General features: G+C 40.2%; 3 protein-coding genes across 14 annotated transcripts; 1 reads left to right on the top strand and 2 right to left on the bottom strand.

Annotated features, from left to right (window-relative positions):
• Nucleotides 1–23,928: 23,928 nt before the first annotated feature.
• Nucleotides 23,929–28,754, bottom strand: UCHL1 (ubiquitin C-terminal hydrolase L1). Its single transcript, XM_066185666.1, has 9 exons — nt 28,614–28,754; nt 28,494–28,505; nt 27,835–27,963; nt 26,824–26,974; nt 25,498–25,583; nt 25,375–25,422; nt 25,050–25,119; nt 24,666–24,724; nt 23,929–24,355 (listed from the first exon to the last, which is right to left on the bottom strand). Exons 1-9 carry the CDS (start codon nt 28,644–28,646, stop codon nt 24,269–24,271), a joined length of 675 nt encoding a protein of 224 aa, XP_066041763.1. The 5' UTR covers nt 28,647–28,754; the 3' UTR covers nt 23,929–24,268.
• Nucleotides 28,755–43,910: 15,156 nt separating this feature from the next.
• Nucleotides 43,911–209,852, top strand: APBB2 (amyloid beta precursor protein binding family B member 2). Of its 12 annotated transcripts, XM_066185651.1 has the most exons (19): nt 43,911–43,966; nt 61,066–61,146; nt 77,275–77,322; nt 77,924–77,983; nt 99,139–99,231; nt 108,472–108,581; nt 122,326–123,126; nt 146,366–146,574; nt 151,448–151,510; nt 151,947–152,032; nt 152,155–152,215; nt 165,870–166,016; nt 170,290–170,417; nt 199,852–199,966; nt 202,471–202,558; nt 203,427–203,510; nt 204,002–204,117; nt 204,853–205,032; nt 205,649–209,852. In XM_066185651.1, the coding sequence occupies exons 6-19, from the start codon at nt 108,536–108,538 to the stop codon at nt 205,814–205,816; spliced, it is 2,292 nt and encodes a 763-aa protein (XP_066041748.1). In that variant the 5' UTR covers nt 43,911–43,966; nt 61,066–61,146; nt 77,275–77,322; nt 77,924–77,983; nt 99,139–99,231; nt 108,472–108,535; the 3' UTR covers nt 205,817–209,852. The 12 variants fall into 12 exon arrangements, with proteins under 12 accessions (XP_066041748.1, XP_066041749.1, XP_066041753.1 ...); XM_066185652.1 differs by lacking the exon at nt 61,066–61,146 and having other exon boundaries at nt 43,948–43,966; XM_066185655.1 differs by lacking the exons at nt 43,911–43,966; nt 61,066–61,146 and adding an exon at nt 44,028–44,066.
• A 620-nt stretch (nt 209,853–210,472) lies between these two features.
• NSUN7 (NOP2/Sun RNA methyltransferase family member 7) lies at nt 210,473–229,942 on the bottom strand. Its single transcript, XM_066185665.1, is given in 13 exon segments — nt 210,473–212,808; nt 212,990–213,006; nt 214,423–214,540; nt 217,745–217,862; nt 218,362–218,463; nt 219,008–219,151; nt 219,748–219,958; nt 221,531–221,714; nt 222,974–223,126; nt 224,255–224,385; nt 225,734–225,792; nt 226,349–226,705; nt 229,892–229,942. Coding segments are annotated over 12 exon segments (1,944 nt in total). The 5' UTR covers nt 226,662–226,705; nt 229,892–229,942; the 3' UTR covers nt 210,473–212,414.
• Between the last annotated feature and the right edge of the window lie 6,826 nt (nt 229,943–236,768).

Here is a 236,768-nt window from a genome sequence, read left to right as displayed (position 1 = left end):
GCCTCTGACGGCACTGCGGAGCATCTCCTCGGGCTGCTGAGGGGCGACACTGGCCTTGCGAAAAGGCGTGGGGGTCAGCACAGGGCCGGACTGCGTAAGTCTTCCTTGGAAAGCAGAGCAGGCATCAAGGTGTGCTTAAAAATATATACATACCGTAGGTGAATACTTCGCATTTTTCTCTTTGTGCAGAGGAAGAAATCCAGCTCTGTCCTGTAGAGACTCACATGTCTAACTTATGTGGTGCGAGTAGTCCTAACTCAAGCAGATGCTTTTTAGCCTAAGGTTAAGCATAGAAGTTTCTAGAAACAGAAGAATTTTTTTTTTTTTCACCAGGACTTTTCAAAGACAAATCCTAAAAATCTCTCACCAGTGTTCAAAAGATGAGCCAAAGTTACTTGCTTATATTTATGCAAGCATAGAGAGGTATCAGTGTGCTGGAAATGCAGGTGTGCAGACCTTAACCCCTACTACTAAGGTTTTTTTGAAGGGGGTCATAGCTGACCACTTCTTCCCCTTGTGATAGCTGTCAACAAGTTTTGACAAGAAGCAAACTGAAGGATTTTCAACATGCCCTTAGTTTGGGCCTTATTTCCTCTCAGTTCAATGGTTGAGATTTTGAATCTTGTTTGTTTTCATAGTCAACAAAAATTACCAACTCTTAAAATATAAATATACCACAAAAGTGCATATATTTAATTCTGTTTCCATTCTAGGAATTTGTCTTTATTGTTTGCTATCTTTTTTTTTTTTTTTTTTTTTTTTTGTCTTTGTTTATTGCTTCAAGAATGCTGGAGTAACAAAGGGCCTTAAAACAGGAAATAAGGTTTATAGGGATTTTTCTGAGAACTACAACAAGACAAAAACTAGATGAATGGGTAATCTAATCTCAAATATTTAAAGATAAATAATAAGTGTATTTTGAAATACTTCTGCTAACAATCTATTTTCTGATTCTTGTAATATTTAAATAACATTGATGTTTATCAGACAACAATTAGATTCATTCTCCTGGGGCAGTGAGAGACTAACAATTTAAAATAATTATCCTACCTCTCTTTTTTTTTATTACTGTGCAATATCAAATACATGACTTTCCTGTCTGGTGATCTCAACATCACCTCTTGGAGAACTAGAAGAGCTGGATTGGGCTGGGGTAAGCATCATACCACAGAGCAGCATTCAAGACAAAGACCACCACCCTAGACCTTGTCTAGAAGTGAGGGGTGGACATTCATTTTCCATTTATGCATCAATTTTCATGGATCATTAAAGAAAATGTGCTCTGATATACATTTCTATTTATTTATACACTTACAGTCAAGCACACACAACTTTTTCAATTTATGAAATCCTCACAGCAGCACATGGATATAGAGTTAGTGCAGTCTTTAAAGAGCCCTGTCATGCATTTAGGAGTGTAAAAAACACTCTGACTGGCAGTAGGAATCTGGCCACTTCTTTTCTAATCCTAATCCTGAACCAGCTTCTCATGCGGTCAAGTACGAGGCGGCATCTCTACCTCCCTGTTCCCATGGAAACACACTTCTAGCATCAGCCCAGCTTTTTTTTTTTTTTTTTTTTTTTTAATCACCATCTGCCTGGGGAGTTGCAGGGCTTGCTCTAAGCCCCTTGAATACCAGTCACAGGTTTTTCAATGGTTATCCTTTCCATATTGCCACCACCCTCACAACTGCAGAAGACAAAATACGAAAACTAGAATGTTAGAAACTCCAGTAAGGTTTTCCCAAAGTCACTCAGTTGCTCCTTACCAGAAACATTGCTAGAAACTTAGTGGTGGAATTTGTAGCAGCAAAAAAATAGATTCTTTTCTTGAAGTTCTTCTCAAAATTCTCTCATTTAAAAGCAAGTGCTTCAGTTTAACTTCTTTTTTCTTTCCAGAAAAAGAAAAATCGAGGCAGCACTTCAACAACCCTTATCAACACACTCGTATCTGTATGTATTAGACAGGGGCTGCAATCTAAAGGGTTGCAGGTATCAATGTCAAACTTCATATCTTTGTCCAGGTCCAGCTCCCCTTCCCAAAAGCAGACTGTGCCTATGCATAAGTAAAATAACTGTAGAAAAATGCACAATATCGTGGTAATAGGAGAAAGCAGAAACAGAGAAAGACAGTCGTCTCTGGTTTGCAGGGATCTTTCTCCTGCTGTGCACAAATGGAAAAATAGAAGCTTTGAGGAAGATACCATTTTAGGTATTTGGCTTATATTAATTGATTTGGTCTTCTACCCTGTTTAGTTTTCTCTGCTGGGAAGAGGAACTCTCCTGTTTCTGTCTTCAACTAGCATCTAAAACTAGGCCTCTTGAGTAGTGGGAGCAGAGGTTTAGTAAGGTCTGACTGCTGTTATGGCAGGCCTGATCTTATCCCATGGCAGCAATGAACAGCTTACTTCAAGGAAGCTGTGTCCTGAACAGCTTCTGCCACTATGATCTGTCTCCATGAATGAACAGGTCTGATGCTCAAGACCAAGTTCTCAGCAAAACTACTCCTAGATGGCATCTTTGTGCTCTCACTACTCTTTCTGGTTGTATTAGCCTGACAACAAACCTTTTTGTTCAAAGCCAATCTGTCACAAATGCTTCCAGCAACATGCTTAACCTCCATTTGAAAAACATTTCTTTTACCAAAAAGCATGGCACAGAGAACAAATGGGTGAAACACCCAAGGATCATATATTTCTATTCTATTTTACCTTGCTCATTAATCTTTTCTTTGTGAGCTTTTACCAATATGCCGTAAACCAGCAAGGCCTCTGGGCTGTTTAAGGAAAGAAGTTATCCTGCTGGCATCAGGGCTTTTCTGTCTCCTTTTCTCCTTCACAACCTACCACTCCGAGCTGAAATTCTCTGAGCAGTACTTCTTTTTTCTCCAGACCATAATGGTGATACTTTGGGATGTTGCACAATCCTAGGCCAGATCTCAGAGAAATCTGAGCTGAACCATAAGCATACTGTTCTGGCTAAGTATCTTCCCTGTTGTTTGCTCAAGGACTTCTGTACAATTCTTTGGTTTGCTTGTCTTTTTTGTGCCTCTAAGAAATCACTGAATATCATGCAGAGAACTTGAGGTTGTATGGTATTTATTGTAAAAATTCTTCTTGGAATTCCTTCATTTTCTAAAGCATAAGCCAGGGGTAGGTACACCCCTGTTTAAGCCCCAGATCATTTCAGAGCTGTCTGAACTTCACTCTGGGCCTCACACTGTTGCAAAGAGCAGCATGGCTGCCTGGTGCTGCTGTGGGAGCTGGACAGCTCTGGCATAAAGATGTTGGTAGTAGTGCTTCTGAAGAGGTATTAACCCTGCTGGAGAGTATTTGGAGATTTTTTTTTACTGACTTTACTGATTTGACTTTACTGCCTTTACTGACAAAGGCAGGTTGTGCATTTTCACAGCCTGTCCTCTGTGGAAGGCTGAGTTGAAAGATGAGCTGAGTGAGCAGATGAGAAGAGCTCTTAAAGCAGCATCTATCAAGGCAGAGGAGAGTGGTGGAGAAGATGGTTGTCAGGAGTTTAGAATTCTCTTCCTTGATAAAATTCGATTCAGAGATAGTTCTACCCTCAGTGACATGCAAGCTATCTTGGAGAGAAGGCTGGTAATAATACCCACTTGGAAGCAAGACACAGAAAATCCCTGCTTTTGAAAAATGACTCTTTGAATGAGCTTTAGTTATTTTTAATTCTCATGAAAAATCAATGAATCTGTGACCATAAGAGCATGTTGATTTTTTCCAACCACTCAGACAAATGTTGTGACTTCACATTTTATTTAATCAGGGCATCTGCTGTGGTATATTTGCAGTGCTCAGCATTTGGCTGACAGCATGTGTTTGTTTATCCCGGCCATGCTGTCTTCTATCACAGTCACTTTCTCTCTGGTACCACTCACTCAGCAACATATTGTCAGGCTTGGCACTGATGTTCTGTGTCATTCTGAGAATTACAGGAGAAGATGGATCATCTGAATTTTCCCTTTTCCTGGGAGAAAATCAGTATTATCCCTTCTCACACTGTCCTGAAAGAAGGTGAAGCCCTTTTGTGAAGCAGTTTTTCTCTGTTTTGGACATTTTTATTGGTTTTTGAAAGCTAGTACAGCCAATTGTCATGTGGTAGCTGAGAACCATTTGATATTTTCCTATTTTTCTGTCTTTGCATTTAATTAAATCTTTAGATTTTAAAAGTGTTGAAAATTCAAGCTTGGATATACCACATGTTGCTATTTAATGAATATGAATCAGAGTGCAGGTGATTCAAAATGAGAGCTCAATGACATTCAAATGACATTGAATATTAACATACACAAATGTATGTTAATATTCAATGTCATTTACAAGCCATAATTTTGAGGCAGGTTCACCTGCCTAAGAAATCCCTCATCAATACCTCTTTGTTTTAAATGCTGCTGTGCCTGTAGTTGTGAGGTTTTCCTGCCTGGCCTTCCTTTCTGGCTCTGAGACTGGCTTCTGCCTCTCATGGAGGCTCCAGATCCCAGGCTGATAGCTCTGCTAATGGCACAGAGCCTAGCTTAACTTCTCCTTTCATCCACAGCCATGGTCAATTCTCCTACTCACTCAAACAATCATTTCCTTCCTACTTTTTATTGTTCTCATCAAGACCTGCCTTTCCTCTGGTATAGGAAGTTCCTATATCCAGCCTCCTCTTTAAAAAGCATCTTTTTTTTTTTTTTTTTCCTCCATGAGCCTGCTTTCTTTTGTCACAGCTTGCCATAATCTTGTGTCTTTCACCTCCAGTACGCATCTCAGGTACTTCTCACTTCCTCTTGTTCATATGTAGTATTGGATGGAAAACCCAACACATAAAAACCATGAAAACCACTGGGAAAAAAAAACAGAGAGAAGTCCCATGAAAGGAGAAAGATCACAAATAACTAAGAACAAGTTACACAAGGTTAAAAAGACATAAACTGGGTTGACAAGTGAGCAGTAATATAAAGAAGTGGAGGAGAGGTGAAAGCGAAGTGAAGAAATCTGAAATAAGTATGTTCCAAGGTAAAGGGAAAATTAAATCTGAGCACAGAACCTATGAACTTGTCAGAGTATCCTTTCATTCTGCATTCATAGCTACCAAGCCATTGCAAGGTCCAGGTCCATATATGTTCTTTCCAGATCCTCTCAAAAATATATATGCTAGATTACAAGAGGAAAATGTCCATATGCTCAGACCAGAAACTGAAAGGGGACTCTGAAGGAATGTGTGGCTCTTCCACCCTGCTCTCTGCTCCCAGAGCTGCATAGCTCTACACTCTTGACAGGTCAAGCCTGGAAAAGGATGTGGCAGGACAATGGTTCTTTCACCAGCTGTTATCAAGGATCTTTTTAACCCATTAAAACAAAAGTGCATTGATGGGGAGCGGATGCTCATCAGTTTGTGTACCTGCCAATATGACATCATGTTTCTTTAATGTAAAGACAACGAACAGCCTTCACTTCTCTGCTGGACTGGAAGTGGCACAGAAGCTCAAAACAGTATTTCTCCTCCAGTATTCTTGGAAATTTGACTGCTTTTCAGCTACTTGCTTAAAATCTACTTCATTTTAGACTGGAAGTGGAAGTGGGGGTGTTTTTCCAGACATAGTCTGGTCCGGAGCAGGACTCTCCACTTCCAGGATGTATCTGCAATAACGTTCCAGCTGATTTTGCACACTGCTCATTTGAATGCAGCATCTTCCCCTGCTGCCACACACCCAGTATACATATTACCTACTCCCCTTGACCATCCAGAGTAAATTGGCAAGCACATGGATCTACTCAAAATTTCCTCAGTGAGGGATGTGGTTAGAGGGGTTTTAGTACCCTCAGAGAGATGTTCCTCAACGCATCTTTCTTAGTGCCACCACCAAGGAAGGGGGTCTTTTAAGTCAACTAACATGCTCAGAGAGCACATGCCAGCTTCAAGTTCCATCACTGCAGCTGAGTCTGACTAGGCTCAGTCAGTCAAGGAAAGACAAGGAGCCAGAGCAGGTGGTTCAGGGGTCTACAAACCTCTTCAGCAAGCTGTGGCTTCAACCACAGAGTTGTGGTATTTGGGGGAAGGGAGGGGGTGTTATGTATGAGACAGCATACAAAGAATGAAGTCAGAAACTTTTGCCAAATTGGTGAAAAATGGGATGAAAATCAAAAAACTGTACGTGGGGAAAAGAAAGGTGATTTGAAAAACAAGTCCTATCTTCCAAAGTAAATTCCTGGGTTCTTATATTTGTATTGTTGGTATATAATAATTTTTACGTAGTGGTGGCATAAACACGTAGTTCACCAAACCACATTATTTTTATCAAATGTGCAAAAGGAATAGCAAAACCACCTCTCATTGATGTTAGAACAGCTATTTGTTAGGTAGCTGCTTGTGAAAGTTTGAGAAATGTGGGAAAATCCACATCACATTCAGCCTTTAATTTTAGCAGTGACTTGCATCATCCAGAAAGAACTGGTGAATATTATCTTCCCTCTCCTTTTCTTAGTAAATACTCCTGTGGAGAAGATCTAAAGGGAAAACCTGTACCTGAAATTAACACTGGGCTTTATCCAAATTTGTTTGGAGTTTAGCTGGTTCACAGCAAATTGGAATATTCATTTACCCAGGATAAAGAAATAGGCAAACAAAAATGGAAAGTGGAAAGAGAGACGCAGGGTCAGGAAACAAGAAAAGCAATAAAAGCCTTGCCTCCATGCAGTAGGACAACAATTTATCTTATTTAGCAACAGTATGATGTGGGAGAAGGGATTGTAAGAGAATAGAGATGGTGCTGCAGGCAACCTCTCCCCTGGTGAGCTGCAGCTGTACTAGTTGCCAAAGAGTGGGAGCAGTCTTGCCCTTAATAGGTCACAGCTATGTCCAGTAAGGATGGGTGTTATAAAAGAGTGGGTTGGCTGGCTGTGTGAGAGGGGAGGGGTTGGTATTGTGTGATGCTGCTTGTGGGAATTTGCAGAGAAAAGGTGTGAAAGTTCGTGTTTAGTTTGTTTATCATGTAGGATAATAATAAAGGGCTGATGCTCGCTGCTGTTTTTGGTGTCAGTTGTGTGTCCACTGTCAGTATGACTTAGTTCCATAGCACAAGAGTATTAGGTATGGGTTTTTTCTCCTTTGATTGAACAATTAAAGGACAGAATTTAGCAGAGGATTGTGTTCAACTAGGAGCAAGAAAAGCAGTGCAGTGTAGGATATAGGTGAGTTTTTTTCTCTGGAAGCAGGCTCTCTTGCTCAGTGATCTCTTCTGTCATGACAATCCTTGTAGAATTCTCCTCAAAGCCTGTGAAGGTGCTTTTGTACCACAAGTACCATTTCTGGGACACATGGCATCACATGCTGTGCCATCACAGGCATGAATGGTCACATATTCATGGGTCAGAGCATCAAAATCAGCCATCAGTCTAAACTCCATTATGTTTTCTTTGTTTTGTTCTACCCATCATTTCAAAGGATGGAGTATAATTTGTAGCCCTGCCTAAATTACTGCTGTGAGATAATTTCACCACTTACACGCACATACTAGTTAAAAACTCAGAGATACTGATGGTGAAAAATGTAAATCTAAGTCTGACTGCAGATACAGAATGCTTATTGATAAAAATGTTTAACACTTACTGTAAAAGAAACAGGGAGTACTATTAGTATCTGTTGGACCTCCCTAATACCTTTCAGTGCTCTAAGAGAATAACTCCTGCTGCTGTCTTCTGGACCTCTTGGGGTTCATACTGAAATCCACAAGCCAGATGTGAGCCACCTCCAAACCAGTAGCTCCGGGCAGTACCACTCACTCTGACTTGACAAACTGGGCTTATGTGCTGAAGCCCAAGTACCATGGAGCACATTTTGGAGCAGAGTTTGCTCTTTTCCAGCCCGCTTTTGGACTGGATGTGATGATGTAGGTCTGCCTGTTGGGCCATAGTCCATGCTGACAAATTGTCAGGGAAGAGAAAGATATTACATAGTTGAATCACTGTCTGAGCTGCTAGATATTTTTTTATATGGGGGCTGCCCACCCATATGAAAGCAGAACTAACAAGATTGCCATGAAATCACTGCTGCTAAGTGTACAGTCAAAAAGTACTAGAAGCATGGCCCTTAAAATAGCAAAATGGGGCAGGGGGATTCCTTTAATTTTCAAAACTTTCTTTTATTATTACTTCTGTAATTATGTCTTTCTGTCCAGCCAGGAAAAGGGCCTGAAGTTTTCCCCCAGTTTGGAGGCCCCAGTGCTTTTCTATGGGCCTCCACAAGAAGACCAAAGGTCAGGAAAATCTCAAATGATCACTCAAGGGAACAGAAAATACTTTCTGATTATCCACATTACTGAAATGGTTGCTGATACCTGTTGACTCTTATTTTCAGGCACTTTTTGGTTTCTGGTGGGACTGTCTATCACAGGAGTTCCTGATCTAGCCAGAAGGAAGGACAGACAATCCACAGGTTGCAGAACTGTCTTAGCTGTGTCTGATCCAAGCTACATTTTTTTCATTAATCATTGCTTTTTTAAAGGGCCATATTTACTGAGCATTGTTTTCTTCTTGAAATACAGTACTCGTTGTATGTATCCTTATTGGTCCATTCACTTCAGGGTTGGTCTTGATGCTCCTTGTGGTTCCCTTTCATCTCAGGATATTCTGTGATCTGTGACTGTGTTGATAAACCATGTCCAGGAAACTGGATGGGGATTTTGATAAGATGTTAAAGGAGTTAGATGCTCAAATCTCAAAAATTAAGGGGTCAAGCCCCTAAATACCATCCAATTAAAGAATTCTAGTCCTAAGACGCTGGTGACCCCATGTTTGCATAGCATGGTAGTAGGTGAGTAGAAGGTCAAAATGAGGGTGTATCTCTTAAGTGACTGGAGTGCTACTGTTATGGAAACATTTCAGAAGTCATGGCTGAAAGTTCAGGTCAGACAGCACAGGGAACACTAGAGTAATTAATCATTTGGCAGACTTCAGAATCAAGGTTTTCTAAGGGACAAGGGGCTTCCAGTTAACTTTAGGCAGTGTGCAGGGCGATGTTTCTCTGAGAATTAGTACATTAATCAGGTTTCTGTGCTGCATTAGAATATGCCAGATTTGTATCTATGAACTACTTCCAGACTTTTCAATCAAGCTTCATTGCAAATCTTTCTCTTTATAGACCACTTTGCAATCATGGTGTAGCAAAGATTGTTGTGCAGGAAGAGATGATCAGCCTCTGGAGCACCTTGTGGGACTGGTCAGCATCTTACATGCCTCAGTGAAACTGGGAAATCATGAGCCTGTCAGGAATAAAGACTCAGACCTTGTTGACAATCAAGACCCATGAGCTCTTCATCCCCTTGTGTAAGGGAAGTCATGCAAGTGGTTCCACAGAGTGGAAGATTTTCCAGCTGTACAGAGGGACTGGGCTATCAGCTGTGGGGGCTCTTGTAACATGCAACTAATTCCACTTGGAGGTGACTGGTGTCAACCAGCACTCTATTTTAGATAATGAAAACACATAGTTTTCATTATCTAAACCTAGAGGAGGGAAACACGTCTGCAAGGAAAATGGAGTTTCATGTGTGGAGTGTATGGCATCTCAGAGGAGCAGTGGTTCTTCAAGGCACGTACTGTGTCAATCTGTGGTATGTCCCCGCATCATCAGGTGGCTATAGTCTTCCCTTCCACTTCCTACAGCAGTTAATTTCTCCAGCTTCTGAAATGCTGTGAAAAATTTTGAGTACAGAGCACTGAAATTGGCCTAATAGGAGAAGCCAGCTGGAAACCATCATTGTGTGCATAATCACATGCTGGAGGTGCTGTGCAAAAGAGTAAGAGCTGTACATATGCTCCATTAAACCTATCACTTCTTAGGGCTGCTTTGTTGCAAAGGCTGTGATGGCTCTTATTTTCTGAGGACTTGAAAGTGCTGGGGCCTCCAGGAGCAATGCAGGGGAAGGAATTTGCTGTGAAGAAACTCCAGCCCTGGGGCAGGTGAGGAGCTGTGAGGGAGGGAGAGAATCTGTTTTTCTGTAGGTATAGACCAATGTTGGTTTTTTTACTGATTCTGCAGCACTCCCCTTGTGAACTTGGCAAGGGCACACAGGCTTTCTGAACAATTTGTATTTTTCAATGCTTGTCACTGTGAAACCCACAGGAGAGAGAAGATGAGGTTTCTGCACTCCATCCCAGAGGGGAGGCTGGGCAGTGGGAAAATTGCATTTTACCTTCCAGGATCAATTTTTTATCTCCCTCTAAAACTTCTGGTCTTCCATGCCTGAATTGAAGTGACTTAATTGAAACACTGCATTTAAAACTTGTGATAATACAAAAAGCCATCCCCTGACTCATCTCTTCTTACAGAAACACTGTGCAGAAGCACTGAAGTATGGAGGGAGATGTTTACATCAACAGATATCCTCAGTTTATAACACAGTGAATGATCATGAAACTTAGGACTGAGTTCCCAAACCTGTTTTAGTGATAGTAACCCAGTTAACATATCCTTTACAGAAAACATGCACAAAAATAAGGAAATGAATGCTTAAACACACAATAAATCTCTTGCTCTCCACAAAATAAATACGGTGTGCGTATCAGGTATAAACCATGGCCTATTTCTTCATTATTGTAACTATTAATCTGGCTCAGTTACTGTATACATTCTACTATCTGTTTATGAAATTTTGAAGAATACTACTGTAAATTTCCAAAAGATAAAGGTATTCATTTTTTTTCATAGATATTTACAAGTTATTAGTCTGGGTGATAAAAGCATGAGAACTGTCAGAAAGGAAGTTATATAATGACAATTCACTCTAAAATTACATATGCAACTACAGTTGCATCTGAGATTGAAAATGCAATTTGATATTGCTTTTATAACATATTTATATATGAGGTTATTGAAAAAGGAGAACAAATTTTTGGGGACCATGATTGAAAGAGTTATGCAGAAATATTGTTTTCATTAGAGTTTAAAAGTGAATCGTGTGAATGTGTAACTACTTGTTGCTTCGCTTTCAGTGGTGCGGTGGTTGGTGCTATGGTAGCTCTAAAGTCATAACACTTAGAAAGGCCACTTTGCTGTAACATGAGCTCCACATCCAGAGGAAAAGCCAGGCTGCTGGACTGTCCCTTGGGATTTCATTAAGTGTTTTGACTCTAAATCGTGGTAATTTGTTGATACCCCTGTAAATTTGATGAACAAATCTTTCTATAGAGGTTGTTTGCATTCAATGATGTTTTTAGAAATGTTCTGTGGTTGCAAACAGAGTTTATTGAGTTGATGTATTTGACCTGGTTTTATTGACAATCATGTTTGCTAAACTACCAATGAGCACTAAGGATGCTGACAGTGTCATTTATTCAAGGCAGTGTTGAGACAGAAGTTATGTGCAAAGAGAAAGATAATGGAGGAAATTGCATATGACTTGTCATGTGTGCATAGTTGTTTTTAGTTAGCTCCTGCTCATAATGATAATCATTTGCACATTAATTCCTTCAAATGTCTTACAATGCATTTGAATTTATGTTCACTCTGGAAAAATTCAGAAGTAATGTTTCAGCCAGAACCATCTGATTTGCTATGGATGTTCAAAGTTTATGTGGATGCAAAAGCAATTGAAGAAATTCACCAAAGAAAAATCTGTCAATCACCACTGTATGTTTAGTCTCCTTTTATATTCTACCCCAACTTCATGTTATTGACCATTCACAGATCCTGAACAAGGATGCTTTTTGATCAGATCCTGTAAAATGCTCTAATGTTCTTGAGACGAGAAATCACACCCGTGATATGAGATGCATCTCAGTGTTACTGATGGTTTTGAGGTTTTTTTCTTCACCCCCAGCGTGCTTTTTGAGATGGCATAATGCTGACAGCATCAGAAAAATTTTGGGCAGGCAAACAAAGCATTCGGTAGGTTACAGCGCCATCTATAGAAAGAACACAGCATCAGCCTGCAAACTGAGGTCTCGCTTCTTTCAAAAACCTCACTTCGTACCTTCAGCAACCAGGTCACTGTTTTAACCATCAGGTGGGACTAAATAGGAAATCCAACAGGAAACTCTGAGCACTTCACTCAGTCTTTATGCACTACTAAAATTCTCAGAAAACTTATTCAGCTTTCCTGACTAGTATAGCTTTCCTCCCCTTAGGCCATATATTTCTACCAGTGTTGTGGCAGTTTTGCATTTCTTTTTTTCTAGAGGGTCTCCATCTCCTGGTAACACAGAATTGCTTGGTGATCTGAGTTAAGGGTCAGGGTACTCTTAAACTCAGCCTTCTTTTTGCCAAGTGAGTAGGCTAGTAAAGTACTTAGGTGAGGCTTTGCACAGAACAGAATTGACTGAAATCTTGTAATTCTCAGAGTGAACATCTGTTATCACCTAATGGGAAAGGCTCTGATGGGAGGTCAGGGGGTCTGCCTCTAGCTTCCTGTTTCTTCTGCATCTGATCCTTCTATATTTTAGGAGTCTTATGCCACCAGCAGACTATTACCTTCTACAATAAATTGTACAGATCTCTGAAATACATTTTGCATAATGAAAGTGAATATGCATTAAGGCAAGGAGACATGTTGAGATGTTGCCTCATGGTAAGAAGTTAGAAACTGGTGTGAGAGAGTCAGAGTCAAATCACTATTCCAGTGACTGTTCATTGCTTTCAAATGGGGGAGCACTGCAGCAAGAGACCCATTCACCATAATGTGCCAGATAGCTTAGTAGTTAAACTTAGTTGAACATAGAGCGATTCAGTGTGGGTTTTGGCAGCAGAACAGAAGAAAACACCTAGCCAGAGAAGTGACATAACCCAGGACAACCTGTTGTGTCTCATTCTCTCATTCAAAAGGGCACCTAACAGTAGGAGACTATTTACTGTTAGAGTGTTCAGCAGGGATAAATATCTCCTTCTTGCCATCACAATGTGTATAACTCCTTTTGGGGGAAAACTGTGCCTAGACTCGGTATTCCCATCACCTGGTTTAAGCAATGCCCTCCTCTGTAGGTTCACAGCTCTGTGCTCCCCAGCCATAAGGCCCTTTGTTCCTCGCACTGGTTTTCTAGAGGATCATGCTGCCTAACTGAAGGCTGAATTTTCCTTGAGTGACAAAATGTGTAGGAGCAGGGCTTTGCTTGTGCAGTTTGCTCAAGAACAGTGGTGGCAGAGCAGGGTGTCGCATGTAAGACTTGGTGACTTGGTCTGACCACCCAGCCCTCCTGCTTTTTTTCTACCACTTGTCCACAGCACTGTGTTTTGTCAGCGAGCATCCTCGTTGCTTTGGACAATAATGGCTTTCTTGCCTCTTATAGGTCTGTAGATTTTCATTAGGTGAGTAAAAGAAGACTCAGGATCTAAACAGCACAATGTGCCATCCTTGGGCACTTTGCCACCAACTTCAGCTGGCTTAGGAGTTGGTTTTATGACCCTGAAGGAACTGGATGAACTGTTCTTAAGCTAAATAACTCCAGTTACTTTTTACTGTCTTATTGCTTGAACTTGCTTTATTCAAACCCTGATTCTGGAGAACATAAAACTGGAAAAAACAGCTTCCCTGTGCAAGTTAATTTCTTGTGCCTATTTACATCAATGTGGTTCCATTTTCAACACTGGCAAAAATCTACTTGCAAAACAACTCTGAGAAAATGAAAAAAAAAACCACAAACCAAAAATTAACACACATTTTCAAAAGAAAGAGTTCTAAGTCTTTCACTACTGAAAACTACTTTTTACCTTTTTTGGTATTCATGGAAAATATTGTGTTATTTTTTCAAAAGCTTTAGACATCAGTTTGGGGAAAATACTTTGAATGGGCAGGGAGAATTAAAATTTGTCTTCCAGCAGGACTAATGCTTATGATCTTAGACCCAGGGAAGTTAAAAAATCACTGTTAAACCCAAAGTCTGACAAGCTGAGATGAGAGTCCATATGCTGCCATACCAGAAACACCTGTAGTTCTTTCAACACTGATGTTTTTCCTTTGCCAATCATCTCAGTGAATACTTACTTTTTCTAAATGTCCACCAGGCTGTAGAAAGTAGTTGATGCTCAACAAAAATAAGGACATGACAGTATCATTGAGATGAGAGTTCCATGGAGTCTCTTGAGCAGAGGTATTTTTTGCACAATTGAGGGAAACTGTCACTGTTCGAGATACGGTGGGACTAGAGGAGGTATTTTAGTAGAGAGACCTTTCTGGGAAACATCCCCTCACCAGTGTGTGCCAGTTAAACTCCAGTATGGTTAATGTTTTGTGGTTGGTTTGAAGAAATGCAGACCTGGACTGCTCTGTCCACCTGTTGTGTCTCACCCTGAAGGCTTCCCAGACTAACACACTTAGAGATGTAATAAAACAAATACATCTGGCCACAAGAGTTAAGTGAAACTCATTACCAATTCCAGTTCAATATCTGTATGTTATAATACAGTACATTTCTACATGAAAAGAACACTCCAGACCCTAAGCCTTTTTTCAGATTAACTACAGTTCTAAATTAACTATGAAATGAGAGGCCTGGCCTTCTGTGTGTGGGCTGCAGTTTTATGCCTGTATACAATGAGCATGCACAGGCTGTAGTTTGGGAAGCCTTTTTCCAGTATTCCATTCCAATATTTGCTGTATCCTTTCTTTTTTTAACGCAGAAAGTTCAGCTATGATTCCCTACAAGAAATGGCATGTGTTTCAGACCATTTTTCCTACACTATCGGTGATTCTTTTTTTTTCACAGCTTACAAAGTATATGCATATTAGTATTTGCAGATGTTTCTTCCAGCTAGCTATCTTGTATGCTGGACAGAGCTTTAAGGGTACCACCATATACTCTTTTGTTTTGTTAGAGTTTTCACTGTCCATGCTTTATTTGCAAGCAAAATGCACAAGAATTTATTTTGCCCCAGATAAGAATAAATACAAATAAATAAACAGGTGTTGAAAAGCCTTTTTAGTGCTTGCATCTGTGCTTCCCTCCTGAAACAAAAGTAATTCTGAAAGCTTTGCTGAAAGCTTGCTTTGAAAGTGAGTATTTTTGCAGACTGCTGACTGCAGTACTACATGTGCTAAAGAGATGCAGTCACACAATGGTTTGCTTCTGTATTATCTAGGTCATGGGCCAGAATTCTCCTGGGTGCTAACACTTTCCATTAAGCTGAATTTGTTGGTGCATAGTGCAGCTATTTTCCTTTTTAAAGCTGGTCCTAAATGGGAATGCTGAGTGGCCTGCCTAGTTTAACTGGTTTTGGTTCTATGTAGAGTCAAGGGGCAAAGTCCTTCCCCTGAGGGGCTGGCCACTTATTCTGCCATGGCCAAGCACTAACTGAGCATTGAAGTTCCCTAATTTATGCTCCCCACCCCACACATTCACCACTGTTGATTTTAACAGTGTTTGTACGGTGATCCTAGAAGAGTTTGGAATCATCCATAAAGAAAAGTAGTTCCACAAAAAACTGCTAAAGCCTGTCTCTTTGCACAAAGAGCCTAATTTAAATCCTAGATATGCAAACCCTAGAATTTAAAACCTAGTGTACTCCAGAAGTCAGTGTACAATAAACTTCCTCTAAATTCAATACAGTAATTGTTCTTATTTTTGTTCCTAATCCTCTTCCTCTTACATGTGAATATGCTTGTGAGCAGTAGCTCTATCTTAAGCATTTTAAAGCATTACTGTGTATTAGCTGCATTTAGGTTTTATGATTTCTTATTTATCCTTAAAGTTTTAAAAATAATTCTCTATATTATTATGGTCTGTGATATTTTTATGATATATACTATGATGATCCACGTTGGATGATGCATATTTTACAGATTGTGCATTAAACCTCTTGTGTATATATGAAAAAATAATGAATCTGTGTCCAGTCAGTCATTCGTTTAGGACAGCACAAGAAAATCTAAACTGTGTGACTGGTTCTGGCCCTCATTGCTGCTAGATATGCTCTTTTTTTCTGGAGAGAGCCTTTTCTTCACCTGTCGGTCCATATTGTATGTGAGGTTATTGCACAGGTATAATAAGCTGATCTTGGCCTGACTGCTGAAATACTGACGGGACAAATATTGAGATCTTGCCATAGACATGACAAATCTTGTGGGACTGCATAAAGCATATCCAACTTGTTATTGTTTTATTTCTTAAGAAGCTTTATAGAGCTTATTTTTCCAGAAGCTTTTCAGCAGCAGTCTTATGGAAAGAAAAAAAGAAAAAGAAAAAAAAAAAAGAAAAAAAGAAAAAAAATACAAAGAGAAGGAAGATGCTCTGTTGGTGGTCACTGCTGGTGCAAAGTCCAAAAATCTTCTGTCTGAGAATGAAGGCAGACAGCCCACACAGGTCTGTGTTCTTCTAATACACACAAATATTAGCTATTATATTACAGTGTGCAAATATGCTAAAAATGCAAACATTATTTATACAAACTCATGTTACTGCTGTGGTAAAAAGCATTTGGGAGAGAAGTTGAACTTGTGAATGCTTACACTTCAGACTATAGTTACATTGTTGAGATTCACATTTTCTGCCTTGTTATAATTTATAAACATTGGATTTAGTCAGGGTAAGTCTTCTTACAGCTTAACTGTAATTTCCTGTGCTAAATGGAGTCAGATGAGTGAGGAAATGAAATCTTGGAAAAGTTTAATCATTCCAAGGAAAGTTGTCCCACTTGATGCAGTAGAATTGATACAATTTTGTAACAAGGACAGACAGTTTGTTAATTCCCTGTCCAGTCCAGAGTGAAAAATACCAAGTGAGGGCCTTCTGCTTGAAAGCAAAATGGACTTTTGCCCTCCTCATGCAATGAGTTCAGGCTCTGAGTCTAAACAGATGTGGAAATATCATCAAGTGTCTGACTAAGGAAATCACTTCAGCCTATACATAAAGTGAACAATGTGCTAGAGCCTAACTGAAGGCTTGATTTCAGTTGAGATGATGGACTAGCCATGAGCTGAGGTACTCTGTAAAATCAGACCCCAAGTGCTTAGAAATAAATTCACCTCTTGCAGCCTAGGAGCTGAATTTAGTGAATGTATTTGAGCAGGGAACTTTTCCATGCCCCATCAAATCTAATGAACCAAATGACATTTCCTGACATGCATGTATCAAATGAGTAAGGAACAAAGCCAGTGTTGCTGTGGAACTAATGTTTCAAATTTTTGAGCAGCAGTATTTCTTTTCCTTTGATTGCACTCACAGGGACTTAAGTGCAGTTGTGGATTTTGCTTTCAAAAGCTTCAGCTAAGTTATAGGGTAAAAAACCCCTCACTATGTACCAGTTGTTTGGGGCTGGCAGGAGAAATATCTCAAGCTTTGAAAATCAAAGAGATTTTAAGCTAATTTCTTCCTACTGGTTTTTTTTTAGGCTGTCAATGAGCGTGTGGTTCTCACCCTGCAAGCATATTCCCTGCAGGAAAGACAGGCAGCAGTCCCAGGCTCTCCTGGGACCATCCCCTACTACAAGCCTCAGGAGTAACACGAGCTACACACATCCACACTGCAGCTAAGCAAAGGATTAAAGTCTGTCACCTGACTGACATGGATCCCTGCAGCAGCTGTGGCAGACAGACCATAGAAATGAAACAACTTTTGTAAAACACATTGTACAAGATCTCTGGGTGCTTAACCAGCAGTTTCTCATTGCCCTGAAACACTGCATTTTCACAAAGAGCAATAATTTTCCTAAACCCTCATAGCTCAGTCAAAGGCTATGAACATGCATCAGACTGATTCAAACCAAACAGGATTTTACCATCTATGGTAAAAGACTTGAATGACTTTTACAGGAAAGTTTGTTATCACTGCTGCTGGTACTGATCATTTCTAAAACGCAGCAGGGTTTACTTTATGACTTCTTCTCAGAGGGTCATGAAAATTAAAAACCAAGTCCCAAACTGTGTATTCAGGGACGATCACATTCATTACAGCACTGGGCTGCATCAAAAACCTGTAACAGCTGCTTTCTGAAGTTGGGAAAACTTAGCCAGTCAGCCCCTTTTCTCGCATTGTTCAGTAAGAATTGATCCTAAGAAATGTGTTGTTTATTGACATGACTTGACCTTCAGGGCCATTGTTCAGTGAAAGGAGAAGGAATGGTTGGTAAAGTCAGATAAAGTATCAAGCTAGCCAAATAATTATATTCTTTTCTGAACCATCTTGTTCACTTCTTCAAACCATCAGGAATATGGCCACAGCCTTGCCACCTAGCTCTTCAGTATGTCAGAAAGCCTGAATACTGCAAACCCTCTTCATATAATCATCTGCAATTTAGATTTATGCATAATCCTCAACTCCCCAGTGCTGCTAAACATTTTTGTGGAATGGGAAGGGGGAAAAGAAGGAGAAAGTAGTATTTCTTGAATGTTGAGTTCCAATATAAGTCTACTGGAAAAATATCTGCAGGCATTATAAGGGGACCATGGGGACTATATATCAATACAGACTTCTTTTGCAGACAGACATGAGTTCACCTGATCTCTCTCCAAGTCAGTCAAGCTGAGGTTAGTCTAACACTAAGCTTTAGCTAATAAGTCTAGCTAAGAGGGAGGGTCTATTAACTCAGGCCCAAAGCCAAAGTAGAGTAAATATAAGAACTCTCTCTGCAAAAAAATGTCAGGGAATCTGTGTCTCCATTCCTTACTTGCAAAGTGGGGATAGTTATGCTGCACTTCTTCTCAACACACTAAGAGTAGAAGCCTTTCTGCTAAGATGTTAACATGCATACACATGAAGACTTGAAAAGAAAATGCAACTCAGTCTGGCTACAGTGCTGTAAGTAATAATACCTCTTAGTATGGTATTGAGTGCTCCTAAGCAATGGAAATGACTGTCATGTTTTTTATGGTACCCTGCTGGAAATGCTAAACTAGCTGGAATACCTTTGCCTAGTCTGGTTCCTCCAACATCATGCAGATTTCACTTTTTGTATCTTGCTTCAGGCCTTGCAATATCATCTAACCATGTCTGAAGCTCATCTAAGCAAAAAATACAGAAGTTTCAAATCAGTTCTACATAGCTCAGTATTTGTTCACTAAGCTTCATCTCGCACTACATTTTTGATGCACAATTATGGGGAAACTTCATTGAAGAGTCTTATGGTACTGCTGGAAAGATGACAATTGAAAAATGTCCAGGAATTCTCTCATTTTTCCATTTTTCCCCATCACTCACTGCTCTTTCCCCCCCTAGGGTACCCCCAGGGATGTTACATGCATCCTCATGAAGGACTCCTCATACTTCATGATTCACTGACTGTGGAAGTGCTCCCTCAGGTCTTTGGCCTCTGCGTTCCCCAGCTCTCTGTGGAGTGACAACCCTCTCATCAGTAACAAAACCTGCACCTCCCCCTAGATGCATTGGCTGCTGTTCCTGCAGCCATTCCTGTCCTTCCATCCCAGACAGAGAAGAAAACCAGCAATTAGCAGCATCACCCTCCAGCTCCTCCTGCAGGAAACAACATCCCCATGCAAAGCACAGCAAGGAGTCTCACGATTAGCTCCCTGTCAAAGAGCACAGCACTCAGGTCTGACGCTGAATCAACACTGTTCACTGCTCTAATTTTTCATACTGTAATAGGTAACCTCAGGCAGCTTAACAGAAGCTGGTTGTTAAATTCCAGTCCCTTATACACTTGCAAGGATGGAGATGCTCCCATTTCTCGGACAACTTGTTCCAGTATATTACTTTCCCATGAAGAAATAATCTTCTAGTTTCTAAATGTCCTGAATTGAACCTTCCAAGCTGCAATTGGGGGTTATTGCCTTTTGATAGACTATCTCCTACTACCAGGAAAAAAATATGGCTTTGTTATCTTTGCAATTACCCTTGATGTAGCTGTAAGCTACAATTAGACCTTGCCGTAGTCTCCTCCACGCCAGACTATACATGGTCAGCTCCACCAGTCTCTCCTCACAGGCCACATGCTCCCTGCCTCTGTAGCCTGCTGCTGGACCCTCTCCAGATTTCTCCACATCCTTTTTGGACTGGGTGGGGGGACCCAAAACTGAACTGCTATTCTAGGTACAACCTCACCAGTGCCAAGGAGTAATGTATAATAACTTCCCTCCACCTGCTGGTCTTGTTCCTCTCAATATAACTCCCAACACAGGATGTGATTTGCCTTACAGGAAGCGCACTCAATATATGGGCTTATATTCAACTTGGAACCTGCCATAACCCCCAGGTTGCAGCAGGGCTGAAACTCAGCCCATCACCTCCCAGCCATAGGGTGACTCCAGCCAGGTGCCAAGCTCTGCATCTCACCATGTTGAACTCTATGAGGTTTCTTTTAACCCATCCTCTTATCCCTTGAGGTCTCTTGGCTTCAAAGCATTTGGAATGTCAACCAGTCCCTGTAGCTTAGTATCATCCTGTACAATGTGTAAAAAAGTACAAAATGGGAGTGATATTTTATGTCCTTTGGTCACAAAGGACATGTTATTACTCTGCTTCTGGCTGCATTTTTCTCAATTTGTGTTTGTTCTCATTTAGTCCACAGTTTCATTGAGCTGAAGTCCTGTCATCAGCCTCTTTTTTGCTGCTGGCTGCACCAGGAGAGGGATCCTGGGACTACAAGGTTTATTGCCAGTCTCGTTTGCTCCCAATGCCCACCACGGGCCCTGCTGTTTTTGCATTAATGGCAGAGGATATGAGTGTATCCAGTTCCTTTTTCAGCTAACTGCTTCTCCATCATAAATATTTAAGATTGATAAATTGGTCTGTGTGAAAAAAGCTGGATGCTGTTGGAGTTAGTCCCACACTTTCCTTATTTCCTCAAAAAAGAATTCTATTTAGTATGGAAACAGTAGTGTATATATTGCACAGCAGTATATACTGGACTTGTGCATCAGCTGCAAGTAAACTGGGGATCTAAGCCAAAAACTATTCACATGTGTAAGAGGGTTTGCAAGTTGCATTATGCCTAACCTTTGATTAAGATAAGGACTGGCTATTTGGCTCTGAAATCAGAAGTGTGCTTAAGCATCTGAATGATCCCACTGAAAGCAATAGGACTAGCTGTGGGCTTAAAAATTAAAATAGCATCTGGACTCATTCTGTCATTGGTCCTAAATCAGACTTGTTGCTCTAAGTTTCCCAATGCTGCCATCTACAGAGTAAGTTGACTACAGCTTTCAACAGGCAGGCAAGAAAACGGTTATGAAAATGATCGATTGCGCAGTCAACCCTGGCAGAGCTCTAAATTAGCAATGCGCAGGTCTAAACAGATAAGCCTAAAATCCTACCTGAGACTCTTCAATGTTTCTCAAATATTTCCAAAGATGGTTCTATCTATTAACTGTTGAACGTCCACCTCTGGAAGACAGCACAAAAATGGCAGGAATCTGTTAATTCAAATTAATTTGCTCAATAGACTCCTCTATCTCGAAGAGCAGCAGTCACTGGTTTCTTCAGAGTGGACATAAAACATAGCAGGCTTTGCAAGCTCCTGCCCTTCTCAACAATTTACACAGGGAAAATTCAGGAATAAGTTAATGAAAAACAGGAAGGGCTTTAGATGAGAAGTAGGGAGGGTCAAAAGAGCTAATTTTCTTAGGTAAGACACACAGGAAATCATGGAAAAGTAAGAGTTTTGAATAGAAGTACAGTTATAAGAAAAAAGAGGAGAAAATAAGGAGGACAAGAAATGAGCCTCACTTCAGATAGATGTGCCCAAAAAAAGAAAAAATACTAAATTATAAGAGCATCTTCTCATGAAAAGTGTTCTGAAACATAGCACTGTAAAAAACAACTCTTGGCCCAACCATTTCTGCCAAAGTGTGAAATAATGGGCAAAGATTAAAATTCAAAAACTGGCAAGTAGGTAAAATAAGCTAGAAAATATGCAAAAGAAAAAGAATTTATTTTGAGATTATACATGCCTAATGTGTCTCTAAAAAAATCTTCCTGGTTTTCTGTTTGTGGCTTATTCAATAGAATTTTAAGTTGTCAAATACACACTTCTATACATTGTGACTTTTTTCTGAATGCAGTATTCTGAACACATTTGGAACAGCTGCACTGAAATATTGCAACATCTTCCACGGTTTGAGATCTCTATCCCAGCTCCCAAGATCTTTGCCATCTGCAATAAGTTATCTTCCTCTTTCTGAAACCCAAGGTGTTTTAAAGTAAAGCCTGTTTGGTAAGCTCTTGTCATCATTTCTGCAGTGGACAACAGCCTTGCTAGTAAATGTTATGCATAAGTAGATAGATAACATTCATTCTTCAATTTTTCACTTTATTTCCATCCTTTGAAACTATACCTAGGACCAGAATGTGAGAAAATAAGAAAAGCCTGGCACAAAGAACCCTTTCCCTGTTTTTTCATGAGGCCTAAATTACCAAAATGTTGCCTTTTGGTAGATTCTTAACTCAAGAAGCTTGAGCAGAATGAAAAAAAGTTTATGAAACACTGAAATAACTTCAGTAGCACCATTTGTACTGCTAATTAAAAAGTAAACCACAAAATATTGGACTGCTGCAATCACTATAAAATATACAGTAGTATCTCAAAGGCATTTTCAAGTTTCTTCAGCATTGACTCTACACAGGCACAGGCACAGCGTGTGCCCTCAGTGTCTGCCCTAAGGGCAAGGAGAGGGCCCTCTGCAGCCCTAAAGCTCACTGCCCCAGGTAAGGCAAACAGCCCGCTTGGCACTTCGTGCTCCTCCTCCTGTAGCTGGTTTTTACGCCTTCCACTCTCCTGTGCTCGTGGCCCCTTGATCTCCTCTCCTGACAGTTGTGTTGCTAAGCAGCCTGAGCTGCAGGCACGGCTCCAAGGTTGCGCTGGAGCAGCAGGCTGCAGCAGAGATGCCCCAGGAGGCCTTTCCCCCCACCCTACAACAACTTTCACTAACAGGCAGAAGATGATGCTGTTGTAGAGGACAATGACACATAATACACCTTTTCTTAGCCATAGTTTTCACCTCCCTGCTAACAGAAACTGAAGACACTGGTGTTTAGAATTGGAGTATCCTGACGTTTAGCAAATCCTTACACTTCAAATTAAAGTGTGTTGCAACGCTTTGCCAGGTTCAGCTATCAGGTAATTACATGAGCAGTAACAACACCCAATACAAAACTTCAGCTGACAGAGCTTTAACAGAAGCTTGAATTACCCTTCAAAAAAGCCCTGAAGCCAGAATAGCCTGCAGCACACCCAGAGCACCAGTGACCATCTAAGACTGCATTACCCAGCACTGTATAGAATGGTTGCCAGGGACAGACTGGGACTGCATTAAAATAAAGATCCAAGTTAAAGGGTATTTAATCCCTGCCTACAGCTATCTGGAGTATCAGCAGAGAGCTGCAAGAGCAGCAAACAGCAACTAGATTCAGGTAAAAATAGTTTCCACAGGTCATGCCAAAGAATATGTGTTAGAGATTAAATCTCTTTCCTTGAATCCAAAATTTTATTCTGCTATTAGAAATTCATGTCGTGTGGGTTTCTCCTTTTTAGGTAATTTTGGATGGGACAGATAAGAACAGCCTCTTTAAAGGTCTTCATAACGATTACAAATTAGTAAGCACACACAGCCTAGCCCAGGATTGTGTTCTGCCTCAGCCAGCAGGTTTGATTTAGCTACACGTAGGAAAATACCTGTTCTAATACTGTTTCCTATAAGGAAATAACACCAACTCAGTTAGTGTGACATTTGAATGTTAATTTATCACACCTTACCCCTCCAAAATAAATGTATTCAGGGTGGAAGATTGCAGCTTATGAGTTTCAGACTGGACATTAGGAAAAGCCTTACTAGAAGGGTAGTGCAGCGTGCAGCACTGCAACATGTTACACAGACCTGTGTCCCTCCATTCTTGAAGGCCTCCAATACTAGGAGCAATTGTCCTGCTACCCTGAGGTTAACAACTTTTTGCTTAGAGGAGAGCTTTGAGGGTCTTTTGTAAAGAAGGCTTACAGAGGATGCCACACAACTCCTTTTGGAGAAAATTAGTCATCACTTCAAATCCATTTAGTCTTCCAGCAGAACATTTTATTCTCATTAAGGACAAGGAAATATCAACCAACAACTCAATTAACATAACACAGATCAAACAAGCCCTGTTAAGCATTTTCTACTTAACATGTGAAAAAAGAGTCTAAAGATATCTGATGTGTCCAAACCGTTCACATTAAAACTTGAGCTCATCCTTCAGCATAAGCTCAGCTGATGTTGCTTCTGTGTATAGCAAAAGGTGGAAATAATTTAAGTTACCAGAACAGCTGTGTTTAACAAGTACTGAAGCACTGGAGTTTAAACTGCATTTACTGGTGTGCTATTAAACTGCTTTCCTTGCATCTCTTCAGAGTCTTAGGCAGACTTGCAGAAAGCCACAGCAGAAAAACGAACTTCTCCTTTTTCACGTTCTGTAAATTGTCTGCAGATCTTAGCAGAATCCTTGGGGATGAAAAAATACAGCTGCTTAGACTAACCAAATACACTTCCTGTAGAGAACAAGTCTTTGCAGTTCTTCTCTGAGTCCCACCAAGTTACATAATCTTACAGCACCAGCTAATAAATACGCTGAACAGGTATCTAGCTCTTAGAGACAATACCTTTAGCAGTCATAAACTTAGCAGATCTAAGCACAGACTTGTACAGTAAGTAGGTACAGCCACTACACACCACATGCAGATTCTCACCTTTTTATAAGGTTTTTTTATAAGCCTTGTTTTCAGGGAAACAAGCATCAAGGGAGAAGACTTACCTTCAACAGCAAGTCATCCGAACTTGTGCCATGGTTTACAGGAAATGGCATACGGCCATCTGTGAAAGAAATACTCTGAATTAGCAGAACTGAGCATAGTGGACCCAAACAAGTACACATATGATGATACTTGGGAAGGCAGAACAAATTGTCAATAGTCTGAGTAAGATGGAAAGTGTTCTCAGCTACACCAGTGACAACATGCTTTAGGCCCTCAGTGTAACCCATCATCAGTTAGAATCTTCAGATGAAGATAGAAATTGTATTTTGGCACTGAGAGCCTGAGCAAACAGTTTAATTAGCCCAGAGTATCTTGCAAGAGCCCCCAACACTGCTGTGCAGTGTGAGGCAGGCCCAGTCCAACTACAGTTCATGGGACCTTACCCAATTCATACAGGTGTCCATCCACGTTGACAAACAGGATGAAATGGAAGTTCACACTGTTGTCCTCAACCTTAGGAGACATCGTCAGATATATTTGTTAGATTGAAGGTAGTACTGCAAACCTCATTTGTGACTACAGAACAGAGGAAAGCGATTTCCTCTTGTTGAAAGCAACAGAAAGATTGCTTTCAAGAAAGCAAATTACTGAAAACTGAAGTTAACAGAACAGGTCTGTGGCAAGACTTTTACAAGGTCAAGCACCAGAAACTCTAATGTAAAATTATATTAAACACTTTTCCCACGATTTTACACATTCACATCTTACCCGACATTGTCCTTCTTGAGCAACAGAATTGTGGACTTCTTGTATAGCCTTAAGAGAAAGCAGGTACATGTTACTACATCTTTAAGTGCTGATAACTGTCAGCAGTTTGTTTAGTTCATATACCTTATTATTTGCCAAATGCTTAGCTCTTTCTTCAGGAGACAAATCAGCTGTTTCATCAAGAAACTTCTTCAGGGCAGACCCCTCCTCTGCACAAGATGATCAAACATTTTATTCAGTATAGGTAAAGCATCAGTCAGTTATATGCAGCCCACAGTAATCAGTGCTTTTTTCACTAACTACAAGTCATGGCATTCAGCCTGTAACTATTGCCAACATAAGCACATTTTAACAACCACTTAAAGTAAGCTATTGATCCAAAAGATATTAGTAACCATCTACACAAGCAACCAGAGTTGTTTCAGAGAAGAGTGCTTCAGTGTATCTTGGATACTTGTTTTGAAAATCATTTTCAAATGGGATTTAGCTTTTCTAATTGCCCCACTGCACATTTGGCAGAAATGTTCAATCCTGTTTTGAAAAAAGTCAAGAAAGGTCCCAGTTGTAAGGACACATAACAAACAGAATAGGCGTAGATGAAACTGTCTCTCTGACTTCAAATGAAGGCAGCACTTGCTCATGACAGGCTTACTTTGGTTTTCCAGAACATAAATTTGTAGTGCAGTACTAAGATGTGCTGAGGTCTAGCACATAAAAGATGTGCTGCATCATTGCTTCACTCATCAAGTGTGTTATTTCAATGAATCCTTTTTAAGAAGAACAAAGCAAAACTATGTTTAAATGTTCACTATGACTCCCATGTTTTCCTTTATATAAAAAGGAATCCCACACCGCAGAAAGGGTCCAAGTTCTCTTAGAATAATGTTAGTTGTATTTTGCAGATGAAGCCACTGAACAACAAAAGAATCTTTTTCTATAGTAAAGAAACCATCAAAACTATTACATTGTTAGGAAAAAATCTCTTTACAAACCCTTATCTATACAACTTCTCCAGTAAAAAACTCCCATGTTTTCAACTGATTTACAGGCTACTCTGAGCACATCGATTTACATTAGACATACATAGCATGAAGAACTCCATCTCATCTATTGACATCAAGCTTAACATCAATAACTGCTTCTGAACACAGTACTTCCTAATTACAAACAGACTGTGGTCAGTCCTGCTAAGTGCCCTTTTCCTCTTGCATTGCTTACTAGGACAATACCTCTGCAGCTAGCAGACAGGAGTAGAAGCACATTCCCTTCTGTGTTTTGGGCCCACATGGCCCTCTCCAAGAGCTGAAAGACCCAGTTACCAACTGAAACAGTACAGCATGCCTTAACTTGGCTTGCATGAAAGCCCCACCTGCCTCCCAATAGCCCATACCCATCCAATCTGCTGTCCAAAAAATGGAAATTCAAGCACTTCAGAACATTCATACTCACCAAGTTTCAATTTGTCTTTGTTATTAGCAACTGCATGTATCAGACCAATTGTCCCACAGGAGTTACTGACAGTCTGCTTCAGGAAATATACTTTGGAACTGATCTCCTGGTCCTTTATTTTCTCAGTCTGTTGCTTCCTGAAGTTCTCATGCTGTAAACATGTAACTGTTTTAGGCATTTCACCATGGTCTTATCTTTGTATTGTGCAAACCACTGGACAAATAAGTTGTACAGGAGAATAAGTATCAGGACTGGACAGAGATTTACTCAGAAAGTCATCTTTGTGGCACAAGTAAAGTACCATATGTCTGAACTGGATTCAGGCCAACACTTAATGGACTACCTGCATGATTCAGTCATTTCCAAAGGCACTGTTCTTAGGTTCTCCATCTGTGCCATAGACTGGAAATAGCTTGGGGTGGGAAATAATATAATAGATAAGCTCTTTTATATCCTCTCCCAACAAGACTACTCAGCATGTCTCTACAATAGGCCTTTGGACCTTTAGAATTATTTGCCGTCATGAGCCCCTCCCCACCACAACAATGTAGAAACAACTTTAAAATTGCTATTGGAAGGTTATAATTCTTCCTTTTAACAACTTGTTAATTAAATTTGATTTCAAAGTCTATCTCCTCACTCATTTCCTTAGCATCAAGTGGACTGAATATATTAATGTATTAATGAAATGATGTAGGCCTCTCCAGATCCAATGATTCAGCATGGTAGTGGAATTGCTATTCCTCACACTCAAGATCACTCATGTTTTTTTCCCCTCAGTCTGATGTACAAAGCCAAGTCTCACAGGAACACTGGGATGGAACGAGAGCCCTTGTTTGGTTGCTCAGCTCAGTTTAGGCTATTTGGAGGCTGGGACCAAGCAAACACCGTGCCAGTGCCAAGCCCCATCCACGCCCAACCATCTGATGCTTGGGTGGATAACAGCCACACTCCAGACAGTGCTACACCGTGCACACTCCAGTGCTACCCTGCGCGGGACGGGACACCCACCTGCTCAGTGAGCGGGAACAGCAGGAGCAGCGCGCAGGCCGGGGTCGGCACGGCGCGCAGCGCTTCATCCTCGAAGCCCAGCACGTCCACGAAGCGCCAGCCAGGACCCACCCCGAGGCGGGACAGCACCTGCACGGGGCACAGAGAGCGGGTGGCCCGGCCGCGATACGCCCGTCCCCGCGGGGTGCGGCCGCCCCAGCCCCGCCGCGCCCGGTGACACAGCACAACGCGCGGCCCCGCCGCGCCACCTGCCGGCCGCGCCCGCCGCAGGGCGCTCGGGCTCAACGCCGCTCCGCAGGTGCGGCCGCGCCCCGCGCAGCTGAGCCGCTCCGCGCCCCGGCGAGACGGGATGCCGAGGGACGGAGGGAGGCGCCGCTCCCCGCCCCGGCGGGACGCGATGCCGAGGGACGGAGGGAGGCGCCGCTCCGCGCCCCGGTGGGACGCGATGCCGAGGGACGGAGGGAGGCGCCGCTCCGCGCCCCGGCGGGACGGGATGCCGAGGGACCGAGGGAGGCGCCGCTCCGCAGGTGCGGCCGCGCCCCGCGCAGCGGTACCGCCACCGCGGCCGGCGCTCCCCGGGAGGGCGGGATGCCGAGGGATGGAGAGAGAAGGGGCGCCGCCCTCCCGCCCGTGGCGGTCCTCCGACGGCGGCAACTCACTTTGTTCAGCATCTGGAAGACAATGCGGGGGCGGGGGTGGAAAGCGTGAGTGCCGGTGAGAGACGGCGTCCCACCACCCGCCCCGCAGCCCCAGCCCTGTCCCCGCCGCCCCTCACGCACCTCGGGGTTGATCTCCATCGGTTGCCAAGCCATGGCTGCGGGGCGGCGGGAGCCGGGAAGAAGGCAGGCTGTGCCCCACGCACGACGATGTCCCCCACGGCAGTTCCGCTGCCGAGCCGCTGGCGACGCTGGGGCGCGGAGCCGCCCACCCGGCTCTTATATAGGGGCGGGCTGGCCCACTCTGCGCGGCGGCGGGGGGAGAGGGAGGAGCAGGGCAGGGCCGAAGCGCGGGGGGGCGCGGGGCGGAAGGGCCGCGGCGCCGGGGGTGCGCGGCCGGGACTGCGGGGTCGGGTCACGCCGCCTCCGCCGGGAGCGGGGTGCGGCCGGGGGACCCCGGCCCCCTGACGTTGGCGTGGAGAAAGTGATGGAAGCGGGCCGGCAGCGTGGGCAAGCGGCTGGCATCACCCAGGGCAACAGGTTTCTCCTCCACCATCAGCCCAGCCCCTGGGCTCCGTGCATCCCGAAAGCCCATGTCTACATTTATGTGCCCGACCGCTCCTAAGCACCAGACCCTGTTCTCTGTGTGTTGCATAAAGTATACAATGGTTTTGATATTCAACAAAATCATTAAACGATTATTTTAAAATTTCCAGTATGATAAATCCGACATGAAAGTCTCCTGTGTGCTGATTGTATCTCTGCATTTGGACCAACCCCTGAGCCAGTCCAGTGAAGCTGGTTAAAAAATAGCGGGCTTTTTATCTTTTATTCATGACCTGACAGTTTCTGCGCACAATGTCTTTGGACTAGAACGTCTGAATAAGGAAACAAAACCAACCTGCTCAAAATACTAGAAATCACGTGGACTCCCAACAGCTTTTCAGATTTTACTGGTAAACAGCCTGATGGGAGCCTTGTGGATAAGCGAGATGCTTCACAGTTGTCTTTCAAACAATGCAAATACTGAACAAAAGAGTCAGCTGAATGTCTGCAGTCTGTTTGGTTTTGATGACTTTCTTCCTTTGGTTTTTCACTGTGTTTCAGAATGATTTGGGCCCCAGCACAGCAAAATTTCGAAGTCCCTGCCTGATTTCAAGCACATTTAAATTAACTTTAGATCTATTGCACTGTAATTTAGGGGGGAATCATTCATATCAGGTGGTTGCACACATGCGTTTTTGAACTGAGATCTATTCATCAGCATTACTCAGTTCACAATGAACCCCTTGGGAAAAAAACCTAGAGTTAATCTTTGAAATATGGCCATAAAAGGTTCAAGATGCAGTCTCACACTAGTTCTACCTAAAACAAGACTTAGTGAAGAAAAAAAGGATAGCAAGGCAGGCTTTGTATTTTGTGGCCAAAGTTGGGGTGTTTCCAGACAGGGTAAAGCCTTGAGCAACCTTTCTGGTCTTTTAGCTGATCATGCCTTGAGCAGGAGGTTGGTCTGGAGATATCCTGAGAACCCTTCCTAAAGTACCCCATGATCCTGTGATTTAGTCTGTCATAGTACAGGGAAGAGCAGTACACACTGTTCAAAACCAAAGATTTCTCAGGAAGATGAGGAAAGTTTCACACTAAATGACAGTATTATTTATTTCTGCTTTTTTCCCCCTTTTCTGTAGCTGAAAACAGTCTTTGATACCTATAAGCAAGGTAAAATTGGCCCAAAATATTAATTCTATATACGGTATCTTTGACTGTTTTTCCTTTCATGATGAACACTTAATCCACTCTAAGATGTAAGGATATCAAAACAACTTGAACAAGTCCAATGCTAATGGTTCCTGACATATGTAGGAGAGTCTGCATGCAGCTCCTCTGAGAGGATGGCAAAACACCCATCCGGCAGCCTACAAAAGAGAAGGCTAAAAAAGGCAAGAAAATCCTATTTCTGAATTGTGCAGCAGCAAATGGTGGTTATGACTTCAACCTGCCTCAGCAATGGCAGTGCTTAGATCCCTAGGTTAGTCATCCCTGGGATGGCTCCTGTGTCTAGGCTGATGAGAGAGACTGCAAACAGTTGTGCAAGTGTCATTTCAGGCTCTGCATGCGGGAAGTGATAGCAGAACTGTTTCTATGGAACAATCTGTCAAATCTATCAATACACTAAGTTTAAAATAAACACTAAATGTAACAATATCAAACGTCTAAAACTGCTACTGTTGCATAAAGATGCCCGTCTGGAGAAAGTCACATAAGAAGTGCTGTGTCATATCTGTATATGGTCCCCATCCACCTCATTGCAAAGATGAAGTCTCTGGACCATCTTTCTTCAGAGCGGTAGATAGATGTGTGACATACTTGTGAACTTTCTGCACTGTCCAAATGAAATAATAGTACTTGTGTTCAACACTGTTTACAGTGTTAATGTTTTGCTCAGATGTCTAATCTAGAAAGTGTGGATAGAGGAATCTTTGGTACATATATGATCTTTTGGCAGATTGCTTTCTCTGAGATATAGAACTTGGTGTCAGTATTTACCTTTTCACCATATTCCAGTTGAAGGTTTTCGTGAGAACTAGATCTATAATTAAGGCCTGTTCCTGAGTTCAGAGAATCTCCAAACAAAAAGGTACCTGTAACAAGTAGGGTAATGAAGAAGGCAAAGCTGGTCTTAGACAATGCAGAGCTCCCAAAATGGAAGCTGAGGCTGTATCCTACTATTATTTAGAAGATATTTTCCCTATTGTCTTGCCAAAATCCAAGCTCTGAGGCAGTCCAAGTCCACATCTTCTGCAGTATCCTCACCTGCCTAGCAAACATCTCAGACCTGTGCTTTTCTTCATTTCTTATAATGACTCACTTCCCAAAAGAAGGTTTCCAAACCCATTCCTGGAAACTTCCTTGGTTTCCTACTCCCTACCTTCAAAACAAACAATTATTGTCCACAGCTGGCTGCCCAGGGCAGCAGGATGCAGGTACATGGCTGGGCAGGTGCTGGAGCCCCAGGACTTGCTACATGTTACCATTCTCCTGGTAAGCGCACATTTGCATTTTACCCTACAGTGAGTAGAAGGTGTTTGAGATAACTGTGCTGACTTACTGTAAGTACTTCTGCTGGCTTGGGGTAAATCCTGCCTGAGACTAAATCCTGCCTGAGGTAAATCCTGCATTCAGCTCAGTTTTACCATAGCAGTGTGCTTGAGTGGGATTGGTTTACACACAAATGCAGCATCCTTGCATGTGGGAGCAAAGTTGATGCAGTGCCATGCTCCTTTTGGCATGCCTCCTGCTGTGACAGCGTCCCCGAAGCTGGAAACTTTGTGGGTCTCAACCCTAGCTCTAATGACAGCTCTGGGCTGAAGCTGTGGCCCAGAGAGAAAGGTGTGGAGGGAACAAATGTGTCCCTGGAATGGCCAAAATGCAGCATTATGACAGGTGCTATGGAGAAAACTAATCTCATTCCAGCCAGAAGCTGTACACTATGTCATGAGGTTTCAAACATAAAACATATCTGAGGCCACTGCAGGGACAGTGGGTGTCAGGGATCTGTGTATAACACCCCCCCCCCCCCCCTTCTCTTCTGGTAAATTGTCTGGAGCATAGCAGCAATTCCTGCATGAGAGTGCCCCAGCCTTTAATTAGCAGATCAGAGGGATCAATAGGCCAAGTCATTGAGTGCTTTTATGGAGGGCCTAGGTCCATGAAAGATTTGAACAGGAAGAGAGACATATGTTTGTTTCTTAATTTCATCCAGGTTAATTTAAATACTTATGTAAGGAGTCTTTGTGACTGTAGCCCAGCATGCAGGGAAGCCTAGGTCCAGTCACTACTCAGCCTCTGGCTGTCAGCTGCTGCTCTCCAGGTCCATGGGCCAGGAGCTCTGGGCTGAAACATCTCAACTGTCAAGCAGGAGAGATCCAAATTAAAGAAAATCAAAGCAGCTCAGGGCTGAGTTGGGAATGGGGGGAAAAAAGCCCCAAATCTTACTTTACTTAATGTAAAGGTTGGAAAAGTTATGTTCACAAGAAGCATATGTTCTGGCTACAAGATGGAATAATTACGGGCTTCTGAGGTGGAGACATACTCAAGGATGTGAACTCTGGGTCTGACCTGAGATGAAGACCAGGTGGAGAGGGGTAACAGAAGCAATGCAGATAGAAGTGTCAGGCTGATGCAAGGGGCTGCTCTGCCAAGGACTGCCTTTGTGTGTATTGACTGCTAGCAGTGACTCTGCAATTCCTCTGAACTACAGCCAAGTCCACCAGCAGGTAAAGAACGTGTTCTGCAGAATGCAAGAGCTCTTCTGGAAGTCTGTGGGTGGAAGTGTTAAACTGCTGAAATATAGCTTTGAAGGCTTGCCTTGAGAGTCTCAGTTCTAAAGAGTGCAACCATGGTTTCCTTGATTTCATATCTGTCTGGCAGAATGCTGACGATTCTTCACTTCATTCCTCTGCAAAATCGTGTCCACCAAACACTGATGGTGTCTATCAGAAGCACAGCAATAGCATGCTTTGTTTCATGGTGGAAGTAGGAAAAACAGATAGTGGCTTCTTCCTCTTTTCACAGAGAAAGCTAGGAGGGACATCATTGCTGACAAAGGTCTCTTACGTTTCCAATGAAATGATATACTATCTGGTTATGAAAGATATGAAAGCTTGCAAGGCTTGTCTCAATGGGTAAGAAAGACAGTATACTGGCACCTGGGCAATTAGCATCTGTCTCCTTTCCCTCAAATGCTTTCTTTGGTGACATTAGCAATCTATCCTTTTTCCTCTATAGGCAGGAATAATACATCTTTCTAGTCCTGTAGAAGAGAACAATCTCTGCTTCCTTCCTCTTTGTTTTGTTGACTTAAACATTCTTAGGATTAGTGCTTTTATCTAGAGATGTAAAATATACATTTCAAGAGGACCTCATTCTGTGCAATGATTTAGGATAATACATGTAATAGCTACTAATAATGAATTTTAATTTTGATGTAATACTTGGATGATCTGTGATTAGGACTTGCATACCTACTTACCTTTTCATCCAGAGAATGCATTTCTCAGATTAGCAGGCACAAAATGAAACAAGATGAGCTGTGTGATTTTAAATGGCTAGTTGTGAGAGACGTAAATAGCAGCACTTGACTCTCGTAATACACTCTCTAGTACAACACTGTGCCTCTTTCCAAGCACTGTGTTGTGCCAGGCCATTGGGGGGAGACCCCAGTCTGCTTCTCCCCTGCAGTCTTCTGTTTCTTCAGTAACAACTTAGCAAAGCCTATCCTTAGAATTGTTCTGAATGCTTGACAGCCATACAATAGCACCCAAAAAGCATTAATTTCTTCCTGAGCTCTGGGACTGCTAGAAGAGCTTACCTTAGACAGGATGAGTTTCTTGTGAAACAAAATAAAAGGCTGCTTCAAATCAGCTCTGGAGCACTAGCCACTTTTAAGCTGGAGGAGAGTAGCAGAAAACAAGGAAAGATGAGAAATGTTGTCAGTCAGTTGAAAGGATATCAAGATGTCGACTCAGTAGTACTTTTATAGTAGTAGAGATGCACTTCCTCAGGCTTATGGGGTACTGAGGTAAAGGCACAGGCCACCTCTGAAATACCTCTTTATCTCAGCAGTCTCCAACATCTAGAATTAAATATTTTCAGGGAAAGGGCATATATGCCTTAAGGAGCAGCTGAGAATCTAACTTCTGGATCAAGTCTATTGTCACCTGCTCTCTTTATGTGTTAGTGTAGCTTTGGTGTTTCTGGGGGAAGTGTAAGGAGAAAATGAAGAAATTGGCTAGCCTATTGTTGGATGAAGAAGGGAGAAGTATAGCTCTATACCAGAAGGGAATAGCAAGGGTTTTTGAGTCTGTTGAAGAAAAAAGAAAAAGGGGCTTGTCCAGCTTGCATGACAACAGAGGCACCTGTAGACAAGGACTCTCATGTACAGGGGGTTTACTGTGAAATCTTGTAACTACTCCAGGTCAGCACAACAAACCATCTTATACTATGTCCTGGATATCAGCTGTCTTCTTTTGGGGAGAAGGAAAACCAGGTTGATAGTGATGGACAGATGTAAAAGGCATTCCTTCACCTAGTCTTTTTTAACCAAATGGAGACCTTAAGTGGAACTTAAAGAAGTTGACACTTGAAATCAGTGAACAACTAAGCCACTTCATGAAAATAAATAAATCATAAAAATCCCCAGAAGCCCATGTGGGGGTTTTTGTGAGTCTTTTAAAGCTAACTTCGTCATAGAACTGTAAAAGATGGTTGTTTTTTCCATATAACTGACGTGGTCCCGCATTCTTGTTGTATTTTATGAGTAGTCTTCTGGTCAACTGTCTCCACCTGATCTTTATGTATATGTTCACCCCCACTTACAGAATTTCTGAAATAAGTTGTGTTCAGCTTAACATGTTCTCTAAAATCTTCTCTTGTATAACAAAAATGTCTCGGGTAGTACAAGCTACCCTGAACTCCTACTTATCAACAAGGACAGATGTAGCACAATATTTACACTAACTTGTGCCAAAGGATTTGCTTCCTAATCTACACGTGCACATTCTAGAGAAGTGTGGGGATTTTCTTTTTAGAGAAGTGCTCTGATCTAAAGCTTTAGCTGCAGACAGTCTATGAGATGTTCAAGTGTGGTTCTTCTCTTGGAGCTACATCACCTGGGGAGTGATGCTGGCACAGAGCTGCTGCCAGTCCCGTGAGTGAAGCCAAGAACTTGGGGTCCCTGGATTGCCCTGAGTCTGCCTAGCTAGTCCTGTCCTGAAGTGGGCTACATGAGAAAGACATTTTCTGCATCTGAGACAGTGTCAAACCACATCTCCTTAATCAGTCCTAAGGCACACCTTAGAGCTCGTAGCCTCTACATATACTTGGTGTGCAGGCCTGGCAGGGTAATGACTCAGAGCAGCACAGCTTTGACTCTTTTGCACTGTGATCATGGTAGATAAAAAGCCTCACAGACTCAGCCTCACAGCCCCACAGACAATGGGACTCTGAGCTGATCTGAGCTGCTCTTCCTTCTACACCCTGTAACAGCATATAGAAGCATTAAATGCATCCCATTAGTCATGCTAGCAGATGGTGTTTTTTAAGCAACAAGATCTCCAAAGTCTTTGCTGTACCAATTCCTGTGTTAATTACGAATAACAGTAGTTATTCACTTGTACTTACAAGTTAAGGCTTTGATTTCAAAATGTGTAAGAATGGGAGACTTAACATTACATTAATAGCCACTTTCCAGAAGTACATCTGGCAGAACATAACCTTTTGGTTAAGTTATAATGCTGACACAAAGTGTTTTACACGTGGTGACCTCCCAGTGTCTTGCTAATGCAAAACAGTTGTCCTGTATGTGCTGCTCATAGCAGCTGGGCGATGCAGCAGCGCAGGGGCCCAGCTGCTCTGACACTTCTGGGGATGTCGCTGGTGGAAGGTGATTAGTCTTGGCTCAACTGCAAGCAATTAACATTAAAAACACTGTGAAACAAATCCAGTTGGGAAGCATCAGCCCTTCCAAGCTGCCTTTGACCCAGCCACTCTTAGAACCTAACACTTTAGTGTTTCCTGTGCATCTTCAGACACTGCTCTCAGAGCACCAGCTGTGCAGAGAAAGGGAGGGTTTTTTCCCTTTCTGCTTCAGGAATTTTTTTACACTACACAAGGAGGGGAGTATTTCCAAACATCCACCTTTAGAAAAGTGTTTAGACAGTGTTTGTCACTGATAGAGAAACTTTTTTTCTGAGGATCAGTTTAACAAGTGCTGTTTTGAGTTGTTTACCCAAAGCACATGTTGGTATGAAGAACACCATCACTTGGACCTTGAGCCATACTGTTTCAGTGGAGGAGTTTAGCTTATGAATATGGATGCTGAAACAAATCCCCGTCTCAGTGGAGAAAAACATTTAGATTGCGAGGGAAACTACACTATGGATCAGAAAAACAATGGGACTCTATCACATTCTACAGCTTCAAACATAAACGCAAAACATGCTGCTCTTTCCTGTGTATGTTTATACACGTAGGGCAAAATTCCCATTGAGTGCATTTGCAGCCTGGGCTTTTCTAGCTGTGTTTAGGACATTAGGCACTGGACTTTTGTCTCTCTTGTTTCAGAGACAAAGCACTGGCCTTCTGCTGTTAGCAAACCTAGCATTTCCAACTTTATCTTAGCTTTCTGTACCTCTTAATGTGTATTGTTGGGTGTGTGTGTGTATATATGCATAACATAAAATCATAGAACTCTAGAATGGTTTGGGTTGGAAGAGACCTTAAAGATCTCTTTAAGTAAGGATGATAGAATCATAGAATACCCTGAGCTGGAAGAAACCCACAAGGATCATCAAAGTCCAGCTCCTGGCCCTGCACAGGACAACCCCAACAGTCACACCGTGTGTCTGAGAACATTTTCCAAATGCCTCTTGAACTCCATCAGGCTTGGTGGTGTGACCACTTCTCTGGGGAGCCTGTTCCAGTGCCCAACTACCCTCTGGGTAAAAAACCTTTTCCTAATATCCATTTTAAACCTCCCCTGACACAGCTTCATGCTGTTTTCTCAAGTTCTGTCTCTGGTCACCATAGAGAAGAGATCAGCGTCTACCCCTCTTCTTCCCCTCATGAGGAAATTGTAGCATGCAATGAGGTCTCCCCTCAGTCTTCTCTTCTCCAGGCTGAACAGACCAAGTGCCCTCAGGTGCTTTTGCATGGCTCCCCCTCAAGACCCATCACCAATCTTCATAGCCCTCCTTTGGACACTCTCTAATAGCTTTATGTCCTTCTTGTGCTGCGGTGACCAAAACCGCTCACAATATTTAAGGTGAGGCTGCACCAGTGCAGAGCAGGGTGGAACGATCCTTGCCCGGCTGGTGATGCTGTGCCTGATGCCCCCCAGGACACACTTGGCCCTCCTGGCTGCCACGGCACTGCTGATTTATGTTCACCTTTCCACTGACCAGGACACAGAGATCTCCTTCCAAGGTGCTACTTGCCAGCATTTCATTCCCCAGTTTGTATGTAGAACCCAGGTGCAGAATCCATCACTTCCCATACAGTTGGTGATTGTCCAGCTCTCTAATTTGTTGAAGTCTCTCTGCAGCACTAATCTACCTTCCAGGGAGTCAACAACTCCTCACAATTTAGTACTCTCGGTAAATTTACTTTACTTTCAGGTCCTGCATCCCAGTCAGTCATAAGGATGTTGAAGAGCATTGACCCTAAATTAGAGCACTGTGGAACCCCACTAGTGACAGGTCCCCAGTCTGATGTCATCCCATTCACCATAATCCTTTGTGTCTGAGGTGTTAACCAGTTGCTCACCCATCCCATGATGTGTTTATCCAGATGTGTACTGAACATTTTGTCCAGAAGGATACTTGAGAGACAGTATGGGAAGCTTAACTGAAATCCAAAAAGATTACATCAACTGGCTTCCCTTGATTACCTAGGTGAGTTAACTTGTCATAGAAGTAAATTAAGTTGGCAAAACACGACTGCCCCCTCATGAAGCCATGCTGGCTGTGACCAGTGACCATGCTGTCCTTCAAGTGTTTTTTAATAACTCCCAGAATAATTTTCTGCATAATTTTACCAGGCACTGAAGTAAGAATGACAGGTCTGTAGTTCTTAGGGTCATCCTTCTTACCCTTCTTGAAAACTGGAACATTTGCTAGCTTCCAGTCAACTGTTATCTCTCCAGATTCCCAAGACTATTCAAAAATCTTTGGGAGAGCTCTCAAACCCCCTGCCATGGGCAGCAACACCTTCAACTATACCAGGCAGGTTTCTCAGAGCTCCATCTATAGCATGAGTGGGTCAGCCATTCTGGCCTGAAACATGGCTTTCCTGAGCACCTCACAGGGAGCTGTACTGATACATCATCCTCGGCTGCCTGTTGGGCAGAACCTGCAGCAAAGTTCTTCCAGGGAAAGCCCAAAGGCACCAGAGCAGCAGGCCTGAAGCCCAGCAGCTGCTGGCAATGGAGAGGTGTTTTCCTAAAATTTCCAAGCTGTGCCTTATTTTGTACTGTTTGAACAACAAAATATTTACAGTCTCAAATGCAACCTGCATTGCAAAATCTCTGTTGTATTCCTGTTTCTCAGTTGTAGGAAAACATCGGTGGTCATATGTTTCAGCGTCCATCAGGGCTATAGTTCCCATTTTAAGCAGCCAAGGCAAGAAAATCTAGGTAGATGTCAGCTTTGAAAGTGTGAGCAATTCTCTTTATTTGACTACCTATAATTACAGACCTTGCTCTGTGGCAGCTTTTGAGTATTTTTGTCCACCAGAGCCACATAAAAGAGTAAGCGGAGTTTGCAGAAAAGTCAGTTTTGAAAGCAGCTATTGGCTTCTAGCAGTGCCTAAGCAGCTATTGTAGCATTTAGAAACTCTGCATTAATAGCAGCTTTTTTTGTTACAAACAGCAGCTTTCCCCCATCTGGCCCTACCAGCTAGAATGAAGTCCCATATGGACTGCTCACCTGCAGTGGTCCGTTGGTATGTTCTCCTGTTTCAGATATGGTGATTGTTTGTGAGCGAATGCAGTTACCCTCCTTGCACTGCACAGAGCCTGCCCGTAATAATAAAAAAAATGGAGCTGTGCCTGTTTGGATGAGTGGGTGGGCTGGGTAAATTCACCACATAACAAAGGAGTTTATATGCCTGGGGGCCAGTCAGGTCAGGCCACCTTTCCTTCATCCTCCCCGTAGAAAATCTCAATATATCACTGTGTAACAGGAAGAGAAAGAAGAGATCAGAGAATTACATCTAGACAGATGTCCAAGAGATCATTTATAATTACTTTACAACCATTCCTGGATGCAAGGCTTTGCATTCCTGAAGAGCTAGAGAGAAACTTCAAAATTATTATTCTGCCTTGCTTGGTATGCCAAGATATCAGAGAACTGCTGGCCTACAAATTGCTCCACTTGCACTTGATCCCTTACAGCCTTCATTGAGGTAGTGGCAATGTGCCTGAGATAGATAATACAGCAAATGGGAGAGGGCTCCATGAGTATAGTAGGAGGCCTTGATTTAGTTCCTGGATTGATTTAACTGCTGGAATAATCTTATCTGAGACTGATGTCTTGTGGCCTTTGCTTCTCTATAAATAACACAGGGAAGTTTGTTCACGGCAGAATTAACCTTTCACTGTTTGCTAGCCCAGGGAGCACTAAGGAGACAGGAATTCAAAATAATGGGAGCGATACATGCTTTCGCACAGGTTCTGAGAAGCAATGTGTTTGGGGGACTGAACCCTCCAAGCATGTTCAAGCCTGTAGTGAAAAATTACTTGCTACAAGTCTAATTCTTAAATCTTCACGCTGCAGGTGCACTGTGTGTGGTGGTTTTTGCTTTTTCTGGAAAATTATTTGCTTTTGTATTTAAAATAGAGACTTAGTGCAGCTGTGTGAAAATGTTAGAGAAAGTGTTCCAACTATTCTGCAATAACTGAATTTTCTTAGTTAAGTTTTTGTGTTTAGGATCAATATATTCAGCCAGATTGTGCAAGTTTTCTGTGCTGTGGAGGCGCAGTGGCACCACTAGATGGTAGCCTTGCTTATTTAATAGTCACCACTTTTCCTACTGTCCGCTGCAGTAAGACAGACGAGTTTTTCTAGATGGGATCATTGTGTACTGTAACTATCCCTCTATACGGACTAACCCTTAAGTAAAAAGCTACTACATAGAAGAAAGCAGGGGAGAAACTATGATCTCCTCCTCAAAGCACACTTGGGGCACAGTCAGTCCTGATACAAGGCCTGCAAAGCCGTGTGGCAGTGGGGAAGGTCAGTTGCAGAGGTTTACTTGCCAATGGAGATTCCTATGGACTGTCATTCCTTGTTGCAAAGTTAGAGAGATTTTGACCAAAATGAAATTGCAGTCAATAGCTCACACACAGGAACAGCAAGACAATAATGAAATTCTTTTCGTATGAGCTGATAATATAGAAAGGCCTGTCTTTTTCCCCCACTGTTGTTTATAAATACTATTCCACAAGATGTTTGTGTCTTAAGTAAAAAAGTAAGTGACCAAGAGTTGGACTTTGATTATCCTTGTAGGTCCTTTCCAAATAATGATATTCTATGATTCTATGAAATACTTGAGGAGACTTGCTAAGCCTAGGCAAGCAGTGCATCCACACAGAAATGATTCCAAGAAGTGAGTGTACTGGGCAGCTGTCCATTTAGGATGTATATGAAATTCCTTATTTTCTTTCCTCAACACTTCATTTTTATGGCACTGCTTACTACACTGCAATCCAAAGTGCATTATATAGACTATGTAACTAAATATTAATCGTAACTCTAACCACATAGCGAAAACCACAATGCAGTGTTATTACACCTATTTTTATTAAAGGAACTTAAATTTTTGAGTATCTTGCATGAGCATTTCTGTCAAGGAAATTTATTAATAGGCTATTCACTAATAATTTTGGTAACCTGCTAGTTGTCTTGTATCTCTTCAGTAGATATAGTGCGTATTCCAGGGAGAGTTCTTCAGTATGCTGTCAAAGCATAAAAGCTTTCCCTCCTGCTGGATGATGTGCTTTGTTGAAGAAGGAAGCAACCTGATTTGCAAATGCTGGAATTTGATGAATCACCTTTGGATGTCTCAGGAGGTATTGGTCCTTCTGAAACTGATCACGATAACACAATTTTATTACAGATCATTATCAATATTTGGGGGCTTTTTTGGGGCCATCATCATAGTCTTGAATCCAAAAATATCAATTAAAATGTGAGTTTTAGCTTATAAAAGTGTAAGGAAATTAAATCACGTCCAACTTTAAGACAAATGGAAAAAATAGGTACCAGTACAAAAAGAACAATACATTTAAGAGTAAGATTTTAAGTGTAATTTCTAGGTGCTTTGCTCTGAATTTCTTTGCTTAATTGTTGTGTCTTCACCTAATTGTAGTTTCTTCTTGTTCATCAGTGTAGTACTTTAAATTACAAACATTTTTTTCTGTTTTTTAGGCTGGTGTATGTCAATATGATCTGCCAAAATCATAAACATTTCTAATTAAAGATATATTATTGCTATTATTCTTAATGATCCTTTAAATTGTTCTCAGTTCATGAGTGTTCTGTTATTACCAGGAACATAACTGTAAAGGCAGGGAACGAAACACAGAAGGCGGCTATGGAATGCATAGGAGAAATCATCTCTTGCAGATAAACAGATTTGCTGCTATAAAAGGTGTGATAAATTTTAAAGCGGACTTGGGCACTTCACTAGGAATACTAAATGTGTTTACATTTACAAGAACATGTAAGAAAATGTATGAGATGCCAAATTCATTATTGTAATAGACTCCTTTGACCTCCTTATATGTCTTAGGTCACTCCAATGACACCATTTTACTGCTGATTGTTTCGCATCTGCTGTTCCAGGGACCTCCTAAAATTGTTAGAAGGTGTAGAAGTAAAGGTCTATTACATGCTTTCCACTGAACTACCATCCTATGTTGAATTTTTTGCTTTAGCAATGATCGGTTTCTTCCCCTGCAATCTCAAAAGCCTAGCTTGACAGAACAGACAATATTCCACAAATTTGGAAGGCATTAAACAGAAATATCTTCCTATGGGTGTGTTCTATTAAGCCTCATTTTTAACTGTCTGGGATGTTGCTGTGATTCTCTACTAATGCATCTCAAGATGTGTCTAGGGATTTAATCTGAACTGTAATCCTGTAATAGGGCATGGAGGTTAGAACAGTGAAGTTACCAGGTCTGGTCTTTTACTCATTTGTCTTCCACACATGAGAAGACCTCATTCCTGTCCATTCACATTGGTTACCTGAGTTCTGAGACCCACCAGAACACAGCTGCTTGGAGCGCTATGCCGATGCCAAGCACACTCCATTAACCCATGACCAGAGGGGTTTGCTAATGTTCATCAGCCATGTGGGTGTTTAACCTACTGCCATGTTGCTACTTGGTGCTCTAAGAGATGGTCTGAAGATCCCTCATCTGCCTCACCACCATCGTCAAGGACAGAGACTGAAACCCCTAAAAGGGACTTTAAAATCTCAACACAGGAGTTCTGGCCTGGCTGAGGTGGGATGTTGGCCAAGTGCTGCCTGCAGGTGTGTTCAATGGAAAAACCCAGCACCCATATGGGAACATCAGAACCTGAGCAGAAACAATGGGCGAGTCACGGTGAAGTGACTGCGCCTGCTGACTTGTACTGGTTGACGCTGTACCTGCTGACGACCGACTTGTTCTGAGTTCTCTAAATGAACACACTGCAATGATTTCCCCCACCTGTGTGGCCAACTGCCTGTCGCTTTGGAGAGGACTATAAAAACCCTGGAGACCCCTGCTCACTTTTGTGATCACCCCACTGGAGAAGACCACGTCTATAGGCATCTTCAAAAGCCTCGAGGACTCGACCCTCCATGTTGGTAGCTATAATCCCCTTCCCCTCTTTTTCTGTCTTTCTTACTATTCTCTTTTCTCTCCCCACTATCGCATTTGTTGGCACTAAATAAAGGTGCATTTGTGATTGAGTAAACTGAGTTTGTCCCCCGCTGTGTCTCTTGCGCTCTGAGATCCCTAAAACGAACCATTACGAACCCCGCTTGTGTGAGCGGATCGTGACAGGCGCCCATACCCAGTGTGAAAAATAACCCATTTTTAGAATCACAGAAACATGCAATTGTTAGGGTGGGAAAAGATATCTAAGATCTTCAAGTCCAATCATTAACCCAACAATGCCAAGTCCATCACTAAACCACATCCCCAAGTACTACCTCTACTCATCCTTTTAAGTACCTCCAGAGATGGTGAATCCACCATTTCCCTGGGCAGCCTCTTCCAATGCATAACAACCCATTCAGTGAAGAAATTTTCCATAATATCCAGCATAAACCTCCAAAGGTGCAACTTGAGGCTGTTTCTTCTTGTCCTATTGCTTTTTACCTGGGAGAAGTGACCAGCCCCAAGCTGTCTTCAACCTCCTTTCAGGTAGGAAGGAGAGAGTGATAAAATCTTCTTTTAGGGCTTCTCAGCCTACTTGGCTGTCTCTCTGTCTGCCTCTCACTATTGCCAAAGGAGCACTGGGATACAGGAGGTGGCATTTTAGGACAGTCACTACCACTGCCTCACCTTGACATGGGCATTACTACACTTGCCAAGCACAAGCCAGACCCTGCTTTTTTCCCCAACGGGAAGCTATTTTTTTCTCACGGGGCAGACCTGCCTCACACACACACAGCCTCTCCTCCTTCCCAGAGGTCCAGCTGCTCTGCTGTTCGCCGTTGACCCGGAGTCCCCGGCGCGGGGGCCGCGGGCCTGGCGCAGGCGGGGCAGCAGCGCTGCCGGGGGCACGCACCCGACATGGCGCCGCGGCCTCGCCCCGCCTGGCCCCGCCCGGCCGGCACCCTGCGGGCCGCGGCTCTGGGCGGCGGCCGGGGCGGAGGGAGAGGAGGGGCGGTGGCGGCCGGCGGCCGGAATCGTTTCCTGGGTAAGCGCAGCGGGCTGGGAAGCGTTTCCGGAAGGCTGGCCGCATCCCGCAGCGGCTTCGGGCGCCTCCGGGCCGGGCGGCGGAGCGGTGCGGCGGGCAGGTGCGCTCCGCGGCGGGCGGCGGGGAGGGCAGGGCAGGGCAGCGCGTCCCGTCCGGCGGCAGAGCCCCGGTGCGCGGCCGCCCGCGGTGCCGCCGCTCCTCCCGGCCCGCTGCCGGTGCCACCGGGCTGGAGGCCGGCTAGGGTCCCGCTGCCCATGCCCGGGGCGATTCCGGCGCATCCCGGTCCCGGGGGTGGGGGACCGAGGCGTCCTGCGGTCCGCTGCCTTCCCCCGGTGTTCAGGAGCGCTGCCGCTGCGACTGCAGAGCGCTGGCCGAGCTTGCGGCGAGCGTGGGCTCTGCTCCCGCGGGCGGCGAATAGCAGCGACAGCCGGTCTTGTTCTGCTGCTGGTGGTGCGGTAAAAAAGCCTGCAAAATGGTAAAAGTGCCTGTAGAAGTAGCTTTTTTTTTTTTTTTTTAATTAGTAGAGTGAGCGAGTTGAGCTCTGTGATTTAAATGTACTCGAGGGTTGTGCGCGGGGCTGCAAATGGGAGCGTGCAAAAAATACAGTCCTCGGAACAGAACGTGGACCCCATGAATCCGTCTTGGAAGTTGTCAGGAATTTGCTTGGGTCCCAAGGCAGCAACGGAGCTACTTTTCGTGGCTGCTAGAGAGAGAGATAAAATGGAAAGTGTAACGGTTTGTATTTGTACTTCATTGCTTTGCCTGCTTGTTTGCAATGTTTTATAATTCTTGGCTGGGCTCCTCCTTGCTAGGGAGGGTAAGTGTACTTCTGGGCTTTAAACACAAAATAACAAAAGCAAGAAAAAACCCCAACTCTGCAGTGGTGTTGCGCTGGTAGGCTTCGTGTGTTATGGATGCTGCTGGTAGCTGTACATCGTAGATCGTGTCTGCAGTCAGTTTTTCAGGGTAACAGTATCTGCTGCAAGTTTCAGTGCTTCACAAAGATCTGCTGTGTTGCCCCAGAAGCTGAGGTACCATTGCTACTGAGCTGCTGCAGCTTTGCTGTGTCCTCTGGCTCAGAGGATGCTCCTCCAGTTTGTTCTAGATCCTACATGTCGTCATCCTGCCATCTCGTGCTCTAGTATTTTCTGAACGCCTGAATGAGTTGTCTGTCTTATGTTTAAAACTATTTTCTGCTGGCATAATTGCATTTAGTTAAAATAAGAGTGCAGATGTCCTAGCACTTAAAGGAAGAGACATCCTCTTACGGTGACCTTGGGACAAAATCTTGGCTGATTAATTTCCTTGCCTGGAACAGTCATGCGGGCTGTGGGTATTTTTGTTCTTCCTTTACAGCACTGAGTGTGTGATGGAATACTTTTTGGCTTGTATTTTTGGGAGTTTTTTGTCATCTAAGGGAAATCAGGGTCTGGAGAAGACTGTTTGGGATGAATAGTAATTTTATCCTGTATTATGAAGAAAACATAACTGTTGTAACAAGGAGGAAGATTCTTGGCTCTGAAGCAGCATGAGTGAATGTGCCTTTCCCAGCAAGAGTCATCTAAATAGTAGATTACAATTGTGGGAATCATTTGCTAGGAGAGGAAATGCATGACTTGGAAACCTGAATTATTCTTTTTGTTTTTCAGTTCTGCAGCTAAGTTGGAAACCAGTGACAAAACTGGTCATTTCTGTGTGTTGTTGAGTAGACTCTGCTGTGCCATTGGTCAGTAGGAACAGTGACTTCCTTAGGAAATGCCTGAGGAGCCTAGTAAGGGCTGCTGCAGGATTTGAGCCGAAGAGTGGTGACTTCAGGAGCTTGTTAAGGGAGAATTTGAGTACTTGAGATTGCCTGCTGTAAGGTTTTTTTAGCAGAAGTTGTGAAAAGCTAAGGTGAATCGTAGTTGATAGGTATTGGTGAGCATTTGACTGATTACCTCTCCATCAGATAGCAAGCTTTGACACAGGATGTGTAGTCATACTTGAACAAATCATCCACACTGAAAACAAACTAACTGCACTTCCCTTTCTAGTACCTTTGTACCCCTTGTACCTTTGTACCCTGCTGCGAGCAGGGAGCTCCAAGTGCTGGAAGCAGTAGAGCCAGGGATTTGCTGGGCGCACTGGGGAGTGCCAGCCACGGGTTCTCTCATCTGTGCTGCAGGTGGGACAGTGCAGACTGAGGCTGGAGGACAACAGTGTCAGTTATTCCAGAGAAGACAAGGAAAGCCTGGCTTGTTTAGCCTAGCAAATAAGGCTGAGATGGAGTATGATTGCAGTCTGCAAGTGCAGCTGGGATATAAACACTAGAAAGGGAGACAGGAGCTATTTAAGCTAAAGAACAATGTTGGCATGAGAACAAATGGATATAAATTAGCATGACTAAACTTAAGATGAAATCTGCACAGTTTCTTCCCTAAATGGGCTCAGGTTCTAGAACAACCTTAAAATGGGATAAATGGCAGCAAGCTCCTTAACTGGATCTTGAGGATATGTTGAGGAAGTCTGTATTGTATGCTTGGCTGTGGCAGTAGGAGAGAAGGCTTGGTGACTCAGGAAAAGCTTTTCTGTATGTCTGACTTAACATAGATTTTATGTGTTAGTGTTTCTTACTTTTAAAATCTGACATCACAAAACTGGTATAAAAATGCCTGCTTTACAGTTTGTATTGCTACGTGGTTGCAGTGTGCTTAGTGGCCACTTTCTGAAATGTTTTGCATGTTAGGTTTTTTCCCTCTAAAATCATTTGTTGTCCAACAACTGCATCTAATTGTGTGGAAAATCTTTTTCCTTAAAACCCAAGCAAAAGGAAACTATATGTTTGTATGTGTGAGCTGCTTGAGCATATAAACTTTCAGGTTAAAAAACGAACTGCTGCAATTCCTCTCCCCCCCCCCCCCCCCCAATAAGTAATTCATAAATCCTCTCAAAAAGGAGTTCTTGGGGGGCTGTTCAGTAGACCCAAATAGTGCAAGCTGAGACCAGTTCTCCAAGGTATGCTGTGACTGGAAGACCAGAATTAAATGAAGTTAAAAGAAATTTGAAAACAAGTCTAGTTGAGCTAGTTGTGCATGGGATTTGTCTCATTTGTTGTCCTGCAGAATAGCTGAGTTATCTGGCACGGTGGTTGCAGTAGTTGAACTTGTATGAAGTTTGTAGTTGGATCGAAAAATATTGTGTGTGCAACATGGAATACAGCCAGCTGCAGATGCTATATAATGGGTACTGTGACTGTCAGCAGTACCTGACTGTTTCTCATGATGACCAGCATCCCTGCACCTCTGTGCCTGTTTCCTTGTTTCATTGTCCTTTGGACAGAGGATTAATCTATGCTGTCCCCAGAGGTTTAAGGAGCAGAGGCAGAGGGTGTTTTTTTGCATGCTCTGGTGTCCTGCTTTAGTTGCCTAATTCTTTTTACCCTTCAGCCTGCTTTCTTTGTTGTCTTCTGCAACCTTTTTTCTTTCCTTTCTTTTTGTCCTTTTTTTTTTTTTTTCTGTCACCATGTAAACAAATGTCAAAGGAAAAAAAAGAACAGGGTGCCTTTATTCAAAACCTCCTCTCTAGATATTCTCTGTACCTCTGGCTGTTCTTAGCTTGTTGTTTCCAGAGTTGGGTGCAAGCTTTGCCTTCAAAACATTTGGTGGCTTTTGGTTCCAAATGCCTGTCTGGTCTGTCTGCAGCCTCCTGGGACCTTGTTGCAGCCTCTGTGGCCTTTAGCCAGGAGTGCTGCTTGTCTGTACGCCTACTCCTGGCTGTGAAAAGAATTCCTTCTTTCTGCTTGGCTTCCCCTGGATCCCTCCTGGGATTATTGTCTCTTTACCACTTTCCATTCACCTGCAAGGGGTGTTACAGGTGGGAGGCTGTAGAGCTCTGGCAGAAGAATTTGAGGGAAGTGTTGCTTTTGGAGAGTGCCCTGGGATTGCTAATGAGCACTGGTTTATCTGTGCCTCATCTGGGAGGTCCTGGTTGCTGAAGTCTGTTGCCAAGGGTGTGAGAGCAGACCCTGCAGCAAGGCGATTGGAAATGAATGTAGGAGTCTGCCCTGACAAAGACAGCAGACACTTGGCCTCCATCACTCTCAGGATAGTGAGTTAACCTTTTTAAAGAAAGTGGGTTTCTTTATGCCTTAAAAAGATGAAATTCGATTTAGCTGGAGATCTAAGGTCAGCCTCAATGTTCCATCTCGCTATATTAAAACCATTTTCTTTCTTTAACTGAAATGTGCTGAGCTTCAGTCTTGCCTGAAAATGTGGTATTTGTTTGGATAAGTATTTGGATCATGACTTTTACTGCTGAACAAACCCTGCACCTGAGTGTAACACTGATTAGTGCATTTTTAAAGTGGTCTGCATACCAATTAAGATGATTAAGTAGATGCAAATATGTGCCTTTATCAGTAGTCTTTGCTGCATTTGATACTGAACACTGATCTCAGATGAATGAAGTCGGATGCAGTCAGTCTAGGAATTCATGAATGCAAACTACTAACTTGAGTAGTAGTGCATTAAAAGTAATATGTGACAGAGGGAGGTTTCCTAGAAAATAAAATATGCAAATTTTTCTTCTGATCTCAGTCCCAGATAACCAGTGTCTGTAATTCTGGTTTGTTTTACCTTTCAAATACTGCTATGGCTATAAAATACTTTAAGCAAACTCCTGGCAGACTTATATTTGACAGTTTAATCTGTCTGATTTCACAATTTAAAAACCTCCACTAAAATCTCAGTGGTGTCCTCCTGTAGCTATGCCAAAAGAGAGTTATAACTCAGTGATTTATTACTGTTTGGCTGTTCTTATTTTCTGTAGAAGACTTAAGGGGAATCTTTTTTTCCTTTGTCTTCCTTGCTGGATTACGTTGCACCCCAGATAATATACCCTGTCAGACAGAATATCAGCTCTGTCTGCCTTTGGGAAAAACCTCCTGGAAGCACTAGACATGCTTCACTATGATATACTTTTAAGCAATTTAGCAGTGTGTTTAGTTGTTTTGTTGGAGGTTTGGTTTTGTTTCCCTTTAGTGCAGTTTAATTTTCAAAGGTGCCAAAAGGAACATTTCTAAAGTACTTCTGCAGATTTCAAGTGTAGATGACGTGTTTAAAAATACTATTTGGATTTAATGATGGTGTTAAAATATGTTTCATGCAGTAGTCTCTTAGTCACAACTGATTTTTTCCTTATATCTATTAGCTGGTTATGGAGAGAGGTTTCCTGATGTAATTACTGTATGTGAAGGACAGATTCCAAAGGGAAGGAAATTGACAGGCATTAATGTTCCTTACCTTTATGAATTAACTTGTTTTAACAGAAGAAACCACCGTAAGCTTTGTATACTTTGTTGTTGTCATCTGTTGTAGAAACATACATTTTCTTTGCAGTCTTCTCAGGATGGGAAGCCCTCCAAGCAGTTATTAAATGGCAGTCATTAGTGTGAGTAATACTGGCACAAATTAGTTAAGACTTTATTGGAAACCTTGTAAGTATAATTTCTCAGATGAGTTGAAGGGAGATGCTGCAGGCTTCTTACAGGCCGGCTGCAGAATTCAGCAGATGACGAGTTTGACATTAAGCCATCCTATGTATTTAATATAGAATTTCAGTTACCCAAACTGCTGCCATATTTACCCAAACTACTGCTTCCACTTCATTTCTCTTGTGTTTACACTTGCCTTGTTAATTCTATTTGCAAAGAGATTTAATGTTAGGAAGAGATATTTCTTAGCAAAGTGTTGAATTGTGTAGCTATGGAGGAAGCTGTGCAGAGAACCACCATGAAACGGAACTGCATGGAAGAGAAATAAGGAGGGGGGATGCTCTCCCATGGAGAACTTGGCACTTGACAGATCAAATTGGGATTTAAATGTGGCGTAATGGAAAGAAAGTTTAATTAAATTGTTTAAGTGAGTTGGGGATACATATGAATAGGCCACAGTCTATGAACTTACAGTAAGATTCATCTGGAAGCAAATAGAGTAGATAGCCTGGGTGTTTGGGATGCATGTAGCATTGAGAAAACCTTCAGCACTATGTGATGGTCTTGTCTCCTTGGCACCCTGCATGCCTCCTATATGAGCAGGAGAGGCAGGATCTCCATGGTTTTTGTTGGTGGTTTTTGTTTGTTTTTTTTCCCCTGATACCCATCTGGGTGTAAAACCTTTGGGGAATGTGAGATCTCACCGGGTCAGGCACCCTGCTGGAGTGGCAGGTTGGGAAATAACTCATATTTTTCACGTCCTGTGTGAGTCTTCTTGCCTTTTTCTTCTTTTTTCTTCTTTCCTTCCCTTTCTCATTTTCCGACCATACTTCAAGAAAACAGTGAAACAGCATGAGAACCCTCAGTAAAGGGAGTGGTTTAACACAGCTGTATATGAAAAGATGCATGTATTCAAACAGGATTTAAAAATTTTTTTGGAGAAGTTTGACATTCATTCTATTAATGACATTCATTTAAAAGTTCTCAAATTTAGAAAAAAATGTTTGATGATACTTGTGTATTTGAAAAGAGAAACCGTATTTTTAATTATTTGGTGTTTTCTTCTTGGAAAAGTTTGAGATCGGACTTATTGTTACATGGCTTTGTAGGTTGGTAAGATGACTAACAAAGGATATTGAAGTAACACAAAATAACATTGACTTTAAGTATGTGTTACTATTTAAGCATGTGCAAGAGCTGCTAGCAAACAATGCTGAATTATTTATGTGTGTTTTAACCTTATTTTTATAATCTTTGCATGCTGTTATGTCAGCATTGACATATGTAAACTTTTTCAGTGAAATATCCTATGTATTTCCCTTTGCAAATATGGATTTAAACATGGATAAAAATGATGATGCCATATGTGCCAAAATATAGGAAGCTTTCTGGCAGAGGCATGAGCATTTAGGGACCAGTAATTCTTTTTTGAAAACCAATATAGATATGTACTAATGTGATAAAGATGGTGCCGTTTGTCGGGGAAATGGCTTAAGTGTTCCCTGGGAAGTTTGTCTTTGCAGCATGTCAGTATTGTGCTGCCCTTGCACTAAAGTGTGACTCTTGATGCAGATCACAGAAAATTCAGGAATTCTCAGTGAGGGGTCAGTGTGGGGAAGGGGATCAAGAGGGGCAATTGGGACACAGTGAGGGATGTCAATGAGGCTTGATGCCAAGGAAGTCCTGAAGTCATGGGATCCTCAGAGCATTGTTAAAGGTTTGCTCCTCAGGCAGGAGTCACATTTCTGTTGTTTCCCATCTTGCTTTGGGCTAAAGCTCAGCCAGCATATGTTACTTGTTGGTTCCAAAATACAGTCTCCATGCTCTGGTTTTGGCCAGCCAGTGTGTAGGAACGTGTGCAATGACATGGTATGGTTTTACTTGCTTGTTTTTAGGCAGAAAAAAGGGGTATCCCTCAGTGCTTCCCTGATCCAACCAGCAAGTCAGGAGGTGATGTTTGTTCTCCCTCCTTTCCAATGTGTGTGCACACGTTACAGGGAAGGGAACAGCTGACAGGCTGATATGGCAAGGTACATCCCTAAATTTGCTGTTTCCCTGGTAGCACAGGCTCTGGTGACCCTTGTAGCCTCAGAGACGCAGCAGCTGAGAGCTGTCACTGTCCTTGCCTTGCAGTAACCCCGAGGCTTCACTGAGCAGTCTACCCTGCCAGTCTCTGGAGAGGCCCAGGAGCTGGTGGCTGGCTGCCTGCCATCCTGCAGCACTGCGCCTGGCTCTGCTGCTGCCAAACCAGCAGGTAGGAGTGCTGGCTGGGCGGAAAACATTTTGTGGGATTTATCCAAAATAAATATCTAATTTTGCATGGGTGAGGCTGAAATTCTTCAGCTGCACCTCCTGCTAGAATGGAAGAGAAAGGCTTCTTTTTGTCTCAATCCTTTTCTAAGCTTCTGTGCATATGCAAGGTAAAGCTATTATTTTCCTAAATTTAAGGTTTGGGTCCTCCTTCCTTGAGTTGTGATGGACGTCTAGATCTATACTGCTTTGAAAACCTGTTTGAAGACACGTAACCCAAACTTCTCTGAACCTCCCTCCTCCAAGAGGCTCACAGTCAAGGCATTTAGCTGATTTTTTTGCTTCTGCTCTGTGCTTCTACATAGTCCTTGAAGTGTAAATATAGAGCTGGAGAAAATAGCACTTGATCTGGTATCCCAGCTTGCACTAGGACTTAAATTAGGAAATATGAGCTTCTGCTATAAATCAGAAATTTGAGTTTGTAACCCCTTAATTTTTGGCCTGATAAATCTTATTACTCCTCGAAAGCTGTTAAGGTTCAGGTCTGTAAGTCCCAAGGTTGTTTTAAATCTGTTGGTTAAATAACACATATGCAAAGGTTTAAAATAAGACTCTCAGCCCACGCAGCATGCTGGCTGTAAAACCAAGACTGGACAGTGTGGGGCTGATTCAGGGCATGCTGATCTGACTACAAACCCAACTAGTGTTGAGCTTTAGCTTCTGCTGCCTGTACTGCCTTTGCTGCAGTACAGGAATGGAAAATTCACAGGTTTCTGATGTTTGTACTAATGTCATTAGTTCTCCCAGAGCAATGGGGTGGATACTTTTTGCACAACGTCATCAGTCTGTCCTAGAGAGCTCTTGCTTGGCACACAGTGTGAAGATGTCCAGAGTTTTCCTAGAGCATTCTCGCTTGGCACATGGTGTGAGCATGTCCTGAGTTTTCCCTGCTGCTGAGTGCAAATACTTGATATCTTCCTCAGGCAGCCAGTGTTCAAGCAGGGAACTGGGCTTTCCTCATTCTGGGGTTGTTCTTTGAGTTGAGGTTGCAAGCAAGTATTTTAAGCATGGGTAGGTGCAATGTGCTGTTGTGGCAGGATGTGAATCCTCCTTGCACAAGGTGAGCTTGAAAGGAGGTGTTGAAATTCTAGATCCATGATGGTAGAGGATGAAGGTGACTTTGAATAGATTTTGAAAACTGACAGAGGAGATGCTCTAAGAAGAGTGACACACATACCCTACAATTCCAAAATGAAGATATTGGTGCTCCCAGAGGCTGGCTCAGGGAAGGTATATGCCAGTGGACTTAGGTGGAGACAGGAGCTAGTACATAAATAGATAAAGAGGAATTTTAATTACACAGAGGAGCTAGATGATGAGATTTGCTGCAAAATGTAATGGTAAAATAAGCCCAAGTCACTTGCACAGAGTTAAACACTAACCTGGATATAAAACTCTTCTGTGGAACAGTGGGGAGGCATAGTCTGTGCTAAGTGCAAATTAATCCATTCAAAAATGTCTTCTAGGTTTCCTTCTTTCCTCTCTTTGTTTTAAGGACAGGCCAAGGTTCACCCTGTAAGATTCTAAGTACCCAAATTTGAAAATAATTGTGTTTTGTTTTGCAGAAACTGAAGTTTCCAAATGGAAGTTTCCACACAAGATATATTCCTTTGCGTTTTCTTGGCTATTCCTAACGTAATAGTGTCTGTAGCTTTTATTATCTCTAATTCACAAGCATAAGCTACCTCAAATGTTTTCACAGCACAACAGGGAGTTCTAATAGGCCATGAGACACCCTGTGCAAAGCTTGTCAAGCGGCCACAGCTGGTTGGTAAAAATGGTTGATTAAAAACAAGTGTTTTCCAAAGGCTGGTAAGTTGAGAGTGACAGGCTCATTGATTAGCTATGTTTCTACCTCCCTCAGAAGCTGTGGGTGAAAGAACTTTTTCTTTGAAACAGAGCAGTGCGCGCATGAATGCTTGGCTCTTGTGGAGGCTAATGCTTTCTTACCTCAGATGGTATCTGCATACAGGAAATGGTAGTAAAATTATTAGTGCAACGCAACATCTTAAACTTGATAAAATGTTTCATTTTGAAGCAATAGGCTTTGGTATGTGAGGAGCACATCACAGTTTTACAAGGTGAAGTAATGCAGCTGAAGTAGATTGGTTTCACTGAGGGTCTGCTGAGGATTGACAGAGGCAAAGCGCTGCAGTGAAATGACTTTGTGGGCTGGATACCCTCTGATGGGGAGCAAGTTATTTGAAAAAAACAAGGCAGCTCTACTGGGAAGTCTAACTCTAGTGCTGTTATCTTAAGGGTCAGCAGGGATGACTTCAGAAACTTCAGATGACTTCAGAACAGCAGCTTATTGTCAGAGTCAAGATCATGAAATTTGCTTTTTGCTTCCAAAGAGTAGTGCTAGGTGGCTTTTATGTGCTCATTTCCTTCATTTACTCCGTGCTTTTTCATGGTATAACAATATCTGTATTTAAAACAACCTTTTTCTTAAAACATTTATCTTTGAAGATAAAAGCAAAGTATTTATAATGTTAGCATGGCCTTGGCAGCTTTTAATTAGATGCTCCGAGTACAAAGGTAAGAAATAGCATGCTGACAGGATTTTTTTGATCTGTTGGTTTTACTGTTGTCACATGGATTTCAGCACATTGATACAACTTTTGATAATTGCACCCTTGACCCAGTTACAATTTTATGTTTTCCTTTCCACATCAAGTCAGGCAAGGGTAAACATTTAATGTATATTAGAAATGAGAAGTTTTGTCTTCAGTAATGGATCGCAGTGGAAGGCGAGGAGGGAGAACAGCAAATCTTGTGATGGTTTTCCTGCCTTCTAAATGAAATTGTTAGGTAGATGCTATGTTTAGGTCCTGCCACACTGATGGGGTTTCCCCCCAAATACTGGTTGTGATAGATGAGTTTCTTAAACTGTATTTTTGAACTGAAAACTTTGTATGCAAGTTGCATGTCAGCAGTGATTTTTTTTGCGTCTGCTGGAAGGAGGTCTGTTGATGCTACCACTCAGGCAAGTGGCATGTTTTGGACTTTCCTCCTGTGAGATGGCAATTGACTGCTGGCCCTTATTATAAGGGCAGAAGAAGGTATTTAAAAACAAAAAAGTATTTTTTAAAAGAAGGAGTAATTAGCATAGTAATTTTCTGAGAAGGGCCATTGGTAATATAAAAGAAACTAGTTAATTCTTTTTTTTTCCTGAGGATAAGAATAGGAGCTAGAAGTGATGATAGTATACCAGACATTTTGAGATTGCTTTTATCACAGATGATCTGTTTTCCTGAATATTCACAGGTAATCATTATCACTCAGGTCCTTCTGTCTTTGTCTAGGGGAAACAAATGTTGCTTTTAGCTTCCACCCTGGTTTTGTGTAAATCATTAATTGCTCTTCTGTTTCATTAAGCTGCAGCCAACCATCAGATGTGGGATCATATTATTATCATTATTAAGGAACTCTGATGCTTTAATGACACATGTGCCACACTTTTTAGTTCTATAAAAGAAAGGTTACACGCTACCTGTGCATCCAGGCAGGCACAGTGAAATAGTACTGGGATTTTTTTCTGTGAATTTTTCAGTGACTGTTATTGAGACTGTCACGTGTATGTAACCTTTCAGCATACAGAGCATAAATTGCTGCTCCAACTAAACTTAGAATATGTAAGCAGTAGAGCTTTACTCCAGTGAATTAATTCTCACACTCTCAGGTATCAAAATTTGGTGTCTTAATTTCATGTCAGTGACCCCTTTGTACAAACATATACTTGTTATCTCAGTACAGCAGTGTGGGATTTCTGAGGATGAGCACTGCAAGCCGCTAACTGAGCTGAAAGGTCTCACGTGTCTCTTCCCCAGCATTGAAACCACTCCAGCATGGAGAGACTTAACACCTCTCAAGGCCTGTGACAAAATTGTGCTTGTCTTCAATTAGTTGCTTGACTAATTCCCAGTGTTAGGGTTACAGATATAGCGATGCTGTTGCTCTATACTAGGTATTTTGTAAAGAACAGAATTTAATAGGTATCTTTTGTTGTGGAAAGTATGGATTTCTTTGAGGTGACTTTTCATATTGGGAGGGAAAACACAAACTTTGAATATCTTCTCAGCAGTCTGCTGCTTCTGAGTAAGTAAGTGAAACAGACACTGTAGGAAAAGCTGTTTTTTCTTGGGTGACTAACCATATTTTTTTTTTCTCCATATAGAGTCACAGAATGGCTTGGGTTCTTCCATAGAATGGAAGGAACCTTAAAACTCTTGTTCCAACACCCCCACCATGGGCAGGGATACCTTTCACTAGAGCAGGTTGCTCAAAGCCCCATCCAACCTGGCCTTGAACACCTCCCCAGGGATGGGGAATTCACAGCTTCTCTGGGCAATCTGTTCCAGTTCCTCACCACCCTCACAGTAGAGAATTTCTTCCTAATATCTACTCTAAACCTACTCTCTTTTGGTTTGAAGCCATTTCCTTTTTCCTGTCACTATATCCTCTTTCTTGTAGACTCTCTGAAAGAGAACTTAATGGTTTTTGGGTGGGGTTTTTTTTTTAACCTCTACTCTGAGCAATGAAGTATTATATTTTCATTCTTTGCATGTTTCTTGATTTGGTTCTAATAGAATATAAACATGTAAAAGTTATTTATTTTCCAAAGTGGTAACAGCCCTGGTGTGTTTGAAGCACAGTGTGTGTTTACAGAGGAAACAGTCAGACTGTTAAGTTTTAAAGCAGATATTAAAGGAAAGAATAGTTAAAGCCATGGATGGAAAATGGGACAAAATGTGGCATAAATTAATCTATTGGTGGACTGTGTCAGAGTAAATGACCCTTTATTTTCATTTTCCTACCTTAAGATGTGAGTCAGGATAAATATTTTTATTTCATCTGGTCTTTAATAAAACATTTGTTATGGCAGTCGTTAGAGTTACAAAGCAGTTAAGGGTTGTACTAAAGGAAACAGTAGAAGAGCAAATGAGATGCCTAGCTTGGGAGAGACTAGGGGTGGGATGTTGCCAAAAAAAATTTGTCATCCAGAAGTTAGGAGTGCTCAAAAGGTGCATTAATCTTGCTGGTATTAAATGAGATGTTGTAGATGTATCTAACCCTTATACAGAAAAAGTAGAGCCATTATACAGTACACTGTAGAGTTCTTGTCTAGGAAGAAATAAATCATTTTGATAATGAGAAGTGAGATAATTTGAAATCCAACTTGGTGTAAGAAGGCTCCTTGTTCTGAACATAAACACTGGCTTTACCCCACACAGTACCCTGCATTCTGGGGAGACACGCTTTGGGATTTCTTGTCCCTTGCTTTATCTGGTCGTTCCCCACCTCCTTGTTAGCTCTGCCTCCGTTTGCATGTTTTTGAGCTCACCTCTTCTTTCTGAAGTTGTACAGTACTCTTTGTGCTCATAGCTCTGGAAAAGCTAATTGTAACAAGATTTTGCTAATTGTCTTTGGAAGTGGCACCAAGAATGATTGGACTGGCTTGCTCAGCCTGGGAAAAGGGAGAAGTGCTCTAAAGTTCCTGGGCTTTGAACTGCTTGTGGCTATATGGTTTCCCTAACTGTGGTCACAACTTCCTATTTGGCTGCTCAGAGGTGAATTCCAAAAGCTTCAGCAGAGTTCTGGTGTTTCTTGCTATAGTATTTATTAAATACTATTATCATACTATCTGAATTTATAAAGTTCATAATCATGTTGTGTGTGACCTGAAACCCCCCAGGTTTGGGGCTTAGTTTGTTTATTAGAGTTGTCTGTCTTCAAAATACCAAAGGACATCTCCTTTCCCTGATGTTTTCAAATGTCATTGTAGCATTATGGTGTGTAAGTGATTTGTATCTTTGAACATCGTGCTGGGGAAGGATGGGCAGTCCTATGAGCTGCTCATGACCACTATGAGCCATCTCCAACCCATGAAGAGAGGGAGCAAAGATCCAAGTAGTGTCTCTTCTTGTTCCTTGCAGATCTGCGTGGCAAATCTAGGTGCCTCTGTAAAGTCAACAGAGAAGATGTTTGAGCAAGAATGAGGGTTGGCTTCTCTAAATACTCTACTGTATTTAAAAACTTTATGGCAGCAATTCAAGATTTTATGTCGACAATCAGTGGTGAACTTTTAATACATGTGGTAAAATCTATCTTGTGTTAGACTCGAAGAACAGTATAGAAATAAGTTTTTCCTGTCTAAAGGAAAGCGTTTGCTACCCTTGTTACTGATGGGTGCTATGCTAATTCTAAGTAACCCACTGAATTAGCATGAGTAAGATAAATGGAGAAGTGTTAACTTTGAGTCACTCATGGTCAGGAGTTAAATATGGCATTGTGCATTCTTAATTCTGTTGTTTCCAAAATTCTTAAAAAACCTTTGGATCTGAATATTTTGGGACACTTCTATTAAGTTACGACGGGGATTTTGATGTTCTGGGAAAACATTTTTACCTGCCAGGATAATATTTGTTCATTTCTCTTAGCAATATGTGCTTCCTTTGGCTTTGCTTTTGCATTTTAGGCTAATGTCTTCAGTACTTTGATTTTAGCCTACTGGTGCTAGTAGAATAGACGTGCTGAAGTACTTGCCTCTGATATAAGTGGGCCCTGAATCATGTTTCAAAGCCACGTCACTTTGTTCATACAAAATTGGCTCTCCCTCCCCAAGCTGAACATTGGGTCTTGACACTGGGTCATTTGCACACTGAAGAGTGCAGAGACAGCTTTGCTCTTCCTTGAAGTATCTGGCTCTGATGCTTTGGCTTTCGGCTGACAGTGTCCGAGCATCAGCCAAGCTGGAGCGTATTTTTGATGTTCTTTCCTGACAGACAGTGGCACCTTGTAGTTTCACGATTGTTTTTCAGAGAAATGTTTTTAGTCCTAGTGGTTCAGCTGGTGCTTTTAAAAAATTGATATATATCCAAAATCCATGAGAAACTACTTATCTGATGAGGAGGGACTGGAGTTTGAATCAGATTGGTGAAATTTTAACATCCAAGATTTGCTTTAATTGAAAAATATTCTCTTAATTCTTTCTATAAAGCATAATTTTTGCTATGGAGCAGCTGTAAAACACAAGGTAAAATTGCCCTAAGCGAAAGATTTATTGACTTTGCTTTTGTTCTTTCCTCCTCTTCTAAAACAATCTGCAGTATGTTGTGAAGTAGGATAGCTGTGTTTACACTCAAAAGTGTTTGGCAATGCTTGACTGGCTGTAGTGGGTTTGATAGAGAGCGGTATTCAAAAAAAGCATGGCTTTGTGTGGAAGGCAGGAGCACAGCAACAGACAATTACTAATGGCTTTTGTACATGATGCAAAGTGAGTAGGGTCAGGGAAGCTGTGGCACAGAGCAGAGGAGCTGTAAGCATATGTGCTGTTTGATATTTCAGTCTGCTGTGGTGGGTTGGACCATAACCATCTCTCCCTGTTTCCCTTTTTGTGTTTTGCTCCGTGCCAAGGCAGATGTAAACTTGCAGTGTTATTTGAGGTTTCTCTGTACAGACGTACCTTTTAACTGCAATTAGGGCAGAACACCTCCCTCCCCAGTGGGTAACCTGTAGTAGCATTGCTCATGTCCCTGTGTGACCAGAAATAGAGAGACGGATTAACAAACACTTTTCTGCTGTAAAACTTTCCCCCAGGTTGAGACAGATAGGAAAGTTCAGTGTGGCTGATTAGTTCTAATCAGCTTCCCCACCCTGGCCCAAGCAAATAATTAAAGGTTGCTGTTAAATTCACCTCATTCTCTATTAAGCCTCCGTGGTCATATTAGACTGCAAAATTCAAGTAGTGTTTTTAGTGTTGGTAGAGGAAAGCATTATATTGAGAAAAACACTTTTTTGTGGAACAATCTTAAAATTATATGGAAACACAGTATTTAACGATCAATAAAATGATTTGTGTTGTAAGACATCAGAACAAAGGAGTGATGAATGTTGTGTATCTGCCATAAAGGTGCCTGCCTTTAGTTCCTGCATAACCGCTTTGTGCTTAATCACGAAAGGATCTGTCTACATTGGCAGTTCTGGGGAATTTAACACATGCTCTAATGTCTAGTTTATGTAAGGATTCCTACATATTTCAAATACTTGGTAACTGTGCTTATGTGTTTTGGGGGAAAAAGTGGAGGGAGGTGGCTTGAGTAATGTTGTTTAGTTGGTAGTAAAATGGTTACGCATCTATCTTTTCTTACTGAGTCAGATTTGAGATGTAGGTGCCCTTTAGGCCTCACTTTCTGTAGTCCCTGGGGAAATTTTTCCACCTGGATTCTTAGCGCTGGTGTTCAAAGTGCCAGCTGCAATCTAGTATTCGGTCATGTAAAAGACAACTAGCATGGTAGATATATCTACAGGGATCGTGGGACATCCAGGAATTGGCAGGAGGGAAATTCCTCTGGCTGGTTGTTGGTTTACTTGCAGGTCAACTCTTTTATTATGGATGGTTAAGTGAAGAAAAGACTTGGAGTGAGTGCCAAGCTATTTCTCCTTGAAAGACTAGTCAACATATTGTTTAAGAATTTATAAAAAGCAGGAATTAGCAGCCTGGCATCCTAAGCTGTTACAGGCTTTGAATTGCGTGTGCTTGGAGCATTTTTCCTTTGCCTTGTCAGGACATCTACATTTTACAATGGTCATTATGCTCCTGGCAGGGTTTGCAAACACATCCAGTTGCCTTTGGCTCAACTCCTGTTGCTGCGGTGGTTTGTTTTTCCAGAGTGCCTCTAGTTGCAATTCAACACCTTTTATCAATCTGGCCTTACCACAGCATGGAAACAAGAAAGGTTTCATAGAAAGTCACTGTTTAGACCCTGACTGATGTTATTTATGTGTTTCATCATCCTCTTCTCCCAGCATGGATCTTTTTGGCCACCAAGGTAGGGAAAGTCCACCAGCTCAATGGCAAGCTCAATGAAAGGCAGCATTTTAATGGAGAAGATTTCCCTGTTGCTGAGTGGTGGTTTTAAGTTAGAATGGGGGGACTTTCTTAAAAATTTAAGTTTTTGTGTGTTTTTGAGTAAAAAGAGGACATCTTTCTGAAGTTACCTAATGCCCTGAAATATGTGCAGTTAGAAGTTTGGCCAAAGCTGTGATACATCAGTACCTTTCAATGAAAGCCACAAAATGTGCATGGCTAAGCATACCTTTCATGAACTTCCTGTTCAGCTCTTTAAAACCATTAATATTGAGGCGTTCTGTTCCAACTCCTTTTTCATTGTAAAAGTTCTTTTTTTAAAAAAAATTTTTTGTGCCTTGAAAATGGCACTCTTAATTTTAAACAAACTTGAAAATTTGTTTAAGAGAGGTTGAAACAAAGGCTAAAAATTTGATTTGTTTTGTTTTTCTCTGTTCCGTTTCTTTCCAGACTCCCTGCACTTCTGAAGATTTGAGGCAGAGAGGCAGAGAAGCTGGGGGAGGTTATAAAGTGAAGCTTTGGGGATTAGATGTAAGTACAGCCATCCCATCTACAGGGATACAAGAAGGGTGCCAGTGTTAGCTCTTTCAAAAGCTTGCTGTTGAATCCAAAAGAAATCTCTTGAAAACCTTCAGAGACCCATTCAGACTAAATGTAGTGTGTGGTTTTAGGTTCATGCTCTTTTTCAAGAGCTTCAAGCTCACATCACCAAGCACAGATGAAAAGAGTATGTGGAGAAGTCAAAGGAAGAATAACAAGCACCTCACTGCAGCCAGTTGCACTCTAGCTTGGTGCTATCTCTTGCTATTACAAAAACAGTACGTGGCATCCTTGGTTGTAGAAGCTGGTTGTGGAGGAGGGTTGCATTCTGCTTGGTGTTTCTAGTTGGGAACACACATGTTGAATGATTAAAAGAACAATTTGGGAAAGATGTTGCTTATGTGACTTCAGTGTTGTGCAGTGTTGGGGTTGTTGCGGTTGATATGTCTCTGGTGTGAGGATGGTAATAGCCTTCTTAACTCGAGTAGAAGTTGTGTAGCTTAGTACTTCAGAGCTTCTTTTTGAAAGTTAAGATAAAAGATATACACTGAGGTTAATGAAGAAAGAGTGATGATAGGAAAAAAGTACTATCAGACACTGTTTTAACAGCTGTGGTTTCTATGATAAAGACAAATCCCTTCACATAAAACAAACTGCAGTTTGGGAATTAAGCCTGTTTTGAATATAAATTTATATTTAAATTCTGAGAGGAAGCTTTTGTCTGTCTCCCTGAAGCTGTGTGAAATCCTTTGAGGGAGAAGGGAGGGAGCGCTTAAAAAGTAATTTGTGATACTACGTGACTTCTGAAAAGCTAGACTCACCAAACCCTGAATTTGGGGTTTGGGAGTTAGTGTTCACAGGGTGGGAAAAACTGTATAGGGGAGCAACTGATTCCAGAGTGCCAGAGGTCAGCTGACCTGGAGTCCCCTTTGTGCCCGGGCATCACTCCTTGTCCCCATCCCCCTGCTGAAGGAGCGGCTGGTGGGATGCTGGGGGCTGGCTGCTCCCTGCGGCCACTGGCACCACTGCACCCCTCTGTGGAGTTCCCTGGCCAGTGTATGGTGAAGCTGAACAAATTCCAGTGGTAGCCAAGCTTGTAATCAATTAGGCACAAGGTGAAAAGAACAAGGAAGAAAACCAAAAGGAGATAGCTGGGTGTGAAATATCACCAGGGCTTCATTAAGGGATGTACAATTGACAGCTACTCAGCATCTTCATCCCTGTGTGTGCAAGGTAAGCCAAGGCTTCCATCACAAAGTGCTGCAAAGGCTAACTTGGTTGTATCTCTACATCTAAACATCCTTTGCACACTTGAGGGTGTCCTCTGCTTCTAAAGTAATGGTTTCTGTATCTCTGCTCTATCTGGTGCAGATGTTTGCCTGCCCCTTGTCCACAAGAGCCTCTAGTCTAAACATTTAGTCTAAGCCTGATTTATTCAGGTCCTCTAACTTTGTACATAAGTGGCATGAACAATTTTATACAGTGTTCTGAAAAGTTGTAAACTCCTGTCACAGTTTGTACTCAGCACACTTTTTTTTTTGGAGGAAGATAAATGCAAAGAGCATGAATTAGTGTTCAGAAATTCTCCTCTTGCTGTGCTCAGTGTGAGAGGGGAACACAAAATCTGGAGGGAAAAACTGTTGTTATGGCAGCAGAAATAATTTTTAATTGAGACTTGCTTTTCAGATGTCGCTTTCGTGTTTCCTATTTCAATCTTTAAAGAGGTCTGTGTGTTTTATGATGAAATAAATTACTTTTTAATAAGCTTATAACTAGTGTCTCCCAAAACTCTGTAATTTAGGCACTTATGTGAACAATAGCACATGATATATAATAGTATGTTGCCTTCAATTTTCCAGACTCTATTAGAAAGGGCAATGATGCACAAATGTATAACTTCATTAGGTCTTTATATTTAGTCCTTTGCAGCCCACTTTATGCAGATATCTTTATTTGTATTGCAGTGCAATTGAATCACTGGCATAATCTTCCAAGCAGTTAGGCTGCCCAATTATGATTGCAGTGAGTCTGCAGAGATTAATGAATACGACAACTTCTCTAGGTTTTAATTTTCTTTCCATTGAACAAAGTGTGTTGGAAGGAACAGTAGAGAAAAGTAATCTGGTTTTAACTTACTGGGTTAGCATATGGCTTCTTGTCTGAATGGAAGCACTGGCTCTTAGCATCTGCAGAAGAGGGCTGCCTCATGGCTGGGGCATTCCTCTGAAATGTTTGGCTCTGACATCTTTATGCAAGAGAGTTAGTGATTCCAGTTTGCTCTACTTTAACTGCGGAGGGGTTGCTGTGTAGGGGGACTTTCACTCCAGTAATGGAAAGACCAAAGTTCCACATTGTTTCTGGAGAGGACTAACAAAGCTCCTCAGTGAAGTATGTTTGGCCGGGGCTTCTTGAGCACCTTGAGTCCTTGCAGTGCTGGGATTTCAGGAAAGTCTAAATGTTCTCATTTTAGAGTGCTTTTCCCTCCCATTTTTCCCCACTTTTTTTTTCTTTTGCCTTCCCTCCTTCTAGTATGCTACCCACAGTGAAATGTTGCATGCAGTGATGTACAATTTGCCACAGAAGTCACTTGTATTTTCCCATTGGTTTTTTGCTTGTGTTTGCATCACTTTGCTTTTTGCAGAAACACCCTTTCATTACAGCTGAAACATAGATTTTTGTGCTCAGACTGTACATGACACTTCCTTATCTTTCTTTTGCAAGTGCTTGTTCTTTGTTTCAGACTGTGTAAAGCTCCAGACACCAAAATGACATCCTGAAAATACCAAAAGGCCTCTGGCTATTCTGGAAGAATTGAAATTGAATTCCTATTTTCATCAGGACACCATTAATCATAGACTTAAGTGATGAGCAACTCCACTGTGTGTTTGAGTACAGATAGCTGTTGGGAACTGGTCTCTTGATAAATGAATGCACTGCTCCTTTCAAGTCTTTATTTTGCTTTGATTTGACGTGGTCACCGTCAATATGAAGGTGAAGCTCATAGATCTAAACAAGCCACCATTTACTACAAGCTGTTACCTGAAGTAAAGTGATTGGTCCCCCAGAGAGTAAAATCTACCAGAGCCCAAAGGTGGCTGTAGAGCAGAGCAGCAGGCAGTGAAATGTGCTTTTAATGACTGGAGTTGATGAGTTTAAATGGCAGAGGACTTTCAGTTGCATCTCCTTCAGTGATGGCAGTCATATCTTCCAACGAGGCAGACTTTTTAAGTGTTGATATTTCACTCGTTTTTGGGAACACATAGGAAAAAAGGAAGGAAATGACAAGATACATGTCTGTTAGTATTTCACAGTGATTACGTGTGTATGCAGCTCCATCCTTGGCATGGCACTCCTGTAGCTTCATTACTGAATATTCCATCCCTCACTGGGGTTTATCAAAACACAGTTTGGTGGATAGTTGGGCTGTAACTGTTGAGCTTTTGCCCCAATATGGAGAGGCTTTCCTCATGTATGAGGACTTAATCTCATGATACTGATATCGGGAGAGTGAGAGAATCTGGCCCTCATCTTCTGTTTGAGTAGAGATGACGTCTGGGCCTTCAGTAGGGAGAGAAAGTGAGTGGTCTTGTGCAGACTAAAAGGGTTACTTTTCCTGGGACCATGTCTTGGGACAAAGGGACTTCTAAAAGGAGACCCTGAGGAGAAGATAGGATTTGGATGAGGTAGGTCACCCTCTGGAGGACCTAACATCCTAGAAAAGCAATGACTTGGACACCACTGCAGGTTGTCTTCCTAGAATAGAAAGGAAGATGATGTAACAAATTTTGATGGTCTCCAAGGACCACTTAATTAACTCTGAACACCAAAAAAATGTAATCACAGTTTTTGGCTTACAGAGTGGCAGAAAAATGCATAAAACTTGTTTTTTATCTGGAAAGAAGTTCATCTGGGCTTGTTTTGAGGGCAGCAAGACAATTTAATCTTAGGGATACTGATTTATCTAAGCTTCAAGCTAGGACATTTTTTCTCCATCAAAATAGATCTTTGCTCATGCTAAATATGTGCTTCCTGAGGTGAATGGGTTGAAAAGTCTTCAGCAGCACAGGCATTACAGAGAAGATCATTAAGAAATGTGTACGTTCCCAGATGCTGAGTATGCAATTTCTGAAACAATTCAAACTTTGCACAATTTATGCAGGGGGTTCTGGTGTGTGTATTATGTGTGAAACAACAAGAGAAGTAGGGGAGCTCTGTGACTGGGGTAGATGTCTGACAAATCTCCAGATGGAAAATGCACCAAGGTGTCATTTTAGTCAATATTCTAGAACTGCGGAAGAGGTAGGTCTAAGATCAGAAAGCATTCAAAGGAGAGCTATTTCTCCTTGAGAAGAGTAGACAGCTCTGCAGAAGTGAAGCATTTCTCTGAGTTGCCCTTGTATACTGTTCATGTGGAACTGCCCTTCCTACTTGCATGAGAATCAGTGTGCAGGGCCTTATGGTTTTCTGCATAGCTCTCTTTGTGTGTCTTGTATCTTTTTGTCTCTTGGCACTGTTTGGTTGGTGCTCCCTTGTTTTCCCAAACAGGTTAGCTTTGTATGGGTGGTAGCTAGGAAAGGCAGAGAGGACATTATAGGGCAGGTAGAATCATGGAGTCATTGGATGTTTTGGATTGGATTGGAAGGGATCTCTAAAGATCATCTGGTCCAAAAACCCCACTGCTGTGGGCTGCCCCATCCAATCAAACCTTGAACATTTATTTACAGGGATGGAGTATCTACAGCTTCTCTGAGCAATCTGTTCCAGTGCCTCATCACTATCATCATAAAAATATTTTGCTTAAATCCAGTCTAAATCTACCCATTCTCACTTCAAAATTTGTTCCAGTTTCAGCAGGTAGTGCTGCTCCTGTGTAGGGCTCCTTTTGTCTGGTACCAGAGCCAGACTCGCTGTGGAATGAGCTCTGTCTGCGCCAGACAGATAGAGTGGTGCTGTTTGAGACTCGGGAGGGGGAGTTGTCAGGGTGGACCAGACCCTGTGTTCCTCTATTTTCAGTACCTTGTCCATGAGGTGTCACTGCTGTATGTTTCCAGAGGAAAAAGTAGAAACATCTCTGGGTTTTATGGGTATCTCTCCAACTGTTGTTTTATCATGGTCTGTAGGGGTTAGAGGCAGACCTGTGCTTTTAAGACTGTTGGTAATCTTAGTAATAAACCTGGAGTAGATGGAACAATTCTCCTGATCCTGATACCCACATAAAATGTTCCATACTTGACTTCCATAACTTCCTTGCAGAATTAGTTTTTGTATTTATATACACTCACGCTCTTTTGCATGTGAAAGCAGAAACTGCCAGGCTTCCTTTTCCAAATGGTTTTCTTTCTTATCATACTTGGGTGTATTTCAGCAGATTTGGATCATTCAGGAAGACGGTGTGTTTTGAGGGTTTTTCCACTCACGGAGCCAGACTTGTTACATTTTTATCAAAGAGGTAACCTTGTCTGACTTAGCAGCACCTTTTGAAGTGACTAGCACAGCATGTTATAATAAAGGAATCTGCACTACTGTCCTCTAGAAGACATTAATTAGGCTAACATTACTCTTCATCTCAGTTCTGTTTACACAAAGCTATGGAATTTGAAGTATTGGCTGTATCTTGAACTGTTTGCTGAGCTGTTTCAAGTCCCTTTCTAGATGTCATAATTAATGGTTTAGTTAAAAATCCTGTGAGGTTTTATAGCTAGCTTAAAAGCTCGCATTTAATGCACATTTGTTAATACTTAGATCCGCTGGTGTTTTATTTCTTGTCCATTCATGTCACTTATTTCTCTCTGCAGACTCTTCATGGTCCTCTCAGATACTGCTTTGCATCAGAATCTGTCATTTTCTGAGGTTCCTACCTTTTATCTCTCTCTGCTGCAGCCTTCCTTCCAGTTCATTGCATTGTGAGATACTTCAAAAGACAAGGATGTGAGAGATAGGATGCCACTCTTCACTCTTGTGCACACTGAACCCTTATACTGACCCTTGCAATTGGTCTCCCAGCCAGGGCTTGGCTTGTGTGCATCTCACCACCTGCCCATCATCTGGTTATCTTGGCAAACCCATGCTGCCGGGGATGCTGCATGTGGCAGTCCTTGCTTCCTCCTTGGTTGGGTGGGCAATGCAAAGCACTCTTCATTTAAAGTACATCAGGAGTTACCGACTGACAGACCTGCTCTCAGACACCAGCGTGGCTGTTGTGGTTGGCCACGTTACTTTGGAGAAGTTCAGGTTTCTGTGGCAGTTACTAGTGGTATCCACAGAGCAGTCCAGTGCGAGTTCTTTTTGCGATGAATTAATTTTGTAAGACACATCCACATTGATACTACTGTGCATAGTGCAGAATGGAGGGCAATTCGGGTGGATAAGGTAGCCTTGCCTTGGTAACTACAGCTATTTAAGAGTTAGGAAGAAAAAAATTATTTTGGCTGAAATTACTTGAAGTGTTTTTTTCTTTGGCCAGTAAATGTCAGTTGCTTTAGAGGCATTAAAAACTTGGATCTTGTCCAGCTGTTCTTGTTCTTTTCCCCCTCCTTATTTAGCTTTATGCCAAGAAACATATCATCTCTAATGAGTCAAGCATGAGAACTCTGTTTTCTTTATTTTTTTTTAGTCCATATTTTATGTACATATGTACATCCTGTTAACTTTTAAATAGCAACTTTTTGGAATTAAAGCTAAGTAATAATGATAAAACTCTGTGCTTGATTCCATGGTGTAAAAACTTACAGTAGTTCAAATTTATGGAGAAGGGGTTCCACATGCAGTGAAATGAATGGGCAGATGGCAGATTCTCTTGTTTGCTCTGAATTGTGTGAGGAGGGGGCTCAACCCAGGCTTCCAGCTGACTTCCATTACCTCCCATCCAAAATTGGTTGTTATGACTTAACTATAAGTACATGACTGGAAAAGTGTGCGATTTGAAATACAGCTTTCCAAGTATTTCTGTGTAGTGGTCCAAACTTTTCAGGAGCATTGAAGTGATAGTTCAGTATTAATTTTGAATGGCCCACAATGTCTTTTTTTAACTCAAAATGTATAGTCCCTATCCTGAGGAACTGTATCACTTTATTAAACTATCACTTTATTAAATAAAACATCACACCAGAGTCTGTTTGTGGTGAGCTTGATGGTGGTTAGAGTTCACTTTGATAGCAGCACCCATTCATGTGTTGCTTTGATTTGGCTGCACACGAACCTTAATTTTCAGAGATTCATATCTGTTCTCTATTCAAATGTTAAAAGAAATGTTGAGGTAGCTTCCAGCAATAAAACTAAACTGACCAGCTTTCCTGTGAAACTTCCAGAACTTCCGGCTTCTGTTCTGGCTTAAAATTTATAGTGTTAAAAAAAACACCCTTTTTTCTGTCCTTTCCACAGCTGATTTTAGCCAGGATGTGAAAGCAAGGAAACACTGTAACAGTAAGAAATTACCACTTAAAGAATCATCATGATAACTTTGATTTCTAATGAAAATGGTCAGAGCTTCAGGTTTCTGGTTTTGTTTTTATAAAAAAAAGTGCCTTTATGCCTGCCTATACTTCACATATTAAGATCTTGGTGCATACGTATATAAGTATAAATAGAGAGAGGAAAAACATGAGTGTAGGAAAAAACAAGCAGCCGAATAAAGACATGTTTTCTGTAAAAATTACATAACTTGAGGAACAGTTGGAAGATTGGACCAGATAACAGAGTGTATGTTCGTTTGAGGTAGTGTGTGAATGCTGTCTTGATGTTCCTCATGCGAGCGTAACTGTGGAGATCAAATTGTGTTTTGAAATTGTGTTTGAACATTAGTCAATAATTCTGTACATATAGGTCAAATATTTTCCCTCTCTTAATTGGTTTCTGCATATAGTGTGCTGATAGTACCCACAATCATAAAATTATTTAAGTTGGAGTCAGACCCCAGAGTCATCAAGTCCAGCTGTTTACTTAGCACTGTCAAGTCCACCACCAACCCCTATTTCTAAGAACCACATGTACATGTCTTTTAAATGCCTCCAGGGACAGTGGTTCCATCACTTCCCTGGGCAGCTTGTTCTAATGCTTGACAACCCTTTCAGTGAAGAAATTTTTCCTAATATCCAATATAAATCTGCCTTGCACAACTTGAGACTGTTGCCTTCTGTCAAATCACTTGTTACATGGGAGAAGAGCCTGACCCCCGCCTGACTGCAACTTCCTTTCAACCTTGGCTCTCTTGTAGAGAGTGAAAAAGCCCCTTTGAGCCTCCTTTTCTTCAGATTAAACAATCACAGCTCCCTCAACCACTCCACGTAGGAGATGTGCTCCAGACTCCTTGCTAGCTTTTCTGCTCTTGACTGGACACATTTCAGCATCTCATACAGTTTTTCTTGTAATGAAGGGCCCAAAACTGCACATAGTACTGGAATTGCGGCCTCACCAGTGCTGAGGACAGGACAATGACTGCCCTGTTCCTGATGTTTCTGGTGTGTTACTAACCGCACTGTTTCTGACACAAGCCACAAAGCCATTGGCCTTCTTGGCCACCTGGACACACTCTGGCTCACGTTCAGCTGGCTGTTGACCAGCACCCCCAGGGCATCTTCCACTGGGACATGTTCCAGCCACTCTGCCCCCAGCCTGTTGTGCTGCATGGGGTTGTTGTGACCCAGGTGCCCTACCCACCATTTGGCCTTTTTGAACCTCATCCAGTTGGCCTTGGGCCATTGATCTGGCCTGTCCGGTTCTTTCTGTGAAAGCCTTTGTGTCCTTCAGTAGATCAATATGCCCACCCAACTTGTGTTGTATGCAAACTGTCTGCAAATGCACTTCATCTACTTGTCTAAGTCTTTGACAAAGCTCTGGGTGCCACTCCTTGTGACTGGCTGTCAGCTGGATGTAACTCATCACCACTCTCTGGGTCTGGCCATCCAGCCAGTTTTCTCTACCTGTAGAATAGTGCACCCGGCCAAGCAATGATCAGCCAGTTTCTTTAGGAGAATGCTGTGGAAAATAGTATCAAAGGCATTACTAAAATACAGGCAGGCAACATCCACTTCCAGCATTTCTCCAAACACACAGCTTACACTCTTATGGTAGGATGTTTCTACCAAATTGTAGCCAACATGCAGCAAAAGCATGGGAAGGTAAGAAAATGAAACAAGTTTTAACATCAGTGAAGGAATAAGAAAAGGGTTAAAACAGTGAAATGGTTGTTAGTATTTGATATGTAAATGAGTACAATTCCTCAAGTAGATTTTATTTGTTGAGTTTAAAGCTTGGAAGCAAGCTGACTTCAGATGGTGGTGTTGATGACAAGATACAAATGCAATAATGCAGGCAAATTTGCTGTCTTGCTCAGCCAAGCATTGTTGGAATTTTTCTTATAGTGAATAGTATCATGTCCCCCCCACCTTCCACACTTGGTTGTTGTAGAAGGATTATCTGCATTGCACGTAAATATGCTGTGGCTGTGAAGGAGATGTGAGCTGGTTTCGTGCCATCTGGCTGAGGACCAGAAGCAATGTGCCTGAGCTTGGGCAGCAGCGTGCAGCCTTGGCAGTTTGGGTTGGTGCCATCTCAGGGATGGATCTCTGTGCTTTAGAGTCAGCATTGCTGATGTTCCTAGTGTACTCCTGTACACTTATATTAGTCTTGGTTTTACATCTGCAGGAGTGTAGTTAAGAGAAATGGCTTTATAGATTAAAGAAAAATAGTCATCACTTGCAACACCAGTCACCCATCCAGGCATTTTGTCCTTTGCATCTTTACTTCGTAATGTGAATAAAGTTATAGCTAAACAACAGCATTTGGATACTATATAGCACTATATCTGAAGGTCTTTAAGCCTCATTGTTTTATAAATTTGCTTTGGGTTTCTGTGGGGAAAATAATACTGATATATTCATCAAATTTAAGGGATTAAGATGAGGAGAAAGTTAAATGCTGCGAATAACATGTTGAATTGCAGGAACACAAACAAGGCTGTATGAAATATGTTAGGAAACAATCTGTTCTCTGTTACAGTTTTAGAGATCTTCAGTGAAAAAGAGGACCTTTGTGTTTTTACACACCCTGAGGAATGCACTCTGGTAGGTGGGGTACCTCTGAATGCTTTTAACAGCCTAATCGGTGCATAAACAAAACCACCCCATAGGCTGCTTTCTTAGTGGAAGGACTGTGCTTGTGTGGTATGCATTTCTGGCTAGATTCAAGTAGGGGTTTTTGGAGGCCTTTTGCATTTTTTTGTGGTAACCCTCTGAACAAAATATTTGGAGAACACACTCCTATGGTGTTCCTAGGTCTTGTCATTTTTTGTGGTAACCCTCTGAACAAAATATTTGGAGAACACACTCCTATGGTGTTCCTAGGTCTTCTCATTTGTCAATGATCTGTTTAAAATCTGTGTTTAGAAGAGAAGTATTTGACTACCTTTTCAAAGTGCACCTTTGACTTATTTCTATGCTCTGCATATTTAATATAAAGAAAATACTACTGCAATATGCTCTTAAGGTGCTGTTTGACAGCATAAACTGGTAGTTTTGACCATGATGCCTTTGCAGTGAAACTTCAAGTGTTAATGGCATGGATTGCTATGTAATCAGACTTGTTTTATTAGAAGCAATTGGATGTGTTTGTGTTTTCTGCAGAAAGTGAGTAGTCTGTTCTCAAGAATTTTCTTGATTAACTGTCAGACTCTTAATTTTCCAAAAGCCAGCTCTTATCTGCTGGTAGAAAATACTACCTGACTGTTGAGGTTTGTGCTGAGAAAAAAGAAGACCCCCTGTTCCCCTTGGTGCCTTGGGGTGGCCAGGCACCTCAGGCTTGTGCAGTGTGCTGAGCATCTCCTCAGCTCTGCTTCCCTGCTGTTGCTGCATTTCCCAACTAACCCTTTCCTAGCAATGGGTGTATATTTCTTTCTAGCTATCTTACAGTCCTCAGGTATGCTGGCAGAATTATTTCGAAAAAGTGGAATAGTTATGCTTTAAAGACACCTCAGACTATAGAAGAATCTAAACTCCTGTAATGCTAATATATAACTGTAGTAGCTTTGTGGTGTCTACCATGGACTTTTAATTTTTTAGTTGCTTTTTTCTTAGAAGTCAGCACAAATAGAGAGGGACTGTTGCTGCCATCGGATTCCCCTTTCCTTGAGAAACCATGAACAGTTACATATGACCTTAAAATCCAAACACTTACTGGAGGACAATGCAGCAAAATGTTCTTATGTCATTCCTTATGAATACCTGTGTTGACGTTGGGTTTTGCTTTTTTTTTTTTGTTGTGGGCATATTTGGGGATATTGAGGAGTGTTTTAGTCCTAGCCTGGGTTTTCTGTGGTTATTTTAATTTCACTTTACTTTCTTCTGTCTTTCTGTTTTGCTTATTTACTTAGAGGCCAAACATTTGATATCTGGGTCAGCCAAACTCTGTAGATGTACTCTTCTTTCACCTGGATACTAGAGATATTTTTCCAGGAAAGTTGTGTGTTCTTTATTATGTAGAGCCACAGGAGCTGCACAGGGGTTTTTGATGTGTTTCTGCATCCTAAGAACTGGTTATTAGTGATATATGAACTCCATGTTAAAAGGAGTATTGAGAGGTTCACAGATCACGTTGTTGGATTACTTGGTTGAACAGAAAGAATATGAGCTTGATCAAAACAAATTAAAAAGCTAGATAAAATATGCTGCAAATGGAAGAAAAGAGAGTTGTTTTAAATAACTTGGTCCTTTTAGAAACGTTTAGAGGAAAAGCCATCCAAAGTCCTGCCTACTTATTCCCTTGCTCTTCTGAGCATTTTGCTCTGCACTGGCTGCGTTTCCTTCAGTAGCAGCCCCTGTGGATTCCAGTGCTACCTGCCAGCATGGCGGAACCTCAAGGTGGCCAGGATGACAGCTGGGCCACTCAGTCGGTTTTTTCTGTTTGTGGTTTGGTTTTTTGGTGGTTTTTTTTTGTTTGGTTAGATGGTTTGTTTTTTGGTGTGGTTGTTTTTTTTTGTTTGTTTGTTTTTGTTTGTTTGTTGGTTTTTTTTTTTAATGCATATTACAGCGTTTTCTCTTATGGTGATCTCTTTGTTTCTTGCTCCCTATCTGTGGAGAAAAACTATCATGGATTTTTGGAGTTGTTTTCCTCCATCACCTCTGGTGTTCAAAAGCAAGTGCCCTTGTATAGGAGTACCACTGCAGTATTGTGAGTAGCCGGAGGCTGGCATGTAATTGAATGAACCAAAGGGGACTGGGTTTTCCCCCGTCTGTTTGGAACATGTGTATATGATGGTGGACTGATGAAGACACTCTACTGACATGCATGTCGTTCAGTTAGCGAAGGAGACTGTGACGGTGAAGTCTGGAGCAAGCGCTGAAGGCAGGGAGATTCCGTCCAGACTGTTGTGTTGCTGCGGCAGTGACCTTTCTCCTGCTGTGACGCTGGGGTGCCCAGCAGCCATCTACAGCTGGGCTCTGCTTGGGCTGAGTGAGACAGTGTTAACATAGTTGGACCTGCCCAGTGTACCATAGCTCAACAGTGTGCTATTTTGGGTAGGGTCACACAGAGGGTGATTCGCCTTATCTATTAGTGGGAAGGATGCTAGTGGTCTGGAGGATTCCTGTCATTGTTGTGATGGAAAATGGTCTGTGTTTTCACCAAACAAAGCTTTGGTGTTTAAAACAAAAAGGAAAGGTGTGAGGCCCCTCTGTGCACTCCAAACTACTCTTCATTCTTGTCCTTGGGACTGTTCTTGCTCTGTAGTAGGGTATCAGCATCTAGAGGCAACTGTTTCCTTCCTTCACTCTGTGGTGGCTGCTGGTGGCTTGCGTGTTTTGGATCAAAGTCTAAGTAGGCATATGGGTGTATCTATGTGTGTGTATATATATATCTTCCTTTAAAAAAAAGCTTCTGGGTGCTTTTGTCAGTTCTTGATCTACCTGCTACTCCTGCTGTTTCTGAGCTCCAGCAGGGGCAGCTTGGGTCTAGTTTCAACATGGGATGAATAGAGATGGTCCTGTCATGGTGTGTTTTGTGAGGATGCTGTAGCAAAGGTCAGAGTCAGTCTGGGAATCACTTGGTAAGTACAAAAAGGAATTAGCTGGTAACAGTAACTACCTCCCTAGACCTTAGTCAGCATGCAGCGTGGTGAGTACACAGAAGGTGCATTTTTAAGCTAATGTAACCAAGCAGAGGAGTGGTTGAATGCAGGGGGATGCTTCAGAGTGGCTACTCTGGAGAGAATGTGCTAAAGTGTGCCACCTAAATGGTGAGTTGTGGTTCTTTAAAATGTGACATTGAGTCACCAGTGTGCCCTGGCAGCCAGGAGGGCCAACTGTGTCCTGGGATGTAACAGGCACAGCATCACCAGCCAGGCAAGGGAGGGGATTGTCCCCTCTGCTCTGCACTGGGATAACCCCACCTTGAGTGCTGTGTCAATCGTCACAGAGTAAGAACCATATAAAGCTATTAGAGAGAGTCCAAAGAAAGGCCATGAAGATGGAGAAGTGTCTAAAGGGGAAGCCGTGTGAGGACCAGCTGAGGTCACTTGGTTTGTTCTAGGAGGAGTCTGAGGTCTACAGCTTCCTCATGTGGGGAAGCAGAGGAACAGGTTTTCTGAACCCTTTTCTCTTGTGATCAGCAATGGGGCCTAAGGGAATGGCATCAAGCTGCACCAGGGGATGTTTAGATGGGATGTTAGGAGGCTCTTCACCCAGAGGGTGCTTGAGCGTTGGAACAGGCTCCCCAGAGAAGTGGTCATACCACCAAGCCTGTCAGAGTTCAAGAAGTGTTTGGACAATGCTCTCAGACACATGGTGTGATTGTTGGGGTTGTCCTGTGCAGGGCCAGGAGTTGGACTTTGATGATCCTTGTGAGTTTCCTCCAACTCAGGATATTCTATGATTATATGACTTATATGACTTCACTTGTGCAAGCACAGAGTGAGGAAGTATTTGAGACCTTTGCAGTGTGCTTTGCAGAACACAGTAGGAGATACTTCAGCATAGCTCATACTAAGAAGTTTCTAAGGAAAGATTTGCTGTGAAGAGTGTTTTTTTAGGAGGTTTGGTGTAGAGGTGCAGGGATGAACATGCTGCAGTTTTTGTTGAAAGGAGCCTGCCTCTGACTGACACATCTCTTGGTAGGCACTTGTGACTTCTCCCTTTTTAAGCTGGTTAGTTGCATTACACAGGACCACGAGGATAATTAAGTACTCTGTTTTCCTTCGGTGATGTTGAAATTAATTGGATTTGTTAGATCAAGGGAGGGATATAAGCCACAGGTAGAAAATGTATTCCTGTTCTACTGTATCTAACAAGCTCTTGTTTTTCAAATTTATTACCCTGTGTAATGGTATGCTTTTCTAGTCTGGAGTAATTTTAGTGAAACTGAGTGCTCATTCACTGGCTTCTGCATCTCAGTGAAAATCAGTGCTTTGAAAGTGCTTTCTGTTCCACAGAACTTCTGTTCTCTTTAATTTTTTTGACTATGGGCTACCGTTGCTGTTCCATGCTCTTGCTATAAAGTAGTATGTTAAAACAGGATGCCTTTGTTTGTGCTCAGACACCACTGTTTTGGGGGTGGGAGAAGCTGGTGAGAGGGATCAAGTGACTGGTGCTTACAGGCCCCTTGGGGAACCAGGCTAAATGGTGCCCATTTATGGGGCTCTAGTGGTAAAGTGTACCTTCCCCAGTGTTTCCCTGCTGTTTTATTTTGGCTCTGCGAGTTGCCCAAGCTGCAAAGAGTGCCTGGCTCTCAGTGCTTTAGGATATTTTGGGTAGTTGGAGTGCCTCTGCCATCTTCTCTGCACTTTCCAGGCAGCAATGAGGGCATGGAGGTCCTGTGCTGTGGGGCTGCTGACGATATCCCACTTGTCCCATCGCATTGCTGAATGCAGACTGACCCTGTGCTGATCAAGCACCGGTGGCAGGTGTCTTTTGCTAAACAGGTTTGGCAAAAGGTGACTTTTGAGATAGAGTGGTCCTCATTGGTGACTCCAGGTAGGTGCAGTGTAATTGCCTTGGCTGTCATATGCTGCTGCCTGTTCGTCTGTCTGGCTTCTGGGCAGTGGGAAGGGAATGCGGAGGGGGGGCTCCTGCTATGCTGCATTCAGTGATTGCTTTCCTCTAGGCAGTTTTGGGCTGTCTCATGACTAAACCCTCAGTGTTCTTGCCAGAATGCTGTAGTTCTCAAAGTCCTGTGCAGTTTCACTTGGGAATTGTGGATGTATGATAAAACTCGCAGGAGATGGGGACAGGATATCCTCTTTCCTTGATAAAAATAGCCTTTGTCTAGGGAGGAATCATAATTCCCAAAAACTTAACTCAAAGCACTGAGCAAAAATGGGCTTGCTGGGGAACACTTGCTCCAGACTTGCTCATGAGCTTCTAGAAGGTAAGAGCATGGTAGCATCTCTGACAACCAAAGTGCTTGGAAAAGAGTGGCCAGATTGTGGGATGTGGGAGAGGAATATTCCATAAAAATCATTTGTCATTTCCAGTGGGTTAATTTCTCTGAGGGTTTTGGAAATTAGTCCTGGATATTTGCAGCTCAAGGCTAACTGACTAATGTCTGGGGTTGGCATCCTCTTCAGAAATCAAGACTAACAAAGGGAAGGAAGTGAATACCTGAGAATACATACAATTCTGATGTTAAAATGTACATACTTTGTATTTTGGGAGAAAGGTAGATTTTTTTCCCTGCTTTGTAGTTCCCCCTCAAAAGAAATAAATAACACTCATTTTGTGTTCTGATTATTTACAAAACAGAGCGATTATGTTTTTCTTCCGGATGTTTTATTATCCCAAAATGTAAGTGGGAGGACTTGATGGGAAAACCCATAACCAGGCGCTGTGGGTGAGGGAGCTGGTGCTACTCATGCTGGCCCTGTAGTGTTTACAGCAAGCACAATTTGCTGTTGGACTAGCTTGGCTATAGTCTGTTCTGGAGGTGCAGGGTGACCGTGGGCTGCAGTCCATTGTCTGACCTGCTTTTCAAATTAAATTGGTATGGTTTAATAACGAACATGCTTCCTCCCATGTTAACAGTATGGTACCCCTGCAGCAGGTACTGGTTCTCACAATGTATGTGGTCCCTGATTCCTTATGTGACCAAGGGAGAACAAACTTGACCATTTCCTCTTCACTGGTTGTATTTTGACAGATAAAAGGATGTAACAGCAGAAATCCACTTGTGACAAATTTTTGCCTGGTGAGTAATGCATACCAGACTGGTTTTATTACTAAGTTACTTTAAAAATGATAGCTTAAATGAATTGCTATGTTAGAGAAGAGCTCCATCTCAAGTTAATTACTAAAGACTTGGCTCTACTTGAGTCCCTAAGATGTTTGCTTATTGCTTTTTTCTTCTTGAAAAAAGGTTGCTGTACTGCTGGTTTGGACTATGGGGAGTGAAAAAACTCAAAATACGAACTGCAGTCCTCTTACTTACTGGTTACCATAGAAATCTAAATAAAGAATGCTCTGCAAATAGTATAAATATAACACTTTGACTGCTCTTACTTTCTTAAAAAAACATGCCATTGTTCAGGTTTCTGTACTGACTGATCAGTAAGGGCCACTGCACACATTCTGAATAAGTCTGCTGTGTAAGTTCTGTATATATTTGCTAAGTATTCTTAATATCAGAAAACTTTTCTGTTAGTGATTTTTGATATCAGTTTGTTGTTGAGACTGGCTGTGGTAAGCAAGACTAGAAAACGATGCTCTGCATTCATAGTGAGAGCTACAAAATGCTTAAGATTTTATGAATTATGAATTAGCTACCTACAAAACTGTTCCTATTATTCCAGCAAAGAAGTGACCCAGTGACATGCAGAGCAGCCACCTTAAAGCTACTGAGAGAAACTCAGGTAATGAGAAGATGTCTCATTGTCTCTCCTCTTCTGGCTTTCTCACTCAACTTGTTGCATAGCCCGAGGGTGGGGAATGGAGGTGAGATGGCTTTTTGGGTGTCTGGCCTCTGCAACTGGCATGGTTTGACTCACAGCAAGTCAGTTTGTGGCCTTATATCTTTTTAGGAGCTGAGATTTGTTGCAGGGTAAAAACTACTTCAGGTTTCCTCCACTGTCCTTAGGAGCATGTATTATGCATTTGTTCTCCGGTGGGATCTGATGGTATTTTCAGGACTTTTCATTGCTTTCAAAATAAATAATAAGACATTATTATTTTTGAAGTCACTCTGGTTTGGTTGTTCGTTTTTCTTCTGTGTTCACTTATCTTATATAATATAAATCACTTTCATAGTCCATTGAATTTTTTTTATTAATTTAGGTTTTTTTCCTGGAGCTGCTTAGCTGGTAGTAGTAGCCTCCTTGCAGAAAGATGTAAGAATTTTAAATGAGTTTCCATCTGGTGTTGGTTTTGGCTTGGAACAGGAATAAAAATGCACAGCATTTTTACAAAGTAGAGGATTTTTTTTTCTTCTGATAAGTGAAAACAGACTTGAAAAAGCAAAATGGAAATTTACAGATTTCCAGATCCAGGCCTCTGAGTTATGGCCTTATATCAGTATGCAGCTGAGCGAAACCAAAATCTCCACTATGTGATGCATGTGCAAACTGGAGGGTTTGTGAGCAAATCAGAGCTGGTAGGGCTTCCCAACAGCTCTCTCAGCACTGTAACTGTACAGCTGAGATGCTGTGCTCTTAGAATTTTCTAAATTAGATCTGCTAGTCTTCTGTAATTAATCCAGATACAGTTCCCCCGCCTACATTGCCTTCTGGACTGGATCATTCTATGCACTACTTCTTTGGGTGTTGGCATTCCAATAGGTACTTTAAATCCTGGTGCAGGTTTGGAGACTACTAGGCAGCAATTCTGGATGGGGAAGTTAGTGTCACTTACTCGAATTTTTCTTGTTTTCCCTGTTTCTCACCACTCCTGCTTCTCACCTGGCCCCAGCAGCTGTGACTGGACAAAGTTGTTGGCATTTCTGTCTGGGTGTGTGCTGAGGCTTTTGCAGAACTTGGTTTTGCAGCATTTGTCTGGAGTGTATGGATCCTGTTTTAATGAATGGGATGAGGCTTCATGAAAGCAAGGTTTGGAGGGTCTGCTCTTCTTTCTCAGTGACTGTCACTGTTTGGTGCCATAGGTGTTTGTCTGTTGCTGTCCTCCAGCTCTGTGCTCTGCATGCTGCAGAAATGACCACAGGAGGTGCTTCCCTTTGTGCCACTCTAATCAATGTGCCTCGCTTGAGGTGCCTCCATAGGGAAACCACATCACCTCCTGTGAAGGACTGATGCCTAAATGTACCTCTGGAAGAGAGGGGGAGTGATACAGGCATCATTCACCATAGCTTAGATCATTTCCTTTTGAGGTCAAAAGTATCTGGAGGACTTATTTAGTATTTAATAGGCATTTTTTGATGTTTCAAGTCTTTTTTTCTTGATGTCCTGCCAAAAAAGAAATAGTTATTTCAGTAGCAATTTTACAAAACCTTTGTGATAAGAAGCTGACCTGAACTCAAAGTGATTTTTTGATGGATCTGCAATTTTGCTCTTTTTCTGTGTGTGTGTGTCCCACTTTCTAAAAACCCTGTTCAGCAATTTTAGTGACTATTGGCTGTGTTTTTAGATGCTTGCAAAAAGAGTAGATGGTGGAATTTTAGCTAACCAATTATTTCCTTAGATTTGTGCTAATATGGCATTGCATTTCTTTTCCTGTAATAACTCATCAAAATTGAAGGGAGTTCTCACTAAGGCATAATATGATAAAGAAAAGTAGAATTTACACACAACAGTAGAACTGTGTTGTACCTAAGTTACCCAAGTAATTATAATTTAGTGCACAAATATAATATGTAGCTTGAAATACACTTAATTGCATTTGAAACAACTTCAGCTGCAAACTAATAGTATGCTTTTTTGATTTCTGGTTTACATATGGTGTTTGACAACTTCTAGCTATTATCTCTGCTGTGTTCCCTTTTCAAAGGGAGAGAGATTCACAAAACAGCACATAATTGCTAGACTGAAGGTTGGAAAATAAGGTGAAAATTTGAAAAGTCCCCAGCTTCTGGCTTTAATGAGGGCAGGGAAGGTCATTGTGATACTCAGCAGTACTCACAAGCCATGTCCAAGTACACGGACATGCCTTAGCATGGTGTTGAATGGGGAGGTGGAGTTATGCTGCTTTCAGAGAAACAAAACTGCTTCTTTCTGTATTTGTTTATTTTTTAATTGCCACAGCTTGGAGTGTAAAGTGAAATCACCCAGCTTTGCAGCTGTATGTAATCCATTCAGTTTGGAGCACTGCTGAAAAAAGCTGTTAGGGTACACTGGGAGAAGAGTTCTTATAAACTGAAAAACATCCTTTTAGCCAAATGGATTTGAGTAAAATGGAAATTAATATTACAGCTAAGCCGGTGACTTATTGCTGGAAGAGGTAATCTTTATTCTTTAGTTTGCTTTGTGGGATTTTTTCCCCCCACATGTTGTGTGATGTAGCCCTGCCCTCTTGTTTCAGAAAATGCTGTGGCTTGATTTTATGTATCACTAAGTGTGAGTTAAATACACTGCCTGGATTCATCCTGCTCCCTGTGGAGGCTGCTTGAAAGGGTGTCAGACCAGGCAGAGAAGATCAGGAGGTGTGAGAGAAAAAGTTCCCCTGAGCTTCCCATGGCCTGGGAGGCTCAGGGTCGGCTGAGTCCACCAGCTGAGTAGGAACCCTGCTGAACAGAAGCAGTCTGGAAATCTAAACGAAAGCATTTCTAATGAAAGGGGAGAATGACCTGTTTGTTGCAGAGGAACCAAACTTGAGTAGTTCTGTTGTTTCACAGGGCACAGTGATGTTGGATTTTTGGGTGCATTGGGTTGTATTTTTTCAGAAGCATCAAGAGTTTCTTACAATAGGGAAGAGATCTGTCTTGCTAGCTGGAATTACCCAAACTGAAGATAGGCATGAAGTGCAGTAGCGGGCATTCCTCTTCATTCAGCTTCACAGAAGGTAAAAATGCAGCTTTCTGCTCTAGAATCCTTAGTACCTTGCTGTGTATCCCCACTGCTGTTTTTTCTGGTCTGTGCCTCAGTCAGATACTGCTTGTTTTATGCCTGTGTTGGGCATGTGAATTCCCAGAGGTGTTAGTCCTCTGGGTGTCCTTTCAGGTGTAATGAGGAAGCAGCTGATCCCTACTGCATGCTCCCAAGAGACAGTGCTGTGAGAAATTGCCTCTTGCCTCTACAGAATCTCCAGCAGCAAAGTGGTTACTGAGCCTATTTTACTCACCCTGTGTTCCTCGGACAAAGTAAATATACATTAATTATCCTGTTGTGTTTACATGGTGCAATTTCCTTGTTCATTATGTGCCACTGCCAGCTTAAGGACCTTTGACACTAGTTTCGCCTTGCATTTTGCAGACATCAGACATCTGTCAGAAAAGAAAATGCTGCAAAGCATGAATGGACCTTGAGGAATAAATGTTTCTAATACTTCCCCAGCACAAGCATGGGCAGTATAAAGCTTCTGTGCTGTGGGAGACTGCTGCAGCTGGTGTGGGGGTTAAGTCAGTCATCACACTGACAGCTCGTCTGATAGCTGGGCCTGGAAGTGGGGTACTGCAGCAGCAGCATCTCTAGTGAGAACAAGATATGCATGTCTTTCACTTTCTCCATGACAGATTTATCCTTTCACAGAATTTTGTATCAGTGTTAGATGCTTTTGAAAAGCCTGTGCAAGAAGATAGTTGTTTAACTATCAACGAGCCTGTTGATGGCTATTTAGTAGTTGTAGGTGTTGTCATGTCGGGATTGGGTTATTCCTGTAAGACACCAAGCAACTTCTGTGGCTGCTAAGGGGAAAGGGTGATTCATGACACTGTAAAAATTGATCAGTCTTGAGCTGCTTTTACTGTTTCTTCATCTAAACCAAGCAGTTGACTTAGTTTGCTGCATGTTTGCTCACAACTCAACCAGTGCAGTAATATGGAGTGAAGATTAAACCTGCCCTGTTTCTTGCTGAGGGAAATGGCTCCTTTAGATTGCTGTGTTGAGCACTAGTGAGCTGGTGCAGTGGTCACTTGAAAGACTACCTCTGACCCTTACATGGTCCAGTCGCTGACTCAGATGTGTACATTATCTTGTATTCTGTAAATTGTTCGGCCTCAGATTTATTGTTGTTCACAGATGCGTTCCATCAAACAGAGCAACTAAAGGGATTGCTTTAGAAGAAATGCACTGAGGTCAGGACCATTTATATACCTTTGGGTTTTCTGTGAGTTAAGATTTGTCCTAATATTAGCTTTGGGCTTCACTTAAATTGAGGTATTTATTACTTGCTTATTCTAATCCCTTGGAATGTTGAAGTCATACAGTACATTTGTCCTGTTATTAGCTAGCATAAATTGCTGCTTCATTTATCACTTAAAACAAGCAATCTTTATATAGGTGCTTTTTTGTTTGTTTTGTTGTAAAGGGCCTGAAATAAAGGAAAGCATGAGAGCACAAAATAACAGTGTAGCTAAGGTTTACTGGTAGTAGTGTGTACTTGCATATTATCTTTCGTCAGTGGCTCTGGATATGTTTCACAGACTTTCAGCAAGCCTCTACTGTCTTGGAAATTAGGAGTTAAGAATATTAGGAGGTGCTAAATTGCAGCAGTAGGTGACAGTAGGTTCTTCACTCAATTTATCCGTCTAGTGTGGGGAGGTTTGGCTGAATTCCTGAAGATCTGTCTTATCTTGCAGGGGCTGTGGTGTAAGAATGGTTAGTCTTAAGTCTCCTCTGGCTGTTGAGATAGTTTTATCTGTGAGTAATAGGTCACTTTGGTTTTCTTTGTGTCTTTTCATGTCTCCTTTACTAGTTCGACACTTTTTTGGGTCTAGCTGTGGTTCTCTGGTTTGGAAGTCATGGAGAGAACTCCTCCAGCTCTGTGTTTTGTGCACAGGTTATACCTCAATTGAGGGTCTCCAAGCATGAAAACAAGTTATTATTACACTTGTACAGATTCTCTCTTTCAGATTGTTTTAAGACACCTGTCAAGAAGCCACACATCCTACATGTGCTGGTTGTGATTTTAAGTCAGTTTGTAAACCACCCTACCCTGAGCTTAGAGTAATTTGTATAAGGCCTCTCTCACTGTAACTAGTAAAATAAAATCCTCGATCTCTGTGCTGTTACTCTATGTTTAGCCTCAGCTATGTTTTTCACTAGCTTAATATTTAAAGAAATTTTGTAAATGACACTGGTTCAACTGATAGGTTAAAAAAAATAAATACAGATGCTCATATTACATAAATTGTATCCTAATTAATACAGCTGTATGGTTGCAAGTGTTGGCTTTTACTGTACTTAAGTGTGGATTATTCAGCCTGAGGAAGTCTGAGGTTTGTTGTCCTTTCTGACGTTCTCCCTTAAGGTGCAAATAAAGGCAACATAATCCTTGCTAGAAGCACATCTCTGAACAAGAGATAGAGGGTTGAGAGGCAGGTTTTAAGTGCAAAAAAAAATCTGGTCTTTTAGCACTATCAGGTGAAATAAAACTTGTTCAAAACCTTTAAAATATCTGTCTTTTCCCAACTGTAATAACTGTTCTTATGTTTCATTTCCTCCAGTAATCGCCATCACATTTTTCTTTTTACATAAAACTTGATTACCACCTTTACTGTGGACAGGGCCGTATTGTATCTGTGTACTGGTGAATAAGCTACTCTCTGTGTCCTGGGTAATGTCTGCAGTGAAACGGGGTGTGTGTGTCAGAGAGAGATTTCTTTTGACACAGTTTCTAGACGTTATTTACTCAGTAACATTTAGAATAAGATTTGCTGGAGTAATGGAAAAATTGGAAGAAAAGTGTTTTAAACAGTTATTTTTAAAAGAAGTTCATTTATTCTAAACATGTACAGTACAATGTTTTAAATGTTTCTTATTTTGTACCTTTGTCAGGCGAAGGCAACCTTTGATGAAGTTGGCTTAAATTACACCATTGGGCTTGTTTTGTGAATCAAAAAATTGATGTTAATTGTAAAGCAACAGTTGTGCTTTTAGAATGAGAAATGGTTAGCAGAATTTTTAGTCACTATTTAAAACCAGCCCTTTCCTCTCAGCTGGAGAAAATGCAGCATGTTTGGAAAGAGCAGACTGTTATGCTGTGTATTTGTATTTACAAGCAGATGCCTTTTGTTTAAGAATGAAGTTGGGGTTTTTTTGCTACATTATCTACAGTGTACAGTTTGGCTTCTCACTCGTTGGATGGCACTGGAGTTCAGAAAGGGCAGAAGGCAGATGTGCTTACTGGCCACAGCCTGGGCTGCTGGAGAGGCCTGGCAGCACCTTGGGCCTCTGTGACCCTCTCTTGAGTATACATTGCAACATTTTGGTAGTGGAGGGCTACAGGGGTGGCATCTGTGGAAGCTGCCAGGAGCTTCCTGGCAGAGCCAGTGCCAGCCAGCTCCAAGAGGCACTTGGAGGCCAAGGCTGAGTCCGTCAGTGGTGGTGGTAGTACCTTTGGCATAGCAGATATGAGTATAAAAACTCTATACAATACTAGTAGCAGGTAGGAGATAGGAGTGCGAAAATGTGTAACAGCTCTGCAGACCCCAGTGTCAGTGCTGAAGGAGGAGGAAGAGGTGTTCCAGGTGCTGGAGCAGAGATTCCTCTGCAGCCCATGTTAAGGTGTGTCCTTGCAGCCCATGGAGGTCCACGATGGAGCAGAGATCCACCTGCAGCCATGGAAAACCCCATGCTGGAGCATGTAGATGCCTGAAGGAGGCTGTGACCTCATGGGAAGCTCATGCTGGAGCAAGCTCCTGGCAGGACCTGTGGTCCTGTGGAGAAAGGAGCCCACCCTGGAGCAGGTTTGCTGGCTGGACTTGTGACCTCGTGAAGGACCCATGCTGGAGCATCCTATGCCTGAAGGACTGTGCCCTGTGGACAGGGACCCATGCAGTTCATGAAGAACTGCAGACCTTGGAAGGACTCAGGTTGAAGAAGTTTGTGGGGTGCTGTCTCCTGTGGGTGGGACCCTGTGCTGGGACAGGGGAAGAGTGGGAGAAGTGCTTCTCTGAGAAAGAAGGAGCAACAGACACAATGTGTGGTGAACTGACCACAGCCCACATTCCCAGTCCCTCAGCACCACTGTGGGAAGAAGGCAGAGTAAATGAGAGTAAAGTTAAGCCTGGGAAGAAGGGAAGGATTGAGGGAAAGTGTTTGATGATTTGATTTTATTTTCTTAATTTGATTTATTTCCTCTTCTGATTTGATTGGCAATAAATTACATTAATTTCCCCAAGTGGAGGTTGTTTTGTGCCCATGATGGTTAATTGGTGAGGGATGTCTCCCTGTCTGTATCTTGATCCAGGAGCTTTCTCTCCTCTGTACTGTTGAGGAGGTCAATGATAGAATAGCTTTGGTGTGCACCTGGTGTCCAGCCAATGTCAGTCCACCCCACAGTGACCTGGCTTTGGAACAAAATATGCTAATTTGAGGGAAAAGAGGATTTTAATTTTCTTTAAAAGTTATCCCTTCAGAAGTCTTTTTGTTCTTTTTAATGTCAGCATTGATCTGTCTCAAAATTAGTGAAGAGAGGAGGTGGTTTGGGGTAATGTTTTATTACCTGATAGCCTCTCCATTTTTGAGATGCGTAAGTAATTACAAATGAGGCATCAGAACATATGCTGAAACTAGGCCAATGGCAGAATTCAAATGATTTAAAAGTGTTCTTTACCAAGGGGGGAAGTGGACATGACCCTGGCAAGGAAATGCTGTCTCCGGTCTGGGAGGGTCACTGTCCGTTTCACCTGAGAAGAGTAAACATGCCAGATGACTTGGGTAACATTTATTTCCTCTCTTGGGGTCTGTTTTATTTAAACCATCATAATAGAAATCTTTGCTTGGCTTAAACAAAGCACAGTCTCTTTCCTGATTGTCAGGAATTACAGAATTGACTCAGTTACTACAACACTGTAGTCAGATACCCTGGTCTGCCATAATTCAGCTACTCCGTTCTCTTAAGTTTGGAGGCTGTGTTTTTGCTGACTGTACCAGCCACATCATGTTAAATTTAAGCATAATTCCTCACGTGCCTGTAAGATGACCAGCAAAGAAGGATGTAGTGATCTAATGGTTTTCTGCTGGTCAACAACCTCTGCAGTGTGAATTTTGCATTCTGGAATCCCTAATTAGGACTTTATCTTCTGGAGTAGTATTTCATTGAGTATGGTGAGCTTTTAAAAGTATTTTCAGTTGCTTTAATACAGCGATCTTGCAAAAACATGAGCAGCAAAACCTGTGTTATAGAAATACCTATTCAGTTATGCTGAATAACAATAACTGTTTTTAAAAAAATCCTCTTTGTTAAGGTTTAAACATACAGCAGCATGCCTGTATGTGCTATAGTAATTATGGGGGGGGTTTTTTTTGTTTTGTTTTTTTAGTAAGTAGAAATAGGTTTGGCTTTTTTATTGCTTTTAGGGGACTATCTTTAAGATAGTTCACAAGCTGCTTGTTGAAAGTACAGGCAAAAACAAGGTAAGTTGGAAAGATGATTGGTAATAAATATGCTAGGTGATCAGATGGCAGATGACGGCTGGCATGGACACACGGAAAATTTTGAGGCATCCTCTCAAGTCAGGTTTTTAAACAGTTATCTGTCTTGGCATATTGTATGGAAAATTATTTTTAGAAATTATTCATTTGTACACTGATTTCTCTAAAGATTTTATGAATACCTGGCTAAATGGGTATGTAATTGAAAAGGAATGCAAAAAACCCACTGGTCTTAATTATGAATACAGGGTACAGAATCCTAGCTCCACTGATTTCATTTGGAACAGTTTTTGCCTGCTAGTTACTGCTATTAACAAATTTTTCCCCACAGTTGCACCAAAGCATTCTTCATTGATTTGAGGTTATGCCTAAGTTATTGTGACTGAAAGTACCTTTGTGGCAGAACACTTCCCTGATTTCTGTTACGTTTTCTCAACTTCAGCTGCTTTGAACTATAATATTGGTGCTTCCTCAAGCTGTATCTTTATTTCTACTCTAATACTGTTGCAACTGTTGCATAAACTGTTTGATTTGCAGGAGCACTGTCATCTCTGTCAGGTAAATGCTTCTCTGACCAGGTAGCCAGTGTATGGGGATTGTGTGATGTTTCTCCAAGTGAAACCTGGTGTCTGCTTGTTTTGTGCTCTGTCTCCTGCATCTGCTGAAGCTCCCAGGACTTCTGCATATTGCCCAGCCTGGCTGATGTTTCTGACATAAGGTGTTTCTTTTAAAATGTCTCCTACTGTGGGCAGCAAATGTCAGAGACTTCTAGATCCTTGGAAGGGGCTTTTGCATGACCGATGCTGGGATCACCCTTCCCTTTCTTTCCCAGCTCACAAGGAGTAGGTCTGTCCCTGTGCCAGCTATTCACCTTCCTTCAGAGAATGAGTATGATCTATTTGACTGTGCTGAAATTAGATCAGGATTTGTGGATTTCTGTAAGCTTCTGATGTTACCCCAATTAAATGTCTTTTTAAAATTTCTTTTTAGCCTTCTATATTTGAACAATACTAAAAAACAGAATGGGCAGGGAAGAGTTGAGCACACTTGGGTACATGTCATCCAAACCATTAGTGCTGGCAGTGCTCCTGGCCTGTCACATGTGCCAGATGTGACATCTTTCAACAAAATTTAAAGGCATGGTGAAAGATTGTGGGCATGGTTTCGCATCACATTGGACTGCTCCAAAATTAATGTCTTAAAAGCTGTTAATAGCAACTGTTCAAGGGTGTCAGTCCATCTTCTTCAAGCTATTACAACATGCCATCTCCTCATCCCTGGCATTCTTCTGGCCCCCTGTCCAATCTGATTAATTTGAGGACCCAGCTGAAAACTAATCCCTCAAAGAAGATGCATCTTTGTGACCATATCTCTGTGATGAGGAGGTGGAGCCAGTCTAAAGGCCAAGTGCTGCTGAAAAGGACAGCTGGCTTAAATCAATGTAGATGTAAAACTGTACAGTTACCATCACGCTGCTGGCTGTGGAACTTTTAGGCTGACTTTTACTTTCTGCAGCTGTATGTACATGAAATGATTCCTTGTGAGCACTGCCTGTTCGTACATGGACTTTATCTTGTTTAGTTCAGGACTGTGTTCTTATTTAAGTTCTGCCTGCATGAAATTAAAGAGTATTCCAGCTCTTGTTTTTGCATATTTCAAATTTATACTGAGCTAAATTAAAATAGTAAATTTCACTGCTGCTTTTAACTATGGGGGTAAGTTAATTGTAAATTGAGTTAGCTGGTCTTGCAGGCATGTAAAGTGTGTGCCTGTGTTCATTCACATGCATACTTATACATTTGTATATGTATATATGCATACTTATACATACATATATGTATACAAATATACATATGTATATACACATACACATTCTTATCTCTGATAGGAAGTTTTAAAGCTGCTCGTTCTCCCTCAGGAGCTCTGAGAATAACCAGTTTTCCAGATGGGTAAACTGGAAACAGTGGAAGTTATTGTTCTTGCCATTTGTGACTTCGGCAGAGATTGTAGATGCTTATTTCACATACTGCTTTCTAGCCACTTCTGGCACCGTTTAGGTTTTGAGGGGTCTGATAGAAAAATTTAATGGTTTTGACTTCTAGGTAATCCCATTTCATCTGTGTTCAACCATGGTGTGTGACTAATCAGTGATTTTGTTTCCTAGAGTTGTAATTCTGCACTTGAGCACTAACAAGTTCCACTTGGAGATGACCTGTGAGGAAAATCACTTTTAAACTACAAAGAGTTTTGAATTTTATTTTTCAGTTGTGGCACAGATCTCAATCTAGGTTCGGTCGCTAAATTTCCTTTGATTTACTGGAGGCCTCCTCAAGACTTTTATCAGCATTTCAGTTCAAGCTTTACTTCTTGTTGTAGACCACCGCCTTTTTGATTTCATAATACTTTACATCTTTTGTCCCAGTTTAGCCAGAGAGGATCAATGCATAGACAGCCCCAGAACTGTCCTGTCCAAGGCAGCTTCTGGTCTTTGTCAGTACTCATTTTGGAAGCTATCCACTCTTGCTGTCTCTCTTCAAGAGGTTACATTTTTCTGCTGTCCTGATTAACTTAACTGTTTTGGGTAAATTTGACCACCTGTGGCTACTGCTGACCTTCCATTCCTGAGGTACCTCCAGGCAAAATGCTAAACATAGCTGGCATTCTTGAAATCGGGATGCTAGGACAAAGCACTGCAGTGCACATCCAGTCTTTGGGGGGGAAAAACCCTGCGTCTTACTCTGTCTTAAAATCAATTTGGGCACACAGTTTTAAGAGATGCGATTCTTCTCACTGTGGTTATATATAATGCCCCTTGGTTTCTTACTGACATAGATGGTTCTGCATAACTTGGAAAAAATTCAATGTAATTCTCTGGAATTGAGGATTTAAATAAAACAAAGGGATAACAGGAGGTTTAAATGCATATCCAGAAATGAGAGGGATCTAAGTGAGCTAGAGCAAGGCAATATTATTAATTAAGAATTATTAGGAATTTTATTGCTTCCTTTTGGAGCATCTGGTAACAGCTGCTTAAATCAAGTCTGCTCTGAGATGGCATTCCTGTCTTTCAGTGAAAGTGGTTTAGCATTGTACAGGCTATTTTACTGAAGACTCTGCAATGTTGCAGTGAAATCTTAATTTCTGTGGTTTGACTTTTTAGTATTGACATGGCACATAATATAACCATTTGGCTGCTTAACTGTGTGATGTCCTGTAGGAAAATTTCCTTTCAATTCAATAGGAAAATAATTTAAAACCATTTTGATTTAATATAGATGTTTCTCATGTGTTTTGTAAATGAGCTTATTTTAAAAAATAAGCACAAACACGCTTGTTAATAAAAATCTAGGCCTTAAAATCCTAGGAATGGAGACCTTGGAAAGAACATAAATTAACACATTTTGGGCAAAGCAATATAGCTAATGATTGTTCTGCAGTATTACTGTTTCTCTTCTGTTAAGTAAACCACTTTTAAAGTGGTTGTCTCGTTGTCTTTTTGAAAAGCTTCCTAATCAGTATTGGATTTATTTTTTTTTTAATGAGTAAATACCACATCAGACTTGTGAGCATGGATTGTAGTTCTTAGAGGTGCCATCATATATGAGCAGAAATTATTACTGAGAAATGCCTTTTTGGTTTTTTGTTTTCTTTTGTTTTGTTTTTTTTTAATAAAGTAGAATTGCTGATTGCGGTCTTAGAGCATGTGGTTGTTTGGATCTGATGATTTGTCTGCAATTGTTGTAAAAGATTTTTCAAATTAATTAAGAGTATGCTTGCATGTTGCAGGGTAGAATATGGCAAAGCTTAGAGGAATAAACTCTTGAAGCCAAAGGATGGTAAAGGAAAAACTTTGTATAACTTTGGGTACGGGTATAGTTAGCACTGTTCTGCAGTTTGAGTCGTACTAAGAAGAATGGGACCTCATTGGTCATGCAGGAAGCAAATGTATGATACAGGACCTACTTCTCTGGCATGTAAGCACCAAATTTGTTGTCTTGTGACAGCCAATCTCTGAGTTTTTTCTGTAAGTAGTGGTCCTCTGGACCTTTCTGTAGCTGATAAGTTTGTATCTTCTATCTTCCCAATTTCCCTTCCCTGGAAAAAATATTTTTTCCTGTTGTTTCCAGAATAGTTAATTATCATTTTTTCAGAAGAAACTGCAGTATCTCTTCTGTCTGAGGCCTAAAGTTGGTTTAAAAAAAAAAAAAAAGGAAAGTAAAAACAATAGAAGTAAATGTAGATTTTGGCTTCATTGCAGGTTTTAAGGCATTAGGAAAAATGTGAGCATGTTTTTTGAAGATGATTGGAAAATTAATCTCATTCTTTTCATCAGGTGATTGCACCTTTAATAGAGCTCCGTATCAGAGGAAGTGAATTGAGAAAATCTGCATAGCACTAGAACTGTAGTGTTAAGTAAAAAAAACAACTGATAAAATACTTTGACTTCCTTAAGAGATCAACCCTAGATAGTGAATCAGCTCACCAGCAATGATGATTAATAAAGGAAAAAGCTAACCAAAGATTTTTTTTCTGTTGACCGCCAGCTCCTCTCATCAAGAAATAATTCAGAGTATTATCTGACCCTGTTTTGTTAAAAAAACAAAACAAACCAAATAAAAAGCCAACCCAAAAGCCCCCAAACCCCAACAGTTGTTATATTTGAGGTGATAGATATAGAACAGATTTGATAGCTGCTTCTAGTAGTGGTTCTGCCTTATTTCTGTTAAGCATATATGCAGTGATCTATTCCAAACCTTTCATAGGCTTGCATAAGGTCTTTTTAGTGTGGGGCAAAAAAGTGCTGTAATATTTTTTTAAATTTTGTCTCATAGCAAACCAGAGTGACAGAGAAACTTGTAAGATAGATGAGATGATCCCTTTTTACAGCTAAGCACAAAAAGGCAAAAAAGTTTTGAGTATGTTGCCCTGGTGTGCAGAATCAGTATGATTTCTGTTAGTACATGTTGTTGAAGTTAGACATTCTTTATTGTCTTTTAGCTAGCTTTGAAGCCAAAATTATGAGGTCTTGTAACAACATCATTAAAATTGATTATGACTGAAACTGGAGAGAGACATGAGCCTTTATTCTGTCTTTTTTTTTTTTTTTTTTTTTTTTTTTTTTTTTTTTTTTTTTTTTTTTTTTTTTTTAGTGCTGTCATTTTAGGCATGCAGGCTATGAGTCTGCCTGGGTATTAATGAATGCAGTGTGGTCTCTTGCTAGATCAGCTTTCCTATACAGATTTTCTTGGATATAAGAAAATAATGTAAAAGAAATGGCATGCAACAACACAGATGTGAGACAGAGATGTGCCCTTCCAATGGCCCATTAAATCTGCAGTGTGAGTGGATGCCCAGCTAAGGCAAAAGCTGTGTGAAGGCCAGGCATGCTGGCAGAGTGGCTGACTAAGCAGGATGCTGCATGACAGTGTGCCAGAGAAGCCAAGCTGGCATTGCCAAGTGCCTTGTGTCACGATACCCGTTATCTCTGTGCCTTGCCCTGGTGAGGGGGGTCTCAGGGATGCTCTAAGAGGGAGCACTTGGTTGTGTGTAGCATAAGCTGTGGAAAGTGCTGAACAATATCAAGAGGGGTTGTGGAGAGTTATACAGTGATAATAGTATTCAGAATAGGAACATAACTTAAGTGAGTTACTGTGAGAATTTGTGCCAAAAGCATAGGAGATCGTCTTTTTAAAAAGGAGGTGACTTGCAAATTCAGATTTTCTTTTAGTTTTGCAGTGCACATTTAATAACCTGTCTTCATTCAGGCAGAGTTATAAGTGAAGGCTGAGTGTGGCTTCATTTTAATTTGTCCTGGTTTAGCTAATGCTTTGAGAAATTATTGTCTTAATGGTGAGAAAGTACATCTCTTGGGAAGGGTCAACAAAGGACTGCCTTTTTGGGAAACTGTTCTTGGTTTGTGGAGCTCTTGAGCTAAGCAGATGACGTAATATTTTAATGTGATCTTGTGAGAGGGTGTATTGCATTTCTGTGTCCCTATTTCTTCTGTAACTACTTGTCCTGGTTTGCTGGGTTTGACATGTTAATGGATATGCAGAACCTGAGGTGGAGAGAGAATTACTAAAGAGCATGCTTGTGCCCTGGAGGAGGAAGGATGACTTAAGCTAAAATGCTGCCTCCATATCCCATGGGTATGCTATGTGGTAGAGTGACTGGATCTCCTGCATTATTCATTGCCTCTGGCTTCTACTGTGACGTGGGTGTTTATCACATGAATAGTTGTGCTGTGGGTTGCTGCAGAAGAGGTGTGTGTGTGACCTGAATACTCATCACCCACAGGTCTGTAAGTGACAGATAAAATCTGGTCTCAAGTACAGTGTGGCTGCTAAGAAGTCTCATCCTTTGGAGATGTTTTTCTCCCTAAACAGCTTATGGAAGAGCATCTTTAGTTGCTTCTAACCCTCATGGCTGTTCTCTGTCAAATACATTAGTTTTCAATTCCTTCTTTAAAATATGGTGCCTGTGTGAAAGGTATTCCTAAAATATATTGGAAAATTGTTCAGCTAGCCATGCTGCACCCCCTTGTGCTAAGAATTAGATTTTTTGAGAGAAATTCCTTCCAGCCTGTTTTGTTTTCAAATATTGATTCAAGTTTTTGTTTCCACTTTTAAGGTTTTTAAATTTCTTTTTAACTCAGTCGCTTAAGTGTTTTCAAAGCATACTTGTTTTGCTGCTGAAGTGCTGTCATCAAATTGTGTATTGGGCTTTTGTGAACTCTAAAATTTGCGTCAGGACAGATGAGGAAACAGAAAATATGGCTTGATTGCCATCCACTGGGGGAAAAACATGCTGCAGTGGCACTTGACTGAAGAGTTGCTGTTGAATGATAACGTGCCCATGTTGATCGTGCTGGGATTTTGGCATAATATCCCAGAGACTCAGCCCAGATGTTTGCTCAGTCTTATACTAGCAGGAATTGTCTGGCTCTTGTTGTGAGTCATGACTGCAGTGATACTGAAAGCTAGAGAGGAGTGGACTTAGGGACAGAAGGGGGCATACAAGGCTTCGTTGTGCTGCTGGGACGATGCTGCAAACCTGCTTCAGGCAGGGCCCTGAAGTGCGGGAGCTGTGTTCTGGATGTTCCTAAGCTGTCCCTATTCCAATGGCTTTTGCACATTTGGATGCATATGTGCTGAGACCTCGCACCAGAGCAGCACATGTCTCTCTGGAACAGCTCCTTGCCTTGGCTGTCTGGTTTACCCTTAGGAAGCTGAATTACTCACTAGTGAAAATACCAATTCTCTCAAGTTGTAAGTGCAGGGTATTTACATGAAATTTTTTAATGGTAAGGTAGTGTGATTTATGCGTAACTATAGCGGCAGAACGCAATTCAAAGCAGGCTTTCTGGAGTGCACAATATGACAGGATCACGTGAGCTGAAGCCAGTGCTGTGCACTGGGAGATGTCAACCATTCCAAGGCTGAAGATTAATTCTGCTTCAGTGTCACCCGGTGCTTTGCTTTCTTCTGATTTGGTGTCTGTGCAGTGCAGTTCAGCAAACAGTAAGACTTGAGAAAAGCATTAAGTCATGCAGCCAGAGGACTGAAGTAATACCTTGGTGTTTGGGAGCAGTCACTGGCAATAGTAAGGTCTGCATAAGTGTTTTGAAGGCAATGGTGAGGAGGATTTGCTAAAATGAAAATACAGTTTTGGGCCAGAGTGGCATAAATATTTTAGTCCCACCCACATATGCCGCCTTGTGATCAAAACTTTGAAAGGAAGAACAAAATCCCATTTCAATATCTTTGGATATTTTAAATAAAAGAATCACTAATATGAAAGGAGTATTCTTCATAAATAGTATGAAGAATACTTAGTATCCTTAGTATCCTTCATAAACATTGAGTTTCCTTCCTCACAGTCTCCTCTGCAGTGACCCCTGGTCAGTCTTTGTGGGGAGCAGGGAGCAAAAGACCTGTGCCCATGTCCCAGGAGGACCTGAAGCCTCCACCTGGCCTTTCCAGGAGGGTATAGAGAATATGCTTTTTATCCTGGAAGGGGGAGAGAGAGACTCCTCCTGCCAATATTTGAACACCAAATCTCTTCAGTTTTGTTGGACTTGTCAGGGTTCAGAAATAAAACAGTGTCATGTGCAATTGAGTATTTTATGCACTAATTGTCAAAGAAACACTTCTTCCTGACCTTCAAAAATTTGGGAAGGTAAAACCATCTAAGTGTTGCAATTTTCCTTTTGGCCCTCTAGGGCAGTAAGAGAATTAATGTGTTTGATGCTTCTTTCTGTGGATTCAGCGAAAGCTACTGCCGAAGAAAGTAGGATGCAGAGAAAGGTAGATGCTAAAAGTGTCAGGGAATTCTTGGGATGTGACAGCAGCCTTTTCCTTCAGCCCATCTTCAATGAGTCTTTTAGCCATCATTATGTTGTGTGAGTCCCCCATGGTTGTCAGGCTGTTTTGTTGAGGTTTGCTTGTCTTTTTTTAAACTATTTGCAGACTAAGACCCCTAGAAGCCTTATAAAAAAAATGAAATTCTCCTTCTCTCCTCTTGGAAACAAACCCCAGCAGCCTGGGTTCTTGGGGTGGTTGCATGAGGCTTCCTGGTATTCAGTCGGATGGACTGAAGTTAGACACTGTTAATGTACTTTCTAGAAGGAAAGAGAAAAACATATCCCTAAAATAGATGGCCATGCTGTACTTATAAATTATTGATGTTACATTGGATGACTTCTTTCTTCTATTAAGAAATTGGAAGAAGTGGTGAATTTTAATGGAGGGGTATGTAGGATCCTGGGATTTCTGTTTAAAAGACAATTTAAGGCACAGCTTCCAGTCTGATAATTGAAAGTAGCATGTCTGCATGTCTATGCATGCCCAGAGGATGCTGCAGTATGAAGACTGTTACCAGTTTTGTTCTCAGACCAGTTCACTCTGTATGATGAATACTGTACATATTTAATATCCTCAGTCTCACACATGAGTTCATAACTGTGCTTTCAGTCTAAAAGTGCAGGAATTGTGAAGTCTGTAGTTATTTTTCCCAGAGCAACTGGATTCCTACTGACTTTGGTGTTACTGCTTTTACACCCTTTCACCCCACCCAAGCAACAGGTTTGCAATATATAGTCATTACTGTAATGGATACAGGAGTGTTCCAGAGTGGTAAAACTCTTAGAGTTTGTATTCCCTGATTCAAATAGATGGATTTACTTTCATATAGAATGAGCTTTCAATGTGAAGAAGTGGAAGACTATCTGCTGCTCTCCCTGGACAGATACGCCACCCCCAGGTTCCAGTCTGGCTGCTCTTTTCTGCAGCCCGTCTAAGAAGCAGTTGCCCATCAGGCAGGGGGGAAGAGTTGTTGAATATTTTTGATTTTTTGTGTCAGTTTTTAGACGTAAGTGGATTTAAATCAGAGCTCCTCATTCAGCATCAACGGAAACATCTGAAAATCTTGCTGGTACAGGTTATTTTATTACGGATGAAAAGAAAAATACTGTGCTATTGCCGAGTGACCCACCATTTATCTAGTGTGTGTGCTTCAGGAGAAAGAGTTACTGAAGTATACGACTGATTTTGGTACTGAAGGATTCCAGCTGATATTTGGTGGTTGGAAACCTGCCTCTTTTGTATTAACCTGAACTTTCGAGTTCCTTACCAATAACAAGGAATTGGAAAGGAGGGCTGTAAAACCAGCTAACCTTCTTAGCTGTTAGCAGGAGGCCACCAGGCACAAGCATAGACTGCAGTGAAGAAGAATGAAAAAGCTGCAGTGATTCCTAGGTTGCTAAATTCCTGCTCAGCCTCAAGAAAGTAGATTTGGCCTGAGTTTAAATGTTACAAATCCATGAGGACTCTATCAGATAGATGTCTGTCTCTGTTTTGAGACATGTACAAAAGTAGGTTTTGCTCTAGCTTCTCAAGAAGAGCAGTGATTCCCATTTTTTTTTCTATGCTGACTGTTGTTTTCTGTTTGGTTTTATTATTTCTAGTTGAAATTCTATAATGTGCTCATGATCAGGTTTCACACAGGCTTCTGTGACATCCCTTCCTTCTTAGGCTAGGTGAGGACAGGATTGCAGGTCTGTGTCCTATGGAAATCCAAGTACCCAGAAATCCCACTTCAAATATATGTAGCTATCACCTCATTTTTGCAAAGGGAGAAAAATAAGGACAATTTGATTTTTTTAAACTTGCACCTATTATTACCTCAACCAGCCAGTTGCTTATTTCATTAATGGTAACGGTATGTTACTATTTTGTCATCTGTGGGCAATAAACATTTGCTAATTCTCTACTATGGGTATCAGTGCCTGCATGTTATCTGCCTTTCAATTTTGTTTTTTTAATGAAGTCCTAAATGAGTTATTCCTGATTCCTGCTTGCATAAGTCTGGGAGGCTGAACTGGCTCCACTGTTGCCTTTCTTGAAATATGAAGGTTTATAAACAGGATGAAAAAAGATTCCTCTCTACATTTTCAAGTCTGCCAATTTTCAAGACGGGCAATGTGGTAAAAATGTGGGTGGAGAACTGGACATTTTCAGCAGGATTCAGAGGAAGGGAAGAACACTCAGGGTGGTGGATTCTCAGCTGGGAAATAGAAAATGTTGGGTGTGTGGCAGCACAGTTTCAAGAATTTATGCCATCAGTGTTAAGATCATATTTGGTCAGAGGTCAGATGTCTGTTGATGAAACTTTGTTTTGCAATTTTCTATTTGCTGTTTTGATGATGAGGCTGGTCATTCCTACCTTTGAGACCCATATTTTGTATTTCAGGCTTTCGTCTGATCTCAGAACTGGCAGCTGACCTTATCTTAGTTTGTGTCAAAAAACTGTCTCCTTTCAGGAGTAAAAAGATTTTGAGTTTGAGATTATTTTATTATCTTTGAGGTTAGTGAATTGACTACTGTTTCAGTTGCAGTTACTGTAGGCTTGGTTTATAACCAGTTTGATATATAGGATGAAAATGTTAATTATAAAAATGGCAGTGCCACGACAGACAGATGCTTCTTTTCGATTATGTCGGGAAGAATTCCTTTAAAATTATGTGGACAAGCTGACATGTATGCTCAGCCTGTGAGGAAGTTTGGGGTCTCAGCACTTGACCCAGAAAATTTTGTTTATATGAACCCATGGATCTCAGCAGGAACTTGCTGGTTTCTTGGCTTTCCTGGTAAGGAAGGTGTTACCAACATATGTGTTTTCTTTCTCTCCCTCTTTTTTTTCCTCTCCCTTGAATACTGAAATCTGATCATCTGATACAGAAGTTCACAAATGTGGTGAATTGGGTTAGAATATTAGTTTAATGAGCATTGGTATGTTTTCTTCCTGAAGAACTTTTTTTTTTTTTTCTGAAGTGCAACTTCATTGTTGAAAATAAAGTGAGTATATTTTCTTGATTTTTTAAAAAAAGCTTTGTATTTTAAAATTACTTTTTATCTAGCTTTAAAATGTTCTATTTCCAAGTTTCAAAGGACAAATATATTTTTAGCAAGAATGTATTTGGCTCTATTAAATGATCTGTTTTGTCTCAGAGCTTTCTAGGATTTATAGTTCTTGGATTTCTATTAGAACAAAGGAAAATACAAACCTCACTTTTAAATGGAATATAATTTGGCTTGATTTAGTCTGGCTTTTGCTTTAATAAAGAAAAAAAATATTATATAAGCTCGACAGCAGATGAGATTTGTATCTTTGGTCTTGCATATTTATTTTCTTCACATGGGGGATCAAACAGAAAGTTGAATACCACCCTGAATCCTAGAACATAGTTTGCCTGACAGATATGTTGCTGCTGCTGGAGCATCTTTTGATGGGAGGATCACCTCATTGTGTGAGGTTTTATATATATTTTGGTATATTTGTGGTGTTTGATACTGAAAAATACATATATACTTTTCAGTACCAAGTGCAACAGCATTAATGCAACCACTTGCTGGGGTGAAATGACTGTGATACGGTGTATGGACATTGCAAAAATGAATTGTATACTTGATGTCTACTGAACACAAGCATAATTGAAAACCTGTTTTTTTTATGAACTTATTGTTTACTGAGCACTTTGTGCTGCTTTTTCATAACTTGGGCTCATGTCTGTCATCTGGATTAATTTTCTTCATGATATTCAGTGTTTGTGCATGGGGAAAACAGCAGGTCTGTGTTGCAGTGGGGAGAGAGACAGAATTTAAAGTGTGCTTTGCGATGTGTCTCTTATGTACCTGAGCTGCCATAGTCTGGCAGCAGATTGTGGCACCTGCTTGGCTGGGGACTGCACTGTATTGGGATACATGGATCCTCTGTTCTGCTTTTATTTCTGTGTGCATGTTGTTGAGTGCAGACAGTTTTAAGGATGTAAACTGAAGGTGGCTGCTTGGGTTACTCAGTCATTTGTCAGTGCTCCTCTGATTCCCAGGCTCCTGCTGCCTTGTGGCTCCCACTGGCACAGCGGGCAGCTGTGCAGATTTCTTCTGGGATCCTGCACCTTTGCAACTTCAGTAGTTTTCATTAATCTCTCTTGACATAGATTAAAATATATGATTTGGGGTTTTTTGCAGCTTGCCTGATTTCTGCAGCGACCTGAGTGGGTGCTGGTGCTCCAGAACGTGCTGCTCTTGTACAGTGCTCTTTCCACCAACAAGCTGTGAAGAGTAAGTAATCTGCTCTGTATCTGGGGATCTTCTAGGGTGGGGGCACTCTTTCTGCACCTTTCATATCCCACATCATGAACATTGAATTTTCAGCACAGAGACTGAAGGTACCTGTATTTCTAGGCAGTATTTGCTTTGTTTCCCATGAGCAGGGGTGGTCCAGTTCTTCTGGTACTCCAGCAAGAGTTCTTGGTTTATCCATTTTTGCAGATTAGCTCTACTGCAACTTGCTCTGCCACCTCATGTGGGAAAAAAGCTGTATTTAACAGAGGTGTTTCACAGTAGTGCTTTTCCTCTGTGGTGTCAGTAATGCTGTTTGTTAATGCAGACACCTGTGCTGGATATCAGTGTTCTGTGCAGCACAGAAGTGCAGTCTCCTGTGTTGTATCTAGATGGTTCTCTCTGGGTGTTGGAGTGGGTGAGAGAACTTCATGACTCCAGCTGAGGCTGTGTATGTGGAGAGATTATCTGGTGTCGTGCTCCCAAGCAGCATCTGATACCATGGCTTTCCCTTCCTTCTCACGTGAATTTACCAGGCTGGAAATGTATTTCCCAATAACTGGCAAGCCAACAGGGTTTCTCATCTTCTGAAATGAGGTGTGTGAGAAGTCTGGAATTGTCTGCCCAGAAAGCAAGTGGTGTTAGCTGGAAGACTTGGGCTAAGCATGTCTCTTTGTCTGTGCTGTACAGGTAGCCACTGGCAGAGCCCTGTGGAGAGACTGCAGTGTTTGCTGATAGAGGCAGGAAGTTTTTTCATCAGTATTGCCTTTTCCACATTTCTGAACTGCAGCAGCACTTTTCTGGGCTTTTGCAGATGTGATCCTTACAAGGGTGTTACTTAGTACAGTCCTAATGGATGGAGGTGACCTCGCAGAGCTTTCAGCTGTATGCCCGCCTTGACAGCCACTGAGCAAATCTTTCACGTGCCTTAAGTTCTTGTTTTACTTTGTGGAATACACAGCTGCAAACTCTTATCCTGTATGTTTCCTCTTTAGCTGGTTTGTTAATATACAGAGAGAAGATAACTGCTAATACCTAGACATTGATTTAGAAAATGGTTTTTCGTGGTGCATGTTACTTTTCCTAGAGGATTTTCTTACTTCTCACTCAGAAGAATTTCAGAGGTCTTTGTGATTTAGGGTGTTTTTTGTTTGTTTTGCTTTTCTGCCCCTACATAAAGCTACACTGCAGTGACATACTTCTTATTAAATTAGTCTTTGTGTGAAGAGACTGATGGGGCTCCAGACAGCAAGGGCTAGTGTCATGCTTGTATGTAATTATGTGAGATGGGAATGTTTTAGCCAGTCTAGTAAAGACATCTTTTAAGGACTTCTGGAAGAGTTCAGGGTTAGTCTTGGTCTTCATGTATGTTAATCGAGCAGACTCAGCAGTCTGTATTACACAGGAATCTGGGCTAAAGATGCAACTTGTCCTCCCCGGTTGTTGTTCTTTAGTCTCCATACCTACTGGACAGCGCCTCAACTCTTCCATGGGAATGGAGCAGTATCCTTCTAAAACATAGAGTTGCCATGCAAGTTATTAATCAGCACCAGCTGTCACAAAGTTCCTGTTACGTTATTGTCAGTTAAAATCACAGAACCATAGAATGATTGTGGTAAAAATCATTCTATGAAAAAATACCTGCTTGTTTGTGGAAGATGTTATTCACAAAATCAGGCTAATTTTCTGGTGCTTGGTTTTGTCAATAATAGTAAGAGGTTGAGAAGGAAACCCTGGGGGAACCTCTCCATTTGCAGCCAGCAAAGCCTGTGCTTCTGCTCCCAGTGCTGCCATCATTCATTGTTGCTTTTGCCACTGCTAACAGAAGATGTAGTACTGGGTCGTGTAGGACATGATTCATCCTTTTGCACTACCTTTAGTATATGATATTTTCAAAAATAAATAAATTTCTTGCTATATTGATAGCAGTTGCCGTTGCAAGCAAAGGACACAGTTCTTGCCCTATGCGCAGGAAGAGGGTGTTGTGGAGGGGAGAGACCTAAGAAGAAACAATTGAATCATAGCTGGTTGATTGTCTTGAGGGGGTATTTCATTCTCCCCGTACTCATCCTATTTGGATGAGTCAAAAAATGGAAAAAGACACCATGAGTTAGAAATTACCAGTTTTTTAGAAAGTGTTAAATAAATTGCTTTTTAAATGGAACTGTACAATATTTATTGTGATTATTCATGCATGAGTAAGGACTAGAAAGCATAAGCAATAATATGAATTTATTCTGATTATTCTGACATATGTTTAAATATTTAATTTTTTTTTTTTTTCTTAAGAATAAGTTCTCCCATCAAGAAAGGCAGAACTTCTGTGTGATAACTGCAGATAGCAAACCATATGTTGACATGTGAAGCAGTTAATAAATTTTTCTTTTTGGATGCTAAGAATCTTTTTCATTGCATTGTCCCCAGGTAAACATGGCACATTGCATCTCAGCTGAGGAAAAGTTTATGTTGTTTTTTGGTAGTTGTCAGTACAGTATGGATTGTGAAGGAAGAAGGCACCCAGGAATATGCTGTGCTCACTGCTTTCTTGAAAGGGTAGAACACGGGGAGTTTAGATTAGATCATTAAGATGCAAGTGGACAAAATGGATAAACTAGGAAGTTTTGTCTTGAGTAATAATACAAAGTCATTCTCTTACTTTTCAATATTTAATGAAGGATACCAGCAAGATCGAGAAGGTGGTACGTTTGGGTTTTGGTTTTCTGCCTGGGTAACTGACAAGCTTTTGGGGTTTAGCAGATACATCAGTTTGGAGAGAGAAGTTGGAGCTCTTCATACTAATTAATTGAGAGCTGGCAAATGCAGAAATTACAGCATTTTTCTGGAGAATCTGGTTCTCCTTTTCCCAGCTTCCAATTTTTGCATCTGTTCTTGGATGGGTGGCAGCAGTGCTATGTTCATTCCTACAAGCTACAAGGAAGATGAAGGTGGAAAGTAGTGGTGAAAGGCTACAACAGAAAACCTAGCTGTGCTTGAAAAGCTTCCCACAGAAAGCAGAAGCACAGTGGCATCTCTAACTTCAGAAGAACTAATACCTTCTCATTTAGAAATACTGTTTCTACCAGACAGTCGGCTTTGAGAAATACTTTACATGGATCTTGGTGTAAATGAAGTTAAGAATATGTCTGAAGTATTGCCCTCTTGGTTCAGGCTTTACAGGGATATCTGTGTTTCCCAGTGATGACTGCTTTGATCATGTAATGCCTTTGCACTCCCACATCTCCATAGCTTGCCAGGCTTCCTTCTGGCACACAGCCCAACCTGCTGCAGCCCCAGAGGCTCAGAGCACTGCAGGTCTTCTTTTTTTAATGTGCAACATTACTTCTATCTTAACAAATCCTTACCAATGATCAAGTGAAATTGAGATTGTTGACTGATACCAGTTCAGATAGCTGCAATGAGTGAATGAGGTTAACTGTATTTTTAAGGAACTTGCAAGTGTTATAGACAATGTTTTTCTTTGTGTTAATATATATGTGCACTTATGTAGTTATGCACAAAATGTCCTGATGTTTTCTGTTACTGTTTGGTGAACAAAATCTGCATTAAGATAATGTAGAATAAATGTAAAAAGCATGAGTGCTTTACTGAAAAAGTATGTATCATCTGTGCAGGAGACTATCATCAGGGGACCACGAATGTTTTAAATTCAGCTTGCTTTATGTGATCTGGCTGCAGAAGTACTGAAAGGCTAAATTTCAGAAAAACATGCTTTTGATGAGTTAGGATCTGTATCATAAAGCCTTAAAGAGTAGGAAATCTGTTCAAGTGATTAACAGTGATGATATCCTCCAGAGGAGAGTGGGAAGTAATGGCATCCATCCCCACATGGTGTATGGGAACCTCAGCTATGCAGGTGGGTGGCACAGTACCTGGAAAGGATGACCAAGGAAAAAAAAAGGCCTCATGAAGGACTTCTCAATTATGGAGAAGAGGGAAAGCATCCAAATCAAAAACTTGTGAGGGGAGAAATTAGAAACACAAAGGCAGCCAGAAAATACACAGGACAGAGAAATGCAAGCAAGAATGTCTGCATGCAACAAGAATTTGAGTACTGAGAATTCATTGGAAGGAGAAATTATGGAGTTGCCAGACTTTTTGGGCAGGACAGGACTTTCCAAATATATGAGCTTGAGAGGTCCAAAACCACAGAAGATGTGGCAGGGCTGGAATGCAGGCAGGACATCCTCTTGTCTGTGGGATTGTGCTTGGCTTTCCTGTTCCCGGAAAACTTTAATCCTATGCCAGCAAGTGGAGATGATGGGGGTGTGAATTGTTTGGAAAGCAGGGTGGGTCTCTGCCTCTCAGCAAAGGCAGGTGGAGGGAACAGCGTAACCTCCTTGATGTGAGCACTGCCAGACAAAACTGGAAGGATGGATAAGGTCTCTTCGGTAACAGAAGACTTGGGAAAAAAATCTTCCTAAAATGAAAATACCTTTTTGAAAAACTGTTGGTAGTTATTAGATGAAATTAATGGTTAGAAATTGTTGATGACCTCCAAAAAGGTCAAACATGCAATGATACAAGAGATTTGGCTACTAGACAACATTGTGCTTTCTCCAAGAGGCAGTCTGACTTGAGAGATTCATGTTCGATAGCTGTTCCTAGTACAGAAAATGAAAGTGCTGTCTCTGTAGATGTCTCCAGAAGTCAGCAGCACAACTTCCTAATGACCTGGCTGGCACTTTGCTTCCTTGTTAGAATTGTGTTTTGCTACTGTTGTCCAACAGATGACGCCGCCAGTCACTAACTTGAATGCAGGCAAAGTGAAAAACAATTAATTTGCATTGTATGTGCAAATATGTATGCAAAATTTGTGTGTATATTCAACTGTGATTTCTTAAAATGGGTTATCCACCAGTCTTACAGGCTGATTTTAATTTTTTTTCCCCCTAGATTAGCCTCTTTCAGTGTCTGAACCCTTTGCTGTAAAGGATCTGTTTTGTATAGGACCTGTGGCCTGTATGTACTTTCAAAACAATGCACAGCATTCCTCTTACTCATTCCTTAGCAGACCTATTTCCTGGTATTCAAAGCAAGACTTGAAAGGTAGGATTGTGTTGTGTGTCAGAATATCACACAGAGTGCTGAAGTGTAATTTCTTGAGTAGCTGTCCCCTGAGAAACATCATGCAATAACCTTTTCTTTCCCCACACTGTGTGCAGCTGTTCCTTGCAAGTGTTGAGTGATGTAGTCAGTCACACTTGGATGACTTCTGTAGCTAATTTGCAGTCATCTTCTCTTTTCATATCCTTTTTCTTGGGTATGTGAGGGTAGGTTGTACAACAATCTGTTGTATGAGATTATAGCAGCCAATGTGAATGTACCTATATTTATGTGTGGACACAAATGTATCTACAGCAGATGTTGCTTGGAGAGAACCAGAGAAGGTCAAGGAGTCAGCTGACCTCATAAGCAGCAGCGTGCATGAAAAAATAAATTTGGGTGAAACACAACATAGCTTTAATGGCAATTAAATGGCAATTAATAGCATGGAGGTTGGAATATGAATTGTTTGTTCTGAAACAAAATGGAATCAGTTCAAGCAAACTGGATTGTGTGTGCCAGCTGAATTGACAGAACTGGTTTGACTCACTCATAGGGAAAAAACAAGTCACAAAGACTACCCGAATTTAGTTTGTCTTTCGGGGGTTTTTTTAATAGTATCAAAACATGAATACAAGTAAAATGAAACTTTTATGTAGCAGTCATAAAACCTGAGAAATGTGGAAGAGTTGCAGGAAAAGCTCTGTAAAGAAAATGGCTTAGGAAGATGACAATCTCAGTTGAAAGTCATGGCATCTTTCCAAGATGATGTATGTCCTCATTATGTGTGATGATGAGTAGCTGGTAGCTCTGTCACCACAGCTTCTGAAAGGGACTTGGCCTGAGGTGCCTTCAGGTGCTCCCTGGGTAGCAGGTACGCAGTGCTTGTGCTCAGATTTTGTTTCCATGGTTCTCTGTAACTGCTGAAGCATGGGAATGGCCACCTGAAAGGAATCAGGAAAGATTATCAAGAAGGGGCCAAAAAAAAAAAATCTTCAGGCAGAGCTATATCAAATTATTTCTTGAAGAGAAGTCATAAGGCTATATGTCCATTTGTGTATATATAGTTTTAAATTTAACTATAAAGATGGAAAAATCACTATAAAATATTTTTAAAGCAATTTGCAGTGTAATAATAAGCAAAAAACCACTGAAAGCTGTTGAGAGACACATTTGTTACAGAAGAAATGTGTGCCAACAGGTTAAAAACTAATAATATGAGGACTTGATCTGACTTATCAGGTACATTCAGGTTTGACTCAGATTTATGTGGAGTTGTGTAAGTTGTGTACAGTTAAAAACAAATCCAAACCTGTGCATGCATGATACGTGGATTTTCCAAAAGCTACATTTGAGAACTCCTTCCATTTTGTTTATCAGTCTCTTGGATGTATATGGAACATAAGGGCTGTCTTTCAAATGCTTTAGCTATGGGATTTGGGTACCAAGGTTAGTCACATTTCTGTAAGAGTTTCCTGAGCTTGCTGAAGAGCAGAAATCCCCCCAAGGTACCCCTTTTTTGGGTAGATGTGTTTAAAGAATGGGGAGGTTGTTTTGGCTAGTCTAGTCACAATTCAAAGATGATTCTTAAGGAAAACAAAACAAAATCAAACAAAACCAACTAACACCAACACAGAAAAACTCCAAAACCACAGCCAAGCAGCATCTTCATTTGTCTTGATCTGGGTGCGTCCTCACTGGTACATACAACCCAGTATCACTGTTATTTTACGGAGCAGTTTAACTTCACTTACTGTGTGACACTTGCTTCTTCATTGACTTTTGATAGTTGGCTTTAATCCACCTTGTAAATATTTCAAGTTCACATTTTATGCAGTAACTGATGAAACCTTTACTATAATGAGAATCCTTTTTTATGTTGTCTTTTCCACTGAGATTAATGGAGTTTTAAAATGTTATGTTTAAAAATGGTCATACCTTTGGGTCCTGACCTCTACAAAGAATGGTTTGCTCCCAGAGTGAGCACACTGCCGTAGGAGAACCATACTGTATTTTAGTTCAGCTGTTTGAGAGCATGATTGTAAGGTTTGGGAGTCTTATTTTTATTTGTTGGGATTTTTTCTTGTGGTATGGTGCAGAAGGCCCCCTTTAAACTGTGGTGCTAGGTAGATAAGGAATAGCCTGTCTCAACTGTAGACATTTGATATAATTTAGTGAGATTTGGGAAAGTGCATACCTTTTAGAAAGACAACAATGCTCCTATGAAAAATGAATAACTTAGCAGCTCCATACATAGTGATCAAACTCTTTCACAAGCTATGGAAAAGAAATTGTAAATACTATCTTCTGGTTACGGTCTGTTTTCCACCTCAGTAATTTATTTTTTTCTAATCCTTGAATAGCTGAACACTGTTCTATTGTATTTTGTTATGAATTATGAATTTGGTCCATTTGGGGTAAGGAGAGACTTAATTTTTTTCAACTAATAAATATGTATTGGTTTTATTCCTATAGAACGGGAAAGGGGAAGTAGCCATCTGCAGGTTTTTTCTTTGCACAGCTTCACAATGTGTTGAGCTAGTAGGCCAACAAAAAGACTTGTAAAGGTCTGTTTGACCCATGGCAAGGAGTGGTCCCATATTGTCCTGCAAAAGAAATGCAGGGGTTTTTGAATGAAGTTTAGTTTTACTGCATACCACTCACTTTTCTTCGTAGCAGCCAGAATTCTTTTAGTGGCAAGAGACTGCTGTCTCACTGATTCACTGAACTTTCCACATTGAGGGGAGTTAAACAGGACATGCTTTGTCAGCACTGATTGGGAAAACAATGGAGATCTTTACCTGTTGTTTCCCGTTGTTTGGACTGTCAGGTATGCAGCCTTATAGGTGTCTATTTCAGAAGTAATCTACAAAGGCTGTGTAGCAATGTTATCCGATTACATTTAAAGTCATTTTAAGCTCAGGCTGCCATGGTCCCATTCTTTCCACTTGCTCTCACTAGCCACCAATACTTGTGCAACCACACCATGAGCCATTTCAGGAGCTTAATCTGACTGAAAATATGTCTGTATATGGAGTTTTCAGCTGTGTTGACTCCCAGACCAGCTCACCAGAGAATTGCATGGATACCAGTAAATATAAAAGGCTTATCTAATTCAGGAATAAGCTAGCATTGTGTTCGGTAAGGGAACTGACATGCTTGAAGATTTGGGGAGATCTCCCAGTTTTAGTGCTGTGCTATTTTGTCTATGTCCTGATATTTCTCTTTATTTCCTGGATAGAACAAGCTTGTGCTTGTAGCTGCAGCCTGAGATATTAAGAATCCTTAATGAACGAGAAAAAATACTCCTCAGAATTTGCTGCTTTTCCTAATGTTTCCAGCAAGGGAGTAAATGAAATAAGAGGGAATGTATCTTAACAAATTATGTGGTTAATATTCAATATATATTGATACACATCTGGGAATATGAAGGCTCTTCAGGTAAATGAAGAAAAAGGTAAAGCTGAAAAGCAACTGAAAGTCATATTTTGGTACAAAATCCTACACCAAAGAAAAAAAGAATGGGACTTGATTTTAGACTAGAGCATTTTATACTAGTAATTTGACAGCTTCGGTAGCATTTCAGTTAAGACTTTGGATTTCTTATTGCAAACTGACCATAAGATGTGCCATGCAATTTTTTGTTTGCTTAGGATTTTGATAGTGCAAGAAAACTGATACATGGGTTAATAGCCTGCATTCCTGTGAAGACACTGCGGGATAGTACAGAACAGAACAAAGCAGTCAGTGTTATGTAGCATGGATTAGTTTTGCTTCTATAGTAAACAGTTCATAAATGATTGCTTAATGGTTGTTTCGCAAAATTTAAGACGAGCATTGTTTTTAAATCTCACCTACTGACTATCTCTATTAAAAGCCAATAGCAAGCTCTTTCTTGCAGTGTTTGTTGTTCTCTGTCATGGGCCAAAATAAGCTACTGTATGACCTGAAATTTCATTGTGTCTCAAAATTTATGTCAGCTTATTAATGAAGGCCAACCACCAACAGTAAATTCGTGCTGCATCTATAACACAACAGTTCATCTCCTCTGACATCATGACTGAATAATTTATAGATGTAGTTATCCTGGAATTTGTAGGGGTTATTAGCATTTTAATGAAAAAGATACAGCTGTTGTATTAAATCTTGACTTTTTTTTTTTTTCTTCTCCCTCAGTTAAGGGTTTCGATCTGTTCTTTGGGAGCAGCTGACAGCGTGTGGTAATGTGCTGACTGGCACTATGGGCAGGCGGTACCCAGGGGCTCACTATCGGCCAAGCAGCTCATGTACGTATGCTATCGGTCTCATTTATTTGTTGCTTTATTACTTTTGAAGGCTGCTAAGCCTATAAATTTTGAAGTAGTATTTATAAAGAATGCTGACATACTCTAATTGATGCCAGCCCTTATGTGTGTGTACCCAAATGGTAAGTATATTGATTTATGTTTAAACTGTAAAGGTGCTTTCTAGAACTTTAAAAAGTGGCCTGCCTTGTGACTTGACCAGATCTACTGCAGTGTGCTGTGGGTTTGTGTTCAAGGTCTCCAACTTCATTTATTATAGAGTTCTAAGGTTAGCTGCTGTTCCTCTTCTGTCCATCTCAAGCTTTTAATACCAGAAACCTTCAAATAACAAGTTACTTGAGCTTAAACTAAAATGTCACTGTGCACTGTAGCTTCAACTGCTTAAAACTGCAGCTAACATCTCCAGTTCAGGTTATTTATATTCTTGTGTTCAATATGATTCACTTTGTTTCTTTCCTCTGAATTGTATCCTATTGGATCATATTACATAATCTCTTACTGAAGTTTGTCTTCTGTAGAAGTGCAGAAAGGGAGCTCCTAGAATTTATCACCTCACTCCTTCCACCAGCCACCACACTGCAGTGGTTCCACAGTGCAGACCATGGGAAGTGAGCTGATGTGATCTCCCTGGAGACCTGTAGGGTAGCACCCCACCTCCAGCAGTCTGCTGCTGGTCCTTGTGCACTTTGTGTTGATCCCTCAGGCTACTGGGGTGAAGTTGTGGTAGGTTAACTTTTGTACTCACTCTTCCTTCTGCTGTAGCAAAAGAACATGATCCCACAAGGCTTTTCTTGGCATCAAAGCCAGCTTGATAAGCTCTCACTTCTGTAAAGTTCTTTCTGTTTCTGAAAAGAATTTTTTAAAACCCCTGACCACTTCAGGCATCTGGCTCCACAGATACTTGCATTGCCTGGTTCGAGAGGTAAACTGCAGTGAGAGCTGACAGCTGTGGCAGGACAGGGACTTCTGTGGTGACTGCCATTGAACATGAGGAACTAACTAACATTCATTCAGAACCTGACTTTCAGGGTTTTGCCTAACCACAGGGCTAAACCCTAGGAAGCAGTAAAGTGTGGTTACTTTCTGCCACAGACAGAAAATATGCATTAAAGTGGTGCATTAGAGCCAGCTTAGATACTGTGTCCAAAAACTTGTTTGGGGGATAATGTCTATACCACAGTGGAGGAAATAAATGGTTGTTACAGTTATGGCAGATCTTTGGTGGTCAGGTACTGGAGTACTGAGTTGGACTGATCTGTTAGAATGGCTTGACACTAATTCTAGGCACCAGCTTTCAAACATGGCCTCTCAGTGTGCTGCCGGACATGGTGTTCACGTCCCATGTGCAGGCTTGAAGCTCAGACATTTAAGATGTTCTAGTGTAGAAGTATCTAATCAAATCCATGACTACTTAGAGAGAACAAGTAATAGGCATTAGATTCTTACCGGTAGAGCTTGAAACGCTTTTCTGTTGTCTAGTTGAACAGTTTTAGGCATGAAGAGTAGAATTATTTACCCGGGGAAAGGCTGGGGCTCCCATCATCAGCCAGGACCAAATCTTGCATCAGAATCAATTGGCACCAGAACTCCCTCAGTTTGAAGACAGAGATATCAAAACACCTACTTCATGACTGCTTTGTGCTTTTGTTAAGCTAAGTTTTCCCTTTCCTTAACCTGTCAGTGTTTCTAAGGCAGGAAATTTTCTTTGTTTTTTGGTTTTGTTACTGCATGATTTGTGCAGCTTCCTGGTGCTTAACATAACATGTTTTGGACCTTCAGCAATAAGGTATTGAAATTGCCCAGTATTTGGGAAATGTGGATCATAATGAAATCTCTGATAACAGATTACATCTTGATGGAAGTGCTGGTAAAACACACAATTTTGCTTTTGTGTTCTTTGCATAAATAGTAAGTAATTGCACCATCTAAGTTACTGCATTTCATGTTTACAGTTGTTGCAATCTTAATGTTGTACATCAAGGACTTGGTGCAGCCTTAAGCTTTAGTTGCTGACTTTATCTTCTGTCTGTACATATACCTATACCTAAATAAATCTGTGAAGGGAAGAATTTTGTCTGTGTGGAGTATAGCAGCTGTATTGCCTCTTAGGTGGTAAGGTAACATTTCACCCATTTATGGCATTGACTGGTTTGTTGAATGATTTCATAACTTTATGGGATAGAATAGCATGTGGTCTTATGAGAATAACAAAAGGTTTTGTAGTTGTGGAAACACATAACAGTTTAAATAGAAAATGGCTTTTTTGAAGCGCAGTGCTAGGAAATATATTTCCTATACAGGTGCTGAAGGTATAAAAAGCAGCAAGGTGTTTAAATTGTAAAATGGAGAGCTGTGAATTTAGCAGGTGTCTGCTGGTTTAGACTTTTAAAAAGTGTAATTGGAGAGCAATGATCTCCCTTGATTATTGTCAGCAAGCAAAACAGGCGTATCCCTGGCACTGTCTAATGCTGCTTGTGCTGATTGAACACTCCCTTGTGTGCTATTTTGTTGGGTTTTCTGTATTTTCCTTATGAAAACATACAGCTTAAGGATGGATATACTGTCTCCACCTACTGAGAAGCTAGGTTTTGTAAACGGACTTCTTTCATTAATTCCTTCTGAGCTTTTTTATTTATGTTTTTCTGGTACTTGCTCACAAACTCCACTTTTCTGCATTGGCTGCTGCAGCTCTCGTGATAACAGGGTTCTGTTTGTGATGTTTAGGGAGCCTCGAATTTTATTTCATACTAATTTTTTTTTGTGCACAAAGAATTTTGTATGTCTTGAAAAAACCTTTTTAAAGGGCTTGTCCCTGCATATCCTGTCCATTTATTTTAGTTAATTGTAATCTTTTGCATGACATTGGATTCTGATCAAGTGTTTTGGAGAAAATGGGTTTGATTCCAGTACCTTCCTGCTGGCATTCAGTGCTCATGAAAGGGCTTAAAGAGCAGCATCAGCAGCAACAACAGCAACAGTAATAATAGTAATAAAAATTAAAAATGCAGACTTTTGTGAGACTGCTTTAAATAAAAAAAAGCCTGCTTTTTCAGAGGACATTAGAAGTTAGAAAGTACGGAAATATGTGGGTGATGGTTGTCAGCACTTGCTGACCTTTGGAGTGTGCAGGGGTGGAGGCTCAGTCCTGCAGTGGCACACCAGCCTTCACTGGGAGGAAGGCAGCTTGCACCTGGACCTCCAAGACCAGCCCTTGCTGCCCACAGACAGTGGTGCCACGTATCCCACTCTTAAGTCATCCTCTTGATTTGTGGCAGGTACAGATGGATTTCTGGATTTTTGACCAATTAGTGACTCAGACTAAGGTCCATGTGGAATGGTTTTTTAATGTGATTCTGCAATATAAATTTTAGAGCTGATGCAGATTTTATTTCAGAAACTTCTGCTGGAGGGTGACTTTTTTGTCCCAAGCAAACTTTTTTTTGGGAAATGCCATTTTTCAGAAACATTCATAAATCAAGGATGACAATGAAAGGAAGTATTCTTCATGAGATGGCACTCCCCTGGACTGCAGATGGAAGAGGTTTTAGTCTTGGTTCTTCATGATCATCCGCTTCATGATAAAGCTGTTCTTATAAAGAATGCAAACTGCTTGAGGGCAGAGAGCAGGGTTGACTTTATAAACTTGGGGTTTGATTTCCCTTGAGGAGCACTCAAATTTCTGCTCTGCCTCTGTCTATTCAGCTTCCCAAGGAATGCCCAACTGTGCCTTTCTTTGCGCTGAGCTTGCAAGGGAGCTGTTGTATCGTGAAAGTGCTAGAAAATCTTTGTTTCACTGCAGTGAAATAAAGAAACAAATGTGAGAATGGTAACATAAATAACAGCAAACCTCTGAATGAACACCTAACTTCCCATCTTGCAGCCAAGTTCTGATAATTACACTGCTATCATTAGTGCAAGATGAGTTGGTATAAAAATGTATCATTCTGTGGCTCTGTGGGCTTGGAGCTGCTCCTGCAATAACAGATTACTGACCCAAAGAGGCACCAAACCCCAAGGAGGAGTGTATGCAATGTGCAACTCTTGGTGGAAGCATCGGTAAAATTCTATATCTGCAATATCGTGCCCTGTATCTCCCAACCTCTTCTTTCCAGACAAAGACATCTTGGTGTAAATGAGATTCAAGCTTTAGCACTGCTCAGATCATGCTTGGGCAGGTGACGCTTCTCTGTAAAGTTTCTTTAAGAGCTCCCCATAACAGCTGAGGAAAAGGCAGGAAGACAGACAACTGATGGAGTGGAAATTGCAGAAGTACCCAATGACACGTGTTGCTCTCTTTGTTAAAGTCTCTGCTTTCTGCCTTTCCTCGGAAGCTGTGTGGAGACTGGCATAAGAACTTCATCTTCTTCTTGAGTGATCCTGATGAAGCTCTAATGCATGTGCTCATATTGACAGATAGGAGCTGACTCAGAGGCTGCAGATGAAAAGCTTTCTTTAGGGACTGTCTAGTACTCTGGCTGCCTCTCATCACTTTTGCATTTATTTCTTAGCATAATTAAATAGAAACACTGTCTCAGGACCCTGACAGGTCAATTTCTTCTTCACAGGGGAGACAGAGATAGACAGTGAAGGTTTCCTTGTAATTCCACTTGGGGTTGCATATGGTCATGGAGAGCCACCATGATAGCAGATTTGCGTCCTGTGTTTGTCTCCTTTCACAGAAACTCTAGTTCCTTTGATATTCGATACCTTGTGGAGATCTATGAGTTTGTAGATAAGAAAGAAGAACAGGGAATTTTGGCTAGCATGTCAAGAAGTCAAGACTCTGTGTTGCATTTCAGGCCAGTAATACTAGTAGTTTGCTCTTTTCCACTTGTTCAATGTCTTCTACAGCCAAGTTTGTTGAAACTGAATCTGCTTTCAGCCACACTCCAGTGTAATTAATATAAATGCCAGTAAATGCAGTTACTTTTCTGTTATGTTCTCCTTCCACTTTATTATGGATTGATCTGTTTAGTTTATGGGGACCATAAAGCAAATATGATAGTTTGATTTCATTTACAAAAATGTGGTTTGTTTTATATATGAGCACTATGGGCAGGGCCTTCTCAGGGAGCTCTACTGACTGCATCAAGCCAGGATTCAAGTCATTGCTGTATTCTAGTACCATTATGACATTGGGAGAGTTACTGTACGTCATGGCTCTTTTAGTCATTTCTTGGAGTTTTGTCAGCTTAAGCAGTACTACAACACTTGGTTTATAAACTCTTGTATGTTTCGAAATGTTTCTGATTTGTCCCATTGAAGTTTGGTTGAAGACAAGACATAACTTTGCAGGGAACTTTCAGCCTTGCTGAGATGTATGTCTTTGTATAATGAGCCTTTTTTTACTTCAGCCTTTTATGAAAAAACAGACTGGAAATGTAGAGACCTTTTTTGGTTTGATGTACCCTGAGCTCTGTTCCTTTACTGGAGGCAAATATGTAGGTAGAACATGTGAGTCCAATTTTCAGACAGTTTAGCAGATGTAGTTAAAAGTGCAGATACATAGTTACCTTACCTAGTTGAGATACAGAATGTTTTTAATGTACATGGAACACAAACAACCTTTTCAACATGCAAAATCTTAATTTGCACTTCTTGAGAGGCCTGATAGACTCACTGTGCAAAAGCTGGCACCCTACTGCTCTTTTCTGTGTCTGAAACTTTGACTTTTTATTTTTACTCATTGGTTTCAACTTACTATTAGCAATTTGAAATTATTTGCAAACGCTCTAGGAATTCATGAAATTAGATTTTTTTTGTATTGATACTTTTGATACATACATACTTTTATTGTTTATATCCATACAGAGTTGTAGACTTGACTGAAGGATTATTTACCATTTTTTTAATTTTCAAATTTTCATCTCTAGAGCCTAATTTGGTGCTAAAGTACAACTTTACAGTAAAGACAAAACAATAAAAAAAGACAAAAATATTTGCTGTAGAATGCTCTTTCAAATGCTTTTTAAGATACCAACTATGAGACAGTAAAAATAGGTGGCTCAAAACTATTGCTACCAGTCTGGGTAATCTGAGGATAAAAACATTTCCGGATAACCTTGTTTGATAAAAGTTTAATGTATAACGAGCCATAGATTTGTAATATGTGCTTCAGAGGGCAGATGAAGTTGTAGCAGGTGAAATCATGGTATCAGGCCATCAGAAGTTTAAAATAAATAAGTTTAAAAAGGGAGACTGAAATGTCTTTATGTGCATGCAGTTAGTTCTTGGAGAAGCAGATTGTGCTCAGGAGTATGCAGCCTTGTTTCAGGCTTTGCAGGAATAGAGAGCGTTTGTGAGCTGCAAATTGCAGGGCCTCAGACAAGGTGTGTAGGAGGTGGTTATTGATATTAATCTGTTTATTTTCTTGCTTTGTTTTGTTTGTTTGTTCCCCAGCGCCGCATCTGTGCTGGAACCTTAACCATTCCACCTGACAGGGTCTCAGTTAACATTCTACCTACTTGTCTTACTAGTGCTGTGACCTGTGCTTAGTGTTTTTCCTGCTTTTGGTGTCTGTGTCACCTGATCAAAGTGCTTGGGATTGGTCCGTTGCTGTTTCAGACAGCTGGAAAGCTGGTCCTGGACCTTGTGGGTTTCCTTAAGACTGTTAAGGAATCGATCATCTTTTAAGTGGCTCTGTTTCCTGATTTAGGAACTGACAAATGATCAAAGTTAGATTTATGTGGAGCTGAAAAATCCCTGGTTTGAAATCACCCTGAATCAGTCGAAGTCATTTTATGTGCCAAATCTGTGGCTCTTGATTCCTTTCTAATGCTTCATCAAGCATATGGGTAGGCTGCCTGTCCTACAAAACATTTTGGTTACGTTTTTTCACTGAGACAGCTTATCCTAACTTTCTGTTTCATGTGACATTTTGCTTTTGTTTTGGTATTTCTGATCAGCTTCGATTACAAATTCGTAAGAGTTATTTTTGGATGGCACTTGAGATTGAAGCTGCAGAACATAGAAATCCTTCTTGCTTTATTAGTCATCTCAATTGCAGAAATTCAGGTTACAGTTTCTGAGTTTGTGTTTCTGTTTAAGGGAGAATGACATTTATGCTTGTGCCCTGTATTAGCACTTAGGTTAAAAGTAGGGATATTTGTAAATTAACAAATTTGCAAAGTCCGAGGCACAATCTTTATGACAGAGATTGTGTAATTTATATGACAATTAAAAAAGCTTATGTTAGAATGTTAGAGCTCAGCAGTTTAATTTAAACAACAGGATTAGAAAAAGTTACAGCTGTTTACTTAGCAAATGTCGCTGTGAATGTATAGATCCAATGACAGAAGCCTTGTTATCTGGGCTCACAAGTAGCCAGCAGATAAAACACAATTCCATCTTCTTGCTGTGTCAACGCTGGTTTTGCCTACCAGACTGTTCCATTCTACATGTGGGGGAAAATCTAATTAAAGGGAGAAGATTGATTTGGAAGAAGACTTAGAATGCCATCTTGTTTTTTTCCCTCACTAAGTGCAGGATTAATTGTTATGGCATGTCATGGCTATGTCTTATATAAATGAAAGAATTGCTCTTTATTTCTTAAAGTGGTTTAAATCAAGTGGTTGCTTGATTTAACAGTACTGTAGTAGCACAAGCTGACCTACATTCTCTGCAATATAAAGTTTCAGTTAAGTAGTCAAATACACACTGATTATTTAGGTGTACCTATCTTAACAAAAAAAAAAAGTAGAGGAACAGTGGATTTAGCTGGTTTCTTTTTGTCTTTATTTTTTATTATTATTATTATTCTGTTTTCTTTGTATCTGTTATAATCTGATTCTGAGAAACACCTTGTGTTGGAATTTTTTCTGGATGAGGAGTTTGGCTTTGTGGGAAGGGGGAAAGAAAAAAATGGTAAATGTGAAGGCATATTCAACTTGAGAGCTACAACTCATTGAGGATCTGATAGGTTTTTTCCCTCAATTACACCACATAAAGACAGATCACCTTTATGGATTCCCATTAATAAGTGCAGCACTGGAACAGAAACAGCATTGCTGCTAGGCTGTTGCAGTTGGTTGGCAGCATGATTAGCTCTAAAAGGAGAAATTTCATTATTGTGGCAGCAGAGACTGGCAGGGTGCTCCTTGGGGGTAGAGGAGCCAGGACAGAAAGCTGGTTACCAGATAGTGATTTCAGTAGAACTAGGTGAAGCAGGAAGTAGCTGGAAATGGGAGAAGCTGCATTTAGCAATCAGGCTGAAGTGCTGATTTTATTCTAATGTGAGGACAGATCCAGGGTGGAATAGAGAGGGCTGTAGTGATTACCTGCTTGGGCAGGGGTGTTGTATTTGATGATCTGGAGAGGTCCTCACCCTCAGCAACTCAGAGATTTGTGTGAAGTCATCTGCAGATAGATTTGAGAGCACCATGTGCTTGCAGCCTTGCTCCTTTCCTGCTCTTGCATTCCGCAAACTGCTCTGCCCACCATCATAATTCACTTTCTTGGCTCTGCTGAGCTTTCTCTTTCCGGCTTCCAAGCTCAATGCAGCTAGGATGTCACTAACAGAGGGAGCAGCAAGAAGAAAATCATTGGCTGTAGTCTCTGATCTACCACAGCACTTCATTTGAATGTTTTCTTTCCTTTTCTGTTCTGAAAGTTTTTGGTGTTGCCTGGAATTTGTGTAGATATCTAGGTAAGAAGAATCAGATGAAGGAAAGCTTCTAGTCTGGATTCTGATTGCAGCTAATAATGTAAATCTGTGGTTTATTAGGATGCTTTTGGCTGACATCTGTTTAACTATTACCATTAACCAGTCATAGTTTTCCAATGTATGTTTTAACATTGGAATTCACCCTTTGAAGTGAAGGGAGTTAGCTGGTGTTGAGCTGCAATCATTGTATAATGAAGGTGTTCTCTTAGACTGCTTAGACTTTAACTGAAGCCCAAGTGTATAAGACCTGTGGCTGTAGCCCCATGGCATGAAGTTGTCATTAAATGTTTTGTGCTCAGATTTCCCTTGAAGAAGGTAAATCTGCTTTATGAAAAGATTTGTATCATTTCTTCCTGTTTCCTAGATGCAGTGACAAAAACACATGAGTTGCCGTGAGTACCTTGTCTCTCACTGTGTGTGTCACTCATATCCAAACCAGAGACTTAACTGCAAAATGGTTTATGTGTGAGAAGATGACCAGGAAAGGGTCTCATACTGGAATTTACTGCCTAACTTTCTTTTTATGGTTCCCTCCTGTGAGATCAACCCTGTGCTTCTTTGTTTCATATGCTAGATCTCATTCTGCAAATTTTTTTGTGAACCTGCCTTACTGCTGTGTTTTCTTTTACCAGTGCTGCTGTGGTTTCCTGAGTGAGGTGTAATCTCATATTTTCCAATGTATTTAAGTTTTTGCTACAGTATGTTAACTCAAACTGGAGAATATTTTTGAATTTGTGCTCCTAGTAAAGTTGTACATTAACAAAAATATAATAGTTGTTTTTAATTACATGTTCGTGTTGCTGCAGACTAGCCTCTCTCATACTTTAATGAGTGGTAAATATCATTAGAAACTCAGAAGATCCTCACTGTTATGCTGTGAGCTTTATTTAGAATGCTTAACATCTCTCAGGAGCTTCTAAAATGTGGTATTTTTCTTTTGTGTTTTCTTTTGGTTTTAATTCTTAAATGGTCCCTCTTTTCAGATTTCAAATTATAATCTATTTCCTGATGCATTGCTGACGCCCCGCGAGCCATGTCAGAAGTACTTCCAGGTCAGATGCCCTTTAAAAGATTCTGCTATGCAAATATGTGAAGTTTTCCACTTATTTTTCTTCTTCTTTCCTGGCACATATTTCACTTTCATTTTGCCTTACACATGAAAAAGGGAAAGCACTTATTTTTATTTTTTTTAACTGTGCCTTTTTGAAGAAACTCTCTATTCAGCTTTTTAAAAACTTCCCATAGACAATACAATGCAAAAAAGTCATTAGATGGCAAAAACAAATTGGTCACGTACTATTCTGTGTTTGTAATGGCATTTTCTCTCTCCTTCTTCTAGCTCTGTAAGTTTTATGCCAAGATTGAAAAACATCCATAAAAGCCATTGAAGTAATAGTGTTATTTGTATTATTATGCTCCTTAGAGAATTGGCATTACTCTGTGTTGAACACATTATAGTGGTAAAAGTATTTTTATCTGTATCTGTAAGAATGTTAAAAGTCTACAATTGAGGCTGGGAGTTCTTTTAAAAAGTAAAGAAGTCAAAACCCTTAATCAATTGCTGTGACAGATCCTCTACTGAGTTAAGTGCTGTCTTGAAGAACCAACAGTTTAACCAAGTTATTATTCCCAGTAATGATGATGTTCTAATTGTTGTTAGCTTTTCACCAGAGTAGACTATTTTTTAGTGTAGTACCCTGCTTTTACTCACTTACAACTTAGCAGTGCTCCCCTACTCAAACTGAGATATATGTATCAACTCAGTGATTCCTGGTCTAGTTGTCCATTTGCATTTGTTCTTCAGCAGAAGGTAGAGAAATTGAAAATATGGTGCCCTGTGCCAGTAGCATGGTCCTTGCTGGTGGCTAGGTGGCACAGGAGCTATCTGAGAGGGGGATGGAGTCTGCCTGTGGCAGCCCTGGATGCAGGAATCTAGGGTTCCTGCATTTTATTGAAGTTTTTAATTAGGAAGTTGGGATGTGCTTCCTGTGGGAAAAGTGATATGTTTCAACCATCATTGTGTCCTGTATAAAGGAGGAGGGACAGGCTATTGCTCTTCTTCCTTGCACTGTTGTACTATGCAATCTTTCTTCAGTGCTCTTAGGCATTTCCTGGCATTCCAATTTTTCTGGTGCTTTAGTTAGTCCTGGTCTCGTAGCAGCTCCTAACCTTGAGATGAAAGATCTGCCCATCTGTATTTCTTCTTCTCTTTTTGCCGTCTTTTCTCTTTTTTTCTCATATGTGTGTCTGCTTCGAAAAGCAGAGGGAAGGCGGCCATGTGGATCCCAGGGTGTGGCTGGGAGCACAGGGTGACGGCCAGGAGCAGGCCGGTGGCCCCTGGGAGAACAGCCTGCTTCACTCTCTGCTCTCCTTGTGCTGCTGTTTGCCTGTTCACTGGTCATCTGAGCATGATGGTTTGATCAACGGGTCACCTGAGATGGGGTCAGGAGGGGAGATGGTGTCCAGTGAAAGGTTTGTTTTGACATTTTTCTGTTCATGGTCATACACCAACCCAGCTTAACACCCAAGTCTCAAACACTGTGTGGGTCACAAGGACTCCTTGACTTAGTCGTTGAACAATGTGCCAAAGTTCATCAAATCAATGGAGAACCTTTAGAAGCAGATTAGTAAAATGTAATACATTTTGTTGCAATGTTTCCAAGGGCTTATTCTTAACAATATTTCTGAGCTATGAAACAATAACAGCAGGGGGACAAGCTAAAGATAAGCTTGCAGACAAATACTTAAGCTAGGTGTAGGAAGGTTATTTTTAAAGAAATTTGTTCAGTGACAAAAACAGTGGCAAGCATTGCATGAAGTAGCTCATTTGTTACAAAGGAGAAGAATAAATTTCAATCTTGTTCCATATAGTGGTAATTGTATTTATTGGTGAAAAACATAAATGCTTGTATTAATTTGCTGAAGCATGAAGTAAAATGTAATCTAGTAAAATCTCTAGATACCATGCAGTTGCATGAATTCTAAAGGTCAGGCAGTGGAGGGGGGAAGTTATCCTGCCCTATTGCTTTACTTTTTTTATATGACTTTCATGTTGTCAGATTTTCAGTGATTCAGAAAAGAATACAAAGCAGACAGTTGATATGTAGAAGCTGTTTCATGTAAAACATTTTGGTAATGTCTGATCAGATGTGACATTGCTTACATTAGTCCTGGTTGGTTTTAAACAAGATCCAGAAAGCTCTGTGTGTATATACGTGTTTATCTGAGAAGTAATTTATTTAGTTCCTTTAAATTTTGTAGTAGTTGTGTTTTAAAGTCTCTTGTGGCTAAAGTTTGTTTCAGGATGTTTGTTAGCTGTTACCTAAGATGATGGCTTTTGCACAGCATGTGCATGGGGTGATCGGTCTTCTAGAGAATTTGCAGTTGGTTTAGACTGACTGACCAGGGCTTGAGAAATTGGCAGACATGAAAAATTGTAAAATTTAGTTTAAATTCTGTTTTTAACAAGTTTTAGAAATTGTTCTTCAACAGCTGGGTGGGTGATTCAGGAAACAAAGGGTATTATATTACCTGATCTGCTTGGTTTCAAATGTACCAGAGTGATGTTTGCAAGTGAGCAGCTTTGACAACACATCAAAGAGGAGGGAACACTAGCAATTGTGCCTGCATTTAGGTAACAGGGTGAAGTGCTCCTTTTCACTCCCTTTATATATTATATGTTCTTTTAAAACCCATATATTTAATCTCTTGTAAATCTGTACAGCAGTCAATTCTGTCATATATCAAATATACAAAGATGCAGCACAGCTCAGCTGGAATGATCTGTCATCGGCTAGCTCAAATTACAGCTTTTCATTTCTGAGTAAGCCCCAGATACCTTTTTATGTGCAATATACGCAGTCAAAGATAACTGAGAATTAGGAACAACAGAAAGGGTGTTTCATGTTGTGGCAAATTTACTGTGGAGTGATTTATTAATTGGCCTCTAATTTAGTTGCCAGGTATCAAACAACAGTGACTACTACAGTAAATTGAGGTGTTCATGGAGTACTTGAACAGATTAGTGGAAGTCATAAATAGACAGTACAGGAACAAATTACAGGGTTTTTTTTTTTAATGAGTTCTTTAAAAATGTATATTTTGATTATTTTAATAGTCAAAAAATCTGTTCCCTCAATAAACTTAATATTTTTTCAAAGTATGAGCTGTACCTTGGCTAAGAAAAATCAGAAACTTGTTTACAAGCAGACAAAAGAATGATAATATTTAACACTGTAGTATGTATTCTCTGCCCTAGGATGTGTGTTTTATCCTTAAGCTTGAACTTTGTGAGCTATAGAAATAGTAAACCATCTCTGGAGCCAGCCCTTTTTTTGAAGTCGATTGAATTCCAGCAGCGTATTTTATCAAGGGATTTTTTTCCATGCCCCTGGAAATCAAATACACCTTTGTGAAATAATCTTCTGCTTGGATTCCCTGACTCTCTGCTTCCCTTCTCTTAAAAAATAAAAAAGGAAGGTGGCAGGGGTGAGAGGGGAAAGAAAGAAAGACAAATAGCAGAGGAAATGCGGGTGTTAGGAGGCAACAACTGACCAGCGAGTCAGGCTTAGCAGTAACAGCACTATCCAAAGATGAAAAAGAAGCAACATCTGTCTGCAGTCTGCTTAGAAATATTTCAAATTTCTGCTTCCTAGTGATGAGCACATGAGAACTTATTTCCCTCCTCATCCGAGACAGAGGTGAAATACTGAAACAGTTATGGTAAGATAGTGAGAATCCCAGGCATTTGCAAAGGGCACCCCTGCTGTCCTAGAGCCTGTCTGCAACAGAATCAGAATTGAAAAATCTGCCCTGAAATTGTCTTGTATAGGGTCAAAATTTTTGCTTTTTCTCATCTTCGTGATCCTGATGATCTCTCTGTACATTTTCCTGCCTCTGTTATTCCTTATTTAATAAGATAAGCTTTTGTCTCTTCTCTTACCCACTTAGGTGATTTTCCTCCAGTAAAACAATTACCTGAAGTGCTACATGCCTTTACCAGAAGCTCTAGCAAAGGAGTGCCTGTAATGAATGTGTTTCACAACGGTTTCTTTTGCTTTTCAGTCGATTCCGGTGTGGACGCGCTGGCGGTGTTCATGGCAAGCGGCGGCACGACGGACATTGTGAACCGCAACAGCCCCGCCACCCCGCCCAACACCCTGAACCTGCGCTCCTCGCACAACGAGCTCCTCAATGCAGAGATCAGGCACACAGAGACCAAGAACAGCACTCCTCCAAAATGCAGGAAAAAGTACGCGCTGACTAACATTCAGACAGCCATGGGTCTTTCCGATCCAGCAGCTCAGCCCCTTCTGGGGAACAGCTCTGCCAATATAAAGCTGGTGAAGAATGGAGAAAACCAGCTCAGGAAAGCTGCTGAGCAGGGACAGCAGGATCCCAACAAAAACCTCGGTACCACGGCAGGTGTAAATGTAACTTCTGAGAAGTTTGAAAGCCATGAGCCGATCCCGCAGGATTCCTCTGGCTGTGAAATATTGCCCTCGCAGCCAAGGAGGACCAAGAGCTTCCTCAATTACTATGCTGATCTAGAGACATCAGCTCGAGATCTAGAGCAGGGGTTTGTTGCGATGGAAGATAAGTCTGCACAAAGCAACAGCCAGGCTTCTACTGTTATTGTCAATGGGGAGGTCCTGCCCCGGAAACAGAACAAGATGCCAAGCCCAGAGGATGGCCAGGTTGCCACAGTGTCATCAAGCCCTGAGACAAAGAAAGATCATCCAAAAACCGGGGCCAAAACAGACTGTGCCCTCCACAGGATTCAAAACCTGGCCCCGAGTGATGAGGACTCCAGCTGGACTACTCTGTCCCAGGACAGCGCCTCGCCGAGCTCGCCTGATGAAACAGGTACACAAGCAAAGGCTCCTCACAGCCACTGTTTTAGAAAGGGGTTGCTTAGCTTTTCTCAGCTGGTGCCAGGAAGGAGAGAGGTATTTAGCAGTTTCAGTGAGGAAGTGGATTGTATCAAAATACAAGCCCTGGCTTTGCACACAGCTGCCTGGCTGCGAGGGAATTCTTGGAAGCTTCCTGGTTGATTGTAGCAGCTTTAAGAAAGGCACTAGCAGATGCCATAAAATGGGTCCTTGAAATATGCCAACTACACCTCTTGCTTGTTTATAAATAATTGCTCTTCAATAATCAGTGGCTGCATGTTGTGAGAGGAACATGATTGTTGGGAAATGCTGAACTGCTAATAGCTACGTATGCACAACAAAAAAGCTTTTCTAAATGATGATCTGGAAGTTCGGTGAAGATTTTTACTTTGGTAATGTACAACTTTGTAAGTGTTCCTCACTACCTCCCAGTCATTTGATGATGCTCCCTCCCTATGTGCCAGCATGGGTAAAGAGAAGCCCTCCCAGCTGAGTGAGGAGTTGTGCAGTGAGCCCTGGTGGTGTCCATCCTGGAGGTCTGTGATTTTGGGCATGAACAGGGCTCTTCACTGCCACTGCATCTAGGGTAGGAGGAGTGCACCATGTGGGTTCTTCACAGCTCAGTGCTCTCCACCCCTTGCATTTATGCTCCAATAATAGATGTTAGGGCACAAAGAAAGAAAGAAAGACATTTATCTAGGGGGAAAAAAAAAAAAAAACATGCTGTAAAGTTTTAGTCATATAAGTTCTGGGAAGTGAAAAAAATCCCCCAGTATTATGAACAGTTAATCCATAAAAGAATGTAGTCTAGCAGATACCTGGGGAATTAATAATGTTCAGTCCAGAGATTGTATTTAGCACTTCATTTTATGCAGAAATATTATAGAAATATGGTTTTCCTGAGAAGACATCATTGAAAATAACAATATGCTTCTTTCAGGGCTTCTGAATTGTTTTGTCTTTCTCTTCCCACTACTAACAATATTTCATTATTCAAATCCTGGAAATCTGAATGTTGTTTTGTAAGGTATTTTTGTTGTTTTGTTTTCATATGTTTTCTTTTGGAGTTGTGTAATTCAAAAACCCTGAAAATTTTATTCTTAATTGATTGCACTGGGAATGCATCATTGTTTAGATAAAATCCTCCTGAAGTCTTCTTAGGGCAGGATACTTGTATGTGTGGTCTAATAAAAAGGCATTTTCAAGAGCCTTGACCTTCTCTCTGAGTGAGGAGGTCAAAAATAAATATAACTCAATTTAAAGATGCAAAGCAACTGATTTATTTAAACAAATGCTAGTGTTGATAAACAGATATGATAGAATCCATTAATAATGGGCACTGAATACCACAAACACAGTACAGTGTAAGAAATGTGTTTTGAGGAGACTCTTCTTTCTTCTCCAGGGAAATTACCTGTATGTGCATCTTGACAAGAACTGCATTGACCTCAACTTTCAGATAATTTTATTAGAGCTTTCAGCTATCTAACCTTATTTCTGAGATTCAGTACTTCTAAAAAGAGTCTGCAGTGATTTTTGAAGCAGAAAAAAACTATAGTCAGCAAAGCAATGGGATGTCATAAAGATCTTAGCACATGCCAAGCCCTAATGGGTTTTCAGGCAGCCTTCCTAGAGACAGGCAGCGACTTGCCACCAGAGCTGATTGACACCCAGCACTGCAGGCAGTGCCCCAAACAAGGAAACCTGCCTCCCTTGGCCTCAGGCACTGCATCTCCCCTGGGACCTACTGTACCTATCCAGCTCTGTCATCTGGAGAGTCTTATGAATAACCAGACACCAGCTCCAGGTGGTTTTAGTACTGCAAATGTCCAGAACTGGGTTCACATAATGGGGAATGCTCCCTCCTTCTGTCTTAAGAAACTTCCCTTAGTCTAGCTTTCAAAGGAGACACATCTTGTGTTATTACACCATCTGCCTATTCCTTCTCTCCCTTCCCTATGTATTCATCAGTTTCACCTGGATGAATTTGTATGTATTCATTGTATGAATCTATGTGGTGCAAGCAGCAGCAAAGCACATGCCCCAGAGCTCAAACCTAGGAGAGAATGAGGGTGATGTTTTCTGTTTGTGGCTTGCTTTTTTTTGTTTGGCTTTTTTTTTTTCAGAAGCTCCCTAGAAGGCAGGCACATTTCTTAATCTTTGTATCACCTGAAAAAAACAATTTCGGTGGAAAGTTATTTTACCATAGTAATGTACAGTGCTCTGTGTAATAATCTCTAATGAATTAGAAATGGGAATTCTTCAGGAAATAAAAATAATTCTCTTTGCCTCCAAACCAACAAGAAAACTGGATTTTGCCTTTGCTTTCTGTTTTAATTTAAATAAATCCCCTCCTTCTAGAGCCAGGAATAACCTCATAATTAGGAAAGTCCCTGAGATGTGGGACACATGATGCTAGAGAGCCACAGATGTTTCTTGCTCTATGTCAGCTGCCCTTCTTGCTCTCTTCAGGGTTGTGGGAGGATGTGCAGGGGCAGCAGCCTCCTCTGGCTGCTTGGTCTCTCAGCCTTTGGGTCACATAATGCCTTGTTTCTCCCTAGCTGAAATCAAAGGGTTATTAAAACCATAAGTGTCCTCTTTTTCAGACGTGCTGCTGCTGTGTGCAACTGCAATATCCCAAATGCCTGTCTGCTGCTGGTCTCTGAGCAGATACCTGAGGGCAGTTGAATAGCTGGTTACAAGTAAATGAGTTCCATCCTGCGCAGAAGTGGCAGCTATGAGACTGGCCCTTGGGGATCAGGAGTGCTGCTCTTGTAAAGAGAGCCCAGTGTTCTGAAATAACAGCATGTCTGGGGAGAATAGCCCTCTTAATACAATAAAAACCTCAGTAAATCATGAACTGGTCATAAAGACTTATAGCAGTGGTCAATTCTGCCTCTGGTTTTAACCAGCATCTTTGACTAAATTAAAATGAATGTCCTCTTAAAAGCATGATTCTTCCTTTGCAGTACCTATCTGATACATTCAATAAGCCTGTTACTTGCTCAGAAAATGTTTTCTGTGTTCCTGAGTGGGGGAAAAAGATTTATGTACTAAAACTACATTAAATTACATTGGGGATTAACACAAGTCTTATAAAACTAGAGAGAGAACCACCTATACAGTTGTAGGGTTCTAAGTAAACACCCAATTTTTAGATTTTTGGGAATAAGAGTCTCTGGTTCACACTTGCTGTGCATCCTAAAGGCTGGCTACTTTTAATATTGGGCTATTATATTTTTTTAATCCTGCATGTTACTGATAACCACGTCTCAAGAACAGTGCATGTTTTATAGCCTCAGACTTGACCGTTTGCTGACTGCTTATGAAATAAGAAAGGTGACTATTGCTCTGTATCTCCAGTGTGTGTAGGTAACATTCTGCATGTGAAGTTACTAACTGCATGTTTGTCTCTTACTTAGCCATCCCTGCAAGAAGATTTTATGGTCAGTTTAAAAGAAATAAAACTTCAAGGGCAGCTGTGGTTACACAATGTTCACAGTCTACTGGTAGAAGGCTATAAAATAAATTGAACTTGAAAGATGATCCTCTCAAGTACACGTTGCCACTATCAGTTGCACAGGGAGGCTGCTTGCTGTGTTTAGGCAGTCAGGTTGGGTTTATTCAGTGACTCTCAGTGGAGCTACCCAAATCCCTATCTTGGATGCTTCAGTGCTCTGACTTGAAATCAAAAGATTCCACAATTAAGAGTGGCAATCAGTACCCAGATTCCACAATTAAGAGTAATAATCATCACCCTTTTGAATTGAGATAGATAACAAAAATGGGTTTGTAAAAGTGAATTAATGTGCTTAAATTCAGGAATGGGAGAACAGATGCTTTATACAGCAATGATTAACATCCTCCTTGTTTAATCTCTGCTATGTTGTTCCCAAAGGGTCTAGGATGGTTTGTGATATAGCTCTCTCCTAGCATGCCATCTCTCCTTGGGTGCCCTGGGTCTAGGGGAGATTGAGTTTGAGGACAGTTGGCTTGTGGGTGGCTGTGCTTTGATGACTAAAGCATTGCTGTGGCTAGCTCAGTCCTTCGGCTACAAGGAGTGTCAAATGTGGCCCAGCGCTAACTGGCACAGCTTCATTGATTTTCACCTTACTCCAGCTGAACTTCTGGCCACTTGATGGGAGTCTAACAAACTGGGTTGTTTTGCCCTTGATATTTCATTTCTTGTTCGGTGTTTGTCTTTTCAGGGACACTTCCCATGCTACCTTAGTAAAGCACGTAATTCCTAATCCAGAAAATATCATAGTGTTGCTTTGTATAAAGTGCAGTATTATGATTTTGAGCGTGTTAAAAATGAGTATTTTTCTATTCAGTAAAATGTATAGTTGTGGGATAAACAAATTTACCCAGGGCCGGCGCCTGGAACATGTGGAATACCTGCATGGGAAAGTGAAAGGTGGCAATGGGGAATAGAGGTGGTGGCACGACAACACAGGGAAGTAAATGCCAGCGTCATACCACTGCCTGGGTAGTTCACAAGATGCCCAGAGCACTGCACGTTTCCCTTAACTCCACAATGCGCTCTACATGAATGTGCATTGTTAAGAGATATTAGGGCATGTTTTTTGTGTGCTGTAGCAAAATGGAGAACTCTTCTGAGCATCTGTAGGGCAGACTCAAGTTTCAGAAGTGGTAAATAACTTAATCATGTCAGGTATTTAACTTGACAAACTTTTTTGGAAACTTTCCAAGTTTCTGAGTTTAGGGATAGAACTGCATGATTTTGGATGCAACATGTTCTCTCTGAGGTTGAATGCATCTTGCTGGAAAAGCTCTTCTGTGCCAAGAATTGTCAGACACAGGAGCAAGCAAAGAGGAAGGGAAAACAAATCACAGAAGAGAAAACAGAGAAGTTGATGGGGAAAAGTCAGGATCCTGATTTCAGAGGGATGATAATGCAGGAAGTTTTACAAAGGAAAAGCCACAATAAACTGACACCAGACTAACCACCTCTCCTTAAAAAAAAATAGTTCATAATGCTGTTAAAGTAATAAAAAATCATGGTGGAAATTGATCCAGTAAACCTCTGCCTCAGCACTTCTGAATGCTGCATAGAAGTCAGGCCAAACTTCAATCCACCTGATTGATGCTGTAAAGGGTATCGATACCTCTGGGGAAGGGAAGGAAGAAACATTACCTTTGAGAGGACGCATTATGCGCAGGCCTGTTTGTTAAGGCAAGCTGAGAACAAGGTTATATTCTTATAGGTGGGGTCTGTGTGCTCTGAAGCTCTTTGCAGCCTGTTTGGGTTCTTTTTTGTTATCTTCTAGGCTCCTGTATATCAGCTGCAGGTGTGGTAGAGCAATGGTATAGCCACTCAGCAGAATGAGTCTCTAGCCTTTGCAGTGGCCCTTGAGCTCTTAGGGGACCGTGCAGAAGTTGCTGGGGCAGCAGTGATTCACCGGGTGTACAAGCTGGAGTTGGCCAGCACAGTGGAGGGCATTTCCTACTCAGAAGATATTCCTGCCTCTTTGCACTCTGCTGAGTGGAAATGCAAAGCCTGGGCCTCTCTGGTTGCTCCTGTGAGTGCTTGCTGTGATCCCAGTGTCGGACCCAGCAGTGGTGAGCTGGTCTCCCTGCTGCTCTCAGAGGAGAAAGCTGATGGGGGAACAAGTGGGTTGTGAAGTGGGGAGGATGGGCTGCAAGGTGGGAACATGACCTGGAGGAGGGACCCACTGGAGGGGGAAGCAAAATGAGAGTAAATTGTATGCAGCTGTGGAGATAAATAAGGACTTGGCACCAACTGAGGGAGCAGCAGGGATGTTTGTAGGCAGTAGGTTAGGCAAGCAAGACTAGCGTAAAGGCAACAACAGTAGATCAGATGGGCTGTTTGACAGTAGAAGTGAGTATTAGGGATTTTGCTTGTGCTGGGATGTTATTTCACAGAAGTTCTGAAAACACAAAAATGAGGAGCTCTGAGTTATCTAATACTGAAGTACTGCTAAGAGGAAGTCAGTTCAGGCCTATCCTAATTCAGGCCCCTGTGGAAGGAGATGTCTGTACAGTGAGGGACGCAGACTGAAATCCTCCTCAAATTCCTGCCCTCTTATGTTTGCAGCTGGAGGTATTTCTTTTAATCTCCCCAAGTTAGTGGCTCCTTTAGACCCCAGTCTCTCAGTGCACTGGTTCCTCGTGTGCTGAATTCTCACATAAGTCCAGCATTAGCTGATTGAAGTTGAATTCAGCTTTAATTAACAACATGGGATTGGTTGAAGTGGGGTTGTAAGTCCATTGAGTCACAACGGTGCTGTTCCAAGTTATGGTATTGGACATACAGAAATACCTGGATATACAAGAAGTTCTGGATATACAGAAACCTATAGCAGGTACCACCAAGACATAGAATAGATGGTGCTGCAGGCAGCCTTGGGTTTGTTGCTGTTGCATGAGGAGAAGGTGGGTAGATTCAGAGCAGTGCTGAACATCTCCATGGGCCAGAAGAGGTGGTGTGTGATGTGACTTGGCACACTGCAGAGACCTTGCTCTGAACTCAGTCCGTGCTTGAGAGTGGACGTCTGGTCCCTGCCTTAAGGGACATGAAGCCTTTTTTGCAATCCCATGAAAGCACATGTTTGCTATTAAGACTCGATTGCTTCATTCTGAGAGCCCCTGGGTACTCAGGATTAGGCCGTAAATGTCCAATATCTGGATGCCACAGAGTTCAAGATAATGACATTAAGTGGGTTCCTTGTAGTGTCAGGATCTGGTTTTGTAAAGCCCAGCAGTGTGTGTCCTTCAGCTTGCAAAGAAGATTTGTCCATGATACACTGGTGATGAGAAATCATTGGGGAGAGAGGGAGAGGACAACTCCAGATATAAAGCATATATTTTTGCTTCCTGCTTATAGTGTCTCTGAGGCATTTTAATCCATTTTTATATGGTGCTGTGTTTACAAGGATTGTTTTTTAACTGCTATTCATTATGTTGATTATTTTACATGTACATATTTTGATACATTGGACTAATGTATTACATAGTAAGACTACTTCAAGGCTTTTGCTTGAAAATCATTCTTAGAATGAAACTGTTTCTTAATAAAACTATTTAATCCTAAACAATAACACAGTTTAACTAAATGCATTTTTCCTGTTTTTTAATTGCTTTTGAATTGAGATGCTGCAGAGCTCAATTTAAATTTTAAAGGCTGCATCAGTTATTAACTTGGACATCATTGCAGGGCACTGAAAGACGAGTAGCACTGTCATAATCCACAAGTCAGAGCTTTAACTTTGTGGAGCACATTTTTTGTTTGCATGTGACTGATGAATACTCTAAATCAAAAGTTATGGCTTTTACTTCCTGAGAGTGGATTTTGGGCACTTCTCTGAACCTGAGAAGTTTTTAGTAAGGAACAAAGGACCTCATCCCTCCTCCCCTACTCAGCATGAAAGCCAAAAAGCACAGATTGGCCAAATAATTTTTATGTTAGAATACATTCCCATTCAGACCTTAATTTAATTTTACTTGTACTCTGTAAGAAAGAGACAGTCAAGTTATCCTGGTCATTTTGGCTGACATGATTCTTGGCTTTGCTTAAATTATTGATTATAACAAGGGGAGGGACTTCACAATGAGAACAGCTCTCTCACTAATAGAATAGTGCTCTCACTAATAGAAGCCTTTCACTAAATCAATTTCTACCATTCCTGCAATGCACCTTCGGGAAGTCGGGGGTTTGCAGCCTTAAGAAGAATTTTGTCTTTGAAGAGTGGATCTTTGCTTTACATTTTTGTAAACTTTTCATGTTTATACAGGCAGCTGAAGAGAAAAAAAAAATCAACATAAATTTATTTCCAGGGACTGATCTGCAGGATGAGGGGCTGTTCTGGTTCAAAGTTGAACTGATTAAATCTTGATTTGATTGTCATATAAAAGCTTGTGGGCTGAAAATACTGTTTTAAAAGCTTGTCTCCTAAGCAGAGTCAGTCCGAAAATACATCAGTGTCTTGCAGACTGGAATGAATTCAGTGGAGGATGCAGTATATGCACACACTGCTGAAATCCATGTATAGCCATCTCTCTTGTTTTTCCTTGGCTTATTAGAAAATGCAGTCATTTATACGGTCAACATGTGGTGTTTCCTCCATTCCATTTACTGGCAGTTGAACGGGGATGGCTTCCCTCCCCTCCCATCCAAAGTACCATTCCTCGTTCGACTAATTAAGTGAGTGTCTGTTTAAACACAGCAGTGTATTTTCTCATATTTGAGTTGGAGATGCTACACAGAAGGAGGATATGAAGCTGTTGGGATATGTTTGTAGCAAACTTAAAGGATGCTGGTAGCAGATCAGTACATGTTGAACTATACAGGAGCACCTAGTAACTGTAAGTAACACTTCTATTTTACTTTTTCATAGGTTGACAATGTCACTTAGGCGTGGATACTGAATGCAATTATTTCGTCTTTTAATAAAAATTCTGCTCAGTGGAAGATCAGCTGGTATCTGACAGGTTAGGCTGCAGCAGTATCTTCTGGAATGCTCATTATTTCTGTAGTGAATTGACAAGTGATGTTTTATACTTGCGATCCATAGTGCTTGAAGATCTTTACATAGATTTAATATACATTGAAAACCAGACTTGTGATTTCTCGTCTACATGTGACAAATTCTTCCTCTGTGTTTCTCTTGTAGTCAAAGGGAAGAAAAAAAATTCTCTAAACAGTGTAATAGTGGTACCCCTAGTCATTCCTTAAAGTTCAAAGTAAAAGGACTTTTACAATACTGAGTGTAGGTTTGGGGGTTAGAAAGATGAGGCAGTTTATAGCCAATATTGAATTGGGACCTGTCAAAGAATGTTGACTAATATCTTGGATATTTTGTTTTGTCCATCTTACCAGCTCTAAATAAATCAATTTGTCGAGGTAGAAAAAGGATATCTTCTTGGAAAGCTGACTCACACAAAACCTTCACACAACTTTTTCTCTTCATTACAGGGGAACTGTAATTAAATCACACAACTGTATTTGCTCCCTACAGAAACAAACTAATAATGAGAAACAGTTTGGTTTGCCTTTTGTAAAATTATTTGAAATTTAGTTAACTTTTTTCTTTTGTGGGTAAACTGGCATTGTTTGTCACCCTCCAGCTGTAGCAGAATTTCAAGATAACGTTTGGTGTTAAACTCAGATTATGTTCTTTTTCTTTTGTGCTTAACTAAAGCAAAATAATGAGTCTCCCTTTTTTGCCCATGGAGGCTGACAGCAGATCAACTAAGGAACTTTATAGTCTCCTGGCTACATTAATTTCCTTTGGTTAATTGTGCTGAAACATAACTAATGCTTTTTTCAACAAAGATGTCTGAAAAGTAGGAAGATGACGTCAGAACAACAGGTATTTCAGGGCTGAGTTTCCACTGGCATGGAAGAGGAAGTTTATTTCATTTTTCTTACAGGATTGGTTTTTTCCCACTTAAATGGGTGTGTCAGGCTTTGTAGAATTATACTGCCTATGTGTATTCAGGGGAAGTACAGGAAATAAGACTTTTATACAACATGGAAATTATATATGTATGATCCTTAACAGAAGATTTATTTTCAATAGTTCTCTTGATTTCATGTCACAGGTGAATTCTCTCTTTCACAACTATACTCCAGATTTCTGTACTTTAAATATACAGAGCTGCTATTACCTAAGATTTTCTAATCTTACAGTGACTTCACAGGGAAAATGTAGCATCTTAAAAGAAGCTGCCTTAGGAATAGGGTGACAGTGAAAGTTTCCCCATTCTCTGTTCCTCCCAGTGGCTTCTGTTCACATCCACTTCAAGTTTCAAGAAGCTGGTCCAGAAAATCGTGTGGCACAGTCCAGTGTACTCAACACTTCCTGGAGGAAATCACCTTTTTTGGTGGATAGGTGTCTCTGAGTTGAGGGAGACTGTTGTTAATCTGGCACAGCTTCAGCTGTTCCAAAATAAAACGAATTTGAGTAGAGACTTTACTTAGTTGTGGTTTTCCAGGAATGATGCAGAAGGGTGGAGTTTCTCACAGCCAGAAGTAAGTGAAGATGTTACCTATGTGTTCAACCAATGTTTGAGGTTCACTACTTCCAAATTTTGTTAACATCAGTGCAATAGCTGTTGGACAGTATAAAAAAAAAACAAAAAACCCACAGGCAAAATATACTGATTTAAAAGTTGCACTCCCCGCAGACAGCACTTGAAAAATACTGTAATAGTAATTACTGGTTGTATTTTAAGTATTCAAGTCTACAACAGAAACTTTATTGTGGGTGAAGGAATACATCTAGTATTTGCATAGTAGACTTCTTTTGTTTTCCTCTGCAAACCACCCCATCTGCAGACAGGGCAAATGGGCAGATCAAGGATTGGGAGTAGAAGGGAGGGCGGGGAGTTTTCACATGTTGCTCCTTTATTAGTAATACATTTAATTTTACATCCTCATTTTCATTGCACAGGAGTACTTATAGATATGATGCATTTATAAAGGCTAAAGTAGAGGTGAATAATTTATTCAATATATGCCAGTGAACCAATTAAAATATTCTTCTTGGAACCAATACACCTTGTCCCAAAATGGGAGTTTAAAACAATGTGTATTCAAAAGCAAGAATAAAATTCAGGTCATTGTTTATCTTTCTAGGGCTAAGCTTTCATTTTAATTTTGTTTTTTCAGCTTATACCTTCTTTTGAGAGGGAAACGTGGGAGATTCTATGGGTTTTAAGGAGAGGTTTTTTTAATATTTGTTGACTTGGTTTTTATTCAAGTAGACAGGCTGCAATTTTCCTACAGGTTCCAGGAGTTAGAGAGTTAAAAAGTTCCAGATATCACAAGACACAAAATTCTTAAACATTCTGTCAAAAATGCTGAAAACAAGGGTGAGTTCACAAAAGTAGTATTTCATTTCTTCAGTGTTTTAAAAGTAAACTTTTTGAAAGTAATGAACCTTGCAGCTTGAATTCTGTAGTAATGAGCAAATCAACTACCTCATTTGGTAAAATGCTAAAGGTCTTTTGGTGGGATCTGGTTTTCTGACTTGCTGAGGGGTAAGATGGTGGTCAAAGTTTGAAAGAGAGAGAAAACGGTTTTCTCCCTCTGGTTACATTACTGCAAAAGGGTCAGTGTAAAGGCCACCAGATCAGGTTATTTTGACTTTTGGTTTATTGTTTTACAGATGCTATGTCAGGATTGTGTGTTTTCCTGGCCACAATTTTATCTGGGCTAATGCTATTTTCAGGTGGCAGGAATCACTGACAATTTGTTATCAGTGTATAAACTGAATTTCTGGGTAGCATCTTGCTTACAGTATGATGCTGTCACCTCTCCTTTCTACTTCTGAAATTTTCTGGAATGCAAATAGTGTCAGGACAGAGAAAGTGTAAACACCTACTGACGTAAGAGCTTTTTTGAACTGTAGTAATTGTCGTGTGTAAAAGCATGTAGTGCAGGCGGTGCTAATTACCTCTCCACAGCACTTGTCTCTGCACTGATCATTTCCTCAGTAGTTCAACTATGTTCCCCTTTCCTTATTCATGCAGATATTTAAGACCAACTATTCTATTTGTCTATAAATTAATTTATATTTGTGAACTGGTGATAATTTGGTGTAAAAGTAGTAAAATCTTCCTTTTGGATATATTTTAATATAAATTGGGACAAGTGTGAAAAGATAATAATACTCAGTCCCATGACTTCTGCATTTCTATTGTCATATAAGAATATTCTGTATCTCAGAGTAGGAAAAGGTACAAAGATGTGTGCCTTTGTATTTATGAGAATATATTTATTGTGTATTTTCCGTCTGGGAATATATATCTGTATTTTTATATAAATCCCTTAGAGGATATATTTGATATATTGGTTTGAGAGTTCTCTCATCAGATGAGGTTTTTTAATCTGATCCAGTATAATTGCTGTGGTAAGTTTTATCAAAGTCTTTCAATGATGTTGTTAGTTCCACTATTTCCAACGTAAACTAATACAGTAAGTGGATGGCAGAGCTTTTACAAGGGTTGCAGTGGTTACAGTTCCATGTTGTACATAATCATATGGCCCTATAAATCAGACCTCAGGCTCATGTAGTTCTTTATGGGTTGCTTCTCCAACAGGGGTCAGTTGCAGAAACTTACGGCTTCGCTAAAAACAAAAACAGGGCTAGTGTAAAGTGGTCCTCCCCCTATTATTCCTTTTTCACTTGCAGTAATTGATAGTTTCAGGACTTTCAGACTTGATATATCATTCATGTTATCTTCTTTAATTGCCCTTGATAGACTTTTCTAACATGAATTTGTTTAATCATTTTTTCTCATTTGTATTTCTAGCATCCACAACATCCTGTGACCGTGAGCTCTATAATCCAATTATGTATTATATGAAAAAGTATTTCCTTTTGTTATAAAATTGCTCTCCAATAATTTCATTAGATGCCTCTTGCTTTTCTGTTTTAGGAAGCAGTAAATAACAGTGAATTATGATTTCCTTTGCATCCTTGCCTTCTTCCCACCGTTCATGATTTTATAGATTTCTCTGACATCCTCCCCTCCTCCCTGTTTTTTTTTTCTCCAAGCTGGAAAGCCCTATTTTACTCAATGTCTGTTCCTGCAGAGAGATTTTTATCTGTCTTTTCTGATTCTGCTACATCCATTTTTACAGTAGGGCATGTGAAGTGCATGCACTAGTCCTATGATAGTTCAATCCTACATTAAAACTGTAGGCATAAAGGCTTTTATCTTGATCTTAGTTTCCAAAATGTAACTTCTTCAACTGCCAGTGAGTACTAAAATGCTACCTTCAAAAATCTTTGTAACCTTGATCCTTCCAGAGTGGCAGAAGGTAATTAATTGCCTGCCCTTGTATATGAGGATTTGAAGTAGCAGAAGAGTAGCAGTAAAGGAACTTGTAAGAATTGATGAAGAAGAGGAGGTGGGTATCTCTGTCCATTGAAGAAAACAGAAAGGTGAAGGTTGTGCATTAAAAACAGCTCTTGAAAATGTGTATCCTAATCCTGTAGGATCTATCTGCAGTCTTTTGTTTTTGCTCAGCAGCAGAAGTGAATAGAAATCCAGAAAGGGCACTGTTCTCATCCTACACAACTGATTTCCTAGCTTTGCAAGACCACCTGCAGTCCTCTGACATGTCCACAAATTGTAAGGTTTCCACCAAAGATTAACTACTCATTTCAGCTGGGGGAAAGGACCATTCTGTTGCTTATGCATCTCTTGTTTTACTCTTTGTAAATGTGATGACAATCAGCTGTTTGTGATGACAAACATCTTTGAGATTTCTTAACACCAGGTCTTTTCCACAGTGCTTATAGAGCTCAGTGCCTTGCAGTTTATCATACACTGGAGATTTTGTCTATTGTTTTCCTGTGCCTTGGCATATTTTTATTCTTACCAAGCAGGTATTTGTGTTTAGGGGTATTCCATTTCAGGGTTCACAATAAAGAAAAATTCTCAAGTTCTGCTCTGGGTATATGCATCTTTAAGGGAAATTTATCCTCACTTTCAAAGCATCCATTTTGCTAATGGGCTTTGAATTGAAGGTGGTATTAATTGCAAGTGAAATTGTCTTGTGGTTCTGTGGAATTTTAAAATTAATCCCTTCATTTTTCTTTTTCAAATACTGTCTGGCATAGGACTGTAGCTGTTGTGTGTTGGGTTTGTTCCTGTCTGTTGTTTGCTAACTTAAACTTCCCATGGTGATTTAGGCCACAGTTATTTTTTCTGAAATTTCTTCTAATTCTTGCTAGTACTTATATCAGAGATACCTTTTGTATCTCCTTAAATGCAGATTTTTAAGTCTAGCTTCAATTACATATATGAGTCCACTCTGTGAAAAATATAAAATTTTAGTGTCGGAGTGCCATGACGTAGGTACGAGAATGAAAATACTCGTATTTCTAATGCTAGATGGTTGCTTTCAAAGATGATTAACATCTATGAGATTTCTTAATACCAGAAGGTATTGGGACAGCATGACTGAAGATTTAATAGAAAATTGATATACCACTGTAGTGATGTAAAGTACTTGAATAAACTGCAGGGCTGAGAGACCCCTGTGTGCTATCAGCATGCTTCCCTCTCCCATTGCTTGCTCCTCTGGAGCTTCCATCTGCTGTCAGAAGCGCCCTAATAAAACCTTCCTGAGTTGTAGATGCTGTATGTTGCACTTCATGTATGGCTCTATGCATTGTGCAGGGAAAGACTTAGTTCAACTGGAGCAAAATTACTTTTGAAAAGGTTAAAGTTGTTTGGTTCTTGGCTTTTTTTTTTTTTTTTTTTATAAAAAGTCTCGAAGTTTGAAGGCTGGGAGGTGGAGCTTGAGTTCACCATCTTACAAGCCCTCAGCATGGGCTGGAACTGCCTGAGGTGCCCAAGCTTCCCCCTGAGTGTCTCTCACTGCAGGCAGGCTATGGGGCCAATCAATGTGCTGCTTCCTAGGCTTGTGCAAAACTTCATGCTTATGCATCTCTAAGTGGATTTTCACAATAATATAATAAATTCTCCCATCCCTTCATTATTGCAGCAACATGAAATTTGCAGATGGGGAAATATTAGATCTTTGGCTTCTATGTTAGAAAAAACCAGGAGCCTTCAGTTTGCTCTCTAATGCACATTTCACTACAGCTTTAAAGTGTCAAACTAATCCATTATACGGGCTGTTAGAAGTTACATTCTGGCTTTTGCTGGTAGTACTGAATTGAGCAAGTTTTGCCATACTAGGAAGGGCAGTCCGTACTGTAGGATGGAAGGGGAATCTGGTGTGTAATCACACTGGCTGTGTAGTCACTACACTGATGTGTAGTTGCACTGGCTGATCTCTGTGCACTGTGTGTGTTTGTCTGGTGCTTGGGTGCAGGGAGCCTGCACAGACCTGAGATCTGGGCATGACTTCAGGAGAGTTACTTAATGCATCTCAGACCTCTCCTCCTACACCTCCCTGACTCTGTTTAAAACGAGACTTGCCCTCTCCTTCCTCAAAAGGTTGGTATGAAGATAAAGCAGTCATTTTCGTGGCATCCTAGAGCCTCTGCTGCAGTATGTGAACTGAAGGATGAGCAGAGCTTGCATATGAGAGGGGAAATTGCTGTTCTTGCAAACTCTTCTATTTTTGGTGAAGGAAACCATTTCATTTTAGACAGTAGCTCCATTGTAATTCAATTTTATGTTCTGTTTTTACTGAATCATTAAATATTGAAAAAGATTTTTCTACTGTATTTGCACAGTGCTCTAAATGAAGCTCTCAAAGAAAAGCAGATTTAGTCAAGCCACCAGTTGAATTGTATGTCTGTTCCATTGGGCAACTTCACTTGCTTTTAATTAGCCAGTCATATGCACAAAATCACTAATGAGCACGTTCCTAAAATTTCAGAGTATATCAATATATTTATGTAGGATATTCTCCAGAGAAGTGCAGTCCTTTGTCTGCATGGACTCCTTAAATCAGTAGGCCTCACAGTATTTTAGATGAAGAAAATTACCTTTGCCCAATTCTTGACTTTTAATGCAAATATTTTTTATGCAGTTCCTTTTCTAAAATGGAGGGGGGAAATGGTGACTGTTAGTCAGATTCTTTCTTCCATAGTCTGCCTTACTGCTTGTGTCATTCAGATTAAAGAGGCGCTCACTAACATCACCAATCCTCAATTTAAACTATTGAGGATACAAAAGGAATGGAATGGAATGGAATGGAATGGAATGGAATGGAATGGAATGGAATGGAATGGAATGGAATGGAATGGAATGGAATGGAATGGAATGGAATGGAATGGAATGGAATGGAATTCCTGAGTTCCAACAAATGGGATTAAAAGTGTGGAGTCCAACCTTGTTGCCATTCTTTAGTACCAGGGATTGGTGGCAAGTGTATTGGCGGGATTAAGATCTGTTCTTCTGTTTTCCATGGCTTGTACCAAGGTCAGAAGCACCAGCTGCTAGCAGAAAATGTAAGGGAGATGGGAACCACTTCTGTCTACAGCCCCCAGTCCCAGTAAAACAGAGTGTGATGGGTTGGGAGATATCGAGCTTTATTTGAAGCTTTCAAAACAAGAACATTAGTTGTAAGTATAGCATATGGTGCAGGACTTCCTTTGTGGAGAGTTGAAGCTGTTGAGGTGACCCTACTGCCCTATGCCAGACATTGGCACAACATCCCCTCTTGCTCTGCAGGCATCCCCTGTCTTGAAGTCAGAAGGGCATCTGTGTTTAACTTGAGTACTTTTTGTGTCAGTGTTATAGACTGAATCTTCCTGTTTCGTTTGAAAATTCCAGATTATATTTGTTCATTGCCCAAAATTAATGGTTTGTTCTATGGATGGTTTGATACTAGCATACCGATTTGCTTTGAAGAGACAGGAGAATCAGACTGTCTATTTTAAGAGAGAAATACATAGATCCAGAGCTGCTACCAACATAATTTTGCCAGTTTTTCTACCAAATGCTTGGCTGCTGTTGTTGTGACAGATAAATTTTGTGAAGGGAAGGAAAGCTGCACTCCATGCTTTCCTTTGGTGTGCTGTGCAGTGTGTCTGCTGCTGTGACAGTGCATGCACAGGCTTTGCTGGGTGAGTCTAGAAGTCGCTTGGGTGGGGTGGTCATTTAATCCTTCCTCTTTAGACCAAACAGCACCCTGCTCCTAAAACAAGATGAAGTAGTTAAATAGGTTATCAACCCAGAACATGAGACCATATGGTTCTTCTCTGTGGGGAATGGCGTGGGAAGAAGAAATACTATTCAAAAAATAAAATCAGAAAAGCAAATGCAGATTGCTGCTGGACTGGTTTAGCCCTGAGAGCTAACTAGCAATACCATTTTTAGTAATTTGCTAATGATGATAATGAAAATGCTCTTGAATAGCTCTTGATGCACTCTTTGCTGCTCAGAGTCCTTTTAGGTGAGGAGGTCGTTTGGGTCACAATCACACAATGAGTGACCACAGAGGATTTAGACCAAATTGGAGGTACAGAGTCGGCTGTGTTTTGGACTACTCTGTAGGTAAAAGCTTTTGCCATCTAGTGGAAGGAATAGAGAACTAGTATTTCAAATAAGCTAGAAACCCACTTATACTGGCTGTATTCTGTACTGTGAGGGTGAGAGCACTGGAACAGGCTGCCCAGAGAGGTTGTGGAGTCTGCTTATCTGGAGGTATTCAAAACTCACCTGGATGCAATCTTGTGTAACCTTCTCTAGGTATATCTGGGGAATTGGAAGAGATGATCTCCAGAAGTCCCTTCCAACCCCAACCATTCTGAAATTCTGTGATGTGCAAAATGTATTCATAAGCAGTAGATCATTTGTAAGAACAGTAGCAAATTATTCTGACTGCTTTGAAAATTAGATGGTAGAAATCTTCTAAGGTATTGGTGCACTTGGTTCAGATACTATCTCATTTAAGCACCAAGTTGGTGGAAAGGGCATTCATTTATATGCTGCCCTCACTTGTTTGGGACTCCTTTTCACTCCACCCCAGACAGTACCTGCTTATTTTTTCTTGGATCTTAGGTTGGCCGGTATGCTTTGAATTCTGTGGTGTCTTGTTTCCTCCCACCAGTGGGATGGGGAAGAGAACTGAAAGAGCAAAAGTGAGAAGTCATGACTCACGATAAAGAAAGCTTAGTAAGTGAAGAAAGAAATAATCATATATAAAAAGCGATGCAAACCTTCACACTAGCAGGCCAGTGCCTAGCCTGTCTGCTTGAGGCTGAGAATAGAGACGATCTCAGGCCTATGCAAGCACTGCTCAGCAATTACTAAACCACTGGTATGTTTCTAGCACATTTGGTCACAAATGTAATGTGCAGTACCTTACAGACTGCTAAGAAAAAAAATTAGCCCAATTCCAACCAGACCCAGTATGTCATCTTAGTTGCCCAGCTCTCCTAATGTCCAGCACCCTAATCAAGAGATTGAGATCTTGTCACAGTAAAGTTTGTGGAAGAGCTATAGGATGTGTCTCCAGTATAGCACTTTTCAGGTAGCCATTCATCAGGTTTTTCTTCAGCTGACATGATCCTTCCTACGTGTCTATATTTTCATGTTGTCACCACTGCTTCACCTGACTAAACAGCCACCTTCCCCCAGATGGGACAGAGGCTGGCTTCTTCCTGGTCCTTCTGTTGCCACAACAGCTCCCTTGAGGCAGCAATTCAGATTACCTCCAAGTCTTCCTTCCTTGCTTTACCAGACTCTGCTTGTTTTGTGGGTAGATGTTCTTGGTTTGTGAACAGGCTAGTCCTCTTGTGTTTGCCTATTTTTTGCCCAGTTTCCAGGAAAGAACATACAAACTTTTCCTCACAGTCTTACATTTTCCTACTGCTGCTGCGGTTAGTATCAACTCCTGTAAATGCAGGCTGTGGTGCTGGCTTCTCACAGCTTCACCTCTGCACCTCAGACTGTATTGCCCCTGAGCAGACAACTTGGAGAGCCCAAAAATTCTCCCATTTAAGCAGGACAGCTAGTATCATCCATCGCCCTCATCCATGGCTGTCATCAATGGTTCTTCAGAGCTCCTCTGCCGAATTCACTTGCCCTTGTTTTCTTTGGTAATCGTGCTAGTACTGTGGTCCTTTTATCACCAACCTGGGCTTTGGTCATTGAAAGGGAAAATAAGCCAAGACAGCAAAACAAGTGGGTTTAGTTGTGGGTTTTGAATTTTTTTCCTGAATGTTAACAAATCTGCTTTCTTCTCCTTTCCATTAGATTAGTCATCTCTGCTTGAATGCCTCTTATGCTTGCAGTAACTCAGTTATACAGCCAGACAAAGACCACATCTCATGAAAAAGAAAAATAGTACAGGCGATTCATCCCAAACTTCCTTAGAAATTTTGTGAAGTCTGTCTTTTATCAGGAAAGATAAAAGTCATGGCTGACTTTACAGTTGTTCAAAACAGAAAATCATTTTGGCACAGATAGAGTCTGGTTTCATGTATGCCTGTAAATCCCACGTTTCAGCATGTTTTCCTGGAAAGTGTTAGAGAATCTTCCTCTCCCCAAGTGCATGTGACTGGTGGCTGGTTCAGCAATTCGGCAAGGAAGGTGACAGGGTTGTCATGACAACCAGTTACATGCTGTGAGCAAAGATGGTGACAAATGACCGGCTTCTGGCTGGTTGTGACTCCTTGTTCTGTAACGTTCCCCAAATTAGACGGATATGTCTGATTTATGATTGTTTGACCTATTGACTTGTATTTTTGCTGCATTTGTTTCTGAGATAGCATTCATGCTTCTTGCAGTGATGCTTAGGCAAGGCTGCCTGCTGGCCATCATTGGTGTGAATCATGCGAGTAGGTGAAGCTGTTGATTTTGCTGGAGTGCATAAAAAGTGAGAAGTTATCTCTGAAGACTTCTTTTCAATGAAACCAAACAATTTAAACTTGCACATTGAGCCCACTGCAGGAAATAGATGGGATAAAAATATACATGATCTATGTTCTTTCTATTGTGCTATTGAATGGAGTGTGCTCCTTGAATTTTGCTTGCCCTTAGTCATTAATACAAAGTCTTTTTCTCCCTTCAGTGCTTGACTTGAATTTCAGCATGCATATGGGATGGAGGGGAATATGCTTCCCTTAGGATGAAATCCTGGTTCTGCTGAAGTCATTGGCATCTCTTCCGAAAGACTATGTTTCTGTGGCCTTCTTTTCCTTTAGATTTGCTTTTATTTAGATGCAGAAGACAGAAGTAAAGCATTTTCATTTCATGATTTTAGAACTTCAGAAAAGAAAACAATATTTCCCCCCACCTTTTCCTTCTATTAAACTTTTTTATCCTGTCTTCCCAGTTCTTTTTTGTGCTTCCCCTCTGTTGCCCAGAAGGATAGCATCTGTAATACATATGTGATATGTTTGACAGCTCTTCGTTATGCTTCAGCCCAGCAATGAAGACAGACATCAGATATGAAGCTAGTGATTTCCCATTGGTGCCCAAAGGACAGCATGTTGAGTACTGTTGCTGTCCCATTCTCTGCAATTTTTGACACAGGAGGCTTTGATGCAGATCTCTTGTTACAGACAAGGTGCTTTTCAGTTTGAATTCTTCCTTTATATTGTGCGTCCACTGTTGGAATGTGAACAGTGGGAGGGCCAGAGATTCAGAAGTGATTTTACAGATTTATTATTGGCCAGATTATTTTTTTACATTTTGAAAACACTGAGAGTGTTCCTGTTTGTGCCATCGTGCTTCCAGCCTGGACACTCCTTTTCAGTTAATTTTTTTTTACTGTGGAAGTATACGTTTGAGACAGTGAGAGGCAATCGCAGTCTGGATCAAATCCCATGTTGGGATGGTGTCCCTTTTCTTCAGAGGATCTTAACAGAAGAAAAATTGTTACAAAACCATCATAAGAATTGAGATAACTGAGCTAGAAGTACAAAACAAAAAAGAGGCATCTCATCTTTATCTCTGTACAGTGTGGGTATTTTATTACTTAACCTATTTAGATAGTGTAGATCAAGTGTTTGCAAGTATTGTTGAGCCTTGCAGACAAGCAGTCTCACTTGGGCATTCTGCTCCCACGCAGTGAAATAAGCCCTCTGTAAGCTAGAAAGACTGACTGAAAGTCTAGTGCTTCCACTAACTCCAACAGAGCTGCATTTGCATTAGCCAGAGTCTGTGCACTCACATCTGCTGCTACTGCTTCCAAGGAGGCAAAATTAAATCCGTCTGTTGAAATGAATCCCTGGAAAAGCAAAGCATGTGTCCTTTGAATGATGCAATGTTACGTCTCAGATTTCCCTGAATATATTTTCTGTCTTAGTATGATTCTACCTTGCTGCTGTCTCCCAATTTTCAAAAAATGTGGTTTTAGCATGTGAAATAACAGTTGAAATCGTCCTGTGGTACAGGAGCTATTGCTGTACCACGCCTTGCAGGAACAGAACTTCCAGCACTCTGATAGCTCCGTAGAGCATTTTTACAGTCTCTGTTTTGAAGCCATGTATACTGTCAAACTCAAGCCCTTTGGGGCTGCATTTCCTCTTGCTCAAGAGTACTCTTTTTGTCTATAAATTAGTGCCCTAGCCATGCTGATTGGTGGGATTTGTTTTCACCCGAAGAAGAGATGAATATGCAGAATACACATCTGTTTTTCTGAGTACAACTCCCAGTTCAATACAAAATTTATTGTGTTAGACATGTTGCCTTACTTAAGAGTATTTTCTTCAGGAAGGAAGTTTGCTTGGCCTTCAGTAAACCAGGTTCCCTCATGCTCAAGGATCTAAGCAGAGAGGCACCGTCTCTCTGTCCCCACACCTTGCTTATCATCACCGCCAAGTTCTCGTGGAAGTGGAGATAACACCTACCTGCTGTGCAAGAAAAATTACACTTTGAAATGTCATGCCATTGAATGGGGTCATTCAAATTCAGAGGACAATTATTTTACTCCCTCTAATTCCACATTCGCAGTAAAGCCATGGATGTCCTGATATCCTGTACTAGGTCTCTGATGCCTTGAGCATATTCATCTGTCTTGTTAGATTTTGTACGTTGATGCTTATTTTGTTGTCTTTCTCGTGCTGGTATCTCTTGTGAGGCCGCGTTACCTTTGACTTGCTCACTGAGTGCTTTCATCTGTTAGAACAGTCAGTGCACCAGGGAGACTTTCCGGTTCATGTTAGTAGGGAGACACAGCCTGTGAAAATGTTGTCCCAACAGTCTGCCATTCTGCAGCATGGGCTGGGACACACGTATGTTTCGTTTTTTGTTTTTCTTTTTCAAGCAGGTTTGCATAGCAAACATGAGGCCTGGTGTTTCAGGATGAACACATGGCCTCTGGTGCTGTCCTGTTCAGCCGTGCTTATCAGATGGTCTGGGGCCAGTCCCTTTGTGTGAGGAGCACACACACATAGACATATAGATCAGTCATTTGGTGTGGGAAGTGCTGCTCTTTCAAAGTCCTGAGCTATGTTAATTGAAAAGGTAATTTCTGTTTTATTTCTCAAAATACGAAAACATATTTTGGTGTATTTATTTTTGCTAGCGGATACATTTTAAAAATAAATTAATATTACTCAGCTAGGTGGTATTTTCTTATCCCAGATATTTTACACTATTTCCTTCCAACAGTTTGTTCACATACAAGGTAATTTCTTCTCTTGTAACTAATTATTGCACAAATGTTCTTTGTTTAAGTCTTTGAGTTAGAAGTCTTATTTCTGCAGTGAGTTTTGTCTGCTTTAACTTCAAAGTAATTCCTGTTTATGTCTTTCTGCTACTGCATGTCATTGCAAGAATAAATAATAGTATGTTGATTCCTCTGTGTCTTTGGTTGATTAGTTTGAAATTAATAGTTAAATGCAACCATAGCTTAAGACTTTCCTGACTGTATGTTTGAGTAGCTGTGTATGCATCCATGTGTATATATAGCAAGGACAGAAGTTGTGCCTAAACTTTAAACTTAAACTGGACTTGCAGATGTTGCAAACATCTGCAATACTTCATTGTGATGTTTAGATATTTGATCACATTGCTTCTTGCATGATGTGGCCCAAATTATGGAAAGTGTTTTGCATTTATTGGCCTTTTATGTGGTTCAGAAGAATGCGGTTGATTTATTCAGCTGGAAAACAAAAGTGGGCAAGGTTGAAGATGAATGGGCTCTAAAACATGTAAGACCTTGGAGTCAGGAAGTATGTACTTGAATGCCACAGAGGCCACAACAGGAGACATTTAAAAGCAAATGTTTAGAATACTTGTGAACTTCTGGAACTGATTATGGTAATGTTGCTGATTTCAGATTTGGGCCATAGGTGAGGCTTTTGAGGCTTTTTAGTAAGTTTGAGTGTAATGATATCATCTAGCATTTTGTCTGCAGAACTTGCTTAGATTAGTCCTCAAGTGGTAAATCAGTAATTTAAGAACTTTTCAAGTGGCTATGGGGAAGAAATAGTCTGGTTTGTACCTTGGAGTGTAAGAGTTATTTCAAGTTATCATGACATTTTTGTGTTTATTTGTTTGGGTACCAGAAATGAAAGAGACTCAGAAAAAAGCACTCATAAGAAAGTTCCTAGAAGAAGGCTTGAAGGATAGACTAACAAGGAACTTTTAATTCCAAAATGGGATTAAGAGCAGCAATATAACAAGAAGTTATTCATCTGTCATGTTACACTGAGCCTCAATAATTTGATGTGTTCTTCTGGTGTTCATTTGCACAAGAACTGTCAAACAGCAATACCAGGTGTGCAGACCCATGCAAGAACTTGGTGTCTTTGTGTGATTTTTTTTTTTCTTGTTCTCAGCAGATATATGGAGTGATCATTCATTTCAAACAGACCCAGACTTACCACCTGGTTGGAAAAAAATAAATGACATTGCTGGGATCTACTACTGGCACATACCAACAGGAACAACTCAATGGCAGCGTCCTGTGTCCATCCCAACAGATCTCCAGGGCTCACGAGAAGGATCACTTGGTTCCATTACTCCATCTCCTACTCCAGAAACTGAGGTAACCAGCTATGTCATCTTGTGGGCTACATATTATAAGGAAAATTGAAATAACTTCTTGAACTTGCAGGTTTAGCTGTTAGCTAAACTGGCCTGATAATGTCCCAAAGTGTAGCTACTTGTTGATAATACCTCGTAAGTATCGATTCTCTACGGCATTTTGTAATGGTGGTGCCTGATGGAACACCCTAAACTTTGGATGTGTAGGGTGAAATCCGACATGTCTCTGATAAATTAGACAGGCAGTGCCTGATGAGTGTGAAACTTTGGCAGCTCTGTAGCATAAGCTGAAGCATTGCTGCATTATATGAATACAGGATACATACAATTTTTGCATGTGATAGAAGACTTTTGGCTGGACTCTTTGTTTGCGTCTTCTTTTTGGCTCATGTGGTAGGAGTATCACGAAAGACATATGAGTCTTCATTTGAGACACTAGTTCCTGTACAGGGTAGTTTCTACTGAATAAACATGTAGTGTTCTCAAGTGTAAGTCTCTGTATATCCTACCAGTACCAAATATCTATCAGTGTTGCAGTCAGGCTTTAACTGGAAACAGAAAGAGACAAACTCTGTCCTCCACATGTGCTGAAAGAGCAGTATGTGGTACTGCCTTTTAAAATAATGCTTTCAGGCACAATCCAAGGGTTTATTTTGTGTCATGTAAGTAGAGTAAGATCAATTGTCATAAAGAAAAGTATGCTTCAAGAAATACAATCACTTTGTTTTAGTATGCTGGGAAGACTTCTATGGCATTCAATACTGATATAAATTGTTTTTGTACTGAATTTTAAGAAAAATATTCAGAGCTCTGTCAAGGGAAGTCTTTGTACTGGCTCTGAGTTTTGGATCAGGCAGTTCCTAGGGGTTTGGTTTTTTGGTTTTTAATTCATTTAAAGAGAACATTTTTTCTGTTCTTGATTTTGTTCATATATGCAACAAACTAACTTACATGAAAGTTAAGAGGAGTTGAGGACACGCAAGTATGTATTACCATCTTGACCCTGAAACTTTTATCCTGTGTAGGCTTAAATATGTACAATCTTGTTTGTTATTTTAGAAAGGTTGTTCCCAGGTGTTTATAAGTGCTACTCATAAGGTCTGCAAACTTGACCACAACATTTCAGTTACGGTTTACATCAGTCAAGCTCTCATACTGTACATACTGGAAATAATTTCTGAGTGGATTCATGGAGAAAGAGCTGTAACTGTTACGATTCTGGTAGAAAACAAGAAAAAAATCAGAAATGCTGAATGTAAAGCACTGCGCAAGCTTCTAGTATAAATTCCTGTAATGTACATGTAAAGGATATAACTTTACCACTATTAATTTTCTTACTCTAGAATGTAGAAAATGGGACCTTAATTAGTAAATTATAGATTGTTTTCACAAAAACCCAGAAATCAGTATGATTGGTAAACTGCAGAGGAAAAATGATGTATTTTCATTTGAAATATTTTTCTACTTCTGTTTAAAGTGTCTTTGCAATTAAAATTTCAGACCTGCTGGTAATGCATTACATGTATTTTTAATCTTTCATGATTCTGTTTGCTTTAAATGAAATATAGTTTGTAATTATGAATAATAGTCATCAATTCTCAGCAGCGTCACGAGAGTACAAAATGTATGAATTATAATAACATAGATTTTAATACAGTATGGATGTATTAAGTAAGACATACATGTATGTGAGCACATAGTAAGCTCACCTAAGGTTTGAAATGGCAGTTCTAATTCAGCAAGGAATTTGTTCCAGCAAAGATTTGTGCATAGACAGATCTATGGCAGCACCAAGATCATATACTGTGCTGTAAAAGGTAATACAGAAAATAAGCACACCCCCAAAATTTGTATTAGTATGATATCATGTAATTATTTTACTTGTAGATATAGACAGAAGCTTTTTGTCAGTTTCTGCATTCATTAATAAGCATCCTGGTGTTATTGAAGCAGTACTGGCTTTTTGACTCAGTGGTCATTAAGATAGCATTCCAATACAATATCACCAGAATTACAGTATTGGAGTTCGACACAAGTGCATTAATTGGGCTCAGGATTTTGTCCACTTCCAAATACTGAAACAGCTTCAGAGGCTCCAGGCATAGCTGGAATTATAGTGAGAACTGTTAGAAAAAATCTTGAGTTTCTTGAAACCACAGATGCCAAGCTTTGTTAAAGGGAAGTGGAGGAAGAATGCTTACAGAACCCCAGTGCGGAGCAGTCAGAGAGAAATAAGTCCTAGTGTGTGTTTAAGAGATAGGGGTAATGAAACAATTTGACAGTGTCAGCTATCGTGAATTTTTGGGTTTTAGTCTCTCTGCAGTTGGTACATGCCAGCACTGTATCATCTTCGAGTCAGTGGCAGGCGATATTTGTTTCAGTTCCTGTTAACTGCACTGCTGCACACCCAAGTGCTCCTCCCTGGGCAAGGGTAATACAGGTGTCTGTGATAAGGTCAATCTGACACTTCACAGAAGATTGGGGATTCAGTCTAGACTAGGGGCTCCCAAATACCTTTATCCCAGCACTACCACTGGCAGCATCACTTGTGGTGGAGAACTTCCACCTCCAAGCTGGGCCCAGGTGAACTGTGTACTGCTGGTTTCCTCATTGCTACTGGAAGCCTGTACTTCAAGATAATGTGTTTTGAGAGGGCTGGTTTAGCTCATCCCCTCTGCTGGACTTGTATTGCTTCATTCTGAAAAGGTTGGGAGAAATACAGGTTTTAGGCAGGTGAAAGAGTATAATCTAGGATTGAAGACTGGCATGAACCAATTAGCTTCCATGACTCCATTAGAAAACTGTATCTAAGTTACATTTGTCTGTAAAGCATCATGTACCAGTCTTGAAATGATTTTATTTGGGCTCTCAGGTTATGAGTTTGTCAAACAAACATTTAGAAACACCATTTCCACCCCCCCTGCCACCCCCCAGGGTAACACCTTTTTACCCTTTGTCTTGTTTCCTCCTTTTTTTTCCTTCATTTTATTTTATTGTGTCCCTGTCTCTTAAATAATGTAATATACTGAAGTTGGTAGAATGTGGCTCACAGCTGAGAGCAGTCAACAAAGAACAGATCAAGTCAGCCATTTTTATGTTGTAGCTTACTCTGGATATTTAGCATAAAGAAAAACAGTTATTACTGTTGAACACAGAATTAAACAAAAAAGGGTAGGGAAGAATGATGTTGTCGTGCATAGAAATGGCAAAATGTTTTAAAAAGGAAAATAATGTGAAAATGTCCTACTTTTGCATGAAGTGCAGGCATTTTTTTTTTTCACAGGAGAATCAAATTTCAATCCAAAGCAATTATGGACTAAGCATTATACAAAAATCCTGCTGATTTAACAAAAATGCTAATAAATGCTAAATATTAATAACCTGTACCATTCCTTCCCTTCCTCCCCCTCAAAAGCATGAAAATGTATTTTGGTTTTGCACAGCTGTTTAAATTTGACTTAGTTTTAGATCCCTCTTTTCTCTTGTGTGTTGTCAAATTACTTCCTTTTTAAACCTTGTCTTTTGTAACATTCTCTTCCAAATTTTAGGAATTTTGTTGCCTCTTTCCCATTTCCTGTGCAGAGAAAAGGCTGTAGTACTTAAGTTTCAGTAAGAGCTTCTTTGAGATCCTAGCAGAATTTGGTGATGGTAGATGTGTCTTTTTATAATCGAACCCATCCCAGGTCTTGAATACCTCTAGAAGTTCTTCTGTAGGCAACATAACCACTTACAGCTAGTAATTAAAGAGAAGAGGCTTGGGAGGAAAAGGTAACAACTCAATTAGTTCAAAGGCACATTAGGAAAGGGTTACTCCTGGGAGTTGTTTCTCACAAAATAATACCTCCAGTGGGGATATACTGAGAATGCTTCCGGGGTGAGAAGTCCATCCTGCAGATTAATACATTTGGGCCTTATTAGTGGGTACCACTTCACCTTGGAGCTGAGCTGGACAGACCAGCAGAGCTCATCTTAAAAGGGAAATTAATTTCAGGATCTCTTGATTTGGTGAAGCTGTAAAGAGGTGGCTCTGAGTCTCCCAGCAATCAAATCTCCCGGCTTTTACTGAGGACTGTGGGTATTCTGTCTTGGTGAAACAGAGGAGAGAGGCACTCCAGCATCAACTGTACCTCTCAAGCTTTACAGAAAAGCCTGAACCTCAGGTTGCTTAGTGCTAAACACACTGCTACTTGCTTGATTGAGCCACTGAACACCTCTGAAAATTTTTGAGAAACTTGAATGGACAATGAGAGGGTGGGTGCTTTGTTTGGTTTGCGGTTGTTTTTTAAAAAAGCTGCTAGACTTTTTCAGCAAGAACTCTCTGCACTCCTTACTAATCCTCCTTCCCTTCCTTGCCCTTTTCTTGTGCTTTCTCTCTAGAAATACTTGATTTTTTCCTTGTATGTATCTTATCCTTGTATATATTTTTTGTTTCAGTATTTCTAGTTCCAGTACCATTAGGGTCTTTTAACAAAAGTGCCAATCAAATGGAAATCCTAATTTTTCCCCTTAATCGCTGTTGATGAAAGGCTGTAGCAGCTGTGGCCAACATTCATATTCAGATTCATTTTGCTTGCTTTTAAGACCATAGTTAAAGAGTAATTTCATTGTCTGTTCCTAATTTATATTAACTTTCCTTGTTTCAATCATTTGTTTTGGTAAGTAACTGTTAGAGGCATGTCTTCTCTTCCCTTTCCTCCAAATGCCATGGTATAGTGGAGTAAGTAGTTGAAGTTTGAGGTGATCTGTTCCCTAACCCATCCTGTAAATATCAATGCTAACAACAGTGTCTTGTGTTTTTTTTTTCTTTTTCTTTTTTTTTCTTTTTTTTTTTTTTATCAATGTGCTTCTTCCTGTGTGAATAATTATGTGTCTAGAAACAGCCATGGAGTGATTTTGCTGTACTGAATGGGGGAAAGATTAATAGTGACATTTGGAAGGCAAGTATATTGTCAGATTTTAGAACCTTTACTACTATTACCCTTGTTTTTTGCATGGCAGTGGCTGTTTTCCCCTTTTATTTTTTCCATGAATGTCATTCATAACCTAGGCCAAAGTGAGTGGGGGTACTGCTAGGGAAGTCTAGCTCACAAACATGCTGCCTCTTCTGATCTTTCCACTTGGAATGGATTCAGTCTAAACTAGCAGGGCAACTGCCATGATATAACAAATAAGATGCCTGCACTGAATGAAATGCAGCTTGAGAAATATATATCTATATATATGCATGCCTCTTCTCAACTTCAGCCAGAAATACTATCGCTTCTTTGCAGGGAGGATTTAATTTCCCTTTGAGATAAGAAATAACATGATGGTGTACTTGATACTATTCTAATAGTGTTAAAACTATACTAATAGCACTGCCTCTATCTCTAGGACCTGCATGCAGCCACTGTGAACCCAGACCCAAGTCTGAAAGAGTTTGAAGGAGCAACATTACGCTATGCCTCTTTGAAGCTCAGGTACAATGACTTCAGAAGTCTCAGGGAAATGGCCAACTCCCTTCTGTGTTGTGCTGTAATTTTCATGTGATTTGAAGAGTGATTTTGTTTTTTTGTCTTTTCTTTTTTCCCCTATGTCACAGAAATGGTCCACAATCTGATGATGACGATTCTTGCAGCATCAACAGTGATCCAGAAGCCAAGGTCTGTATGAAGATCCACAATGATAGAGCAATTAAAAATCTAGCACTTGTAAGCATAAACCTGCAAGGTGCAGAATGTCTCCTAAGGTTTTGAAATTCAGTGTCCCCCTCCTCTTGGCACAATGTGGATTGACCATGCAAGACTAATTCCATCAAAGGAATTTGCAGATCTAAAGCTTCATTCAGTTGGGTCAGGAAAGTGTGACTTATTTTGAAATCACATAAGCTGGGAAATTGGATTTTAGAGCTCAAGATTCTACTGTCCAACTGCAATAACTCCTCTTGCACAACTAAGTGAGTGTCTGTGTGAGAGAGGGCTCTGTTTTTTATTCTCTCTGGTTGGCTTGCAGGGCATTCAGTGATAGAATTTGCTCTTTGTTTTTAGGTTTGTCCTTTTTTAAAGTACTCTTCCTTTTTTATATGTCTGCTTCAACTTACACCTCCTAACGAGGAGGTTACCTTTTAGAACAAGAAACTTCATGTTTTGGAAGAGAGAATGCAACCTACTTTGAGGATGCAGTTTTTAGAGAAAAATTAGACCATTATGTGATGAAGCACCATAATTAAATCAGAGTTTTTACTATTGTAATCTAAGGGTTTTGAGGAGAAAGGAGCAGCAGAAAGTTTTGAATGCTTGCCTATCTATCTCCAGATTTGTCTTGTTGATAATTTTACATTTTTACTGTTAAGGGTGTATATGATTCTCTAGAATTGAAAATCCAAGTAATTTAAAAAGGTATTTTGGCTGTGCCATACAGCTGCAGCAACTGACGGGGTCAGAAGCTACTTATTTGCAGTAACAAATATGTATGCAACAGAGTTGATAATTTTAATAGCATTAATGATATATTTTGAGAGAGAAAACAGACTGATCAGGGCACTAAATTTTCTTTGTCATCTTGATTATTTTGCTTGTGATGTTTAAATCAGATGTAAATGGTCATACTTTGCTTGGCCTGCTGGTAGTTTAAAAGCAAGGGTTTCAGCTGTGCTTATTACAATGACAAGCACTAAATTCTGAGCACAGTAAAAGGAGTTGAAGGAGTGAGGAGCATTAGGTTCCAGTCCTGAGAATGATAGAGTTGTTCCTTTCATGATGGGCCTTATGGTATTTGATTTGCATCAGCAGAGGCTGAGGGCAGAGCTGCCCAGTGCATCTGACTCTGCCCCAAGGACAGGGCAAGTTATGGCCATATGTCACAGGAATGGGAGGTGGTCCAAAAACAGCAGGGAAAATCTTCACCTGTGGAAAATGCTCTGGGATCTTTATTTCTCACATGGATGGGAGGGGTATGTGGTAGGTGGATTCCTTGCTAGTCCATTTTACCCCAAATATTGAGAACCTGAAAGAAGTCTGATAGGATTTGAAATTGATGACTTGGAAAAATCAGATATTTTTAGCCCTTCAGGCTCTCCCCTGCCATATTATGTGCCTTAACTCTCTTTGATTGAAACTCGCTTTTGTGTGGCAGCAAGCACAGATAAATACTTTTTCATCATTTCATCACAAGAGAAGGAAGTTTTTTTAGCTCATTAAAGATCTTAAAGCTATTCATGACAGTGGGCAGTACATTTGTGGAAAAAACAGCTTCTCTAGGGCATGTTTGGTGCTGTATTTCATAAAGGGAATCGTGCCACCTTGTGGAAAACTGTAGTAGTTGTCTTTCGCCTGTGTCAACTTCTACTAAGATTGAAGTGCCACAAAAATGCCCGTTTTGGGAAAAGCATGGAATATAATTCATGTAATTGTTGTAAGAAAAGTGACTTATGCAGCAACACATTCAAGCATTCATAATTGTCAGTAAAGAACAAATGTTTCTCTATGTATCATGTGCTTAAAAGATGCAGTTCATAGTTTCGTATCCGTGGTGTCTCAGTCAGATTGTCTGCAGAAGGTCATAAAGGAGAAGTGGAAAGAGGAGAATTATTACATCCAGCTTCTTGATTCCAGTACTTCCTTTTGGTAGAAATCTCTTGAAGAGATGGCTCATTGTGCTTGATGGGGATCCTAATTCTGTATGTGGAACATGCGCTACTAGAAATGAGTTTTGAATTGGTGCTTCTCAGGAGACAGATCATAACCTTCCTGGTTAATTTATAGAGCAATGTGTGCCTCCCTAATTGAGTTTCAAGGAAGGAAAAAGATGCTTTTACCAATCCCAGACTGTAAATTCTTCTGGGTTGTCTTTTTTTTTTCATTGTTATAAAATACAATGTCTCTATGTAAAAACGTGCTAAAGGTGCTAATTTTTTTCTTATGTCCATATATAGAAATGGATCCTCCTGGAAATCCTGTCACTGTACCTAGGAATGGATGAAAAATGGAAAGCCCATGTGACTGATTTTCTCTAAAACCTTTTCCAGATTGGCCTGTTTGGCCTGACATTTGGACATGCCTTTATTCTCTCCTTTTGTCTTCAAGCACAGATTTTCAAATTCCTTATCCATATTAGTCTGCTCAGCAATGCTTCACTTTTTGAGCCTCACCAATTTGGAGCAGTTTTAGCAATGTGCTGTTGTCTAAGAATGGGAAGAATGTATTAAAACCTTTGGAAGTCCTAGGCATTTACTCCAAAAGACAGTTTTCTACTTTAGAAATCAGTAAATGCTCTGGATCTCAAAGGAAGACAATGAGAGTTTATCTAAGAGAGAGAGCATCAGGAGATGTTGATAACAGGTATTTAAATTAATGATTCACATGTAGGTGAATGGAAACACATTTAGAGACATGGAAAGCAAGTTGGCAATGAATTTCTATGGATTACCTGGGCTTTAGGGTTTAACCAGATGGCCTTTGGTAAGCTGACTTGTGGCTGTTGTGAAAGTGGCCTGTAAATCAGTATAATCTGCCTAAGCACTGTCAAAATAATTTTACAAAATACTATGTGTTCCCCAGAGATTTAATATTCATATCTTGGCTGCTTTTCTTATTATTGAAGCAGGTGTATGTGTTTGAGGCATTGTGTTTTTTCTTCCTTCTGGTCTTTTCCAGAAGCAAATACAGGACTGCCTAGACACAGGATCATGTGTAAATAATCAACATGTATCCTTGGGGATGGAGATGAATTTAGTCTGAGAGGAGCTTTTGCCATGTCCAGCAATCCCAAGAAATTATTCTTTTCATACAGTCAGAGTAGCTTCTAAAATTCTTGGTGCAAGCAGGGAGTATTCAGCATTTTCCAGCAGTACACCTCAGGCTGCATTACAGTCTTCTCATGAGCTCACAAAATGCTGCAGAAAGCCTCAATTCAATTAATTTCAATTAATTAAATTTGAGGAGTTTATTCCTTCTTAAGTCTCTTTACAAAAGTAGATTAAATCTAAAGGAGAAATGGGGTATCTTCAACAGTTTCTCTTCTAAAGTGGTATTTTGGCTTGGTTTTTGATTAGTAATTTATTTCTTTCAAAACAATCTTTTGTTTTCATTCCCTAGGAAATAGCACTAGAAAAATCTTGTACCCATTCCTTTACTCTTAAAAGGGAGCCACAATATATAAACCCATGTATTAATTTCAAGTTTATTCTGAAGTGTTTTTTGTGGGGGCTTTTTCTGCCGTGGCTAGTCTTACTAACAAACTGATTCAACTGTAATTCACCATTCCACCTTTGCAGCTCCTGGGTAGCAATGGTGAGTGATGGGATGGCTGTTTCTAAACTGGTTTGTTGTTTCTGAATTTGGCTGTTTCCCATTAGCAGCATTAAGGCACCCTCCCATCTGTAGAGATGCTGCAGGTAAAAATGATAGAGGTGCTTGAAAATGTTCTACTTCAAGAGCAGTTCTACAAATAGCCAACTAAAGCACTAAAATTACATATCCTCAATGATTTATTTTTTAAATAGTCTTTTTCATATAGCGCATTAGACCTTTCAGAGAATGTGTTTGCTTATTTATCTCTGTGTATGGTAGTTATTAGTATTGACATCTGTTGTATCATTAGGTAAAAACTGCTAATATTGTGATGTGATGTACCTCATAATACAAATTTCCATCTAGAGGATATTTGCTTCCACCTTGTTCCTAAATGGAGTCTTGTTTAATCAAGTATGAAGATGAGTTCAGGGCAGAGGGAGATGTAGCATTTTTTCAAATCTCATGGATTTACTTTATAAGGACATACAGAGTTACAGTGTGGTTTTTGTTATATTACATGTAAAATATAAATATCTGGGATAATGTAGCTTAATTTTTCAAGCCATTCAAGAATATAATGAGATCCTTCAAAATATTACATGTCTTTCATTCCTAGGAATCCAATATATCTCTGGGATCTAATTAGCTGTGAACCTAATATGCACAATCAGGACATGAGTGCCTAAACAGTAGGAGGCATGTAGAGGAGAGATTTTACTTGTAGTCTCCCTTAGAAAAACACATCACAAAGCCATTCCTCATGTGAAAGAGAATGGAAGCTGCTTGAATATTTACCGTTTTTTACCAGGTTTGTAATGCAAGAATTAGGTCTTGAATTTGGGGGCATTATCAGGATTTGTTTTGTTAAGATACACTGTACAGAAGGTATGCACTGCGCTGTGAGATTTCTGCAGGATTGGGAAAAGAGAAGATAAATCCTAGGAACACCTTTGTTTCAAATCAAAACAAAATATCTTCATGGCCAGTAAAGTTCTAGTATTGACAGTGTCTGTGTCTGCCACAGATGTTTTGACCAGGAATTATTGTCGGGGTAGTAAGAACATAGATGCCAAATGCGTTACAGGAGGTTGAATCATGCAGGTGGGAGCTGTGTGGGTCATGCTTTGCCCTTGGAACAATTACTGCCTTTGCCATGAGTGGCCAGGTTGTGTGGACAGTTTAGGTGCATGCCAGTGATTACTGTCCTTGTGGGGAGGCAGCTTCCCTGGTTGCCAGTCAGGTGAAGTGACACTGGAGGCTGCCTTGCCTCTGGAATTGCAACTGTGGGACACCCAGTGTGCTGCTGTGGCCTCTCAGGCATGGGATACTAGGAAGTGCTGGCTATGTTTGAGAAAATATGAATATACCTATTTTTTAATTTTGGTTTTTTAAATGATGTTTTTTCTTCCATGGTGGTAGTTCCTATTGCTTCACTAGGTCAAAGTGCCAGTGTCATCTTCAGTACTTTTCTCATGGAGGTGCACAGTCCAGTTTTTCTTGGCTGGAGTCTGTGTACAGCATCTTGCTGTGTACAACCATATAACAAACTGTGGTGGTTCAGTAGAACACAGAACACCCCAGGCTGCTGATCTAAGCAATTTTTTTTTTTGAAGAATCTTCACTTTCTAATATTTTAATGTTGCTTATTTTAGTAGTTTTAAATCACAGTTTATTTACTGTTTTATGGTGCAACACAGTAAACCTTTCATGGGCCAGCAGTACTTTGTGTGTGGTTGTTGAAGGAACCCTCAGGAATGGACAGAAACTGGGAGAAGCAGCAGCTCATCATACTCATGTGCCACAGGCAAAAATTTTCTGTGGCTGTTCTGCAGAGCAATGGATTCTGTCAGCAAGCAGCTCCCAGTTCAGCACGGCCTGGGCTGATACTGCTGGCAGACCTCACTGTCAGCTCACCAGCATCTCTGCTAGTGCAGAGGTAATCACAGCTTGCAACCCTTCAAACTCCCCACTTGAGACCAACTATTTCACCTCCAAAACAATCTATGTAGCTTCTGTCAACTTCAGCTATAGAATGGCCTGTGGATTGTGAATTGCCTCTTGAATGTCTGTTCATCATATTGCTACAAAATGAACTGACGGATATTTTTGTATTTCTCTTCAATTATTTACATTACCTTGCCAGTTTAGGGCAGCTCAGGGAAATAGCTTGTTCTAGTTTGAAATGTTACAGTGTTTACCATTCCATGGCATGGATTTTTAATGAAAAAAAAGTGCTGTTTGTATTTATGTGTATATAAAGATATGTGTATTTATTTATGTTATATATTGCACATACACGTTTTGAAACCAGCATGATACAAACTTGGTGAGTTGTTTGTCTGTCGTGGACTAGCTAAAAGGTGCATGTATGGAGGAAGTTCATTTATAAAGCAATTGAAGTGGAACATTGAGTTGAATGACAGAGCAATATTTAGATAGCTCTAGCCACCATATATATTTATTTTTAGTTCTATTTCTAAATTTCAATTTAAAAAAAATGAGAAGTTTTCTTTGTCAAAATTTTCTGCATTTCATCCAAGAGAAAAGGGATAATATTTATCTCTTAAGAGATGTAAAAGTGTGAGATGTTCCATCCATCATAGTGCCATGTTGCACAGTTATGCATTATTCCATATGTTTGGAAATGATGACTCCATGGTGCTTCAAGGAGACAGCGAAACAGTAAATGGGTCCTCAAATGTAGGAGGTCCAGCAGGGCTCAAGATTTTTGGACTCTGGATTCATGCTGATTTGAGTCTTTTTTGAAAAGTGGGAATTGATGAATAGTGATTTAACTTCATTGAGTTTGGATCCTGTTGTAAACATAATTTCTGCAGAAATCAAATTACTTGTAATAATGTTGCTTCTAAAGAGACATGAAATTCTGACTTTAGTGAAGCTGGAAGGTTTTTCTCCATTGATTCATAAGCTGAAGAGTTCACTTAAAGGTTGGGAGCTCCTCAGGGGTTTTTTGTTTCTTTGTGCATTTTGATGGGATTTTTAAGATTTGATTATTCCCTTTGAAATTATGCACCACTGTACTAAATAAAGTACTGCTGTGGTGGCACTAGAAGCACTTAGATCTGTCAGCCTGAAGAACAGCCTGCATTGGGAAAGCACAGCATTTAAGGTTAAAGTTAACAAGTGCAGAGCATTAGTTTTAAAGAAATAAATGCACACATTCTTTTATGCTCTGTAAACTCCTGCAGGGCTTGTCTCTTCTGACAAAGCATATATGTATGTTTGTTGGGGTCATGTATGTGAGTGAATAGTGAAATCTGCTTGAGTTATCCTAACAGCTCAGTTACTCTGCAAGATAGACCTGAATTTGAACGTCCTTTATTAGTTTCTAGTGAAAAATATGACTGCTTTTTCTCAAATGAGGAAGCACAGATTTTATTTCACTACATTAAAAAAAAGACCTAACCAGCCTTAGCTCAAAGCAAAGTGCATAAACCCATCCTTTTAGGATCTGAAGTCAAGCTATCTCTAAAGCATCTAAAGTGAAAACCTGTTTGGGCTGTGAAGACTGGGGGAAAGAATGTGATTTTAATTTCTTCTTCAGAAGGGGGTGTTAGTAGAGAGTAGTAGTGTCCATTTTATTTTTTGCTCGGATGACTGGATTTTAAAAAGTCTTGAACCAGCACAATGTTCCTGCAACATTTTCTTGCCTTGATAGAGCAGATTTGACCTCTGGCTGTAAGCCAGGGGGAACCACTGAGACAGAAGTATTAAGCTCAAAAGAAGAGAGGGACTTTTTGTCATCCTACACATTGAAGTCTGCAGGTCTGGAAAAATGAGACTGTAGTGGCTTGGAGAATGAATAAGGGGCTGCGAGAGCAGAAAATTTGATACTGACCTCCTCTAAAGATGTAATTTATTATAAAGGTTATTTTATAGTATTTGTAAAGTCCCCATATTTAATTCTGGGGGAGTTTAGTTTATAATCATCTGCCTGAAATAGCATTTATTAGTGATTTCTGAATTCTGTTGTGACATGAGTATTTCTGTGCTATTTTTGTTTTTCGTGTGCATTTTCAGTAATTCAAGTAATACAAGATGAACTGCAACAGGAAGCTGGAGATGTTGAAAAGTCTTACTAGTATGTTTTTGATAAGGCATTTTGAATTTTTTTGTAGCTAAAAACTTTTATGTGACATCTGGGAGTATTTCTGTGAGAAAGTAGATGCACTGCAGTCTCTTCGTGTCAATTAAATGAAAGTGCTTGTTCATTAATTGCATAAGTTCTTTTTTTTCTCTTGTTACTCTATCTTTGATCTTCTCCAGTATTTTTATCTGAAATCAATGTAATCTTTCTTGCTATGTAGCAGGCAAATATACTGGAGCGTATTTCTTCCTCAGAATAGAAAGATAATATGTTATGATAATTGATCTTCCAAAACATAAAATAATATGATAGTTTTTTTTAATTTTCAAACTATCAAAGAAAACACAAGTGAAATTTCGAAGGTTATGTTGGCTGCATAATAAATGGTTAATTATGTGACCTACATGCTGTGTCTCAGGCACAAACCTGCTCAGTGGTCTGTGTGATAAAAGGCCTTATTAAAAATTGTAGTGATTTACGTATGTCTGCAAGGAGATATAACCTTTAAAAAGAAAAAATATACAAGGAAACAAGGGGAAACTGCTTAAAACCAAGTCCTGTGGGCTTGGAAGTAGAGAAGAAATAAGAACAGATTCAAAGCATCAAGGCAAACATACTCTTAATACAGATGTGTTCGTAGTGGCTGCCAACAGCTGTGTTATATGAAAAGCAATCTGTCTGTGGCCTTGTAATGTACATTAGTTTGTTGTTCTTTGTCATGACAGGTAGAAGAATTATAAAAGAAAGGCCTCATAAAATCAGGCCTGCTCTATTAAATTAATAGCTAGCCTACATCTCTTCTAAGTGTAGTTAAGCAATTTGCAAGTTCCCATGAGAATCAGTAAAGAAAGTATGTAAACAATACAAGAATAGAGAGGTTTGATAGACACATAAAATACCTTTTACTAACCAATAGAGTAATTGGCAAGAAAGCTATTAACCAATTAAAGTTGCAGACGAGGTCTGTAAAAACTGTATAAAATGAGTTGTGAAAATAAAGATTTGGCTCTTCCCTGCCTGAAGATAGTGGAGTCTCAGCTGACTTATTACACTTCTCAAACAGATGTTCTAATGAATTTTCAGCCGATAGTGGGGTTTTGTCTAGCCATGCCTTTATGTTCCATCCAGTTTCCAATACTACTCTGCCATCAGTCATGTGCACTTGATCTCTTGTGCTCTTTTTTGGAGGGGATTTTATTTGCTTTGTTTTTCTCGATTATTTTATTTTTATTTTCTTCAATGCTATGTGCTTAGCACTGCATGAGGCAACAGCTAGATGTGCGTTTTTTTATGGTTGGAACTTTGTCACAATTCTGTGTCCCTGCCAAAGCTCCTTTCAGAGTTCCTCTTGGAAAAGCTGCTGCAGAGCAGAACCCTGCTCTGTGGTGGAGGGTGTGCAATGCCAAAGAGCAGAAGTGTGATCTGTGGTTTGTTCATTTCTTCAATCCTAAAGTTCCCCAGCTTTAGGCAATGTTTTGGATCAGAACTGCCCTGCAAGAGAGGTTTACTGATCTGTACAGAGTTCAGATGACAGTATTTATGAGTTTGGTTCTTAGGTTACAGATTATTAACCCTGAAACCTTAATTGGATTTGCGACTATTTAAACATAGGTTCCCCAGAACTGTAAGACTGACCAGCAATACCTGTGTTTTCATTTTTGTTCACCTGTCTTTTCATGGGCTACTGTGTGAGAAGGTGGATTTTTTTTCCTCTATGTAATTTCTTTGCACAATGTCCTGTGTAGCCAGGCAGGAAATATGAATTCTCTAGTCAAGATAAAAATATGAGATTATTGACTTACCATGGTTTAAGAGACATTTTTTTCATTTGCTTTTCTTAGCCACGCAATATTTGTGGTGGTATCTTTGATCTTCCCAGTCCCAAATAGCAATGTTAGCACAGTATACCATTCCCAAATATCTTTCATCCTGCTGTATTTATAAACTTATTATGTTTTTCTTCAAACCTGTTTTTCTTTGCCCGCTCTTGAAAAAGAGTCTGGGGGCAAGCAGGCAGCCTGACCAGGCACAGAAAATCTTCTCTAAGAGAGAAAATAGACTACCGTGAGACAAAAGTTGGCATTGGGATTACTTTGAAATTATGACTGGCCGATAATTATTAATTACCACAAGTTATCCCCAAGCCTCAAGTAGACATGCATAACAAACTAGCATTGCCAGGAATGATGGTTTTACTGAGTTCATAGACTCTTACTGAAGAAAAAAAGCTACACTCTGTTTTTTAGCTTGCCTTGGTTTGCCTCTAGGTGTTAGTTCCAGAAGACAATAGAGTGCATTATCAAAGCTCTTCGGGGTCAAAGGAAGCACTTTGTCTCTTGACTTGTCAGTATCATTGGTGGGAGGCAGGGAACCATGATGTTGTGTTAATGTGTTAGAGTAGTAAGAAATTCTGCTGTCACACCTAATTCAGCCAGCCATGCTCTAAAAATTAGGTCATATCTGACTGGAGACACTAAATGGTTTGTTTCTGCTGCGTTTTGTGCTTTTTTTTTTTTTTAAGAGAAGTGAATCTCTATGTCAAATAAGGAAAGAGGAAAAAAGCAACCAACAATAAAGCACAAAGTGGATTTCTTACAATCCAGTTGCTGGCAATATGCAGAGAAGGCAGACATGCAGACATGCATGCTCAGACTTCCACCTCTCTCCCACTCCACAGGTGTGTGTTTATATACTTTGTTATACTGACACTGAGTGGACCCTGGTACGTGTCACATGTTACTGGGTTGTCCTATTTTCTAGTTCTGAAAATCTACGTGGAGGTCAACTATGTCTGCCGAGCCACATCAGCACATGTGTTCACTTAACCACAAAATACAAAGTTTTTGGTCTTTAGGTGTATTTTGAGCGGAAGAACGTTACTTTTATATATATACTGAGGTCCGTGCATTGCCTTGTGAGTAGAATGTTGAATCTTTTTAGGGTTTATTGAGAGGGTTTTGTTTGCAGTGAGTTTCTGGGAAATTGGTTTGATCTCTGAAGCCTTTCTGAAGCACTTTGTTTGGATTATGGTGAAGGGCTTCTCATGAAATACACGAAAACTTGTCAGGTGCCAGAAGCCAAGGCTTTCTCATGTCTGCCTCACTTGGAAGCGCCAAGCGGAAATAGAAGCAGGGAAGGAAGCCAGATTCTTCGCATGGAGGGTAATATGTGGGGTAGAGAAGGGTGTTGCAATCACCTCACTGTATTGTTCTGACAGTGGGCTGCATAAACACAGTGGATGCTGCCACCAGAGAATTTCAAACCTAGAATAAAAAAAGGCCAGGAAAACGAAAAAAAAAGCAAAACAGTTCACCATCTTTGCTAATAAGAGATTTACCTACTGTCAAGTTGAATATAGTCTTTCATCATTTTACGGCCTTCTTAAGATACACTCGGTTCAGTGCAAGGACTGTATAGGTTGGAGGGGCCTCTGAACAATCTGGTCTGGTGAAAGGTGTCTCTGCCCACAGCGGGGGGATTGGAACTAGATAATCTTTAAGGTCCTTTCCAACCCAAAGCATTCTGTGGTTCCATATTTGTCCTTGTGTTCATAAAGCAGCTAACAAGTTGCAGATGTGGTTGAGATGTGAAGAGCAACAAGGAAACAGTATGCTTATTGTATATATGTAGTTCTTCACCTCTCTTATGATTTAGAAAATGTTTCTGCTAGTGTTCTGCTATTCAATTTAATATTTAAATAAATACTTGTAAAAAAACCCTTTTTTCTGGTACAGTAAAAATCAGTATTTTTAAAGCTTGCAAAGATAAATATTTAATACTCCAGTGGTTATAGCAGCACTTTTAGCAAGATTCATGAGCATCTGATGTGCCTGAAACAATTCTGCAATCTTAAGATTAGACCACCTTAATAATTGCTAAAAAATGTTTTTTTAAGTATCTTGTGTAGCCCTGAAGTGAAGAGCACCCCTGAGTATTGACCCCTCCTTTTCCTCCTCTTTCATCTTCTCCTTTATGGCCCTTTAGAATGGAAAGTCAGCACTTTCGTGGGTTTCCAGCAGAGCTGGGTCAGGAAGCAGCAATGTGGGAGAATTTTCCCTTGTTTGCAAAACAAAACAAAACAAAACAAACAAAAAAAAATCCACAAAAAACCTGGAGGCATGAAAGGCTTTAATTTTTTTACCTACACTCATTAAATGGTTTTATGCAATTGCAGAGTGTGTTTGCTGTCTGATACCTGAGATAAGATGCATCATTGGAGTGGGTGCCAGAGGTACAGGAAGCAGGCTCTTAGGCTGGTTTTCCTGCTTGGTGGAGTGAGCCTGGATGAATGCATTGTGCAAACTCAAAGAAGTCTGAGGGTGGAGAGAAGTTTTAAAGGAAGAGAGTAACTCATTGATCTTTTTATCCACTGGTGAATTTTATTCTTCCCTTAGTTTGCCGAAGTTGACATATCATGCATATTTAAAATACCTTGGTGTTTTGGGGTGGGTTTTTTTTGAGGGCAGTTGTTCCCAAACGGCACACCAGTGATGGTGTGTGAGCTTGATCAACCCTCTGACTTCACAGCAGATTTTGGAAGGTGGAAAGTGAATATTCGGCTTTTGAGCTCTGAAGCTGATTTATTTGCTGCATCTTAAGAAGGATTGGTAACTGCAGCATGGGCCTGCTCTTTCAGCTCCTGGGCTGTGTGGCAGTGTGCTGCTGGAGGGAGCAGGGCTCCCAGCAGTCACCAGGAGCTGCCTTCCTTCCAGCAGCTCCCAGGATCATTGTCTGCTTTCCCGAGGACCCGCAGGATGCTGCCGACAGCAGAGAAAGCTGTGTGGCACAAAGCAGCACTGCTCAACCATGAATGTTGGTCTACTCTTGCTGAACCTTTAGGGACCATCTAAAGCATTTGTGGTGTCTGGCCAGGAGGTACAACAGTCAGCCTGTTGTGCCCATTGCTGGCGGTACACCCGTAGTTTGAGGTGTGACACCTGTAATGTTCTCTGGAAGAAGCCTTGGTCTTGTAGACAAACTCCTATTGACTTAGTGTGAGGTCTGTATTTCTCCCACCATAATTCCTGAGAGCAAAGGAGCAGGTTTTTTTGTTTTTTCAGAATTAACACTTTTTATTCTCTACCTTTGTAGGTGTAGGGTAGAGATGGTGCCATTCAATTTCTTCCATTTTGTTTTGTTTGCAGAAAGTACCGTATGTGCAAAAAAATGTTGCCTTGGCTTGTTCGGCCAACTGAGTCCTCTGGTTGGCTTAACATCTTCCTGCTAAAAAATGTATAATTAAAGTGTTTTATTTTAAAGGTAATTTTAAATTTCTTCTCAAAAAAGCCAACTTTCCTCTTATGATAGCATACCTTCTTCTTAGCTCTGAATTTGTTATTGTTTGCTACCATAGGTAAACTCACTATTGAAGTGATTGCTGTAATCCACGAAAAAGTGTAATTTTCTGGTTAAAAGCCAGACAGTAGATATCTCACAAGAGACATAATCCAGTTGTGTTTTCATTCTTTTCAGTTAGCTCTAGATTCTAGCTAAAATTTCAGTTCTACAATTCTACAAAATTTCAATCTATAGCTAGTTGTGCTTTTTCCTTTACTGTTTTTATATTTGTGTGCATCCTAATATTTACTGCTCTCTCGCTTCCTCCTTTATGTTAACAAAATTATTTTATTGGAAGGCATTAGTGTTACCTCCACAGACACCTTTTATAGCAAGTCATGTATTCTTTTCTGTTCTTTGAATGTTTTCACCTTGCCATTCATGCCAGTTTTCATGCCTAGTCATTAATTGGTTCTTGAACTTCCCAAACTACCACAACAAATTATATTTTCATTTACTTATCTTTGAGCATAAGCCCATCTACAAGGCCTTATTTTTTTTTCCCATTCTAGATGGAGACCTTTAACCGTAACTGCCTAGTTTCTGTTGTATGACAGATGTTTTTTGGTTTATTTTTAGTGCTTTGCTGTGCGATCTCTGGGCTGGGTAGAAATGGCAGAAGAAGATCTGGCTCCTGGAAAGAGCAGTGTTGCTGTGAACAATTGCATCAGACAGCTCTCTTACTGTAAAAATGACATCAGAGACACTGTTGGCATATGGGGAGAGGTAAGAACAGTGGGAACTTCTCCTCTTCTTGGAACGTCCCTCTTGCATCATAAAACATCTCAAAGGAACAATTCTGTAGACAACCATGTCCATGTTCTGTGTTTGGGATTTCACCACTTCAGCCTGGCACTGCCAAATGCATAAAAGGGTTCAGGGAAAAAGTTGACTTTTTTGTCAACAAACAGGACTGCTCAGGACCGCAGATGCCATGAAGAGGTCGCTTTTTTTTGTTTCATCTGTGCAAGTACACACCTGTCCAATGGCATTGCTGGGAACACAAAGGCCAGAATGTTGAAATTCAGTGTAAGTCTTCCTCCTGACCAGAGGTCTGAAAGTGCAGATTTGTAACAGCATTTTCAAAGGTTTCAGAATGACGAAGGGCTTTAAGGAAACCCACACCAGCAGGGTTGTGGTTCTGAAATATATGAGAAGACTGGAACCAATGGACAGATGGTTTATTTTACGATGATTATTTTATCTGTGTTTCAGAAGGAAATTAATTATATGTTATCAGTCTGTCTGTTGGCTCCTCTCCAATAACTCTTGAATCTCTGCACCAGTGTCATCCAGTTTTGAAGGATGCCAGATTCCCACACACTGAGGGAAAAAGAGCTCAGATTTCCTCTTTCTTGGTTTGCTGAAGGGTCAGTGTGCCTTTGTCGACTGAACCACGGTTGCTCTGTGCTCCTTTCTGAGTTGGCAGCAAAGAGAGGATAACGCTATGGGAACGTGGGGAAAACTGAAGGGAGCCTTGGGTTTTGTGATGTGGAAAATAGGTGTGCTGGGGACAGGTGAAGAAGTGGAAGATGTTGAGGCATCAGTAGGTGAAACAAGAAGGGAAAAGGTGGGACATACAGAGGGCACAGGAGACAAAGCTACAGTAAAACATCTTTGTTATTTGACTGTTCATGGAACAGTTTAAAATTCTGCCAAATCTTATTTTCTACCTCTCTCCTGACATATTTTCAGAAGGGTTGCGCTATTGAGGATTGGCCACACAAGATTTGAACACGAAAGTGACGAAAGAGTGAATGTTGCAACTTGTGCAATCTAAGAAAAATGAGACTGCCAAACAAAAAAAAAAATCCAAAGAAAAACTTGTCTGTATTTCAGTAAAATTTTCAGGAAAAATAGCATTCGGTCTCCCAAGTTATTGTTGCAGTCCATGGCTTGAGTCCACCATCCTGACTATGACCACAGTAATGCCAAGATGCTACAGGGGAACAACTGGGAGAAAGTGCCCTTAAAAGTTGATATTATGTTTAAAGGAACACATTCATAGTGTTGTATCTATTTAAAATAATTTCAGAAGGATTTTTATATGTAAGAAAAATATATTGTATGTATAAATGAACAAAATAATATTGTTTTCCTTTTTTTCTTACACCTGGGAACAGTTTTATTTAGATAATATATCTAGACAAACAATTAGATAGGTATCAGTCATAGACCTTGGACTTACTGCTGACCCTAGGAGAGAAAAAAAACCCAGTATCTTTATATGTGTGTAATCTCATCCGTTTTTCAATACTTTGATCAACTTGAAATATATTGTTTACTTTGAACTCTCATGATTTAAGAGTTAATGTTCACATTTTTTTGTATTTCTCTCTGTCAGTCCCCTTGTTCTTTGTTGGAAACCCTTGCAGGTTTTCAAGCCAAGCTGGTGAAAATTTTGGTCCTCTTGAATGGATGTTTAAATTAAGAGTAGTATCCTTAAAAAAAAAATCAGCCTGACAAAACAATAGAGACACTCTGCTTGAATAGGTGACTCCTGAAGTAAATCATCTTCCTGATTTTAAGAGTTCATTACATCCAACCGTATTTTCCTGCCTGCACTGTAAGGCTTTGAGAGTGATTAGAAGAGGCAGTTTTAGAGAGGAACCTAAAATAATTATACTCCATCACTGATGTATCAGATGGAGCAATTACAGCAGGAATCTATTATGAAGCTAAATGACTGCACGTAGGAGTTTTAAGATTGCCTAAAGATTTACTTGAGCTAGAATGTAATGAAAGTGAAATTTGGGTTAGGACTAGCCCCAAGTTTTCATGATTTAAAAATCTGTAAAACAAACCACAAAACCTCACACACCCTGGGTAAAATCCTGACCCTGCAGAAGCTTTGTTAGTGGCTTTAATGTGTGATTTCATGCCCTTTGCTCCAAAAGAAATTACCTATAAATTTTGAACTTTTACTGTACTGTAAAATCTAAAAAGAACTCTGTTCATCTGTTTGTGTTGCTCTTTTGCCATGAATTATATTTCTGTACATTACAATATCACTTACATGAAAAAGATGTCTTCTTGCTTGGCCTATATACTGCAGCCTATAACATTTCCAGAAAAACTGCTGGGATTGAGCCTCTCTTTTATTCACTTTCCCTCCATGGCTCTTCGTCATCTCAAACCATCAGATCTCTGCAGCTCTTTAGCAGTCTGAGACATTAAAGCCTATGTTCAAGCTCCTAGCCTGTCTAAATTCTTTTTGACCTATGCAGTGCTTTCATCTCTAAAATAGCTTTTGTATAATAAGGCAACAAAATTTAGCAAAATTTATTGCTTCTGGCTGCAGACGAGTGATTCCCCTGAGCATTGCAAGGATAATTTCCTGTGACTTATGTTGCTTATCTGCCCATTCTCCAATTTTTTCCCAGCTAATTTGGATACCATTTTGTTATTCTAATCCCAATGTATTTTGCATGGATAACATATTTTTCCTTCTTGTAATAATTTCCTTCTAGAACAAATATATAAGTATAAAATGGGTCCAAAAAGCAATCTTTGTGACACTTGGTAGCATTCTTCACACAATTTGTTTACTGCTTCTGACCTCCAAGCAAATTTCTCCCTTTTTTTCTTTGTGATGTTTCTTTTTCTGTCTGCCACTACCATCTCAGTGCTGCTGGTTTGCCCCATTTTTTTGCATGGCTATCACAGCTTTGTCTGTTTCTGCTTCCCTAGGAGCAGCCTATGTATCCAGCCTTGCATCTCAGCCACAGATGTGCTTTTTCCATCAGTCAAAATATGCTTGTGTTGGCTTTGCTCATACCAGGTGTCACTTACCTCTCCCACATCCCTCTTGGTATTTGCACTGCCAGCTCTGTGTCACAGCTTCCCTTGGAATCCCTGTTAGGAGATCTTGGTTTGGGAGAGGAGATGGACAGTGCCTGCCCCTTGCTGCCTTGCCTACAAACAGTGGCAGAAAGCCCTCACAGTGTGACATAAATGTATTTCTTACACAGACACAAGATTAGACATCATAACGACTTGAGCCACTGTAACCAAGTGGGAAGAGGGTTTCTGTGTCACTGAGGTGAAGAAAAATGTCAGTTTTGAAACATTAGTCAGTAGGGATTCAGACCCTTTCCATTCTTTCTGTTCACATATAGATTCTGGCACAAAAGGGAGGAAACAAATTACTCTATATTTAGCTGATAGTTTCCACCTTCTGATCATCAGGAGCTTGTCTTACTGCTCAGCAGTAGGTCCAGGATCATTTCTGTGGGATCTCGTGGTCTGAAGAGTATGTGTTCAGCCTCCAAGAAGAGGGATATTACATGTGATAGAAGAGGCAGCAGACCTATTACAAATGCTGTCAAGAGAAGATAAGCATTTGTGAATTATCATCAAAAGGAAAACCATCTTTAAATTTGTTTCCTGTAAGAGAAAAAAGCATTATCCTTGTTCTTACATGCCAGAAGAACTGGGGAGGAGACCTGGCTCCAAGATTCTGCAGTCACTATCAGAATTCACATTCAGGTCGTAATCCTAGGTTTTCCCTTTTAATCTTTCTTCAAAGAGTAAATCCTTTGACACATACAAATTGCTGTCTGTTTCCATGATCCATTGGTTAAAGTTTATGGAGACAAAACACTTTGAAGGAAGGAACTCTGCCTCAAAAGTGCAGGTTTGATATAAGGTTTTACTATGAGGACAGACCATGACTTCTCAAATATTTGGAAGAATTTACTGAAAACCAGATAAACACAACTTGTTGAATAACTCAGTTGTTTGGGTCTGAATGAATTGTATTTAAAAGACATCAAAGCTTTTTTTCATTGGGATTGTTTAAAAATATAGTAGCAAGATAGCATCTTAGATCTTTTTCACACCAGAAGTATATGAAGTTTTTTTTTCATTTGGTCTTGGAACAACCCAAAACTTTGAGTAAAGATGAAGCTAGTCTGAACAGCACGGACATAACACCTTGAGCCCAGCCAGTTTGAGAGGGTTGATGTACTGTTTAATTGTACTTTATCTGGAACTGCAGGGCAAAGACATGTACCTTATACTGGAAAATGACATGCTGAACCTGATTGATCCCATGGACCGCACAGTTCTGCACTCGCAGCCCATTGTGAGCATCAGAGTCTGGGGCGTGGGGCGTGACAATGGTCGGTGAGTGTTCACTCTTATCTGTCTTGACTTGGTGCTATTTCAATCTGCTGATACATAGTGCACATTACTCTGTCCCTGGGCCTATAAGAAGGTGGGTGAATTCTTCTTTTTGTTGCTGGTGTTACTTTTTAAACTCTCTGCTTTTCCTAGTGTATCACTTATGTGCTGTTTTGTTAAATCCGCATTGAACAAGCCTTTCAGATTAACTCAGGTGCATAAAACTGCACATGTAACATTGATTTGTTTCAGATATATGTAGTACTTTGGGGTATAAAAGCATGTTTTCAAATATGTCTCATAGTATGTTTCCCCTGGCTATGTGAAAGCACGTCTTCCTCCTGGTTCACTACCAATGCTCTGACTGTATGCATGTGTTTCTGCTTTCTTGAGATATTTAATGTGATGGAGGAAAAAGTTGGATTGACGGAAAAGTAATGGGTTTAAATCATTACTATTACTTCTGGTTCTTGATGTAAGAAAATCCCGAAGGGTGTTGCAGAAAACTGAGGTTTGTCCCTGAAATGTGCTGCCTGCGAGCTGAAGTTGTTCCTTGTGGTAGGGAGCAACCAGGAGTGTGTGCTAAAGGCCTGCCTGCCCTGGAAGCAGTCTTTCCTTAGGTTTCCTTCCTGACTGATCTTTTGGTAGCATTCTTGTTTGTCATGTAACATTGCTGTGGAAACAGGGTTGTGAAAGTGACTTTTTTGGAGCAGGACAGTGAGCTGTCTCCCAGTCTGATTGATGTAGTGAAAACATTGCCATTTGCATCAAGAAAGACCAGGATCTTAGGACAGAACCCATCCTGACACAAGGATAGTGAGGATTGAGTAACACTAGCAAGCTTATCTTTTTGTGTCCATGTTTGATAATGTTAGATAAGTCCTGCATGACCAATACCGGCTGTGATGGAGTACCCACATCACTGGACAGGGGAAGGGTTGCTGATCTCGTTTATCTGGACTTCTGTAAGGCTTTTGACACAGTCTCCCATTACGTTCCTCTTTCTAAATTGGAGAGAGATGGATTTGATGAGTGCACTGTTAGACGGATATGAAAGTGGTTGGATAGTTACATCCAGAGGGTAGTGGTCAATGGCTCAGAGTCCCAGTGGACATCAGTAATAAGTGGTGCCTCCCAGGGATCTATGTTGGGGCCAGTGTTACTTAATATCTTCATTAAGGACATAGATGAAGGGACCAAATACACCCTCAGCAAATTTGCTGATGACACCAAGCTGAGTGGTGCAGCTGATACTCCTGAAGGGTGAAATGCCGTCCAAAGGGACCTGGACAGACTCAAGAAGTGGGGACATGGAAAACTTGTGAGGTGTAACAAAACCAAGTGCAGGGTGCTGCATCAGTGCTGGGACCACCCCCAGTATCAACACAGGTTGGAGATGAACAGATCCAGGGCAGCCCTGTGTAAAAAGCATTTGGGGGTGCTGCTGGGTGAGAGGCTGGACATGACCCAGCCATGGGCACTCACAGCCCAGAAAGCCAAACGTGTCCTGGGCTGCATCCAGAGCCCAGTGGGCAGCAGGGCCAGGGAGGGGATTCTGCCCCTCTGCTCTGCTCTGGTGAGACCCCACCTGCAGTGCTGCATCCAGCTCTGGGGTCTCAGCACAGGAAGGACATGGACCTGTTGGACGAGGGCCACCAAGTTGATTAGAGGGATGGAGCACCTCTCTTATGAGGAAAGGCTGAGAGAACTGGGATTGTTCAGCCTGGAAAAGAAAAGGCTTCAGGGTGACCCAATTGTGACCTTTCAGTACCAGAAGGGAACTTACAGGAAAGATGCGGAGAGAAAATTTACAAGAGCATGTAGTGACAGGTCAAGGGAGAACTGTTTCAAACTGGAAAAGAGTAGGTTTAAATTACATCTCAGGAAGAAATTCTTTACTATGAGGGTGGTAAGGCACTGGAATGGGTCGCCCAGAGAAGCTGTGGATGCCCCAGTCCCTGGGAGGGTTCAAGGCCAGGTTGGATGGAGCTCTAAGCAACCTGGTCTGGTAGAAGGTGTCCCTGCCTAAGGCAGGGGACTTGGAACTAGGTGATCTTTGAGGTCCCTTCCAGCCCAAGCCGTTCGGTGATTGTCAAGATATTTGCAATAGTGGGGGTCTGGGGTTTTTCGTCTCCAACTTTTGATAGGAAATGTAATTTCAAACATGAAAAATCTTTCCTGGTAAAAGATTTCATGAGACTTGTCTTATCTTCCTGAAGGTTTCTGATTGCCAGTGGCTAAATTTCTGAAAGGGAAGGTGATTAATTTTTTAGGTGACTAAAGGTTTCTAATTTTTTACTCTTATAAATGACTGATAGTAGGCTGGGCATGGGCTAACTGTTTTTCGCTTCCATGGGTACAGATTTTTAAGAGATATAAAAGGGGCAAATCCAGTTTGAAATACTGGGAAGTAAAAAGGTTTTAATGAATAAACCATTAGAGTTCTTTGTTTGCATTAGAAAATGGGTGCATTGCACATTTCTCTTCAAGTCAGTTTTTGTAGTACCTTGCTTCGGTCAGAAAATAAATAGAGCGTTTTAAGGAGCACCTAAATGTAACACAGCTTTATAGAGTAAAGGATGCCAGCTTTGATTTTCATTAATTTTTTTTAAAGCATTTACAGTTCTTTTCCCAAATACTTACATTTCTTTGTGAAATAAAATCATTCCATTATGTTCTTTATAAAGTAAGATAATGAATCATATTTCTTCAAGCTGGGTACCCACTTTTCCTAAAGATAGAACTGGTCATGGATGTTTTTTTGGAAACATTTAAGAGAAATGTACCTTTTGCAATCATGTGGCACCAATAACATTGTATGCTTTTGGCGAGATGTATCTGGGGGTGGGAGGCAATAGCAGACTCTCCTAGATGAACATAAGCCCTACCAATAGGGCAGGATTTGTTGGGAAAGGTTGCGTGTGCACAGGTCACTCTGTCTGCTCTGACCTGCTGTGGCACATCACAACATTTACCAAAAGCTACGTGCAAGAGAGGAAATCTCTGATCCCACTCCTGTCCTTTTTCATGCCATGTCTGGGGGCCAAAGACGAATTGCAGTTCTGCTAGGACTGCTGCAGAAACTTACGTCTCTATTAAGAAAAAAGTGTTTAGATATGGAATATGTGAGAGAAGTACATGTCCAATTTTAAAAATACAAGCAACAAGAATCCCTCAAACCCAGTTCTTCCTTTTGATCATAAAAAGTAGCCACTTTCTCAACTGTTTTCCTGAAAGGAAGTTTTATACATGACGCTGACAATACAGAGAAACTGGCAGAGGAAATAAACTAATTTTTTCTCATGTTTCTACTGTCAGCAGTGGGAGTAGGCTTTTCTGTGTTCAGAGTGAACATTTCATGTTTCTAGAGAGCATGACATTTCTTGACCAGTTGCTGTAAGGGACAGCAAAAAATTGTTTATTAAATTTTAATATATATTGTGTTCAGGTATTAAACACAAAGTCAAAACCAGCTTTAATATTTCATTTGCTGGCATATGAATATTCTTAGCCACTTTTATTGGAATTTGGGTATTTTTCATCATAAGAAATTGAATTTCAGAACTTTCCTATTCATAGCTATTTTTAAGAGCTCTTTGCTCCCAGGGATAAGGGAGGCCTCTGTTCCTTGAGATGAAAACGATATTTAGAAATAGAAGAAGACTTTTGTTTTATGTTAGAAGAGGCATCTTTAAATGGTCCCTTAAAATAAGCTAACATAACCCATATGTAGTATTAAGAAAGCTGCTAATAGGGAGGACTTCACAGAAGCAGGTTTCTTAGGCAGCTGTTTTGGTGAAAGTTAAGACCTACAAGAGAACTATTTTATGTTGTTAGTAGAGAAATTCTGTAGAAGTTCTAAGAGAGACTTTTCTCCTAAAGAACTAATGAAAGATTATTTTTAAATAGTGAAATTGACTAAAAAATCACAAGTTTTGTCTCTTTATGTTGTTTGTAGGAAAGTAAACACTTGGGAGGAGGAGAAGGAGTGTTTTAAAAGTTTCATTTTGAGTCTCATTTATTTCTTTTAGTGTGTGTTAATAAATTTGTCTTTGTAACTTTTAAGTTTAGGTTTGCTTTTGCTTCTCTCTCGATCTTATCTTACTGCTTTTTTTTTTCTGGTGACGGCAAACCCATAATCAGGGAAAGTTGCTTTTGCAAAAATGGCTTTAGTATTTCTCACCTCAGTAGCAACAGGTGATTTTACTAGGATGAATGCAAGGACTGTGTGCTAATGTATACATGAAAAGAGCTGCAGTGCAGTTTCTAGCTCAACAGTATGGTTGTCTCAGCTTGCATTCTCTGCACAAGATAAAGTATAATAAACTTTCTCTTCTGCATTAGCAACATGGTCAAGAAAAGCAGAAAATAAATTAAAACTGAAATGTGTTTGCACCTGCTCTTCTGAAAAGATAACACCTGTCAAAGGATGTGTAATTTCAGCTGAGCTCCTCAGTCTCTGAAACACCATTAATCAATATTGCCTATTCCCTTCGGTCCCTGTAACCTTGGAATAAGGACAAAACATACTGTAAGGAATCACTTAAATAGGGCGTAGGTGAAGGATTACACTGGAGGAAAAGGATTTTACTGGATTTTCTGACCTCTCTTCTTAGCTGGGATTTTACAGTTATCTTTTGCTTTTTCTTATTCCCTAAGCCAGCTGCATTTGAAGATCCTTTTCTGTATGTTTTGGTAGCATTTTCCCTTCTCACTAAGAAATAGTTTAGGTAGTTATTTATGCTAATCTCCCCATTTATATCCATAAGTTCTGGCATTTTTGTTTGGAGGGGCAGTGTGTTCTAGGAGGGAGTAATGAAACAATACAGCTGTAAAAGGGGGAATCCAGTCAAGCTTACAAAATTAATGGATTTTAAAGCAAATATGGTCAAGTGAGTGCAGAAAGCTGCATGTGTGCATTCATATTGTGATTCATTAAACTGGTTTATTTTAGCTTTGGGATTTAACATGAAAGACAGTAGGCTGAAGATGCATTGAAATAGGGCTGGTATTAACTTAAAATATTATATAATTTAAAACGTCTGTAGTTTTGCACCAATGGTTTTCTGTTGCTGGTGGTTTCAATTGGGGCAGCATCCTCTATCCTTTCTGAGTTATCCTACGAATGAGATGAAAAATTAATCCATAGAAACAGAGAATCAATTAGGTTTGAAAAGATCTCAGGTCATTGAGTCCAACCTTAGAGCAATCACCATCCTGTCAACCAGACTGTGGCACCAAGTGCTACATCTTCTTGGACACCTCCAGGGATGGTAACCCTACTACCTCCCTGGGCAGTCTATTCCAAAGTCTAGTCACTCTTTCTGGGAAGATATGCCTCTTGACCTCCAACTTGAACCTTTTAAAATAGCACTTGAAATTATTCAACTGTAGAAGTTTCAGTTAAGACAAATGATATATCTAGATGTGGACTACAAATAAGTGCTGTAATATAGTCAGGCTGTCTCAAGAAGATGGCATATTGACTGAGTCCCTGGCTTAAAGCCTTTACATGGATTTGTGCTAGAAAATCTGCACATATTCCTGTTATTTCAGCTATTAAACTCAAACACCTTAGGATACAGCTAGAGGAATCCATGAATTTAAGTGGCTATCACAGAGGTCCCTCAAGAACAGCTAAGCTGTCTGTGAAAGTGTCTGTGACTTGGGAGAGCTGCTGATTGCCAGCTTGGGGTGGAAATCTTATGATTCTTCTATTCTTTTTCCTGCGTGTCAATCAAGCAGATGCTGTGTCCAGACTGATTTCTGTAACTGCTGCTTCAACTCCATGGCAAAACAGTGATGCAAGTGATGCAAAAAGCAGCTGCTGTCCACTCTGTAGCTGTCAACAGAAAGCATCCATCTTACTCTCAGACCCTCTACAACCCTCCTAGATTTCAACACCCAGATGCTTTGATCTTACCTCACAGTCAAAGATGGTTTAAACTTACCTTGTTTACTTTGTGTGGTCATCACTTGGGTGCATACACCTTCTGTTGATTCCTCTCCAAGGAGACTGTGCAAACAAAAAATAGCATCTTCCTTCCCAAGCCAGTTGGAGTCAATGGGAGGTGCCTGCCTTTCATTCACCCCCTTTATCTTCAGCAGTGCTGAAGTTGCTCTTAATTACACGTATCTGAGGCTATATCAGCATAGGGACTGTGTATAGAGGGAATCACCTATGGAATAAATGGTTGTCAAATAATTAAATAACACTTTTCTTAAAAAGAAAACAAAAAAAACTTCAATAGCAACTTTTTTGTATTCTATCGTTCTCATCACAAGACCTTTTCTAGTCTAAGGTCTTTGTAGCAGATGAGAGAAAGCCAAATTAGTCTACTAGTGATTTCACTTTGTTAGTCTAATGTATATTGAAGCTGTTCAGTCAGTATTAAGGTGAACATATAAAAAACCTTCTGAGGAGAAAAGCCACAGAAAGCATAGGCCATTGAAGAAAAGAGCGATGTTTTATGAAAAATTGTGCCAAGAATACTTGCTGGCTAAAAGTTCATAAAGCTCTCTGCAACTTTGATTGTAGTATGTTTGTATGAGCAGTAAAAGACTTTTCTGTTGTGTAGTGGTTCACTTGAAAATGTCAACCTTTTGCAAGACATGTAATTACTTGGCTTATTGTTTTCTGTTGTAAGCAAAACTTTGAGTTTTGTAAGTAAAAATTGTTACTAGGCAAATAATTTCAGAAAAAATAATGGAGAGGAAAAAATATTTTGTGCAGCAGAAAGTATTTAATTCAATTATCTCACTGTTAGGCTAGTTAATAAAATATGGGACAGTCACAACTTTCTAATGTAGCAAGTTAAAAAGCAAAAGTACAGACAGAAAGTGACCTGTGTAGCCCTTGTTCCTGTCCAAACATCTTATGCCAGTATTGTACTGGTGGGTTAGAGAGAGAGTAAGATATTTCTATATACACCTTTACTGTGTAAATATTTATATCCACCTACATAAAAACACTTCTGATGTTTGCATGAGTGTTTTCCTGATATCAGGAGGATTTGTGACATGTCTATGTGTTTGTAGACCACTGAATGTCTTCTGGCATTTGCTAAATGTAATAGTAAAACAAGGTACAGACTTTGACCTGCGTCTCTCTCTATGCACAGTCACGAACTCGACTACGTGCACTTATATAATAATTTGAAATGTGCCTCTAAAGTATAAGAGGATTCTCTTGCTAGCAATTTGGCACTTCAATTATTTAAGTGTCACATCTACCTCTGGATGGTTTTTCACCTTTCCTGCTAGATGATTGCAATTCAAATATTTACATGCAGTGCATTTTTATGTAAATCGTAGCATATACTGTCTTATCAATTCCATGTATTTAGAAAGCATTTTCACTTCAGGATTTTAATTCTGAGAATAGTCTGTTGGCTTCTTTCCTAACACTGGCTCCGCCAGGGAAAAGGGCCTTTGTTTATCAGGGATATTCAGCACAGTTTGGCCTCTGGCAATGGAGGTAGATTTCCTGCTGAAACCTCTTCGATATGTGCAGATTGATTAGCAGAAATTTAAACACTAATTTGAGCAAATGAAAAGATTTCTGTCAACAGACAATTCAAGTGTCTTAAACATTTAGGGATTTGTTTACTGACTGACTTGGTTTTGTATTTAGAAATTGTTACATTAACATCTGTATTTTTTAAAAGAAATTTGTGCCTAGCGACATTGAAAAAACAGTGTGCGTTATACCTCTTCCGATGACAGTCATCTTCACACAAATGCTATTCATCTTAATCCCATAAAAATTATTTCCATTTCTAATCTGAATTAATGCATTAAACACAGAACACAATTATCTCTAAAATTTCAATATGTCATTGCTTGAAGATCCTCTCTCCCCACCTTGATTAATTCCAGAGTTGGCTGTATGTACACTTGTGCCCCCTGAGTTGTACCAATTTCCCCTTATAATTGATGGGAAGTTTTTATTAGCTTCACCACGAGTTGAGTTAGTCCATAACTTACAGAGGTGGACCTCCAAGACCTGAATACTGCTCAGCAAAATCAATGGAGTACCTCTGGGGGCATCAGGATGGTGTAAATGTTATTTCTTTAGCTGGACTAAGGTTCTCATACAAGCACAAAATAGCAGGAGGAACAATAAGGAGCCTACTATGGCTCTTAAAAGAGTATGAAAGAGTTAAAGGTCTGCAAGGTGGCTGTCTTCAATATTTGATGCAGTATTCTCCTGATCCTACGTTTAACATCAGTGAAGTGAGTTTTTCCACCTCAGACAAGACCCTGTGAAAGTCAGCTTGCCTGTGTTCTGGGGTACCTCATACTGACACAGCAGTGTTTGTAATGATGCTGTATTTGCCAGCAGGATGCAGAAAGAGGTACTGTAGATTACAGAATTATTTTTCAGTAGCTCAGATGGGAAGGGCCCTCCTGGGCCCCCTTATGCAGGCAATATCAGAGCAGTGAGGGTCCTTCCTTTGGCAAGTTATCACAAGTGTAGTTCAGTTTGCTAAGGGTGTATTGAGCTGCATTAGCTTTGCAGTTGTGTTTCATCAGTCTTCCTTCATAGTCTAAGAAGTTTATTTTCTGCCTGTTCCTTTTTTGCAGTGTCTGAAGAACCTAAAGAAACTTCATATATGGATCTCCAACAATGTAGATATGTGTTTAAGATTGATAGTACCCACACCCACAAAAAAATAATTAACTAAGAAAGATTCAATTTTTTTTTTCTTTTCTCTTTGGAGGACACTTGTGTGTATTTATTTAGAGAAACAGCTTTTCATCTCTGCTTTTACTCAACCACCTTCAGAAATATAATGAGATGAATTAGACAAAGCAAACTGAGCAATTGTTCTGGCCCTCTGTTCATTTATGAAGTACATACATGGCTTCAAGGGCCTTAATGTAAAAAAGACAAACAAAGCTCTCCTGGAGTATTGCCAACTGAGGCATTCACAAATGCCATATTCATTTTGTCACTTTGGAGCTTTTAGGAGTCAAGGTAGTATTTCAAATTTTCTTCATCCGTCCATGGACTTTGGAAACTCATTTTGTGATTTGTATGGAGATTTGCATATACCTGCCTGAATCCAGGATTTAAACCTTCTGAAATGCGTCCTCTCTTGGCTCTCACTTTCTCTTCTCTTTTCAAAAATAACAGAAAATTTCAGATAAATTAGAAGATTGGCACTTCTGTTACTGCCTGATAATTTGTGATGGAAGTAGATGATCACGATGAGGGGAGGTTTGAAGCTTCTAGGTTGTTGAAGACTAAAGAATATTGTAGTGCTCTGAGGTTGCAAAAAGGACTAATTCTTTGTTTCCTGGAAGTGTCAAAATGTTTTGTGTCAGGAATCGGATGGATGCTTCAGAACAACAGAAGGCAAGGCTAGTTTGAGAAACATTTGTTTCCCTTCTGTGGGGCAGAGGTGGAGCTTTTGAGTGCTGCAGTGGAATGAGTTGGGATGCAAACCTGCTCCACCTTTTACCTCAAGTGTAGGACTGCAGGGGTACAGTTGTGAGCCAGCAGTGTGAGGGCAGCTGCTAGGGCTGACTAAAATACACTCTTGGCCTCACAGTATGAATATGTTGCATAATAAAATTTTCCTTTTGCTCAAACTTAAGCAAACTGCAACCTGAATCAAAGTTCCATACTCATAAACTCATTTTCTTTTTCCCTCAAAATTTTGCGTATGTGAAACCCTTGGATCCAGTCCTTGCCACATGCTCAGGGTGAGTATGAGGAGAGATCCATCCACATGCTGATAGTGGTTTTGTTTCTTCAGCCCATCTATAGCTCTGCTAGTATTACACGGGCAGTGTGTGATGAGATACTTGGTATTTCACTCTGAGATGCAGATTCTGGCCATGCAATGGGAATATTTGATCAGTTTAGGGAGAACATGATCCCACCTGTGTCTAGAGGATAAGCTAATTTCATTGACTCAGGTGCCCTGCTGTTTACTGGCAGTTTAACCTGAGAATTGGGCACGTCATTGCTACCAAGCGCATAGAGATGTGCCCAGATTCTTTGCAGTGTTAAGACCCATTCCCTCATTATGGGCTTGGCTGAGCCTCATCCCCAGTGAGGAACACCGTGGCTTGGGAAATAGAACCCAGCTGTGGACCCATGAGAGGGCAGCACCTGATAGCTGGGAGGGCATACAACACAGGTGTTATTTATACAGCAGGCACACCCCAAAGCACCCCTTCTACCTTGATTTGGCACTTTTGGCAGTGCAGAAGTTGGATTTTGTCAGCTCTTCATGAGCTGAGAGCTCCCCTGGACTATTTTCACCTTGCCAGAGCTGGCTGCTTACAATTTTTTTTCAGTGTAAATTTGACCCATTACTTGCTGTAAACTTATTTCTTTTGCAGCCTGCAGGTAAATTGCAGTACAAAGATCCTTCCTGCCAAGGAATTTGGCTGTAAGTTCACAGTGCCTGGCTGGCAGTGGGAAATTGGACTCAGTGTAATGTTTGCCCTGGAAATTTTTTCACTGTGTTTTTGGTAGCAGTTGTTGCTAGAGAGAGCTTGTCAGCCAAACTTGGCATCCAGTGGGGTGGTCTGTGACTTCCAGGACTGGTCTCAAAGCTTACTGATGATTATTCTTTACAATACAATTCATGAAAGAAGACTTCTGTGTGAGTTTCATCTTTCATTTTCAAAATAAAGGTATTTGGCCAAGTAAACTGGAAGCAATCAGAAACCAGATGCCACCACCATTACCCTGATGCCTGTACCTAAAGTTTTTAATTCATGTTTGAATTCACTTTTTTTGGTCTGTTTGAAAATTGGTAAGCTAAGTTTTGCCACGGCAACACAGTTGTAGTTATTAAACAAATTGTTTGTGCACAAATGGGAAGAGATTTGGCTCAGATTGTTTTTCATTTTCAGAAACTGCCTGCTGGTCAAGCCCTGGTAGATTTTCCTATACCTGGTGGCAGAGGTAAATCAGTTGCCCTTTTCATGCATAGCAACTAGAAGTAACAAACTTGGAGGAGCAGAGGATGTGGGGCAAGGGAAGATTAAATGCTGAAACCAGGGCAAGTTCCTCCTTGAAACACATTTGTATCTACCAGTATTGTTACTGACAGGTGCACAGGCAGTAAGTGTGGCATCTAACAAAATATCAAAACCAACACAGGATTAGATTTTAACCCCAGTTCACTTTTTGAAAAGCCAGCTAATTAATAACTTGAAAACTGAGATTTGGTTTTAATTATACTTTTTTAATAGGTTTATAAAGTTTTGCTGAATCTCTTTTTCTCTCTTTGTACTGAAGAAGGATCAGAGAAGAGCAGTTCTCTCCTACAAACTGCTCCAGCATATTAAAATGAAAAAATCTGGCTTCTCTCCTTAGAAGCCTTTTAAGTAAAAGTCTGACATTGTTCTCATGAGTGCTGTTGTTTGGCCAGCTGGAAGGCTACCATACCCTCTTGTATTCTACTTACCAAGATTAAAGGGGGACAACAGCAATGAAGAGGGTTGTTGTAATAGTTAATTGTTATCAAATTAATTGTATCATCATTTTCAAATGTAAAGAAGTTACATTGAATGCTTGTTGGAACCTAGATTATAAATGTAATGCATTTATATTTTACCATATTAACCAGTTTCAAGTACCACTTTGTTTGTCGATAAAATGCCCCTTTCTTTCCCCACAAGTGAATTCCACACTTGTGTCAAGACTTTGCAGAAGTTACTTGGACAATGCAAAAATTATTACATGGCTTTGAATTCTTCTTAGCACTGAGCATTCAGCACACTCAAGGAGGGGCTGGAGCTTTTCTATCTTAGGCAGATTTGTTTATTAAATTCCCTCCTGTTACTCCCTGGAACTCAGTGGAAAGCTTTTGGGATGGCACAGGTTGTTGCTTGAACATAACTGGTCCTGCCAAACCTTGTTGATGATAAGCTGGAGGAAAGGAAGGAAGGAATTCCACTAGACTCTCAGGGTATATTTAGGTGGTGAAAAAAACATCCCGCTCCTTATGTATCTGTGTAGCTGAAAGAAGTGACTGCCAGAAAATTGTCCTCAACTGCTTTGCAGCCTCTCAGCTCTGCTGGTGGAAATATCCATGATCATGTTCCTTGCTCTACTTTCACTCAGGCTGGGCTCAGGTAATTTAAAGAGACTTCTTGTTGGACATTTTCATGTTGGCTCATTTTCCTTGGAGACAACAGGTGTGATCCCATAGACAGCTCTGCTGGCACATTTAAAAGAGACATTCCCTTGGATGGAGAAGAGTGACTTGCAGGGTGGTGACCAATGTCCTTGCAAACTTGGGGTTGTTCGTTGGTCAGAGTTTGCCTCACCCCAGTCTTCCCTCTGCATCGAGGAGAGATGTGCAATGTTGCAGGTAGCTGTGAAAGCTGAATAACCTGGAATGGGGCTTAAGCCCTGATACATTTTAAGTGCAGTCCCTGCCAGAAGCAGCTCTTTGTTGCTGATTGAGCACATTTGATGGGGAGTTTTGATAAAAAATAGAGCTCCAGGAACCTTTAGTGCAAGGATTTACTATTACTGCATGTGCCAGTTCTGGAAAATCAAATTATTTGGTGTGTTTGTTTTTACAGCTCAAGGATAAATCTCATTTCCAGCATTAGCGGATGTAATTTGATTGAAGTAAATGCAGTTGTTACTTGTGTCTGAATTTTTGGATTTAGCTGTATATCTTGCTTGTCTTTTTAAGGAGACTGTCTTTCTCTGTTGTGCTCAGTACAGAGATACGTTGTGAATGCTTTGCAGAGGTTTTGGAAAATTGAGAGGGGCAGACTCCGTGTGCACTTCAGCTTTCCCCGAAAGATTACTTCTGTCACAAAAGATTAATCTTTGAAGTTTACTGGCTAGAAACACAATGTGTAGCAGTGAAGATTCGTAACGGGGGAGGAGAGCCACTTCTTCTGCGGGTCAGAGCGCAGGGAGCGGGCAAGTGCTGGGAGGGATGGGGAGGGAGGGAGGGACAGACACACCCCTGCCGGAGCGAGAGGGCCTTCCAGGGAGAAGCACCCACTCGCTCACAGCTGGAGCCGCCAAACACAGGCGTGCACAGTCCGTGGGGAGAGTGGGAGCTGACATGATGTGCTTCAATTCGATGCAAAATGAATGAGCTGCTGTTCTCAGGGGTATTTGGCCCCCGTCGTTGAAGTACAAGTACGCGGCTGCATCAAGTACACTTGCATCATCTGATGCCTACATACACGCTAACGGAGACGGGGACCAGTCAGAGCATTGACTTGGGTGTTTTGTATGACGTGCTTGGCATTTAATTCCTGTTTGCTGCAACAAAAAAGGTAAGAAACTTAAAAAGTGACAAGAAAAACCCCTAAGCCCTTCCCCCTTCCACCCCCCCAGAAAACAGTTTTGCATTAGTGTAGCCTTTGTCTCGAGCTGTATTTTCAAAGCTATGGTCTATTAGTCTAAAGCTACTGTGTGGATGCCTGCAAGGCAAATTACAGCTCCTAGTGTGACAAAGGCAAGTCAGATTTCTTTTCTCCAAGAGCTGACACTTAACAACCTTCAGGAGAGCACTGTAGCAGAAATGCGGGGCTGTGTGCTGAGCGGTAAGTATTTGATGCTGTTCTCCCTCTCCTTTATCCCTTCAGATGTTGTTCATTTGAGCAGTAAGCTAACTAATTGATCCTCATTATTAATAGTTTTGGGGGACTGTGTTCAGCTCAGGATTACATGTTCCTAAACTGGCTGTGGTTACTGTCTGTGTACTTACCAGCCTGATTCTGTAGAGGCTGATCATAATTTGTTTTTCCTGCTAATGCCATGTTAATCTATGAAAAGATGCTGTAGTTAAGAATAGTAGAAACCTCATTTACTAAAGCAAAGAAAGCTCTCTGTGTGTTTTCACTCCCAACATATACCACCTGTATAATTATCTATGTCTAATTCCCACCTAACTTCTAGCTGGACAGTCTTTTCTCAGCCCATAATTGACAATGAAGATGGAACAGTCTGTGTAAATCTTCAAAAGATGTGAACATGTTTAATGGCAAAAGTATTGCACTTTATGTGGGTATACATGCATGTTAAATATATTTAGTTGAAGTGGTTAGCAGCTCTTTTGACAGAAGAGGAAACTTCATGGTTAAATGTAATCTATTGCCTTAAGGTCTCTGTGCTTGCTTAATCCTATCTGAATTTATAAAGAAATTGTAGCAGGAGAAATTTCATTGATTTGTTAATCCTTATTATGCTGGTTGCATGGGGAGGGAAGAGAGACAAGCACATTTACCTTTTTCTTTAAACTCAGCACCTTCACTCTTTTAGGTTTCTTGTGTGTTATGGAACCTCATTGCTGTCCCTGTTCTGTGCAGTAATTTTTGCTTTCTTAAAGGATAATAGCTGAGTCTATGAGGGGAGTACATGATCTGTTTCATCCTTTAAAACTATAGCTTTAATTATGTTCCTGTAGCTGTTGCTTTGTGGTAATTATAACAACTTGTGAGTGAGGAAAAGAACATTATTTAGCCCTGGGGCATTTCTCAGTAAAAAGCGGCCTATTTATTTTCATAAGGATTTAAAAGAAAGAAAGGGAAAGATAGTGGGGTTTTCTTATATAACACCGGTTATAATTTTTAAGGGTTTTTTTTAAAGTTTTGGGGTCTTTTTAAGTATGGGTTAGTTTTCCCTTTTACAACAAGTGGATGTATATACATAAACCCTATCTATGAAGACATTTTAAACAAAGATCAGTTGCAATGCAGATGGAGAGTAAACCATTTGAATCAGTATTTTAGATAATTAAGGTGTGTCTCGAAGGTCTGTGTTATTTCTTGTATTGTGGCAGTCTACTGGGAATTCAGCAAGGCTTTCTGGTTCAGCATTCACAATTTCCTGTATTTCATGCCATGAAGTAAAAGTTTTACAGTGGACAAAGTTCTGATACAGTTGATATTAAAGTGGTAGTATTAATTCAATTGCACTGTAAAACTTAAATTTGTTTTAGTGCAGACTTTGCTTCGACTTCGTTTAAGATGGCTGAGATAACCTTATTCTCTGGATAAAGTTAATATAGGTCAAACTCCGAAATTTAACAGTTCTAAATGAGGGATATCAAGTCAGTAAAAAGTGTTCAGTTTCATTGTGCCAAATCCAGTCTTTTCTTAAACATCTCCAGGGATGGAGACTCCACCACCTCCCTGGGCAGCCCATTCCAATGCCCAGTCACTCTTTCTGTAAAGAACTTCTTCCTAAATGTCCAACCTAAACATCCTCTGGTGCAGCTTAGGACTGCGTCCTCTTGTGCTATTGCTGGTTGTCTGGGAATACCGGACCAAGCCATCTTAAATGGTGCTCTAGTGACCTGGGGAAAGGCAGCTTGCTGTTCAACATTCTTTTCATGCTTCCAGAAATGTGTTTGTTTTCCCTAGAAAGGCAGCATGTTCTCATGAGAGGGAAATGATCTGCAGTGTATTATGAAAGATGTCTCTTGTTTGCATGGGGACAGGAGGCACCTGGGGTGGCCATGTGCTTCAGGGGGCTCTAGGTGCACCCACTCTTTAATCTCAGTTTTCAGTCACTGAGTGTGTGCAGATGAGGGAAATCCTGACAGAATGGCAAAATGACCTGAAGTTGCTTATTTATGGAGAGGACTTAAGAATAACAAGGACCCGGCTTGGCTGTCAGCTACCAGTGTGATGTCAGATACCCAACTATGAAACTTTTGTAGTTTGGGTACTAGATGTCACACTGACACCTGACAAAATGCCAAAAGCCCTAGTAAGTGGGGCTCACTGATTCAGAAAGTCTGTACTCTAAAACAAACTCCTTTGGTTTTAAGAGTACAATTTAGCCTTTACTAAATGTGGATTTGTCAGGGTGCCTCATATTTTCTTTTTACTTTAAAAATAGAATCTGATTAGGTTATAGTAGTCTTCATAATATATAATTAGCAACAGAATGCTAGATCAAGCCATCAATTTTTAAGCAGAGCTGTTCTTTGCTACCAGTGGAGAATTGCTTAAAAATTGATGGCACAATCTGGCCCACAATGAACAGGGGATTCATGCAGAAAGCATTAGTTGTAATTCTACTCAGTCTCCATCCTGGTGGTGGCAGGGACCCAGAAACTCAAGACCAGTCTGCAGGAAGAGTCTGCAGTTTCAATACTCCTTGAGAGACAAAAGGCTTAAGGATTACTTAAAACAAAACAAAACAAACAAACAAAAAAAACCCACCCAAACAAAAAAAAAAACACCGAAACAAAAAAAAACACTGTTAAAAAGCTATCAGACCCTTAGAAAAATCATAATTCACAGCTATTTTCCTTTTGTTTAAAGAAGCTATTTCTCTAGTGGCATGCAAAAGTGAAAGACATCGTAATTCTCTAAGCAGCAGGAGACTTTCTAATGCACAGAAATGAAGGGTGCTTCCTTTATTTTTCCGTGTTGTGTTGTTGAGGTGTAACTGCATTTTACATATGGATTCTGTTGCATTAAGTGCTACTAGACTTTGTAATTACAAATTAGAGAACCAGAATAGGGCCTCTTCTGTGCCTCAGAGGATGTGCTCAGGTAAATACTTGTAACTAAATAAAGATGAAAGGCTCATGCAATGGATTGTAATTTTTAATCAAGTTAAATTTGTTTTACTCCATTAAAACTCCATGGTGATTGACAGTGAAGACATTTCAGCTGGTGGTTATCTCTTAGGAAGAGAGATGGTCAGGGCTGCTGGTGGTGGCTGTTGTCCCATGTGAAAATGTTGAAGGACCATGGAAGTTGCAGGGCAGACCTTTGTACTTCCTTATGGTGTAGTTAACACATGGCAGCCTTTTCTTTTTTCTTTTTTTTTTCTGATGTGCTTAAGGCAACTGAGGAAGTCGCAGTGTGCCAGACTCCAGGGGAAGCTACAGGAATGAAGAGGTGTGAAGTGTTAACCATGTCTTCACAAAGTTAGCTGAATGCATCAGTCACAAAAATGGTCGGGTTGTAGACCTCTGCCAGGTACAGGGGATTAAATTCTGAACACTCTCCCAGGCTTATGTGCAGTGCAGTGCCACACTAAAACACCATCCAAGCATGGGAACATCACCTTGGTCCTGAAATATCTTTCTGGAGGTGACAAAACCAAAACCTGTCAGGTTTCTTGGTGTGATTTGCTCTCCATCACATTGTAGCCTTAATTAGCCCCTGTTGAAGTAGAAGACACAACAGTAGCAACTGTGGAGTATTTGGAGTCCAGGACACCTCCTGCTTTCCCAGCCACAGGGATGGATGTGTGGGGCGCCTGAGCTGGTGAGGCTCTTGGGCATGTTGTTTCGTCCCTGCCGGCTTCCTTCTTCCCTCTTGAGACAGTTCCGTAGGTTGGTCATCTGTTTAAACACAGCATCACCATGTCCATCAGTACAGCACATCTCAGATCTGTTCTTTGAGGTGTTTCTGTTACAGAGTCGGGGGGGGGGGAAGTTGTCCTGGAAGAGACTGCAGCAGGTCAGCTAGACCAGCCTCCTGCCCAAACGTGGGCAGGGTTCAGGATCACCTCAGAGCCACTTCAGGCTGATATTTATAAGGCTTCAAGAACAGATTGTACAGCCTCTTAGAGTGTGTATCCCTGAGTTTACCTACTCTCTTGGCAAAGAAACGTGGGCTTGCTCTATTGTTTAAACTCTCCCATGAGCAAGTAGGAGGCATTAATTAGATCCTCTCCCATCACCTCATCCCCAGGCTAAACAAGCCCCTCTCATCTCCAAGCTAAACAAGCATGGCTTCTAGAGCCTTGGTTGCCCACGGCTGGGCTCACTCCAGTTTGTCACTCTCCATGGATTGGTGAACCCAAACTTGCATGCAGACATGCAGAGACGGCCTCATGAGCACCATGTCGAAGGGTGTTTATTCACCTCTCAGTGAAATGTCCTTCACCCTTCTGCTTGTGGGGTGGGCATTGCACATCAATGGTCAACCCCCAGGATACAGTTTGCATCAGTCACTGATGTACAAAACCTGGGACTGAAAGAAGGAATGGTCTTGTATTCAAGTAGTGCCCCCCATCAATTACAGCACTCTACAACTCTCTTCCCTCCACTGCATCCATGGGCTCGGGGACTCTCTGGAGGAATGCAGGGATCAGGGAGGCAGGTGCCCTTCCAGTACTGCAGTGCTCTGTCTGTAAAGACACTAATCAGAAAACCACCTGGAATAGATGAGCCTGGTAGGAGTGATGGGGAGGAAGAGACTGTTACCACCTTCCCTGGAAGGCAGTGTCCTCTCAGGGTTTGCTCCAGGAGGAGGGGGTCCTTTCTCACACCTCTGCAGGCTGGAAGGTCATGGGCTGTTTTTCTTGGTCTTGGCCTTTTCCCCGCAGAAATGAATCTCAAATCCTGTGTAGCAGCCCTGACACAATTTTCTGGGGACTGTCTTCCCAGGTTATTGGCAGGCTCTGGCTTGGCCCATTTTAACTCAGTCAGCTTGGAAAGAGATATGTAGGGCACCACACCGAAGCACTTGTACAGCTGCTCTTGCAGCATTTCTGGCACTTAGAGCAATCAACAAAATCTGCCACTTGAACTGAAACTATCCGTATCTACTTTTTACCCTTGGGGCAATTTTTAAAAATTTGTTCATTTAAGTTTAAAGGTAAATTATTCAACCATATTTGAGCTACTAAAATGTGAAGAGAATACAGGCAAGTAGTCTTTTGTATGAAAATAATTAATAAATTACAAGACACTCTATGAGAAGTTGTTGGGTTAATTGGAAAGCTGTAATTAACTGATTAGAAGCAGGAGGTAGCCTCCCCTGATTCAAATGCATGCCACGGCAGCCAGAGCCCCACTCATTTCTTGATGCCTGAGGAAGTCCAGCAGCTCAACTGCTTGTTTTTCTCTCACCTTCCTGAATTTCCTTCAGTGCTCTTTTCTCTGGGCTGGCAGCTGCAGTGGTGATTGTTCTGTACGGTTGTATCTTGCATAACAATTGGGGAATTAACAGATTTCCCTTTCAGAGTTTGCTTCAGCAAGTCATGTTTTGTGTTTCTAAGACATTTCTTTTCCTGTCCTTCCCCTAGTATGTTGTGTCTAAGACACAGGACGGTTTCTCCAATATGATGCTTTTTCCGAGAGGTGAAAATCTCTGTTTGTGCACTTCATATAAAGCCAGTAGTTAATGTACAAAGAAAATCCTATATGTTTTACTTCTCATACTACTTAAAAACACTGTGTTTTCTTAGAAAGTGAAAGTGGTACTACTTTTTCATTTCTGATTTTCATATTGGCACTGACATATAGTATCAACGGTGTTTAGGTTTGAAAGACTTCCAATATTTGCAATATTGAGATCTAATTTTAACCCTTTATTTTATAAAATGTTAGCAATAGTCAAAGTTCTTGATTCTGCTTGAATTTGCTGATTCTGCAAAGCCCTGTAGAAAGCCCATGTAGCTGAAGCAAAGGAATGAGCGGGGTTTTGGCTGGGGAGATCCACACTGGTCACCACTGGATATTGAAAAGGGGAAACTCCCAGTTCAGTCTATGACAGAAGTGGAGCAGAGCACCATGTGTTTTTTTCTTTACAATGAAGCTAAGTTTCAAGCTTCTGTTGTAAAATTTCTGGGAAAATCCATTACATTTGTAAATATAGATCACTTTTTCAACTTGGCTGCTTTCATGGAATCATAGAACTTCCAGATTGGAAGGAAAATGAAAAAACTGTCTGATCAAGCCATTTATGGGAAAGGGAGCCTAAACGAAATAGTCTAGAACCATGTCCAGTGAAACCTCCTGGGATGGGAGCTCTGACATGTCCATGGAGAGGTTGTTGCAGTGAATTCCTGTTTATCACAAGGAGCCACATCGAGATTATTACAAGGGATAGCAGGTACAAGTTGCAGCAGGAGAGGTTTCATCTCAACATGAGAAAAAATTAAATCACTAGTTAGGGTGGATGCATTGGGGAACCATATGCATGTTTAGCTAAAACTTGCCTTAGAAAACTTACATTTATTCCAGCTCTACTCAGTAAGCCATTTCTAAGCAACACATCAATCTCTGTAAGCTTGCTGACATGAGATGTGTAATGGGAATTGGATCCCTTCCCTTCGGTGTGTTCTGTCTTTAATCCTAGCCTTATTACTTGAGATGTGATGATTTTTCCACTCCACTTCTTTTTTTTCTTTTTTTTTTTCAAGAGTCAGTTACAAGCTGGAATGATGTAGGATCCTGCATTTTTTTGCACACAGTGCTTGAACCGTGCTCAGATGCTCACTAGAGATAAGACCTTCTTTAAAAAGGGAAGTTGTGAGGTGCATGCAGGAGGCATGAGTGGGAGAGCAGGACTAAGTAGCTCTCTTCTTAGAATGGCCATTATTCCTGTAGAGGCACTATGCCTTGCATAGAGTGGCATCCAGTGTTTAAGGAGAGGTGCAAAGAAGCAGGCAGCAACCCACATCCTTCCCTAGTCCAGCTAACGCTTTGTTGTAACATCCCAGGAAACTGCATTCTCCACAGGACAAGCTCCAGAAGCACTCTTGTCCCTGCCAGCTCACCCTGCTGGGGTTTCATGGTGGCTGGCATGGCCTGGAAAGCGGCAGGCTCTGATAGCTGCCAGGACCTGCAGGGAGCTCCCTTCAGGGCAGGAGGCAGGCAGGCAGAGCAGGTCTGTGGGAGGGGGCAAAAGGGCAGCCACCAGCCAGGGAAGTTTGTGCCTCTCCTGTCTGCCTTCACCTGTGGGAAAGGGATGTTGGTGAAGTTATACCAAGAGTTCGTGGTTGCTGACGTGTTTTAGAAATGAAGGTGTGTGGTGATTTTATACATCCTGGCTTCAGTTCAGTGCTCATGGAAGATTGTTCCCCAGGCTGTCATTTCTTCAGGGTGCAACTTTCAGAGGACCCCAAGTGACCTTGGGGCATGAGCTTTTGGAAAAGGCATTTTAAAAACCGATGACAATCTTTCTACTCTTTGAGTTTAAACAATGTAAGGTTTGCACAACCTGCTTTCTACTCTTTGAGTTTAAACAATGTGAAGTTTGCACAACCTGAAGAATTATTCTTGTTTCTTTTGTCAGTGTCTGCTGTAGAAAATGTTATTTTGGAAGAAGGAAGGTTCATGCACTTTCTGTGTCTATTTATACTTTCTGCATACTACTTCCCAGACTTGTGTGTGGTATTTTAAGGTTTATTACCTCCCACTGTTGATATGTCTGCGTTGCCTCGCTGAATTCAGCTGATGCCTGTTGGCTTCATTGCATGTTTCCAAAAATACAAACTTCAGAGCAACAAGATTCAATGAAAAAAGGTGTCGAGAGGCAATAGTGGCCGTATGCTGTGCTACAAACAAACAGTGTATGTTAAATGTGCAGCACTTTTCAGCTACCCTGTCTTATCATATGCTGGAGCTCTGGCTGCTTGAGTGCTTTCTAACTTGCTCTTTCTGTTTCTTCATGCTTCCCTGGATTCAGAGAGAGGTAAATTATTTTCATTTTTCCATTTTTGTGTTTGTCCTTCCGGCATGCACCGAAAAATGTTGTATTGGTTTGCTTGTATCAGTGAACAGAAGCTCAACTTCAGTGAGTAAATTAATATCTGTCACCCTTTCAATTTGCTGTTAACAGAATTGTCCAATTGATACTGGCTGTTGGTTGTTTTGGGATTTTTTCCTCAGGTCCCAAACCCTCTAATAATAGAACAGTTTAAAATCATGCGATGCAGTGGGTTTTAGTATTTGCTTCTGGTTCTTGGGAATTAAATTCAGATTATGATGTGCTCTGGAATCTGAAATGCAAGACACTAATGTTAAAATCCCAGCTTTTATTTTAAAAACTGAAAAAACATGATACTGAGAGCAGGGGGATTTCAGAGTTAAGTTTAGCTAGGTTTGAAAAAGTAAACATTTATTTTCTGGTTTTGGTATTTGTTTTGGGTCCATCTGGGTTACTTGCTTGTCTTTTAAGTTGGAAGAAAAGTTGTCCCCGGTATGTTTGATTTGTTTGGGTATACAAAGGGATCATTTGAAATTCTCTACAATGCTTCCTGTTTCATGGGAGCACAGACAGTGAGGCATTGTAGTCAGGTGCTCTGCAGCACAAGGGCTGCAGCCACTCCAAAGGCTCTTAGCAATAGAATTGCATCCCTCAGATGAGGTCTGGGGTTTGTTTGCTCTTCTAAATTGCAAAAACTTGAAAGTGGGACTGGGTGGAAGGAATGTGGTTTAGAGTTGCAGACTATTTCTCGTGTTTGCTTTGTGGAATATAATGAGTGTGGTTTCCAGGCCTGACTTTTTAAATCAATTCTTCAGGCAGTGTTGGCCTAGGGAAATATTTGAACTTTCCTGATTATGGTTTTGCAGTCTAATGTAGGTTTCATGCATGTGGAGAGTGATGATCCTTCCAGCCTAGCGCTGGCAAAAGTATGCTTCAGGCAGATTCATGGCTAGTGTCTGTGCACAACTGCTGTGTTCTCTGTCTGAATAATAAAGAACAAGGGACTAAGAAGCCTTGCTTTTAAAACAAAACACACTGGAGAGATTAACTATTCTGGTGTAGTGTGCCGTCTTCAGTTAAATCTGTTAGCGAGCTTTGAGCATCTCAACTTGGTGTATTTCTGTATTAAATCTTTAAATATTCCTTTTTAAACAAAAGCCCATGTCTTCCAATTAGATCTGGAAGACAGAAGCATTGTCAAAAATATCTAAATACTAATTTGTCAAAGTCAGATTTACAGGATCTGCTGCAGAGAGACTGTTCAGAGGTTCACAGGCATAATAACACATTCATTTACTTAAAGGAAATTTAGGATTCATCACACTGGCCATCCTGGGGAGTTAAACCCCCACTTCACCATGCTTCAAGGGAGAAGCAGCAACTATAATGGCCGTGACAAGCTACTTCATTTTTGTGCCTTTTCTTCTAAACCTGCTGCACCGGGTAGGAAGGCAGCTCCCTGCCCATGCACATTTCAAAAATATTGTGAAGTAGTTTAGGTAAAAACCAACAGAACACCCTGAAAATTTTGTGTTGACCAAGTCAATGGCCAGTGATTTTTCATACAATCTGTCCCAGAAATTCTGTCTTTTGTTAAATCCATCTATAAAGCAAGCAGAGGTCTACCTACTGATTGACTTTTTAGTTTGCCATGCCTGTCTAGCTATTGGTGAGCATCAGTAAGCCCCATCTGACCCCCAAGCACCAGCTGGATGTGACATCGTGTTAGCTGAGCCCCCTCGGGCTGCCAGTCCTACAGGAGCTCAGTTCCCAGGGCACCCCCTTGGTGGTGACCATGGCACATGTTGTCACAGACTGTCCTCCTTGCCATCATGGTGGTGCTTTGGCCAGATGATTGTGAGGTGAGGAATGAGGACCAGCATGGGACAAACATTTAAGCTGTACAATCTGTACTGTTGTCACTGTGCTAACAGAGCTCACGGATCTGGAGAATTGCACTTCAACTTGACTCCAGTTGATGCAGATCTGTGGCCCTTTGCAAGAGTAGAATAAGGCCCTTGGTATTGGAGGGGTAAATGAGTTGTAACATCTCAGAGCCACCTTTCTTGCTAGTGAGGCAGTGGTGGCAAGACTGACAGGACTCCTGTCCCCCACTGCAGAGCAGAGGGTGGTGGGCAGCACTGAGACTTGAAAAGCCCATCTGGGGATCCAGCTTTTGCAGCTGCCTAAGCACCAGGCTGCAGGAAGGAAATTGGAGTGAAAGTCACACAAATGCTTTCAGGCTTGGAAGTGCTGGGCTCTGAAGGGCTGAGCTGGGTATCAGTCCTATCAGCTCTGAGAGGGTTTTAACAAATTTTGGAAGCACACAGAACTGTGGCAATGATAAGACATCAAAGAAAAACCGGCAGCTGTGAGTTTTAGGGCTGCCAGATTTAAAGCCTCTGAGTATCACACAAAGTAGCCGTAGCTCCTCCTTCAGAGTGAGCAAGTGACATTATCAAGGAATGAAGCAAACAGCCTTTCAGCAGGGGATAATTTGCCCTACAAACTTTATGCTTGAATTAGAAAAACAAGCTTCACTCTGTCAATGCCAGAACATTTGAGGAGAATTTATTAAAATGCATAACTGATGTTTTGCTGCAAGGAAATCCATTGTCAAATTGTGTAAAAATTGAAACAAGAAAAGTCTCCCAAAAATGTCTTCTTGGAGAGGGTATTTTAACTACTTGACTCCAAAATTCATCACCAGGGTAATGTCATGGTGGCCAAGTGTGCCTTTCTGGATTGTAGCTGGAGAGCAGCTAAAGAGATAGAGGAGCTCTCTGAGGTGAAGTGCTTGGAGTGAAGAAAAATGGAAGGCTTTCATGTGTACTTAGGATTTCCAGCAACTGTCAGAAACACAGGGAAAATTCTTACTCCCCCACATCACTTCCAGCTCTCATCACTGAGAAGGGTAGATGTGGTTACTGTATAAGAGAAACGGGAAGGAGAAGACTCTTGGGAATAGTAATTTTTCTTCCTCCTCCAGGACTGGATTTCAAAGTGTTGCATGTGTATTCACCTGGAAAAGGGACTTTGAGTTTCATTTGGAACAGGTGGAAGGGAAGCAGTGCTTTCACTTGGTATCTATCTGGTAGTTGAAAATTCCTCAGTAAATCTTTTACAAACTTATTTTGCAGCATTTGTGAATGCTGCCTGTTTCATCTAGTTATTGCTTTCTTACCTTTGAATTTTTCTCCGTAACTTTGCAGGTTCCCTTGGTGTGACCATAATAAAAAGACAAGTGAACTGAACAGAGTCACAAACATTATTTCAGCTATAAGCCATTCTTCTTTCTCCTGTGTGAATAAGAAGTCTGGATAAAAAGCCTGACATGTTAATCCAGAGGATTTGTCATTTCTAACACACGTATTACTGTAGGGCACCTCATCTTTTCTGCCATTCATGATACTAGAATATTTGTGTGTCATGGAAAAACCCCAGCTGAGGATGGTCTTGATGGCATTATATTTTCCTGCTTTTATCATGTGGCTCCTCTCTCTTCTCTTGCTTTTCTCCTTCTCTGCTCCCATGAACATTCAAGTCTCTTGTCAGTGAATGGCAACCTCCTGCCAGGTGTCTCTGACCCTGCCCTGCTATAGTGGTGGCTGCCCTCCCCTTTTTGTTTCCTGCCTTTGTAAGTCTCTGGTGAGCTGTTTGCAGGAAAGCAAAGTGAAGCCTGAAAGTTACAGACTCAGGAGATGGTTTCGCCACAGCCTGGAGTATCTGTTCTGTGACCCTGCATTTGCAGAAGTCTGTGCACCAGTACAGAGAAATCATCTTCTGTAGGCTATTCTGAATGAATTTCAATCAATTTTAAGACAAACCCAGAGCATATAATTTTCTGGTTCAAGGATTCTAGTTACAATTTGTAATACATAAATCTAGAAAGATATGTACATTTTTCTGCATGTGTATCATTTTAATATAGGTGTTTTAAATAGCAGCAATTTAATTTTATTGAGAAGAGTAAAAACTTTTATTTCATACATTAGTGTTAGGATGTTAGGGGTTTTTAACCAAAAACAAAAACAAAAAAAAAGGATTCCTGCAATTCTACATTCTTCTACAGTCTTTTGAAGAAATAAGTTCAATGTGAGAAGGTAATGGAGGATGTGCTACTCTTTTAGGCTGTACTTAATTGGGATGCCTCCTAGGACTTTAGCATAATAGTGGCAAATGGTTATAGCTGCTACTCAAACAGGACAGCATTAGCATAAATTGCTTTTAATGTGATTATGTTCATCCAAGGTTGAGCAGCTAAGTGATGCTTAGCCAGGTGTTAAATAGGTATGACTATCTAAGGTTTAGTCAATGACTGTAGACATTTGCCAATTAAAGAGAGTAAAAGAGCAAATAAAAATTAAATTCTCTTCCACTTAGCACCTTACATTGTCTTTTCAACTCTCAAAATTGCTTTTTAAAATGTCTTTTTCTAGTTCTGTATTCTTTCAAAATAAATTACTACTAAATGTTTAACTGTTCAGCAGAACCAGTTTTACCCACTCTTGCACAAAATTATTCTTATCTATTTTTCTGTTTTTCAAGCTCTTGTCCAGAATACTGATTTATGTCCAGTTCCTATAACTGGAAATTTATTAATAGATAATGTAGTACATGTGAAAATGATTTTTAAAAAAAATTAAAATTACATTTGTTGCAGTACTTCTTCTCTATAATCCTGTATCAACTGATGTAATGCACTTGTGTTATAAAATTTAAAGAGTATACAGCTTTTTTTCCAACACCATTCTCCCACTAAACACCTTGCTGCTCTCCCCATTGACATGGAATGAAATTTTACTAGGACCTGTCATTCAGATCCCACCTATTTCATGTGCACACACACCCCCTATGGAGACAGAGACTCATCCATCTGGTTGTTAACCCTGTGCTAGCTCTCTGTCCAGCCATGGGCTTTGAAATAGCTTTTTAATGTCTTTTTTCACTTGTTTTCCCAGCAGAATGTAAAGATAGGGGAGTGGTAAGAGGAGGCGTTTGCCCTTTTCCATAAATTTCTATTGCAAACACGTTGCTCAGCACTTCTTCATTATCCCAGGGGCCGGTTGCACATAAATCTCACTTAAATGTTAATCAGCTTCAAGTGAGCTGCAGTCAAATGAAGGTTTATAGTGGAAGCAACCCAGAAGGGATCTCAAGTGGAAGAAGAATCAGAGACTGAAAGAATGGTCTCTGGCTTACTTGGGATTCAGGGCTTTGGACAAAAAAGAAGCTGATCTGTTGTGGTCCTGTGTAGGGAAACACAAAACTTTTCTTAAGTTTTATTGTTGCTGTAGAAAGCAGATACTCCGAAATCCTCAGAAAGCCATACCTTTCTTCTCCAAGAGGAACTGTGGAACTCTGTTTTCTGAATACATAGAAATGCCTGAAGCAAGGCTGCAAGGCTCCTGCCGGCAGTGGAGGAGCCAGCTGCCACCAGTTGGTACCCCATCTCCAGGTCTTAGCTGCTGGGCTGCCATGTAGGGCCACTTGCGCAGGCACACAGGCATCTAGGTGACTTCCATGAGTTAATGACATCAGTGGTACTGTCTGTGCACTGCCAGCAGGGGGAAGGATGGTTTGTGTGCTAATTTTGATTGATGGTTTGAAAACAGATGGTGTTGGCAGGGTTGAGTGTGATGTGGTACCACAGGTTTACAAGAATTCACATTTCATACTTTGTCTCAGTAGATGCAGGCCCTGATCGTCTAAAGCTTTATGTATATTCACAATCCATGAATGTAAGGTTTTATTAGCTCTTTGTAGTTGAAACAGGCTGGTGTGTCCTTTTCTTCTGTAATTGTGTTTTACCGCCTTGTTTATGATTGCATACCATTACAAGCAGAAATATTGACAGGAGCTGCAGGACCAGGTGCTGGAGAGGCTGAACACAAGCCTTGCATGCAGCTCTGCAGTACTGAGGCAGCACTTGTGGAACTGAGGCATGGGGCAGGTGGTCCTGGAAGCTCCTTCCCAGCACCCACCACCAACCCCGTGGGGTTTGTTATATGGCACCTCGTTTCATGGTTTTTACCAATAGCTGCTAATTTTTCTTAGGCTACAGGTGATCCATACCCTCTTCCCTTGGAGTCCAGCTAGGAGTCTTCAGCTTGCTTTTGATGCACTATGTGAGGAGGAAACCGTTCTAAAGCAAGACTTGGCAAATGTCCAGATGAGCCAAAAGAATCAGTCTTTTTCCAGGAGCAAGATCACAGCTGAAACTCAGCATCTTGCAGTGCAGAAAAAGGGAACATGCCAAAAGTCTCATGTGGCTGAGGGACTTGGGGACAGGCTGGAGCTAAGGAACCTTGAGTCATCTTCTGTAATAGACAGCACTTTCCTGGATTTTTGCTTTGTGATTTTTCCTGCAGCTCACCATCAGTTGGGTAAAACACCGTCCCAAAGGATGCCTGTGTCTTACATGCTGGCAGGGCAGTGCTGCAGCCAGCGAGAGCCAGTGCAGCCCATGGGCAGAATTCCCCATGCAGGAGGGGTTCAAGTGGCACCCACTGCCTCCTGTCCCTAATGTGCCCTAATGTGTGCCATTGCAGGTTGGGATGCAGCAAGATGGAGAGGAGCCTCCAGCTTCACTGTGTTTCTGCATGGTTCTGTTGTGTGGAATTGCTTTCAGATTTCATGCTCTGATAGTTTTGTGTGGCTAGGGCTTTTTAAAATATTATTCATCAGATTGCAAAGCGCTTAGATGGAGCAACCACCTGTACCTGTTACTGAGCAGCTCTTATATTGCAAGGGCTCATGAAGAGCAAAATCTGCTGTTCAGTTAGATGCAGGTACAATACTTACCTGCAGGACAGTGTCCATATCTTGTACAGAGCAGGAAGGTCAGCAATCCATTTGCCACAGTTTCTGATTCTCCCTGGATAGCTTCAGTGTAAAATTCTTCAATTCACTGGGCATTTAAAATGAATTTAAAAATTGGCCATCCATGCTACATTAAACCCTGCTCAGAATATTTGCAGACTTCTATAAACAGAAATACTTTAGTTTATACTAGGTCTGTGGCTTAGGAATATCCCTCCTATCTCTTCACCACTGAGAGCTTTGCTGGTTATTATTTATGTGTAAAGCAGAAAGGCACTGAAAAGAGACTTCAGGCGTAAGAGGCTAGAGCAAAGTCCAAGAGAAATCTGAAGGTACCAAGAGGGTCACAGAGTAGGAATGAGCTGTGGTTGCTTGGAGGACATGAAAAAGCAGAGGTGCAAGTGAACAGAGAGTATGGTACAGCAAGAATAGCAGCTGGGCAAAGTCAGGCTTCTTCCTGGTTCAGTATGTACCGCTGACTGTTTCAGAAGAGCTCCTGCTCTTAAATAGCCTGAGAACAAATACACCTAGTTGTGGCACTTCCTTCATCCATGCTAGAAAGCTATACTGTGCTGTGGTGACTAGCCAGTACAGTGCAGAAATCTCTTTTGTAGGGCAGCTTTATTTAACTTTTGAAAAAATGAGGTCAGAAATTTAGGGCAATTAGTGTGAGCAAAGCTCAGCAGGTTCACATCTCCCTTATGCAACCAGATCTCTAATTACTATCTGTATATTTTAAACACTTTATACAGGCCTTTGAAATACGAATTTTCTCTGACTACAGTGTTGTAAGCTGTTTCTTGGTTTTTTTTAGCAGTTAAGAGCTGCATATGTTTTCTGTCTTAATACGTAATTCTCTCTCTACTTCATCTTCAATAACATATTTGAGTAAATTTTGCTGTGTATTTACAATTGCATTTGGAATTATGGATTGTGACTTGATTAAGTTGCATGGTTAGGAAGCTATAATGAGCTTTTGAATTATATAGATTAAGCACCAACCTTTAGATATATGTTTCATGGGTTAGCAGTTTATTACATTTGTAGACCTGCTTTGTCAAAGGCATGTATTTTATACCTTGAGCGAGCTGAGGCATACACCTGTTAAGCTGAAGTAGGACTTGCAGTTTTGGAAATACTACTGATCCTAATGTCATCAAATTTGTTTTGCATGTTTCTAATGTGTCCATTTATTTTGTTTGCACAGAGACTTTGCTTATGTGGCAAGAGACAAAGACACAAGAATTCTGAAATGTCATGTGTTTCGATGTGACACACCTGCAAAAGCCATTGCAACAAGTTTACACGAAATCTGCTCAAAGGCAAGTGGATTTAAAAGCAGCTGCATTTGTCTGTTCAGAAGTCCCTGAGCCTTACACATGTAATCAGCAGTTGTATGCAGTGTTAGTTTAGTTTATGTAACTGGCAATGAGAGACAGTGTAGAGAATTTGTAGGGGAAACAACACAAATGAATGGCAATTATGGGAGAGTGGGCATTTAGATTTGAGGAGGATGATATGTGCTTTTGATTTGACAAGTGTGTATAGAGCCCAAAGGCTTTCCTTAATAATAAAGAAGCTGCAGGTTCAAAATGGAAAAAGAACACAGAGGTTCAATTAATAGCAAATAATTATGGTAAACTCCATAAATAAATCAGACCTTGTTTGAATTGGTATTATCCTGCAGGACATAGAGGAAAATAGTTGCTAACTGTATTTTAAAAAATCATGGAGGGGATGGAGTTTAAGGTACTCTAGTCATGTGTACTAAAGGATCTTAGTTCCTGCTCTGATAGTGTTGTCCATAATACTGGGGAGTACTGTTCTTTTCAGTCATTCTGCCTTACAGGTTTGACACCACTCCCTGGTTATTAATTTTGGTTTTCTTGGATGATCAGTCTATGAGTGTCCTCTGTACAGTTCATTTCATGCAGCAGTAACAACATAGCACATCCTTTACAGTGGGCAATCTGAAATGCTTTATCAAGAGAAAGTTAAACTAAACTACTTGAAACTTTTTTATTCTTATATTGAGCTGTGATGGACTTGAGAGTGTTTCCCACTTTTTAAAAATATTACACTGCTCATTTTGGTTTTCTTTAAAACATTTTTGTTTGCATCACATAAAAAGTAGGCTTTGGGAGTGAATGATCTTATCAGTTATCCCTGTGTAACTTGTCTCTCTTCATGAGCCATAGCTCTTCTAGAAATGCTACTTAGGAAGACTTCAGGTTTTAAAATTCTGCTGTATGACTGTCATTTGCTTTTTACATTTTGTCTTCATGTTACTGAAGGGAATCAGTGATGCCAAACCCTCCTCTGTAGTCAGGTGTATAGTCTAAAAATTTTTCATTTTTGCAACACTGAAGATGTGGTATTGAACTTGTTTGCGGTGTTTCGTGCAAGCAATGTGAGCCTTTGCACAGTGTGCATTACTGGAACCCTCTGGGCAGCAGGGTTATGCCTGATGCAGAAGTTAGCCCAGCAACTGTGCAAAACTGGGCACATTTGTGTGGGATTGGGCTCCAGAGGGAGTGCCAGTGGCAGTAGTCAGGGAGCTGCTCAGGTTGGCCAAGGAGCTGCAGACTGTGCTTGGTGAATTTTAACACCAGCACTGCAGCAGTGACTGACTGAACCTGTTGTATTCTTCCTAGTTCTCCTCCTACTCTACAATTCACACAGGTATTTCCAGCATGTCTAGAAGGGCAAAATGTGCTACACAGGCCCTACTACTACTGCTTTTATCCAGTAAGGTCAACATTGAGTAAATGCCATGGTAGCTTTACAAAGGAATATCAGAAAGGGAGCAGAGCTGTCGCATAAGTACCTATGGCATGAAACTTCTGACATTAATTTTGGATAAGAGAACAGTTAGGCATTTAGCTAGCCATAGCTAACAGCAACACAGAGAACTACTACTGCTGCTACTACATCTACTGCTAATTCAGCAAAAGATGTAATCCTGATTCAGGGAAGCACTTGTGCTGACATGCTGTACCTGTTTACTGAGTCAGGGTTTCTTCCTAAGCTAGTGTGTATAATTTTTCATCAGAGGGGGCAAGAATATTCCCTTGTGACCCTGCAACTGGAAATACTTCCAGCATATAAAACCTAAAAAGAAAAGCAGGAGGGCAGAAGAGAGAATTTTGCTAGAAGCATTTTCAGACCAAGTGTCATCTGCTGTGAGACCAGGTATCTTTATAGCTTAATTACAATGAACAGTCGTAACATAAAGAAGCAGATAACTATGGTCCATATATAAGCTTTGGAAAGCCTCTGTTAGCTTCCCTGGATCCTTTCTCAGTCATATATTTGTAGGGAATAGCCATCTAAAATGTTTGTTTGGAAGTGGGGCTTTATTCCTTTTTTGCTAGTACTACACATTTTGAAGGAACCACATGTTGAATTTTGTATAGAATTTTTAATTACAGAATAAACATAAAAATGGAGGAAAAAAATTACACGCCAAAAGATAGTTCAGAGAGGAACACGCATAATGAACACTCTTCTGTGTGTGTTAAATATTTGTGTTTCTTGCTATATTACTCCTCACTATAATTTTGCTACTGATAAAAATGACTAGATTTTTTTTCTTCCTCAACCTCTCTTTCATCTAGCCTTGGACACCACTTAAGTTCTTTATGTAGTCAAGGAATGGTGAATAAAGTGGAGTAAAATTAAAGTTATTATTTAAAAAGAATAACCTGCTTAGTCATGTACCTTCTGATTTATTTCAGAAATAGGGTTGTAACAGGAGTAGATTTGTAGTTGCTGCTGTACTATATGTATTTTTAAAATGCTGTATTATCATCACTGTCTACTTCAGATTATGGCTGAACGGAAGAATGCTAAAGCTATGGCTTGCAGCTCATTGCAAGACAGGACAAATGTCACCCTTGATGTTCCTCTGCAAGGTACTGTGTGTTACAGCTAGTATCATCAGGATGGTCCTGTTTTAGATAAGTTTTGTTTCTGATGCAGTTTTTGACAAAAATGGAGCCTGCTGGGTGGAGAAGTCAGGAGTGTGTTTCTGCTTTTTAATTAAAGTATCTGACAGATTGTAATCTGTTCCTGTATTACTTTAAGTATTTTTCTTGGTTGTGTTAACAGTTACGGAGTCCTGCCCAGTCATGTCAACTTGTGCATTTCCTCTTTTATTTTGAAATGCTAGTGTTGCAAACCCAGTCTTCCTTATTTGTGGCTACTCAGGGTATTGTCTTTTTCAAATCAAAATACCTCCTGACTTGAGACTGCACCAGTTGGCCAAATCTTCCTTAAAACCAGAATATACTCCAGTTACTCACTTGGATTCAGAAGAGCCATAGGAGTTCTCCTCCTAGGTTTCAGCAACTTCTGAGGCAAGGGTGCAAGTGGGCTGTCATCTAGCTTTTGCACACTTTACTGCATGGTAGAAAGAAGTTGCCTTTGTGTGACTGTGTTTAACATATTAGCAAGGATGGTATTAAAAGTAGATTACAGATTTTTACATAGTTATTGCAGTGAAGCTTAGATCTATACATCTCAGAGACCTATTCATCTGTATTTTCTGTGTTTTAATATGCCAGCAATATAATGTGATTTTATTCTTAGCATAGACGAAAAAATTCCATTAGAAATTATTGAGGCTTGTTTTTGTTAGAAGGAATAGAAATTTCTTTAAATCGATGCAATACCTTCAGAATACAATTAATAGGTAAACACTTTTTTGTTATTGATGAAATAGAAGTGCTTTTTCCTGCTGTGAATGCTGATTAATAGAAATTGACTTTTGTTCCCATGCAGTAGATTTCCCAACACCAAAGACAGAACTGGTACAGAAGTTTCACGTCCAGTACCTGGGCATGCTACCTGTAGCTAAACCTGTGGGTATGTAACACTTAAGTGAATTCCAGAATACCTTGCTTAAACTCTAATGGCTCATCAACTGCCAGTGCCTGATTTTTGTAGGGTAGCCTTCTGTTTCAGTCACATGAAATCAGGCATGAAGACATCTAATATTCAGGGCATCATATGAACGTGTTTTGCAAATAGGATATTCTGGGAGCTGCCAAGAAGGCGGAGTTTCTTTCTACAGCTTTCTCTGAATATGAGCTCTGCTACTAATGAGATGGGCCCTAAAGAACTGAAACGGTACAAAAGCTAAACAAGATGCTATCCTGCTCTTTTATAAGCCAGAGGAACCTGTTTTGGTTTTCCAGATGGAGAAATACAACTGCGCAATACTTTCTTCCATGATCAAATTAATTTTAATAAGGAATCCAAAACACTCTGTTTTCTATACTACTGTGTGAAGATAAAAAAAATCTGTTATTTTTTATAGATATTATTTTTTACTGTTGCATTTTATTCTCTTTTAGGAATGGATACTCTGAATAGTGCCATTGAAAGTCTGATGGCTTCCTCTAGCAAAGATGACTGGTTGCCAGTTACCATGAACGTTGCTGATGCTACTGTCACAGTCATCAATGAAAGAGTAAGGCAGACTGTGCTGTTTAAAACAGAGTTAAAATGATATGAATGTTGAAAACCAGGAACACAGAAATGCTAGTAGGGTTAATTTAAACTAAAATTCATTTCCTTATTTTGCATTTTATTTCTTTCCAGAATCTGCAGAGGGTCTTACTGCTTATATCAGCTTCATTCTTCTTTATCATTCCAAGCATGTTCTCAGAAATAAATTATTATAAATAAATGTTCATTTGATACTTAAATTCAGTGTTTTCCATTCTAGGAATTATGAGCCTAAAATGTTGTAGGTTAAGCCCAAAGTAGTAGCAATCCTAAATTCCAAACTGGTATGGAAGCCAAGAGTAATAAAAAATCTGTGTTACAGAAGAAAGTGAAGAGCATTTTCCATAGAGTTTAATACAGTGAGACTTACTAATGCAGTATTTTATATATGTCTTTAGATGAGGTACTAAACCAACATCTCTGTGTTTTGGAGTCAATATAGCCATGTCATTTTGTTTCTTCACAAAACAAGCAGTTTCTAAAATGTACATTTTAAAATTTTATGGTAATGCTCAAAGCCTCGGTTTTCTGGTGACAGCCTGGAAGGGGAGATCCAGCCCAGGCCTGGGCATGCCTGGTTTATCCAGATACATAAAAAGGAATTACAATACTGTACCAGGATATCCTCCCATTTAATCAAAACTGAAAGTTTCACAGAGTATCCAGTAGTAATGATAAATCTTTGATTCATGACCAGAATGAAGAGGAAGTCATGGTGGAGTGTCGTGTGAGGTTCCTGTCCTTCATGGGAGTAGGCAAAGACATCCACACATTCGCCTTCATTATGGACACAGGAAACCAGCATTTTGAGTGCCATGTGTTTTGGTGTGAACCAAATGCAGGCAATGTATCAGAAGCTGTTCAAGCTGCTTGTATGGTAAGTGACCTTCTTCAAAGGCATGTAATAATTGATTTAGGTTTTCACTGCCTCAATAAATTATCATTTTTTCAACTTTGCAATTATATTAATTTCAAGACAGAGAAAAGAAAGACAAAAATAGAAATTAATATTATGATATATTTAATCAATTAAAATCCAAACATTTTAATGTTTGAAGTGCCAGCTTGGTGAGCAATGCCCCTTTAATTAGTTTCTCTCCTAACCACTGCAACATCTATGTAAATTAGAAATCTTTTCTTTCACTACAGAAGTTATCTAATGCTGGAAAAAATATTTTGCTTGGAGTTGTGTTATGAAATCCAGTGGTAATATAGTGAAAATAATCCTTTTTCAAGAGTAACTGAACCCAGAAAACTTATTTTTCAGTTTTCAAATGGGTATTTATAGGATTTAGTATTTGTTGTGTGCTGATGGACTGTTTCTGCCCAAGCACTGACAGACCAATTTCCCATTAACTTCAGCTGAGCTTTTTGTCACAGCCAAAAAAGAGGTTTGACTGTATTTAATAAGAAAATACTAAAAGTGTATTTAAAGTGATCTGTGAAGTTATTTGATCCAGCAATGATTGCAGAATGGCTTTGCTCTGTTGCAGTTACGGTATCAGAAGTGCTTAGTGGCCAGACCTCCTTCACAGAAAGTTCGGCCGCCCCCACCTCCTGCAGACTCGGTGACCAGAAGAGTTACAACTAACGTAAAAAGAGGAGTCTTGTCCCTCATTGACACTTTGAAACAGAAGCGTCCAGTCACTGAGATGCCCTAGCTATGTGAGAAAGAAGATTCTCCTACCATTTGACTGAAGATAACAGTAGCTACACTGAGGAAATGAACGGACGATGTCTGACCTTCCATTTCAGTTGCTGATGCTTTCTCTTCAGAGAATTTTCCCCTATTGAAACAATGTTAGACAAGCATGTTCTCTCGTTCTTGCCACCATCATGTGATATGAAAAGAAGCATGAATAATTTTTTTGCTGTCAGTGAGTTACATCATGGGCAATGGAAGGTCTGTTTTATTGTAAATACATGAACATTACTTAAACTCACACAAAAAAGAGAATATGGCCACGTCCCTCCTAGTGAACTCATGCTAAAGTCCTTGGAGTGAATGATGCCTGAGTTAAAAGTTTCACTTTCTTGAGCTGGATTTGTCACAAACCAATCTTAAATCCTACAGCACTTTGCTCTCTCTTCAGCACTGGAATAGGTATCAAGTATTGGCTACAATTGAATTACTGTAGATTAAATACCAAGTTTTATTTTTTACAGAGCTACACCTGTTTTAAATTGTTTGGCAGCATTGGTCTAGCAACTACTTTAACATCTCCCTGACATGTTTTTAAATCATAGTGTCATAATGTCATCTTCTGGTTACACATTATGGTTTTACAGAAGAATTGTGTTTAAAACCAAACAAATGATGAAAAATTCAGAAGTGTTTTCAGTAATTGAGTGGTCAGGGTGGATCTACTGAAGCTTTTCAGCTTTAAACATACAAATTGAACTGCTGGCTGTTAAATTTATTCTCCTAAATCTATCATTAATCCATCAAAAATACTGTTTGTTTCATAGAGGGCTCAAACCAATCAGGCATAACAAAGAAATAGTTCGTGATTTTATTGTCTTATGACTGTTATAGAGACTAAACTATTCCATACCTTTTCTATACAAGTGTTTGAAATGTTCAGTTCAGTGTCTGGCTGCATAATTCCCTTAGAGTTTGTTGCTGAATACTTAGCATGCCAGAAGAACAACAATTACATTTCTTGTTATTTACAAAATTTCCTGAAATTTATGTTATTTTTAATGCTCTTATAGCAAAATAAGAAGAGAGTTGTCTTTTAACAAGAAAGCGTTTCAGGTACTACAATTGGATTTCAGTGCTTTTGTTCCAAAGACTTCATGTAACTGATTTGCTTTACACACCTGCAGGCCCTCACAAATCAGCCCAGCATTGCCTTCCCAATTGTACCTCAGGCTAATTTTGAAATGCAGTCATGCATCTTCACTCTTTCCCTTTGTCATCTTCTGTCTAAACCCGCAGATTGGTACAGACTTTGGAAATGGAACATTAAGTATGTTTAACTAGTGTTAAAAATGTTTTGCCTCCTTTTAAAGCTAGATTCCAAACTAACTGTCTCCCAAGTCTGCAAATCTTGTCATACTCCAACGATAAAGGAGCAATGGCAAAGTTCTTGTTACAATAACTCTTTTTTTATTTTACTAAGCAAGAGACTGTTATAAACAAGCTGTGTTCTTTTTTATTTCTTTGTTTGGAGAAATTAATGACCACACCTGGCAAAGTAACTTGGGAACACAACAGGAAAGGAATGATGATTCAAGAAATTTCTGCATTGAAAAATGCAGGAAAATCATTACTAAACTCAGCGTGATGTATGAGGAAGTGTCAGGTGAAGGCTGCCTATGCAACTACTGTAATGAAATTTCGCTTTCTACAATACCCTCTGGATCCTCTCTGGATCTCAGATCTCTTCATGACCACAATTCTGCACCTCAGGCACTGAAGCAACTAATTCCCCTCTCAAGGCTCACGCTCTTGCCACCTCCTTTGCACCACCTCTATTGCCTGTACTGCTGGAGAAGCTGCTTATGCTGAGTACACAGGGAGAGCTGGAGGGGGGAGGGGGTGCAAACAAACCCACCCTCTTCAGCAGTACCTGTGGTTTAACTGACCTTGGAGCCAGATCACAAAGCATGGGGATGGCAGCTTGCACATAGCTTCTGTAGTTTCCAGTACTGATCCCAGTCACCTCTGTTAGGAGCAGTGTAAAACTCACCTCCTGTCAGAGAATCACAGAACTGTTTGGTTGGGAAGAGACTTCAAAGGTTGTCTAGCTCCCTACCGAGGGGGCACTTTTCACCAGAAGAGGTTGCCCATCCAACCTGGTCTTGAACATTTCCAGGGATGACTGCTCTCAAACTGTGGTGGCTAACACTGTACCCTTAGGTAGGATTGTGAAGTTAAGAGATAAAAGTTTCCTTGTTCGTCATTGTGCTAGTGATTCACATTTTATTTTATTTTAAATACTTTGATGGCATCTTTTTAGAGTTCCTGCTGATGTCATGATTTGGGATTGGCAACTGTTGTACAGCAGTGAATTAATTTTTGACAGTATAATTAAATTTTGTCATTGCATCTGCACAGTGCTGATTCTCCCCAAGAGAGATCCAGACTCTCTTTAACTAAACCAACACTTAGCAAACAGCAGTGTAAAGGTTCAACATCCATGTTGTCAAGGCTAGGAACATCTGGTTAGCCTTCATTAGCAATGTGTGCAACTGCAGGCAGGGCTGAGGAGAAGACAGAAAGGTATTTGAAATGCTGTACATCACTTCGCCAGTGTGTGTTTTAAGAGGTTTATGTCTGTTAACAAAATGCTGTTGATTTTGCAAATATTTAATGTGTGCTTAATGATCTGACTATATGTGGCCTTTTTGCTTCAGTAGAATTCCTTTTTCTCCAAAAGATTTAATATATACCCAGGTGTTTGCAGAATCAGAACCTAATATTGCAATGCCTATTATCTTTAGTTTCACAATATATTCAGATACTCTTTTTTTACCACAGTCAAAAGAAGTATGTATGGGATGTGTGTGTGTTTGAGCAACTGCAACTGTTCTAGTTGATGTTATAGCAACCCTTCAGTTATCTATGCATTTTTTTATAATACTTAGTGATTCTGTAGACTGGCAGCCATGTTCACTATGCCTTGTATGTCTGATGCCATATTCTAACTTAACCTGTTAAATACAGCTTAAAATATTTTTATTTTATTTATTCTATTTTTACTGAAATATTCTCCATTATTATGTTGATGTATTGTCTTTACTGGATGTACTCTTGTAATATTCTCCACTCTGTATACTATAGGTTGCCTTAAAAAAGGCAGGCTTTGTAATTATTTGTAGTCACATTTTTATTGAAGTCTGTAGAAGAATCATGTAAAGCAAAGCTAATTTCTTAATTTTTTTCAATGCAAGTAGTAAGTTAGAGGTATCACGTGTCAGTCAGTCATGTCATTAACACGCTCCCTTGCAGAAGCAAGGAGATTTATATTCACAGTCAATGACTAATAGATAAAAGCCTTTCTTTTGAAATCTGTAGTGCTGGCTGTAGGTTTTATTTAAGCCACTTACTGCTTCATTTACAGGGGAGCAAGGAGGTGTGGGAGATGCAAGGCTATGGAGACCACCTACAGGGTGGTTAACTGGGAATAACAAAAATAGCACAGGAATGGCATAGAATCCATTCACAGTAAAACAAGGTTGAATGATATACTTCCTGTGTAGAGTCACCTGTACCTAACAGAAATATTATGCCCTTTAGTGGCAGAGGAACAAAAATTGTGGAGTATCTAATAGTTTACACCAGTTCTCTGTCTCTCCTAAGAGTTCTATATTTCTTAATTTTATCCAACATTTAATGGATCATTTATCATGGAATCCAAAAGCATTAGTACATCACCCATGGAAAAGAGAACATTCTCATTTCAAGAGCCAGTATGGGCTCGGCATTTCAGCATTACCCCCAAATGCATTCCTCCTTTCTTGGGCACGTTAATTAACACATTGCCACAACGTGTGCTGTCCCATCAGCCAGCCAGTGCAGGTTTGACTTAACAGCAGTAAGAAAGAAGGAACCACACCCCTGTTTATTAGCAGAGCCCAGTCTTACATAAAAGTACCTGACTGACAACAAAAAGAACAATTTTCCCTGCTGTTGGCCACTTCTCCACATTTAAATGTAATCTGTTCTGAGAATAAATTTAGCTGCGTAAAGTGATTGTCTCAACTGTTACTGCTCCATGAAACTGTGAAATTACTTTGTTCAAAATGGTGGTTGAGGGAAGGGAAAAACATACTGGTGGTTTAGAGGCAATAGCAGTACAATGAAGAGTTTTGTATCTGTGAAACTGAATGAAGAGTTTCTAGTTGAAAATTACAAAGAGACAACTGGGTTACAGAAACATAGTTACATAAGATACAGTTTTATTGTAAAAAGTCATTGAGTGTTATAAGCATCTACCTACAAGCCATCTGAAGGCAGTCCCAGATGTTGCCACATGATGTTCCATGCTTACAAAGTAAGCTGCTGACCTGTAGTTGAAATATTCACTTTCTGATATTCTTGGTAAGACATCAAGATTCTAATTGGTTTAACCTCCATATACTGTGTCAAAAACGCAAATTCCTGAAAGCAAGATGAGGCCAAGTGTGGAACATCATGACACATATTATGTTAATACCCCAGAAATTCTGTTATTACACGCATGTATGTTGTTGATACAGATCTTGATTTAAAAAAAACATTCTTTAACTGCAGAATCTCTTTATTTTAAGCACTTAACAGCCATATTGAGAAAAGAAAAAAAAATCTCCATAATGTTCATTCCTTCCTATCCAACATGTAGAATCTCTCCTCCTACTAGATGGCTCTGAAATAAAACAAGAATTTCTTTTTTTCCAGTTTTACACATGGCATGTGTATGGGTCTAAATCTATCCTTAGGAGTTTGTTCACAAATAAGAGTAGAGTTCACCATGTTACTGGAACAGGTAAGGAGCATGGATTGCTCACAGGGATATGAAGAAGGTGAGGGATGTCTGTGTAGGACAGCTGGCTCACATTAAAATGTTAGAAGAAATTTTTACTGATTGAGTGAAGCAGATGAACAAGAACCAGCTGCCTACACTGCTAGTGTAATATCATTCACATCCTTTCTTAAAAAGGTACTGCTGATCCAGTGACACTGACTGCTGTGGGTGAAAAGAGACATGTTATAACATTTTCTCTGGATGGGTCTAAATCCAGACCCATATATCAAATCAGTTAAGCTCCACACTATATTGGTGATGCTCCTGCCAACACTCTTGCCAAGTATCTGAAATGGTTGCCTAGAGGAAAATTTCTGGGCCACAGCTACCTTTGCCTTTCTGTATTGCTGTGCTGTCTCTATTTCATTTTTACAAGTTCTAAATACAAATCAGATTTATTGTTAAAATTATCTCTGTGCCTCCCCTCTATCCTCTGCTCAGATTACAAGACAATTGTGTATATTTTACAGTTATTTTATCTTTGCCAGCAAAAGGGAGCAGCTTAGAAGCCCATGGCTGTTTACAAAGACAGGCAGCTACTCTTTGTCCAGTCATTATTCAGCTGACTAGCGGTAATACTTTGACAGTAGGAGCTCTTTTCAACTAAGAACTGTTGATGTTAAGAAATTGATAAAAAGCAATTATGAACCATGCTTTAGTTTGATGTGACATAATGATGAAAATTCTGTGGTTTTAGCATGAGAGTATTTGATCTATTTTTCACTGCTCACTTAAATAGAAACCAATAGAGCACACACTAGAAAGCCTATGCATGGGCTTTAAAGTACTTGGCCAGTTTCCTGTACAAAAGTTCACATCTAGTTTTAGAAATAAAAAGTGAGCTAACAGGCTTACTGTGCAAAGGCTTATTTTCCATGCACCGGTCTTAAGCAGAAACTCACAAAAATGGTATCTAGCTCTTGTAAAGAAAAGCCACTTTAAAAAATTCATTCTCACTTTAAAAACATCAATTTGAAAATTGATTACTTGTACAGGTTTAGGTCACAGTGGACAGCTGGGTGTATGATTAAACTTGACACTTTAAAGTGTATACCAAGACACAATAGTTTTTTGACCTCACTTCCCCCAACAGTCTGTCAGCCTTAGGCAGCTAAGCTCAGTTCACTTTAAAGTGTGATTACTGGACTAAAAGTTACTATCTAACATGGATATTTCTGCATAAATAGCCCATAATGTATCTTTCCCAGGGTCAGATTATCCTTGCATAAAGATACACTGTAATGTAAGAGTACTGATTAATATACAGGAATCTTTACCTTCTTTACAAAGGGAGCACAGAGTCTGAAGGTTCATACAGCCAAGTTGGCTTGACCATTTTTGACCAGGTGGATGGAAATATCCAGCCACTTGGACCTTGTGCTCCAGTCTGGCCATGAAGGTAATGTTAAGTTGATACCCTGGGTTTGTTTCATTACAACATTTCAAATGGTGTTATCGATGGAGGCAAAGTGATTGTCAGAGGCTTCAGTACAACCCTGTTCTGTTCTGCATGTGCCTTTTCAGCAGGTGTCTGTCTCTCATCCACCTTGCCCAGAGGTGATAGATGAGATGTGGGCTTCAGCACTTTCAGTGGGGCTGTGTGTGAATCAGGGTTCACAGATTTCTTCAGCTCAACACGCTGTCTGTTCAGGGCACATTCTTTTGCTGTGTGTTACTATCTGCTGACTCCTTTAGACATGGATATGTTAGTGGCTCCTTTTGTTTGGCACACATTCTTTGTTGTATGTTACTGACTACTTTTTCCAGGGCACATTCTTCTGTTGTGTGTTACTGGCTGCTTTTTTTTTTGGTGCACATTCTTTTGTGGTGTGTTATTGGCTGCCTTTTTATTGGTGCACATTCTTTTTGGTGTGTTGCTGGCTGCTTTTTCTTGGTGCTCATGCTCTTCATGTATCCTACAGGCTGCTTTATACACAGGAATTTCAGCCTTAACATTAGCTCCAGTTTGGCCGTGAGGGAGCTTTGCAGCTTTTGGCTTACTATCACTAGCAGTAACCTTACGTTTACGTTGTTTTACTTTCTGCTTTTTCACCTCTTCTTTTGGTTTTTCTTCAACAATGCCTTCTAGTAGTCTTTTTGCTGCAGCAGAAGCCAAAATGTCTTTAGCTTTTTAGAAGTATCTTTCTGAAAATTTCACAGGAAACAATCTAAGCCACAATACAGAGCTTCTCAGAACTTACTCCATGAGAAAAAGACAGCAGAATCTAGCAGAAGGACTTAAGTCTCATGTGATAAATGCTAACCAAACTATTTAGTCACAAAATTAAGAACTTGACGTGTGTGAAGAGGTACTGGATAGACTCTTCAGAGGCGTTCTTCTCTACTGACCCAATGAGGGGAAACTCAATTCTGGGCTCTGTAATGTGTGTCTGACTTGTGTTTAAACCCAGCTGGTTGCCAAGCCCCATGCAGCCACTCGCTCACTCCCCCACCAGCAGGATCAGGGAAGGAACTGGAAGAGTAAAGCTAGGGAGCTCCTGGGTTAAAATAAAGACTGTGGTTCCCTGGGAAGACAAGTGCCATAACTGCAAATGTCCTCCCATCCTCCTCCTTTCCCTCACTTTATACAGTGAGCATAATGTCACCAGGTCAACATCCAAGTATATAAAGAGAAATGATGGAGGAGAAATTATTTACAACTGGCTAAGAAGATGGTTTCTGTAAAGAAGAAATTTCGGATTAAATTGTAAGTACGTGTTTTCTACTTTGTGCAAAATGTTCATTTCCTGAATTACCTAAAAATTGGCCATTGGAGCAATTACTTCTTTGTAGTAAAATCTAACCCAAAAAAATTACTTGAATTAACTACCTGCAACAAAAGTGTTTGTTTCTCTGGAGAGAGACAATATGGTAGAGAGATGCACATAGCACGATTAACTAAAACTCAGACCAAGTTAAAAATATTTAATATTGTAAAGAAAGAGGTCAACAATAGGTAACTTGAAAGGCTTTTCATATGTAATTTTCTTACTCGTAATAAAATCTAACTTCCCCCAAGGCAAGCTTCTTTCAAGCACTGTAATTGCAGTTTGACAGAAAATGATACAAATAACCAAGTAAGATCTCCTATCTTTAATTGGCAATGAATTTCTAATTAGTTTTTCCCCACAGCCCTTCCACTTTTGGTGGAAAAAATGTGTATTTTTCTAAGAGACGAGGAAAATGTTGATGCTCAGAGATGCAAACTAGCCCTTTAAGGCCTGTCCTCAGGAATCATGCCAAGACTTTTCCATTTACTCAGCAAAAGCCCCCAGCCTTTCAAGCCACATTTGCATATGCCTTAGTTTGGGAAGGTAATGTATTCATACCTATTTTATTCAAATTATAGTAATGTCACCCATAGGGATTAAGATACCGGCTGCTTGGATACTGGAAAATCTTGATGACACACATAACAAATACATTTACTAGACACCATTTATCATGATCAAGCTGTGTATTTCATTCCAAAGTGTGATAACAGCAATATATTTCCTCCAGATATTGCTGGCACTAACTTGGATCAAGGGCCTGCTCTGATCATGAACAGCTCCAGAAGAACAGGCACACCTTTTAAAGCTGTGCTTGGCATAAAACTCCAGAAGTGGCACATTTCAACTCATCTTTTGGTCTTAAGACAACTAAAGAGCAGCCAAAATTTTATTTCAAATGTTCCATTTTGTTTGTTCTTCTATGGAAAATTGCAGTGCTCATTTTCTGTGAAGTGATTTTAAATGGTTATTTTTGTAGCTTACCTCTCTCTCTAGAACAGCTAGGAAACAAGCACTGGAAGTTTCTGATGGCTCCATTTTGAAAAATATTTCAGTGGAAGACTCTGAATTGGAGCAAGGAGAAAAAACAGAAGGAATAAGCCTGTAAAAAAGAAATGGAAGACCAGAAAATAATATTTAAGAATATAAAAGGAAATAAACAAGGATACATTAAGAGGAATCTTCAAATTATGTCTTTCACTAATAGCTTTATTGTAATTTTTAAAAACTGCAATTCAAGAAAGGCATGAGAATTCATCTTTTTAGAAATTACTGAAAAAATGTAAAAGTCCAAATAATTTTTTCTTTTACCAATTAATAAGTATATTAATCACCAGATAATAAATATATAATCAGACAATGAAAAATTATGTTCTTTCTCAGGTGTGCAATTATTGATTTATCGAGTTGTCCCTGAAGTTGCAGAATGGTCTGAAAACACTAAGCAGCTTGCAGAAATTTTAAAGATGTTGACATGAGTTATATATGCTCATAGTAAATATCTATCTAAGCTAAAAATCTTAGGTTAGGAAAATCTGCTATTTGTTCTAATTGAGTACTTCTTCTCCAGTTTTACAGTTTTGCAGTGCATCAGTGGGTAAGGAAGAACTAGCCTCATCTCGTATTCTCCTTGTATTCCAGAAATGCCTGGTTGTTATAAAGCAGTCTCAAGGACTTGGCTCGTAAGGCTGGCAAACCAGTACTAAGCTGTCTCAGTACAGAAAAACACAATCAAAATATCCTTTTGCAATTATAACCCCCTCCTCCTTACTGAGGACTGTAAGATAGAGTCCTACTCCTTAATGCTCCACTAACACTCTTGTGACAGAGCTTTATTCAAAGATGGTTACAGAGAAATGTGTTCAATGTTTGAAAGCAATATCCTGATTTGGCTGGCTAGTTCACTTTTAATGGGAAGTCTGTGCAAAACTCTTTGTTTCCAAGTTCTCACCATGATCTGGATTTTTTTCCGTGTTCCTTGGAACTTGATAAAACAGGCTACAAGGCTCACATCCTCCTCGCATTACTAAATAAAACTCTTATGTCTTGTGACACAGATTTTTGATTTTAGATCAGCTTATTCAACAGAAAAAAAAGCCCACCGGTAATCTTTTATTGATGTATACAAGTTACTGTTCACCAGGAATTCCTTCAACGACCCTGAAAAATGATGCAGAAATCAATTCTAATTTGATAGGCCAAAGGAAAATGCACAAGTGGTTTAGACTCCTCTCTATGCATACCTGTTTGCCATGTGACCCATACTTTAGGTAAAGTTGTTGCTGTAAACTCTCATATCCTAAAGGTAAATTCAGCTTAACCAGTGTAAACATGCTTGAAATCACCCTTAAAACTGCACAGCCAGCAGGGACCCCGAACTCCAACAGAGCCTCATTTTGTTTGGCACCACTTCACTACTGCAGAGTAATTCCCAAAGATTAAATGCACATAAGCAAAATTGTTGTAAGAGCTTCCAGAAAGCCCTCAATTTTCTTGGAAAAGGGAATTAATATTCAGTAGATCTTTGATGATCATACAAGATTTTTTATTATGACTTGTCTCTCAAAGATACTACTGTAAACATGGGGGCTAGTAACCCTGCAACAGCCTTTCATTCTATACTGCACTGTTTTAGTCAAATAAGTTCTCTAATTAATTCTAAAGAAAGTCTAAAAGGATTTTTTCTATATAGTACATGCATCTTAAATGGCTCGTGATTTCATCTTAAGCATAATCACTCTGTCTATTTTATTTATGGTATTCTATTACTGCTCTGTTCATGCTGGTTACCAGAAGTTTTATTGTAGCCAGGACTACAATGAAACATCCAAGATACTCCATGACAGGGAAGGAGGAACTAAATCTGAAATTGTCATTTATGAAGCTCAATCAATCTTCAGTCAGAAATTTGCTCGGGTCTGAAAAAATCCTAGTGCAATTTTATTGCCCTTTTCTTACCATCCAAGATTGCCTTTTAAAAAGTTTAAGTATGATTTGGTGCTTTGACAACATTCATGATGCTTCTGCAAAACAGTGAACAGATTTTTGGTTGGCTTTGTAGGGAGGGGAGGTGTTTTACATAAGGGGGATTTTTTTAAAAAATAATTAAAACTCCAGGAACCTTTTTTAAAATGAAAATTCTTTTATATGCGATAAATTTACATATTATTTATGTTCAATAATTTAGAGACCATTACATTCCAAGGTCCCCCAAGTTCTCCCCATAGAGCTGCACAGAGATCAAGACAAACTCCAGAAAATTTCAAGTTCCAAAGGAAAACACAAGCAAGAGGCCATAAATGCTTTTGGTCTAACACACCATCATTGGCAAGACATACCCTGATTTCATCCCACTTACTGTAAAAAATAAATCAGGCAGGCAGCTATTTTCTAACAGTGAATTTCAAGAAAGATGCACTTTGTTGCAGGCTGTCTTATGAATAACATACAACTTTTAAACCTTCTTTGGGACTGGCCACAGTAAATATCTACCATTTTAATCATGCAAAATTTAGTTACACTGAATATCTTGAGCCACAGTACCTTTCCCTTTGATAGCCAGACTATTAACATCATCTAAGGTAATATAAAATCTAAAAATATAGTATTGCTCTTCCGTGCTTTTTATAACATAAAATCTTTTAAACCTGCATCCTGTAATCCACTATTGTATTTATGTGCGAGTGCCAACCATTTGCATTTATATGACTGAAAGGAAAATCCAGAAAACACCTATCAGTGTTTTAGCAATTCCTCTGGCTGACAGAGGTGACAGGTAACAGGTTATAACTACATATGAAGTACACAGCATACATACTTCTTTCATATATATTTGTGTTTGCCATCATTGCACAGGATGATCTCTTACTGTAACCTCTCCCTCCCAAAAGTCGTTCACCTGAATACAGCAATGAGCAATCCTACAGCAAAGGGTTCTTATTTTTATGTCAAGATTTAATTTCTTTTTCCTTTGAAATTGATCATTCTACATCAGAAGCGGAGAGCATGCTAGCAAGTTAGTTTCATTCTCTGAATATTAATACAATAGTAGCAATAGCTCTATCTGTAGAATGTTATTTCCAAACAGTGATGCTTTCCTTTTCCCATCTTAATTTCAGATGAACAAAAATATTAGATGAAAAAGTCAATAGAATACTGCTAAGTACTCTCATAAACAGAAAAAATGGCATGACAGGCAGCAAAATTTTAATTTCATGCAAAATACATAGCAGTCTAGGATAAGAATTATGCTACAATTTAAAGTCATACTTTAATCTTTCCACAGATACAACTACTCAATATGTACCTATATGGTCGTACTTTTTCTCCCTCCACTCCAGATTCCAGTGCTTTATTCACTACAAGTTCATTTTCTTCTGGGTAAATTGAACAAGTGCAGTAAACAATAGCTTGTACTTTCTTAACTACAAAACAAAACACAACCTTTTTACTCTTCAGATTCTTCATACAGACCTTGGTTTGGTTAAAATTAAAAGCATCATAAAAATTATGTGACTTTTACCTCCTGATTTCTAGTGTTTTCAAATAATTAAAATATTTTCAAATATTTGCAGATTTCAGCACAGAGTCAAAGCTGTCTCCAGTCTTTTCACATAGTTACCAAAGGAGAGAGGAAGAAAGTGGCAGCATGCAGATGGAGGGAGACTACATTTGCAGACTTTCCAAAGAGTCATAAGCCATAAGCCAGTTCTCTACATAATACTGAAGAGTATTGTATTAATGTGTGGTGGACACAGAAACACCATCAGACTGGAGGAAATCATTATTCAGGGAGTTTGGTTACATGCTTATTGTTAATTAATAGAGTAATTGGTGTATTTTTAACTATATTGAAACTGGTGATAATACAATGGAATTGATAGTGCAAAGTCTTCCCAGAAATTGGGAAAGTAGCACACTTACATTTCAGTGCATGAAGCAATTCATTAAGCTGCCTCTCAGCAAGAATACTGAGTTTATCCTCAGACACAAATCCCTGGAAAAGGTCTTGTAGCAATTCTGCATCTAAAAGCAGAGAGTAGTAAATTTAGTCTTAGAATTTGTATTAGTGTCTGAAAATTCAGTTGTTTGTAGAAGCAGATCTGGTTGTTACTGGTGCAGTGGGAAGATAGGTTTTACTAATTAGAACACCAAGGAGTGCCTGATTTATTTGCCTTACTTCTTTACATGTCATTACTGGTGCCTCTTACGTGCTTCTAGTTAATGAAAATTGTACAGTGAAAGGACTTATACAAACAGTCAATAAAGGAATGTAATCAAATAGAAAATTATATACATGTTAGTATCTTGAAATAAATTTTCTGCCTACAGTCATTTTACTTAGAAAAAGCTATACACACTTTGCTCCCCAGAATCACCCCCAAACTTTCATACTATCAGCCTGAAGCAGAATAATGCAATTTAATTTATATGTTTTATAGTAGTTAAAATCAGGAAGGTTTCTTTAATAAAATTATACAATTTACTGAAGCACCTACACTGTCTAGACCACAATACTTGGATCTATTTCTACCAGAAAGCATGAGCTAGATATTGCATCAAAAGTTACCTCCGTCTTCACTTAAAATAAGCTCCAGTGGATTGCCAGCACCCAGTCCAGAGGATTGTGGTAGCAGCAAAACAACTTTTGCCTTTTCAAGTCTTGGGTCTGTTGTTCCAAGCTCAGTCAAGTCTTCATGTAACAACTGAATATCTGAAAAACAGGAAAAACTCAACACTTACAGACTGCAAGCAAGTTTGCCTACAGGGTGATACAAGTGCAGAGACTGTGGTATTACACAGAATTCGACAGAGCTAGAGCCTGCTAGATTCAGATCCTCCAAAATATGGCCTATGGATTTCAAACAGATCGAAGGGCTGCATCTTCCACTGAAAAGACAGTTAATGGGGTTGCAGTATTGCTGCATTCTGTCCTGATTGTGTCCTCCAGGTAAACTGAACAAGTGCTTTTGTTTTGGATTAACACTCTCAAACAGCTGGAAATCAGACTGAAAGCAACAGCCAAAACACCAAAAGTTACCAGCTACACCAACTGCTATGTAGTAGCTACTTCCATAGAAAAAAATCACCAATATTTCAGGAGCTTGCATCTATAATATGGTTAGACTGCAATTAACTTGACTGTAGCTGAAGAGCTATCAGGTCACTTTGTGACAAAAAAATTGTTACTGCCACCCCCAAGCCTCTAAAGAGGGATCTCTGAGTACTGATAGAATTAGTCCATATTTACAGATATCATAAACATCTCTATTACAATACTTTTTGAATACCAATTGTTTTATCACCTACTTTCACATCCCATATGACTGAAACTGTTCCTCAGTTCTTCTTCTTTTGCCGAAGATTTCACACCACAAACAAAAATTGTGGACATGCTGGGATCTGTCAGCACTGACATATGGGCAATGGTCAGATGGGAACCTATGTGAGCCACTATAATGTCACCACTTTCACTCAGCAGTGCCTGTGCAGAGTGTACAGCAAGGCTGCGAGACTTATCCTACAAAACAATGACACAAAAATTAATGAAGATCAACTGTTTTGGTTTCTATGAATGCCAACCTTCTTTTCCGAATTAGGGAAGTATTTCATTGTTTTCATAGCAAATAGGAGAGAAGGGAGGAAAAAAACTAATCAGGGATATCTGCAAATACAGAATTAAATAAATTACAAAACCAAGCAGTCACTCAATAAATTTAATTAACCTAATTCCAAATAATACATAAAAAAGCATAATATCTATAGGTGAAAATAAAGTACGTATCATCCCTGTAAGGAGGAACTCCTAGCAACAGCTTGTTCCATAAAAGACAAACACAGGCCACAATTCAGGCAGAATTCATCCTCTGAGACAGCTTAACAGAGAAATGCAAAACTATTTACATAGCTCTTGATGATGATTACAGGAGAAATGGTGCCCGTGTATATCGAAGATCAAGATTTTGCTGAAATTCAAAGAACGGGGAGGCAGACTGGAATGCAGAAAACACAGGGACAGCTCCAAAAGTGGTACAAATGCTCTCATACCACTGGTGATTAAGAGAAAACTTTATCAAATTACTTAAAAAGGCAAGGAGTGAAGATACTGACCACAGATACCAGGTCTTGCACCAAATTTGACAAACTGATGATAAATGGAAAGGGGAAAAGAAAGTACTAAGCATTTAAGTTCACATCACTGTCTATGTACACACAGCATTCAAGCACCATCCCACACCACCACAGAGATGGAGGTTTTGATGGTTTTATTTACTCATTTTGAATACTTTTAAGTAATAACACTCAGAACTTGTTCCCATTACCTATAGAGCTGTCATCTATAGTTCTTTTCTGTAAATATTCTATTTTAAATCTACAAACTGAAATGGAATATTGAATACTGAGTCACTTTTTAAATTGAGCAATAAGTTTTGACACCAAAATTTTCAGACATCTAGTGAAAATGTTGGTTGAAGTGTTTCTGCTAGGCACTCAAGAATCATCAGACAGTTCAGATGATTCATGGTTGTGTTGTTGGATAGTTATGGATGGACTCTAGAACAGAAACCTCCCACCAAACTTCACTGGGGAGTCTAATGATGGCAACTCAGGAAAAAGACCAGTGAGGGTTATGGAGATCAAGGAACTTTGTATTTTGCACAAAATACAAAGAAGTGTGATCATTCCATCACAACCATGCATTTAAAGAGGAAGAAATATTACAACAGCATACCACTATCTACTAACTGGGGGAAAGCTTATGGAGTTATATTGAAGCTTTCCTCACATTTTCAGAAGTGAGACTGTCTCTTTTGACCACTTTTTATATTTAGTTCAACAGCTCTAAGATTAAATTTTAAACATTCTACTAACTTAATTATAGCTATCCATTATAAGCATCGACATTTTTATGCTAAATTTAGTAAGTGGATCAGTTTGTAACCTAATTATTACAAATGTTCAAAACCTTATGAGAGTTTGTTGCTGCCTAACAGATTTAATATTCTAGTCACACAATACATAACCTCTTTCTAATGCAAAACAATTATTTAAATTTGCAGATCATCTGACTCAAGGCTGAACATCAACTCACCTGCAGTAAGAGTTTGCAATCTGCAAAAAGATCTAAATTAAGCAGTTCTTCTCTGAGAGAGGAAGGAAAAACCAATACATCTTGGCAATGTTGGTCCACAGCATATGTATAATGGTCAAAGTCTGACACAGATTCAACCTTTGTGAATCCCTTCATCTCCAAATCTCTGATAACATCTTCAAGGCTGTTAACATACAACTCTGACAATTAAATATACAAGAGTTACTTAAGCAACATAGTTTGTATTGATTAAAAGAATTTTTTACTTCTGTTATTGTGTGTGTATACATATGCATACATATATAGGTATAAAATGAATACTGTCTAATGCAGGATGGAAACTTACTCTACTTTAGGCATGTGAGTTCTGGTTTGAAACAATCAAGTTAGTAAGTCTGATACAATTAATTTAAAAAGAGGTATGTGTCTCCAGAGGATGATTCAAAGCATCAAAATAGAGCTGTCCATGTGCTCAGGAGACACTGTAGCAAATTTACTGCTGGAATGCTTTTGTTTTTTCAATTGCTTTCAATCTAACCCAACTCACCAATAATTTTAATGGCTGATACTGAAAGAATCCTTGTGTAAATGAAATGAAAGCATAACTGCTGAGGTTAGCAATTCAAATATCATAAAGACTTAAAGGTATATAGAGGAAGAGGTGTTTGTTGAAATGCTATTTCAGAAAGTGCCATAAGTTTACACAGTACATTAAACATGGCATGAATGGAGCAGCTTTTATTTATTTCCTATTTAAGGGTTCTAAAGTCACACCTGAAGTAAGGTAACATTATCTTGAAGAGCCTATAACCTAAGCACTGAACATTGGTCCAAGTCAGGAGTAGTAAAACAAAATTCTTGAAAACTTTATAAAATGGATTACCTGTCTAACAAAAGAGGTAACAGGATAATCTGGTATGGTTCATGTATCAGTTAGTACAGAACTGGGAAGATCAGTGTTACATATATAGTAGCCTACAGAATATAAGGAATTTTAAAAGTGTATTTTAATTTCAAGTTTACACTATCCTTACAGAATAAACATCAGATTTAAGTGTTATGTCTTAACACCCTTTGCCAAGATTATGGTTTACACTATTGCACCTGCTTTTAAAGACATTTTCTCTTACTTTTTTGTCACCAAGTTAATTCACCCTTTGTTTTTTTCCTAACTTTATTTCCTCATTTATTTGGTGAAAGACCCACACAAGCAACAGAATAGCAAGAAGAACTGTTTCAAAACAGTGTGTAAATACCACTACTGCAATATATAAAAACTTTAAAAAAATATGACACAATGGCACTGGACTAAGTGGAGTTTCCTGTAAAAATTTTTAATTACTGGTAAAAATATAACCTGGAAATTCTAAAACAAGCATGTAGCAAACTACATCACTTCATATGCAAAAACATCAATATGAGATGATACTTTAAAGACCTTACCTGATTTTAAGTGTGTTTATCCAAAAACAGACAGGTAAAGCAGAAGCCCTTTGTTCCTGTTTCCATATGGTTTCTGGTAAAAAGTATTCAATTGAAAGAGCGTCGTATTTGATGCGACATTGTGCTAGTGCAGCTGCCAGTTTGGTCCTGTAACTGTAAAAACAGTCACAAGTTTAATAAGTTTTATAAATGTTCTTATCATCTATTAGCATGGAATGTCTCTGTTAGAATACCATCTTGCTCAGAAACCAAATCCAAAAGGGACACCTTCTTCTGCAAGCTGCAACAGAAAATACAGTTGCAGAACATTTTCTACCCCAGACAACAGTGCAGGACTGGAGTTTTAACAGGTGGCTCTCAAATACATCCATTTTCTCAGACAGCTCAAAAAGAATCTCAGTATGGTTTTGGAACTGCAATGTGTGGAATACAACCATCAGATTCATTTGCATGTTTGAAGACGTAAATACATATATGTACAGAATGAGCATTTGATGAAAGTTGGCCCCTAAACATGTAGAGAAACAATACAAGTATGATGGCAATCAGGAGTCACTTTAGTTATTATTACATGAAAATCTCCAAGAAAATATTTCCAGTTTTTTCTTCCCACAAGTTTCATGCATATTCCTGATATATGATAATTCAAAATAAATAAAAATTGCTGAACTACTTCAGGTGAACTACTTCAGGTATCTTACTTACTGCCCTCCAGAAATGCCTTGCCCATAAGAGATTAATGAACTTTTTGGGCCATTCTAAATCCAGCAGCGACAAAATTTTGTCTAATAAATGCTTCTTGAGTTAGTCAACTGACTGATGGAAGGTATAATAAATATTAAAATGGTTATGTATTCTGGTTTCTGTTCTAATTATTTAAAATAATAGATATTTAACAAAGTTTCATAGTAGAAGTACTGCTAAATAGACAAATGTTATTCCATTCCATGACTTCTTGACTCTATTACACTTGCAATTATTAATATTTAATGAATATTTAATTTCCTTCCCAGAATCCTATGAAAGTTTCAACAATGCCAAAATAAGATAAGATGCCTGCAAAACAATCCACAATGTAAGGATGGTTTCTTATCTGTATTTTTCATAACTGTATTTTTCATAAGTGTATCAATATGCCTCCAAACTAGGCTCTCATTAAAAAAAAAAAAAAAAACCCACAAAATTTTAAGGTGAAAGACATGTTTAATAATTATCTTTAAAAGGCACTGATTATATAAATCTTCATTTTTGCTAACAAAAAATAGCTCTTTGCAGATATACCTGTATAAATACTGCCCTATTTCCTGAACTTCTGCTACAACTTCCTCTTCAGCAAAAATCTTTCGTTTTTGAAACTTTCAGTCTTGTAGGTCATAAAGCATCACAACAAGCAAGCTGGTTAACTCATCTGGCTGCAAGAGAAAAGAAGCTGGATAGAGAAAGTGACCCAAAGCATGCCTTATTTCTGCAAAAAGATCCATCTCAAACAGCAGTCTCCCATGTAAAAGATATTAAAAACCCTTAAATGCTTATTTGCAAGAATATGAAAGTAATTACTTGTTGAAAGTTAATAAAATACTTTTTTTTAAAAAAAAGATTTTTTAAAACTCAAATACATAACTTACAAGTTATTTAAATTATCAAAATTAAAAACATTCTCCATGCACACAGATAAAATACTGTATCTTAACTCCTAATGTTATCAGAATTGAAATTTCGAAATTATTTTATCTTCATAAGGTAGTTTGTTAAATAGCTAAGCCAGCAAAAACTTCTTGTCTATCAATTCCTCTCTTGTAGGATTCTTCCATACGTAGGATCCGATACACTCAGTTATAACAACCCTTCTGCTTTTGGGATATATATAAAACCTCCTTGCTCTGTCTAAATATTTAAACCAGGGAGCATCTCCTACTTAAGAACAATAATTACTGCATTTCAGTTACTATTGTCTGCCTCTTTATATAAAATTCTAACAGTTATTATGCTTTTTTAAATTCTCACCTTCTCACAAATATGACCAAAATTAGTTAGAAAACTCAAATTATTATGGAAATACCACCAAACACAAAATGTTAGCATGAAAGTCTTACTTTCTTAAGAAAACAAGGCAAAGATAAATGTGTTAGATCATTTGCCTGCTCACATCAACCTCGACAAAAGAGGGGCTTTTTGTTGATAAACTCAGCTCAAGTTTATCTTGCAATTTTCAAAGGCACCAAAGACAAAGCTGGAAGGAACAGCAGAATATTCTGCCAACTCTAGAATTTCTTTCCATAACAAAGCAGGAAAGCATGTTGAGCGAGTAAACTGGACCAGTTTTAGCCAGTACAATATTTGTATACAGTACCGTTTGCCCAGGAAATTAACCATGGGGTCAATGCATTTTTTTGTCTGATGGGATTCACTCTGTTTTCCAGCTCCCAAGGAGTTTCCCCCTCACAAGGGGACACAGCACATGGACATACACAATATCACTGAGCATGTACTGTGCTGCAGGCAAGTTCATGGCTCGCTCTCCCACCTACTTTCTTTGAAGGTTTTGACTCCCAGCAATCAGTTGCAAGAGAATCTCACAACAGACCTTGAAGATGGGTGCTTTAAACAACTATGTGAAAAGGTCAGCAATATTTCTGTCTAAGGCTGTCACGTAGTTCAAAACAACAAAGGCTGTTTTGAAGAATGTTGTAGAATCCTCAGAAAAGGTACTAATTACATCAACACAGAAAATAAAAATGCCTCACAAAAATGTTCACTTACTATTGAGTAGCATGGGTAAACCTTACTATCTAACAATATTTCTTCAGGAAGATCTTGATCTATAAAAAGAAGGAAATGTTGACAAGTTATGCCACTCTCTACAAGATTCTATGGAAGTAAACTTTGTAAGTCACTAAACTGTAATTTTAAACATCATGAAAATTGAGGGCAAATTCAATCACTAACAATAGCAACCCTATGTAATTAATTTACATGAAAAAGAATAGGCTTTAAATGTTTGATTTCACAAATGCTAATAACACTTAGCTATATTAAATAGGAGGGATATGAGTAGTCTAGTAAATGTACATATTCATCCATATTTAGGATCTGAAAAGAACCACCGAGATGAACTCAGTTGGTCAGAGCAGGGTGCGAGTTACCCCAAGGCTGGTGGGTTACAGGGTTCAATCCCCTTATGGGTCATTCTTGATGATCCTTGTAGGTGCCCTCCAATTCAGAATATTCTATGAATCTGTGACTCCGTAAAAACCTGAAGATTAACAAAAATTTCCCTGGATGACTGCTGTCAGGTAGACACTGAACGTTTGTTTTTCCATGTTTTCTCTGCTGCATCATTTCTGTTGGCAATTCTTGGGTAAGTTTTGTACTTACATTTTAGAGCATTGAAAGCCAGTTCATAAGATGCTCGCTTGGAATGCTCATCTTTAAAAGCCACCATGGGAGATTCTGAGTTATCACCATACCGCACCTGGCTTTTATCCTCACTCTTCTCAGTATGAATGCCTTGAAAAATCTTAGCTGCATTTATGTATATGGAGTCAGGATAGCCATTCTTCTCAACCCAAGTCACTGTTCTTTTTTCAGCAGATCCCTTTTCATCTGAAATTTTCGTTTTACTCAAAACTGAAGTACCATTTATAACATCCTCATGTGAAGGCACCAAATTACTTTCAGAATCTGGCATTTTTCCAGTTATTGACTGTGTAAGTGTTCACAATCCTGCTGCCTCTGCAAAAAACAAAGTTTGTACTGAATCATGACATTTTCTCTCACTAGAATACTTTTCCCTTCATTTTAGGGTTTTCAATAGAATTTATTTTCTTTTTCAGGCTCTAATCTTGCAAATACATACATATATATGTGTGTGTATCATTTATAAGTCTATACATCTATCATCTAACCCAACATAGAGAAATATTTATAAGAGTTTTCTTACATTATTTGTTTTCACCAATGCACATGCAAAGATTGGTTACTTGTTTCAAGAAGGCCAGTGCTTTACAATCACTGGCCCTTTACAGACTGTACACACAGGTCTGATTCTCAGTGTCTAATAACCATTATTACTGCAGGTAGAATAGTATCTCCTACTAGGAATTCTCTTTTAATAAAAAAGACACCAAAATTTCAAAGCAGGCATCATGTTTCCAAAGAAAAAACATCTTGAAAAGAGCTGCAGTTAATTCCAAATGTTTGTCCACTAAACTGCATATCTGTCCTTAAAAGTGGAAAACAGAGATCACCTAAATGTTAATGTATTTAATGTATTACCTGAACAGCACAAGTTTAAATGTAGGAAATATATCCTGAGAGTCTCTCTAGGCATTACCCAACTCTGCTTAAGCGCATGTGCATTTCTTAAATTTTCTACACATTTTACATCTGCAGTAAAATAAAAATTACCTTCCCCAGAGGTGGAATAAGGCTTCAAGAAAATGAAAAATTCACAGAGATAGTTGAATGCAAAAATATGCTAAAGTTCCACATAAAATGTATTGGATTTGCCCTCCTTGCTCTGGTTGTGATAATAGGCATTTATGATAATGCCTGGAGATGCAGAAGTCATATTAAATGTTCAGAAGTGGGTTAAGCCAGAACAAATTTAAACACAAAATAAATTTTTTTTAAAAATCAAACTAGTCTTCCTTCCTAGGGAAGAATAATGCAACAGAACTATGAGGAATTTAGCAGCTATAGCACAAAAAGCTAGGCATGGATCCACTGCTGCCAAAGAGTTCTGGACATTTTAGGATTAATTGCACAAAATAGCAGAATTTTGGGGAAGGGGGGGTGTACCAGCTTAAAAATCAACAAAAGAAGGTGCTATTCTAATCAAATGGAAGGGGTCTTCTTTTTTGCTACATAATTTAGTTAATTACAATAAAATACATACCTCTTCTTCCCAGTTCAGACATACTTGCTCAGCATCCTTTCTTCCTCTCTCCTATCCTGCCCTCCATCACAAAAAGCCACAGTGGCTACGGAGGATGGCAGCACACTGAGTTGGAGGGGCAAGGGGGTGGACACAAACTGTTGCTTCTCCAGCAGGCAGCCATGAAATCCTCTATGCTAAGCCAGCATTCCCCCATTCCAACTCCCTTTCCCCTTCACATGGGTGACACTCAGCCCATCTCTCCCCTACCCAAGACCAGCACAAGTCAGTGTCTGACTAGCCCAGCAAGCTCCACACAATAGACCAGCGTAACTTCCTGAATTCTGGCAACTCATCTGGAGGAGGCCACATCTCATTCTCCTTCCCCAGGATGTGCTCTCCAAAACTGAGAACTGTAGAAGCAACTTTTACTGTTACTTTATAGAGGCCTTAGGCCTCAAACAGTTTCTTCAAGAAGGAGTTTTGCTCCAACATCACTGTTAGATGGAGCAGTGATGGATCCACGGAGCAAACATAAATTTATTTTATGAAGCCATATTGAAACAGAACAGTTTTGAAGTTTTGAAGCAGTGCTATCAAAAGAAAGCCCTATTCTTCACTAGAATAAAGCACCAGATCACCTAAAGCAAATTGAAACACTTGTGCTTAAAAAGGAAAAAAAAAACATAAATGCTCTAATGATCTTTCACACTATTTTCACCAGCAAACATAAATCTCACAGAAACACGAGCACCATCTCAGAAACCTGAAATTCAAATGTTTTCTCCAAGTGCATGCAAATATTCTGCTTTATAATATGCAACAAGTGAACTAGGTCTGTAGTATAAGGACTTCGAAGATTTGTAGAGTTCCCAATTACTCTTTGTGACTTCTTTGCCAACCCCATTTTTGCTGAGCCACAACACACACTGCTATTAAGATGATTTAAAGAACATACTTTCCCAAAAGACAAAAGTCATCCTAACAAAGATGAGATGCCAGTGTTCTGCCCTGTGCAGACATGCTGCATGTTTGCAACACTGTAAATCACAGTCTGAATTACTGAACGCCAAGCAGAGGACACCAAGCTGGATTAATACAAAGCTCAACTGGGAAGAGGATCTTCCCAGACAAGAGAGAAAAGATCCTGCCTTTGCTTGTGGATCTCAGACAGATTACTCAGTTGACAGGGAAAGAAAACACTCAAGGTCCCAAGGTCTCCTAAAACAGAACGGCTTGAAGGGTATCTCCAGCTTTGACTTAATAAACTCAAGTAGACAAAATCACGACATTTATTCACTGCACAGCATAGTAAGTGGTTCACACACTTACACATCTCCCATAAAAATCACTAATTCCTTTACTTAAATACCAGTAAGTGTATTTTCCCCATTTCTTCAGTTACCACCTTTTTCAGTAGCCTCTGCAAGCAAGGAAAAGATGAACAGGAAACAGCCCCACTGCACTAGCGCTGTATCAGGTACAGCAGGCAGCCTGACCACCCAGTTCCGATTCACATTTGAAGAGGGATTCCGTGAGAAGTGGGTGAGCATAGACGTGGCTGCTCACACACCAACAAACAGTAAATCCTTGACAGCCGTAGATACGCGGTAGTTTCCGTCTCACTAACTCTGTGGGTACACGGCATCTACTTCCTAAAATCACTGCGACTGACACTCAGCTTCAAAGCCTCTACTGTCCAGCCAAGCTGGAGGGCAGCGAAGACTAGTGAGAGTCAGGACAAGTCAGCCACGAGACCGCTCCCCTACTGCTCTTCATTTACGAGAAACGGCTGTACGCGACTCACAGGACATGCATGTAGGAGGGGGGCAAAAAAAGAAAGAAAAAAAAAAGGGTAAAAAAAAAGAAGAAGGAAAAAAAAAAAAAAACCCAGCTGCTTCTTTGTAAAAACAGGCAAAGCGTTCGTTCATTGTAACACTGCCCTGAAAGGCCCGGAAACACACCCAGCTCCCCATAGCCGCGCGGTCGCGGGCGGCGCCACTCACGGCCCTTCGCGGGGGCAGGGGCCGCGCCGCTCGTACCTGGCCGGGCTCCCGCGGCTCCCTCGGGGCGCTCCGGGCGGGGCTGCGGCCACCACCCCGGGCCCGTGCCGGGCAGGGCTCGCCCCGTGCCGGGCAGGGCGGCGGGGCCCCGGCGCGGCCCACACGCACCCGCGGCGCCGCTGCGGGGGGCCGGGGCGCCGCAGCCGCTGGGCTCGGGCGGGGGCTCCGCCCGCACGGGCCCCGCCGAGCAGGGCCTGGCGGTCGGGCCCCATCCCCAGCGGCCGGGCCGAGCCCCGCGGCTTCCACCGGCAGGCACAGAGCGCCCGGGCAGCGGCACGCACCGGGGCTGTGGCAGAGAAGTGCTTCCAGAGGTTTCCCTAAACCCACCTCTAAGAAAATCCCTTCGCGGGAGCGAGACCTGCTCCCACGCTTCTTTTGTAACTTTGGTTTGCTGGGTTTTCTTGGTTTGTTTCTTTGGTTGGTTGGTTGGGGGGGTTTTTTTAAACCCTTTTGTTTAAAAAAGAAAAAAGTCCAAACAGCATTGATTGTCGTAAACTCCATGAGCAAGTTTACAGCCAAGTGTCACTGACAGCATCGAAACGCCACCAGTGACAGAACTGGAAATCCCCCAAGTACAGGAATAGATCCAGATAAGGTGCTGGGTTTTCACTGGCACTTGAAATTAGCAGCGTGATCTTGTAATGCTTTAGCTGTCTCGGCCACCGCTTTTATTCAGAGTTTGAAAACATGATTGGAACATGCTTTAAAGTAGTTTCTAGATATTTTATTTTCTAAAAAAAAAAGGGAGGGGAAAGATTATTGAAAATATTCCAATAATCAATAAATCAGCCATAACCTTTATGAAAAAAAAACCCAGAAATCTGCTTTTTCCCTGTAAAGTGTGTTCCTGTTACATCAATGCATTTGTGGACAACTTTTAATTCCCCTGAATAAGGGGAAAACCCATGTGGTTCTGTTAAAATCTGTGATGACTTCTGGAGTGTCATTTCTCCAACAAGATCCTGCCTGGCAGCTCACAGAAGCATCTGTCACAGGTATGAGTGCCCTTACACAGGGAAGATAGAAGTACAGACTCTTCTGCAGCAGGGCTACATGAAAGCTAGGTAACCAAGGCTTTGGTATAGGTTGGCTGCACATTTAGTAAACCACAGTACAAACCTTAGTATAGCCGTGTTTTTACAAATTGTGAGGTTACAGAGTTTTTGGGAGCAAGCTGCATTGAAGCGCACAAGTCAGTGCTTGTTATTCCTGCCAAAAACTTGGGTGTTGGCCAGATCCCTTTCTGGTATCAATCTTACCAGATATCTAAGCAAACCAAGATGTGACTCTATGCAATCACATGCATCAGGAGTAGAAAATTTTGGGAGTGTAAAACAGTGCTTAATTTGTTGTTGGTACAAAGACACCCCCCGGTCTGGATCTGCTACAATGTGCTCCAGCGTGGCTGGTGCAACTTTGACAGCAGTAATTAGTTACAAAGCGAGCCAAATAGGCTGCGTAAACTTTGCACAAAGCAGTTCAAACAGATCTTGAATCCTTCCTGATAAAGGGGTAAAATACGTGTTTAATAAGTTCTGTGGATCAACAAGGCACTATGCTGGCAACAGTATAGTGGAAAGAAATTTTTTGTGCTGGTTTTTCCATTTCTTGTCCAAATAGATATGGCAGCTCTTCTTAAAAGACACAACTGGAAATTCCTGCCCAAAGTCAATTTCATTGATGTATACTAATATTTCACCTTCACTTTGAAGTAGTTTATTTTGTTAAAAGTTCTGTTAAGAACTTTCAGTACCTGGAGCTATTTGTCTTCTGAAAGAAATAAATATATATATATAGCACCACTATCTCATTTCCATTTTGTCTGTGACATTTTGAGCTACTGCCCCTCATAGGAAGCCCCCATAAAACTTCATATTTTAAGTTAGACTTTTTATTCTACATGCTTTTAACTTATTCATGGACGGAGAAAAAAAGGAAACGGTGTTCTGCTCCATCTGGGGCCTTTCTTCCCAGAGCTTAGCATGCTCTGGAGTTGAGCAATCTCATTAGGGTTAATTTGATGCAAGCTGAAGTGGCTCACTGGCTTGCAGGCTCAGCACTGTGCATGAATGAATTGCTGACAAAGTTAGAGTAGAACATTAAGAATGAGAATGAAAGATTAAATCTCACTTCCTTCCAGCACAACTTGAAATACTTGAGTGTATTTGTTAGGTTAAACAATGTCGAATTTGGTAAATTGTTTCATTGAAGGCGAGCAAAAGAAAACCATTAAGCTGTTTTATGTAAGATAATGGTTTCAACTATATCTAGTACTACTCAGGGACTGGATATGGTGCAACTTGAATTTGGTGGCTTGAAGATGACACAGTGCATTGAATTGATCTGTGGGAGTGATATCTTGCTCCTAAGTCACAGCTTTCGTCTCAAGCCCACCTGCCTATATTTGAAGCCAGGGATCTTTTTTTCCTATGTACATAATTTATCTGACCACTCATTCTATATCGTAAGGTCTTTGTGACCTCATCTCTAATACCTTCCCTCATCCTCACTACTCTGAATACTTTTATGTATTGGCAAACTATCGCATGTCATTGCTCCTCTCCTTTTCCAGATTGTTGCTGAACAAAAAAAGTCGGTATATAAATTACTAAAGAACTCCCCTGATGACTTCCCTTCACACCTTCCCTTACCAACTTTTTGCCAATTATTCATCCATACAAGGACATTCTTTCATACCCTTCTTATTTTGAAATTACAATCTCAGTATAATAAATTATGCCGAGGCAGAAAGATCAAAATCTGCCAAACTGATCATGCCCATAAACATCTACCTGCTGATATTGTCCATGCTGATTTCTGAAATTCTCACTTTCTCTGAAAAATCAAGACACATCAAATATTTGATTTTTCTAGTGAAGAGGCACGTGCTGACATGGTATAGCAAAACCTAAGAGATCACAGGAGTTTCAATTCATCTAAGCCTTTTACGTTGCAGAAGTTTTGATTACTCATTGCATCCACAGGAACTTGGGTTTAATGGCTTGTGAAGTTCTTCGTAATTAAAGACTAGCAAATAATTTACTCAAAGCAAGTAAGATGTCATTAACATTCTATACCAGGATGTCAACCATGCTGTTATTGGTGGCTGTGGAACCTGACCCTGTGTGGTGTTGCTCTCTTTAGATAGCCCCTTCAGACTAGATTAAATATGTGAGAAAGGTTGCCATTTTCATTTGACCCAACACAGGTTGCCAAATTAATGTGTAAACAGACCTATTATATAGTAACGGGGACTTGGTAAGTGAACAAAGACTTCACCAGTTTTGTCCCTTGTAATCACTCTGTAAGTAACTGTGGTTTCAGTGAAATGGAAAATAATTTTGTTGCAGAAATGTTAAGAAATTTAATTGTTCAAACCATTAACAAGTATCATTTGTTAAACTTAAAACCTCTAGGGAGCTATAGTGGGGAAAAATATAAGTTGCTAATGTCTACTGAATGATCAGCTCTTCACTGGACAGCTTGCCCAGATATGTTTTGTGCTTAACAACTGAGATTTTATTTAATTTTTATGTCATTACGCTTGCAAGAGATCTTGTATTAGGCTTTATAATAAGGACAAAAAAAAGTCTGTTTTGATATGGAATGTTGTAAATTTACCTCATTCACTCTTCTGACCAATTATTTTACAGCTGAGAGGACTGTAACTCAGAATAACACAGAACAAATACAGGAATTGGCTTAAAACTAAAAAATGCCCTGGTAGAAAACAGTAGAAAAACGAAAGCATTATTTTGGCAACTGGAAGTGTGGAGGACAAGGGAAAGCTCATGACAAGGAAAGCTCAGGAAGAAATCTGAAGATCAGGCACCAGAACAGTTGCTATTAATAAGATGTGTAGGAGCTTGAAAAAGGACTGGAGGAATATGAGCTGCTTCAGGGATAATAGGAATAAGAGACAGAGGAAACAGAGCCAAAATTTCTAGACAGAGCCTATCAGAGAAGGAGAGGAGAAAAATAGCAGACCTTTCAGTCACACAGAAGCAAGGGGTACAAAAATCATTGCAGCTGTAATTAACATTTTTGTCATTCATGACCTTAGCTTTCCAAGTCTTCAAATATTATTATCGTTGACATTTTGTAAAAACACAGCAGCCAGGGTATTAATAAAACATTCCTCTTCAGATATATTCTTTAATTACAGTATAGGTTATGTAAAAGTATTTATATCGTTTATTTACCAAGAACATGCAAAACTGAGTTCCTTATTTCTTGTGGTATACCTCTAGCTAATATAGTAACCATTACTTCTAACATTAAGATTTAAGAGTGATTTTCTGTTCAGCAATACTTTCCATAGGCAGACAGGCATACATGGACAATTATTAAAATAATGTTGTTTAGCAAAGCTAGACTTTGACATATTCATACAAAAAACCACCCCCTTCAGATACTCTTAATATAAATATCTGTGTGTATAGATAGATATATATTTATGATTTCTATAAGAATATATATAATAAATCTATATTAATATTATATATTGATATCAAAAATATATATAGTTTATATCTGTATATAAATACACATATATATTTAAAATATTATTCCTGGAAGTTAAGAACAGAAGAGCAATTACCAGTACGAATCTTTCCCTGTATAATCTCAATCTAATTACAGCTCAAATGTAAGGACTTAACATATAAGTCACCTCAGTTGCTAATGCTTACACTTTACTGAGAAAAATAAAGCTACTGCATGCTTAGAAATGCATTCCATAGAAACCATTTGGGCAAGACAATGTTCACTTATGCAAATACTAATAAAATTGCAAAGATTTGCCAGGAAGATAAAGGAGACACAGCACAGAGAAGTAAAGCACAGTCAGACGATTTGACACCAAAAAGCAGCAGCTATATCGTTTAGCAAGACAGAAGACATTCTTTCACCTTTCAGGGACATATTCTGGTTTTAGTGACATAAACAGCTCCTTCAATTTTCATCTTGTACATAGGTAAGCACACCTATACAGAATGGAGAGCCCTGAAGCTGTACATGCATAATGAATCAAGCCTCAAAAGATCTGTTCACATACCTACAATTGCAAAATTAAATTATAACCTGCCTCAATAGTACATATTTTGTGGTTCATGTCTAAAGTGGTGCTCAACACTTCTGTTGTCTGTTTTCTTCCTTTCTTCTATAACTTAGGTTCAGAGACAATCTGACTGTCTAGGACAACTTGAGCAGATGTGAAGAAATGTGAAGAAATGAGACCCTCTGTTCTTTTCCAGCACCCCTGCACAGGTAACACTAGACACCAAGACAGACTTAGGCTCCTGGGTCCCATTCAGCCTTTCCTCTCACAGCTTGCATCTACTGAGCTGAATTTAAACACTCCGACTGAGTTTAGTGATACAGGATCAGGCTTTGCCTCTGCACAGGTAATACCCACCTGTCAGTTTTGAGATTCTTAGTTCATTGTACTCATTGTTCCAAATTAATTTCATTCCATTCACAAGGAAATAGTAAGTATCCAGTTCTGTGGGAGAATTGGTGCTGTAGGGTTGTACCTGTTCCCATCCCCACTCTGATGTTTCACACTGTTGTTGATACCCCTCTTACTATGGTGCCAGTTACAGAGACCCGAAGTCTGTGCCTTCTAGTTCTCCCTGAAATCCAAATTCACTGCTGCCCGTATCTCTCCCCTTATCTTGTCTCTGCTCTGTAAATCATGTGACAAAGCCAAGGTATACTCTAAAAAAGGCATTAAGGTATCTGTGGTCTAAACCAGGTGAAGACACATGCTGCTAATGCCCACTAAAGCAGCCACTTCACTCTGTTTAATTTTGTTGTTAGCATAATCACTGATAAGCCCAAGAATCTTCTTGAGCTTGGTTAATTTTTTCTCCTTTTTCTGGAGGGGAATTCCAGTTTTCAAATTCCTTCCATCTGCAAATGGGTCTCCAGCCCCTTTCTCACAAAACTGAGAGTATCTGTCTGCCAGTTCAAACAGCTCTTACAGCTCTGGCTGTTTATACTGGGTACCTTGTAAGAACAGGGGTGATTTAGCAGAAGAGCCTTGCATTCCAGTAGTCTTCCCTATGATTCACTATCATCTAATAGCACACTTTTCAGCCCAGACTATTTTCGTGTGTCTCTTAAAAGGTTGTGATGTGTGTTAGGCAGTGTTATAAATAAAAACTGCAAAGCTTGAAAGGCAGAGATCAATACTTTAGGAACATGTTGTTATTACAATTATTGTTGTTATTGTTGTTATTTCAGTCCAGTAGATTTTACAGAACCAGGCAGAAAACTACCATCTTTTTGACGGTTTTCCTACTTTCTCTCCATGCTGGAAACTAAGCAACATAGTAACCAAGAGTCAAATCTCAATTGAATGTCAACACGCTGACTTTGTAACTTAAGATACACACGTGTGTTACAGACACCTTTCTGATTAAGAGCATTCATCACAGTGCCTGTATGCAATTTTCTCTGCTGATGAAACTGATTTCTTTTTCAGAAATCTTCGGCACTGCTCTGCAGATAAGAATATTGCAGAGAAATTTGTGAGTCTAACTCTTCTTGGAATGCTGCCAACCATTTTAAGTCTCAAAATTAACTCAGCCCTATTCACAAGATCAATCAATTCTCTCTCAAATGTATTTTTTTGTGAAGCAGATTTGTGAAAAGTGTTTTTTAAGCAGTGCGGTTTCAATGCAGCTATAGTGGCAGTGCATATGCATCATCAGATCATTGCCTGGGAATGAGATTGCTTGATCCATTATGCAGCCACAGTCATAAGAAATACACTGTGCTCCTATTTATTGCTTTTTACCATTTACAACTCACTTGATAAGTTTGTTTGCGTGAAATTGTCCATTTTACCCTT

This window comes from Chamaea fasciata, unplaced genomic scaffold (genome assembly GCF_029207755.1).
Source record: "Chamaea fasciata isolate MVZ Bird 193981 ecotype frontalis unplaced genomic scaffold, bChaFas1.0.hap1 SCAF_6, whole genome shotgun sequence".
NCBI lineage: Eukaryota > Metazoa > Chordata > Aves > Passeriformes > Sylviidae > Chamaea > Chamaea fasciata.
The sequence above is the reverse complement of the archived record's forward strand: the minus strand, read 5'-3'. Positions and strand labels throughout refer to the sequence as shown.

Excerpts from the sequence above, each read along its gene's own strand:
- APBB2 (XM_066185651.1), top strand. The coding sequence starts at position 108,536 with ATGGGCAGGCGGTACCCAGGGGCTCACTATCGGCCAAGCAGCTCAT. Across the intron at positions 152,033-152,154 it reads TATGCCTCTTTGAAGCTCAG|AAATGGTCCACAATCTGATG; the intron begins GTACAATGACTT and ends CCTATGTCACAG. Across the intron at positions 152,216-165,869 it reads ACAGTGATCCAGAAGCCAAG|TGCTTTGCTGTGCGATCTCT; the intron begins GTCTGTATGAAG and ends GTTTATTTTTAG.
- UCHL1 (XM_066185666.1), bottom strand. The coding sequence starts at position 28,646 with ATGGCTTGGCAACCGATGGAGATCAACCCCGAG. Across the intron at positions 26,975-27,834 it reads TGTTCCCGCTCACTGAGCAG|CATGAGAACTTCAGGAAGCA; the intron begins GTGGGTGTCCCG and ends ACATGTTTACAG. Across the intron at positions 25,423-25,497 it reads AGCATTTGGCAAATAATAAG|GCTATACAAGAAGTCCACAA; the intron begins GTATATGAACTA and ends CTTTCTCTTAAG.